At 36.1% G+C, this 288358-nt stretch overlaps 2 long non-coding RNA genes and 3 pseudogenes across 12 annotated transcripts, besides 2 other annotated features; 2 read left to right on the forward strand and 3 right to left on the reverse strand.

Annotated features, from left to right (window-relative positions):
• Positions 17549–17749: a silencer, noted in NCBI's record as "peak4340 fragment used in MPRA reporter construct". NCBI's record gives its function as "represses an SCP1 promoter by STARR-seq MPRAs in K562 erythroleukemia cells {active_cell/tissue: K562}" and the evidence as "EXISTENCE:reporter gene assay evidence [ECO:0000049][PMID:32103011]".
• Positions 22352–22635, reverse strand: RN7SL52P (RNA, 7SL, cytoplasmic 52, pseudogene; annotated as a pseudogene).
• On the forward strand, positions 27924–28018 carry LOC124900471 (uncharacterized; annotated as a pseudogene).
• A 64463-nt stretch (positions 28019–92481) lies between these two features.
• Positions 92482–106341, reverse strand: LOC105372734 (uncharacterized). Its single transcript, XR_951175.2, has 3 exons — positions 106155–106341; positions 95025–95112; positions 92482–92660 (listed from the first exon to the last, which is right to left on the reverse strand). It is a non-coding gene; the product is annotated as an uncharacterized LOC105372734 (long non-coding RNA).
• A 9732-nt stretch (positions 106342–116073) lies between these two features.
• LOC105372733 (uncharacterized) lies at positions 116074–239498 on the reverse strand. Of its 11 annotated transcripts, XR_951164.3 has the most exons (9): positions 239249–239498; positions 177900–178070; positions 175958–176162; positions 162464–162531; positions 162025–162241; positions 161537–161638; positions 122093–122213; positions 117754–118056; positions 116074–116999 (listed from the first exon to the last, which is right to left on the reverse strand). It is a non-coding gene; the product is annotated as an uncharacterized LOC105372733 (long non-coding RNA). The 11 variants fall into 11 exon arrangements; XR_951170.3 differs by lacking the exons at positions 162464–162531; positions 175958–176162; XR_001754952.2 differs by lacking the exons at positions 177900–178070; positions 239249–239498 and having other exon boundaries at positions 175958–176357.
• Positions 222355–222555: a silencer, noted in NCBI's record as "peak4341 fragment used in MPRA reporter construct". NCBI's record gives its function as "represses an SCP1 promoter by STARR-seq MPRAs in K562 erythroleukemia cells {active_cell/tissue: K562}" and the evidence as "EXISTENCE:reporter gene assay evidence [ECO:0000049][PMID:32103011]".
• On the forward strand, positions 256433–257212 carry CDRT15P8 (CDRT15 pseudogene 8; annotated as a pseudogene).
• Positions 257213–288358: the final 31146 nt, after the last annotated feature.

Raw genomic sequence — 288358 nt, forward strand, 5'->3', positions numbered from 1 at the left:
CTCCACCATACAGAAATGCAGAGATGCTGCCAAATGGAGTGGTCAACCTTTGATGGGGCCTGTGCATTTTGGAACCAATCTGGGGGACACTACTGGTGATGAGCAGAGGGTGTCAGGGCTTGTGAGAAGATAGATTCATCTCTTCTCTGTAGGGTAGCTGCAGTGTGCTGGAGGTGTGAGTAAAGCACTTGGGGTCTTGCTCCCTCCCCAGTTGGAGGGCAGCAAGGGCAGTACTGCTGAATAGCGGTTGCAGAGAAACTTTCAGTTGCTTCTGGGATCTCCACCCCAGAGAAATGCAGAACCACTGCCACTGGGCATTTTCAGCCAGGAGTGGGGCTGCTGCACTATGAGCCTTTGCTGGGGCCCCTGCCTGGTGAAGAGCAGGGGATCAGGGGCTCACAGAGAATAGAGATTGGGCTCCATGCCATATGGTGATCATATGGTAATCATAGTGTGCTGGAAGCATGAGTAAAGCATTCAGGCTCTTTTATTTCTTTCCCAGTCTAAGACAGCAAGGGCAGGTACCACTGCATTGGCAGTGGCAGTTGGCTGTCATTTGCCTCTGGGAGCTCCATCACAGGATAACACAGAGCCACTGGCAATAGAAATGTTCAGCTTGGGTGAGGTAGCTACTCTGCAGGCCCAAGCAAGGAGTTCTGCTTAGTGAAGGATAGGAGTTGGGAGCTCACAAGGAAGAGAGACTGGGCTCTACGCTATATGGCAGCTGTGTCATGATGAAGGTGCTAGTGAAGCAACCAGCATTTTGTTCTTTCCCCAGCCCAAGGGGAGTTTCTTAGTGCTTTTTTACACTGCTGATAAAGACATACCTGACACTGGACAATTTACAAAAGAAAGAGGTTTAATCAATTTGTAGTTCTACATGGCTGGGGAGGCCTCAAACTCATGGCAGAAGTCAAGAAGAGGAGCAAGTCACATCTTACATGGATGACTGCAGCCAAATAGAGACCTCGTTTGGGGAAACTCCCATTTTTAAAGCCATCAGATTTCATGAGACCCATTCACTATCATGAGAACAGCATGGGGAAGACTCACTCTCATGATTCAATCATTTCCCACTGGGTCCCTCCCACAACATGTAGAAATTATGGGAACTACAAGATGAGACTTGGGTGGGGACACAGAGTCAAACCATATTATTATACCCCTGGCCCCTCCCAAATCTCATATCTTCACATTTCAAAACCAATCATGCCTTCCCAACAGTCCCAAAAAGCCTTAACTAATTTCAGCATTAACTCAAAAGTCCACAGTCCAAAGTCTCATCTGAGACAAGTCCCTTCCACTTATGAGCCTGTAAAATCAAAAGTAAGTTAATTACTTCCTAGATACAATGGGGGTACAGGCATTGGGTAAATACAGCCATTCCAAATGGGAGAAATTGGCCAAAACAACAGGGCTACATGCCCCATGCAAGTGTGAAATCCAGAGGGACAGTCAAATTTTAAAGCTCCAAAATGATCTCCCAGTAACTCTATGTCTCACATCCAGGTCATGCTAATGCAAGAGGTGGGTTCCCAAGGTCTTGGGTAGCTCCACCCCCGTGGCTGTGTAGGGTACAGCCTCCCTCATGGCTGCTTTCACAGGGTGACATTGAGTGTCTTAGTCTTCTCTAGGTGCACGGTGCAAGCTGTCAGTGGATTTACCATTCTGGGGTCTGGAGAACGGTGGCCCTCTTCTCACAGCCGCATTAGGCAGTGCCCCAGTAGGGACTCTCTGTGGGGGCTCCAACCCCACATTTCCCTTCCACTCTGCCCTAAACAGTGGTTCTTTATGAGGGCCTCACCCTTGCAGTGAACTTATTCCTGGACATCCAGGCATTTCCATACATCTGAAATCTAGGCAGAGATCCCCAAACCCCCATTTTTGACTTCTGTGCACTCACAGGCTCAACATCAAGTGGAAGCTGCCAAGGCTTGGGGCTTGTACCCTCTGAAGCCACAGCCTAAAGTCTACATTGGCCCCTTTCAGCCATGGCTGGAGCAGCTGGGACACAGGGTGCCAAGTCCCTAGGCTGCTCACAGCATGATGACCTTGGGCCTGGCCCACAAAACCACTTTTTTTTCTCCTAGGTCACCAGGCCTGTGATGGAAGGGGCTGCCATGAAGACCTCTGGCATGCCTTAGAGACATTTTCCCTATTGTCTTGGGGATTAACATTCATCTCCTCATTTCTTATACAAATTTCTGCAGCTGACTTAAATTTCTCCTCAGAAAATGGGATTTTCTTTTCTATCAGATTGTCAAGCCACAAACTTTTTGAACTTTTATGCTCTACTTCCTTTATAAAACTGAGTGACTTTAACAGTACCCAGGTCACATCTTGAATGCTTTGCTGCTTAGAAATTTCTTCCATGAGATACCCTAAATCATCTTTCTCAAGTTCAAAGTTCCACAAATCTCTAGGCCTGGAGCACAATGCCACCAGTCTCTTTGCTAAAACATAACAAAAGTCACCTTTGTTCTAGTCGCCAAGATCCTCATCTCCATTGGAGACCACCTCATCCTGGATTTCATTGTCCGTATCATTAACATCATTTTAGGCAAAGCCATTCAACAAGTCTCTAGGTGGTTCTAAACGTTGCCACATTTTCCTATCTCCTTCTGAGTGTTCCAAGCTGTTTCAACCTCTGCCTGTTACCCAGTTCTAAAGTTGCTTCCACATTTTCAGGCACTTTTCAGTAGAGCCCACTCTACTGGTACCAATTTACTGTATTATTCCATTTTCATGCTGCTGATAGACAGACCTGAGACTGGGCAATTTACAAAAGAAGGAGGTTTAATCAACTTACAGTTCCACGTGGCTGGGAAGGCCTCACAATCATGGTGAAAGGTAAGTAGGAGCAAGTCACATCTTACATGGATGGCAGCAGGCTAAGAGAGAGCTTGTGTCAGGAAACTCCTGTTTTTAAAATCATTAGATCTCATGAGACCCATCCACTATGATGAGAACAGCATGGGAAATACCCATCCCCATTATTCAGTCATTTCCCACCAGGTACCTCCCACAAAACATAGGAATTGTGGGATCTACAGGATGAGATTTGAATGGGGACACAGAGCCAAACCATATCAGGCAGCAAGGGTGGTACCACTGTATGTAATGGCAGAGGGGCTGTGGGTTGTCGCTGGGAATTCTATCTCAGAGAAATGCACAGGTGCCACTGTCTGAAGTGTTCAAGTGGGAGCAGGGTAGCTGTGCTGGGGCCCAGGTCGGGAGGCCCTACCCAGTGAGAAGTAGCAGGAGCAAAGACAGGCATGGAAAAAAGTCTGACAACACCTCCATAAGGCAGCTGTGCTGAGCTGAAGACCTGCTATAGTCCTTAAGCCTCTTTGCTATCTCTTGATCTGAGGGCATTATGGGCAGGGGCTATAGCAGGCAAAAATGGCAGGCCTGTCTTATACCTATGAGAGCTCTGTCCCAGGGAAATGCAATGCTGCTTCTGGCCCAAGTTGTCAGGCTGAGGTAGGTGGCTGTGCTGGAGGCTCAAGCCAGGAGGCCCTGACCAGTGAGGAGTAGAAGGGGCCATGACTAACATTGAAAACTATATGACTGCTTTTCCAGAAGGCAGCTTGCCCTGTGCTGGAGGCCCACAACAGTCATAACACTCTTCACTCCCTCCTGACCCTGAAGGCAGTTGGGTAGTGGCTGGAGCTGCTATAGCAGCAAAAACAGCAGATATGTATGTCTATTGCATCTGAGAACTTCATCCCAGAGAAATGCAGAGCTGCTGCCAGTCGAAGAGGTCAAGTGGGTGTTTCATGGCTGTTCTGGAGTTCTAGGTCAGTGTGCTTTGCCTGGAGAGGTTTACCAGAGGCAAGGCATGAAGTCCCTCTGCTCCTCAGAACCATGAATGTAGCCACTAACCTCTCGCATTCAGAGAACTTGGCCTTCTTGTTGGTGAAGCTATGGCAACTAGCACTGGGGTGCTTAGGGGTCTAAGACCCCTGGGACTTCTCATGTGCCTGATCTGGAGCTCTGCCCAGATTCTATGCAGCTCTCCTTGTTAGTCTGAAGGCCCCAGGGGGATCACTCAGGGTGGATCACCTGTGCCTATGATTACAAAGGTCCATGACAGAAGTGTGGGGCCATGGGACTCTCTCTCAGTCACTATTTCTTTGTGGTAAGGATCCTCCCCTGACTCCACCCAATCCTGGGTGGGTGGCTGTTGTGTCTTGCTGTTTTTTTCTCCATGGCTTCTGTTGCTTCCTTGCTGAATCCTAACATGTCCTCTTGGAAGATCCAGTTGAAGTGCTAGTGTTTACTGGCCAGTCTATTTCGTTTTCACAAGAGTGGAGCATACTAGCTGCTTCTAGTAAGTCATCTTGGCACTTGATCACAAAAGACATTTATTTTTCACAGTTCTGCAGGCTGGCAAGTCCAAGTTAAAAGTGCCAGGAGATTCAATTCTTGGTAAGGGTTCTTCCTGGCTTGCAGACAGCTGCCTTCTCGTTGTATTTTCACTAGGAAGAAAAAAGAAGGTCTAGTGTCTCTTAATTGGATAAATTTTTAAAACCAAAATTATTGAAGGTGATTCTAATACACCTTTCTCAGTAACTCATATACATATACCGGATGCATTATTAAGATTATTAGTGTATTTAAAAATATACAATTTCTGGCTGGGCGCAGTGGCTCATGCCTATAATCCTAGCAGTTTGGGAGGCCAAGGCAGGCGGATCATGAGGTCAGGAGATGAAGACCATCCTGGCTAACACAGTGAAATCCCGTCTCTGCTAAAAATACAAAAAAAAAAAAAAATAGCTGGATGTGGTGGCAGGCACCTATAGTCCCAGCAACTAGGGAGGCTGAGGCAGGAGAATGGTGTGAACCCAGGAGGTGGAGTTTTCAGTGAGCCAAAATCGTGCCACTGCACTCCAGACAGGGTGACAGAGAGAGATTCCCTCTCAAAAAAATAAAATAAAATAAATAATTATATAAAAATATACAATTTCTGCCCTTATTTATCTATATAATTTAGTATAATTATTTTATGATTGCTTATTATTCATTTTAGTAGCCACTTTGAAAATAATTAATGTTTGTATAAAAATAAACATTAATTTAATAAACTAACAGAATAGCATATAAATTTCCACTAACATCCTATCAAAATTTATATAATTATAGTATTTTATAAGTCATTTTAGTGCTATATAAAGTTAAGAAAAATGGCCAAAAGTCTAAAAAAATTAAAAAAAATAAAATAGGAATAGAAAAAGGAAGAAAATTTATTTTTTAAGTTAAAAAATCTTTTTTTAAATGTAGAGAAATACATGTTTTTAAGAGAAAACATACCTTTAATCACAAGAAAAAAATGCCTTTAAAAATAAAAATATTATATAACATAATAATATAAAAGTTTCTTTTTGAAGTTTGAAGTTGTTATAGTTTTAAAATTGTATGTATTTGGCATTTCTTTTATTTTGCTTTATGTTAACATTCAAATTTCATCTTCGAATTTTAATTATCCTTAAACATTTCTAGGTGCCTGTTAGTTGAATTCTAGACAAAATTTATCTTTACAACTTTTTTTATTATACTCTAAGTTCTAGGGCACATGTGCACAACGTGCAGGTTTGTTACATATGTATACATGTGTTGTGTTGGTTTGCGCACCCATTAACTCGTCATTTACATTAGGTATTTCTCTTAATGCTATCCCTCCCTCATCTTTTTATCTGCTATACAAATATATTTTTATGCAATATCAGTGTCATTAATATAGTTAATGATATAGTTAGCATAGTTAATTACAAAATGCAGTAATTTTATTGTTAAATATTATAACTTTAAATTATTATTGATGGTTTTTACAATATGTATCATATTAGTAATACACCTTAACACACCAAAAGTATGTCAGCCCATAATGATGTTATTTTACTCGTTTATTTTAGTTTCATGTTTGAAATTTTTATGTTCAGCTAATAGAAAAAAAATAACAAGACAGAGAAATACAAATATAGCAAATATCGTCCAAGCAATAATCCCCGACTGAACAATGCCAAGATATACATTGTTTGATTTCTTCTTTCATTTAGATATTTGCATGAATTTTAAAGCTTTTGTATATTTTTTATTTTATTAAAAATAATTTTCTGTCTTGCTTAACATGTTACTTATTTAAAAACATAAAATATTTAATCTACTTCATATCATCCAAATATATGAATTAGCTCATTTTCTCTTCTCTATATATGATCTTGTGTCTTTATTCAGACAAAATAGTTCTGTCATTTAAATGCTTCCTTATCTTTAGCATAGTGTGATTTTTCTTTTTAAAATTATTATAGTTCAATAATATATCAAGCTAGTGGGAGAAAAGCAAAGGTGAATTAAACTATGTTTCAGTAAAATGTAAAAAAAAAATCTGATTTTAAGTAATTACTAACTATGTACAGTCACAAACTCATGAACCAACAGTATAGAAGAAATAATTGGTGCGATTTGGGCAAACTAGAAAAAACCAAGAAAAATGAAAAGATCTTTTTATATGATCATTCTTAATTAGAGCCACTGACAGTGAATGTAAGAATGTTTAATGAATGTGACCTATAAAGCTTTGCTAGATTCTGACTGACTCAGAGGTTATATATTACTTCTCACACTTCTTTATTAAAATTATTTTATTTTTAACTTAAGCATCTTTTTTATAACTAAAGTGACAGTTATACATGAACAAGTATAATAGTTTGTCTAAAATATTTTGTACCAAAACAGGAAGACTGAAGTGTGAATAATCTCAGTAAAAAAGTATAAAATATATTTTAGACATGCAGTCATTCATTGAAATGTACACATGAAGTAAATCAAGTGACCTCATTATTGAATAAATTGACTGAGAAATATATGAGGTTGAATTAATTTCTTCTTCCACAGAATTTTTTTATTTATTTCATTTTTGTTCAATGTTTCTTGATATAAAGTAGATTATTTTCTATTATTTTCAGATGTCTCAGAAATCTTTCCAGTTCTTTCCTATGGTCTTCAATATGTTTTAAAAAATTAATGCAAAATGTGGACCATTTAAAAACTAGATTTTCTCAAAGATTCAGTGTTGAAGGTAGTGTCCCTGGAGATTATTTGTTAAAGAATGTTTAAAACTAACTAGCACATGCCTAGTCTTTGACATGATTTGTTTTGTAAGATCCTTGTCATCATGATATGTATTCAGGAAAAGGAGTATTCTCAGATTACAGATAAAGAAGCTAATTCAGACATGTATTGAGTATGTAACTTGATGTGAGCCATAAATAAAAATGTGCCAAATATATTAGTTAATTGTATAAATCTAAAGCATTCTATAATAGTATATTATCTCTGGCTGGTGAATCTAGCAAACACAACATATAGTTATCTCTCCATATAGGTGGGGATCAATTCCAGGGGCACCTTCATGTACCAAAATCCACATATACTCAAGTTTCCCAGTTGGCCCTGTGGAACCTGTTTATAGGAAAAGGCAACCCTACAGAAAACACCACATTTTTTATTGAGTTTGGTTGAAAAAAAAATGTGCATATAAGTGGACCTGTGTAGTGTACACATGTGTTCAAGGGTCAACTGTAGCTGAAAGCAAACCACATTTAGTTTGTACATATATTTGAGAGAGAATATTTGTGAAGTGTTTTATTTTTAAAAAAAAAAGCTCACTAAAGAACTAAAAGAACCAAAAGCAAACCAAAATATAAAAAATAAACATTTTTCTAGCTCTGCAATTTAAGACATTTACTTTAAATTATTCAAATGTACCTAAATAGGAATCTAATTTAATTTCAAGTTTATGCTATTTTTGAAGTAAGAAACATGCTGTGTCATTTATGAAACTAGAAATATATGATTGAAAAAGAGTCTACATAGTGAGAGAACTTGACCATAATCTTTGAAAGTAAAATCAAATGAAAGCTTATGTAAAAATTGTGATCATTAGGCTTTAATTTTTAAATATGATAATAAAATGAGATATTGAATATTGCTAAAATTTTTAAATATGTTATGGTAACAGCATACATGGAATATTATACATTTATTCAAATTATGTTTTAAAAATAATGACATAAACATACTTCTTATACATTATGATTGAAATGCTGAGGTTTTATTTAATACATAACCAATAAAGCTAAGAAACCCTTAAAAATCAAGATGTACTCCTTAAATAAAATATTGAGTGAGTACTTATAAGGCAATAAGTTTTGTAAAATATGCTAAAAATTTTTAAAAATTCTCTACATATTCGAGACATACTTGAAGATACTGTGGGTTTTGTTCCAGACCATCACAATAAAGCAAAAATCACAATAAAACAAGTCAACAAAAATTTTTGGTTTCTCAATGCATATAAAAGTTATGTTTACATTGTACTGTAAAGTGTGTAATAGTATTATGTTTAAACAAATAATGTACTTACCTTAATTTTAAAAAGATTTATTGCTAAGTAATGTTAATCATCTGAGCCTTCAGTGAGTCATAATGTTTTGGTTGCTGGAGGGTCTTGCCTCAGTACTGGTGGTTGCTGACTGATCAGGGTTGTGATTGCTAAAGGTTGGGGTGGCTGTGGGAATTTCTTTTTCTTTTTTTTTTTTTTTTTGAGTCAGAGTCTCACTCCGTCGCCCAGTCTGGAGTGCAATGGTGCCATCTCGGCTCACTGTAACCTCTACCTCCCAGGTTCAAGCAATTCCCCTCCCTCAGCCTACCAAGTAGCCAGGATTGCAGGTGCCTGCCACCACACCCGGCTAATTTTTGCATTTTTAGTAGATATGGGGTTTCATTTTGGCCAGGCTGGTCTCCAACTCCTGACCTCAGGTGATCTGCTCTCCTTGGCCTTCCAAAGTGCTGGGATTACAGGTGTGAGCCGCCATGCGCAGAGTTTCATAAGACAGCAATGAAGTATGCTGCATTGAATGACTCTTTCATGAAAGACTTCTCTGTAGCATAGGATATCATTTGATAGTACTTATCCACAGTAGAACTTCATTCAAAATTAGAGGCAATCCTTTCAAACCCTGCCATTGCTCTATCAATTACATTTAGGGACTATTCTAAATCCTCATTGTTATTTCAATAATGTTCACAGTATCTTCACCAGGAATAGATTCCATCTCAAGAAACCACTTTCTTTGTTCATCTATAAGAAACAACTCCTCATCTGTTGGTTATATTACAAGATTGCAGCAATTCAGTGACATCTTTAGGCTCCACTTTTAATCCTAGTTCTCTTGCTATTTCCATTACATCTGCAATTACTTTCTCCTCTGAAGTCTTGAACCCCTCAAAGTCATCCATGAAGGTTGGAAGAAACTTGTTCTAAACTCTTACTAATGTTGATACTTTGGCCTTCTTCCATGAATCACAAATGTTCCTAATAGTATCTAGAATGGTGGATCCTTTCCAGAAGATTTTTCAGATCCATCAGAGGAATCACTATCTATGACAGCTACAATCTTACAAAATGTATATATTAAGTTATAAGACCTGAAAGTCAAAATTGCTTCTTGATCCATGAGCTACAGAATTGGTGTTGTGTTAGGTTGCATGAAACAACATTAATGTCCTTGTATATGTTCATCAGAGCTCTTAGGTGACCACGTACATTGTCCACAAGCAGTAATATTTGAAAGAGAATCTTATATTTGGATTAGTACGTCTCAACAGTGGGCTTAAAGTATTCAGTAAACCATGCTATAAACAGGTGTTCTGTCATAAAGGCTTTGTTGCTTCATTTATAGAGACAAGTAGAGTAGATCTGGCATAATTCTTATTAGCCTTAGGATTTTCAAATGGTAAATAAGCATTGGTTTCAACTGACTAGCTGCACTAACCCCTAACAAGAGTGTCAGTCTGTCATTTGAAGCTTTGAAGCCAGACATTGACTTCTCCCCTCTAGCTATGAAAGGCTTAGATGAAATCTTCTTTCAATATAAAACTGTTCTGTCTACATTGAAAATCTGTTGTTTAGGGTAGTCACATTCATCAATTATTTTAGCTAAATTTTCTGAATAATTTTCTGAAGCTTTTTCATCAGCAGTTACTGTTTCACTTTCCACTTTTATGTTGTTAAGATGGCTCCTTTCCTTCCACCTTAAGAACCAACATTTGTCAGCTTCCAACTTTTCTTCTGCAGTTTTCTCTTACCTCTCTCAGCCTTCACAGAATTGAAGAGCATTAGAGCTTTGGTCTAGATTGCGTTTTGGCTGAAGATAATGTTGTGGCTGATTTGACTTTCTGGCCGAACCACTAAAACATTCCAAATCTCAGCAATAAGGCTGTTTCTCTTTCTTACTATTCCTGTGTTCACTGGAGTAGAAGTTTTGATTTCCTTCAAGAATTTTTTCTTTGCATTCACAACTTGGCTAACTGTTAAAAACAAGAGTTCTAGCTTTAGATCTAAGTTGGCTTTTGACATGTCTTCCTTGCTAGGCTTAAGTATTTCCAGCTTTTGATTTAAAGTAACACACATGAAACTCTTTCTTACACTTGAACACTTAGAGCCCATTATAAGGTTATTAACTGGCCTAATTTCACTATTGTTGTGTCTCACAAATTGGAGTCACTAAGAGAGGGAGAGAGACAGGGAAATTCTGCTCAGTGGAGTAGTCAGAGGACACACAATATGTATTGATTAAGTTGCTATCTCTTAAAGGTATGGTTTGTGGTTTCTCCCCATATTACAGTAGCAACATCAAAGATCACTGAATACAGATCACCATAACAGATATAATAATAGTGAAAAAGCTTGCAATATTGTGAGAATCACCAAAATGTGACATGGAGACATGGAGTGAGCACATGCTGTAAACAAAGTGGCTCTAGTAGACTTCCTCAATGCAGGCTTGCCACAAACCTTCAATTTGTGAAAAAGGCAGTATGTGAAGTGCAATATAGCAAAGGTATATGTAAGGTACACCAGTACATCACCATGATAGACCCAAACTTTATACCAGGCACTACCGAAAGAGTAAAATTAGCACAACAGTTAGCATAGACAACATGACAACTTTTGTATGGCCATAGTATAGTTTCAGATATTGTTCACATTCTCTGCAACAAAGGAAGTTAAGATACATTACAGAAAGGAGAATATGAAAGCAGTATTAGTAAAAGGGAATATCCCAACAATAGGAAAGCACCCCATTTGGATATTTACAAAAATTCTAAAAATTATCTTGTGAAAATGTGAAATCCATATTTTAAAGGTCTTTGAAACAGAGAAAAATAGACTAAAATTTTATTAATTAAAGTAAATGTTAACTCCAATAAATGAGGAGAATTAGAATGCATTAATGTGTTTTAAAATTATAAAACTAAAGTAATTTGGAAAAAAATGCGTATCGATAATACTCATTTAAGAAAACATGGTCACGATTTAGTCAAATCTCATCTTTTGTCCCTTGTTTTTGTTTTTAAAAGTTGTAATAATAATTGACATTTACTCAACATTTTCATATATTGAGTAAAACCATATACCAAACGAAAATTGCATCCTTTATATAAGTAGAGAAATTAGGCTTAAATAAATAACAAGTGAGAGGCCATGGTGCCAACCTAGTTTGTCATTTTTCTTTTGAAAATCCTAAGTTATTTGTTGTCAAAATTATCAATATTTTATATTTTGTTGCTCTTGCAAATAAAGCATTTCTAATTAAAGATCTTAGGGCTTCACATATCCTTCAGATAGCTGGTAAAATGCTGCTTTTTGCTAGAAGCCTTCTCCGCCCTTTCTATATAACAGCAACCTCTCTTCTCAGTTTCTTGTCATCTCCAGTACACCTTCTGGCTGCTTTTCTAATTTTATTTTTCCCAAGCACAACTTAGCACTTTACTGGAAGTCATCTGTTTTCTGCTTCACAAAGCAAGGACTTGTCTCCGTTGTGCCCAGCTCTAGCCTCAGGGCCTAGAAAAGTACTCAGCGTGTAATGTGCACCAAATACATATATATTGGATTAATATTTAAATGCGTATATACTTAGCTGTGAATAAATAGCATCAATATTTGTCTTTTAAATGTTAAAAATATAAAGTGTATAGCCTTCAAAAGTACACTGTACATAAACAATTTGAAGGTGATGAAGAGGACCCTGAAACAGGAATGGATTCCTAATTCCTAGCAGGGATTTAATGGCCATCACGGAGCAGCCAGATGTTATAAGATAAGGATATAAGATGTGAGAGGCATGGCAGGTAGGAATAGGGCTAACATATATTTTACTTAAAATTTTTGAATTAGCTATATTGAAAAAAGTTTAACACATGTTACCACAGCAAACACTCTAAAAACTCTACTAAGAATTTTGGCTTAGACCAAGGCCAACGTTGCTCTGGACATAAAATGGCCTTTTACACATGATGATGATCTTTTTAAAACCAAGTAAGTTAAGTACATTATTTAAAAGATTTTCATCCTGTTTTACCTGTTATTTCACTACTAAAGGATTTTTCTACTCTGAGTTTACTTTATCATTCTTTTTTCAGAATTTTATCTGTGCTTATTTTAAATAAACATGAAAATTACTACCATTTAAGATAAATGTCCTTTTATCTTTCAATTATTTTTCCAGAGCAGTGCTTTAAGTATTCATATAATTATGAGAGTTTCTAAAATTTTACATATTTTATAACAGTTCATTCTGTATGAGTTTTCTTTTAATTTTTATAAGAAATACCTTGAGAGCAGTGATACATAATATATTATGCAAAACCTGAAAAAAATAGTGATTTCCAACATCAAAGGTCATTTATTCTTCTGAGAGCCTAGTGACCTTTAAGTTAATTTCCTATTTTATGTATTTTTATAAATTACTTAGTATGTGGGTTATGTGTACAGAAAGCACACCACGTAACTTTAAATTGTTCTCAAATCATTTTGTAAGTCATCAGATAAGTAGCTACTTAAGTAATCTATATATTTGTAATAAATATTTGTGTAGAAATAATAGAATGAGGAAGTCCTTTTTCATAACTTTGAATAAAACACTATTTCTCCAGTTAAACTGGAGGGCAAATAAACCTTTTAAAAATATAACAGAAAGGTTTGATAAGAGCACAAAGTGTGTATTAAGTAAATGTTACAAAGGATAAATGGAAGTGAAGTACCTGGATTATCCTTACTGAGAATTCAACACCTATAAGTGAATTATAAGTGCAATCACAACTATCACAAACTTTGCTCCATCTCATTTTGGAATTGTAACAGCCTCAAGGGCATAATAACTTTCAAAAGACAGTCACTGAGTGCCAACTATATGCCAGCCCATATGCTAGGTATGGACTGCTATGTTTTTTTCTTACTAATTAGAATCACTTAACTGCTTGAAAATGTGCATTGGTGGTAAACCTATTATCAGCCCTTACTCTATCTTTAAAATTTTAAGTTAAATTTTTGATTTAATGTAGAATCATTTTATACACACACACACACACACACACACGCCACACACCAAAACTTATAACTATTTTTCTTGAAATATCAAAATACCACAAAAGCATTATGATTTTGTTTTCCTAAAATGTTTTAGTGTAAATGACAGTTAGATCTGTAGTCTGATTGCCTTAAAAAGTTGTTTCATCTCTCTGAACTTGAATTATTATTATTTTTTTTTGAGATGGAGTCTCGCTCTGTATCCCAGGCTGGAATGCAATAGCACGATCTCGGCTCACTGCCAGCTCCACTTCCCAGGTTCACGCCATCCTCCTGCCTCAGCCTCCTGAGTAGCTGGGACTACAGGCACCCACCACCATGCCCGGCTAATTTTTTGTATTTTTAGTAGAGACAGGATTTCACCATGTTAGTCAGGATGGTCTCGATCTCCTGACCCGGTGATCTAACCCTCTTGGCCTCCCAAAGTGCTGGGATTACAGGTGTAAGCCCGAACCCTGAACTTGTATTTTTTAATCTGTAAAATGACATGATAATATAATATGCTGATCAAAGTTTGTTTGCACTCAGATCAATTTCCTCAGCAGTTTTCTTTTATTTTTTCACTGTAACAGAAATCTGCATTTCCCATGCTTCCTTGTCATCTAGTCTTTGGGTAGATTCAGGCAAGGGAAGGCAAAAACCAAAGATTGAAGGGCAGGAAAAGGCAAGGAGAAGGGCCACTTCTGTTTTTGTTTGTTTGTTTTCTCTGCTTCTAATGACACCTACATCAGAGATCATATTTCTCCCTGGTCCCATTTCTCACCAGCAGTAATTCTACTGTGAAATGGCTCATTACTGGATCTCTGGAACTTTAGTTTCTCCCATTGACCTTACTATCATGAGGAAAGGATTAGTTCTCTGCTAGTGCTAATACTTTCATCACTATTCCTTGCTTTGTTTCTTAGTTATTTTCACCCTGATGTTACCTGCTCCACATAATAAAATCAGATTGTTTGTAAGTCCTAGACTAGTTTCTGCCTTGCTGGCTATATCCTCAATGAAGAGCAAATATTTACCTCATGGGAGAAATAGACGTAATGGATTTAGGAGTTTAGCAGTTTACAGGGCACAAATTAAATCTCAATAAATATTTACTCTGAGTAAAAAAGTACAAAATAGAAGTACAATTCTTTTTTATTGTCATTGATTTCAGAGCAAAATGAATCAACAGTTGACAAATTAAGGATTAACTTATGCAAGATTATTCAACAAATATTTATTATTCATTTGCTCTATGCCAGAAATGTGTCTTCATGCCAGGTTAAGAAAAAGAGAAAACAGAAAAAAAAAAAAATAGCTGTCCCTGACTAAAAGAGCTTATGTTCTTTCTTTTTGGGAGAGAAAGGCAGTGAAAAATTAAAAAATGAAACGCAGTATTAACATGCGGATAAGTTCTAGGGTGAAATTTGAATGCAGATCCAGAGTGACTGTCTGCCTCTCAAAAGAATTCTGCTGAGATGTCCAGAAGTAAGTAGAGTAGCAAGCAAATATCTACAGCGCATGTCTCTTTTAAAGACAGAAAAACAAAGTGGTTTCTAAGGTGGGTGAATCTTGGCATTTCCAAGAAATATCAGGAGGCTCTTAAGGATAGAATGACCAAAACAATGAGGGCTGTGATAAAATAAATTGGGGGAGGTATGGAGAAGGATCCCATATTGTTGCTTTCACAAACAATGACAAGGTTTGGGGTTTTACTTTGAGAAGGGGAACAATTAGAAAGCTATGAGCAAGACAGTGAAATTATTTGATTTATGTTTTATAATTATTCTGACTCCTGGCTGAAAAACAGCCTCTAGGAATGAAAGTGAGAGAAATAGGGTCATCACTTATGAAGCTATTCCAATGATCCAGTGCTTTGGCAGTTGCCTGGACATGTCTAGTAAGAGGTAAAAGTAATCTGATACATCTTAAAGGCAGGTGTTCATGGATTTGATATGGCAAATGAAAGAAAGAAGCCACTATGTGTTATATTCCTTGAGCCAAAATTGAGGTGTAAAATAAACATGCCCACATAAATGGTTGATTATGTTCTTAAATGAAGGAGAAAACAGTTGCAGTGATGTTAAGTCATCAACCATTTAAAATGTTGCTTTTGAAAGAGATGAATCAAGGAAGGGATGGACATGAATTTTCCTTACCTAAAAAGCTAGTGAAAATTAAGAGTGACATGAACAGGATTAAAACTTTATTTTATAGTGGTACTGAGATGAAACATCACACTATCTGACTTCATAGCTTAAAAATATAATCACCCCACCAACTTCTCACTCTTTTCAAGGATTTTGTGAGTAACCAGCTTTAATTTGGAAAACCTAGACTTCTACATACAGATTGTTATGTTTGTGAGTATGATTATTTCTATCATTTTGTTTTACATTGTGCTTTATCATTCAATAATTAATATCTATCATTTTCCATTAACTAATTTATTTTATGACCATTTATTATTATTATTACCCTATGGTAGTCAATAATTACTGATACATATTCCATTGTTTTTTGGGATTTGATATAGAATCAGAGAAGTTTGTTGCCAACTCCTTTTTAGTTGAATATATATTGTTTTTGTCTTATATTTAGTTTTTGTAAAACTTCAGATTTTCCATCTTGCCCCACTATTTATGGCTAAAAATCATATCCAAATATGACAAGGTTTAGGAACACACGCAGTTACTGAACACATGTTAAAGTATAATAACACAGAATACATTTTTGAAAGTAAGTTTATTAAAATTAGCAATATATTTCTAGTTATATGCATAAGGATATACCAACATGGATTTTGCCTGCCCAATATTAATTTTCTCTTAATTTCTTTCTTACAGAACTTCAATTTGGTCATGAGTCTAAGCCCCAAATTATGTTTGCTGTCATGTACTCATGACAGCTCTTTTTCTTGATTTTTCTAGCCTTTATCCATTTGGAAATGTGAACCACCTTTTATAGGTGAGATACAATATAGCTGAACCCTTCTCTAAAGGTTTCTGTAAAAAAGCATAAATGTACAAGCCTATCATCCTGATTCTATTTAGTTTGCCTTGAATATGAATGTGATAAATGAAGTAAGATCTCACATCTTGCAACATGAAGTGGGAGAAGGGTCAACATAGAAGAAATGTCAGAAGAAATGAACCAATAGAAAATTCCTCATTTGCTAAATTTTGTTAAAAGAAAAAATAGATTTTAATATTAATCTGTTCTACACAGGCAAATGTTAACTGCAATGAAAATGTCTTTTAGATAATTCAGAACACTTTCCATCCTTGGTAAAAGTATTCATTTTACTGACTCACTATTATATATTTTGTTAAGTTAGAAACTCATATTCAATCAAAGGAAATAAAAGTTCCCCCTAATTTCTAGGAATATAAAAAATAGGTACACATAGCTTAGATAATATTTTCTATGTTTGTCCAAGTAAATCAGTTTAGTAATTGTTTGAAATACTTCCAATTGATATGAGTCCAATTTTAGAAGGAATTTTAGTTGGAAATGTTATTCTCTTTATGAAGATGTAAATGGCTCTGTTTACTGGCCAATATTTACATACACATACAGTCAATGAATGTTAATTTGCACACAGTGGCATATGTAATTCAAAGTTCATTTTATTAGTTAATTTAGATATGGTTCAATGAGAGTTCAAACTGAGGGCATAGAGTCATATAACATACTCTAGAAGAACAACTTCTCATGAAAACTAAAATAAATTGCTTTACCATGTTTGCCTTTGTATTTCACTTTTTCTGTTCTGAAGAATGAGCATGGTAAAATTTACATATATCTAACGCATATAATGGGCAATGTATGAATTATTTTACAAATTACTCATAACCAGAAGAGTTCTGTTGGATTTTACCATATGGCCAGATTCATCTTGCCTTTCAAACTTATGTAAGTAATTTTTCTGAATCTCTTTTTTTCCCATAACATACATGCTGCTGAGTCCACTCCTCCAAACTAAGTAAAGATAGGAATGCTCATGGCCAAATCATAAGTATAGAAAGTGACTTTTGAACTGATGAAGACTTTCTTCTTGTCTATGCTTTAGTCAGGCTTCTAGGAGCACTCTTTTTGACTCTACTTTGTCCTTGGGCCCTGTCTTTACACTGCCTAGTCCAGCTGTTGCAAGAATGCTGCTAAGTCACTTTAGAGAGAATCTCCCACTCTTGATATCTGATCACTCTGGCTTGCCGTCAGCAAGAATCCTCTTACGTTAGCTAACAAGAAATCCCCTACCCTTGATGTCTCCTCTTAGTAATTTGTATTCATCGACAACCTTTCACTCTGCTCATTAGCTGCACTTCCCAGATATCTTTGCTGTGTTCAGAGTTGAACCTTATCTCTCTTCCTATTAGAATCATCTTGACACCTATCATTTTAATCTTAAATAAAGTGATCCTTAACCATTTTAACAAGTGTTGGAAATTTTTTTATTCAGCAGAACTAACAAATTGTTTGCAAACTATTGAAATAGAACTATTCTATTATGGCCTGCAGATATTTTTCTCAATTATAATTCACTTTCATACTGTAAAAGTATCTTTGCTTTGTGTATATCTTTTTCATACAAAAACTTTTAATTTGGCAGGGAACAGTGGCTCATGCCTGTAATCCCAGAACTTTCGGAGACCCAGACGAGCGGATCACCTAGGTCAGGAGTTGAGACCAGCCTGGCCAACATGGCAAAACCCCATCTCTACTAAAACTACAAAAATTATCCAGGCATGGTTGTGGGCACCTGTATTCTCAGGTACTTGGGAGACTGAGGCAGCAGAATCGCTTGAACCCAGGAAGCAGAGGTTGCAGTGAGCCAAGATCAGGCTGCTGCACTCTGGCCTGAGTGATAGAGTGAGTGAGACTCTGTCTCAAAAAACAAAAAACAAAAAAACCTTTCGATTTATTTTCCAGAGGTCTATTTTTAATTTAGTAACAAGATTTTAAAAAATATTTATAAAATTAAATAACAGTGGAATGTTAGAACTAGGCCCTATAAAATATAAAATTGTCAAAATTGGTTAGCATGATTGTAGCTTCAATCATGCTACAGATTGAATCAATCTGTAGTTAACTTCAATCAGAAGTTAATGTGGCAACTTCTGAAACCAAACATCATCATGCTTGGCATCAAGAGCTAAAGTAGTCATGAGTTAATGGAGAAGAACAACTAAGGAATTGGCTGCCAAAGTAAAGTTTATGCTAAATTTAAATGAAATGAAATAACAAAGTAGTTTGAAATGAACATTCCATTGATTATTTTTAAAATTTTATTTATTAACAAAGTAGCTTATACTAACTGCCCACTGTCTATCCCAATAGTTACAGCAATAACATATAGTTAACATTTGTAATTAAATATTTCATTTCATACAAATAGTATTTTAAAATTCAGGTGTTGATTTTTAAGCCTTTGAATGTTTGGCTGTTTAAAATTTAAGTGCATATAAAAATTGTAGAAAAGGGTCATTATTAATAAAATATTCAAAATATGGTAAATTATGCATGATGATTTACTATATGCAAATTGATAAGTGATGTGAATAGTACATTTGAATAGAGAAAATATGTACATAAATGAATGGTATTTCAGAATCTAAGCAAATTGATGACTATATTATGTACTTGTCCCCAGTGTAAAAGAAATATTAATTAGAAAACTTTTTTTTTCACTAAAGGGCTGAACATAAAGTGTGATGGCAAATTGGTGTGTTCTTGTATTTCTTGTCTTTAAGAATTCTTTTCAGTATATTTTCACTTAATGTCTTAGCAATATTTTTCATCATACTTTTACACTTATAGCTGGACTATGCTTAGTGATAGAAAATAGTTATATAATGGGATTATACTTGGCCATATGAATTTGATGGTATGAATTAATCTGTGTTTCATCTTACTTGTGTCTACTTGTAAGTCATTGATGCTAATGTTATTAGTAATTTTTATAGGGTAGAAATGTTTTCTATATGACATTTTTGAGAAAAGGAAGTCAATAAATCCCATTTGATATGCAACAGAAATAAAGATCTCTTATTTCAATTTTAAAATGCTTTATAACTTACATTGCTTTGTTTTATGCATTATTTGTTTTGATCAGATGCAAAATGAGTCAGTAATGTCATCTAACCACAAGTTTGATACATTTTTTAAAGAAAAATTTCCAAAATACTATAACTGAGCAATAGGTTAATACTTCATAAATTAAAATATTTAAATATTCAATCTTTCTGAGTGGATATTTGCTGCATATCTCATAACTTGGCCTAATTCTGTAATTGGGATGAGAACTACCCAATTTTATTGGTAACCTCTTTTCTGCTCTGCAACTTTGGAAATACTATGGAGGACTCCAAATTCATTTGAGACAAAAATATTAAAAATGTAACCCCCGATTAGGATTTCAGTTCCAAAGCTCTCCTTGGAGGGATATAGAGCTGGAGAAAATCACATTTATTTTTTGTCTCCTTAATATTGATATATAAAATCAGGTTAAAATTAGTATCAAAATGGGAAGCCTGCATTGTAAACCGGCTGGAATAATACACTCTGCAATATGAAGGAAAAAGGAAAAATTTAGTTGATTTATTTACCTAGCTATAATTTTTTAAAGAATTTTAAGTTTCTAATAAATTTAACTATAAATTTTTAATTTTCTATCTTTCATTTAGTACCATCTATATAAACTTTTCCAGGCTACTTCTCTGAATCACCTGGCAAAATCTTATAATTTACCACCTAATTGAATAAAACACACACACACAAAATAATCTATTTTGAATAATAAACATTATTTGTAATTATATTGTTGAGATTGAGAGTAATCATCAGGTGTGGAAAAACAAGGAAATTTTAACAATTTAAAATGTAATAATCTTTTTTGTATTATGTGTGCTTTATACTCAGAAGTGCATATGTTTTATAAAAGTATGTGAATTTATAAATGTGGTCAATATTAATATTAAATTGTATCTTTTAATAGTATCTTCAATTATCTTTTTTTTGCTGCTGGATTCCATTTAGAAAAAAAAATGTTCTATATAGCAGTGTTGCTTTCTTTTTCTTTTCTTTTTGCTTTTCTTTCTTTTTTCTACTGATAAAGTATTTACTTGATCTTGGGGAAGAGGTATATAATCAAGTGACCACATTTTTCTTTGTTACATATTATTCAAAATTTATAATCAATCTTTCCAAATTGTAATCGGTCTGAAACCCATTTGCTTTACTCAAATTATTTAGTGACTGTAAAAGTTTCAGAAACATATGAAAGTTACAAATTAGCTTTAAATGTGTCATGTTTAAAGCAGTTGTTTTAAAAGCTAAGTCATTATCCATTATTATGTAACTAGTATTCTAAATATCACATCTTTGCATTGTTTGACTTTTAAGGCATATGAAATGTTTTGGGTCAGAGAAATCATTTGCTTCACATGCCTAAGAGACAGACTCTATGGGTACTGAGTCATGCTAATAGTGGCAAAACCTGACAAACAATAAGCATCATTTTCAAATATTTTAAACATTTCACATAAAAATTTACTTTTAGCATACATTGCAGCCATCAAGGAAGCCTAAAGTAAGGAAAACCTCAGTGAAATATGATGAAGTTAATAAAAAGAAATAGCCATCATTTTATTTGTTTAAATTGCCACTACCTCTCATATAATTATGTACAATATATAACATAGGATAATTAAGTCAAACTGTGTACCTACAGATATGGAGAGCCTTTTGTTTTAGGAAAAAGTAAAATGTAAATTAACTGGTAAAGATGAGCTTTTCAATCTATAAGGCATAGACACTTTTCCTTAGTGGATTTGAAAAGGTTGTTATAAATCTGAAAATAAGATAGTTTTTCTATAATAAATGGTAAAAAACACTTTCACATCTTAACCTTATCATAGTATCACAATGCTGGAATGTTTATACTAGGAAATAAGTAAGCTAATTCAATTATAAATTTCAGTAGAGGAAAGGATGAAGGTTAAAAAACACTATCTATTCAAATCCTTAGTCATGAGGTTGAATTCATTGAATCAGAGTGTGAATATATATCTATATTTGAGACAGAATGTGTATGTATGTGTGTGAGTGTGATTGTGTGTGTACAGTCATTAGATATTTGCCTCATGGACAGTGGAGGAAAACATTTGCTGAGCTGCTTTCCTACCTTAAAGATTTAGAACTGCACTGTTTTCAAGATATACTTTTTATATCTCAAATAATTTAATATGTTATGTTTAGTTGTTGATATAACAAGATATCTGAATACCCCATAATTGAAATTATACCTGGAAATAAATACTTGAAATACTTGCTTCAGTGACATTTGTGGAAGTATACATATTTAAGTTCAAATTATAGGTATATTGAACAAAATGATATTGGATTCTTCACTGGGTGCATACTTCTGAAACTTGTAAATAATTTGAAATTAGTTTCCAAGAACAGAAAGACAAATATTAGATAGGAAATACCAAATTCTTAAGATTCATACATATAAAAGTGAAATAAAAATCAAACTTAATCTTATCATGAATTTTCAACTGTGGCTTAATTTTAGAACTTGTTATAAAAATAGAAATGCTATTAATTTAATTATATTTATTAAAATCTAAAAATAGGTGATTATAGCTAGGACATTGACAAGTGTAACTATATGTGAGTAAATATAACTGAGGATAGCAAAACATGAAATATATCATAAAAATTGAATTATTCTATAAATAGTATTATGTCTGGATTACTTAGAACTTGATTCCACTTAGAATGTCCCTGCTTTTATTTATTTATTTATTTTTGTAAACAAAATGAGCAAGAGGTTATTACACTTCATTCACTGCGAAAAGGTAACACTACATCAAAGATAACTCACATACTTGCAGAAATATGGAAGGTATTTCTTTCTTTTTTTTGTTAAGAAATAGGGTCTCACTATGTGGCCCAGGTTGTAGTGCAGTGACTATTCAAAGGGGTCATCCCACTACTGATAAGCAGAGGAGTTTTATTCTGCTCAATTTTTGAGTTGACCACTCCTTAGGAAACCTGGTGGTCCTCTGCTCCCTGGAAGCTAACATATTGATGCCAAACTTAGTGCAGACACTTCATCAGCATAGTGCATACAACCCAGAACTCCTGGGCTCAAGTGTTCCTCCCGCCTCAGCATCCTGAGTAGCTGGGACAACAGGTGTGTGTCACCTGGCTGAAAGGTATTTTTAAATACAAATGTTGTCCAGGAGTGACAGAAGCTGGAGAATTGCACTACTTGATGGAGGCTTTGTACAAGCTTTGAACAATAATAACAACAAAATTGAAACGCCAAAAGTGTTGTTTAATTAGCAGTTAACCACCAATAAAAGGAAGCCAGCCATTTCACACAGAGGATTTTGGTAATTGATTGTGTGATTCAAGGAAATAATATTATTAGGTGTGTATTAGTCCATTATTGCATTGCTATAAAGAAATACCTGAGATTGGGTAATTTATAAAGAAAAGAGGTCTAACTGACTCACAGTTCTGCATGCTGTACAGAAAGAATGTTGCATCTGCCGGGCATCTGGGGAGGCCTCATGAAATGTATAACCATGGTGGGAAAATGAAGAGGGAGCTGGTGCTTCATATAGCTGGGAGCAGGAAGAAAAGTGAGAGGTGGGGAGGTGCTACACCCTTTTAACAACCAGATTTCCTAATAACTCACTCACTCACTATCATAAGAATAGCACCAAGGAAATGGTATTAAACCATTAAAAAGAAACCACTCCACAATCCAATAACCTCCCATCAGGCCCCACCTCCAACACTGGGTATTACAATTTGACATGAGATTTGGTTGGGGACATAGATCCAAACCATATTATTTTGCCCTAGTCCCTCCCAAATTTTATGTCTTTCTCAGTTTGCAAAATATAATCATGCCTTCCCATCAGTCCCCCAAAGTCTTAACTCACTTCAGCATTAACTCAAACATCCAAAGTCTAAAGTCTTATCTGAGATGAGGCAAGCCCCTTCTGCCTAAGACCCTGTAAAATTAAAATAAAAAAAAACTCCCAAGATATAATGTATAATGGGGGTACAGGGATTGGGTAAATACTCCCATTTCAAAAGGGAGAAATTGGCCAAAAGTAAGGGGCTACGGGCCCCATGCAAGTCTGAAACCCAGTAGGAAAGTTATTAAGTCTTAAAGCTTAACAATCTCCTTTGATGCCATCCAGGGCATACCACTGCAAGGATTGAGCTCCCAAAGCCTTGTGCTGCTCCACTCCTGTGACTTTGCAGGGTTCAGCTCCTACAGCTGCTCTCAAGGGCTGGTGTTGAGTGCTTGCACCAGTTCCAGGCACACGGTACAAGTGCTGGTGGATCTACCATTCTGGGGTCTGGAAGATAGTGTCCGTCTTCTCATAGCTCCCCTAGATAGTTGTCCAGTAGGGACACTGTGTGGTGGCTCCAACCCCACCTTTCCCCTCTTCAGTGCCCTCATAGAGATTCTCCATCAGGGCTCTGACCCTGCAGCAGATTTCTGATTGTACATCTACGTTTGTTCATACATTCTCTGAAATCTAGTCTCAACTCTTGTACTCTGTGCACCCTCAGGCTTAATGCCACATGGAAGCCATCAAGACTTATGGCTTGAACCCTCTGGAGCAGCATCCTGAACTGTACCTGGGCCACTTGGAGCCATGGCTAGAGCTGCAACAGATGAGATGCATGTAGTAGTGTCCCATTCTTCCTTCGTTGTCCTCTGAGCCTGTGATGGGAGGAGCTGCCACAAAGGTCTCTGAAATGCCCTGGAGGGTATCCCTCATTTTCTTGGCTATCAGCATTTGCCTTCCTTTTAGTTAAGCAAGTTTCTGCAGCTTGCTTGAATTTCTTTCCTGAAAATGGGCTTTTTGTTCTACCACATGGCCAGGCTGCAAATTTTTCAAGTTTCTACACTCTGCTTCCCTTCTAAATATAAGTTTCAGTTTGAGGTCATTTCTTTGCTCACACACATCAAAATAGTTTGTTAGAAGTAGTGAGATTACCTCCTGAATGCTTTGCTGCTTAGAAATTTTTTCCACCAGATACCCACCAGAACTTGAGATACTCTCAAGTTCAAAATTCCACAGATCCCTAGGGCAGGCGCACAGTGCAGCCAACCTTTTTGCTAATGCCTAACTAAAGTGACCTTTGCTCCAGTTCCCATTAAGTTCCTTATCTCCATCTGAGACCTCCTCAGCCTGGACTTCATTGTGTGTCTCTATCAGTAGCTTGGTCACAACAATGTAACAAGACTCTAGTAAGTTCAAAACTTGCCCTCATCTTCCTGTCTTCTTCTGATATCTCCAAACCCTTCCAATCTCTGCCCACTATCCAGTTTCAAAGCCACTTTCACATTTTCCGGTATGTTTACAACAATATCATATTCCTCTACCAATTTTCTATATTAGTCCTTTCTTACATTGCTCTAAAGAAATACCTGAGACTGGGTAATTTATAAAGAAAAGCAGTTTAATTGGCTCATGGTTCTGCACGTTATACAGAAAGCATGATGCATCTGCTGGGCTTCTGCAGGGGCCTCAGTAAGCTAACAATCATGGCAGAAGGTGAAGGGGGAGCCAGCACTTCACATGGCTGGAAGCAGGAAGAAGAGTGAGAGGTGGGGAGGTGCTATACACTTTTAACAACCAGACTCACAATAACTCACTCACTGTCACAAGAACAGCTCCAAGGAGATGGTGCTAAACCATTTAAGAGAAACTGCCCGATGATCCAATTGCCTCCCAACAGGCCCCACCTCCAACAGTGGGACTTACAGTTTGACATGAGATTTGGGTGGGGACACAGATCCAAATGATATCAATGTGTTAAAAGGAAAAGGAGATAGCAGTGGGAAATGGATATTTAACTTCAGTTTATGAGTTTTTATTTTAGAGTTCTAAAATTATGTCTTATACTGCCTATACAAGTGCTAGAATAGTTTCTGTATTAAGTGGTAGATATTAATATCCAAATATCATACTTACCTTCTTTGACCTTGCAGTTTAGAGGGCATTTTAATAAAGTAAACAAACACATTGATTTTTTTTAAAGGAGACATTTTTCAGTAAAGGATGTAACTATGTTAACATGAGAGATATAGAAAAATTACAGATGGACAGACAATCCTACATAGAAACCTAAGGAAGCATTTAACTCAGACACAGAGATTGAGAAGAGTAAAGTGGGTGAAATCTGGGAAAGAGTGCTTCCAGTAGAAGAAACAGAATATTGAAGGAACAGAGATTGATGTCAAGAGTTCAGGGAAACAAACCAGAATAAGAATGTTTAGACAAAAGGCTGATGGTAGAAGGATATTGAGACTGAAAGTTATAGAGAGCACAGGCTTACTCGAAAATTAGCAGACAAAAGAACATCTGTAAGTTCAATCATGAAGGAGTGCCAGAATTAAAGAGAAAATAAGGAAATAATAAAGGGAATCTTTTGATGTGAGGAACCAATTGGGCTACCAACTCAGCCTGCCAGCCTGCCATTCCAGTGACAGTAGAAAATAAATGTTCTGTAAGTTATTTGGAAATTAGAGGACAAAGTAATTGTTTGTTCTATAGGTAGAGAAACATTTTTGTAAATGATAATACAGCTGTTCTACCGATTTCTCTTAATTTTCAAAATTTTTGAAGGGGTACACTATATTTTCATGATTTCTTCATTCTGATTTCCAACTCATATTTGTTCATCATTTTCTCTTTACTTTTTAAAAAGTTGAAAGACATTCATATCACAAAATTTTCACAGGATAATTTTTCTAGTTGCAACTGTAGATTTATGTGGATATATACAAATCTCTCTAGTGACACATCTAAAGATTAATGTTATGTTCTATTCCATAGGGAGCAAATATACCACATGAAACATTGCAACTATGAATCTAACTAGACTGTATGGGAAACATATATTGAAAAATAAATTAAAATTATAAGTTCTATGAGAAAACACAAACATTTGAGTAAAAAAATGAGAAAGTTTTAGTGGTGCCTTCTTCCCATGTCAGAAAAAAGGATTCATAATGAACAACTTTTTTTTCATGTATTTCCTACAATTGAGTAAAATAATAGGACTAGGTAAGTTTACTGGTTTGCATTTTTTCATCTGGGTCTGGTTTTTCATTTCAATTGTTAGCCATTGTATTAACTACTTTCACCATTCAAAGGAATGAATGATCTGCCATAGTATTTTCTGCAGTTCCATCTCTTGTTTTCAGTATCATTCCAATTCTGCATCTATCTAATTTTGATCTCTGTTCTATTTATTTTCCTGATTCATAACATTTTGCTTTGTGCTGAGCTCCTAATTGTCTCTCTGTCATTCTCAACATTTTAGCCCTATGGTCTAAAAGATGCCCAAAAGAATGTAGCATATTCTAGTATATCAGTGGGACAACATAAACAACTTGCTTAATTGTTAATCTATTTAAAAATGAAACAGTGTTTTTCATTTTTTCAATCAATTTAACGCTGACTAGATCCTATAACTACATTCTACTTTTTATAACTAAAGAACTCCAGAAAAATAAATGTAATAGCTTTGCTGGAAAAGATTAACTTTACAATGCCTTCCTAATGACCTTACTTTTTTTTTTTTTTTGAAAAGTGTTTTCTGGTATACAAAAATAATATTCTGAAATATCTCTCTGATATTTGATTGCCAGATTTAACCTACATACCTCTGAACCTTGGTTTTTCAGACATGCAAACTGCTTAACAAGTTCCAGTGCATTAATCAATGCACCATTGCATAACTTAGAGTAAGAAAAGTTGGTAGATATTTCAGCAATGCCATAAAATATGCTTCCATTTAACACTTTGAGACAACCAATACACTATTTATATTATTGAGACAAAACAAACCTAAGATCACAGAAAAATATTTATTTTACTAGAATGGTATTTAAGTAGATAGTTTTTTTGTTGTGTTTTTGTTTGTTTGTTTGTTTTTGAGATGGAGTCTCCCTCTGTCGCCCAGGTTGGAGTTCAGTGGCCCAGTCTTGGCTCACTGTAACCTCCCCTTCCCAAGTTCAAGCAGTTCTCCCTGCCTCAGCCTCCTGAGTAGCTGAAATTACAGGCATGCACCACCATGCCTGTTTAATTTTTGTGTTTTTAGTAAAGATGGGATGTCATTATGTTGGCCAGGCTCGTCTTGAACTCCTGACCTCAGGTGATCTGCCCACCTTGGCCTCCCAAAGTGTAAGTAGATAGTCTAAATGATTATGGGTTTCAATAGGTTTTATTAATTTGTTTTAGTTAACATACAAGAGCACTACAAAACCACATTATTTTATTTTAATTTTTATCAATAAACTTCATTATATTAAAGGCCATATTGCCCACTGAATATGATTTTGATAAGCACAACTTCTATAATTTACAACTTACTGTATATGGTCTAATATAAATTGCATTTAGCTATCCTGAATAAAAGATACGAATCCCCAAAAACTTAATATATAAAATAATTTCTACAATCAATTAAGCCACATGGGACCTGGTGTGCAAGGGCTGCAAACAGCAGCATCCTAGGTAGTGTACAGCAGCCTGTTCCTTGTGTACAACAGCCTTTGCCATTGGACATTTATGTCTTGGATCTAGTGCTTTCCCTAGTCTAGGTTTAAGACTGGATGTAGTATGCCTTTGGAAAGCCTCAGGACCCAGAGGTCAGAGTTCACGTTGGCCATGTTCATCCATACCAAGCTGCAAACCCTGGAGCATGTGATTGAGGCCTTATTTAGGGCCAAATTCAAGTTCAGTGAATGCCCAAAAAGCCACATCTCAAAGAAGTGCGATTTTACTAAGTTTAATGCATATACATTTTAAGACTTGGTGGCTGAGAAACAACTCATCCTGGATGGCTGTGGGGCCAAATATAGCCCTGGAATCATGGGCCCCTGGACAAGCAGCTAGCCCTGCATTAGAAAAGAGCTGCCCCCTCTTTACACATGCCCACCAGTGAATTTTATTTCCTGTACATCTAATAAATCTATCTATCTATCATCTATCTATCTATCTATCTATCTATCTATCTATCTATCTATCATCTATCTAAATAATTCAATAATATGAAGTAGATTAAAAAAACAAACACAACTTGATGTCTAACTACTGTGGATATATTTTGTCAGTTATTAACATTCCCCTTTCAGGTTAATATCAAGTCAACAAAAATTTGGAGTTCTCTTGACCCTTTCCCCAATGTGTAAATTAGTAATATAATGTCAATATTCAGATAGGCAAATAAACTAAGCTCCCTTTGATGAAAACGACATGCAGTAACGATTCCCTGCTGAGAGTCATCTTAGTTTGTGAAATCATAATCTGGAATGGGTATATCTGCAAAATACATTAAAAGAAAGAAAATATGAAAAACATAATCTACAATACTTTTATGTATATCTAATCATTTTATATTTCTTTTTTATTATACTACTTGAAATACATACATAAAGGATAAAGAGTTTCAACAAATCTCAAAAAGGAAACCTAATTATGTATAATAATCTGACTGATTTTGTTTGCTCACCAAATTGAAATTGAAAAGAAAAAATACAGCACTCTATAAAAAAACAAAATGATTTCAAAATATAATTATTGTCTCCCTTTGAAAATATAAATGTTTAAATAATGGTGAAATAGAGAACATAAACATTCACAAATATTACATATCCATTCAACATTTTCAGGTATTATTTTGTTTTGTTCAAACCTCCCCTTCTGTCATTTTTCTCTCCTTTCTTTATCTTTAGCATAACTGAGCTGCTTTCCAAACATCTATAGTTATACCGGACATAGCATTTTCCAACATCAAACATGGTTTTTCTTAAACACCAGCTCCAAATATTAATTCCCAGGGAAAATGACATTTTCCATATATGAGAAATATTGGAACCAATATAACAAAACTCATTAACATTTATAACATTTGAAAATAATTTCACAAAAGTTTTATTTAAAAAAATTATATTGTAAATTTATGTAAGAAATTCTCTATCCATTATATGACTTGTATAACATCCACAGTATACTAAGAAAATATTTTTAAAATATAGGATAAGGTGTCTAAATAATAAATTTTTAAGACTGCTTAGAGCCACTATTAAAAATCTGAGAATAAGGCATGAATATTTTTTGATCTATAGAGATTATATATCAGCATGCCGGCATTGGCTTTTATTATAGAATAAGCATTTTAATCTTCATTAACTTTCATCAATTCACTATAGAAAGCAGCTTAAAAAAAAAGACCATCACTTTTAGAAAACAGTTAATATTTCGATGGTTTACCTGGAAGTTTACTGGGCATAAATTTATAAAATACATTTATGGATGGAAATAAACTGTTTTACTAAACAATATTACAGAATTCTGAATGGATGCTGATTAAGCAGCAAATAAACAAAACTGTTTATTTACCAGTTTGGTGGCTGTTATGCTAATTAGATCATCTGTTTAAAATGTGTCCATATGGACAATTTTTCTGTAAATGTTTTCTTTATCTCCACATTGTGTGGTAGTATTTTCATAGGACCAACTAGAAATTAACTTAAAAATTAGTTATTTAAAGATGACAATAGAAGGTTTTGAACTTTGAGTTCCAAAAGGCAAGCAAATACTTCTGAAATAAAATATATTATATATATTTAATTTCTAATTTAATTTACATATAAAATATTTTTAAAATTCATATGAATTTGAGATATTTTCACATTGATTGGACTGTTTTTGTACCTCATTTTGCTTGGTCACACTAAAGTGAGATTCATCATCTTGTGGCACCAAAGGAAAACTAGTGTGATTATAAGGAAATTATTATAGTTAGACAACTGTGCATTAATTTCATCATTAAGGACCAAACATGTATACAGATATAAATACTTTTCTTAATACATTACTTGCAACATATGCACAATTATGTAACAATGATGGTGAACTAAGTCTCCTAGAAATTTCCAAAATAATTTTTTTGCCTTTTTTTAACCTCTAAATCCATATAAATCAAGGGAAAATATTCTTGCACATATGTATATTTAAACATGAACCTAGCCAAAAGTAAGAGAAATTTAAAAAAGTATAACATATCAAAATGTGGAAATTTCTGTGTTTAGGGAAAAATCTATCCCATTAAGAGCTTGCATTAGAAAAGAAAAATTACCTTGAAATTATGATGAAAGCTTCCCACTTGTTATTATAAAAATGAGAACAAATTAATTCTGAAGCAATCAGAAAGAAGAAAATAATAAAGGTTAATGAAGAAATAAACAACATTAAACAGAGAAAAATTATATAGCTAAGTAAATTAAACTAAATTTAGATCTTTGAAGGATCAATAAAATTGTTAAATCTCTGGCCAGACTAAGGAGAAAATAATAGGAAATAAATAATTGACAAATTTTAAGAATGATAGAAGTGGCTGGGGGTGGTGGCTCATGCCTGTAATGCCAGCACTTTGGGAGGCCGAGGCAGGCGGATCGTTTGAGGTCAGGAGTTCCAGACCAGCCTGGCCAACATAGTGAAACCCTGTCTCTACTAAAAATACAAAAATTAGCAGAGCGTGATGGCGCATGCTTGTATTCCCAGCTACTCGGGAGGCTGAGGCACAAGAATTGCTTGAAGCTGAGAGGTGGAATTTGCAGTGAGTAGAGATCAGGCCACTGCACTCAAGCCCGGGCGACAGAACGGGACTCTGTCTCAAAACAAATAAACAAAAAAAAAAGAATGATAGAAGTAACATTTCCATTGTCCTACAACAGTTTAAGGATAACTAAATGAATACCATGATGAAATTTATAAATGTAAATTAGTTAATTTAGATTAAGTGTATAAATCCCTCAAAAGATACAAACGACTAAGGCAAGCTCAAAAAGAAAGCAATAACATGAACATCCCTATATATATGTTTTAAATTTATTAATACCCACCTAGATAAATGAACTGACAAATTTTACTAATATTTAAGGAGATATAATTTATACTTTACACAAAAGTTTAAGAAATAAAAAAGAGGAAACACTTTTCAACATGTTTTATGAGTCTACCATTATCCCCATACCAAAACCATAAAAAAGACATTACAAGAAAATGTCCTGTAGACAAATATGTATTTAGATGATGAATTTAAATTTCAAAAACTTCAGCAAAATATTATCCAATTAAATCCTCTCATGTCTGTGTGTGTATGTGTGTGCATGCACGTGTGTTTGTAAAATATATCATTACTAATTGGCATTTATCTTGGGAGTTCAAGATGGTTTCCATATTCAATCTACCCATCAATGTGGACTATGGTCACTTGAAAAGACCAGCAAATCCTCTACAAAAAGGCCACTAGAAATTCATTAAAACAGCCTTCCATCACTCTTGAAATTGACCAAAGCATTCAACTACCTGAGAAATATTTATGTTTGGAAAGCTATTGAAATGCAATTAAAAATATCAGGAAACCTGTTTTTACCTTTTGTCCTAATCTTGCTAAATCCTTCTTAATTTTATGAGACACTGCTTCTCCTTCCACTGTTCTTTTACTTTCTCCTTCCCCTTTGTTTTTGCCTCCCCATTCCTCTCCCTTTTCTACATTCCTTCTCTCTCCTAAATGCTGTATAAATTTCTACATATATAATCATATTATTTACAAATAGGAACAGTTTTACTTATTTCTTTCCAGTCTGCATTTATTTTATTCTTCCTTTTTTTCCTTACGCACTGGATAGAACTCTAAGTATTATGTTGAAAAAGAGTGATAAAAGCAAACATCTTTGCTTTATTCCTGAGCATACATGTGGAAAACATTCAGTGTTTCACAGCTAAATATGATGGATTTTTTGTATGCTCTTTATCAAGATGAAGGAATTTTCTGCTATTTCTGGTTTGCTGAATTTTTATCAGAAGTAACTGTTGAATAGTGTCTTTTTCCCCTGCATTTATTGAAATGATCATGCATTTTCCTATTTTAGAATATTAATATGATGAATTATATTATTAGATTTTTTAAAATATTGCAACTGTCTTGCATTTCTGGAATAAACATGGCTTGGTCATGTGTCACTTTTTTACATAGTGTCATATTCAAGTTGTTGAGGATTTTGCATCTAGGGTATATTTGTAGATCTGCATCTAGGTTATGTTGGTCTAAAGTTTTGTTTGTTTGTTTGTTTTCCTTTTCTTTTTTTTATCATCTTTGTCTTCTGTTTAAGTGTCATGCTTGCTTCATAAAATGAATTGAGAAGCATTTCTTCCTCTTCTGTTTCTCGAAAATTTTAGAGAACTCTTGTTTTTTGTTGTTGTTTGTTTGTTGTTTTGTTTTTTCTTATTTTTATCCTCATACTGAGAACCAAACAGTCTGGAGTGTAAAACATGGTTCCTCATTCCAGTTAAATCTAGTACACAATGACAACAACCATCTTGGGTTAAGCATTGGCCTACAAACAGAAAAAAACCTTCAGGGAGATAGATGCTGATCTAGGCATTGTGAGAAAAGCTGAATTCATTTTTAATCATGAATGGCTTTTATGGAAAGAAGATTTATTAACTAAAATAAATAGATTAGAGGGAATTCTCATCTATGAGAGAGGAAGGGATGGGATTCAACCTGGAAAAAATGATGAAGTTTTAGTGAACTTGGTAAGGTAGACTCAACAATTAATGATGGATAATGCTAGGACCCAACACTGGTAATGAGCTTGTATTATGACTGAATAGCATCACTTTATCACTTTAACGCAGATGGAGGCCTAAATAACCATAGGGCAATGGTTCTTCTTAGATGCAGAAGGACACATTTATATAATCTTAGGGACCCCATCTCTGAGGTCACTCATAATTTATATTAATTCATTGTTATTGCCATTGCCCCAAGAATAGATAAGGCTAAGACATCCCGTAGTACAGGTAGCAGAGATATAAACTATTCTTATTCTTGTGTCTTGTCTATAGGAAGGGAGTGTATCCTGGTGTATGACAGCATATAGTAGAGACCACTGTCAATTAGGGCCTGTGAACTGAGACAGGGTGACTGGCTAAGTCCACAACCCATTAGAAACCCAGAAATAATCAAATCATGGTGAGTAGTAATAACACTTATTTATAATACTATACGGTATAAAGACAAGAACCAATTATGTTGAGTAGCTGTAACAAATAGCTCTATCATTCATAATAACTTTTTCTGTAATAAAACTGAATTGTAACATGATCATACTGCAATATGACATTACACTAGCATTGTTGGTAAGATTCAACTATCTTATGTAGAGAAGTTATATAATGCTTATATTGATAATCAAATGTATTAGATATTGAGTTAAAGCCTCTTCAGAATGTAATCTGGGTGAATAATAAATGGCCTGAGAAAACAGAATTTAGCTAACCATTATCTAATTTCAATGCTAAATAGTTCTGCACAGATTTATCAAAAAGTAAAAATAAAAGCAGATTGAGAGGAAGAATGAGTAATTTCATTTGTACAAAATATTAAAGTGTATGTAATGGCCTTGTAGGATGCATTAGTAATTTTTAAAAATCAATCTTTACCCTACACTGTGTCCATAAAATGCTAGGCATATTCATGTTAATATTACTGTTGTTACTGTCATATAAATGCCATATTCAATGTAGATGCTCAGAAAAATATGATTGTTTTGCTACAGGAGAGATTAGACCAGGGACAATAAATATGGATTAGGCAAGAATGTGTTAACTCAGCAGGCCAGGGTTTCTTCAACCCTGCACATTCAAAGGTAAGGTTTGTTTTTAGGACTAGCTAGCCTCTGAGTTCTGGAAATAGTCTTACCGTGAAGAGTGTTTTTGTATATCTGAGGCCTTGGGTTTATGGTGAACGACTGACTTTATATGCCTGAGGCCCTGAGCCATGCTGTATTTATTTGAACCATGTGGTATCAATTTAACCAGATAACGTTTATTCTAAGATATGATTTATGCTGAATGCCTGGTTTTGTTCTAGAGGGATCATGGAAAGGAAGCTGAATTTGCCGAGTTTTGCCACGTGGGCATTGCATGCCTATGTGATTAACCACCAATAAAAACCTGGGACATCAAATAATAAATAAGCTGCTCTAATTGCCAAGAATTCACATGTGGTTGTATGCAGCATTACTGGGAGATTGAAGTGTATCTGCATGTGATTCTACTGTGATGGACACTTGTAAGTTTGTGCCTGGAGTCTCCTGGACTTTGCCCTGAGAATCTTTTTCCTTTGTTGATATGACTCTGCATCCTTTTGTTTTAATAAACTGTAAACATGAGTATAATTGCTTCTCTGAGTTCTGAGAGTTTTTTAAATAAATAATCAAAGCTGAAGAGCAATGGAAACCCCCACCAAAACATCTTTAAACATTTCAATTTTGTATTGAAGTAAATTTTATTTTCTTTTTTATACCTCCCATATATATTCTATTTTTCCATTATTTATTTTATCCAAAATCTTTTATCTGTGATCATTTTCCTTTGAAATTTGTCTTTTGAGATTTCTTTAGAAGGTGCTTTTGGATGATAAATTTTCTGTTATTCTTTGTCTAAAATGTCATTATTTTGACTCATTTATAAAAGGAGTTTTTGTGTTTCATAAACCTCTAATGTATAGAAGTGTGTCTAAACTCATTGAGGATATTTTCCAAATTTTTTCCTACTTTTTATTGCTGTTGATAAGAAGTCAGTGTTGGTATTTTGACATTTAAGTTATGTGTCATTTTGTTGTGGTAGTTCTGAAGATCTTCCCTCTGTTTTATATTCTCCTTCACCTTTCATAAATGTACTTTATATTTATTTGGTAATAAATTTTGAACATATACTATGCTATAAAGATAATCTAGGCCCTTTGGTTACGTCTTGTAAATAAAATCAACAAAATCTGTTTTGAGATTATATTGTAATATAAGATACCCAAAGTAAATAGGATGTGTACCATATGTTTGAAGGTGGTAAATACGATGAGAAAAATAGATCAGGTCAGGAAGAATGAAGATGATTGAAGGTACGGTTATGATAAAAACTTAGGTGTGCCGAGGAATGAATTCATCTTATGTATCTTGAGTGTAATGTCTTATTTCTCCTGAATCTGAGAATTTGATGTCTTTCATTAGGGATGTCAGTAAATCTCACTAATGAATATATTAGACTCCAGTTTAATATATGATAGTCATTTTCATTCTGTCTTTCATATCACTGAATCCTTTCTCTTTATTGTTCATTTTTATACATCTCTTAATAGTCACAGTGAATTTAACTATGTTTTACGTTATGTGGTTATTCTCACTTTAGCTATCTCTAATATATCATGAATGTGTCAGTTGTGTGTTTACTATTGTTTGAATTAAACTTTTAAATCATTCGTTTTAATTCTTACTTAATTCAAACTTGTTTGTTATACATTCTTATAATTCCAGTATCTGGAGTTTTTCTTCATGTGATTCTTTTATCTCCCTGTTTTCCTCCTATATTCTTTTCATGCACCATCTTTCTCTGTGTGTTTTGTTTTGTTTTACTGTCAATTCCTAACTAATGGAAGTATATTTATGCAAATAATTTTAGGATAGAATTTAAATAGGGTTCCCAAAAGGATTATATAAATTTTTTTGTACCAAGGGCCCAGGGTTATAAACAGAATGAGATCACTTTAAATTTCTGTCTTGAGGATTTTCAAGTTACACAGGTCGTATTAGTGAGAACCCCAGAAAAGGGCATTCTTTTTTTTTTTATATTTCACTTTACGTCCTGGAATACATGTGCAGAACGTACAGGTTTGTTAAATAGGTATACATGTGCCGTGGTTGTTTGCTGCACCTATCAACCCGTCATCTAGGTTTTAAGCCCCACTTGCAGGTATTTGTCTTAATGCTCTCCCTCCCCTTGCCCTCCACCCCCAACAGTTCCCAGTGTGTAATGTTCCTCTCCCCATGTCCATGTGCAGAACCTGCAGTTTTGTTACATAGGTATACATGTGCCATGGTGGTTTGCTTCACCCTTCAACTCGTCACCTACATTAGGTATTTCTCCTAATGTTATCCTTCCCCTAGGCCCCCACCCCCTACAGCCCCTCCCTGATGATCCCCTCCCTGTGACCATGTGTTCTCATTGTTCAACTCCCACTTATGAAAACATGTGGTGTTTGGTTTTCTGTTCCTGTGTTAGTCTGCTGAGAGTGATGGCTTCCAGCTTCATCCATGTCCCTGCAAAGGACACAGACTCGTCCTTTTTTATGGCTGCATAGTATTCCATGGTGTATATGTGCCACATTTTCCTTATCCAGTCTATCATTGATGGACATTTGGGTTGGTTCCAAGTCTTTGCTATTGTAAATAGTGCTGCAATAAACATACGTGTGCCTGTGTCTTTAGAGTAGAATAATTTATAATCCTTTGAGTATATACCCAGTAATAAGATTGCTGGCTCAAATGGTATTTCTAGTTCTAGATCCTTGAGGAATCACCATACTGTCTTCCACAATGGTTGAACTAATTTACACTCCCACCAATAGTGTAAGAGTGTTCTCTTACTACACTTCCAATTTGGCTGGACTTTGAGCTTTGTCTCTGGTCCCCTGTTTTTTACAGTCCCAAGAAACATGGCCTCATCCTTATCAGGACCAGAGAATGCTCTCAAGGTAAAACCTTAATTTTCATAAAATTGTTGTCTTCTTGCCTGATCATTGTGACACTAAAGCAAGATTTTTTTAATGTTTCATCCAACTTTTAAGAATTATTTTAGTGGTAGGACTGAGCCAGGTTTCTAATCCACACTACTGCAGATAAAAAAATGACAAAAGGTAACTTTCAAAAATAGAGGCCGGGCGTGGTGGCTCACGCCTGTAATCCCAGCACTTTGGGAGGCCAAGGGGGTTAGATCACCGGGTCAGGAAATTGAGACTCTCCTGGCTAACACGGTGAAACCCCGCCTCTACTAAAAATACAAAAAAAATTAGCCGGACGTGGTGTCGGGTGCCTGTAGTCCCAGCTACTTGGGAGGCTGAGGCAGGAGAATGGTGTGAACCCACAAGGTGGAGCTTGCAGTGAGCCGAGATCGCGCCACAGGACTCCAGCCTGGGCGACAGAGAGAGACTCCATCTCAAAAAAAAAAAAAAAATAGAAATTCGTCTTTTTCCATGAAAGATTTATTATACATTCTAAATAAAATGGAGATAGAAAGTTAGCATTTGAACTTTAAAGTTGTTAGCATAAGGAGCAATGAAAACTAAATTTCCCCTGGGAGTTACTCATTTTTCTGGGTTACAAATGAATGCCATATTATTTTTTGATGTTTAATGTAAAATATTATTGACTGTAATAATCCAATATGATCTAGGATATTCAGTCTTACACAACATAGGGATACAGTATAGGTTGATGTACATCTGAAATTATAACACACTTTGTTCAAACACAATGCATATTACATTTTCCTGTAGCTCAAATCTGTGTTATCTGTATTATTAAGAGATATAAAGAGAGGATTCAAAATAATAGCTGAAGAATTCTCACTAATTTTATGAATCTAGTAGATCAAAATGTTACTCTAACATTAATAATTTCATAATACAGACTGTGAGGCTTATATAAATCTGTTTCAAAAAATGTATAGCATTCTTTAGCTTTCATGTTGTAAGACATTCAGAATATAATCCAAAATAAAGTTGTAATAAATTATCGCATTTTAATGAGTATTTTAACATAAAATGTGAGCTTGGGATTATTATAAATCTAAAGACACATAAACTCAGTTTCTAAAAGATATGATTGAGGGGAAATCATGATTTATTATATCTTCATTTTATCAAGAAAAGACACAGTTATTATTTATAATAAAAATGATTACAATGCACACATACTCTTTTGTGAGTTGCCACAGAATTTTCTATTACCGAAACCTGTCAAGTTCAACCCATGTCTAGAATATGTGTAAATAAAGGTTGATCTGTGATATTAGATATTATCAAATAAAAAATATTCTTATTGAAAAAAATGTGATTCCTTATGACAACTTCAGGGCATCTTCTATTTGCCCCCTGTTATCAACAGGGGAAATTTTCTTTCCTACATTTCTCACTAATCATTTCTGACAAGTAGTTGGCAAGCTTAACTATAAAGGGTTGTCCATAGGGTTCTAGGTCAATCTTACCCTTTGGAAAGAAAGTATACATGATGTCTATGAATAAATGCCCTCCAACAAAGGAAAAGGACAATGCTTTACATAGTGTGTGCATAATCATTTTTCAACATAATTAGCTTACCTATTTGTGACATGATTTTACTGTCATTGCAGGTGTTTGACATGACCCACTTTTTTCTTTGTGCCAAGAAATACAATGGATTTGTATTACATTAATACTTTAGATCATCTATAATATGAGTCAGGTTTGGTTAAAAAATATATAAAAATAAAAATCTCAGTTCTATTCGAAATACTAATGAAAGTATCTTACCAAAGTAAGACATTAGCAATGCATTTTCTGTTACTTGATATTTTGTGTGTTTGCTCATTTCAACAAGGGAAAGGGAATTAGAAAATTGGAAGAAAAATATTTAAGTAAGTCTTGTAAAATTAATATACATATTAAATATCATGAAGTGTAGAAACAGAGTTAACATTTAAAATGTTTATAACTAATATGTAAATTTAATTGAAAGCCAACTGATTGCTCTGAATTTTTATGAGGAATAATCGCAATTGTACAGAAAATAACTGACACCAAAAGTATCTACATTTTCACATTTAAATGCAAGTGACTTTTTGTTCATTCATTCAAAAATTATGGATTATTATACTTTAGCTTAAATGTTTGTCTCCCCTCTAAAAGCCATTTTGAAACTTAATCCTCAATGCAATAGTATTAAGAAGTCAGGCCTTTAGGAGTAATTAGGCCATGAGGACTCTGTACTCATAGATGGGATTAGTGCATTACAAAAGGGCTGAAGGGAACTAGCTAATGTAAGGACACAACATTCAAGTTACCATTTTAGAAGCAGAAACTGGGACCTCACTTGGTGCCAAAACTGCCAGAACCATGGTTTTGAACTTTTCAGCCTCCTGGACTGTGAGAAACAAGTTTCTGTTCTTATCAGTCTCAGCTATTTTGTTACAGAAGCACAAGCGAACTGAGACCTGAGATGGGAATGTTTATGTGCTAGGTATGGAGCTAATTTCTGAATAAATAAAGATGAATACATTCTATGACCTCATCATCTAGTGCCTGTTACAGTGACACAGTGGATATTTTTTCTTGCCTTCTTATTACTCATTTTTGCTCTCCTCACTAAATATTGAGGAAAACATGAATGCATCATCAGTTTTTCCACTGATACAACTGTTTAAGAAGTACATATGACATTATATTTTTTCTTTCTGTATTCTGTAGACTTACCTGTAAAGTCTAAGGCTAACATTGACTTTATGCTAATTAGTACTGTGTTCATTTCAGATGTGTAATATGCCTTGTACAAATATAAATAGATAAAACATTAAAGGTGCTACTACTCAAAACACACAGGGAATAAAATATTCTATTTGAAACATCAACATAGAGTTTACAATGATGGAAATTTTTATTCATTAGTTTAAATGGGGCAAAATACAATAAATATTATTTGGTTAAAATAGAGAAAGTTAAGTGGAAAGATGAAATGATGAAGAGCCCAGAGAAAACTGTTCAGTTTGAATACAAATTGGGAAATTAACACCTAACCTGCCTAGGTAGAATTTCATAGCATTAACTAAAATAATTACTTAAACTTACAAGATTTATTAGAAAAATATGAATAGAAAAATAAAATGCATTGTTGCATTTTATGTAATTTTACTTGAACTTAGTTGATAACATGTACATAGATTAAGTTGATTTAAATATTTTATGTACAAAAAACTATATTGTTGAAGATTCTAAGAGCTTAAAACTAAAATACAAGATAAACATTTACTTTACAAAAAGAGTAAATAAGATGAAGAATTTGAAAGAATTTAAGAATTAATTTCAGTTTCTTTTCCAAAATGTATGTGGTTAGCTTACAATGCTTTTACAATCTGTTATTTTATGAGTATGAATATTGATTTTATTATTACCTAAACATGTATTATTTTTAAAATATGGCAAAAGAATTAAAGTTCTATAGTTTGACAAAGCTGTAAAGCGGATCAATCCTTTGACAGCTTAATGAATAAAGCATGCATGTAGTTGACACTAATTCATTTAATAAACATTTGTAGAACATATATGTGTAAGAAACTGTGCAAAGGAGATGAATGGCACATTAAAACAAGAAGACAAGTTTCCAGATACTAAGGAGTTTATGTAACTGTAAGGTACATAAAACAATACAAATGAAAAGGCTAAAATAAATCAGAAAATGAAGGGAAGAAAACAAATATCCATATTAAGTATACATAATATCTCAAATATTCTTTAAGATGTCTTAAATAGATTTTAATATTTAATCCTAGTGACAGGATAATCTGATTTATTACAGATGATATAATTGAGGCTAATACAAATCTGTTGACTTTAAATTTTCAAAGTCTTCCTGAATTATTTGACTGTATAATATTTTGGTAAACATAAATAAGTGGATACTAATGCATTGAAACAGAAACAGAATACTGTTCAAGAAATAGAAAAAAATGAAACAATAGAAAAGATCGAATTTGTAGTATGACTACAATTTAAGATTTAATAAAGACAAAAATAGAAACCAATATGTAGTTAGGAGGATAGAAAAAAGTACAGTGGACCCTCCATATCCATAGGTTCTGCATGTGTGGATTCAACCACCCATGGATCAAAAATATTTGGAAAAACATTTATGAAAAAGTGAACACATATGGAATTCTGCCTTGTCATTATCCCCTAAAGAACACACTATAACTACCTACATAGCATTTACATTGTACTTGGTATCATAAGAAATCTAGAGATGATTTAAAGTATGTGACAGTGTGGATGTAGGTGTATAAAATACTATTATACATCATTTTATGGAAGGGTCTTGAGCATCTGTAGATTGTTTTGTCTGAGGGTTCCTAGAACCAGTACCCCACAAATACAGAGGAACAACTGTAATGAGTTCCTAGTAAACTAGGCTGAAGTATTATAACTGTACACAAAATAATTTAAGGCAGAATGATTAAATAATATATAGCAGTATGTATAAGAAGTGAAGATAATTGAAAATTAAATTGATAGGAAAGACATGACAAATATAATGAAATCAATGGAAAAGTTAAAACTTTAGCAAGATGTACAAGCAAGGATTGGGTAGATTTCATCCGAAAGACATAATTTCTAATGACAAAGTACTTTAATAGTCTAGCCTAATATTTTATTGTATCTTAAAACTTCCCTCTGGCTCATTCTGGTCTGATCACACCAGCTTTCTTATGGCTTCTTTTATCTGCCAAGAATTATGCTCTGGTCTAATTGACCTCCCCAAATTTGTATATTAAAATTCTCACCACCAAGGTGATAATATTAAAAAATGGGCAATTTGGTAGGTGACTGGATCATGGGAGTGGAGCCCTTATGAAAGGTGCCAGAGAGACCCCTCCCTCTTCCACCATGTGAGGTTAGACTGAGAAATACATCTCTGTGGTTTATAAGCTGCTCAGTCTATGGCATTTTGTTATAGCAGCCCATGCTAATGAATACAGATGACCGTGAGTCTGCAGACCTTCCTAGGAAATTATTGAGTCCTTCATTGAATACTAAACTGTGAATACATGAGAGAAAATAACTGAAGCCTGGGGTAAAATGCCAACACAAAGTGTTTGAAGAACAATTCTCAAAGCTCAGAAAGCTCTGCAAATATTATTGTTGCCACAAACCAAAGTAGAAGACAGGGTAATATATGAGCTATTAGGTAGAATCTTTGGAAGAATCCTGCTTTTGTGATGGAACTCACTCATTCCTAAACCTAAAGCAACTCTACATCTTCTCTAAGAAAATTTTATAGCAATCTCTAAAAGCATCAAACTGATTCCAAATAATTTAACTGTGTTTGAGAACAAAATACAAATATACAAAAGGAATTCAACAAAATCCGTCACATAACAATATAGAATTCACAATATCTGGTTTTGATGAACATAATAATTAGTGTTGAAACATGTTAATTCAGGTGTTAAAAATATGCTTTATTTTTTCAAATAAGATGGGAAAATATGTATATTGTGAGAAAATAAAAATGGAAGAAATAAAAACAAGCAGACTCCTAAAACAGAAAAAATAAGTATATTAGATTAAAAATGTATGAATAAATTTAACAGCACTTTAACCATTGTAGAAAAAATACCAGTGATTTTGATAATATAACAATATAAACTATCCAAAACAGAAAACATAGACACATTTGAAAAAACAACCACACTGTGTTGGACAATATCAAGCAGCATAATACAAGAAGAGATGGAGTCCCAGAAGAACACTGAGTGGATGTATGTGTGTGAGTATGTGGTAGGGAAGAACAAAACCAAAAATTCAAAGAAATGATTGCCAAAATGTTATTAGAATCACAAATAAAGACAAAATGGCAAGGTAAACTATTGTCTAATTTCTGAAAATCAGTGATAAAGTGAAAAATCTTAAAAGGCATCAGAGATGAAAAAATAATCCACATCAAAAGAAATACACACACACACACACACACACACAAATATGGGTAACTTTCTTCAGAAACTATGAAAGCTTGGAGACAATGGAGCAATCATAAATAACTAAATAAGAAAAAACAGCTTTATCTACATTTTTATAACAAGTAGAAAATTTTAAGCACTAAAGTAAAATAGGGTTCGTTTATTTTTAGAAAATTAAAAATAGGTTTGGAACTAGGGTAAAGTAAATGACACAACTAGGTCCGAAAACCTAAAGAGCTACTCACTTTCAGAGTTATATATTTGAGATCGAGAGTGCAAAACTTGTGTCTTGTGTGACCCGAGAGAGTGCCTCATTAAGTTTTTCACCAGAGGTAATTTGCTCATCTCAACGTTGTCTCAGCACTGAACAAAATCTAAAGAATTTCATTGTCAGCCATCCTCCATTGTCATTTATAAGAAAGATTCCTAAGGCAGAAGTAAAATTTTATGAGATGTATATGTGTGTCTGCAGAAAAAAACTGGCAATGTATTATACTGCATATCAAGTGATATACTATTATTTGAAAGTAGGCTGTGAAGAGTTAAGTATTTATATTTTAAAACTTAAAGTAGAAGTTTTATATTTTAAACCTTAAAACAGAAGTATTTATATTTTAAACCTTAAAGCAGAACCTATAAAAGAAGTACATTAGTAAACCAATAGTAGAAATAACATAAAATAATGAAGTACATATTTAACTAATCTACAAAATGTAAAAAAAGGATAAATAATTGAACAAGGAGCATATAAGATAAATAGAAAACATAGCAAGAAGGTATATTTAAACCTAAGCTTATTCATAATCACATTACATTACATGTAAATCATTCATATACATCAATGAAAAATCAGAAATCCAATTCTGTCTACCAAAATTCTACTGTAAATATAAATACATAGATATCTGTGTGTGTAGTGCAAACAAAAATTTATAGAAAACTAGAGTTACTATATTAATGTCAAACTAAATATATTTCAGAACGAAATATATTACCAGTGATAGAAAATATACTCACTGATTATAAAGGGGTCAATTTATTAAGGTAACTAAACAATATTAACACAAAGAAACTATACATGTTAAGGTGATGAATATCAGAATCCTGATTTGATAATTGTACATCGTATGCTTGTATGCATATGTACCCCACACATATGTGCAACTATTATGTATCCATAATAATTAAAAATTTTTTAGAAATAAAGAATTAGATAAATGTAATAGTGCCATGTGTTTATGTTAGAAAAGAAAAAAGAATCTAATCAGTTCCTAAAGCAAATTAAACCCAAACAAAACAGAATGCTATTGTCTGAATGTTTGTGTCTCCTCGAATTTCCTATGTAGAAATCCTAACTCCCAAACTTATGGTATTAGGAGATGGGGTCTTTTGGGAGGTGCTTAGATCATGAAAGTAGAGATCTGGGGCTCTTTTATAAGGGTACTAAATTAGTACTACATTAAGGATAGTAAATGAGTAGTTTTCTTACAAAAGAGACCCCAGAGAGCTACCTTGCTCTTTCCATTATGTGAAGATGCAGAGAGAAGGAACCATCTATGAACCAGGAAATGGGCCCTCACCAGACATCAAATTTTTGAGTGCCTTGATTTCGGACCTCTCAGCCTCCAGAACTATGAGAAGTAAATTTATAAGTTATAAGTTTATATTATTATAAATTATAAAATTATGTTGTTTATAAGCCACAACAAAAAGGTATTTTTCTATTGCAGTCGAAATGTACTAAGGTAAAAAGAAATAATAAAATACATATAAGAACAAAAATCAATAAAAATTGAAAGAACACCAAAATGGAATATCAATAAAATAAAAAGCTAATTTATTAAAAAATGAAAAAATTCTAGCTATACTCAACAAAAAAGAGAAAAAATACTAAATACTAAAGCCAGTAATGAAAGACTGTCACTAATTATACTATAGTTATAAAATGATAGTAAGCACACAATGTTTAAACTTTATGCAAATACATTTTAAAAGTTTGGTAAACGGACACATTACTTGAGAGAAAAGAGGTTACAAAATTCACTTAAAAATAAAGAGACACCATGAATAATCCTGCATCTATTAAATACATTAAATCTATAATTTGAAACTCACACGCAAAATAATTCCAGGTCAGGAAGGTTTCACTCTTGTATTCTCACAATGTTTAAAGAATAAATAGTAACAATTCTATGCAAAGTCTTTCAGAAATAAAAGAAGCAGCAACCCTAACAGTACATTATATGAGGTACAGATTACCCATAAAGGAAAAAAATAGGTAGAGATTAACAGAAAACTACAGACCTACATTTTGATTTGAAAAATTTGTATAGGATTATTTTATTAAAAGTAGAAAAGCATTTGATGACATTTTACACATATTCATAATAAAGACTTACAGAAAAGTAGGCAAGAGAAACAAATTATTTCAAAAGTAATAAACATATATAAAAATAGTTAATATAGTGAAATACCAAATGGTTCCTCCTACTATAAGAAAGAATGTAAAAATATCCACTATGAACCATTCTGTTCGATACTTAGAAAACTGCAATACAGTGCTGAGAGACATTAAGGCAGACCTAAATAAATGGAGAGATAAACCAAGTTCAATAATTTGAATGCTTTGTAGTGTTAAGAAGGTAGTTCTACTAAATTGATTTCTAGATTAATTGCAATATCAGTCCAGATCTCAGTAGGCTTTTTATATAAATAACAAATATTTTTTCAAAATTTCTATGTAATGTTATAAAATATTATAAATTAATATTGAAAATATTTTACATGAAAGTTCAAATTTCTGGAGCCTTTTAAGATAAGAGGACGGCAGTGTTTCTATGGTATAAATACTAAGTATATAAAAACTGAAGACTTCTATTAATATCAGACAAAATGGGCCACAAATCAAGAAATATTTTTAGCAGGATAAAGATCAATATAATTGGTCCAATTCATCAAGAGAACCTGATAATGCAAAATGTTTTTTCACACATTAACAAACAATTCTGCATTTAAAATACTCAAGCCAAAAACTTACGGAATTGAGAAGAAAAATATACAAATCCACAATATATTTAAAGATTTGAAAACTATTTTCTGATATTATTAAACAAGTAAATAAAAAATTTTAAAGAAAATATCTACAAATTTAATGACATTATAACCTAACAAGTTCTAGGATGCATGGAATATTATACTCATCACCAGCAAAAACTTATTTTATTTTCCACATGCACTAACATTCATCACATGTTAGGCAACAAATAATAAAGTTTCAACAAATTTAACAGGATTAGATCTTGGAGAGTATGTTCTCTGATCCAATAGAATTAAATTTAAAATAAAAAACAAAACCAAAACTACAATGAAATCCCCAAATATTTAGATATAATAAACTTCTAATGATGCCTTGAAGCAAATAGTAAATCAAAAGATAAATTAGAAAGTATTTTGGTCTGGATAAAAATAAAAACACTACAACTTCAGGAATCCTTTGGAGAAATACGAAGTTTTTAATGTTTGTATTAGAAAAAGGAGAAATGTCTAAAATTAATGACACAAATGTCTACCTGAAAAAGTGAAAAGAAAACCAAATTAAACAAGAAGTAGAAAGTAAAATATAGAGAAAAACTAAAATTTCATAAAGACATAACAGAAATTCAAAAGGAAAAGATGAAATTTAAAACTGATTCTTTGATAAAAGGAATAAACTGAATTAAATTCTCGATAGTCTGAGAAAGATACAAGACAGAAATCTGTCAGCAACCACTTTCAGGAAATAAAGTGGGCAAGGTTGGGAAGATGGTGGGTGTTGTAAAGATACTACAAATATCAAAATGATAATAACTTAAATTATAAAAACTTTATGCCAATAAATTTGATAATGGTTGAATAAATTGTATGGTTAGCAAAATAATCTTTACAATTACTCTAGAATAAATAAAATTTCTTCATATCTTTAGATTTGTTAAAGATACTGAATTTTAATTTAATACCTTCTTAGGGGAAACAAATTCCAGACTCAGATGCCTTCACTGTTACATTTCATTCTTTTTAAATAGGTAAATGTTACAGTGATTATTACTCAAGTGTATATTCTGAGAATTTTTACAATAATTTGTTACATAGATTAATTTTTTTTCTTCAAAATACAACTAATTTACTGATTATACTTTTTAGGTCTTCTATTAACATTATTAGGAAAATTTAGAAAATTTATTCATTTATATACAAAATTAATAGACACATTAAATACTCTGTGCCACCCAATGCCCAATTCACTGAGAACATTTTACTGAATAAACAAAAAATTTTGACCCTTGATTACCTTATTGTTGGAGGTAACAAACCATAGAAGATAGACAATGTAAAAATAAATAAGTGGTTTTGACAATGGACAATAAGCAAAAATACCTGTTCACTTGTTGTATTGGTACATTCTCACACTGCTATAAAGAGCTGCTAGATGCTGGTTAATATATAAAGGAAAGAGGCTTAATTGACTCAGAATTCTGCAGGTCTGGGGAGGCCTCAGAAAACTTACAATCATGCCAGAAGGGGAAGCAAACCATGTCCTTCTGCACATTGTGGCAGGAAGGAAAAGTGCAGAGTGAAGGGGGTAAAAGCTTTTTATAAAACCACCAAATCTCATGAGAACTCACTCACTATCATGAGAACAACATGGGAGAACCACCCCATGATCTAATCACCTCCCGGAGATCCCTCCCCCAACACATGGGGATTATAAATCTGATTATAATTCAAGATGAGATTTTGTGTGGGAATGGAGCTAAATCATATCACTAGAATAGATAATATATATAATACATAAGTAAATTTTATAGTATACTAGCAGATGGTTAATTCTACTAACAAATACAGAAAGGTAAAGGATGAAAGGGATCTCTTGCTTAAGAAAGGGATACACATTTATATGTGTTGATTTTAAGGAATCAACAAGGAATGATTAGCAAGACTTGAAGAGAAAGGAGAAGCCATGTGAGTCTCTGGGGTGGAATGTTACAGGCAAAGATAAAAGCCAGGAAAAAGCAGACACTTCCTATATTCCTGTATTCATCCATTTTTATGCTACTGATAAAGACATACCCCAGCCTGGGAAATTTACAAAAGAAAGAGGTTTAATGGACTTATGTTTCCACATGGCTGGGGAAACCTCACAATCATGGCAGATGGCCAGGAAGAGCAAGTCACATCTTACATGGATGGTGGCAGGCAAAGAGAGAGCTTGTTCAGAAAAACTCCCTCTTCTTTAACCATAAGATCTTGTGGAACTTATTCACTATCATGAGGATGGGATGGCCTGCCACCATGATTCAATTATCTCCCACCTGGTCCCTCCCACAACACATGGGAATTCAAGATGAGATGTAGGTGGGGATAAAGCCATACCATATCACCATCTCTGTGCAAATGCTCTCTCTCTTCTATTTAGCTCTGCAATTCTAGCTAAATTTTCCTTTCTAAGCCCCAATCTTCAATTTCTCAATATACAGGGAGAGTTATCCTTTCTTTGGATTATCCTTTCACTGTGTCTTCTGGAAACTGAGAGAAAGCTTGGGATAAGTCAGATTTTATTTTTTCTTTTGTCAGGGATCAGCATCCTCAGCTTCTTGTCAATGGTTAAAAAATCACTGTTGATTATATTTTTCTGCAGTTAGTTTTTATTTGTGTATGTGTTTTTGTTTTTTGTTTGTTTGTTTTGTAAAGAATTTAGTTTAGTTCCTCTTATTGTATCATGGCGAAGTACAGCTATCTTCAACCTATTTTTTCTGACCAATCTTTGTCTTTATATTGATTTAACATTACTTTTTAAATTTAGTCTTAAAATTCTTACTTTAAATAGTAGTTTTAGACTACTTATATTTAATATTGTTATCTATATTTTGGCCTTAAATCTACTATCATAAAATTTATTTTCCATAAAATTTAATCTGTTCTTTATTACTATTTTCCACTTTTGATGCTTTATCTTGGATTAAGTGTTTAATTTTGAATTTTATTTTATTTCAACTAATAAGATTATTAGTCATATGTTTTTGCTTATTTTGTCCTGTTAGGTGCTCTAAGGTTTATACTATGTACCTTAACTTTCCAATAACATTAAGGTGACTGAATATTTTTGCCCTGATACCTAGAAAAAGACAAGCATGCTTGCTCTGATACATTCTTTTGAAGCTTATACTACATGTCTTAGCAATGCATTGAGAGAGGTAAGAATACATACAATTTAGAAAGAAAGATGTCTTTCTTCACAGATATTGTATTCTGTGCAGAAAATAAAGAAGATATTTGCAAAAAAGTTAGTAAAATTGTGTGTTTATGTAGATCACAGGATATAATAATAATATACAGAAATCCAGTATATTTTGATAGATTTGCAATGACCATTCATAATCTGAGAAAAAAAAAAACAAGGAAAATAAGGGAGTGCTCAAATGCTAAGAAAGACATGTTAAAAGAGCTGAGAAACTTGAATAGTTCCTACTAGCAAAATTAGCAAAACTGAATCAATAAAATAAGTAAAGGAACAGATCATGGGCCACTGAAAGAAATAGGAATCCATGGGTCCACGTGAGATAAATCCATGAATTAATGAATGAATAAAAGAAGGAAACACTATTTTTTTCCCACAGAGTGCCAACCAATAAAAGGAAAAGGGTTGATATTGTATGTTAAAAAATTATCATTTGAAAATCTTCACATTGTATTTGATTGAGTGTTGAGGCATCAATGGATGCTAAACCTAGTGGGTAAATGTTGGAGAAGAAATAGGATATTTTCACAGTCTCAAAGTATCTCTCCACAAAACACTTAATTTTAGATTAATTACATGTATATATACATGTATACAATAGATAGTCTATATATAAAATATCATTTTATGTCATGTTATATTAATATAAAGAAAATGAGGAGTACCTCTGCAATAGAGAAATCTGGAAGACATTACCTTTCAAATGATCAAAATTAAAATCACCACTGATGGGAAAAATTAATTTCATATATAACCTGAAGAAATATGATAAGAAGAGCATAGCATCATGTTGGTGATTTTATTGCCAATAATGCATGTCTTGACATCTCATTATGAGAAAACACCAGACAAATCGAAATTGGGAGACATTCTAAAAATAGAATCCATTGGAATATTACCTTCAAAAAATGTTTAGGATGCTATGAAGGTTGAAGAAGGACTATGGAATGCTTCTGATTTAAAGAAGTTAAAGAGACATAGGAACCAGGAACAACACATTATCCTGAAGTGGATTGTTTTTTATAAAAAGCATCAGGGCAGTTTGTGAACTAGAATGGGTCCTCTCTTGGTGATTGTTACATGACAGCTGTTTGCATCACTTCAGCAACTTAAAGATAAATTGCTTAAAGATAAATTGGCGTCGTTTCATACAAACATTAAAGAAAATGGTAATGTCCAACAGGCACAGAGTGCCCGCCTAATTACTGTTCCAGGGGTCCTCAGAGGCTGTTTTCCTACTATCTTCTTGATTTTTAAAATATATTTTAGTTGATTGGTTTTATTCATGCCATAATTGGTGGAAATTAATCCTTGATTCTATAAATTTTTACCTAGTCCGTTTCCAATGTTTTTTGTTTGTTTGTTTCTCTTTCCTTACTTATTTATTTATTCTTTTCTTTTACTTTTTTTGTAAAGTGGAATAAGTTAGGAATGAGTATATTATGACCAACTAAACTGAGTAGTTTTATGTCAAGTTGCAAATTATGTTAAGTATCAAATATTTGATTTTTCTTAGATTTCAGAATAGTCACTTTTCAGAAAAAATCATTAGTAGTTTTCTAAAAATAAAATCCTCTTGATTCAACAAAACATACTTGATGTGGTTTTTCCTCCCAAAACAGGCTCCTCCTTGAGTTATTGGGAATAAGTAATGCTTCTCAATAAAGCTTCGTGTCAACAAATCTGAACATATAACATCTCAGCTAGAGCAAGTTACTAAAAATAGGCTCAATTTGTATCTTGCAGTCATGCCTTCATAACCACTTTTCAATTAATCCTGCTTAATTCAGAGAATGTATAAATATGTAATTTTGCATCACTTTTAAGGCAGCCATTTTATTTTGAAATGCAACTAATGTTATATGCATAAATTCAATAAATACAAAGCTGTTTTCAAAAATTGAATGTTTTTACTTGTAAGTTATTCTTTCAATAATAATAAAGAGATGATCACTAGTCATTTTATTTTTCATAGTTGAATTGATTTAGTTGAACTTCATTGGGTGTTCTTATGTTTTAGTCATGAGTCCATGCTCTTTAACAAGCTAAAGGAAACCATAATATATGCTAAAAGATGTCAGTTTGTGAACAATTTAATGAATATATAGAGTTACAACATTTTTCCCGATTGGATGTTGGGGTTTACTATAATTCTTTGTTACTTTATATGTGAATATACTCACTACTCACTATGTTTATGTATGTAGGAAACATGCTAGTGATGAAAATTCAAGCAGTTATTACCCTGGTTTTCTTTCATTAACAAAATACAGAATAGAAATTATCTACTTATTCTTGGAGGTCTTAAAATATCTTTTCAGTTGACTGATAATTCTGCTATCAAGAGCTACAAGTAGGTGCTCTGGCCATCTATATCTGTATTTCCGTATATTCAATTCCTTACTATATATTTCTCATTTGATATTCTATACCCAATTCAAACAAAACCATTTCATGTATACAATGTACTTTTATTTATGCTTTTCTCTATCATTAAGTAGAAAGCCATTTGCACCTTAGTCTAAATCTGAAATGTGCCTCTACCTAACCTTTCTAATACATTTTCACTATTTCTTAGTTATTAGAATAAATTTACATAATTTCTGAAACAACTTTCTCTATGGAGTATTCCCTTTGGTTTCTTTTCCCTTCCAAACAATTTAATGAATTACAAATATGGGGGAGATATTTTTTCAATGGGTAAGACTTGACTTCTACAAATACATGTTTAATTCCTTCTCAAAATTATTTCTACTTCCTCTTATTCAACACTGTGCTAGATTTTAGGGATATATAATAAGACAATATATGAGGTCCTTGCTGTTGTGAAAGGTACATTCTTATCTTTGGCAAATTGTAGAATCTTTAGCTTTGGTATACAAGGGCATTGGTGTTTGGTACATGCTTGGCTCTTTGCCTTAAGAATTGCCTCTTTCCACCATGCATATTTCACCTGTGTGGGAATTCTTGTAGATCTCTATATTATTGATAGCCATTTTGCTCTGACATTTTATACAAAGCTGAATCAGCAACAGTATGACTAAACACAACCAAAAAGGAAAGCTAGAAAGATTATATTAGACACTTACGTGTATGGATCATTATGGTGAGGACTGCTAAAAAAACAAACAAACAAACAAAAAAAAACAAAAAACACCTTCAGCCAAAATAAATTTACAGTTTAATTGAGTGGTGAATGATTCATAAATTGGAAAGCCCCCACAATCACAGCAGATTCAGAGAGACTCCAGGGGTGTCTCATGGTCAGAATGAATTTATAGACAATACAAAGTAAAGTGATGTATAGAAATCAGAAGTGAGGTACAGAAACAGCTGGATTGGTTACAGCTTGGCACTTGCCTTATTTGAACACTCAGCTGTATGTGACTAGTTGAAGTATGGCTGCTGGAATTGGCCAAGACTCAGCGATTATTACAGGTGCATATTCCTAAGTTAGGTTTTAGTCTTGTGTACCTATTGAATTAGGTTGCAGTTCATTCACAAGGACTGAAATATAGAAGTATGGCGTTTTTCTCAGGCCATATTTAATTTGATTTAACAGGACTTTGGGTATGTCATTGTATTTTACTAGTATATTTTACAAACACCCCATGTTATCTTAATCTATTTAAGTTCACACTTTTTAATCAAATTTTACTTTAAATGTATCTAACCTCCTAAATTTCTGCCTTTGTGAACCAATAATACTTTTTCCAAATTCTTATTATAGCACATATCAGACTATATAGCTATAGACACTTTGGCATCATTGTTTTCCCATACAAAACACAATACATTTAATGAATTAATGAATGATGCATCAGCAAAGAAGGTTTTACTGAAAGTAAGAAAAATTATAAGCCAGTTTGGGTTTCCCAAGAATCAGACACCAAGATGGTATTACACATATAAGAGAGTAACCAGAGAAAACACCTTTGAAGAATAAAGAGAAGATAGAGCAAAAGGAGGCTGCAAGAGCCTCCAGATCATGATGCAAGCCTGGCACCTCAAAAGAAGAGAGAGCATGAAAGATAATTGGAAAGGAGGAGCCTCAGAGAAGAGTGCATATCTGAGAAATTGTCAGCCACACTGGAAGAGCACCAAAGTGAACTTTGACCTTTAGATGAGTCCATGTGGGACAAGAATGAAAAGCCCTATAATATCTTCCTTGCTCAGCATTGGCAGGGAGCAACCTAAGGAGAGCATGGCACCTGCATGTAAGCCAAAAATAAAATTCAATGTCCGTTAACCAACTAAATGGGCCCTTTATCTTGGCCAAGGGCATTTTAAACTAAACCTGAAACAGTAATGGAGGCCATGATGGAAATGGGTGGTTGAACATGCTTCGTTATTTACTTTCATCCTTTTGGAATTCATGCATAGCTGAACAGTGTTAACAGTAAAGTAGAGACTTAAGAATGACAAAACAGACCCTTCATAGCAATAAGATGTCAACATGACAGATAGCAGGCCTTGAAAGAAATCAAAGTATTTCACTACAAAAATACATTTCTTTGACATATTTTGAAATGGCCCTACAAGGCTGTTTCTGTGGGGAAAATCTCCATTTTGTAGAGAATCCCCTTCTCTTTCCAAGTCTTTTTCCTGATTTTTCCTGATTCCAAGTCCTTTTTCCTTTTTATGTCTGATAAAAATCATTTACAATCTATTCTCAGTGAAGCCTGCTACCTGCAAGCTTCATCTGCATAAGAACCTCGGTCTCTAAAACACCTTATCTTAACCCATACACTCCTGTCTATTGATTCCAGTCTTTAGATAAATTATTTTAGCCAGTTGTCAAATGCCAATCAGAAAATCTTTGAATTCACCTTTAACCTGGAAGCCTTCACCCACCCCACCCCCACCTGCTTTGAGTTGTCTAGCCTTTCCCGATTTTACCAATGTATATCTTAGGTGTACTGATTGATGTCTTATGTCTCCCTCACATGTATAAATCCAAGCTGTAGCCCAACAACCTTGGCACATGTTCTCAGGATCTCCTGGGCTGTGTGACAGGCCGAGGTCACTCATATTTGCCTCAGAATAAATCTCTTCAAATATTTCACAGAGTTTGACTCTTTTCTTCAACATGCATTACCACTGTAGTAGCTCTGAAGTGGTTGAGTTGGAGGTAACCCACCAACAACCCTCCTCCTGGAAATTTCTCTTGAATGAAAATATGGGAGGAGTAAATTCTTCACTGCCAAATACTATTTCAAATTCTTTCAAGCATAAGGTAAATTCATTATTTAACATAAAAGTCAATCAAGAGGTAAAAAGAGGTCACAGTTTGCTTACGTATTTTCTGGCACTTCTTTGCTATTGGCTGTGTCACTTTTACCCTTAACATTTCTGCAAAAATGTCTGCAGACATTTAGGGTCAACATATTCAGATACAACCTTACCCAGAAGACCAAGAAAGAGACACCAAGAGAAACATTTATCTTAAAAACTCTTAAGGTAATTTGCCCTGATTTGCCTTTGTACTGAATTGGGTCATATGCGTATTTTTGTTCTTACTTTTGGCAAAGAATCAGGCTATACTTAGAGTAATCACATCATACCTGAATCTGAAGACGAGACAGTAAACTTAGAGAAGTACTGAAGCCTTGGAAGCCTTGGATATATTGAATATGTTCTATCTTAGAAAGAAAAGGTGAGATAATGTATGCTGGCAGTCAACCAACAGCATATGCTCCTAATGAACAACTGGAGAGTCATTTAAGTTCAATGTTGGGGATTTTATTAGAAACTGTAAGATGAATACACAATTCATTTTCTCTTTCCTTGTAAATTTGGACAATATTTGCTATATTCGCCTATATTTTGGCATAGAAATTTAGGTTCTAAGTATATAGTAGTGATGTAGCCTTCTTACAGGGTCACATAGACCCACAATTAATAATTTTTAACACTCTTTTTATTCTCTCTGGTTGGCTAACATTAAAACAATCCACAGAAAACCCCCAAGAGCTATGTATTGAGGATGGCAAAACCACAGATGGGAAAATAATAAATCTTTGAATGACCCTGCAGGAAATCACAGATAGCATTCCTATTATTTAAGCAAGCAATAACTTTTATTGTTTTAAGAGTTGGAGGTTTAATTTTTTCAGCATTACTGTTACCACAATTATTACAGGAAATGAAACTAGTAAAAAAAAATAGAGGGAACAAAGTTTATTGACATCTATGAGGCATTTTCTTTCCCCTAATATTACATACTCTAGATTTTATTTCTGTACAAAATATATTCTCTATGTCTAGCCTAAAGAACTATGTCTTATTCATATTTATACTCTTCATAGATCAAAAGTGTGCTTAAAATACTGTACATTTAATGAGTTATTTTTGAATGTAAGCAACTTTGAATTCATCTTTGCATTTTTAATCTTATGTTGCTATTAAATGTATTATTAAATTCTACTAACACTTTCCTCAAAATAATTCTCAATATTTTGGTTTTTAATTTTTTACTGCCTTTGCATTCTCCTGGCAGAGACCCATTTCACCTCTTCTATAGATTATTTCATAAAGATTTTATAATCTGTATCATATATATTTACAATATTAAAAGTTATCTGTAGCACTCTCTCATTGTTGCTTATAGATTAGGTTTGCTTCTCTATGTACTATTCTGGTAGGCAGTGGTTAAATATACTGCTTTAAGCCTTTTCACAGTACCTTCTATAATATCATCATGCACAGTTTTACGCACACAGCAGAAAATCAATGAAACATACTTAATTGACTAAAAATTGAAAAACATTGGTATATATGTAGGACAGATACTGATATTTTTATAAGCCCAACTCTGAAATGGTGATGCATAAAAAGTTGATAATTCCTTTTAGCAGAAACTATTAATAGTCATTTTTCAACATAATGCAAAATATATTTGAGATTGATAAATATTTTAGAACTCAAGTGTAAGAAAGCCATTAAGGGAATCCCACAATTTTCTTTGTTTCTAAAACCTAATATAATTTAAGATTATGAACAGCCTTCTTTCTCAGAAGAAAAACATATCACCAACCCACTACATAAAAAAAATGCATTATTCCAATCAATCTTGTTAATATACCATAGAATATTGAATTTTTTAAAAAAATTCAGAACTTTAAAAATAAATACTAACCATAATAGCTCAATTAAAATTATCTCTATATTCTTGGAGGTTTTCAAATGCCATATCTAAAAATAGGATATAGTAAGGTATATCGAGGGATAAACTAGCTGTTAAAAAATCATTGATTGAGACCTGTTATTATTGGCTAAGTAAACTTCTCTTATCTTCCAAAACATGTTCCATTATTTCATAAGATCTAGAAATGATATCACGTTTGAAATTTGTTGAAATGTTTTCCTATTGACCTACTTATAAATGGGTTATTTACATATTCAGGGTAATTACTTGTGCTTAAAACTGTTTTCAAGATAAATTTGAACTGTGTCATTGTTCATATAAAAGAAAGATGCTTCTTTTCAATTAATTTCTATTAGTTAATTCTACAAATTGTGTTTATTTCAATGGAGATTAAAGAATATAAAAAGAATAATGTTTCTGTTTTAGACTATATTAGTAAACCATTTGTGGGGTGGGGCAATGAGGATAAACTCCATCAAAGGAACATAAGTTAGAAAAGTTGTAACATAAACTTAGGTTATAAGTCTGAATTACCCTAGACAGTTAGTCTATGGAATATGCGACTGTATACAGCCTCAGCTGGAAGCACTGCCCTTAAGCAAAGACCATGAAAGAGATGCTGAAATAATTATTCAGGCAGAAATTTAGTATGATATTTCTTTGGGAATGTTCTCCGATAGTTGGAAGTCAAAATAACAAGTAATTCTCACTTCCATTCTTTGTCTTCTCGATATACATCCCTATATCTTGCAAGGCATTTAGCAAATTAAAGTACATTTACCAGCCTCCTTGCACTTTGATGAGGCAATGTAACTAATTTTTGGACGATAACGTGTGAACAGAAGCAATAATTGCAGCATCTAAAAGAAATGTGTGTGACCTTTTACCCCTGTTACCATGCTTTAGAATTCATAGCTGCTTTCAGCTACTTTATATATAAAATAAGCATATAAAAGCAACAAAATAAATCAACATCATAGAGCTATCGTGACATCACTGGACTTCTCCTAAAAGTTTTACATGAAAAATATGTGAATTATTTCAAGCTGCTCTACTTGTTTTTCATAGACTGTGTCATTAATTAATTTTTTATGTATCACTAAAAAGCATTTTTAAGTGCCTCTAAATTATGGCACACTGCTAAATATTTTCTAGATGCCTCAAAAAAGTTTTTATATGCAGTAATTTTGTTTTACATATACATGCACACTTACTGATTTCAAGTTTTTTCAACTTTCATACGAAATTGAAAGTTGAAAAGGCACATGAAATGTCTTTTTGAAATTCCTAACACAATTTAATTTTTTTTTACATTTAGGTTTACCATATTGTTTTAACAAAATGCTCTGTATTTATTCTAATATTTTAAAAACTTTAGGAATAAATTAATATTTTGGATTGTTCTACAGTATTGTATCCTGAACTGGAACTTTTTTTACTGATTTATTAATTGAAATATGAAATATGATATGCACATGCGAAAGACACAGATCTTGAGCATATAGCATTAAACATTTTTAGAATGTAAAATACTAATGTCATCACAACCTACATGAATATGAATTGAGTATTACTAGAATCCAGGAGTCTCTGTTGTGAACCTCCAATCATTACTATAGGCAACCACTGTTCTTACTTTTATCTTTATAAATTACATTTGCTTGACATTGAACTTCATAGAAATTGAACCATACAATAGATATTAATTTCAATCTGGTTCAAAAAAACACAACCAACAGCATGGGTGTCAGTGTGATATTCTGGGCTGCTTCTCAGCTGAATCAATGGTGCTGACAGCTGCAATAGCAACAGAAGTGTCTTCAGAAGTTTTACTGAGAGTTTGGAGTCCAGAGTTTCTGCCTAACAGCAGCTGCACTCAAATAGGGCCAATGGTCAGTCTGGAATCATGGGACCCAGAATGCACCACCTTCCCCTACTCATTTTCCACAGTTAAGGATGGAAGTGGCTTCCTTCATTTGCTCATCATCTGGAGTAGCAGGCCCCTTTTGCTCCTTCAGTGTTTCTAACATTGTTGTAACCACGCCCCCAACCCCTGTATTGTATTGTCTATGCTTTAAAAACTATTTTGTGGACTTGAATAAAATTTATTTTCCCATTCCTGATATAAAATAATTGGGTCATTCTTTACTCATGTATCAGTTCAAATTTCTAAGACTCTATTTATCTCTTCTCCTCAATAATGTTTCTTTTTTCTTTTGCTTTTTTTTAGACAGGGTCTTGTGCTCTCACCCAGGCTGGAGTGCAGTGGCTGGAACACAGCTCACTACAGCCTTGACCTCTTGAATTCAAGTGATCCTCACACTTCAGCCTCCAGAGTAGCTTTGATGACAGGTGTGTGCCACTAGGCCCAGCTACTTTTCTTTACTTTTTGTAGAGACATGGTCTTGCCATATTACCCAGGCTAGTCTCAGATCCCTGGGCTCAAGTATCCTCCTGCCTCCACCTCCCAAAGTGCTGGGATTATAGGCGTAAACCACCATGCCCAGCTAATGTTTTCTATTTACCATAGCTTTTTGCATATATATGTTATTATATATGTTATATATATATATATAATATAGTATGGATGTGTATATACTATATTATTAACAATTAGATCTAAAATATAGAAAGAATTTTAATACCTTTATTTTCTGTACCTTCATAGTTAATCTCATATTTTCCAAATCTGTTAATGTGGCACTGGTCAGAGTTATAGCTCCAAAGAATGAGCATCTGCTTAGTCTCATAACCAGGACCCAACCTGCAACATTAGTGTTACAAATTAATTCCTAATTCCAGTCTCACTCTTTCATCACCAGTTCTATCTCTGAACACTTACTAATCCCAATTATTTTAAAGCAAGTTGCTTAACCTGCTGTGGCAGTTTTCCCCTCTCCTTCAACTTTCTCTCTCTTTTTTTTCTCCTAATAATACCTGCCAAGTAAGAATCCCTTTCATTACATACATCAAATAGCCACTTATTCCAACAATTTTATTCAACCTAAGTATTCAACCTAAGGGCTTAGATTCATGGTCTGTCCTTACAATGCCGTTCCATCTTTTTAAAGCTAATTGCAATGCACCTAGTCATTTTTATTGCACACTATGTATGATAGCCAAGATACAGAATAAGCCTAAGTGTCTGGCAACAGATGAATGCATAAAGAAAATGCACTATCTGTATACAATGAAGTACTCTGTAGCCATAAAAAATAAAATCTTGCCATTTATGACAATATGGATGAATCTAGAGGACATCGTGGTAAGTGAAATAAGCCAGACACAGAAAGACAAGTACAGCATGATCTCTCTCATAAGTGGAGTCTAAAAAAAAAAGAAAATACAAACATTTAAAAAAGTTAATAGCATAGAAGCAGAGAGTAGAAAAATGTTACCAGAGACTAAAGAAGGATGAGGAAACTTTGATTGATGGTATAAAATTACAACTAGATAAGAGCAATAAATTCTGGTGTTCTGTTGCATGTAGAGCAAGTATGGTTAACAGTGAAATATCGTATATTACAAAATAGCTTGAAGAGTTGTCTTCGAATGTTCTCACCACAAAGAAGTGATAAATATGTAAGATAATAGATTCACTCTGAATGGATCATTATACAACATGGATAGGTATCCAGGTATCAAATTGTACCCCATGAATATGTACAATTATTACATGTCAATTAATAAATAAATAATAAGACCACTAGATTTAATCAAGAGACTCTTATTGACTTGTTCTCATTTTAGAGTTTTAAAACTAGTCTGCCCTATTGCAAACTACCTATTTTTAAAACTACTCTTCTCCTGCACAAAAATCTCTCAAAGTCTCCTTTCTCCTGAAAGAAAAATGACCTATTTAATTTACAAATATTTCAAAAATTAGTACACAACATTTTATATATGAAAATAATGCTGTAGACTGACTTGCAAATAACATTCTAAGATTCCCATTACCTTTAAGAGGAGTCAGCTGTCATTTTGGAAAAATTAAGATTTCAACAATTTTACACATATTATGAAAATATTTTTGATAATGAAAAATGCTCAATCTTAAATAGTGTAAATAAGTAAATAGAGAGGTAAAATAAAGAGCTTAATGTTTATGTGATATTGAGAAAAAATCTTTTTTAAAAATAAAATACAGATTAAAATACAACTTTGTGCTTTAACTGAAGGGTGTCCCTACTCCCTGATGCATTTGAGACTGTCACAAACCTGAACCCATTTGGACAATACATCAAATAATCATTTTGCATCATTTCACTATTGGGGAAATGATAACTTCTTACATTAAATGAAAAAAACTGAAAAAGTAGTATTACTTTGTCTTTTAAGTGGCGAGATAGGGTTGATATGATGCTGAAGTACAAACAGTAAGGACTAAGTGAGGATGGAGGATATATGAATAAATGTATCAAAAGTCAAGAGAAATGATAAAACAGACAATTCTGGGGAACAGTAGTAGAAGCTATGCATGGAATATGGTTAGACAGACAGTGATATTTACTTTTGAGTTTTGCTTATATATTTCTAACATTTCTTGATAGGACTGGCATTCTAACAGTTATTCTTATTGTTATAAATTCTTTTAAAAATACTTTTTCTCCAAACATCTCAGTTCAAATTATAGAGTTAAAGGAAACTACAGTCATAAAATAAAATATTAATTATTTCAAAAGAAAAAGAGAAAAATTTGTACACTTAATTTAAAATTGTTTTCAGTCTTATTTTTGCAAGCAATTTACCAATAGATTTGTAATGAACAGTAATGTTGAATGGGTATTGAAGCTATTGAAATAGAGAAGTAAGTCAGTTTTTCATTATGCTGTGAGTGATGTCCTGAAACACATTAACTTGGTATTTTATCTATTGTTTAATATCATTCCCCATGAATTACATATAATGGTAATAGATTAATATCTTTGGAAGTACTGTAATAATTATATAATTCAGCCAGGAATTACCTTGTTCATTTGCTAACATTGTTATATTCTTTCAAAAGCAAACAGCAAAAATAATTTTCAACTGACATACATATGGAATACTTACTCTTCAACTATCTCAAAATGCCCAGATTTTCTCAATAACTCTCCTATTGATTTAATTATAGGCATTAGAAATGAGTATTCTAGTACAAGAATAAATAGTGTTGTCTCTCCTTCATCCCCCAGTACTCCTAAATATTTACTAAAAATCTCAATGCTAATCAATAGTGGAACTATTTGGTGCCTAATGATGGCATTCCATTCCTTCCTTGAAGTCCAACACACAGAGTAATAGAAATCTCATGAACGTGATTGTGTGAGGTTGCTCATAATACTTGGATCTATAGAGAGAATCACTTAACAGACATCAGTTGAATCAGAAACTACTTCTCATTTCATTGAGTTCTATGTAGTCCTCAACCTTTGTGGCACCAGGGACTGGTTTTGTGGAAGACAATATTTCCACGGACAGGGGAGCAGACGATGGTTTCAGGATTGTAATGGTTAATAATAGGTGTCAACTTAATTGGATTGAAGGATGCCTAGATAATTGGTAAAGAATAGTTTCTGGGTGTGTCAGTGAGGGTGTTGCTGGAGGAGATTAACATTTGAGTCGGACTGGTAGAGGAAGACCCATCCTCAAGGTGGGTGGACACCATCCAATTGACTGTCAGCTTGGCTAGAACAAAGCTGGTGGAAGAAGGTGGGATAAGCTGACTTAACGAGTCTTCTGGCTTTCATCATTGCACTGTGCTGGATGCTTCCTGCCCTTGGACATCAGACTCTAGGTTCTTTAGGCTTTGAACACTGGAACTTACAGCAGTGGTTTTCCAGGGGCTTTCAGGTCCTTGGCCACAGACTAAATGTTGCACTGCCAGCTTTCCTACTTTTGAGGCTTTTGTAGTTGAACTAAGCCTTTGTTGGCTTCCTTGCCCCTCAGCTTGCAGACAGCCTATCATGGGACTTCACCTTGTGATCGTATAGTCAATTCTCATTAATAAACTCCTTTTCATATATACATATATCTTATAAGTTCTGTCCCTCTAGAGAACCCTGACTAATACAGGGATGAAACTGTTCCACCTCAGATCATTTGGCATTAGATTCTCATGAGGTATGCACAACCTAGATCCCTTGCATGCTCAGTTCATAATAGGGTTCACATTCCTATAAGGATCTAATGCTGTAGCTGATTCGACAGGAGGAAGAGCTCAGGTGGTAATGCTCACTCACCTGCCGCTCACCTCCTGCTGTATGATCTGATTCCTAACAAGCCATAGCTCATTACCAAGGGTTGAGGACCACTGTGTTAAAAGATAAACTAAGGCACAATAAAATTTTAAATATGTTATTTAAACAATGATTTATGACTCAGGCAGCTCCAAACCATAAAAGTGGCTTAAGAGCGCCACTGACGGAGCACAGGCGGAGGCTTTTAGAGGACAGGCACAGAAGAAAACTAAAGATAATATTTGACTATTTATAGTTGTACAGTTATTTGTACCTTATTTGGTACCAAAGTTGCACGTTATTAGGTCTATCCCACTGGAAAGTCTTCAGTTATATGATTATGTGTGTTGGCTACTTCTGATTGGTTGAACTTAAGTTCTGTTTTTCTTTAATATAGAAATTGATAAGAATGGCTCAAGTTTCCCTTATATCTGTAGATCAAACAAGGTTTAGATCACTTATGATGCCTAACTGGTTTTGTCTGCTCAGAAATTCTTCAGGCCTGGACTCCATTTTAATTTACTTTAATGATTGTTACTTTAAATTTGGATTAAACAGTGGATTCATATGTACTGAGTGAAAAAAATGGAAATAGATGTTATAAAATTTATTTGAAATCATTCAGCCAGGATGTTTTAAACAGCATAAATTAGCAGAATTACCAAAAACACATTTTGAAAAAACCTTGAAGCAATTTTAATGTATTGCAAAATGTGAAGGAGACTAGTAGGACAAAAACTTAAAGGTTGAGTTTGAGATATGATGCAGGGTTTTTTGCTCCTTAGCCCAGCTAGGCCTAAGTTCTGAAGAAGTAGGCACATGGACACTCAAAGAGTAAGTGTAGTAGAATTTATTTAGTGAAAGGAAAGCTCTCAGCAAAGAGAGGGGTCCTGACATCAAGTTCTTGGTTGCCCCCTTAACGGTTGAATACAAGGGCATTTTTTTTCTTGAGACAGAGCCTCACTCTGTTGCCAAGGCTGGAGTGCAATGGCATGATCTTGGCTCACTATAACCTCTGCCTTCCAGGTTCAAGCGATTCTCCTGCCTCAGCCTCCTGAGTAGCTGGGATTACTGGCACACGTCACCAGGCCCGGATAATTTTTGTATTTTTAGTAGAGATGGGATTTACCATGTTGGTCAGGCTGGTCTCCAACTCCTGCTCTAGTGATCTGCCCGCCTCCACCTCCTGAAGTGTTCGGATTACAGGTGTGAGCTACCGCACCCGGCAACAAGGACATTTTTATACAAGCTGATAGGGCTGTGAATTCCTGGTTGTATGAGAAGTGAATTCCTGGTTGCTCCACTCCATCTTTCCAGTGAGTTATGTGGGCCCTTAGTCTGTGCCACTCCATATTGATTTATTTTCCTTAATGCACATATGTTAAGGAATGAAATTTTCCACTATGGGCATGTTTAGGCAAGCTCCCTTAGCAAGTACCCTTATCCGCACAAAATATTTGGTATAAACACCTGGGGGTGGGTAGGAGGTTCTCCAGGGGACCCTTTCCTGACTGTCTCCCTAAAGCAAGTTGGCTGACTCCTTTCATTCCTCCCTTCAGGAGTGGAGACCCCAAATTCTGTTGGGGAAAGTGTACAACGACTGCTCTTAACTGCTTCCTGCTGACAAGGGTTGCTGTTTTGGGAAAGTGGCAGTTAAGGCTCCTCCTGAGGTCAGTTTAAGGGTCCCCAAAGAGAACAGTGTGTTCATGAGTGGTTCTGTTTGCATCACCATTTGAAGTTGAATGGCCTTTAAGAAAAAATTTGGGTTATTAGAAGACATATTCAGAATGAAACAAAGGGATAAGGACAGCTCAAAACAAAACAAAACAAAAATCTCAAGGCTGCCAATACAGCCAGATAACTCGTGGCTATAGTTATGCCTGCTAAGGTTTGTATTCATGGGGCTTGGCTTTGATTAGCTCCCTTGGTCTTATTTTCCCAAACAAAGAAATCTCTGGGTTATGGGCACCTATTTACTCCGATCACCTGGAAGGATTTGCAGGATAATTGTTCAGAATTAAAATATTGATCCAGATTTTTTATATTACTCATCCCTTTGGTTCTTTTGAGCTGCAGCTGTACATTGCTGGTTGGTCCACAGGAATAAGCAGGGTAGTCTAAAATGTAGACAAAAACTTAAAAACAACTAATGGGATTATAATGTAATGACAAATGTAGAGTAAGTTTTGAAACATAATTTCTCTCTCTCCAGTCCTCATTTTTGCCAAAAACAAATCATGATAGGACTCAGTTGTTTGAAAAACAAACTTTAGCCTTATACTTGTCTTATTTGCATAAAGTGCAAAAAGAATAATTATTTTTCCCATAGGCTTTTAAATTGGCTTTGATGGAACTCTGTTCCATAAGGAATCTCAGTTAAGACCTTTTAAGGCCAAGCCCAGTCATGGGTTTCCACCCTCAAATATCTACGAGTTTGGTAAATCATTCTCTTCTTGATGTCTCAAGAACAAGCTTTTTAACAGGCCCAAGAGCTTTTTAACAGGCTCCTAGGCCTGTTAAAAAGTGACATGCTTTACTTCCCACGGGTTAGGAACCTTGTACAAGGACTGTGTTGACAAGGTATGTAGCCAGTTTTCCCAAGAGACTTTTATTGGCAAGTCCAGCTTAATTACTTAAAGGAACATATACCCTTCCAGTAAAAGCCTTGGTAAAACCACCAGTTTCTTCAATTGTGTCCTGTTGCAAAAGAAAATGTATTCTTATTGCACTGATGAAAATAACTGTATTGCCATAAATTAAATATTCTCACAAATAGTTTCCAAATTCTGGCAAACCCAGGCAGAGAGAAACAAACGTCCTTCAAATTTTGTTCACAGGAGTATAGTTTACTCAATTATTAAAGGCTTTAAATAATTCAAAATAAGTATCCTTGACTCAGAAAAACAAAGCAAGGAAAGTTTTAAGCAAAAAGGTTAAAAATAATACTTGTTTTCTATTAGTTCAATCCATTCTGTTCTCTTGTTCTGCTAGATATTCATGAACATTTCAGTTCTTCATGAGTACTGTATTTTTTTCAATGTCATAATCTCCAGAGTTAATGGAATCTTGCATTTGAGAACACTTGTCAAAATCCTATAGCTGATTATAAATCATCTTTTGAGTAGGATCAAAACAAGACATTTGTCTGTGAATGATGAAATGTCTAAGGTAGTTACTGTCAAGAATACAAATGACAAAGAAATTTAGTCATTTCTAGGGTTTACAATAACTAAACATAATAACCTTAATTATGATTGATAGCATATACTCAGACATTAGAATTTTAGAAATCTCATATAATTTTGAAACATATTAATATTATTCACTAAAATATAACCTAAAGCAGATTAAATATAACTTTGGAAATACCATATAACTAAACATTTCAAAAAAACCAGTTTTCTTCTCTTTTGGATGTTCCAGGGACCAGGAAAGACAATTTTGAAACTGAAGTTTGATTTTGGGAAGCCTGTTAAATATGTTAGAGGTTCAAAGCACTTGATATTATAAAATAGAATTCCAAGTTACCATATGTCATTTATTTTAACCAAAATGATGACTCAAACATTTTAAAACAACACAAAAGCATATTCACAGGTAGAGGGAAAACTTAGCTTTCCAAATGATCTGTCGTTAATTTTACAGGGAAATCCTGTTCAAGTGAAAGCCTAATTTCATCCTTGCATTAGTCTACTGTTGATGTCAACCCCAATTTTTTTAATGAAAACTTATAGATATTATATCTAATCTTATCTAGTTTGACCATGAGGTGAGATTTTTTTAAACTTTTATAACCCTTTACAAATTGTTGTTAAAGAGCAGATCAGTGCCTTTAGAAAAGCTTGTTGTGCTTTTATTTCAATGCTCAATTTACAAAAACAAAATACTTTTTTGAAATTAGTCAATATGTTCACACAATTTCTTTTGCAAGATTAATTTTTACAAACTTTTCACCATTTGTTTAAACCCTCAGCTTTATCTTATCTAATTCAAAACAATCCTTTAACCCAAGGCAAAAATTTACATTTTCATGCTTTCTTATAATCTTTTACTAAAAACATATTTTACTTTCCTTACTTACCTTATATATAAATCTATTTTCATTGTCTCGATTACAGGTTATTATGGTAACTCTTAGCAATTTTTAACTTTAATGTACAACCTGGCAAGTTGCTTTAATTATGTAGTAGTAGGCATAAATAAAATCTGATTCCTTTCTGCATAATTAAGGGTGTGGTTAATTCCATATGTCCCTGGACTTATTAATTGTGAAGCAGGCAAATTGAATAGTGTATTAGTCAATTTTCATGCTGCTGATAAAGACAATCTTGAGACTGGGCAATTTACAAAAGAAAGAGGTTTAATTGGACTTACAGTTCCACATGGCTGAGGAGGCCTCACAATCATGGCAGAAGGTAAGGGGGAGCAAGTGACATCTTATGTGGATGGTGGCAAACCAAAAAAGAGAGCTTGTGCAGAGAAACTCTCATTTTTAAAACCATCAGATCCATGAAACCCATTACTATCATGAGAACACATAAAAAGACCCACCCTCATGATTCAATCATCTCCCACTGGGTCCCTGCCACAACACATGGAAATTACAGGAGCTACAAGATGAGATTTGGGTGGGGACACAGAGCCAAACTTTATCAAATAGTTCTTAAAAGCCAAAGAAGCAGTTAATAACTTTGAAGCATTTAGCTAACCTAGTATCTGACCTACATGATTCAGCCCACATATTTACATTTTAAAGACATTTGTATTTTACCAATTATTTTTAAAACTGCCTTTATTTCTTAAAGATTATAGTCATGTGAACTCAAAAGGTATTACAGCTTTTATTTTTCTTCAAAAAATATTTGATCTAAGTGCTTATTTTCCTAGAGCTTTTTTATATAAACATCACGCCCATAAGAAATATAAAATTACACAGATGAACAAAAGCAAATTCAGTACTTGTAAGATTTTTCATTTGCCAATCTTCTGAATAGATTATTGGCCTCTGGGTGAAGCCCTTCAAGAGCAGGGCCTAGGACAGCATACAGTTTCTAGGGCCTAATAAACAGGCATAGCTGGAAGACAGAGATAGATTTTGAGAAGGATCTATCCACTTTTAATTCCTGGGGTTTCATGAGGAAAACAGAGGGTGTTGTTTTCCCCAAAATGGGGTCTGCAGCACCTTCTTTGTTTTTTCCCAGGAGCCCCGGGCTATCAGAAGTTATCTTAGAGCCTCTCATGTATGCACTGAATGACAAGACAAAATGGGGAAAAAAAAATCATTCAACAGAGAAAGAACCTTTTTCCAGAAAAACAAGATCCATGCAGAGAAAAATTTAAAGGCCTTTAAATATACCTATAACTTGGATATCCACTTTTAATTCAGCTGTGCTCTAAGAAAATCGTTTCAAATCTATTATCCAGCTTTAGCCATGCCGAGCAGCCAATATTTCTGGCTTTAGAACTTTATTAAAAATAACCTCACAGGTGAAACCAACAAGCTTCAACTAAGATTATGACTTAACTGTAAGTGTAAAAGTTATTTTCAAAGAGGTGCTAAGCAGTTTTTACAGAATCTAAGATCTTTAAAGTTGGTTCAGACAAAGGAAGATTTAAGAAAGGAAGCTAGAAGTTGTTTATAGAGGGGAAGAGAATCAGCAAATGGTAAAAGTCACACAGATATTAGCCACAATATACTCATTCCCTAAGCCAGGATTAAACCCAGGCCACCATTGTAAAATGGCAGAGGCCAAAAGAAAGTATTATCAAGTGGTTACAAGGTCAAGCTCCTAAGGACATAAAACAAGATGAAGAACTGCAGCAAGGTTTGTTACTGACCAGTTTGCCAGGCTGGCTTGATCAGCAAACTTTTGGGGTCCTAGGCCTGCATTCTATCCTAAGGTACCCCTCTTTATGACAGAACTATACAGAAAGACACACAAAGCACACTACATTGGCTACAGCTTAAGACTAGCCTCATAAATCCTTTTTTTCTATTCATCAGAACTTCAGAGAGGATATAAACAGTGATTTAAACAGAGATTTTATCATTTATTCAACTGGTTTGCACAGGGAGAGGGAGGCCAGAAGTCTGACTGGTAAGAACTTTTTTTTTTTTTTTGAGACAGAGTCTCCCTCTGTCCCCAGGCTGGAGTGCAGTGGTGTGATCTCGGCTCACTGCAAGCTCCATATCCCAGGTTCACGCCATTCTCCTGCCTCAGCCTCCGGAGTAGCTGGGACTACAGGTGCCTGCTACCATGCCCGGCTAATTTTTTGTTGTTGTTGTCGTTGCTATTTTTAGTAGAGATGGGGTTTCACCGTGTCAGCCAGGATGGTCTCCATCTCCCGACCTCGTGATCCGCCTGCCTTGGCCTCCCAAAGTGCTGGGATTACAGGCGTGAGCCACTGCACCTGGCCCTGGTAAGAACTTTTACCCTTTTGCTGGTGTACCAGACTTCTGAGTTGCCCTTTTTCATGCTCAGTTTTGAGCCAAGCAGTTTAAGGTTTGGGGAAATTAACTTTTCCCAGTTTAAGGGATGCATACAAAGGGAGTGTCCTGTGGTACAGCGACACAAGGACCCACCCACAAAGAGAGGACAGAGGAGGAAAAAGGAGAAAGGAGGTGTTTTTTCAGAAGAGTCCTAGTGATTCAGGAGGCAATCAAGAGAAATATGGGCTGCAGATGATTGGTTACTCACCTAAGAAGAGGGGAGCAAGGCATCCCTAGTTTCTTCTTTTTCCTAGTAAATACCTGAGGTACATGAGGGAGAGGAGAAAAGTGTCCTCTTTCTTTCTTCTGTTCTTATATCCCTGAGTCCTGGTGATCTTGGCAGGTTACCACCCATGGGTGCCAATGCAGCTTTCACCTATGTTAACAGGGGGCTTACAGGGTGCGAGTTATCCACCATTACCCATGCGCTGCTTGTCCCACTGTTGTTGATAACCTTTGAGTTCTTTAGATTTCATGCATGCCATGGATACTAGAATGACCTCTATCCACGAGATGGAAGGGAGCCTAATCGGCAGCAATGAGTCATGCTAACCTAAAGCTTTGGAGCTGGGTCTTCCTTAAACAAGGAAGAGAAAAGGCTATCTTGGGAATGGGGGTCCTGGCCTAATAAGAAAACAAAAACAAAAACAAACAAAAAACCTCTCATAAAAGTTAACTCCTTACAAAGTGGAGAAAAGAAAAATAAAATAAAACAGCTTAAGTGCAGGGTGGGGAAGATGCCCGAGGAGAAACCTTTTATTCTTATACAAATGAGTTCCTCCAATAGGGAGAGAGCATTTTAATTGCTGTCTCCTCCTTTCTGGCTCAGCCAGGGGAGGAAAGACACTGTGGGTGCGTGGGGAGAGGGAAGAGTGAGCAGGAAATGCTGGCCACCTAGCCAAGTGGGGCCCTTGGGCTATGTGCCTCAGCCGGGAGGGGAGGGAGGTTGGGAGTTGCCACTCTCCCATTTGTCTCACATGTGTACCTGTGGCCATTGGAGGTTGGGGTAAGGGACATGTCTCTAAAAACGGAGGGAGAGCACATTGTTCTGAATTGTATAGAATTTATTAAGTTAAAGGAAAGCTCTCAGCAAAGAGAGGAGTCCTGAAAGTAGGTTCCCGGTTGCCCTCTTCACAGGTGAATACAAAGGCATTTTTATATAAGCTGATGGGGCTGAGTTCCCTATTTGTATAAGGCATGAATTCCTGTAGGCTCCACTGCATCCTTCCAGAGTGCATGCAGACCCTTAGTCTGAGACATTCCATATTGATTTATTTTTCTTACTGCCCACGTGTTAAGAAACAAAATTTTCCACTGCAGGCATGTTTAGGCAAGCCCCCGGAGCAAGTACCCTTATCTGCACAAAACATCTGGTATAAACACTTGTGGAGCAGGTAGGAGGTTCTCTGGGGGACCCTTCCCTTACTGTCTGCCTAAAGCAAGCTGGCTAACTTTTCAGAAAGAGACAGAGAAAATGAAGTAGCTACCAAAGTATTCTAGGTCTACAAGTGATATTATTTTCAACAAGTATTCAAATGCCATTCTAGTCTAAACTAATTCATTATAAATCAGCTAATATTAAGTAAATATTTCACAAATTAAAAACTAGTTACAAAAGGTAGAGACCTCAAAGAAAGGCAGAAATGAGGCAAATGGGAAAAAATTATGGTGACTTAAAGCCTATATATTGTGATCTGGAGAATTAGAATTTAATTTGTCTATACAAAGTAGGTCATGATCCTGATAAGTTTAGCAATTAGAGTATTTATAAAAAGTAAGAGCTAAATAATTTGTTTCAGGGATGCACTTTTATTTCAATTATCTAGACCTGAAATTATATTTTTTGAGATCATTCAGGAAGAAGAAATTACATGAGGAGAACTTTCTAATCAGTATGCTTAGTGTAAGTATATCTGATGAGTTCATAAGTCTGTTTCATTTATTATTCTTCAGAATAGGTCTGTAGCATGACACAAACAATTTCTGATGACTTCAGCTACCTTTTTAAGGAAGGTAGACTTGCTCCATCCCCTATCTTCTATTTTGCATCTGAAAGAGGATCATACTCCTGTTTAAGTAAACTTTATTAATGTTTTTCAAAATATTTCTTCTCTTGCCAATATAAAATAATGAAATTGTAGTAAAATGAGGATTGTCTTCCTCAAGACGAGTAATTTTTCATGAACAATTTATTTAATTATTTCAATAATTATTCAAAAATGATTTCAAATTATTTCAACAATTTATCTTATGAACATTTATTTCATTATTTATTCACACCATCAAATAATATTTTACGTTAAGTCCAAATTTTTTGCATTGCTGTTCATGTCAGGTTTATAATGGAATTCATTCTCTATGACCTCCTTTTTAAGCACTGCTAAATAGATAGTAATCTTTCTTTCTATAACAGTTGAGTTTAAATTGCTTTTCTTAATTTTCTCTGACAGAGAACATTATTTTTTATTGTTGTAAACTAGCTATAGTCTACATATTTAATTATTTGGAATTTGATTTGTGTATATTTTTCAGTGGAAGCTAACTTCTTCCTAATGTCTCCATCTACATTTCATATTTATTCATCCATTCACATATTCAACAAAATTTCAGAATCTGTTTTTGGGCTTTTAATACTCATCTTATTCATTTTACTATTTATGTATTTATTTCTTTATTTATTTAGAAACTGGTTCTCACTTAGTTGACCATATTAGAGTGTAGTGATGCCATCATAGCTCATGGCAGCCTCAAACTCCTGGGCTCAAGTTTGTTGATTTTATTTTAAATGTCCACACAGTGTTCTCAGTCAGAAACAGATTTCTTAATAATGTGTGTTGGCTGCTCCTTTTCCCAGTTCTTATCTTTGGACAGTATAAAGAGATCCAGATCATCCTAGTGAGAGGCTAGACTCTCTGAAAGCAAGAAATTAAGAACAATGGTTTTGTTCCTTGTCTTTGTTTTTATACTTATAATAGGATGGAAACGGCTGTTTTTCTGTCCTTCTAAGAGGATATCTTCTTTATTCCAAACTTTTGGAATGTTGTAAAATCTCTCCTGGAGCCAAATAACCCTGTGTCTCCAAGTTTTTATGACCTATAGCTGTCTCCAAATTCTGGAACATCATATCTTTTGACGTATGAATACCAAAACCTAGTCTTCCTCTTACCCTAGGACTTAACCTAGGAACCTAGTAATCTAAGGATTTTAAAAATTTAACCCTCTTAGGGGAGTAAAAGAAGTTTTCCTATTGTTTCAAATCAGAGAAATTAACTGGACAAAGGGCTGCAGATCTAATTCTCTCAGTGTGTGAAGAGTCTCAAGAAGCTAGTGCTTTGAGAGAATCCATGAGAAACCCAGGGACCTTTAACATCTCCTCATTATTATTTGCATAGCATACTACCAGGGGAGATGGAGAATTAAAATAATAATATATTTTTAATAACTTTAAGTTCTCTTAAATCATATGGTTTTTTAAGGATTAAAAAAAATATCCTGGATATCTATGGCTATACTTAGACATATGTAATATACATATATAACACAATAGCTTTTGGGGACAAGTGGTTTTTGGTTACAGAGTGGTAAAGTCTGAGATTTTGGTGCCCATGTCACCCAAGTAGTGTACATTGCACCCAATATGTAGTGTTTTATCCCTCACCCACCTCCTACTATACCCCTTAGTTGTCTCCAATGTCCATTATACCACTCTGTATGCATACCCATGGCGTAGCTACCACTTAAAAGTGAGAATATATGATATTTGGTTTTCCATTCCTGAGTTACTTCACTTAGAATAATGGCCTGCAGCTCCAGTTGGAGTTGCTGCAAATGACATTATTTCATTCTTTTTAGGGCTGAGTATTATGTCATGGTGTATGTTTACCACATTTCTTTATCCACTCATTGGTTGAGGAGCACTTAGGTTGGTTCTGTATCTTTGTAATTGTGAATTGTACTGCAATAAACATATACATGCAGGTGTATTTTTGATACAATGACTTTTTTAATTTGAGTAGATAACCAGTAGTGGGATTGATGGACTGAATGCTAGATCTGCTTTTAGTTATTTCAAAAATCTCCATAATGCTTTACATAAAGGATGTACTAATTTCCATTCCCACCAGCAATGTATAAGCATGCCCTTTTCACCACATTCATGTCAAAATCTGTTTTTTTTCTTTTGACTTTTTAATAATACCTATTATGCTGGGAAAAGATGGTATCTCACTGTGGTTTTAATTTGCATTTCTTTGATGATTGGTGATGTTAATAATTTTTTATATGTTTGTTGGTCATTTGTATATCTTCTTTTGAGAAATGTCTATTCATGTCATTTTTTTTCACTTTCTGATGGGATTATTTTTTCTTGCTGATTTGTTTTCCTTGTTAATTCTAGATATTAATTATTTGCTAGATGCATACTTTGTAAATATTTTCTTCTATTCTCTGAGTTATCTGTTTACTGTGATGATTATTTCTTTTGCTGTGAAGGTTTTTAGTTTAATTATGTCCTTTTTATTTATTTTTGTTTTTGTTGCATTTACTTTTGGAGTCTTAGTCATAAAGTTTTGGCTTAGGTAAATGTCCAGATGTGTTTTTCTTAGTTTTTTTTCTAGAATTTTTATGGTTTTGGGTTTTATATTTAAGTCTGATCCATCTTCTAATTTTTGTGGATGGTGAGAAAGAGTGATCCAGTTTCATTCTTCTACATGTGGCTATCCTGTTTTCCCTGCATCATTTATTGAATAGGGTGTCCTTTCCTATTTATGTTTTTGAATGCTTTGTGGAAGTTCAGTTGGTTGTATACATTTGGCTTTATTTCTGGTTTCTCTATTCCTTTCCTTTGGTTTATTTATCTACCTTTATACCAGTACCATGCATGCTGTTTTGATTACTAAAACCTTGTATTATAACTTGAAGTCTCTTAACACTATGCCTCCAGATTTGTTCTTTTTGCTTAGAGTTGCTTTTGTAATTCAAGCTCATTTCTGGTTTCATAAGAATTTAGAATTGCTTTCTCTAATTCTATGAAAAACGATGTCAGTATTTTGATAGGAATTGCATTGGATCTGTAGATTGCTTTTAGCAGTAAGGTCATTTTCACAAATATGATTCTTCCTATCCATGAGCATGGGATGTATTTCCATTTGTTTATATCATCTCTAATTTATTTCAGCAGTTTTTGTAGCTCTCCTTATGGAGATCTTTCACTTATTTGGTTAAGTGTATTTCAATTTTTTTTCTGCTGCTATTGTAAAAGAAATTGAGTTCTTGATTTGATTCTCAGCTTGATCATTGTTGGTGCTATGCAGTAGTACTAATTTGTGTACATTCATTTTGTAACCTAAGATTTTATGAATTCATTCATCAAATAGAAGAGTCTTTTGGTGGAATTCTTAGGCTTATCTAAGTATATGCTTAAATCATCAGCAAACAGAGATAATTTGACTTCCTCTTTTCCAGTTCGGATGCCCTTTATTTCTTCCTCTTGCTTGATTGCTCTGGGTAGGACTTCCAGTACTATGTTAAGTAGAAGTGGTGAAAATGGGCATCCTTAACTTGTTCTAGCCCTCAGTGGGAATACTTTCAACTTTTCCCCATTCAATATGATGTTGGCCATGGGTTTGTCATATATAGCTTTTATTATTTTGAGATATGTTTATTCTATGTCTAGTTTGTTTAGGGTTTTTATCATAAAGCAATGCTGGATTTTACTGAATGTTTTTATGCATCTATTGAGATGATCATATGTATTTGGTTTTTAATTCTGTTTATGAAATACATCACATTTATTACCTTGTGTATGTTGAGTCATCCTTGCATCCCTGGGATGAGACTCACTTGATTATAGTGAATTGTCTTTTTGATATGCTTTTGGATTTGATTTGCCAGTATCTGTTAAGAATTTTTGCATATGTCTTTATCAGAGATGTTCATTTGTAGTTTTCTTTTTTTATGATATGCCTTTTTCTGGTTTTGGTATCAGGGTGATACTGGCTTCATAGAATGAGTTAAGGAGGATTCCCTTTTTCTCAGTCTTTTAGAGTAGTTTCAGTAGGCTTGGTACCAATTCTTCTTTGAATGTCTGGTAGAATTTGGCTGTGATCTGTCTGGGTTTTTTAGTCAGCATTTTTTTTTCTTACTTATACAATCTCACTGCTTGTTATTGGTCTGTAAGGATACCTATTTCTTCCTGGTTTAAGCTAGTAGGGTTGTATGTTTCCCGGAATCTATCTATTTTCTTTACTTTTATTTTTATGTGCATAGAGGTTACATAGTAGTCTCAAATGATCTTTTATATTTCTGTGATATTGGTTAAAATGTTTCCATTTTCATTTCTAATTGAGCTAATTTAAACTTCTATCTTCTTAATTGTTCTAATGTTCTAACTAATTGTTAGAACAGTTGTTAATTGTTCTAACAATCTTAATTGTTCTAACTAATGATCTATTTTATTTCTATTTTCAAATAACCAAATTTTGTTTCATTAAACTTTTGTATTTTTATTTCAATTTCATTTAGTTCTGCTTTAATCTTTCTTTTCTTCTCCTGGCTTTAAGTATGATTTGTTGTTTCTATAGTTTCTTGAGGTATGACATTATGTTGTGAATTTGTAATTTTTCAGACTTTTTTATGTAGGTGTTCAGTGCTAGAAACTTTCCTTTTAGCATTGTTTTTGCTATGTCCCAGAGGTTTTGATAACTTGTGTCACTATAATCATCCATTTAAAGAATTTTTTAATTTATTTCTTCATTTCATTGTTAACCCAATAATCATTAAGAAGCAGATTGTTCAATTTCCAGGTAATTATATAGTTTTAAGGGTTCCTTTTGGAGCTCATTTCTAGTTTTATTTCACTGTGACCTGAGAAGATACTTTATATAATTTTGACTTTTTAAAATTTATTGAGATTTGTTTTTGTGGCCTATCCTATGGTCTGTCTTGGAGGCTGTTCTATGTGTTGATGAGAAGAATGTGAATTCTGCAGTTTTTGGGTACAATGTTCTGTAAACATCTGTTAGGTCCATTTCTTCTGGACTGCAACTTAAGTCCAGTGCTTTTTGTTGTTGTTGACTTCCTGCTTCAGTGATCTGTCTAGTGCTGTCAGTGGAGTGTTAGAGTTCCTCACTATTATTGTGTTGCTGTCTATTCCTTTTCTTAGGTCTAGTAGTAATTGTTTTATAAATGTAGGAGCTCCAGTGTCATGTGCATACTTATGTAGAATTATTATATTTTGTTGAATTAATTATTTAATTATTATGTAATGACTTTCTTTGTTTTTTTTTTACTATTGTTGCTTTAAAGTCTACTTTATCTGATATAACTACACCTGCTTGCTTTTGGTTTCCATTTGCATTGAATATCTTTCTCCACCCCCTTACCTTGAATCTATGAGAATCTTTGTATGTTAGGTGAGTTTCTTGAAGACAGCAGATATTTGATTTGTGATTTTTTTTAAATCAACTCTGCCATTCTGTATCTTTTAAGTGGAGTATATAGACCATTTACAGCCAATGTCAATTATGAGACATGAAGTGGAGTTCCAGTCAGTATGTTGTTACCTAGAAATTTTAGGTTTTTTTTTTTTTCACTTTGTTATTGCTTTATAGGCTCTATAAGTTTTATACTTTCAAGACGTCTATTCTGATGCAGCTCAACCTTTTGTTTCAAGATTTAGCATTTATTGTAGGACTGGTCTGATAGGGACAGATTCCCTCAGCATTTGCTTGTCTGTGGAAGACATTATTTCTCTTTCATTTATGAGACTCAGTTTTGCTGGATACAAAATTTTTGACTAATAGTTATTTTGTCTAAGGATATTAAAGATAAGCCTAAAGATAGAGTGAACTTCTGGGCTGTAAGATTTCTGCTGAGAAGTCTGCTGTTAGTCTAATAGGTTTTCCTTTATAGGTTACTTGATACTTTTGTCTCACTGTTCTTAGAATTCATTTCTTCATGTTGACTTTAGATAGCCTGATTACTATATGGCTTTGTAATGTCAGTTTTGCAGTGAACCTCCCCAGAGCTCATGGAGTTTCTTGTATTTGGACATCTAAATATCTAGCAAGGCTAGCAAAGTTTTCTTCAATTATGTCCTCAAATAAGTATTCTAAAGGTTTTGCTGTTTCTTCTCCCTCAAGAACAGCAATTGCTATATTTGGCCATTTTACATAATCAGCTATTTCTAAGAGACTTTGCTTATTTCTTTGAATTCTTTTTCTGGCATTTCAAAGATTTCATCTTGGTTGGGATCCATTGCTGGGGACTTAGTGTGTTCTTTTTGAGGTGTTATAGAACCCTATTTTGTCCTATTGCCAGAATTATTTTTCTGGTTTCTTCTCATTTGGGTAGAGTATATCTTCTAATTACTTTTGAGACTATGTCTTCTAATTATTTTTGAATTTATTTTTTGACTTGACTGTGATTTTTCACTTTTTTTTTCACTTTGAGGATTTGACTTTAATGTTTATAGTTTATTGTAACCTAATTCAGCTCTGCGTGCTTTCAGGGGTGAAGACTGTATAAGTTCCCTGGTTATTTAAAATCTTTGTATGGTGGCTTTCTCAGATGCTAGTTGTGGTAACATTATGCTCAGTGTGTGTGTGTGGAGGTTCACTGTTTCCTGTGGGGTAGCAATGGCAGAGGTCTCATGAAGCTTATCTAGTTCCCAAGTTGTGTGCACTTTTTTGCCTTTTTTTTTCTCCCAGTGTTTTCTTTACCTGGTTGAATAATTCAGATTTCAGGCCAGTAGGGGTGGTGTCCCTGAGTGAAAACCAGCAGATTGGTAAATGCAATACCCAATGGTGGGAAGAAGTCCAAGCCTTGACCGAGGCATCTCTGGGAGCTCTTAGTGAAATGCACCGAGGTCTTTTCACGGGGAAGGGAGGGAGCCACTTCAGCTCCCTTGCCAGGCCCCCAGGAAAGCAGGTCACACTCCTAAATACAGTTCTAGCTATTCAGATTAGCAGGCCCTTTTTATTTGCAGGAATTCTGACGTTCCAAGTAGAGAGAGATTGTGATTCTATGCCTTATGCAAATCTGAATCTGGAGGGGACTCCTCCTCTGGGGATGCAGTTAACTTGAGGTGTTCCAGAAAGGCTATCTACAGGTCCACTCATGCTAAATTCCCATAAGAGAAGTACCAGCTGTGTCTGCAGCAGTGAATGAGGGGGGAAAGTCTTTTTCTTCAAGACCGTTCTGCAGATTTTCCCAAGTACAGCACTGTACCTGTGCCTCTACTGAAAGAAACTTTCCACAGGTCGGATGTTCTGGACTCAAGGCCTGCCATCTAGATTCTTTTTTCCATGGGGTGTGCCACTGATGTGCACTCCCCCTTATCCTAAGAGTAGGAGTCCCTGAGGGCCAGACTAGTATGAATGCTGCTACTTCTCTGGCTCTAGCCACCTAGTGGGACTGCCACACTCCAGGTTGGTGCTGGGGAATGTCTACAAGGGGTCCAGTAATGTGACCTGTTCTCAAGGCTCCGTAGTGAGTAGCAACAACAGCTCTCATGGGGGTGACAGGAGAATGACACAGACTCTGTGAGATTTCTTGATTATAAGTAGTCTTGGTGCATTGGTTTTTCTGTAATGCTACCTGTAGTAGTAATGAACTGGTCACATGGACAGACTCAGGACCTCCTAGTTAGCCAAGGTTATATAGGCAAAGGTGATAGCTTAGGTCACACACAAGTTTTCTCTTTCCTGTGCACTGTTAGTGTGCCTGCAGATGCTGTAATGGATTGTGTCAGTAGGCTTCCAGCCACAAGGTGGCACTTGAAAAAGAGCACCAGCTGGTAGCAGTGGGATTTGTGCTTGCCTTATGTTACCCAGGGGAGGTAATCTGATGACTCAGGCAATGGGCAGGGCCATTGAGCTCTCAAAATTTTCTATTCTTTGTGTTAAGCTACCAGGGCAGATGGAGGGGCAAAGCCAGCTGGGGGCTGAATCAGGCAAGTTCACATTCTGGCTCTCTTTTGTCTGCCATGTGTGGGCAAAAGCAGTGTCCCAAGTGGGGATCAGATAGTGGTCCTCTGGCTGTAGGAGTAATGTTGCAGGGAGTACCACAGCTGCCTCTGCTGCAGAGAAGCATCTGTATGAGGAATAGGGAGCAGCAGGCAGCAGTTAGCCCCACTCAGCTCCCATACACTTGGCAAAGCAAGTCTTGCACCTGCAGCCTCCCACTCACAGCAGCTTGGTTCCAAGCAGTCAACACTCAGAACTCAACACTGCCCAAGTCCATAAGACTTCCCAGAAGAGACTGCAACCATGGCTTCCAGGTCACACCTCTCCTAGTCGGCCCATGAAGCAGGGGCACCCAGCTCTTGCACCTATGGCTGCAGCACATTTCCCATCTGCCCCATGGTTCTGACCAAGGGGGTTTGTCTCCACTCGAGATTATATCACGAATCTCAGTTGAGAGCTTCTCTCAACCTGTGACCACTGCCTGAGTTACCTGGCTGACTTCTGTGAGGTCCCCTGTGAGGTAGGATCAGGGATGGCTTTCCTCTGTCCTGCTGGGCATGCACACTAAGCCCGTCCCCATGCTGCTACTTCTCATATATGCCCCACTGCTCACTAAATCAGCTCCAGTGCTGGGTGGGATTAAGGCCTTTCCCTGTGGCCTGGATTGCTTGGTTCCCCAGTAGGAGTATATGTCCTAGAGGCAGTTTACCCCTATCTGACATTCTAGGGACTTATAGTTTTCCTCCTGGCTCATGATGTGGACAGCAACCTGACACTTCTTTCAAAAGGTCTGTGCTTTCTTTCAGTTTTTTCCTGTTAATTTTCTGTGTTGCTTCTTGGAAAAAATTTACAATGTGAATCTCCACACACAATTCTGTCTTTCCAAATAGGAGAGGCATGCTAACAATGACTCTAATCTGCCATTTTGAGAAAAAAAAATACTGGAGGTCTTTATTATTTTTTTAATACTATAGCCCATTCTGAGTTTTCATTACAACCTCCACTCTAGTATTGTAACTACTTTTCACAAACCCTTATCTTTGGTAGCTGGATTTAATTCATTAATTTTAAAATTTTGATAAAAATTATGACTTAATTATATTATTATGTATTTTCATTTGATTATCTAGGTTTATGAAACTGACTAAACTAGTAATTATTTGATAATATGATTATATTCTGCCAATTCACTCTACATGTTCCTTGGATATGTTAATAAACAATAGAAACAAGTCCAACTAAAATACATCACTTATTCTGACTCTTGTTTTGAAAAATAAAACCTGACAAATCAAATAAAAGTAAATGAATTATTATTCAGACATCCACTTATGGTTTGGGTATATATTTTGACAGTCCATGAGAAAAATTCCTCCAAGGGTCTTCACTTCCAGACATAAAATCACTTTGTTGTTTTTCTAAAAGCTATTTTTAAAAAAATCAGCATCTTTTTAAATTCTCCCATCTATAAGTTGGCAAAAATATCTGTTGAGGTTTGTAAGCAACTTTAACATTTTAAATAATAAATGTAATATTTAGGGACAATTTAATTTAGTGACTCAAGGCATCTAATATTTGGTATCAGTATATGAATATTAACAAACATTTAGCCCTTTTATTTATAGTATTTTTTATAGTAAAACAATTTCTACTTTCTATTATGCTTCTTGTTCTGTGATAGTTTACTATTTCTGAAACTTTATTTTTTACAAAATTTCAAGTTGAGTCTAAAAAAATTATATTTTGTTGTTTTGAAAAATACATAGCCTAAAACTTTACATGCTAACAGTTGAGTTTTATCAGTGTTATTTTTACTAAACCTAATCACTATAAAATAGCTATATCTTGTGTATGTTAAAAATGTGAAATAAGATGAGAATGTATTTGCTATACAATTAATTAAATTATATGAATTAGTAGCAACTATTAAGATGCTTTGAATATTCCCTTAGGTGGACGAGAACATGTGAGCAAGTACTAGCACAGTGGTAGATGCTTTGTAAATTGCTCTTACTTTCCTAATGATTGACAGGCTAATAGCTAAATAACTAAGATATTATAAGCACTTTCTTAGAATTTAGAGATCCACTTAAAAGACAGGTTTTCATTAGGAATTTCTGTACTTTATTTCACATTTCCATAAAAAAAATCCTCATTGCAAGAACCACTGCACCTATTATATGAAAAAACTTAAGAGAAAACAATCAGGTGACCATTACCTCTAAAACATCTGATTTGATTTAGTTATCCTATAGGAATCAAGTATCAGGCTTTACAAGATCCTCTTTTTTCAATGTTGTTTTACTGACTAAAACAATGTTTAACATGACTAATTCACGTTTCTTTTTGTGATTTATTTTTACTTGATCTAATTTCTAAAGTGATCTTTATGAGGTGTCTTGCCTAAAAATTTGCCTATACTTATAAATGCATTTTCACTTACTACAACCTCATTTTTTACTGTACTATAGATGTACAGTTAGTTGAATGCATACATAATAATTTTGAGAATATATGAGGTTTTACATAAGAAGAATCATATTGAAGTGGTTATCTAGCATATCTAAAGAGGAAACAACAGAGAAGCAAGCTGGAAACAATATGTAGACATCAGTAATTATTTTAATTTCACAAGACAAACATTTATCAATCCTGTATTCAAAACCTACATATATGCTACTTAGGATGCAGAAATAGCTATGTATATTCATTGCCACCAAGTCATTTATGATCCAATTGAAGGGCAAATACAAACACAATGAAGTTTCTTTGTGTAGCAATTACACAAATAAAACTTTATAAGCTTGCCAAGAAAAGCAAGAACGAAGAAAGGAAAGAAGGAAGAAAAACAAATAGCAAAACAGAGCAATATTTAAATGTGGTTATGATTCAGCCAACCATTACATTTAATGATAATGTGCCTGTTTGGGAAAGAAAATAGAAGAATTAACTGAATGCCAAGGGGAGGGGGAAGGAACACAAGAAAAAATCAAAACAAAATAAAACTGTGAAAGATAATTAATGGGAATAGAAAAATTATGTACAAAAATCATTTTATTTGGAGAGTAATTTAGGAGATCTTTAGGAATATATTGGCTATATTCAAGTTCCTATACTTAAGTGCTACACAATAATAATTAAAGGTACCAGATTTAGTAAAGGGATTTTGCACCATGAATTTTTTTTCCTGTAAAGATACAAATATATCTCCTTAGTAGAACAGATAACCTCACAGATTTATGACACTGTTATATATCAATCTATATTTATTTATTTAACCAAGCAATCTTAATGTTATTTTGCTAAATTGCTTCTAAATGTCCCAGTTTCTCAGATTCCCTTTGTGTCATTTAAAACATCTATTTGTTATTTATTAATTCAAGTTAATATCTTTAAAACCTATTCATTTTATATTTGTCTGAGAGCTATGATTTTAAGCTTCTAAAAATTATATTTTAATAGAAATCAGGGACTAGTTACCTTTAATCTGGGGGAGATACTACGTATTTTAAAGCCTGAAGTCAATGTCTAGACAAAAGTTTCTGCTTAACATCAAAGGGTATGCAACATTTGCTGTGGCTCTCAAATATTAAGAAAGGAAAACATAACTGGGAATTTGTCACTAGCACTTTATTCTTTACTCAGGATTGAAGTAGAATTTTATAACACCAATATTTTTTAGAAACTTTAAACATTAGAAATAAAATAAAAACTAGCCCAATTCCAATATTCCCCATGGATTTCCTAGCAGAAGAAATGTGAAACTGTTATGGAGAAATAATCCAATACTGCAAACACAAGGATTTGCCACTACAGAAACTAACAAGTTAAATTGAAAACTATATTAAAAATAAATTCACAAACAAAAATTACAAAATACACAATGAAAAATAATATACATGCCAGGCGCGGTGGCTCACGCCCGTAATCCCAACAATTTCGGAGGCTGAGGCGGGTGGATCACCTGAGGTCAGGAGTTCAAGACCAGCTAGGCCAACATGGCAAAACCCCGTCTCTACTAAAAATACAAAAAATTGGCCAGGCATGGTGGCAGGTGCCTATAATCCCAGATATTTGGGAGGCTGAAATAGGAGAATTGCTTGAACCTGGGAGGTGGAAGTTGCAGCGAGCTGATATTGCACCATTGCAACCCAGCTTGGGCAACAAAGTGAGACTCTGTCTCAAAAAAAAAAAAAATACCAACAATAAGAGTCAGCAGATGTAAAACAGCAGAATTAAAAGTATGTGTAAAAATAGATGAATAATTTGAAAAAAATTATAAAATTAATAATATGTAATGAACATATATAAACACTAAAGACATTTAAAAAGAAATGAAGAGCAGATTTGGCAAAGGATATCCAAAAATAAAAATATAGTAATTGAATTTAAAAACCTATGAGATATGGATGATTAAAATTAGTATAATAAATATATATCACAGAGAAATAAAGTTATCAACATAGAGCAAGACGGACAAAAAATATTATTATATTAGATAATTTGAGTGCATTTAAGATGGTATTGAGGCAATATCTAGAGGTAATAACTGGAAATTTTCTGTAAGTCATTAAAGAAAAAAAATTTTCACATTCAGGAATTGGACAATTTCTGAACAGAATTGATAAAAATAAATCCAAACTAGAAAGAACACTGATTTGGTGAATATTTTAAAAAGAAGCTAGTTCACTGAAAAACTAATACAATACTGCAATGGCATACCAAGTTCCAAATGCAAAATATACAGTGCAAGATAGAATACTATACACAGCGCTGAGACTTTTTGGGTCTACAAAATTTTAAGAAAGCACACTCATGGATTCATTGAACAACTGTTTTTAAAGTAACAAAGAAAGAAAAAAGAAAACACTAAAAAAGACAAGTGTGAGAAGCAAGTGGCAACTGTAAACCTGTTAAATGTAAGGGTAAATCTAAATAAGCATTAATTATTTAAAAATGTGAGGTCAGGAGTCCAGTCCCACCTGGGTAACAAAGTGAGGCATGAGTTACAATTAAAATACTAGAAAAGTATTGACCATTTCAATTAAATGTTTCTTTCAAATCACTAATTATTTTCATGTTCCAAAATATAAAGGTTAATTTTTTATTCTCATTTTATTGATCTATCAGTAGTCTCTTTTTCTTTAATTAAAAAACAAACAAACAAAAACACATAAACAAACAAACAAACAAAACCAGTTTTTTTCTTTGGCTTCCAGAACACGTCCTCTTGGCTTTCTTCTTATGTCTTTGTATGCTATTTCTTAGTCTTTGGAACACTTCTGTGTCCACCCCCACTCCCTTGATGAGTTGTCACAGAGCCATGGTTTACAATATTGTTTATGCTAAGAACTTGCAAATTTGTACCTCTACCTCTTACTTCTCTTCTAAATGCCAGGCTCTTACATCCAACTTCTTATGCTGTCTTCTTTTGAGAAGCTAATAAATATCTCAACTTTGAAATGCACATTCTCACCAACGACCATTTGTCTCAGAGCAAAAATCTTAGAGTCAATCCTGCTTATTTTCTTTGTCAAGAATTGCACATCCAACCTTTCAGCGAGTCTTGCTGCTTGCTCTACCTTCAGAATCTATCCAAAGTTAGTCACTCTCTTAGTCTCTCCCAGAAACAGATCCCAGTAAAAACATTCAATCAGAAGTAATTTGGGATGTAGAGAAAAACTGTATTCTTTTTCTTCCCTCAGCCTTTTGATGTGTTTATTTCAATGCTATTTTTACAATGTTACTTACTGAATACATTAATTAAAATTGTAATCTGCCACTATTACTGTGTATCCTGCCTTACTTTATTTTCTTCACAAAATATATAACTTTTCAACACCTGTCTATATTTTATTTCTTTTGTGTCATCCTATATCTGACTGTAATCTTTACAAAGGCAAGGATTTTTTTCTTTAATATCCTAAATGTAGATGTTTGTCTCTAGTAGATTCAATGGTGCCTCCCAAAATATGATAAATATGCACATATCTTTCCATATGCTAGCCCACAGAAACTGTAGATGTGACCTAATTTTTTTGTATATATTAATAAGGATCTTGAGATGACATCATACTGGATGATCCTAGTGCACCCTAAATCCAATAAGTGTTCTTATGAAAGACAGAAGAGGAGAAGATACAGAAAATAGAAGGCTATTTGAGGATGGAAGCAGAGCTTGGAGTTATGCAGCTACAAACCAAAGAATGCCTTGAACCACCAGCAGCTGAAAGAGGTAAAGTAGGATCCACCCATAAACACTTGAGAAGGAAAGTGGGCCTACCTATACCTTGATTTCAGATTTCTGCCCTACAGAACTGTAAGAGAATATATTTCTGTTGCTTTAAACATTTACGTTTGTGGTAATTTGTTATAACAGATCCAGCAAACTCATATACTGGCACTGAGCAGATATTCAATAAGAATTGATTATGAATTATAGTCATTATGATAGTGTGGCATTGACTCAGAGATGAACAATTTGTTCACTGGACTATAGCAGGAAATTCAAAAATTCATGGACGACTTTTGATATTTTACATATGAATTGTCATGTCACCCAGAAAAATGAATAACTATTCATAACATAGCAGTGATGCATTTGATTAACATATAGAAAAATTGTAAATTGTATTCTAACATCACATTAACTTCAAATGTGAAAGATATCTTGTATCACTTTTAAAGAAAATATAAAATATATTTTATTTAGTAAAATTGAATTTGTAGAATGATGACTTTTTTTTTTACTTTACTGCTTAATACTTGAGAAATTTTCCTCTTTGATGAGGCTGTTAGAAAACAGGAACTCTAACAATTATATAGTGGGAAGATAAATTCATACAACGACTTTGGAAAGCTACTTGACAATGTAAGGATGAAAGTGCCCAAAGTTGTAAAATTTCCCTGCTCTATGTCTATCCTATGAAAATTCTAATATATATAAACAACAAAACCATAAATATTTATTGTAGCTTTGTTTTTAACATTTACAATGGTAAATATAAAAATGCCAACATTTCCTGATATGAAAATTGATAGCTTTATATTATATATATAATGAAATCCCATATAGAAATTAAACAAAAACGGATACCCAAGTATCAGCTGCAATGGTTCTCAAAAATATCATAGTGAGATTATAAAGCATGTGTTGAAATAATACAGATAAAACAATAACATCTTATTTAAATTTGAAGATACAAACACTACCGTATGCGTTATAAAATATTCTATACACAGACCTGTACTTAAAAATAGAGAAATATACAAGGGGATGCTAAACAATTTTAGCCTGTAGTTATCCCTTGTAGAATTTCTTATAATCTTGTTTCTGGTTATGTTGCTGTATCAATTATTTTTCATGTTTGGGTATGTGTGAAATATTTCATAAAAGGAAGTTGGACGTTTTAATAATACATTGACTTTAACAGGAGGAAGAACAGGTGATTGGGGTATTTTGTTGTATACCAACACATGACTGAAATAATCATCTATTCTAATTCTGTTCAGTTCAGTGGAAAGTCTTTGAAGGTTTTTTAACAGAGTTGCAGTTTGTCATATCTTTGAGAACATTGTGTTAGATTAAGTGGAACAGAAATGCTTAGAGGGAAGGAGATTAAAATAATGTGTTGTATGGATATTTGAGGTGACATACAATAGAACTGGAAAATAGAGAAACTTCATGAAAAATAGTATAAAAAGAGACATAAATGACTTACCAATTGACTCTGCTGTGTTTGATAGATGGGAATTGTAGTCGTAACATTGGATGAAATAGGAAAGACAGACTAGTAGAGCTCTTTGGAGGCAAGTTCTATAAGTTCTTTTTACATTTTGAGTGGAAGTTTTCACTTTTAAATGAAATGCATATGGATAAAAAATAAAGGTAAATATAGTTATTATGAAATTGTCAACATAAAATGAGAGTTGATGCATAAAAATGAACAGACTGGAAAAAGGGAACTTTTTAAATATAAAAAAAATTGCTTCTTTTCTGATAGTATTCTTTCTTCTTAAACTTCATGATTATTCCTGGAAATTAAAGTGAAAAAAACTATCATAAAACTATGACTCTATCATACTGTAACATTTCAGGGCCCACATTATTATACCTCCTCTCTCCATCTTGCATGACTGTTTAAAATGGTTCTGTTTGATACACTGACACTCAATTTCTTTTTATATGGAATGTAATTTGGGAGATTCTCTAAACAATCTGTATAATGGCAGACATGGAGTACAACTGAAATTAGAAATATTCTGTTGTAGTTTCCATTCTTTCTTAAAGGTTTTAACATTTTGTTATGAACATGACAAGCCTTATTTTTTTTTCCACACATAGAAGGAACACGAATTATAAATAGAACAAAACACTGTGAAATACTGCAAATGTAGAATAATTATTTGATCTCATGCACACACCTCGGTAATTTAAATTAAATTCTATAAGTTAATGACTAAATATTTTAAAATTAACTACTTTAAATTAAGATGTATTTAGAAATAATTTTAATGTTATTGAAATTTTTTTAAAAAACCTATTGTAACATAAGAAATCATGATATAATGCAAATACTACATATTTTCAGAAAATTTGGTAATGAATATCAACTCCCAAAAAACCATCTTAGTCATTGCATAAAATTCTACAAATGATATCTGATTTTAATTTAGAGGAAAGTACATGAACTGAAAGTCCCAACTGAATAAATGCTTAAAAAAGGATGATTTAAAAAAAATTAAAGGTAACATTTATTAATTAAAATAATTCTGATAGAAAATCCTAACAATGTACATTATTGTCTAGATTTATAATTCCGTAAATTAAATATACATCCCCCTGCAAGTGGCAATACTTCAAAAATTAATTCTAGTTTACAATTTAGTATAAAATAATGTATTAAAAGTGTCCCTGAAAGATGGAGTTTAATGGAGAAAAATGAGGAATATTATGAGTATCAGGACATGGAGAAGAGTAAAAAGTCAATATTGTGGGACAAATTAAATGACATAAAAAATCACCTTTTTTCATTTGATATAATGTAATGGTTATAAAATATCTTCTCAAGAGTTCTTCAACTGTCATTTCATTGAGATGTGGGGACTGGGGTCTCTGACCTTGAATCTGGGGGGACTTTTAACTTCTTTGACTAAGAGAATACAAAAAAAAGCAATGCTGTGTAACTTTTGAGACCTGGCCTAAATCGACAATCTGACTTCTGCTCACTTTTTTTCAGAATCCTCCATCTCAGGAGGGCCCCAGTATTGCCAGGCTGGGAGAAACCCAAACCATGAGGATAGACCATGAATAGGAGTTCTGGTTGACAATCCCAGTTCATTCCTAGCTTCAAATACACAAGGCCAAGTGCCAGATATGGGCATAAAAAGCAATTTGGAAGTGGACACTCCAGTCCCAGCTGTCCTAGCCCTCAGCTATTTGAGTTGCATTCAGACATGTAAATCTTCCCAGCTGAGGCCTCATCATTGAGGTGCAGAAAAGGGGCATGCCCACTGTGCCTGTTTCTAAATTCCTGACCCACAGAACCTGTGAGCATAATACAAGTTTACTATTTTATACCAGTAAGTTTGGGGTATAGTATTATGCAACAATACAAGCTGATGCACAAAAAATATCTTCTTTGTTGCATAAACTCTATATAAACTGGCATATGCTTAGTTCTTAAACCTCTCTCCAATCTCCTTCTCTTTCCCCATACTCAAACTAATCTTTTTTTTCTGCTCCTTCAACAAACCAGCACTTGTATTTACACATTAGATAAATTGCACCATTAACTTAAAAAACACAATTTCCAAGATTTTTACAATACTGTGTCTTATAGTTTAAAGTATCTCAGCCTTTAAGTATCACTTGTTAGATAACATTTAGTTGCCAATCTTTTTATAATTGCTTTCTCTTACTCTACTCCTTAGCTTACAGTCCTTTCTGCCATATTTATCGTATTTGTATAACAGATCAAAATCTGTGGTTATCTATTTATTTACCTAATTTTCAGCTCTCTCCACTTATTATCATATAAGTTACAAACATTTCAGGTCATATCTTCAGTTTACCACACTATACCAGTAGCTTAAATATCACATTACCCATACTAGCCACTCAAAAATATTTATTATGGAATTAATGGAACTCTAAATTTAATCTGGTCTCCAAACTAAATATATGGCATAAGTATCAATATAGGTTTCAGGTAGATAGGGTTTAGCTATAAGGAATACAGGGTGCAACTAAAAGCAGTTTTCACAGGCAAGATGTTTACTTACTTCTACAAAAGAAAGAGTACAAGCCAGGACAGGATAAGAAGAGCAGCCACACAGGGACGCTGAAGATTTGTTATACACATGTAGGGACATTAATAGCATTTCCTTAGAAAGAGGTATGATATAAGATAGCATGATGCCTGTAGCACCCTGAGTCATGATTGCTCATATTGCAGCCAAGAAAAATAGGAAAGGCTGAAGCAGCAAAGGGCAAAGGGGCAAAAGGCCAAAGCCATGCAGGCCAAGTTTGTGCTTTTTTAAAGGCTTTCCTAGGAACCTATCTTATGATATCCATTTCAATGTCACAAAATTCACATGGCCACACCAAGAAACATGGATATTTTACTTTCCAAATAAAAAACTAGGCAAGAGAAGTTTACATTTGCATAGCCTATCAATAGTGTCTGCCAAGATATTTCCATTTTTTAGTGTATCAGAAAATTGGGCACACATGACTAACGTACTTTATTCATTTTAAATAGAAACAAATGTGTGTGCATATATATATAAAAGATACATATTTATATGTGTGTAAATATGTGTGCGTGTATGTGTGTGTGTGTGTAAAACCAATCAACTTCTGCTTAAAAACTTCTGTAAAACTCATTTTTTTTTCCAGTATGTTTCCTCTGAAGGCAATCTTCACATCTAGGGAATATTAATGGTAATAATAACAGCATTGATTTATTGAGAGTTTTCCTATGTAACAATTACTATACAAGTATGCCATTTAATCTATTTCTCTAGTTTCAATATTAATATTGGTACTTAATAAATGAGTAAACTGAAAATAATAAGTTTAAAATCTTTTTTCACAGCTAGTCAGCAATACAACTAGGATTTGATATCAGATTCATACAATTCCGAAGACCCTGACCACTAAATGCAAAAGGTACATGGCAACAGCTGATTGCAATGAGAGAAAAACAACTAATAAGGCAACAAGCAGGATACTAAGATATTTTCCAAAATGAATAGCACTGATTCTGTGAGGAATGAACATTGCCAAACAAGTGTTTTGTTTTGTTTTTCAACTCCTCTAAAAAATTCACATATATGCATGCCACTTTCCTGAAAAATATCTGCTTCATAATTGCCATAAGAAACTGTATGGACAACTCTTAAACATTCTGAAAGTAGTCAGGGATGGGGGAAAGCATTTGCTGTTTTAGTCTGTTCCTGGTCTTATAATAAATATCACAGACTGGGTAATTTATGATTATAGAAATGTATTTCTGAAAGTTCAGGAGTTGGGAAGTTCAAGATTATGGCACCAACATATTCATTGTCTGATGAGGGCCTGTTTCATAGATGTCATTTTGCATGACTTAATCATATGGTAGGAAAAGCAAAGGGACAAAATGGACAAATGCCATGTTGTCACATGGCAGAAGAAATGGAAGAGCCAGGAAGCTCTCAGAAGCTTCCTTTATTAGGATATTAATCTCATTCATGAGTGCACAGCCATTATGACTTAATTGCCTCCAAAGGCCCCACTTCCTCATCACTTTGAGGATTAAACTTAAACATGAATTTGGAGGAAATATATTCAAACTCTAGGACTAGTTTAAATGTAGCTAAAAAGGTTTCTTCATTCTGTAATCGTTAATATGCTAATATTTTTGTAAATATCCAAGAGGAAGCTAAAGCATATAATATTCCAAAATTTATTTGTTTGTGGATATTATGTTTTCCTCTCATTCAATCTCAAGAAATTAGTGTCCTCAAGAAACACTATATAGGATAATTGTCTTTCAAGTTCATCAACTACCGGTTCTTGATTCTTCAGTAGCTAATCCTAGATAGTAATACTTAACAGATTATAAAAACTTGGGTGCTGCTATATAAATGCGCTGAAACTCCCAGGGAACCAAACATAAGGACTTAAAGAGAGATGTAACTAGGGATCATAATCATGAATTTCAGCTGCTTCTCTATCTTTGTCAGTGAGCAAATGACCATACAAAATAAGGTATTCAATTATTAATTCTGTGCCCATATCCCGGAATTTTGCCCAATATATTTGTAAGTTTAGATAAATAAGGCACTAATGCCAGGGATATGTAGCATTAGTTCTGGGTTTATAAAGGGATATTCACAACCTCTTGCCATCCACAGAATTTATCAGCCCAAAGTAAACTATACTCGTTTGTTAAGGGCAACCTGAAACATGTTTAAAACTGAGGTAGACTGAAGAGTCAACTAATTGCAGGAATCTTTTGTTATTTGGTTGAAATGTTCAAACAAGTCCCACTCTGAATTCTATTAGAAGTCCATCATTGGCTTCTCTCTCTTTCTCACTGTCTTAAATCATGTATTTTATAACACTATGAAGAATGAAGTTCAAAAGAATAAGCTAAATTTAATTAATTAAATTATTTATTTATTTATTTTGGGACAGAGTCTCACTCTGTCACCCAGGCCAGAGTTCAGTTGCACGATCCTGGCTCACCGCATCCTTCACCTCCTGGGCTCGAGATCCTCCTGAAGCAGGGCATTTCCCTGACCCCTTCATGGGACTCGTGACAGGGGTGCCCCATTTACTCAGCCCACTGCTCTCAACTCCTCAAGGGAGGGAGTGTGTAATTGAATAAGGCAGGAACTGGAGTACATGAGTGCTGGAACCAGTGGCCTCTTTGGTGCCAGAAGGAGTGAACTCACCCACTCTGACCTGCTGTGTTCCACCTCTTGCAGGAGAGAGCATGCAGGTGAGCAGGTATAGGAGCCAGGAAGAGAGCTCTGGGGTGTTGGCAGGAGCAAACTCCATGTGGGCCTCATAGCAGCCCCTGGTGTTAGGGGGGGTGCCTGTGATTCCTGAAGCCCCAGTGGGCATATTACAGTGCTCCTTTAGCTCTGCCATCTTCAGACAGCTGAAGTGTTAGCAGCTCAGCATGCCTTTTTGTATCCACACTCACTCCTGAGCTCTTGTTTGGCATCCAGGAAAAATCAGCTCACAGAAACGAATTGAAGGATGGTAAATGCAGAGGATTTTATTGCCAAGGAAAGTGGCTCTCAGCAGGAAGGGCAGCTGGGAAGGACATGTAGCAGGAAGGTTTCTGGCTGGACTCTTCTCCAAAGTTGCACTGTCAAACTGTCTCTCTGAAATCAAGCTGCTTCTCTCCAACGTCCAACCATAGTCTCTGATGCCTAGCTGCTGCTTCTCTTTTGATGTTCAGCTGCTTCTCTTTTTTGCTAGCTGAGTCTGGGGTTTTTATGGGCACAGGATGGGGAACAGGGGAGGTCATGGGTAATTTTGTAAAAGGCAACATTTGAGTGGGAAAACAGGAACGTATGTTCTCACTTTGGGCTTTGGTTCCAGGCTTGAGGGTGGAGCCCTTGCCAGGGACCTGCCCTCTTTTGCCCAGAATTTCCCTGCCTCCCTTCCCTATCACTCCCACCCCATCACTCCCACCTCAACATCCTGAGTAGCTGGGATTATAGGCGCACACCACCACATCTGATTAATATTTAAATTTTTTGTAGAGACAGGGTTTTGTCATGTTGCCCAGGCTGGTCTCAAACCCTGGGCTCAAGTGATTTGCCCACCTCAGCCTCCCAAAGTTCTGGGATTACAGATGTGAGCCAGTGTGCCTGGCCCTAAATAATATTTATATGGGCATTTTGTAATTATTATTTTTTAATAATATAAATGTTTCCTTTTTAATATGAATTTTTCAAGAGTTTTAAAATTGACTGATTATTCATTAAAATTTAATGAAGGACAGGAATTGGCTATTTTTCTGAATGACAAAAATTAGGAAATTTTTAGAGAGATGATGAATTTATCCTAGAATATATGGAAAGAGTAAATCTTGTTATATAGAAAAAGCTACTTTCCAATCCGAAGGATCTTAGAATAATAAATTTTTTTTTTCTAGTTTCCTTATAATTGTTTCAAAGTAATACTTTAGACCAAAAATTGTATATCTCAGTAGGTGGCCTATATGATAATTAAAAAATTAAAAGCTAAGTTAATTAAATTTTTAATTATTTTAATTTTTATTAATTTTAATTATCAATCTTCATTGAAGAATTTTGTCCAAAAAATGTGGACAATATGTGTCATAAGGATTAATCAGCATAAAATAGTCCCCAAAGGAAATTAAAGGACCGATTAGATAGTACTAAAATAACAATCATACAAAGTAGAAAGTGGTGTTATAAGAGAAATGTAGATAAAATATTGTAAGAAACTAAAGCAGGAAGATAATGGTTTGAGTTGTGGGAGATCAGGGAAGATTTTTTGGAAAAAGTAACGTTTAAGCTAGATCTTAGAGAGACATGACTTAATAGAAAAGTAGGCAAAAAAATATGAATAACCCTTTCAGATTACAGGCAATACAAATTATGATAAATATAAAAAAATTCTTACTTTACTAGTAATCAAGTAATTGAATTAAACAATTGGATACCAATTTTTCTTCAGCAGACTGGCAAAACATAAGATGTTAACAAGGGTTTTGAGGGTACAGGGAAGAGGGTAGGCTCAAACTATGCTGGTATCAATGTATAACCAAGATCTCCTTTGGAATACAATTGTTATATAGTCTACATTCTGTAAAAACTAAACACATATGTTTGCCTTTCCACTTTTGGAAATACATGGTAGATAATCATGCAAGAATGTCAATTGCAGTATTGTGTTGTAATTTTTAAAAATACTCAAAATATTTATCAATATATAACTACAAATAAAAATAGTTGGACTATCATGCAGACTACAATGCCTCTATTGTGGCATAATAGTTAATAATACAATCTCTGAGAGCAGAATATCTGGATTTGAATAATTTGCTCTCCCTCTAAATGACCTTGAGCAAAGTACTTACAATCTTTTTCTCTCTTCTGTAAAATGGAGATAACAGCATTGCCAATTTATTAGCTTGTCATGATGATTAAATGAGATAATCCATATATCACACCAAGTACCCACTACATAATAAGCAACTAATTAAATTTGACTAATATTAATAATTTCATTATTATTCATCTTAATATCATGGCATGACTTCTAAGGTATATTATTAAATAGAAAAAGAGAAGTTTTAAACTGAGCCATAGTTTAGAACTTGACTTAAAGCAGACTCACAAAGCAAATGCTCATATCTAGGACAGGTAAATCTACACGTGTTTATACACACATTCACTGTGTTTGGGGAAAATACACACCAAACTGGAAACACTGGTTGTCTCTGAAGAAGAGACAGGGCTTTGGCAATATTCAAATTAGGCTTTAACTGTTTCTGAAAGTTTCAGTTCTCTATAAGGAGAAGGTATTACTTATGTAATTTTTAAAAATTACATATTAAGTACTAAATGACTGAAGCTTCTTAGAATTGATGGGGGCAGGCATCACATGGGCAGCAAGGCATTCACATAATGGAGAATCATGGTCTCCTGTAGATGTCTAGGAGTGATAAAATTAACTACCTTTTAGGTGGTGTAGTTTCCTGGTTGAGCTGATAATTATTAAGTTAATGATTAGTAGGTTATTTCTCAACACTGAAGAGATTATTAGTGTTTCAAAGTTTTCACTGTAATTCATCTGTAAAACCATTCAACCTACCTCCAGTACACCTCAGTAATCTGGTGACAAGAGAGTATTCTTGCACACTTTATTTCCTCTTCAGTGATCTAATGCCAATAATGCCAGCCTATAGAAACAACAGCCAATTATAACAAAAAGCACATTAAAAAGTCAAATATAGCTGAGTAATAGACATAAAAATACCTTATTAACATTTTTGTAACACTCTCAACTGAAATAAACAGACCACTCTCGATTTTAGCATCTGGTTCCAAACAATTCTTGTTTGGGTGATAACTTTTTAAAAACAAATGCTGGGCATCTTTCATCGACTTTTCATCAAGTAACAGCTGTTCCTTTAGAACAAAATGTATGCATGTTGGAAGGGTGACTGATGCTCACTTCTGTTTTGTTCTGTGTGAGAAAGCTTTATGTTGGGTGCAATTCAGAAAACAAATGGTTTCAAATCTTTTGAATAGATGCCATAGCACAGTTTAAATGCAGCTTCTTGTGATTTTTAGAATAATTTCAGCCACAATTTTTACATTCAATTTATAACTATACTAAGACATTCTCCTTCAGAACAAAGGCATTTCTGTTTTCATGTGCTCTTGGGCATCTTCGGGTCATTCATTATATCAATCATTTATCTTCGTAAAGTGTTTGGCTATGAACAATTACTTACTACACCAAAACATGAAAGAAATAGATATAGCTCATCTGCTCTTGAATGCATTTCTACAGATTCCCTTAGGATAATTCCTGTTTCAACTTAAGCTATTAAATTTTTTGCTGAATTCAAATCACCTAATCTGCTGAAACATGTGGAGACAAATAACCACAGACGTTTGCATGAAGGTTCAGGTGTATTTAAGGGCAGCTTAATTATAAGACACTATGAAATTCTCCTAATTAATTTGGAGCTAAATATTCTACATCAAATATTTTACAAAACTTAAAGAAATATTTACTTTTCACATGATTACGATTTTGATACTAGGTTAAAAATGACTTATATTGGCATTTTTTAAACAGTTTAAGACAAATAATGTTTTTGATACTGTTTATTATAACATATGAAAAGTCTTTATATTTATGCAAATATACTCTATTTTATTGTCTGTTCATTTCATGTTGCATTTGCATGCACTCCTGAATTACTTGTTACTAAAACATACAGAACAGACAGAAAGTTAAAATTGGTTAATTTCTATCTAATCTGGATAAGATAAACACAATGAGTGAAATAAATCATTATGTCAAATAACAAAAACCTCATGCATAGAAACTTCAACATTTCTGAATAACAAAAAGTATAACATTATGTAGGGCAAGGTGCCACTTTTGTATCAACTAGAAATAAGCCCTGAATCTGAATGATGAAATTTTAATAGTAACTGTTGACCGCAGGGCAGAGTTTACTCTCTTGGTCAGATGCTTTTGTGAATGACACAGTGTGTCCAGATCACTTTTCCCTATAATCACTTCAAATTACTTGACTTTTTGATCTGTTCCTTTTTTCTGTCTCTTTTTTGTCCACAACAGATATTCCAAATATCCACCGAGTTTTCAAATACTCCAGTCCATAATTGGTCTTCCCATTCCTAGCAGAAGTACTTTGTCTTCTACTTCCCAGAATAATGTTAATTCTCTTATTTTAGACTTGCTTGCTTTAATTTGTATTTGTTCTTGGCTTTTTTTCTTTCCATCTCACAGGATAAGAGGGCATCTCTTCTTCCATATTCATAAATACGTTGCCAACAGGAATTTGTTGTTATTTACACTTTCTTCTCCTAGACATTTTAATTTTACTTACCTTCCCTGAGCACATGGCAAAGTCAAAACACAAGCAGAATCTTACTTATGAATAGAGGCAGATTTATTAAGCCAGGGGTAGGCAAACTATAGCCAATAAGCCAAAGCCAGGCTGCCACGGGTTTTTATAAATAAAATTTTATAGGAACTCAGCCACAGACATTCCTTTACATATTGCCTACAGCTGCTTAAGCACTACAAAGGCAAAGTTGCATATTTACAACACAAATCATATGGCCTGCAAGCCTAAAGTATCTACTATCGTGCCCTTTATAGAAAATGTTTATCAGCTTTTGTTCTCTTATCCTAAGTTATGAGGCTTACATTTCTGGCCACCTCATTTGCATTTGAGTTTCCAGTTTTGAGTTTGTTGTTTTGTATTCTTGCTTAAAGAGCCCCAAACCCTGACCTCCAAATTGAATGTGCTGTAGATCCCACAAAATATGGATCCAATCAAGCTGATGCCATGTCATTATCTGTAGCTTTTATTCTTTGCCATCACACACCTTCCTTGAACAGTTAGGCTTCTGCAAAAAATCTTAAATAATCACTGATATGGGTTGGTTCTGTGTCTTCACCCAAATCTCATCTTGTAGCTCCCATAATTTCCACGTGTTATGGGAAGGATCCAGTGGGAGATGACTGAATCATGAGGGCACGTATGTCCCATGCTGTTCCTGTGATAGTGAATGGATCTCAGGAGATCTGATGGTGTTAAAAATGGGAGTTTCTCCACACAATCTCTTTTTTGCCTGCTGCCATCCATGTAAGATGTAGCTTACTCCTTCTTGCCTTCCACCATGATTATGATGCCTCTCCAGCCATGTGGAACTGTAAGTCCAACAAACCACTTTCTTTCGTAAATTGCCCAGTTGCAGGTATGTTTTTATCAGCAGCATGAAAATGAACTAATACAGTAAATTGTTACCAGTAGAGTGGGGTGCTGGTGGAAACATATCCAAAAATATGGAAGCGACATTGGAACTGGGTAACAAGCAGAGGTTGGAACAGTTTGGAGGACTCAGAAGAAGACAGGAAAATGTGGCCAAGTTTGGAACTTCCTAGAGACTTGCTGAATGGCTTTGAACAAAATGCTGACAGTGATATGGACAATGAAATCCAGGCTGAAGTGGTCTCAGCTGGTGATAAGGAACTTGTTGGGAACCGGAGTAAAGGTGAATCTTGCTATGTTTTACCAAAGACACTGGTGGCATTTTGCCCAGCCCTATAGATTTGTAGAACTTTGAACTTGAGAGAGATGATTTAGGGTATCTGGCAGAAGAAATTTCTAAGCAGGAAAGCACTTAAAATGTGAATTCGGTGCTGTTGAAGGCATTCAGTTTTATAAGGGAAGCAGAGCATAAAAACTTGGAAAATTTGCAGCCTGACAATGCAATAGAAAAGAAAATCCCATTTTCTGAGGAGAAATCCAAGCCAGCTACGGACATTTGCATAACATAACGGGGAAAATGTCTCCAGGACATGTCAAAGGTCTTTACCTCAGCCTCTCCCATCACAGGCACAGAGACCTAGGAGGAAGAAGTGGTTTTGTGGGCTGGGCCCAGGGTTCCTTTGCTGTGTGCAGCCTAGGGACTTCATCCCCTGCATCACAGCAACTCTAGCTATGGCTGAAAGGGGACAACATAGAGCTCAGGCTATGGCTTCAGAGGGTGCAAGCCCCAAGCTTTGGCATCTTCCATTTGGTGTTGATCCTACGAGTGCACAGAAGTCAAAAATTGAGGTTTGGGAACCTCTGCCTAGATTTCAGAAGATGTATGGAAACGCCTGAATGCCGAGGCAGGAGTTTGCCATATGGGTGGGGTCCTCATGGAGAACCTCTGCTAGGGCAGTGCAGAAGGAAAATGTGGGGAGGGAGCCCCCACACAGAATCCCTACTGGGGCACCACCTAGTGGAGCTGTGAGAAGAGGGCCACCGTCTTCCAGACCCCAGAAGTGTAGATCCTCTGACAGCTTGCACCGTGTGCATGGAAAAGCTGCAGACACTTAACACCAGCCCATGAAGACAGCCAGGAGGGAGACTGTACCCTGCAGAGCCAGAGGGGTGGAACTGCCCAAGACCATGGGTATCCACCTCTTGCATCAGCGTGACCTAGATGTGAGACATGGAGTCAAAGGAGCTTTAGATTTGACTGCCCTTCTGGATTTCAGAATTGCATGGGGCTTGTAGCCTCTTTGTTTTGGCCAATTTCTCCCATTTGCAATGGGTGCATTTACCCAATCCCCTTACCCCTGTAACCCCATTGTATCTAGGAAGTAACTAACTTGGTTTTGATTTTACAGGGTCATAGGTGGAAGGGACTTGCCTTGTCTCAGATGAAACTTTGGACTGTGGACTTTTGAGTTAATGCTAAAAAGAGTTGACATTTTGGGGGACTGTTGGGAAGGCATGACTGGTTTTGAAACATGCAGATATGAGATTTGGGAGGGGCTGGAGTGAAATGATATGGTTTGGCTCTGTGTCCCCATCCAAATCTCATCTTGTAGCTCCCATAATTTCTATATGTAGTGGGAGGGACCTGATGGGAGAAGACTGAATCATGGGGGCAGGTCTTTCCCATGCTGTTCTCATAATAGTGAATGGGTCTCACAAGATCTAGTGGTGTTAAAAACAGGATTTTCTCTGCACAAGCTCTTTTTTTGCCTGCTGCCACCCACATAAGATGTGTCTTGCTCCTTTTTGCCATGATTGTGAGTCCTCCCCAGCCATGTGGAACTGTATGTCCAATAAACCTTTTTCTTTTGTAAGTTGTCCAGTCGTGGGTATGTCTTTATCAGCAGTGTTAAAATGGACTAATACAATCACTCTATCAAATGAGATAATATTTATTCCTTTACCACTGACAACTCTCTCTCTTGGCTCTTCTATTCAATCATGTTACTGATAGACGCTTTGCTTTTTGTTTTTGTTGTTTAACCTGATTGTTATAGGTTATTTTATGAATTTCTGTTCTTCTTTTAATTTTACAACAATTTTACTATTTCTCCTTACATGTTTATAAGTCATATGGAGACTACTTCTCATCTACCCTTACCCCAGAATATTAAAACTTTTCAGAGTTTCAGGATTAATTCCATTATATGGACATGATTCCTTGAGATAGGAAAAACTGATTGGATTGTGACATTAGACTTATCAGAATCTAAGATCTTACAAAATATAAAGCTTTACTAGTAATCTCATGAACTCAGTTAATCATTAGGCATGGGCAAATCAGAGAATTATTTAGATCTCTTAATCTGATTCTTTAGATCCTTGGTTCTGTCATTAGATACTCCCTTGCCCAGGCAGATAGATGAGACTTCTAGAGAGGTATGCCGACAATTTATTTACATGGAGATACCTGTCTCAATTATCAAATATCTTCATTTTTATGCAGATAGTTACATATGTGGTATATGTGACATTTTCCAGGGAGCCCCATAAATCCACAACCTTCTACTTTGTTAACCATAAGCAATTCTAAACGACCAAGTACATTCTGCTAAAAGCGTTTCTGTGATAGATAATCACTCTCCTGCTAGCAAAAAAACAAATTGTTTGTCAGGAGCTGTCATTAGTATGTTTATATAAGCAAAATGGGCTTCCTTCCTTCTGTGGATCCTGGCAGGGCATCTCAGTAATCAGAAAGAATCAAAGACCCTTTCCTTCCCAATCTGCTCTGGCCTTGGTCAACATCTTAGTGCCAAATATTGCTGGTGTATTATCATTATTGGCTTACACCATTTTCTGCAGTGTTTCACTTAAGCCAACTAATACTCTGACCTTGATTTGAACCATCCAACAGAGAGTAGGAATTCCCTCCACAAAGCAATGTTACTCATTAACATCTTCCTTTACAAGTCTCTTGATGTTCATTCACAGACTCAATTACCTTTTTCCTCCATCAACCTCAATTATTTGCATCATTTTCCACTGGCCTATGGGAGTATTTAATTGAATACATATTTTTTCTCAAATCAAATTTTCTGAAAAAAATTTGTTTCTATGAACTGTATTTTAGGTATATTCCAGGTTGGTACAAACACTAATTTTCAGGGGTCATTATGTCAAAGAGCCCATCCACACCCCATGGCCTACATATGTCAAAGGATTGTTCTTTATTCATCCACTTTCTATGAATTCCACACACGGGAGATAAACTTCTTTTTCATCCATATTACCAGGGTTGTCAGGGAGCAACATTAAAGGTCACAGTGTTCGGTGAAACCTTGCCATAACTTAGACTAAACACGTTTCTCCCATAATTTTACTTCTTCAAATTCTTTCTTTTTCTTTCTTTCTTTCTTTCTTTCTTTTTCTTTCTTTCTTTCTTTCTTTCTTTCTTTCTTTCTTTCTTTTTCTTTCTTTCTTTCTTTCTTTCTTTCTTTCTTTCTTTCTTTCCTTCCTTCCTTCGTTCTTTCTTTCTTTCTTTCTTTCTTTCTTTCTTTCTTTCTTTCTCTTTCTTTCTTTCTCCTTTTCTTTCTCTCTCTCTCTTTCTCTTTCTTTCTTTTTCTTTCTTTTTTTTTTTTTGACAGGGTTTCACTCTTGTCACCTGCCTGGAGTGCAGTGGCACAATCTTGGCTCACTGCAACCTTCACCTCCCAGGTTCAAGCAATTCTCCTGCCTTAGCTTCCTGAGTAGCTGGGATTAAAAGCACCTGCCACCATGCCTGGCTAATTTTTGTATTTTTAGTAGAGACGGGGTTTCGCCATGTTGACCAGGCTTGTCTTGAACTCCTGACCTCAGGTGATCCACACTCCTCAGCCTCCCTAAATGCTGGGATTTTACAAGTGTGAGCCACTGAGCCCGACGTTGAGCTTGTTTCTTTATGAATTCCTGCAACTCAACATTAAAGACATAATATCCCATAGTGATTAATATATCCAATAGTCCTTCCTGACTAAAGGTACAAAGTTAATCCTAGTGTTGTTAATAAGCATGGAAGTCATTATTTATTCAGTGTCTTCGGTTCAAGCATTGTCTTAAACCAAACTGATTTCCTACTGCAACTGAGTCCTCTAAAAACAGCTTCCTCTAGTGTCCCTATTTGAAGTAGCAAGTCATTTTTATCTTAATGATGGGCCTCCTAGAACACTACTTCAATTAGATTTAATATCACATGACCAAATCCTGTAATTCTTTCAAAATGCCTGGCAAAGGGGCCAGTGCTGCTTAACTTGCCACTCATGTAGTTCATATTATGTGCTAATTAAATGTGTCTAGTTTGAAAGCATTGTCTACACCTACAAATAATGTGCTTCATGAAATTCTCTGTTAGGTATATCCTAGCACCAGATACCGTTTTATCTGGCTGTGCCATAGGCTTCCCTTAAATGTCCTCTACGTACCTCTTGAGGGAGTTATTTATAATTTTAAAGCATTAAAGCAAACATAAAATCACATTCTCTGAGGCTTTCTAGGTTCTAGTTTTATATTATTTAAATTAATTCCATTTACATTCACACTGATATGTTCAAAGCAACAGACCAGATCAAGCTGTGACATACCAGACAGGCAGCCACTATCTGCTTTCTATCATGACCAGGGAGCTGTCTTAGCAATGTATCATTTTGATTTATGGCCATATAGGGTGCAGAAATTCTATTCTACAGCATCCTCTGCTCTGTACAATTCATTGGTAGTTTCTCTGGAAAAAAATAATCTAGAATGGTAAACAAAGCCTAGAAACTGAGTGATAACTGTAGTCAACTACACACAAGCTGAGTTGTCAGGGGGCACTTTGTCATTTGTTTTATTCAGATTATACAGTTAGAACATCCAAATCAGTAGGAGTCCAATTTTCCTTTTCTGCAGTAAGCAGGCCAAGAGATTTTCACCAACAAAGCCCATTTGTTTGGATGACAATAGCAAAAGATAGTTAAGTATGATATCCTCACTCTGAGCTGTTTGCGTGAAAATATTGTAGTGGCTTCCCTCCACGGTAATGTAATCTACTTATAAACACCTTTCCCATCTTCTATGATTTTACCCTATTTCCAAACGCTTCCTCCCAATATCAGGCTGTATAACTCATCATGCATAATGTTTGCCCACACAATCAATAACAAGAACCTTACTAGCACACCCAAACAAATGTTTGGGTTTTATTTGTTTGTTTGTTTAACTTTTATTTTAAGTTCATGGTTACATGTGCAGATTTGTTACACAGGTAAACTTGTGTCATGAGGTTTGTTGTCAAACAAATGTTATAAGTGATAGACAAAGGACCTCAGAAGTCTCTCCTCTGTTGATAATGGAGCTACCTTCACCTTTAGCCCTAATTGGTTACATAGGAAGGAACTTTTGATCCACCACAAATTACCTTTCAGAAAAGGCACAGTCAAATTAAATGACACAAATATCATGTCTTGGGTATTGTATAATCTTCCTCTGGTGCAAGTAAATTTAAAACTGGGTTTGACACCACCATTAGAGGCCAAATAAAAGTATTAGAGGTGGGAAAGATATAAAGTTATATATTATTGCATTCTCCTTCACTCCCTCATTACTACCTCTTGATATTAGTAAGGCACAGTGGATTTTGTGATTTATTTCTCATATTAGTCTCAGGACGCAATGGTTTCACTAAAGGAACCCTTAATAATTTTTGAGCAAGGGGCCTTGCTTTTCATTTTTCACTGGGTTACAGAAGTTATGTAGCTGGTCCTTCCTGTTGACATTGGCTGTGTCATTCAGTACAACAGCATGTGTCTTTCAAATGGATTATAGCAAACAGCTGCCACAGGCATATTTTGAGTCAAAATCCTGAGGAGTCTAAATTGGTGGTCCCATTTAACTCTTCCTAAAGGGCTCTAGTTTGGATATGCCCCAATATCATCTGACCAGTTGGATGGGATCATAAGGGCCTAATGTTATTGCCTGTGCTACCACCTACCACAATACTTTTCATGCTTATTTCTATTCAGTACCTGCAGTGAGTTAAATGGTGCTCTTCTGAAATTATTATTCATTCAGAATCTCAGAAGGTGACCTTCTTTAGAAATTTGCACATATAATTTGTTAAGATGAGCTCCTACTAGATTAAGGAGGGTCCTAATTCCAATGACTGGAGGTGTTTTTATAAGAAGAGAGGACACATGGAGAAGAAATTGAAAACGAAAGCAGAAATTGGAGTAATAAATCTATAAGTAATAAAGCTCCAAAAATGTGTAGGAGAGAGTAGAACCTAGGCAGGGGCAAGAAAAGATTTTTTTCTGTGGCTTTTCAAGGAAGCTTGACCCTATTGACTCCTTGGCTTCAGACTTCTAGCCTCCAGAACTGTGAAATAATAAATTTCAGTTGTTTTAAGCTACCCAGTTTGTGGTAATTTGTTCCAGCAGCCCTAGGAAAGTACTACAATGCTGTATTCACGTTCTGAACTCTTTCCAGTTATTTTGTGAGTATGGGTAGACAAGATTCTTAGAACAGTCTTGACAGTCTCTGAGTTTATTGCTTATTGGTGGGTCCTATGAAAGATAAATTACTTCTCACAGTTTAAGGAATGTCCTAAGTTGATCTGCACTAATTTACAGGATTTAGTTGCAGTTTAAGGAACATCCTAAGTTGATTTGTACTAATTTCCAGGAATTAATTTGCACCTTGGGCTGTGCCTTAAATTCTAGCTGGATTTATCACCCAGCTTCTATTTGTAATATGGGTGACTATGGTCCTTAAATCCTCTCCTAATTTTTGCTCTGAGAAGAAAATTATCATCATACCATGAAAGTAGTAGATGAACTCTATCTTTTAGGTTATTCTTTACCAGATTATGGAAATGTGATAATGAATTTTTTTTAATCCATGATAAGACAGTAAACATGTACTTGTTTCTATTCTGCAAAGCTTAAAATTTTCCTACTTGAAATTAAAAAAAAAAAATCTTAGGAGGCCCCTGAGATTGGTTTAATGCTCTGTTGTAGCTATCTCGAAATTCTTAATAATTTTTGAGTAAGTATCCATGCATTTTCATTTTATACTCAGCTCTATGAATTATGTAGTTAATCTTGATAGCATATCAGAGCCTCTTGTCTACTTTATTTTCTGTACATTCTTCATCATATCAGGTAGAGATGAAGCATGCAAATGAACCACCTTGATACTCTACTGTAAATGTCCAGGGGCTACCTACTTATTGACCAGTTAGAACTACAAAAGGGAAGTTAATGTGGGGAGGGGAACTTCCTTCTAAACCATTTTCTTAATTACAACAGTAGTCTCTTATTGTGCCCTTGGAATTCTGCATTGCTTAATATTTACTACTGTGGAGAGCTTGAGCAATTCCAAAGGATTCCATTTGGCATGGCTAATTAAAATTTGGTGAAGAGTGAGCTCAGTCTTCATCCTCTGTGGAAACACAAAGACGACAATGTCCCATTCATATTGAATGACAATTGCAATTTTGTATTTATGTGAAGGTAGCACAAGCAGGTAATATTCTCTCCAACCACACATTTCAACCTGTAACGTCATCTTTACCTTGGTTTCCTCCCTGATGTTCTCTTCATGCACTCCAGATTTCACTTAGAGCATGTATGAGACTCTTTCCTACCTTCCATAAGGCCTACTGTAAATTCTGCTCTGCATCCTACCAATGATAAGAAACTTTGAATACCACCCCAGGTAACTTTGTTCAAATTATTACATATATGGCCTCAGATCCATGACTGGGGCTGGAATGAACAGACCTCAGTTCTTTATTTAATTGTTTTCAGATTCTATGGCTTTAATTAAGGCAGTAAACTCAGCCCCCTGTTCAAGTATATTCTGTTCTATATCATATCCTCATAATTGGATTTGAACTCTTTCAGCCACAATAAATAAAGCAAATTTTCTATGATTCTTTAAGGGATTGGTGGGGGCTACAGTACTCCTCTGATTCAAAAGTTGATAATGTGCTTTTACTTTCTTATTAAAAATTCTATCAAGGCTTACTTTTTAAATGCTATTTATATTTTCTTCAAAAGTAAATTAATTCATGTGAGCTGCCTTTCTATTTTCTCTTCTGATTTTTAATTTCTCCCTGTTGTGCACATGATATAAATGCTTTTTCTCCATATAATCCCATGTATAGTAACTAAACCTGTATGTTTGTTACTGTTCTCTGAATATATATATTTGGCCCTCAAGGTTATATAAGTCTTGTAAGACAGAGAATCATTAGCTTATCCCATTCACTCTATCTCTTATTATTTGTATCAATAGCATTAACTAAGGTGTTTTCTCTCTGGAAAATATAAAGCCTGTCAACCTTTACACTTGTATCATTCCTATCATGTGAAAAGGAGAATCCAATTGGCAATTTGGAGAGGAGTAGTAGCAGTTACCCTTCTCAGTATAGGACTGACAAATCTCACCTTAACAACTGCAGCCGATATGCTGTCACAGTATTTGGAAGTGTTTTCTCAAAAGTTTACAGCCATTTAATGATTAGTCATGACCATGAATAGTCCTTTGCATCAGATAATAATAGAATTGCAACATGTCCTCCATCATTAATTTGAAGAATCCATGCCAATGTTAATTCACCAGTCTTCTGTTAGTGAATATTCTGTTCTTTAATAAAATATAGTTTTCACTCATCACCTGTCCTTGGACTCTGGTTACATAAATAGTTTGTCCTATAATCAATATTTTGAGTCATTTCAAAAGATACAAGAAATTTCTCCAAGAAACCAGGGAGGGATAAGAAGGTTTTCCAGTGAATAAAATGTAATCTCGCAGCTTTTTCTCCCACTATCATCTCCTCCTATTAAAAACTAACCTATTAAAAGGTTAGCTTTTACAGGTATGCTAGCAGGAGTCAGTCAATGGGATTTGCACCCAATTTCCCTTTGTCCATGTACTCCCTAGACCCGTACTCCCAGACTGTAGTCTATGGCCCCCAGATTTCAATGGTAAGACTTATTTCCCTTAACCTGCCTCAAAGATTCCACTACCTCATACCAAAAATGTACAGCCAACTATCCTGAGAACAAATTCTCATATTTTTCCATTATTTCCTTTTGAAAAGGAGCCCAGGTAGAAAAAGAAAACATTCACTATTTTGGTGTGTGGGTCTAAAAGACAATCCTGCTCTCAGTGCCAATCTGAACCCACAAAAAGCATTGAATTGTCAAATCAGACTCAGATTGAAGATTTTGCTCAGTATCATGCTTTTTGAATAATTTCAAAGATAAAATAATCATGTATGGGTTAAGTGGGGAGAGACCTGGGTCCTTTCATCTTCATTGAATGTGGTCTCATCCAAGTTTCTAGATTTGGTTTCTAAGTAAAATGTACAGTTGCTTTACTTACTCAAGTGTATTCTCAGTTACAAACCATCTCCTTTTATACTTAGACAGCAACACAGCTAACGTGACATTTTCTTGGGAATCATCACCCTACATTTATTGATTCCTGGCTTATTTTTCATAAGCAATTTTAGACAACTCCGCATGGTCTGCTAGAAACATTTTATGAAGAATGATTCTTTGGCCACCAAAAACTATTTAGTTTATTTTCTAAGAGACTTGCATTAATATGTTTGCAGAAAAATTAAACCAGAACACCTGACTTCTTTATTTCCCAGGAGTTTTCCTCCACACCTGCCCCCATCAGGGGAGAAAATTGATCAGGAGGTACCACCCCTTTCCACACCATTCTTGAATCTATTCTACAGAACTCTCTCACATGGTCTAGCAATATGTTTAAGGTAGAATGCTTTTTCTATCAATATTTCTTATGTGTTAAATTTGCATTATTATATATTGACTAGAAATTATATATTCATTCTTAAACATTAATCATAATGAATCTAAAAACCTAATTTATTTCAACAAATAAATTTCTCTTTAATTCCTGTCCTCAACATTCTTTTCCTTAATATTCCTATTGTTACTGTTACAGTTATGAAATCATCTTAATGAAATCACAGCTAGACCAGTGCATTAATTTAAAACAATAGCATCCTTTTTCTATAACTTCTTCAAACTTTTCTTCACTGTCGTATAATGATAATTACTCTAAAATGACAATCTGATCATTAAAACTTTAATCATTTACTCTCTGCCAATTTCATAAATATTTGATTCACAGTTGTTATTTCTTCTTCAAAATACATCAAATAATCCACCTTTACGAAAAGCAATTTACTGTTTCATAAATGTGCTTTATTATGTCACATATTCAGTCTTTTAAACATTTTGTGCCATCCTTGGTCATCAAATAAATTTCTATCTACTAAACATGACTGACTTAGCAAAACTATAGCCTTAGTTTCATGCATGTCTCCATCAATTTTGGAATTGCTTTTATACCCAAACTGCAGTGGGAGAAAAACACATAACCAAATTGTGCTGATTGTTATCTCTTTAAAACCACAACCTTGAAAAGCAAATGTGCCTTTAATGCGGCCAAACAAGCCCATTTTTCTTTTGTTAGCCATTGCCTTCTTCCTCTTATGTAAGATTAACTTATGGATTCTTTCCTCATTTCACACCCCTCACATACTTTTCTTCAATCTCAATGCCAGCTGATGACCTTGTTTCCTGTGTCAATAAATAAATAAATAGATAGATAAATAACAATCAAGAGTAAATGTATGCAGACTCCCACTACTACATATACTTAACGCCAGTATCTAAAATTACACACTACTCATCCTGCATATTAATAGAGCAGGGTCTTTTCTCTGGTACTATGGACAAACTGAGCCAGATAATTCTATGTTTGGGATGGGGTGTTGGAAAGGTTACCTTGTATGTTGCAGGATGTTTAGCAACATCCCTGGCCTCTCCAATTCGATGCTAGTAGTAACTCCATTCACAAGTTGTGACAACAGAAAACATCTCCAAACACTGCCAATTGGCTCCTTGCAGAGTGAAATCTCTCCTTAAAGAAAACCACTGCCAGAAATGAAATGTTTATACACCTACCTCAAGCTTACGCCTTTACTTGTTCATCAGCTCTTTCTGACTACACAGGCTATAGACAGATACTTTTCAATACTTACCCCTCTTATACGTAATCAAATTTTCCTCATTATTGGGTCATTTCATGATCATACAAATAAGCTATTACTTCTGTCATACTAGAAAATAAAAGCAAATAAGCAACCAGTATTCTTCATTTTCCCCATTTTCATTGTCAGATACTGCCAGGGAATTTGATCCCTTTTTCACCAAAACTCTTTAAAAGGATAATTTATAGTCACCATGTCATTTGCTTCTTGCATTTTCTCTTTAATCATTTCACTTCCATACAGATTTTTGCCCCCCAGTACTCTAATTAAACCTGTCCTCCACTTTGTTAATCTTATAGTTATTTTTCTCACCTTACTTGATTTATCAGCAGCATTTGAAGTAGATTATTCTCATAATACTATCTTCATTTGACTCCCTGGTTTTATATTATTTGTATACTTCTCTCTCTCTCTCTCTCTCTCTCTTTCTCTCTCTCTCTGTCTCCCTCTCTCTCTCTTTTAGTGTTTTCTTCTATTCATCAGACTCAATGTTGGAATGCTCCAGGCCTCAGTATTTTATTTCCCCCCACCATCATCTTTCTCTGCACTTCTTTCCTTGGTTATCTCATCCAATCTCATGGTTTTACATGCAGTGTAAATGCTAATGACTCCCAAATTTATATTTCCATGCCATATCTCTATCCCAAATTCCACACTCATAAATCCAATTGCATTTTTTACACTTCCACCTAAATGTTGTGATGATAATGGGTCTATTTTTCCTGAGACCCATTCCTCACTCTGCCCAGTTCAGTTCTTAAGACAGAGGGGATGAAAACTGTGGATTATGTAGCTCAGATTTTCTGAAAGCTGGCTTCCAGGTAGGCTCAAACAATAGGAGACACATGCAGAAAGATGAAAGGCAGGAACAAGGAGAAATCTAGATATTGTCTCAATTTCTCCCTGTCATCCCTAATAACAGTTGCATTTTTTACAGGCTCCTGCTCCTTTACATAGGCCCACTGTGGTTCCAGCTTCCCCCAAACATCCCTCCCTGCAGCTCCAGTAGTACAGCCTCCTATCCCTGTTCTCCAAGGGAAGGTGATAGTAGCCTCCCATTGTTGCTAAATTGTAGGTTGCCTCACTGTCCCCTGGTTGGCTTTAATTTTTTTAAAGTTATTTCTACTATCAATTCCCTTTGTTTTAAATTCTCAATGATTTCAATTTTCCTGGCTAGTTTCTGATTACTTCAGATACCTAATGGAAATCTCAAAGAAAGTATGACTCAAGAGAAATTGCTGATTTCCATCTCCCAGCTACTACCAAACCTGTTTATGCTTATCCATTTCATTTGATGGCATCCTTCCTCTGGTTGCTTAAACTCAAAGACTTTATAATATCTAGAATCTGCTACTTCTCACCATGTCTACTGAGGTGTGAATTACTACTGTTTTCCTCTTGGATAAAGTCAATATCTAAAGAGGGGACTTTTCCTAAAAGTGTCCCCTTACAGTCAGTTACCAACACAATATCCACAGTCATCCTTTTTACATAAAAGAGCGTATCACTTCTCTTCTTAGGACCTGTAGTGACCCTCTCTTTCATTGATGGTAAAATTCTAAGGCAATGTGAGTTTTAAAATACCCTGTAAATTTGTACAATTATTATGTCATTTAAATATAATATATATTTTTAAAAATTAAAAACATATATCAAGGCCCAAATTACTTCTGTGTGCTCATCGTTAACTCCCCTTCCTCACTCATCTCCAGTCACACTGGTTTCCTTGAACCCCTTCAAACAAGCCAGATATGGGGCTGTCTTGGGCTTTTGCACTGTCTTTTCCCTCTGCCTGAGTTCCCTTCTTTCAGATATCTACATGTTTAATACCTCACCACCTTTAAATTTTTGCATAAATGCTATCTTTTCAATGATGTTTTCTACGGCCTCCCTACTTAGCATCTCAACCTGTTTCTTGGACCAGCATTAGAAAATGAATATAGAGAGATGAACACAATATATATGGCCCTGCCCTCATAGTCCTAGCAATCTACAGGGACACAAAATAATATGCAAAAAAGTATTTGAATTATCTTCAGCACCTTTCTAAAGAAAAAAAGCTACTTAAAACTCACACTTAGAAGTGCTCAATATGAGTCAATACATTATGTCACCACCTAAAGTAACAAGATGTTAGGCTGCAACTGCTGTATGTTTTGAAAGTGACTCATTACACTACGAAGTCACATACTTGTTTAATATTATAATAAGACAGAACTAAATTTAAATCATAGTTATACCAAACACTAGCTACTCTGAATCTCTACATCTCAATGTTCTCACCAGCAAAATCAAGCTAATAATAATACTAGCTTCTTAAAGTTATTTAAAAGATAAATGAGCTAAGATATGTAATGCTCATAGCCCATTTAGAAAGGCAAAATATAAGGTATAGTACATAGAAACCACTGACCATTGGTAATTCTGAAACACTACAGGTCAGACAGTTTGAATGAACCATATACTAAAGGTTGGAAAAGTTATTTGATTAAACTCTGCCTTTTTTTTTCTGGGAAGAACACATAGATTAATCACTTTGTATAACCCCAACCTCTCCCTTCTTGGGAGTGGGGATAGGGGAAACAGTTTTCATCATCTATGATCTTAAGTTTCCTCATGCTCTTTCTCATTGTTAAGACAATACCACTTATTTTAGCTTATTGTTACAATAGTATTTCATTTTTTTCTAACAACTTGGTATTAGTCAAGATGGGATATAATAACAAATGACTCTTGAAATCTTCATGGGTGCCATGGGAAGTTTCAAGAACACAACTTGAAAGTGAATTGCATGACTTTGTTCTGTATTTCATTGACCACTACTCATTCAGTGAGCCTGAAAGTAACTGTGTATATCACTGTTAGTATACTATGCATGCCAGATACCCAAGACTCAAACTTTTCCTTTCCTTTAGATACCACCTACTTAGTCATCAATTTTGGTTCAACCTACTCCACTAAATAGCTTTGACTTCCATTCACTTACCACTTTAGATTAGTGCTATAGACTCCTATTTTACCTCCTTCATATCAATCCCCTTAAAACTCCCAATAGCTTCCATTATTTCAACCAAAAGCTCAAATTCCTTTAATATAAAGTGTTATATGAACTGGCACCCTATATACTTTATATCCTAATCTCTCATCTTTCATTTATTTCTTTAACTCCTGACTCATGTAACAAAAATTCATTTATCTCAGCACGTATTTACTCCCTTACTTTACTTGTTATGCTCTCCCAAATGTCCCTGTATTTTTCATTGAATAGTAATTGCCACATTTTATTTTATATGCTTGTGTTACCATTTATATATATATTTACTACAGACTCTGCTTTTAGAAGGCATACACTGGCCAGGCGCAGTGGCTCACACCTGTAATCCCAGCACTTTGGGAGGCTGAGGCGGGCAGATCATGAGGTCAGGAGATCGAGACCATCCTGGCTAACACGGTGAAACGCCATCTCCACTAAAAATACAAAAAATAAGCCAGGCATGGTGGCGGGCGCCTGTAGTCCCAGCTACTCGGGAGACTGAAGCAGGAGAATGGTGTGAACCCAGGAGGCGGAGCTTGCAGTGAGCCGAGATCGTGCCACTGCACTCTAGCCTGGGCGACAGAGTGAGAATCTGTCTCAAAAAAAAAAAAAAAGAAGACATACACTGTGATATTTGCAACATCAAACAAACAAACAAAAAAACTAAAATTGGAAGAATACCCAAAAATAACTCAAAGGAATAATTTTAATTTCAATTAATTGATTATGGCCTTTATCATTTCAAGATTTTTATATGTCTACTTTTATGAACTCTAGGCTAGTTTTTTCCACTTTTATTTCTACAATCATAGGGCCTATTTTATATTTTCTCTTGCACTTGATTATAGAAGAGATTGAAATGAGTTAGGAAACATGTACTTGAAACCAATAATGGGCACACTTTACAGGATTTCAAAATCTAAAAATATCATAACATAACTTCAGGGAAGAGTAAGAAGTATTGGTGTCATTTTTTTCCTTTTAGTAGATCAGTTGAAGAGGTAAATTGAACATGGACTATGTGTCAGACTCTTTTTTCCAAATTATATTCTTAAATATATAGTAAAACATATGTTAGAGGCAGTTTTTTAATAACAAACAATATTTGAATTGAGATACTGAAGTAAAATAAACTGTGCAAAAATGTATTACTAAATATCTGCATTTTCTAGAGATGTATCCTTAAGTATGTAGGTATAAAATTACATTCTGAGATATATTTTTAAAATAATTTGGCAAGAAGAGAACAGGGATACCTTAAGCAGAAACAACAAAATTATGATAATTGTTGAATATGTGTGATGGTTGTATGTTAATGTATTGATTATTTTGTGTGGGTATGAAAACATGATAATAAAATCAAATTACAAAAAAATAAAAAATACCTCTTGCTTTTTTAGCAGCTTTTTACATTGTTTATAACAGTGTCTATAGCGCTATGATTGGTCAGAGCCAGAGACTATAACATTTAATAAAACGAGTCTCTCTAGAAGCTCATGGGAGTTCATTTACGGCAGCAAAGACCTATATTAAATGGACTGAATATTTAAGGAGTAATTATGTTGAGTAATGTGTTTATTTATAGTTTTAATTATACATTATCTTTCTTGGTTATCTTTAAAATATATTAAGCTTATGCAAATAGGATATGCATCATAACCCAGGATCTATTATCTGAATTGCTTATATACTTATAATAACATAACTTTAAAAGAAAGAATCAAACCATATTGCTAGCTTACAGGTTGGATCTTTCTAGAAAATAGTTATTTACCTGAATGTTTATTTTTGTTTTGCATCTTCATCAGTTAAAACCAACAGTTACAATACAAATGAAAGTTAAAAAATAATAATATTATTAATCTGAAATTTCAATGTGCTTAGCAATAAATAATGGGAATAAGAATTATCCAGGATGTACTAAACGCTACAAGAATTATATAATTCTAATGAACATGATGCTTTTGAACTTAAGTAAATTCTATGTGCTTAACTATTTTTATTGTTTATAGATTTAGGACTTCTGAATGCATTCTTTTTTGCTGTTATGGGATATTATGAATTCACCTTAGTAGACTTTTGCTTACAGGACATAAAATTAATTTATTCTATGAATTTTTTCTTCTTTTCCCAAAAATGTGTAAGTTCTGTGATTTCTTGGACTAAAAGATATCTATTTACATAGTGAAAGGCCAGGCCTTGTAAAGATCGTGACAGTATTCAATCCTATTCTTGTTTTTTTTTTGTTTCAATGTGTTGCTAGTTATCTTATCTCAGTGTATTGTATTTATATAACTGCATATTTGATTAAGATACCTAACCTATGAGACATATTAACATAATGAACACATGTAAGCACACAACCCAATTTAAGCATAAGAACAGTATCAATAATTTTGCAGTTATCTTTCACTCTTTTTCAGTCACACAGAGACAACTATACTCTTAATTTTGTGTTTAGAGTCCTCTATTTTCTTAATAGACAGATTGCACATGGTTAAAGGTCTATCTTTACATCAAGAGAGCCTGTGTTTGGATCTTGTTCACCCCGCTTATGTCTCTTTTGAAGTTATGCTTAAGCTTTATTCCTTGTTCCTTTATGGAAATTTGAGTATTTTAGGAAAAGTAAAAAAAAAAAAAAAAAAAAAAAAGAAACTTTAAAGTAGAATGATAAAATCTAGTGTTTTTAGATACAGAAGTGAGAAGCTGAATACGGGTAAAGCATGATGGACTACGGGAAGAACGGAATTTCTTGTGTGTGACTGCTCATTCAATAAGCTATATTTTTTAAAAACCTGAACAGGTTATAGCTATTGGTTATCTACAAGTGGAATTCTCAAACACGAAAATGAAAGCCTGACAAATAAGATGCTAATGCCATTTTCACTTAAAAAATAGAACAAGCGAAAGAGAGAAATAAAAGCACTAGCCCAGTAAGAACATCCTCTATTTGCCTTACTCATAAGCCATTTCAGGGCCATATCTGCAAAACTAGGAAGAAAGTGCTAAGTGCTAAAACATTTTAACCAATCACTTTAAGAAAGGCAGAGGAAGCAAACCACTCTAGTAGATAAAACAGGAGAGACTGAAGTTGCTATAGTTGTAATCTTTTTAAAAATAATCTATTTGTTTTGAAGAAAACCCCAATAGGAAGGTGTTTTCATTTTTAAAGGTATCTCTTTTCAGATACTATTTAATACTCAGTGTGCTAATAATGTCAAAAATTGTTAAATGCGTATATATCTGTATTTCAAATAGGATAGTTTATCAAGTCAGGTTTTCCAAGAAGCTGATACTATGCAATTATAAGTCACTCAAAAGGTTATGAGAGGAACGTTAGTTAAAGATTAAGAAGAAAAAGCAGATCTAAGTGCAGGGAGTCTTCAGTGATGCAAGCCTGGCTTCTGTCAAAGGAGGGGGAGAAGGAAGAAGGATGAGAATGAAAGAGTCACAGCCTGAAACACAGTTTAGGAAATTTTGGCCCAGACAATAGAAGTCTCCAGTCCAAAGTCTTCTGTTGGAAGGTTATCACAAATCTTAAAAATGGCCTTCATCAATACTCCGAGCATGCTCAGTCATTGGCCAGGAACAACCAGAGAAAATATGGCCTGAGTGCAAAGATAGTCATACAACCAGAAAAACAGTAGCTGGGGCTGCCTGTCATCCATGGTCACTGAAGCAAGAGTTGTGAGTGGTGACCACATATATCAAATATTTCTATGAAAAAAAACAAAACAAAACAAAGCCCAATCAAGTGAAACTCCAAAATGATAACCTTTAATGCTTATTAGATGACACAAGTGTTAGGTTGGGTATTTTACTAAATATTTAATCATTATATATGCACATATTTATGGGCATGTGAGCTTAATTTCTGTTTTTAAATTCAGAATGCTTCAATAATAACATTGCATTTTATATAATCCTGATTTTCTTTTTTAAAATCAGCTCAAAAGGAGAAGTTAAATATTCAGCTTTAATTTCACCAGTAGATTTTTAATGTTTTGTAATCATAATGTTTAATTTGTGCTGTTCTTAGAACTTTAATTATGAAGCTAAATTGTACTAATACCCATTAGGTACTTCTTAATTGAAGGCACATCATATGTCTGATGTGGCAGTACTAATTGGTGTAATTAAATTCTAATATGCTTCAGTAGCCTGATTTTTTAAGTGAATAAAAAGCTGATAGAAATAAGTCAGCTCTTGAAGCTGCATAGTTGTATAATACATACACGTGTTTGCACTTGTAACATGCACATTTATTCAGAACAAACAACTCATTAATTTATTCCAAAACCATTTCACCTGATAACTTAAAATACAGAGTAAAACAAATTGGTCAGGTAAATATACATGTAACTTAAAAAGAAACAGTCATGTACTTTAGGCATAAGGACAATGCTTTTCTCTTTTACAAATTCTAAGTTAGGTCAAATTCTCTGAAAGTCACTGCTTTTCTTTACTGTGATGTGTTTTCGGTGAAGTTACAGCCTATTTGCAAATCACATCACTGGTTTGTCCAAGCAGAGGTAGATGAGAGGTAAGCTCCTGTCCTGCTAAAAGTCTCCTAAAAACAGCAAGAAAATATTTTTACATGTTCAAAAATGCTCATTTATTTATATTCCTAAATTTTCTTTTACTCAGTATAATATAGATAATTTAAAAATCAGTAGAATATTTTTATTATATATGTTTTATTTTTATACTTCTAGTTAAATTAATAGTGGAACATTATATATCTATTAAATGTTTTAAATTACATGGAATTAAAATATCAAAGTTAATTATGTTATTATAATTTTTAAATTTCAGAAACCTTCTCTAAAATTCTTACTGTTTTATCTTAAAAAATTCATATAGAAATTGTGGTCAGATGTAAACTGTGACTCTGAGCACAAATCCCAATGCTATTGCCAATTTAATTCCAATTTTTGTGTTCACACATGAAATGTAGTTTTTCTTTTATTGAGTTTTAAAAATCTGTAAGATTTACCTATCTGAATATACACTCAGGTCTAGCTTCATGTTCCTGTGACCTGTGTGGTCACACAAGGACCCATGTACATAATGACCTCATACTTGGCCTAATGCTCTGCTGTTGCCATCTTGAAACGCTTAACACTTTGAACGAGGTACAACATCCACGTCATTTTGCACTGGGCCCTGCAAATCACGTAGACAGTCATATATGAGTCCAGTATTTTCCTACCACCAGACATTTTAATGTACTGAAGAGATAAAAAAAACTAATAATTAGAAGTTTTAAAAGAATATTTTTAAGAGTTGTTGTTTGTTTGTTTGTTATTTAATCCTAGATGTCTCAAGCTTGCCTTCCATTAGATAATGCAGTAAGGGCCGGGCGCGGTGGCTCACGCCTGTAATCCCAGCACTTTGGGAGGCCGAGATGGGCAGATCACGAGGTCAGGAGATCGAGACCATCCTGGCTAACACGGTGAAACCCCGTCTCTACTAAAAATACAAAAATTAGCCGGGCATGGTGGCGCACGCCTGTAGTCCCAGCTACACGGGAGGCTGAGGCAGGAGAATGGCGTGAACCCGGGAGGCGGAGCTTGCAGTGAGTCGAGATCGCGCCACTGCACTCCAGCCTGGGCGACAGAGCGAAACTCCGTCTCAAAAAAAAAAAAAAAAAAAAAAAAAGATAATGCAGTAAGGAACCCCCAGTTTACAACACAGGGCAGGCAGGAAGACAACCAACTCAATGGGATCTCTGTCCTGTGCAGTCACCACCAGCTGAGCCTTCTTTTTCTCCACTAAGGTGGTGACAGCGTTAACCCCCATTAAAAGGACAGGTGATCTCTTAGTGGGGATGTCTCCTTTGCTTTCTTCTCAGCCCAGGCCAACAGTCTCTGCTGTTTCTCTTGCTTTGTCTCTGGTCTGTACTTGCCAGCCCGCTTACCCCATTGAGCAGCTGTTTGGTGGTCCAAGGCCCTGGTGAACTGATTAATCACAGAAGGCACTTCTAGCTGTTTATAGAGGATGGCTCTCTGCTGCTGCAACCTAGTATAATGGGGCCATTTGACAAAGTAAGTGAGGTCCCTTTTGGGCTGGATGTTCTGTCCAATGCCAAAATGTCCTGTCCAGTGCCAAATTTCTCAAATGGAAGATTCACCACTTTCATGGTCTCCTGCTTTTTCAAGACAGCAAGGGTGAGCACCACCTTCTTCCCTTCGGCCTTCTTTCTTTTTCGCACCTTGGGTAGCTGGAGAAGAGAATAATAAGATCTTGAGAGAAAAATAAGTTGAAGCCAGAGGTAAAACTCAATATTGGTAATATCTTTTTGTTGTAGGGTTGCTTTCCATTTTAGAAAGTAATTCAGAGTGTTATTTTTTAAAAATCATATATCAGAGTTCTCTAATAAATTTCAAACTTAAAAGAACATTTAACTTCATAAGAGAAGAGAAATGTTTCATGAACATATTTTAAAGATAGGGAAACTAGAATACAATTTGGAGTAAAACTAATATTTTAAGTAACCTGGAGATAGGACTCATATCTTTTAATAGAACATGCATTCTAACAAGCCAGTGATTTTTCAAAGTTTTCTAAAACACTTTTCTCAAACCACATTTAACCTAGAAGTAGAAACAAATAAAAGACACAAAATTAGAGTTAATTTTATTGTAACTGGGTTGGCTCCAGAGATTATAGTTAGGAAGTGATTACATTAAGCTCTACATATGCAGCATTCTAGAAAATTTCAATGCAGTAGACAAAATCTATAAATAATGTGAAACACATATTAACATGTTAAGCATAATATGCATTCATTGTCTTCAACAGAATAGTTCTCTATTAATTTTTTAAACGTAATACAATTTTACTTTAAAAACTGAAAAATCAACATATTTCATTAAGAAAAAAATATAAATGTTGCAAAATGATGATGAAAATACCGATAGTAACAATTCCCAACTATAACAATTTTGTTTTATCTAATACTGGTCAGCTTTCCATGTGTCCAAGCATTACAGGACTTTTCATTAAGCCTAATCCTCACAAGAACATTGCTTTGAGTGATATTCCAGAGTGGTAGTCCTTTAAGGCATTAGAACGATTTGTGAAATCACTAAAAATACTAGGGGAAATATTCAAAAAATGACAATAGTGCCATTATTCCTCCTCCTCAAAGAGACTATCAGAACTAAAACTCTTTGCTTCATGTTCCTGTTTACTTCTGTCCCTTTCAAGTCACAGAGGTATTATCAGACTTTCATCATTATATGACTCTGCTTTTCCAACAGAATCAATTACCTATCCCTTATCTCACATCTTGATAGTGATAGATATTGAATGCTTATGTTCTGATTAGCAAACTCTTTTTGCATTTTTAGTAACAACTTGAACTCCTGATATGTCTGGAAAATATAACCCCTTCAACAGCCCTTTCAATGGGTTGCTACTATTTTGCTCACCCCATCTTCACCTGCCTAATCATGAGGAGGCGGGGTATATACAATTTCAGTTAATTTGTAGTTATCAGTCTATTATAGTTCTTTCCTTCTGAAAACCAACAAGTAAATAAACCAGCAAGCATCACCAATAAACTTTGACAGTTTATGGTTCATAACGTATGTCTACACCAAACTTTCCATTCAAATGCTTTTTCAAACCTTTGGTTTCTTTCTCTATTAAGACAACTTTTGCTTTTGGCTTTCAAAGACATTCTCTCCATTATAAACTCTGTCATTATTCTCTATTGTGCTTACCTCAAACTGGTAACTCTTTCAAATCTTACCTGTCAGTTTCTTGACCACCATGCATGTTAATAACATTTCTTCTCTATTTTAGACAGCAAATGTTTCTCAATATTTAAAAAAAAATATCCTACTCTTTGGTCCTCTCTACCTCCCATTTCATCCAATATCACTTGTTCGAGACCTGAACTCGTACAGGTTTTTAACCTGTTGAAGACTGTCACTCTATGGACTCTACTCTCTTCTCTCTCCTCCATAGCCTTCTCATTGCCTATCTTCCCTACTTGTCCAGGAAATGATGACATGTTTCATCACTATAATTAATCCATTTCAAATGGCCTTTATGCCAAATTATTTTATTATATGCTCTTTCTGTGCCATGCCTTGTTTTCCAAATTTACCACAGTACAAATTTTACAATTAGTTTTCCATTACTGAATTAGTACCAATCTCTGTCTTAAAAAATAAATACAGTAAAAAATGATAATGAATTTATTTCTTCTTATAATACTATCACTGGTGCATGATTAGAATAAATTAATCTTAAGATAATATAAGCATTTCTCCAAATGGTCTTCAAATTCATTGATTTTTTTGTGATTTCAATTTGCATATTTATTGTTCCTGTTGCAATTTTTTCAGATTTTTTAAGTATATGTATTAACTCAGAACACATAACTCTTATCACACATATTTTTCATGTAATTTATCTAAATCTCATAGAAAAGGGTCCATTTGCATTTTCTCTTATTAGACTCCTGATTTCAAATAATATATTACTTATGAGTATTTTTCTGTGCTGTAGTTATTCATTCTTATAGATATGTAACATAATTCCTTTTTCAAAGGTAAAAATTGAGCTATCTCTTGTTGAGGATTTGTTGATCTCTGTCTAAAGTTTCAAAAATAAAGAACTTTAAAAGCAAAATGTAAATTCCTTTCAAGTTTTAGTAAAATTACTTCAAACTTAGTAGCTTAAACAATACAGATTTATTATGTTACAGTTCTGTAAGACAGAAATCTGACTTGATCACACCATGTTAAAACGAAGATACTGCCAGGGTTGGTTTTTTCTTGGGGGTGGTCTGTGGGAAGAGTTCGTTTCCTTTGGTTTTCCACAGCCCAGAGGCTGCTTGCATTCCTTTAATCACTGTCCCTTCCTCCATTTTTGAAATGAGGAATGGAGTCAGGGTGACTATGGTTAGCAATATTGTATTGTATATTTCAAAATAGCTAGAAGAGAGGATTTTTGAATTCTCTCACCATAAAGATATCAAAGATGTATGAAGTGAAGAATATGTTGAATATCCTGATTCAATATTTAAACTATACATACACGTGTTGAAACATCACACTGTATCCCATAAATATGTACAATAATTATGTGTCATAAAACAAGATTTAAATTGTTTTAAAGGGCCAGCAATGGCAGTTTGTGAGTTCCCATCTCATCACTCTAACTTCTTCTGCCTCCTTCCACTTGTAAATGTCCTTCTGATTATTTTGGTCCCATCAGGATAATCCAGAATAACTTTCCTATCTTAATATCAACTGATGAACAACCTTAGTTTAGTCTACAATTTCAATTTTCCTTTGCCATGCAACTAACATATTCACAAATTCTGGGGACTAGAATGTGGACACCCGTTGTATTAGTTTGTCCTCACACTGCTAATAAAGACATAGCTGAGACTGGGTAATTTATAAAAGGAAGACGTTTAACTGACTTGTAGTTCCACATGGCTGGGGAGCCCTCAAAATCATGGTGGAAAGCGAATGAGAAGCAATGTCGCATCCCACGTGGTGGCAGGCAAGAGAGCTTGTGCAGGGGAACTCCCGTTTATAAAACCAGCAGATCTCGTGAAACTTATTTACTACCACAAGAACAGCATGGGATAAACCGTCCCCATGATTAAATTCTCTCTACCTGACCCCATTCTTCACATGGAATTATTACAATTCAAGGTGAGATTTGGGTGGGGATACAGCCAAATCACATCATTTGTGGAGAGCTGTGATTCTGCCTACCACAAGTAAGATGTACAAAGCATGGAAGGAGCTACAGCCAGAAACAATTATACCATTGGGAATTTCTAGCAGAATAAATAGCAGTTATTAACTGATAAGTTAATAGATTAAGTAAACCTAAATAATTGCCTTCATTAGCAGTGAGGCTTTTGATGGTCCATGTATCACAGATATTTAAACACAAATACATTTTTCTCATTTATTCCAATAACAAAAGTGTTTTTTGGTTTGTTTTGTTTTGTTTTTGAAAGTTTGGTATGAGAGAGAAAGAGATGAGCTGATTTGACTACTCCAGGCTAGAGGATATGTAGCTGAGAGTCTATGGCTGAGTGGAGGAAAAAAAAAAAAAAATCACAAGCCCTGTCCAGGATAACAGAGAGAGAAAGCTGTTTCTGTTGAGATTTGATGGCCCCCATCACACCAAATTTGGGCTTCTAGCTAGCCTCAGTTCTTCAGATAACTGACCTTCCTTCCTTCCTCCCTCTTGTAATAGTCTTTGTGTATTAGAAGTACCTTGAAATACTGGGTCAGAAAATGTGGCACAAAAGAGAAAAGCTTGCTCACTCCACATCTTGACCTGATCATTTCCTGAACATGATTGAGGTAGATGACTCTTTGCTCCTCTTTGGCTGACCTGCAGGAATAATACTGGGAATAAGCAAATCTCCTTTGGACTCCAGAGGGTGGTGGTCAGGAAGTGGGCCATTGAGAACCTAGGCAGAAATGCAGGCCAGATTATTGGAGTAGTTTGCTTTATAATGTTAAGATATTTATACACATGTTATGTGGGCCTCTATTTCCACTCTTATCTTAGAGCCCACATGTATTATGGAGGGCCTAGAATTGTTTCTGGAGTTTTTGGTATATACCTTTTTCAGAATAAAGTAAAAAATATTTATAGATAATTTAATTGTTCCCTATGTAGATTCCAGTGCCAAATTCCTTTCTTAGACACTTTTTCCAGTATAACATGTTAATATGTGACCCCTGCTTCACTTACAGATTTTTAGAGATCTATCCCAGGTTACTTAATTCAACTCCAAGACATACTTTTCTTTTAAATGCAGTGAATAAAGCGTCAGTTACTTAGTCACTCCGGTTTTATTTAATCCTACTGTCATCTGACAATATGGTACTGATACTATTTCCTATTTCTAGATGGTTGCTAGAAATATACTGTAATATTTATTCTTGATATATGTTTGTTACTTTAACGGGAATACATAGGCTATAAATAGTCCCCTTGCCTCTCACAAGTTAGACAGTCCTGCCCAGAATGCCCTGCTGAAGAGTTGTAGCAGATCACCCTGTTCCTCCTTAACCTCTCTGTTCCTCATATGCTCACCTATAAAATAGTGATCATAGTAACACCCATCTTGTGATGATGTAGAGAGGTTCAAAGAAGCGAATTAGGGGAGGCCAGGCATGGTGGCTTATGCCTCTAATTCCAGCACTTTGGGAGTCCAATCACTTGAAGTCAGGAATTCGAGACCAGCCTGGCCAACATGGTGAAACCCACTTCTACTAAAACAAACAAACAAACAAACAAAAAACAAACAAACAAACAAAAAACACAAAAATTAACTGGGCATTGTGGCAGTTGCTTCTAATCCCAGCTACTTGGTTGGCTGAGGCAGGAGAATCCGTTGGACCCAGGAGGCGGAGGTTGCAGTGAGCCGAGATCACACCACTGCACTCCAGCTTGGGTAACAGAGCAAGGTTTTGTCTCAAAAGAAAAAAAAAAAGAAACCAATTAGGGTGGAAACACTTAGAACAGGGTGTTCATAAGTTGTCACCCTCTTGAAGCAATTGTTGGACACTATTTTAAAAATGTTTTACTTCTGAGTGAAATGTTGCATTTTATTTTACTAGAAGATTCTTATGTAGTTTAAGTACATTTTACGGTATTGTCAAAGAGCATGAGCAAAATATTTAGGAAAGATGAGACCATATTTCTTTTATTTATGACATTGCCACAAAAAAATCAGGTAGATGAATTTGTATTAAGTTTTTGTACCAATTTCATATCTAAAATTTCAAAGAATTTTATTGCAACAAACTCTTTCTTACCATTAACTCAAAAAAATTCTGTTTTAAATTGACTTCATTCCATAAGTCTCTACACTACTAATTTGGCCAGAAGTTATTTTCAATCCTAATTGGGAACAACAAAGATCCACATGATATCCTTTCAATTTATGATGTTGAAGAAAGTTGAATTGTAATAATTTGAGTGTGCAGTCAAAGCAATTTTCAATACTATGTATCACTGTAGAAACAAGGGAGAATGTCTTGGTTAACTATTTAAGTGGCTTGAGTATGGCAATTAAAATTTCATCTAAGCTCATTTTGATGAATCTTGTAAGGTGACATTTATTTCTTAGGCTCTGAACATTGTAAGTTCTGTTGATTTTCATGGGAAGTTTTCAAGGTCATTTTCAGAGATCTATGACAAAATGACATTATTTGAGAAAAAAAAAAAAAAGAAGAAATAGCTCAAAGTTTAAAGCATTATGGTATTCCCTAAGCCCAAAATTTTCTCCTTTTACAGAAACAAATGAAATGCAAAATAGACAAACAAACAACCCATCAAAATACCTTGAATCACTGTTGGTGGGAATGAAAATTAGTTCGACCATTGTGGAAGACAGTGTGGAGACTCCTCATGGATCTAGAATCAGAAATCCCATGACCCAGTAGTCACATTACTTGGTATATACCCAAAGGAATATAAATCATTCTATTATGAAGACACATGCACACATATGTTTATTGCAGCACTATTTATTATAGCAAAGACATGGAACCAACTGAAATGCCCATCAGTGATAGACTAGATAAAGAAAATGTGGTACATATACACCATGGAATACTATGCAGCCATCTAAAGAACTAGATCATATCCTTTGTAGGAACATGGAAACCACCATCCTCATCAAACTAACACAGGAACAGAAAACCAAACACTGCATGTTCTCACTCATAAGTGAGAGTTGATCAACGAGAACACATTGACACAGGGAGGGGAACAACACACAGTGGGGCCTGTTGGGGCGTGGGGGGAAAGGGAAAGGAGAGCATTAGGACTGATACCTAATGCATGCAGATTAAAACCTAGATGACGGTTTGATAGGGGCAGCAAACCACCATGGCACATGTATACCTATGTAACAAACCTGCAAATTCTGCATATGTATCCCAGAAATTAAAGTAAAATAAAATAAAATAATAAAAACAACAACCAAATGTACCTTGAATCTCCAAAATAAGTTAACACAAATAGTTAAAATTGAGCATGCTTTTATTAGAAGAAGAAAATGTCATTGAAAATATAACAGATAATTTATAGGTGGGAACATACGTAAAAACGTATAACTACTTAGATCTGCTAGATAAAGTGAGTCCCAAATGATAAGGTTACAAAAATAATGTTTTTTTGTAGAATATGTGTTTTCAATGAGAAAGTGTTGCAAAAGTCAGTCATACAGATTGGTAACTTTTATGTTTATTTTTCAAAAGCAGCTCAAAATAGTTCTTTAGATTCTGTAACAACACGGTGTCCTAATTTTGCTCCTAAAATTTTGTCACAAAATTTTAAATTCACTTGCAAATTGATCTTCATTTAATCTTCCTCTAGGTGTGTAAGCTAAATCAGAGATCTGCATGAACTGCTTGTTACTCTTTCATGCTATACATCCTCCCTAGGTAATTTTGATCACTGCAATCTTTTCCATCATCATTTCTACTTGAAGACTAACTAATATAGGTAGAACAAATGTCAACTTCTAGATCTATATGCTTTCCAGATATCTCAAATAAAAGATAAAATTTGGGGAGATATACCATGTTCATGATTTTGAAATAGTCAAGACTGTGTGATATTGTCCTCAAGAAAGACTAAATAGATCAACAGAACAAAATAGAAAATACAAAAACAGATTTACACATATAGTTAATATCTTTTTTTTTAAATAGCAAGTCAATTCATCAGGGAAAGTATCAGCTTTGAAGAAATGGAAGACTTTTCAAAGCAAGAAATGTAAAACAGTTGGGTATTTATAAGCAATAGAAAACAAATTTGATTCATAGCTTGCAAAATATATAAACATTAGTAATAAGCCAACCTGCATGTATTGAAATCCTAGATATAAACATAAGATAAATCTTTGTGACCTTAGTTGAAACAAATAAGTGCTGTATATGACATTAAACATTTAATTTGTAAAATAAAATATTAACTTGAACTTCTTCAAAAGTGAAAATTTTTATTCTTTTTTAAAAATTATTATACTTTAAGTTCTGGGAAACATGTGCAGAACGTGTAGGTTTGTTACATAGGTATACACATGCCATGGTGGTTTGCTGCACCCTTCAACCCATCATCTATTTTAGGTATTTCTCCCAATGCTATCCCTCCCCAAGCCCCCCACCCCCTGGCAGGCCCCAGTGTGTGATGTTCCCTTCCCTGTGTCCATGTGTTCTCATTGTTCAGCTCCCAATTATGAGTGAGAACATGCGGTGTTTGGTTTTCTGTTCCTGTGTTAGTTTGCTGAGAATGATCATTTCCAGCTTTATCCATGTCCCTGCAAAGGACATGAACTCATCCTTTTTTATGGCTGCATAGTGTTCCATAGTGTATATGTGCCACATTTTCTTTATCCAGTCTATGATTGATGGGCATTTGTGTTGGTTCCAAGTCTTTGCTATTGTGAACAGTGCTGCAATAAACCTATGTGTGCATGTGTTTTTATACTAGAATGATTCATAATCCTTTTTCTATTTAGTAATGGGATTGCTGGGTCAAACGGTATTTCTAGTTCTAGATCCTTGAAGAATCACCACACTGTCTTCCACAATGGTTGAACTAATTTACACTTTCACCAACAGTGTAAAAGTGTTCCTATTTCTCCACATCCTCTCCAGCATCTGTTGTTTTCTGACTTTTTAATGTTCACCATTCTAACCAGAGTGAGATGGTATCTCATTGTGGTTTTGATTTGCATTTCCCTAATGACGAATGATGATGAGCTTTTTTTTTCACATGTTTTTTGGCCGCATAAATGTCTTTTTTTGAGAAGTGTCTGTTCATATCCTTTGACCACTTTTCGATGGGGTTGTTTGTATTTTTTCTTGCAAATTTGTTTAAGTCCTTTGTAGATTCTGGATATTAGCCCTTTGTCAGATGGATAGATTGCAAAATTTTCTCCCATTCTGTAGGTTGCCTGTTCACTCTGATGATAGTTTATTTTGCTGTGCAGAAGCTCTTTAGTTTAATTAGATCCCATTCATCAATTTTGGCTTTTGTTGCCAATGCATTTGTTGTTGTATTCATGAAGTTTTTGTCCATGCCTATGTCCTGAATGGTGTTGCCTAGGTGTTCTGCTAAGGTTTTTATAGTTTTAGGTCTTATGTTTAAGTCTTTAATCTATCTTGAGTTAATTTCTATATAAGATATAAGGAAGGGATCCAGTTTCAGTTTTCCACTACCCAGTTTTCCCAGCACCATTTATTAAATAGGGAATCCTTTCCCCATTGCTTGTTTTTGTCAGGTTTGTCAAAGATCAGATGGCTGTAGATGTGTGGCATTATTTCTTAGGCCTCTGTTCTGTTCTGTTGGTCTACATAACTGTTTTGGTACCAGTACCATGCTGTTTTGGTTACTGTAGCCTTGCAGTATATTTTAAAGTCAGGTCACATGATACCTCCAGCTTTGTTCTTTTTGCTTAGGATTGTCTTGGCTATACAACCTCTTTTTTGGTTTCGTATGAAATTTAAAGTAGGTTTTTCTAATTCTGTGAAGAAAGTCAATGGTAGCTTGATGGGGATAGCATTGAATTTATAAATTACTTCAGCAGTATGGACATTTTCATATTGATTCTTCCTATCCATGAGCATGGAATAATTTGCCATTTGTTTGTGTCCTCTCCTATTTCCTTGAACAGTGGTTTGTAGTTCTCCTTGAGGAGATCCTTCACATCCCTTGTAAGTTGTTTTCCTAGGTATTTTATTCTCTTTGTAGCAATTGTGAATGGGAGTTCACTCATGATTTGGCTCCCTGTTTGTCTGTTATTGTTGTATAGGAATGCTTGTTATTTTTGCATATTGATTTTGAATCCTGAGATTTTGCTGAAGTTGCTTATCAGCTTAAGATTTTGGGCTGAGACGATGGGGTTTTCTAAATATAAAATCTTGTCATCTGCAAACAGAGACAATTTGACTTCCTCTCTTCCTGTTTGAATACCCTTTATTGCTTTCTCTTGCCTGATTGCCTTGGCTAGAACTTTCAATACTATGCTTAATAGGAATGGAAAAGGGCATTTAAAAATAATTTTTTAAAAAGCTATGAACTGAGAAAACATTTGAATAGCATATATCTTATTGGCCAAGAAAGGTTTATCTCATCAGGACTAATGTTTGTCTTTAGAACTGGCACTTGGCTGGCTTTTGGAAGATAATCTGTGGGCCCTTAATATATTCTGCCTGATGACAGTGTTTCTATACATCTTTGGCTTTAGAGTACAGTGCACAAGTGGTTTTCAGCGTCTGAGGCCTTGGACCATGCTGTGCTCATTTGAACAGTTAAGCTTATCCTAACAATATAATTTAGAGTCAATGGCTATATTTGATCTGACAGATGCTGTAGTCTGAGTAGCTGAAATCACTCATATAGGCACCACCTTACATGACTGATGCCCAGTAAAAGCCCTGGAGACCAAAACTTAAATGAGCTTCTCTGATTGACAACACTTCAATATGCTGTCAAATATTGTTGCTGGGAGAATTACATGTGTTCTTGTGGGATTCCACTGGGAGAGGACACCTGAAAGCTTGTACCTGATATCTTCTACATTTCTCCCCATAGGTTTTTTTTCTTTGTTGATTTTAATCTGTATCTTTTCATTGTAGTAAACTGTAACTATGAATGTAACATGTTTTCTAAGACCTGTGAATCATTATAGTTAATCTTTGAGCCTAAGGGTGGTCATAAGGAGCCCCAACACACTAATAAATTACTTTCATAAAGAATATATAAAAGCTGTCAAAAATCAAAAATAAAACAAATCACCCAATTTTCTAAAAGGCAAAAGATTGAAAAAGACGTCATGATAGAAGACATGGATGACAAATAAGTATATCAAAAAATTTTAACATCTGTAATCATTAAAGAATTGAAAACCACAAAGAAATACTACTGATAGTTATTACAATGTCCAAAGTGAAAAAAAATATTGACCCTACCAGGTATAGGCAAGAAAATGGAGGAACTGAAACTTTAATATACTTTTGATTGACAACCAGTTTGTAAAATAGATTGACAGCTTCTTTAAAAAGTAAACCTATGCTTACCACTTAATCTAGTCATTTATCTTCTAGATATTTCCCCCTCGAAAAATGAAAAAGAAATTGTTGTATATAAATGTTCATAGGCATTTTCTCTTTAATAGCTAAAACGTGGTCATGACCCACATATTCATTAACAAGTAATTGGTGATATATACGTACAGAAAAATTCTGCTCAGCAATAAAAAGGTTCGACTACTGACACATGCAACAACATGAATGAATTTCAAAAGAATTTTGCTGTAAAGCAAAAATGCCAGCCAAAAAATAGTGCACCTTATATGATTCCATTTATATAAAACTTCTGGATGCACCAATATACAATATACAGTAACATACAATACTGAAAGATGGTCAGCAGTTGTCTAGCTAAGATGCTTATTAGGAGAGACAATAATTGCAAAAGGGGATTATTAAAAGTAGTCATGAGGAAACATTTTGTGGATTTATATGTTCACTATCTTGACAATAATGATGATCTCATGGATGTATAAATATGTCAGAGCATATCTAATAATTTATCTTACATATTTTTGGCTTTTAATATGTTAATTATAGCTCAATAAATTTCTTAAAAACTCATTGGACTCTATCTGTAATGTGTGTATGTTTAGTTTTAAGTAAAGTGCAGCTAAATTTTTCTCCACCATTACAATTTTCAAACATACTTTCACTTACAGAATAGCATACTGAAAATTAACACATGCTTTTATAATTATAAATAAAATAGTAATATATCTTTTCTGCTGAAATAAATGCAAACCAATTACAAGGAATTTATTAGTTTTTATTTTAGTTACTTCATATATATTAGCACCTAAGCCTCAAAGATTCACTATGTAATTGTGTAAATTAGTAGTAGGGTTACCTGAATCTGGCTTAATAATCAATTAATCAGTATTTATCTTTAAACATTTTTTCCTTTATGAATTGTGTCACACTTTTAAAGAGCCCTTCCTACATTACAAGCATATATAAAATATATATTTTTTTTTTTTTTTTTTTTTTTTTTTTTTGAGACGGAGTCTCGCTCTGTCGCCCAGGCCGGACTGCGGACTGCAGTGGCGCAATCTCGGCTCACTGCAAGCTCCGCCTCCCGGGTTCACGCCATTCTCCTGCCTCAGCCTCCCGAGTAGCTGGGACTACAGGCGCCCGCCACCGCGCCCGGCTAATTTTTTGTATTTTTAGTAGAGACGGGGTTTCACCGTGTTAGCCAGGATGGTCTCGATCTCCTGACCTCGTGATCCACCCGCCTCGGCCTCCCAAAGTGCTGGGATTACAGGCGTGAGCCACCGCGCCCGGCCATAAAATATATTCTTATACTATTTTAGAATAATTTCAGAAGTTAGATTGTTTTCTAGTTTTTAGTGTTTTCATTGATACCAAATTTATTTTTATGTACATAAATGTATGATTTTAAGTTAGATTATTTCAAACTCGTATCCCTGCAATTATCTGAACAAAATTTTTAAGTAGTCACATTGACTTTTTTTTCAAAAGTTAGTTTTAAGCTATTTGATAACATATGGATATACTTCACTAAAGTTGTATTTTTGTGTGTAATTCTTTAATCCATCTGGAGATATTTTGGTTGTTTTTCGATCAGATAGCCAGTTAAACCAGAAAGAAAAATCTTACCAAAAAGTTTCCACTTAGAAAATTTAATAGCCAAAAAAACTAATATATGCAAGAATGAACAAAAACATATTGATAAAACTTATACATCATATTTTTATTGAAATATTTCATAATGAAATGTTTCACATGGTTAAAGAACTACAAATTCATCCAATGTAAATAAAAACTTCATGGGAAATGTATAATATATGAGGGATTATTTGATATCTGAAAAAATTAGATAGAAAATAAATGCTTAAAAACTTCTAGAAGGTAATCCAGTAGAATATTTATCAGCTTAGGCTAACAAATGATATAAACATGATTAAAGAAGAGCTAAACTTAAATAAAAATATTAAGTTGATGACAAGTGTAAAACACCATTCTTCAAAATATGCAATTACAAATAGGAAAGCGCTAATAGGAGAAAAAATAAAATGTTTATAATGCAAAAAGTATTAACATTCAAAACTGTTGATAATATAAAGAAAGATATTATAAGGAAAAGTATTCCAGTAGTAGAGTAGCCTAAATATAAGGCAATTCGAAGAAAGAAAAGAGGAATCATGAATAGGTTTATCAATCCTGATTCCATCTTACCAGTGATTAGACTGGTAAATAAGAAAATGTGTGATAATACCAAGGGTAATAAAGATATATTTCATTTACATTTACAGTGCTGGTAAACATACACTGTACAACCACTTTGGAGAAAACTTGGAAGTACCTAAAATGTGAAAATGTACAGTTGCTCTTGATCCAGCAAGGGTACCTCTGAGTATATATTGTGGAAAAATTCTCACACATGCATACACAGTGAAACATGTAAGAGTGCTTATAGCAGCATTGTTGGGATTTTCTTTAAACCCTAGATTTGACCTATATATCTATCAGTAGAGAATCAAAATAAAATTCAAGCTATTGTTATACAGTGGGATATAGTACATCACTGATAATTAATACAAATTAATATTACGAACCACTCAAGTTTGAATCAAATATTAGGTCATGGTATAATGAAATTATAAAACTATTTAGAGTTAAAAACAGGCAAAAATGTCACATTTATTTTAGAATTCATAATTGAATAGTAGAAGAAAGTAAAAATGCATAGGAATCATCAACATGAAACACAGGAAAAATAAATGAAACATAGGCAGGTGATTGCCTGCAGAGCAAGAAAGTAGAGTTTATTAAGGAGGGCAGTATGAGAACTATTTAAGATATTTTAGGATAAGAAGCGGTTTTGTGAATTTGAATTCATTATATAACACTTTCTATTTTGTTTTGTTATTCATCATTTAACATTTTTTAAAAAATATAAAGAATTCTCATAAGTATTTTTAAACTAGAAGACAAATAAGTGGAATGAAACATCTAAATGTCAAATTTTGGTGTGTATGTCCTATTAATTTCTAAGCAGGGACACCTGGCAAGCAGAAATAACTCTGAGGACATGTGGGATTTTGAATTTTTTGACACCTCTGTAAAGTTATTTGGCAAGCAATAATAATAGCTACCACTTATTTATCAAGTGTTTACTAATGTACTAAGCATTGGCATATATGGTTTATTACTTCTATCCTATTTAGTATTCAAATCAATATGATGTCTATTTTTTGTTCTGTTTTAAAAATAAAGAAGCTAACATGTCCAAGCCACATATTTAGTAAGTATTGGAACTACATCAAAACAAGAAAGAAACATTTCAATGGTTTATCCTACTGTCTACTTCCTAAAGGAAAATTATAAATTTGCAGTAACTGATCCAAATACATTTCCAGAGTTACTTTAGCTTTCACAGTGTTGGCCAGCACAATGTGTTTTTGTTTGTTTGTTTGCTTGCTTCCTTGTTTTTTAAGAACATTCCCATAGTTGACTATTTCAATATTTAATTCTCCAATCTTGTATTTTGGGTTTCTCTTGATAAACATCAAAAAAGGTGGAGGCAGTTTACACTGAATAGACTTAAGAAGCTGACCTTTACAAGAAAGTTCAGATGCTTCATTTTACCACAATTTCTCCACTGCTTAGTTTTATTACACCTAGTCCATATCACGCATTTGGGTTACTTGCCTGGCTCATCTATGACAGAAAAGAAGGAAAGGAGAAAGGAAGCAAAAGAGAATAAAGAACCTAAATAAGTGCTATTCATCTATTCAGAGCTGTTTCAAAAAATTAAGTAAATGTTTTCTTCAGTATTCTCAGTCAAATCTTGCTTCATACTTATTATAAATACCCTGAAGGAGTCATACCAATGTGTTCTCTGTAAATGCCATGAACAACACTTTGTTTTTGTATAACGGTTTTCATGACTATTGTATTAATAGCACATTTAATAATATTTCAATAGGTCAAAATTATGTCATATGTTTTCTTACAAATTTTTGTCATTTTTTAGAATTAATGCTACAGCCCAGAAGATAAATATTATTATGAAAGCTTGTTTGTAAAAAATTTCAGTAATTTTATATCTTTTTGGTAAGATTAATGGCTTCTATTGTATATATTTACAATGGATATCAATGTTGATATTGAGTTATCCAATCTAATATTTTAATAGCTCCAGCTTGAACTATGAATGGTAGATGACTGTGTTCTGTACGTATACCAATATGAGTATTTTTCTATGTTAAAGATTTTACTAGAATCCTTAAATAAACCATAATCATCTAATATGATTTTCTGCTGGAATTTATATAATTTATTATCATAAAATATATTGAATTGCTCAGATAAAAATTTTAATTTCTATAAATCTTAATATATAAAAATATGGTCTTCTTCAACAAATTGACATTCCAAATTGGTTTAGAATATCCTTAAATAATTATAGTTTTATTTTCAAATAAGTTAATTTTACAAATTGTTATCATTTTTAACTTAACTTTTGTGTTTTGTTTTTTGTTTGTATTTATGTCTTCCCCAAATGTCCTCTTTTTAATGCAAATGTAGAGAAGGCAGACACCTAGAATTCCATCCTAGAATTAAGACGTGACAATTAACTTTGATTTTGTAAATGCATTGTATGCTGACCTAATAGAAGATGAAAAGTGGAAAAATTTGCACAATGAGTTCAAGAACTCTGAGGAAAAGTATTCAAAGAGTCTAGTTAAGAAAACCTTATTAAGTGGAAATTTCATACCAGACAAGGCTGCACAGCTTGGAAAAGCCCTGCACTTAAAATTAACTTCAGCCGGTGATGTGCTGAGGCTCTTGACTCAAGTACAGGCACACGGGCTGGCTATGATTTGGAGAAACATGGTAAGTCATATGAATGTTAGTTGATAACTAATTTTATTGTTCATGTGCGGAGGACATAGGGTCAAATGTGCCCCAAGAGGACCTCGAGAAAATATATGTGGGTCTGGATACAGACCTCATGTGACAAAAAGAAGCAATAACCGGGAAAGACTGATTCTCTCTGCTTATCATTTAGAACAATCAAAATAACTTTGAAATGAAAAAAACTCTAGGAGTTTTGAAATTATTAAACTGGCATGTACATATTAAAAGGGAACAAATAAGGAATTTACTACTAATAGGGCATGGGGGAAAGCAGACCCAAAGTTCTAATTAATATTTTAAAATGATGGTATCCATTTTCCGGTTTTAAGGTAAGTCCATACTGCTGAAAATTGCTCTATGTTTCTTATCAAATTTATCTATATCAGCATTTATTTTACTTCTAAATTTAATTACAATTTTTAAATTCCATTAAAAAAGTTATCTCACATTTAACTATTTGTTACCTTTCCTTCTCATCTTACAATATTACTTCTCTACCTGTCAAACTATATACAGTCCAGTTCCTATTCCAATTATGGCTATAATTGCGGTACAATTAATCAATTAATTAACAAAGCATAGCAAAAAATCAAAAGAACTTTAAAAAATTATGTATAATTGTGATCAATATGATGTTTTTAAATATGTTCAACTATTTATACTATTTTCCTTCTCAAAGAATCATCAGAATGCTGAACACATAAAATAAACATTGAATAAATTAAAAATAATTTTTCATTCTAAACAATCTAATTTAAGTATAGTTCCTATTTAGACTTAACCATAACACTTTGAAAAACTTGAAAGAATTCACTGATTTTTTATAAAATTTAAAATTAATACATATTACACAATTTGTAATATGTATTTTTACTTTGAACACAAGGGCATTTTAAATTGAGCTTCTTTGAAATATAATTCACATATAAAAATTTCAGAAAATTTTAAGGACCTTTTTCTTTTTACTAATGCTTTGATTAGGATTTCAGTCTGCATACGAATTTGTCATGATTTTAGCTGAAACTATTTAAATAGATCGCCGCCGGGAAAAAAGGCGGGAGAAGCCCCGGCAGGTTTGAAGCTGCTTCTTCGAATTTGCAATTCAATATGAAAATCACCTCAGAGCTGGTAAAAAGAGGCTTAACCCCTGTCTTTAGATTTACAGTCCAATGCTTCACTCAGCCATTTTACCTCACCAGATCAATACCTTTCCTTATCTCTCAATGTCATTAGATATATACATTTTAATCTTAATTTATAGAACAAATATACATATCTTTTTCTGATTATGTGCCTCTAAGTTTGGTAAAAAGTTCTTGATGCAACCAGTGGACTCAACACTTCTCCTTACTTTGCATTTATAATAATAGGCTTATAGCAGTTTTTTCTCCAAATTAAAGTATAAATATTTAATTTTTACTTTTAATTTTTAAACGTTACTCAATATTATGTTTATAAAATGACTTCTGGAAAAACATGTCTATTTTCTATCATTTATTATGTCATAATTGAGAGAAGCAAGAACCCAAATTCATTTAATTATAACACATAAAACTGAATAAATATAGATGACAGATATGTGTTCTTTGTTTTTACATATCTGTTGTAAACCATATTACTCAGATTATCTCACTTCTTTCAACTTTTCTAATAAAAGCAATTACCATACCTATGTGGAATGTATTTTAATAGTAATTCGTTTTAATAAAAGTTATATATTTTTAGGAGGTCAAAATAGCAATTTCAATTTATGAAATGTTGACTTTTTAATCTTATTGACATATTTTCTGGAGGCAAATTGTAGAACTATTTGAATAGCAACAGAAATTTCCAGTGGAGAGACAGTCAGATACGAAACTTCCGTGAGAAAACTGTATTTATCAGTGACTGAAAATCCTTGGATTAGGACCTAACTCCCACCTACTTGTTCTTGTAGATACTCTGTCTAAATACAGATATAGATAGATACAGATACAGATATAGACATAGACATAGATACAAGTACAGTTACATAGAAAAATGAAATAATATTATAAGATATCCTGAAATATATATAATATGTTAGTTCCTAACATTGTTTTAAAAGTTACTTGTTTAACCAATCAAAGAAGAAACAACTTAAACAGACTTTACAAAAATTCATCAGATTTAATAAAGTTGTCTATTCGAAGATAGGGACTTTTTTCTTTTTTAAAAATTAAATGAGAAAGCAACTATTGGCAAATTCAAATTCCTTTCTTATCAAAATATATATTTTGAATTTTTATTGTTTAAAACAATATAGAATTTGAATTAATAGCTTAGTAAGGAAATGTCTTTCCTCAAGACTACAATGTGCTATCTTGCATACAAAATTACCAAATAAACACAGTGGCTGCTGATAAATTTTTACCTAATTATTCAATATGTTTCCCTTGAAAAATGAATGATTAAATGAATTAAACAACAGTTAAACAATTAGATTCAGTATGAATATTATGTGCATACTGTACATACTTTTGTATTTTCAAGGTCAATCATTGCATAGAAAGAAATTAATTTTTTTAAGAAGTTAAAAATATAGTACTTAATCTTGAATAAATTTGTTAACAACTAGGGCACATTAAAATATGCCTGAAAGGTAGTAAAATTACATTTTAACATTTATACAAGAGGTTGTCTAGAATATTACAAAAGAAAAATAACCTAAAAATAAAAACTTTCCCAAAACAAAGACTCAAAAGCAGCCCAAAACTGTTACAACAATAAAAATAATGCTACAATATTTGTTTCTATTTTAATTGAAAAAAGGAAAGGCAGATTTAGTTATTACTCTAAATAGATACTTTATTGTTGATTTTTCTAGATTTAATAGATTCAATAGTTTGAACTTAAAACCGTATTTCTCAATTTTACTCTAATTTTCTAACCTCAAACTTAAAACACATCATTTCCCTCTTTACTTTCCCACCAACCACACACACTAGCCACGTCATTCTATTTGTATTTACCTCATTCTTTTTCACATACTCTTTGTGTGTGATTCTGCTTTACCATTTTTTAGAATATCTTTTCTCAATTTTTCACCTATGTTAAATATTGTTTTAATATATAGCGTATTAATAGAAAAGCTAAGGTATAGTAAAGCAAACAGATCAGAAGACAATTGCCATTGAAAAGATACTCACAATTTCCAAGAGAAGGGAGCATGTCACACCAGGGGAGACTACAGGGAAGAACTCAGGTCCATCAGGAAACAGAGAGAGGGAGGAATTCAGGAGCAAGACCCTAGACTGTGGTGTTTGCAGGAAGAAACCAAGCAGGGTAAACAAGCTTAGGACTGGCTCATTTGAATAATTTCAGTGGGCTCTGGGGCATAAGAGCTGTCTCTGGTTCTCTGGTTTTTGGCCCTAGCGTGATTAGGACAGAAGCACAGTGGCCTGGAGTGTGACAGCCCTATAGAGTATGAGTTTGGGAATTGGTTAGTTTGTATTTGTAAAGCCCATCTTCATGAGGAGTTCAGGGGAGACTTCGTAGCCAGAAGCTGAGGCAAGGTGACTCCAGCATACTATCCATCTTCAAGAACAAGATGTGTCTGAATTGCTGTATGTTATAAAGTTTCGATGTCTAATAGAGTAAATCTTTCATCCTGTTGGTTCTCTTTGATTTAATTTGCTTTTTTCTCTCTCTCTCTAAGTCCTGTTCTCGGAATAATCCAATCTGATATGTGTGTCACTATTCCAAGGAATGAGTAAATCACACTTTATTTTTCTGCTTCTTGTGAACATTAATTTGTTCAGTTTTCTGAAATTTTAAATGCTATTGTGATTTTTTTAAATTGACAATGCTACTTTGCTTATTGTGTACTTGTCACCAGAAATGCAAGAGCTAAGATGTCTCTGGAAATGGAATTCCTGGGTCACAGGGTTGGCACATGATCAACATTATTAGATAATGTTAAATTGTTGTACAATGTAATCACATTAATTTGTATGCCAATAGTAGTATATAAAAGTTTGAATTGCCCTACATCCAAACTCACACAAAAATAAATGCAGTCTAAAAATTTATAATGTGATGTATATGAAATTACATTTTGGGCTGGGCGCAGTGGTTCGTGCCTGTAATCCCAACACTTTGGGAGGCCAAGGTGGGCGGATCAACAGAGGTCAGGAGTTCAAGACCAGCCTGGCCAACATGGGGAAACCCCTTCTCTACTAAAAATACAAAAATTAGCTGGGTGTGGTGGTGCGTGCCTGTAATCCCAGCTACTTGAGAGGCTGAGGCAGGAGAATAGCTTGAATCCAGGAGGTGGATGTTGCAATGAGCTGAGATCATGCCACTGCACTCCAGCCTGAGTGACAGAGTGAGACTCCCTCTCAAAAAAAAAAAAAAAAGAAATTGTATTTTGTTGTTTTATAGTTTTAATTTGAATTAATAATAAGCTTTGGTACCATTTCATATATTTTAACTTTTTTATTATTTAAAAAGTCTGCTTATGTATTTTCCTATTTTAATTTTTATGTCTTTTTCTAAATCCTTAACAGAGATTAATTGTATCGTGAATTTTACTAGATTGTTATGTACTTGCAAATGTTGCCATGCTCTTTATGATGATTTTTCATTTTACCAATGGTGATTTAGAAGGAACAGATACTCTTGATATGAGTGGGACCAAACTTACAAATCATCTTGCTCCAGTCAGTTTTTGTGCTGGTTTGAAAATTTTTTTCATACTCTGAGATTCAGGCTAAATTGCTTTTAAAATTTTAAAGCTTTGTGTTTCAAATTTATATTCTTGATGAGATGTATAGAGTGAGAATGAGATACATTGTCTTTTTATTATAAACAATCTTGCTTTAGTAGCTACTGAAGTTTACTTTTGAAATTGTATTTCTTAAATATTTCTGTTAATTATAGAAAATTGATTTTGTATTCTATTTTATATCCATTAACTTTGCTCATTTAGTAATTCTAATCATCCTAGGCATTCTTCACAATGCATTGTAAGATAATGTATACATTTCATAGGATGACAATTTTTAGGTACACTTAATGGGATGGGACTATAGATTATTGGGATTTTCTTTAATAATAGTTTAATAATAGTTTAAAATTGGTAAACTATTTTTAAGGGGAAGTTGTTAACAATCACTTTCTACAATATGTGACTCTCTCTTCAAAGAGTAAATCAGAGACAAATCTTTTTTTTCAAATTTCTTTTTTTGAAAATCAATAATAATGACCCTATTTTTTAGTTTGAATGGATTCTCATTAATTTAAAATGCAAATATTTTGGACTAAATGTTTGTGTCCCTCCCACCCCAAATTTAAATTTTGAAGCCCTAATCCCCAGTATTATGGTTTTGGAGATGTGGGCCTTTGGAGGTCAAAAGGTTGAGATGAAACCATGAGGATGGAGTCCTCATGATGGAATTAGTGAATTTATTATAAAAGACACAGAAGAGCACTTTCTTGTACACTTCCTTTGTCTCTGTCTCTCTGTGTGTTTCTCTATCTCTCTTCCCTGTGGGAACACAACAAAAGGTATCTGTGTGACAAGCATGAAGAATACCCTCAGCAGAAACTGACTATGTGTATGCTGATCGTGTACTTCTTAGCCTCCAAACTATGTGGAAAAAAATTTGTTGTATAAGACACCAAGTTTATTGCATTTTGTTACGGCAGCCTGAGCAGTCTAACAAGAAAGCAATAAAAAGTATAAGTAATTAAGATGAAACTAAATTTATCATCCAAATTCTCACCATAAAGAAATAACCATTTTCAAAATATGTAGAACAAGATTTCACATATTTTCCTAAAGTTTATGGACAGAGATAATTGATAAAGATTTTATACAAATTGACTATTAAGAAACGATTGTATTTAATTATAACAGAAGATAAAAATAATTTTGTATAGAGAAACTGATTAACGTTTATGCATATTTGTTCCTAAAGTACATTCAAAGTTAAGAGAACAGATTATAAAATCATAAGTTAGAGTTCTTATAGTATAGGTTTCTTACAAGAAGGGAAGAAAGCAAAATAAATTTAACACAACTAAAGCAGATCTTGCAGAATGTGATTTATATATGGACATGAGTCAGCTTCCTAAACTTGAATCTCAGTGTTATATAGATGAACCCACTCAGACAGAAACAACGTTGAACTAGAACAGAACTCCTTTGACAGGCAATGCACATGTTTTTAGGAGAGCAGACTGTAAGCTTTCTCTGAGCCTCCGAGAGGCAGAAGGTAAGAATGATTCTGGGTTATGCATCCTCAAGTTTTTGTTTAAACTCTCTGAATAAGTACCTCATTCCATTTTGCTGGGGCAAAGTGAGTGGATGGGGAAAGCAGGCCAAGGGCATTATGTGAATGGGTCACTTCAAAGGGAAAAACATATCTGAAACATGGTAGAAGCACCCCATAACTACTTTTTCATGCCTTTGGCCTATTGGACTTAACCATTATAGCAATGATGACTCAAAAACTACACTAAAGCAGTGTTAAGAGGAAAATTGATGGTGCTAAATGCATTCATCAGGGGGACAAAAAGTTCTCAAGTTAATGACCTAACGTAGCAACTAGGGGAATTAGAAAAAAAGCAACAGAAAAGACCCAACCCCAAAGCTAGTAGAAGAAAAAAAAAACTGAAGTCAGAGAACTGAAAAAAAATTGTTATCTAAAAGTCCACACAAAAGATGAAGCCAAGAGTTTTTTTTAATAAACAATACTGATAGATCATTAGCTAGATTAGCAAAGAAAAAGAGAAGATCCAAATAAGTATAATCAGAAATTATAAAGATTATGTTAAAATTGATCCCATGAAAATACAAAAGATATGCAGAGACTATTATGAGCACCTCTCTGCACACAAATCTAGAGGAAATGAATAAATTCCTGGAAACACACATTCTCCCAAGATTGAATCAGGAAGAAAGTGAAAACCTGAACGGACCAATAGGAAGTTTGGAAATGGAATTAGTAATAAAAAACCTACGAAAATAAAATAAAATAAAATAAAAGCCCCGTAACAGATGGATTCACAGCTGAGTTCTATCAGATGTGCAAGGGAGAAATGATACCAATCCTACTAAAATGTCTCCAAAAAATCAAGCAGGAGGGGCTTCTACCTAACTCATACTACAAAGCCAGCATTACCCTGTTACCAAATCTGGCATAGACCACGGAAAAAGAAAAGAGAAAACTGCAGATCAATATCTCTGATGAAAATACAAGCAAAAATTGTCAAACCAAATCCAGCAGCACATCAAAAAGTTCATTCACTATGACCAAGTAGGGTTTATTCCTGGGATATAAAGTTGATTCAACATATGCAAATTGATAAATGTGATTCACCACATAAACAGAATCAAAAACAAAAAACACAGGATCATCTCAATAGATACAGAACAAGCCATCAATAAAATTCAACATTCCAGCCAGGCGCGGTGGCACACGCCTGTAATCCCAGCACTTCGGGAGGCCGAGACGGGCGGATCATGAGGTCAGGAGATCGAGACCACGGTGAAACCCCGTCTCTACTAAAAATACAAAAAATTAGCCGGGCATGGTGGCGGGCGCCTGTAGTCCCAGCTACTCGGGAGGCTGAGGCAGGAGAATGGCGTGAACCTGGGAGGTGGAGCTTGCAGTGAGCTGAGATCTCACCACTGCACTCCAGCCTGGGCAACAGAGTGAGACTCCATCTCAAAAATAAATAAATAAATAAATAAATAAATGAAATTCAACATTCCTTTTATGATAAAAACCCTCAACAGATTAGGCATTAAAGGAACATACCTCAAAATAATAAAACTATCTATGACAAACCCACAGTCGCCGTCAAACTGAACAGCAAAAGCTGGAACCACACCCCTGGAGAACTGAGACACAACACGGATGCCCACTTTTACCACTTCTATTCAGCATAGCACTGAAAGTCCTAGTGAGAGCAAACAGGCAAGAGAAAGAAACAAAAGCCATCCAAATAGGAAAAGAAATTAAACAATCTCTCTTTGCCAATGTTGTGATTCTACACATAGAAAATCCTAAAGTCTCCATCAGAAGGCTCTTTGAACTGACAAGTGAATTCAGTAAAGTTTCAAGAAATAAAAACATTGTAGGAAAATAAGTAGCATTTTTACGAACCAAAATCATTGCAGCTAATAACCAAATCAAGAACACAATCCAATTTACAATAGCCACAAAGAAAATGAAATACCTAGGAATTCATCCAACCAAGGGGGTCAAAGACCACTACAAGGAGAAGTACAAGACACTGTTGAAAGAAATCAGAGATGACACATAAATGGAAAAATATCCATGCGCATGGATTGGAAGAATCAATATTGTTAAAATGGATATACTGCCTAAAGCAATTTACAGATTCAATGCTATTCCTATCAAAATACCAATGTCATTTTTTAAATAATTAGAATGAAACCTATTATAAAATTCATCTGGAACCACAAAAGAGCTTGAATAGCCAAAGCAATCCTAAGCAAAAAGAAAAGCCAGAGGTATCGCATTGCCAGACTTCAAACTGTACTATAAGGCTACAGTGATCAAAACAGCATGGTACTGATACAAAAACAGACACACAGGCCAGTGGAAGAGAATACAGCACCCAGAACTAAATTTGCCCACCTACAACTATGTGACCTTTGAAGAAGCTGACAAACACAAGCAATGGAAAAAAAATCCCTATTCAAAAAATTGTGCTGTGGTAATTGGCTAACCATATACAGAAGATTGAAATTGGACCCGTGCCTCTCAACATAGATGAAAATTAACTCAAGATAGATTAAAGATTTATGAGTAAGACCTAAAACTCTAATAATACTGGAAGAAAATCTAAGAAGTACCCTTTTTGATATAGGCTTTGGCAAATGGATGACTGAGTTCCCAAAAGCACTTGCAACAAAAACAAAAATTGACAGGTGGGATCTAATTAAACTAAAGAGCTTCTGCCTACCAAAGGAAACTATCAACAGAGTAAACAGACAACTTAAAGAATGGGAGAAAATATTTGCAAACTATGCTTCTGATAAAGGTCTAATATCCAGCATCTGTAAGGAATTTAAACAAATCTACAAGCAAAAAACCCAAAAAATCCACCTAAAAAATGGGCAAAGGACATGAACAGATATTTATCAAAAGGTGACGTAACAAGCAGACAAGAAACATTAAAAATTGCTGAACTTCACTAATCATCACATAAATTCAAATGCAAAAACCACAATGAAATACCGTCTCACACCAGTCAGAATGGCAATTATTAAAACTTACAAAAAACAACAGATGTTGAGAAGTCTGTGGAGAAATGGGAAGGCTTATACATTGTAGGTGGGAATGCAAACTAGTTCAGCCACTGTGGAGAGAAGTTTGGAGATTCTTCAAACAACTTAAAATAGAACTACCATTTGACCCAGCAATCCCACTATTGAGTATATATACCCAAGGGAAAATAAATTATTTTATCTAAGAGACACATGCACCCGTATGTTCATTGCAGCACTATTCACAATACCAAAGCAATAGAATTAACCTAGGTGTCCATCAATAGAGAATTGGGTAAAGAAAATATGGTATGTATACATCACAAAAAACAATGCAGCCATAAAAATGAACAAAGTCATGTTCTTTGTGGCAACATGAATGGAGCTGGAGACCATTATCCTAAGTGACCTCATAGAAGAACAGAAAGCCACATACCACATCTTCTCACTTATAGATGGTAGCTAAACATTGAATACACATGTTAAGATGGGAACAATAGACATTGGGGACCACTAGATTGGGGAGGAAAGGTAGGGGTTGTGGGCTGAAGAACTACCTGTTGGGTACTGTGTTTACTGCCTGGGTGGTAGGATCACTGGGACTCCAAGCCTCAGCATCACACAATTACTCATGTAACAGTCTTTCATTAACCTATAATAAAAGTTGAAATTAATTAAAAAAAACAAAACAACTACACTGTTTCATTGCTCTAGATTTCTTTTTGTCTCCATTTAATTATGGAGAGACTTGCAGAGACAGAAATGACTGTCACATGTTCTTATACACATAAAGCCCTAGAAACAGGAGCCACAGCACATCATGCACTGGGGCCATATGGGGAAGTACCAGAGTCAGTGAAGGCAAAAGGAGCAAAACTAAAGCATGAGCCAGAGCCTTTAATATGGTTTTCCTTGGAAGGAATGAGTGAGACAGTGTAAGCAGCTGAGCAGGTTTAAGACTGGGTAGTGTGAGTACTTTTTGTGTAATTTAGTCCCTAGTGTTCCAGCACCTGATTCTGGGGTGACGAAAGCAGAGGGATAATGTCCCAGACCACAGGAGCCATATAATAAGAGTCAAGTGAGGGTGTGGATTCTGGATTGGTTGGTTTGCATATAAATAACATGCTCATAGGCAAGTTGTTTAGTATTTCTAGAAATTAGCTAACCCTAGGAGGAGCACTCTGTCTTGAAACCTATATGGTCTCAAGATGTCAAAGCAAAACAAAAACAATAACCATGATTAATACAGCAAGACGGAATAAGCTATATATTGCCTTAAGGAAGAAGTTACTTGGCTCTCTATGGCTGATCGTCATAACCTGTAAGATTTGTTCTCTTGACTTGAGTTGGACAACTGGGGTTTTATTTCTGAAGCATTTTATAGGAACTACTCATTGTTCTTGTTTTTGTCATATTAGTCATGATGCTGGCCAATTGCATTCAACTCAGTCTTAACTTCCTTTTTATAGCAGCCCTCTCACCAGAAGATTGCCCTTACTACAAAACTGCAAAAAGTTCAAGAACATCTCATAATATGGTTGACAATAGAGACAATTAAACAGTCTCTAAGTTGTGAAGATCTGAATCTCTAAACTTCCCTGAATTGGCTTGGCCAATGCCTCAAGCTAGTTAATGACAAAATGGGAGGAGGGGTAGCCAGACCATATATAAGAATAGAGCTCTGACCCACATCTTTGTAGCAACCAGCCTGGGAAGCCAAACCACAGCCTCTGCATCAACCAGCCCCAAATGAATAGGATTTAGTTAATGATTGCCAGGTTCCCTATTTTTGCCTCAGCTGCCAACTCAGGACCCATCAGAGAAAGTCAAGTATGCTTTCTGACTGATCACATAAGATGCTCCATTTCCCCTTATTTATTTAGTCCATCTTCAGCTTCCCCATACAACCTTAAAGCAGAGCATATCCAAAAGCTTTCCTTTTCCAAGTACAAAACTTTCCTATTCCTCAGCCTTTCTTTGAGTCACTGCAAAACATATATGATGACAGCTGACTTTCTTGTTATAAAAAGTCTGAATAAATATAGATTCTCTCTGTTATTATTAGGTGTTATTTATTTCCACAACCTACAAAAAATCTTCAGGCAGGGTACTATTTAAAGGTGCAATATTGAAAAATTCCACATAAAATCAGGAAAAAAGAAAGAATGTTCATCTCACTGCTATTCTTCTACACATTACTGTAAGCACTAACCATTATAAAAAGAAGAAAAATAAAGGGCATAATGATTGAATAGGAAAAACAAAATTGTCTTTACTTGAAAATGAGATGATTATGGGAAAAAACTAAGGAATACATTTCAAAAGCTACTAGAAATAAATAATATATATATATGAAATTTATAGCAAACAAGGTTAATATATAAAAGTGCATGTTGAGTGTTCCTTATCCAGATATCTGAAATCTGAAATGCTCTAAAAGCTGAAACTTTTTGAGAGCTGACGTGATGCTCAAGGAAATGTTCACTTAAGCATTACAGATTTTGGATTTCTGGATTAGCACTACTGAATTTGTAAGTATAATGTAAATATTCTGAAATCTGAAAATAATTTGAAATCTGAAATACCTCTGGTCCCAAGCATTTTTTAACTCACTATATGTGCTCATTTTTTTTAACAAATACCTATTAAGCAGACACTATGAAGAAAAACTGTGCAAACATTGGAAATACATAAGTAAGCAAGGCAGAAGGGCCTCTTGTATTAAAAATAAATGAAGGAGGACACTAGTTAAAGTGGTAAGGAGAGATTTTAATCATTTAATAATAATGATTGCAACATGGAACATGGAAAAGAGTGCAGCATGAGTTGAATTCAACTTCAATTTGTATATTGGCAACTGATTGTTTTATTTTATTTTAGATTCTAGGGGTACATCTGAACGTTTGTCACATGGGTATACTGTGTGATGCTGAATATTGAACTTCTAATGATCTCATCGCCCATGTAGTGAACATAAGACCCAATAGACAGTTTTTCAACAGTTGGCCAGCTCCCTCTCTCTTCTCTTTTGGAATCTCCAGTGTTTATGGTTCCCATCTTTGTGTTTTTGGGTACCAAATGTTTACCTCCTACTTATAAGTGAAAACGTGGTATTTAGTTTGCTGTTTTTGCGTTAATTCGACAAGCATTTTGGATAAGCAGTTCTTAACCGGTAAAATGTGTTGTTGCATACTAATAATGAATCATTAAAACATGATAATAAATTCTATTCACAATAGAATAATCACAAGCATATAATTCTTAGGAATAAAGGCAACAAAATATGCGTAGGACTTTTATCTAGAAGCTAAAAATATTATTGAGAAATTTTAAGAAAAAATAGAAAATGTAGATCTATACATGTTCTTATTGATATGTTATTTATATTAAGATATCCATCCACCTTATATTGATCTACAAATGTGTTTCAACTCTGATGAAAATCACATCAGATTTTACTGCAAAATAAAAATAAACAATGTGATGTCAAGATGTATATATATATGCAGAAATACAAAGGAACATAGGTAATTTAACCAATCTTGGAAAAGAATATAATCAAAGAAGTAACATTAAATTATGTTAAGATTTTTAAAGCTGCATGTTAAAAAATGGAGCATCCATAAATATGTTCATGTTTAACGTAGATGATGAACTGATTTTCTATGAAGACAAAGGACAATAGAAAACACATATTTTTACAACAAATCTGAAACAACTAGATAAATTTATGAAAATCAAATTAATTTTTTTATTTCTAACTTTTTCTGTTGCCCAGGCTGGAGTGGTGCAATCATAGCTCACTGCAGCGTGGAACTCCTGGGCTCAAGAAATCCTCCTTCTTCAGTCTCCTAATGCACTGGGGTTACAAATGTGAGTCATCATGCTTAGCCTAACGTCAATGTTTATCCCATATCATTTACAAATTTGTGATGAATCCAATTTGAGATGCTCATAAACATAAATATGAAACATAAATATAAAAACTAATACTATAAATCATATAAGAGAACAATCTTGCATCTCAGGGAGGCAAAATATTACATCTTTAGGGAGGCAAAAATATTTCAGACAAAACAAACAGAAAATGTAGCCGTAAAGGAAAAAATTATATAAATAGGGCTTCCTCAAAATAAGATTTTCTACTCATCAAGAGAAAGCATTGAAAAAAATTAAAAGGCAGGACACAGAATCAGAGGAATTATTTTTAATACATACAAATGACTTAGAAGATCTTAATAAGTAATACTATTCAGTAATAAAACGTCTAACAGCCTCTCCCCAAATAGGCATGGGTCTTGAATATCTTACAAAGGAAGATATGCAATGTCACATGAACAGGCACTGGACATCATTATTCATTAGGAATATGCAAATATACATGACAATGACAGCCATTGCACATTCACTAGAAATTATTTAAAGAAATTTTAAAATACTGACAATACCAAAAATTATAGATATGTAGCAACTGGAAGTCGTTTTGTTTCTTAAGAGTGTAAAATGGGGCAAACACTCCAGAGAACAGTTAATTATTTTCTTATAAAGTTTAAAATATATTTTTCTTTGACCCAGTAAGTTTTTTCTCTGTTATGTACACAAAAGAAATAATAACTGATGCCACGATAAAGATTTATTCAAAACTTATTAGAACAGTTTTATTCTTAAAACTAAACCTTGAAACAACCCAAACAACCTTCAATAAAGGAATGGATACACGAATTGTATATATTCATACAGTGGACACTACAGTACTCAGAATTAACAACAACAACAACAAATCAGATATTGATGTGTAACAAAATGTCTGGGCCTCTATAAAATATTATATTGAATAAAATAAAAAAGTTGAATATCTATTCTTATTATGTTGAACAAATTTAAAAAAAATTACATGGCATAAAGTTCCATTTATATGACATTCCAATAGAGGCAAAACTAATCCATGGTTATGAAAATAAGAATGGATTAAAGATTTGATGTGTGAATGAGATTTAAGTGGAAAGGCACGAAGGAATTTTTGAGGTGAGGAAAATGCCTGTAGCTTGAATCAGTATTGATTATATGGGTCTTTGTATTTGTCCAAAGTTATTGAATTGTAAACTTTAGATCTGTGCATTTCACAGTTTAAAAAAATTTACCTCACCAGTGAAACTCTGTCTACCTAAAGTCTGCAGAAAGCATAACTCAAGAATTTAACATAAGGTCCCCTAATCACATGAAGGTAAGAAACAGCCATCTTTTAAACATTTAAAAAGTCAGGGGAATAAAAATCCAGGAGTTTTTTTTTTTTTTTGAATAACTATTAAACTTATGCCAGTGAAAGAAAATAAAATTAATTTTCACAAAAGTTGATATACATGACTGAGGATTAAATCTATATTGATATTGTTGAGATTAAAATACAATGCAATTTTAATAAACATTTAAAACATGGACATGGTGTCCCTAACAATTTGTTGATAGGGGAGAGGATAATATAAAAATTAATTTTATGAATCCCACATAAGTACTTGTTAAAAACATATGCCTCTGTTCTTTTTATTTAGGAATCACTCACAGAAAGCACACATTCTTTGTTTCTGCACTAACTCTGGAATTCAATATTAGAAGGCTCAACTGCCATGAATATAAATCAAGTTCATCTGCATCCCCTATATCAGACTAAATGTGTTTGTTTCTCAGTATTCTGCTATATTCCTTGTATTAATTTTAATAGAATCAAAACTGAGATATGGAAGAGGATGTTATATATTGAACACCTTTTCTTCCACCTAGCATACCCAATATTTGCCGCATGGGCCAGAAATATAAGAATTAGAAATGCGTCTTTATTTGGGGTCCTTACTTCACTCACAATTCTAGATAGTCTTTTAGTTATGACAAAGTCTAAGAATTTTATTTTTAAATAAATTATTATCATATTTTTCTGTTACCATTTTTTGGTTGGTTTTCCATGCAGTTTGTGCCTACTTCCAGGAGGAAGACACCTACACACATTTACTCTTCTCTACTTTCTTTACAAATTTGAATATGAAAAAGAGAGCCAGGAATTGCCAAAAGCTGGTTACTCCAAGACCCTAGGCATTCTGTCAAAATCTAACTTGGATGATCATGTAAAATACTCATCATTTTATTAATATCAGTATGTTCATTCAAATGGTAACAAGATTTTCACTTGATTTCTAAATCACTGATCTTAAGTGAAAAATATCAAAATAGAGGACTTCACAAATATTATTGTTTAGAACATCCTCACTTTAAACAATCAAAAGTTATTTTTAATGTTGAATCAATCATACTCTGACCTTCTCCATAGGAAAGGAAAATGTAAATATCCCAGACAGCAGAGAGCAAACTGTCATAAAAATAAAACTGTACTTTCAAATAGCTGTAGTCCACAGCACAGCTCTAACCCAAATTGTCATTTCAGCTGCTTCACATTATTAGAAAATACTTACCTTCTAGCTTTGAACATGAAAGAAAAGTACTCTTAGTCTATCAGCTTCCCTAACTAGGAGATTCATGTATTTGTTGGGGTCATATAAAGAAACTGATAGTGCAATTTAATAAGGATAATGCAGAGAGGGTTTGGAGATTCTTTGCAAAGCTGTTGAAGGGATGAGAAAGAACACAAGAGACTGCAGTAACCTTTGGTTAGAGTGATTTTTATCACCCCTAGTTTGAAAGGGCCAGTGGCAAAGCAAGTTTACTAACTTTAGGATAAAGTAGACTCATCAGGAAAAGAGCAACCACCTAAGCTTAAGGGACAAAGCCAATCACCCGTGGGAAGCCAGTGTTAAAAATACTTGATCTTGCTCTCTGCTTTCCTGAGAATACAAATCATTCACTTTAACTCATTGAATTCACTCAGCAGTCAGAAGAAAAGGAAGCCTCTTGTTGGAATTCATACTAAGAAGATCAGAAAGTGTAGTGGAAAAGAGAGGACTAGAACTGCAGGTGCAAGTAGAAGTCGGTGTCCAAAAAGAAGTGTATTTGTATTGTTCATTTGACCTCATTTATTTTAGTATGCAAGCGTGTGCTTAAAAATATTTCAGCCTTCTTTTTACTATATATGCAACTCATCATCATTTATTGAGAGATTATATATCCATCATTACTTCAATGATCTCATTTTTAGCTTTCCTCTTCTTTATTAATGGATGCAGTAACTTCTGGCATTCCCCTGAGAATATTAATTCTACTTATTTGGAAGTACTCTTTTTATTGCTCTCTGCTGTCTTTCTTTTGTATTTTATACATCTTTCATTTGCTTTATGTTATTTTAAATCTTACCCTATGCACTTACAATGATGGCACTTCTCTGAATGACTGTTGATTTTCTTCCTTTCTTTCTTTTTTTCATGTTGTCTACATTTTTTTTTCAAGGTGAGTTTCTGCTAGACTGTTATTACTGAGCAATCCTTTGGTGGAGAAGGAGGTTCATGCTGCTACAGGCCACAATTTGCCTCATTTGCAGTCAGATCAGGCTTTTTGTCAGAGAGAGGACATGCCCATTAGGCAATATGTATTCAGATATTTCCAACTGATCGCTGCCTTTTCTTTCTGATTCAAATTCCCATTCTCAATATATTTACCTAATGTATGCCTCCCTTTTGCCTTTTTAAGCAAGACTAAAAAATCAATACCCTTGAAAAAAATTGATTAATTTGGCTAACTTAAATTTAAAGTCTTCACTTCTAGCAAAATAGTTTTACTACATGTTTTTTACTATGAGAAAATATGTAAACTATGTATACCAAAGCAAATCTATAAATAATTTAGAAAAATAAAAATATTTCGATAGAAAAGTGGGAAAATGTAAAAATAGGTACTTACTGGAAGAATCAAGAGATTAGTTCTAAAGACCTTAATTATTTGTTTAAACTAATTTAATTAAAATTTTAAAAATAATTAAATTTTTCAATAATCAAGTAAAACAAATTAAACTTAAACAATAGAACCTTTTATTTTGAGATGCAAAAGCATGAATCAAAGACATCTGTAAAGCTTAAATGTATTCAGATTGTAAAGCTAACCCATGTAAACCAAACTAGGCCAGGAATTAGACTATATTAGTGCCCCAGACTCCCCCAAGTGTCCCTTCCTAAAAGAAGCTCCTCTCACCCTAAGTTTTATGTATAATTTTTTTGCTGTGCTTCAAAAAGGTATAGCATGTATGCATCTCTGAACAACATACCTTAGTTTTTTTTGGCCTGCTTTGATAATTACTATGAAATCCTCTTTCTGTATTATTTTGTGCCACACTCCTTTTGTTCAACATATGTTTATGAGTGACAGCCCTGTTGTTGCAAGCGGTTGTAATTTATTTATTTTCACTGCTCTATAATATTTGATTGTTTATATAGATGAGAATTTTCTATTTTATTCCTTATATACATTTGTGTTATTTTAAAGTTTGGGTGCTTAGGAGCAAAGTCAATATGAAAATACTTGGACATATGCTCTCAGAATTATATGCATAAGTTTATCTACAACATATAACTATCCAAGGAATTTTAGGAGCAAACATATGTGGATACTTATTTAATCACAGACTAACTTTTTTTCAAATCAGTTGTATCAATTTATACTTCTTCCTGTGGTACCTAAGATTTCATAAAATTATACTTTCAATCCATGGGTTTAGCAAAATAATTCAAAGTTTAATAATATCAAATTGACATCTATAATTTAAGACCACTTTAGATGAAAATTTTTGATATCTATTAAATTTTACAATGTGAATAACTTATAAGCACAATTTTCCTTAACTCATCATCTGTCTTACGAAATACTAACATATGTGCAATAAAATGCAATAGGATGTCAATTACAGCTTTTTAAAAATAGTCAAAAGCCCATTAAATAGATTAAATGTCCACCAATAGAGAAATGGCTAAGTAAATATGACATATCTAAGAGTTAAAGAAATGATAAAGATTAACATGTGTTGAATCACTAAGATTTCCAATACATATTAAATTGAAAAATAAAAACACATTATTGTGGTTAAAAATACACAAAGTATTAGATTATCAAATCAGACTCACATGCATCGGAGATCTTATGCAAACTTAACTAATAATTTTATGGATAAAAATTATTGTGAGGTACAGGTGGAGCAAGGTAAGGTCAGATAGCACTGTGAGAATCCCTGGGTCCTTTCCTCCCACATCAGATATGCTTTGAACAAGGATAATAGATGATGATTCTGAGTAAGATGTGCGGTCATCTCACTTACACAGAGGAGATATTTAGATCACAAAATATCTCATTTTGTCTTTAGATGGTCCAGGAAACTATGCCCCATGAGTCAAAGAGATTTAGGTTTTATTATAAACAACCCTAGAAAAGAAATCACAGCACATACATTCTTCTAAAAGCATTCTGTAGGTAAGATATTCCTCCCTGGAAACTTCTTAGTTTGTTTGCCAAGAGGTTAGCCAGTTATATGGTTACCAAAAAACCTGCCTTCTTTGTCTCCAGCATGTTTCTTATTAAAGAGAATGAATGAATTGCAGAACTATTGTTTGCAGATTTACTTTTAAATGGTTTATCAGTAAAATATGTGAGAATACATTTTTAAAATGAACTTATGTGATTGCTTTGGAAAATGTCTGGAAATACGCAAACCACACTGATAATAATGGCCTTCTGGGGGTGAACCAACACACAATAGATTTACTGGTAATCGTTTGATTTTTTCAAAAGTACTACATTCCTGTATAATTTGCATGATTAAAATGTATTTAATATAATTTCCACCCGTGATAATTTTCTTGTGTATAAATAGGACATTGCTCTTGCTATTAGCAGCTATATACTGTAATATTTCTAGTTGAACCACAGGGTTTAGCAGACTTCAGCCCATATACTGAACCTGTCCTATTGCCTGTTTTTGTACAACCTGCAGCTAAGAATGTTTTTATATTTTTTGAATAATACAAAAATATCAACAGAAGAATAATAGTCCGTAACACAAAATTAACAAAATTTAACATTTGTGTCTATGAATAAAGTTGATAATATTGTAGCCACAGCCATTTGTCTGCATATTGTCTACTTTCTTGTTACAACAGGGTTTAGCAGTTGTGGCAGAGACTTCTACAATGTTCCCAAAGCCTAAAATATTTACTGTCTTACCCTTTATAGAAATAAATACTTTGCTGACACTGTGACTCATAATAATGTTTGCAACTACTTTTTGAATAAGCTCAGAAGTTTACAGACACACACTCCTAAAATATTTGTTATATTGCTCTTTATGGAAATAATTTGCTTATCCCTGTGAATTATAGTGATGTATACAACTGATTTTTGAATAAGTTAAAAAATTTAGCTGGGGCGGTGCCTCACACCTGTAATCCCAGCACTTTGGGAGGCTGAGGCAGGCAGATCACCTGAGGTCGGGAGTTCAAGACCAGCCTGACCAATGTGGAGAAACCCAGTCTCTACTAAAAATACAAAATTAGCTGGGTGTGGTGGCGCATGCCTGTAATCTCAGCTACTCGGGAGGCTGAGGCAGGAGAATCGCTTGAACCTGGGAGGCGGAGGTTACAGTGAGCCGAGATTGCACCATTGCACTCCAGCCTGGGCAACAAGAACGAAACTCAGTCTCAAAAAAAAAAAAAAAAACTTTACACACACACACAAACATGGATTATGGATTGAGTTGCATGTATTTGAATATTAGTTTTGTTATTCTTGCAACTTATTAGGGGGTTTGACACTTTTTCTAAATTACAATTGGGTGAAATTTTTGCAATTGATAAATTGCTAGATAACATAATCTAGCTCATATTATATGATAACTTTAGATGTTAAATCAGTAATAAACCTTATGAAGATCTATGTTTCTAGGAAACAATTACTTCAACAAGAAGGGAAAGTAAAGACAGAAGGTAAAACAAAATATAAGACGAAATAAAATAAAGATGGGAATTGAATGCCATAGAAGTGTGGAAGTTGGAAGGAAAGTTTCTAAAATTATTTGGATAAAAAGGAAGCCATATATTTTACTGAATCTTCTAGATGGGTTTTAATTCTGTATCCTTTCATACTCATGTACTATGCCTTTTTTTCAACTTTTCATTCCACTTGTACTTCCTAACTTATGATGAATTTACCTATATAGAGTCCTTTTATCATTTAGACTAAAATTGTATTTATTTGAAGGTAAGAACGGTCATATACTTCTTAGTTGTTTTCAGAATTGAAAACATGGTTGAGGCCAGGCACGGTGTCTCTCATCTGTAATCCTAGCACTTTGAGAGGCCGAGGCGGGGGGACTACGAGATCAGGAGTTCGATACCAGCCTGACCAACATGGAGAAACGTGGTCTCTACTAAAAATACAAAATTAGCTGGGCATGGTAGTGCACACCTGTAATCCCAGCTATTTGGGAGGCTGAGTAAGGAGAATTGCTTGAACCCTGGAGGCAGAGGTTGCAGTGAGCTGAGATCACGCCATTGCACTCCAGCCTGGGCAACAAGAGCAAAACTCATCTCAAAAGAAAAAAAAAAAAAAGAAAACATGGTTGAAAGTCAATATCCATGTGATAAATTGAGTTAGAAAGCCAATGAGAGCTTAGCTAATATAAAGGTGATGGAATTCACTATCAAAACTTTTCAGAGACTTAGAAAAAATATGGAAAATTAGTGAAAATGTAACAGAATGAGGCTTGAAATCAAGATAATTAAACTGCAAACTTTAAGAAGGCAGGAAAGATATCCTTTACTTAGTTTGTCTTGTCCAACTAATGGTTAGTTGAATGCCATGCACATAACGCATCCCTCTGAGTACTTATTGAATAAATGTAGAATGTCATTCTGGAATAAATTGAGGCAAGAAACTAGAGGGATAGCAGTGTGAAAAGTGAGATTAATTTATTTGGTATAGAGTCAGTAAATTTAAGTGGGCCATTTGAAACAACAAGCTTAAAAGAAAACCAAATAAGCATTTTCAATGCATAGAAATGCAACCATTTTTCTCCTTCTGTACTTTATCCATTCAAACATTGCTTGAAAAAAAATATAACTTTCAGTCTTGCTTTTTTATCTCCACCAAACTCAGATAATTTTGGTCGTTGATGACCTAAGCTAATTCCTATTTTAGAATGCTACGGACGAACGAATCTCAAAACTTCTTTTAACCAACTTATTTTATTCCATTTCCTAAGGAATAGAAATTTTTTACCTCCAACCAGGGGAGCTATGAAACAAACTCCCTATTTATTTCCAATCTAAACACATTTGATAAAACAGGCAGAGGAATTTTTTATCAGATCTGTATTTTAAATTTTCATGACTGTTGTTCAAGAGTTTCCATTCTTCTTCATAAATATGTAGAGGCTTAAAATTCTTTTCTGAAAAATAAACTGCTATTTTAAATGATTTTAACTCATATTTATAATACCTTTTTTTATTCTCTGATGATCTCTTGCTGTTTTTCTTTCTCTAGAAATGTTCTAAGAATAAATTAGCTGTTATACTAAGAAAGGTTCACAAAATGAGTCCTTCACCTATACAGCACCTCTTCTAAATAACAGAGAGATTACAAATCCAATGTATTTAAACTCTGAGATGTCTATATGTGTAGTGTTAAAAAATGTAGCTGTCAGTTTTAACAGCTTTTCCCCTGAGATTTCAGTGGCTAGCTAATGATCTCTTTTAAGGATTAGGACAATTTCTAGATAGTGAAATGGCAGGAAAACATATCAAATACATATTTTTCCATTATACTATTCTGAGGACTGTAAAGTCTTACTCAATGTATATCACTTTTAATTTTTAGGATACATAGAAATATTTGCTAGTAGAAATAAATGGCAACTGTTTACTTGAAGATGGTTTAGAAAGATGCTTTTCTCTTTTAATTTGAATTGCTACTGTAAATGTCATCACATGTATTTCAGTATTGTCTATGCCAACTTTGTACCTGAAAAACAGTATTATGAATTGGGCATTATATTCCATCTTCATAAATTAAAAAAGAAACATAATAACTAGCGAAGTGGAATGAGGAAGGTGTGGGGAGACACAGAATTTTTCAAAAGTAGTAACAAATTCAAGCATGTATTAGCTTAATATATCATAACTTAAATGATTTAAATTAGGTATATGTTTATACCAATAAGTTTTAAATTCTTAATTCTAACCTCATCAAGTACCAACAAAGAATGCCCTTCCATATTAATACACTTTGGGAATTAAGATAAAGTATATGTAATTAAATCATCAAACTCCTTTTGTTGTTTAGCAGGTAGTTTGATATAATAAGAGAAATTGTGTTCTCATTATATATTTGTCACAATGAATGAATGTAAAACCTTAATCAGGCTATCTGACTTCTTTTAGTGACATTACCCTTTTTGCAACCAACACATCAAATTAGTAATATTTATCCTACAAAAATAATGTGAAGATAAATGAGATAACATATATAATAGTCACAAATACTTATTGAATAAAGCTGTTTTTATTTATATATTTCTATGTACTTACTAGATATGTTCTTATTAAATATTTTATTATGGTATATGTCAAGTCTTTTACTTCTTTTTTTATACTTAGTATATTATAGAACTCATCTTCCAATAAAATTGTAATACAATTTTCTTGATTTACTAATCCTAGGTGAAAAAAATATATATATATATATGTTGTCTTCTGTTTGAATTATGCTTAGTGGATGGCATTTTCAATAATCTCTCTGATTCTTCCTTTTCCTGTTTAAACTACTCTCATTCTCATTGTGGCCTAGAGTTCTTTTTCCCTAATATTGCCTTCAGAAGGCTAAGTTTCTAATATAATAACAATTTGAGTCTTTACCACTTCTCTCTAGAATCGTGATTTAGACTAGGTTATTAGAGTAAACAATATGATTCCAAATTTTTTCTTTTTTTTAATGGGCTAGCATCCAAAAAGCTTAAGAATTCTTGGGGGAAATGACATAATTAAGCTAGATTATTTTAATTTAAATTCAGAATTAAAAATCATTTTCAATAGCTTCTTTGTCTTAATTTAACAAGCTTTTGTTGAACATTGATTATATTTTGAATTCTATTTTTTCTTTTATTTTTAGTTGGCACATAATTATACGTATTTATGGGATACAGAGTGATATTTTGATACATGTATACAATATGAAATAATCTAATCAGAGTAATTAGCATATCTATCACCTTGTACATTTGTCATTTCCTTGTGATGTGAATATTCAGAATTCTGTCTGGTACGTTTTTAAAAAAATTCACTAAATTATTGTTAACTTAATTCACCCTACAGTGCTACAGAACAGTAGAGCTATTCCTCCCTTCTAGCTACAACTTTGTTACAAAGTTAACTTTGCTTACCAACCTCTTTCCATCCTCTTCTTATTCCCATCCTTTCCAGCCTCTGATAACTACAATTCTACTTGTTACTTTTATAAGTTCATTTTTACCTCCCACATATAAGTGAGAACATGTGGTTTTTCTCTCTCTGTGCCTGTCTTATTTCACTTAACGTAATGTCCTCCAGGCTCATCCACGTTGTAACTAATAACATGATTTCAATTCATTACAAAACTTAAAAGGATACTCAACAGTGCCAAACATTCTATTTTAGTTTCCCAATGCATTCACTCCCACAGCATTCATAACAATAACCTTCTACAAAGTTACCACGTCTTATGCTAAATTGACAAGATCTCCCAATATTAAGTAAATTCTGTCCTTAGCTCTCCCTCTCATTTTAGTATTATCATTCTCATTAATGAATAATTCCCTTTTTGTTAAAAGTTTACATTGACCTACCGTTGTCCTTCAGTTATCAACTTACTTTGTATTCTTTCTTTGAAAGAAATCAATCAAACAATAGACAGTCTCCTTCAATATTTCCTGTACTGTCTTCAACCCACTTAGCTGAGTACTTTCTTTTTTCTCTACTTACTCACTTTTTCCCGAGTGTTCTCAAGCATTTTCATGGGTTTAAAGGCCAGTTACATGATAGCATCTCAGAATATTTCCCATTTTGGTATCTTCTCTGAGGTAGAGCTTTGCATAGTCATCTACTTACTTAATATCAAATGTGGATTGTTTTATAGACAACTGAAATTCATAATGTTTTAAGTAGAGTTTTGTTATTTTCTCTGCTTCCCAGTTTGTGTGTGTATGTTTGTTTGTTTACTTCAGCTGGTGTTCCCATTGATTTTATCTTATCTAATACACCAAAACCCTATCAGTAGCTGTTTTCTTCAAACTTGCACATATCTTAAATATGTATTTCATTATTTTGAACAAGGTCTCCACCTTCTTGTCCTTTCACTTTAATAGTTTTCTAATTCATTTCCTTGTGTTTATTCTTGTCCCAGTAAAAATTATTCTTGGTTTAAGAGGCAGAGATATATATGTATTATAAACACAGGGAAACAAATTAGATATAAACCAATTATTATAAACCAATGTAATAATAATAATATATATTACATTTTTTTCTTTTTTATTTCTTCTTTTTCTTTTTTATTTTTTGTAATGTAAGCAAGATTCTTTCCCTCCTTTGCCTTAAATCCTTTAGTTACTTGTGGAGTACAATTACAAATCTCCAGGATGCTAAAGCTCTGCTCTGCTGTCTACAATCAAAGGCACCATTCAAGACCCTCACTCCTAACGAGACAGGGCTCTTTCCACTCTTGAAACACAGTTTTTCCCCATGTCAGGGTTTTGCACAAGGTAACAACTTGTCTTTGAAGCTTCATAGTTTGGCTTGTTAATCAAATGGTTCCTTTTCCATATTTAAGTCATCACTTTACATTTCATTTTCTTGGAGAGGTCTTCGCATGACTCCAAGCTATCACCAGTTATGTGCTATCGTAGAACATGGTTTATCCAGAAATAGTGATAACTTTCATCACTATTGATCATTCTTTGGTTTTCTTTACATTTATTTTATATCTTAAACACTGTAATATAAAAGACCTCAGGGATGGACCATGAATTTTATATTTAGCACAATACTTCAGAAGATCCATACTATCCTTTTTCTTTTTTATTCATTTTATTTTAAAATTTTCATTTTGAACTACTTTAAAGCTTACAAAAATATATTTTAAAAAATCAAGAGTTCCTATATATTCTTCACCCAGCTTCTTGACTGCTAACACCAATCTAAGAGTACAGTTACTCACATTAGGAAATTGATATGGAATTAGTTACTTACCTACATATTTTGTTCATGGTTCCACTAATGTTTTTTAACTAGGATCAAAATCAGGGTCACACATTGCATTTATCTGCTACATTTCTTTAGTCTTCTTTATCTGGGTGCGGTGGCTCATGCCTGTAAGCCCAGCACTTTGGGAGGCCAAGGCGGGCGGATCACGAGGACAGGAGATAGAAACCATCCTGGCTAAAACGGTGAAACTCCGTCTCTACTAAAAATACAAAAAATTAGCTGGCGTGGTGGCGGGCACCTGTAGTCCTAGCTACTTGGGAGGCTGAGGCAGGAAAATGGCGTGAACCCAGGAGGCGGAGCTTGCAGTGAGCAGAGATCACGCCTCTGCACTCCAGCCTTGGCAACAGTGCAAGACTCCATCTCAAAAAAAAAAATGTTAAAAAAGAAAATTCAGCTTTTCTTTTTGTCTTTCATGCCCTTGATACTTGTTTTTTGTAGATTATTCTGAAGTTTGATTTTTTTCTAATATTTCTTCATGGTTAAATTCACATAATATATTTTGGCAAGAATGCCACAATGCCGAGGTTGTCCTTCTCAGTGCATCATATCAGGAGGCACATGATATCATCGTGTCCTAATACTGTTGACATTAACTCTGATCACTTGAATAAGATATTGTCTGCCACATTTCTCCACTTCAAAGTTACCATTTTTAAAATCAGTATTTTGTTGAGAGATACTTGGAGATTATGTAAATATCTTGTTTCTCATAATTGTATCCACTAATTTTAGCAGACTTGTCTGCAACAATTATATGGTATTTGCCAAGAAATGAGAATCTATTTCCACTATTCTTTCTATATTTATTGATTAGAATTCTACTGTATGGAAAAGCTTTCCTTTGTCCCACTTTTCTTATTTATCCAATTATTTATTTATATTAGTGTGGATTCATGTGTATTTGGTTTAATTAATCTGAATAATCTATTGCCATCATTATTTATTCCCTTGCTCAATTTATCTCAGTTTGTGTCACTGAGAGCCACTTCTAGTTAGCTCCTATGTTCTTTGGCATGTCTCCATCATTAGTTGAGACTTCCTTATTTTCTTAACAACAACAGATGTCTCAGACCCATTTTGTTCTTTCTGCCGCATGCACCTAGAATCAGGCATTGATCCAAGCAGCTCTGTATCCTTTTAACGAAGAAAAAAGTGAATCCAAGATTTGAATGCTAGATGTGCTGATTGCTATTAAAATGTTATTGCTTCTAGTCTTAGTGGTTAAAATTAAGAAATATACACACATTCAGCCGGGCGCTGTGGCTCACACCTGTAATCCCAGCACTTTGGGAGGCCAAGATGGGCGGATTTTGAGGTCAGAAGATTGAGACCATCCTGGCTAACACGGTGAAACCCCGTCTCTACTAAAAATACAAAAACATTAGCTGGGCGTGGTGGCAGGTGCCTGTAGTCCCAGCTACTTGGGAGACTGAGGCAGGAGAATGGCATGAATCCAGGAGGCAGAGCTTGCAGTGAGCCAAGATCAGGCCACTGCACTCCAAGCTGGGCGACAGAGAAAGACTCCATCTCAAAAAAAAAATATATATATATATATATACACATTCACACACAAACATGTGCATCTAGGTCTATTTATATATCTACACATTCTTTTCAATTTCTATCTAATGTAGAAAAAAAGTAAACTTAAGTATATATTGATAGTTTTGATTCTGATTGAACACCATAAGTGTTATTCTAGTCTCCACTCCCCTTCATTTCTAAATTCTTTTTCTAAAACAGAATCACTTAGTTTTGTTTTAGTTAATATACTTAATATAATCATTTGCTTTTTATTTTTATTTTTTTAAATTTCAACTTTTAGATTTGAGGATATATGTGAGGGTTTGTTACAGAGTATACTGCATGATGCTGAGGTTTGGGGTATGACTGAACCCATCATCCAGGTAGTGAGCATAGAACCCAAGAGGTATTTTCTATGGCACTTTACACATTCTAGAAAACTGGTTGTTAATTAGCACAAGCACCTATAATAGTGCCTGATATATTTAATACTCAAAATATATGTTAAATTAAAAACAAATGTATAAATTAATGGTTGACTATCATAATAATTACTCAAAATGTAACATAATTCCAAAGGAGAAAACTTTTTTCTAAAAAGGCTCTCTCAATTGCTCTTTCTGATTTATTATTTTCCCCAAATCTGTAGTTGCTTCATTATTGTTTGGAATTTTGCATTAGTTGTCAACAAACAAAAAATATGGATCATACCACAGCTCTTTCATTGCTTTCATTTCTTGAGATATATGAATGTATGTGATATCTTTGATGTCCTGTATTTTATCTTTATTGCTTTTTGTTACTTAAGAACATCTAGAAAAGAAGATAAATATTAATCATGTCAGAAATTATCAAAGGTTGATTACAATAAAAATTTCTCTAATGTGATAACCACTCAAAAACTTCCTTCTTCATCAAAACACAGTATTTTTTAAAAAATAGAGTGCTTCATTTTTATTTCACAGAAAATAATCAAATGATAGCCATAATATTATGAACTAGAGTCACATAGGCTATTCTAATAATACTTTTTGTGAAAGAAGTATTGAGGAGGTCTTAGGACCAAAGAATATTTGTTTAATAGTGTCAGAATTCATTTTAACACCATAAAAAGGATATGTATTTGTTCAATTTCACTCACTGCACAAAGAATTAGATAAAAGAAGATTTTCAGTAATAGCATTCATTTTGAGTCTTACCAATCCTTTCAGTTTTGGTATAACAAAAAGGCTATTAGCTTTTACTCTGTTGTGTTGAATTTTGATGATTTCTGACAGTCTTCACTGAGATGCTCAAAGAGATGAGACTTGCCAGTCTAATAACTTAAGATCTCATTAAATTTACCAGCAACATAAAAGCTATTTCTGCCTCTTAACTTTTTGATGTGTTGCCTTTTTCTAATCCTCTTCTCAGGACCTATTTGAAAGACAATAAAAATTTTGTTTTTGTGTGTTGAAAGATTTCTCCATTATCAAGAGAGTAGTCAGTTCTTAACTTTAGAATGATTGTATATATAGATATGAAAAATAAGGAAACAATTATTAAGAAAACTAATCAAATTTTGTACTAACATTTAGTAATTTTAACAAAATTATTGTGCATTGTATTTTGCAGCATTTATGCAGAGGATATACTAACCTGTTTAAATTTTTAGACACAAATAGTAGAAAATAGAACATCATCATTTTCAGGAGCAAGGAAGTAACCTGTGAAAAAGTGAATGCCTTTCTTCAAATAATATGCTAATGAAAGGCTGAGATATTAATGTCCAAATATTATAAAACGTTCATTTTAATATAATGTTTTACTTTATATTTATATTGTATTGTATAACAAAGAAATGTGAGTCTTCTTACACCTGAGAACTTGAACTGGCAATCTACATATTGTTGTTGAAACAATTTTAAATTAAACATACAATGAGAGGGAAAAATGATTCTGTTGCCTCAATTTTAAAAGGAATATTTTGAAGAAATAATTTTCCATATAATAGCTTGTTATGATCTTGCCTTTTAGCCTCCCTGGATAAAGAAATGCATACTTATAATAATTGAAGGAAGACAATTTTCCTTGTTTTCTGCAAATTAGAAATATATTAGGCTATTAAATACATAATTCAAAATATACAGAATAAAGGTATTATAGAACCTAAGAATTATATAAAGAATTATATACATAAAGTAATGAATACATATACAAATAGTATAAAAATACTAAAAATAGTATTTGCTTATTGATTAATTACTATGGGTATTATATAACTCTTAGTTTCTACATTGCCTTTCTATTCTTAGTTATTATAATAGGTATATTATAATTACTAATACGTATAAACTACTTATAGTTTATATGAATGTGTTATATGTACATGTATATTATAATAACTAATACCTATAAACTATTTACAATTATACATATTATAATAACTAATAAATATAAACTACTTATTGTCAAAACTGTTTTTAACTATTAAAAGATAAAGCACACAGATATGTTTTCTTTACTAGGTATTCCCAGAAGCACTCATAAAACTCGGAGTTTTCATATAGCAGTGATTACAGACTTGCTATTTTTATTATTCCCATTTCATAGATTAAGAGCACAAGACTCATATTAGTGTTATTTAGCCATGTCACAGAGCCAGTTCCCAGATATTTTTTCCACTTGTTTTGTCATGAAGAATGAGAAGTAGAATCAGCATCAAGTTTGTGCTAAACAAGTACAATAATAAGAAAGCACAGCAAATGCTGACTAGACTGTAAGAATATTTTTGCTTTTAGGCTACCCAAAAAAGATAAGATATATGAGGTGATCAAAGTGAATAATTATATAAACAAGAGGAATTAGAATATGAATAAGCCAGGAAAAATAGGAATAGTCCAAAAAAACACACACACCCATTTCTTATTTAAACTTAAAAGGAGACAAATTCATTCAATCTATATATATTTATTTTGCTACCTCAATAGAGATAAATATCTTCTCTAAGAAAAATCCCACTTTACTTAATATGTATCACATTTACCTAACAAGTAACATATTACTAAAACAGAGAGCAACCAGTGTTTTACTCTTTTTTTTTTCAGAGATTTTTTGCTCTTGTTGCCCAAGTTGGAGTGCAATGGCATGATCTCGGCTCACTGCAACCTCCACCTCCCAGGTTCAAGCAATTCTCCTGCCTCAGCCTGCCAAGTAGCTGGGCTTACAGGCATGCACCAACATGCCTGGCTAATTTTTGTGTTTTTTTTTTAATAGACACGGGATTTCACCATGTTGGTCAGGCTAGTCTCGAACACCTGACCTCAAGTGATCCACCCGCCTCGGCCTCCCAAAGTGCTGGGATTATAGGCATGAGACTTTGCGCCTGGCCTCATTTATTTTCATATAAAATATAGGGTCAAGTATGTTGAGATATTAATTACGCTATATTTTGCTCAGTATTGCCTGAGAGTTGGATTATTATTTTTTTTTTTTTTGAGACGGAGTCTCGCTCTGTCGCCCAGGCTGGAGTACAGTGGCGGGATCTCGGCTCACTGCAAGCTCCGCCTCCCGGGTTCACGCCATTCTCCTGCCTCAGCCTCCCAAGTAGCTGGGACTACAGGCGCCCGCCACTACGCCCGGCTAATTTTTTTGTATTTTTAGTAGAGACGGGGTTTCACCGTTTTAGCCGGGATGGTCTCGATCCCCTGACCTCGTGATCCGCCCGCCTCGGCCTCCCAAAGTGCTGGGATTACAGGCGTGAGCCACCGCGCCCGGCCGGATTATTTTATCATTGTAGAGAATAGCTTCTAGGTTATGAGAATATTAAATAAAATAAACTGGAGAGACTCTCAGCAGCAAACTATGGTATGTAAGTATATAGGTAAATATGTATCTATCTATCTATTTATCTATCTAATCTAGCCTATCTATCTATCTATCTATCACCTATCTATCCATCTATCTATCTATCTCCTTTTCTTTCATTTATGTCTGGATCTGTACCAAACACCAGGCAGAGGAGTTAGGAGAAGTAACTGAAAAACCCATGGGTGACATCACCAACTAAAACAGGTGACAAATAATCAGCATAAAACCCAGGATACAAGAGTAATTGTCCTAATCATTGGCAGCATAGGGCCAGTACCAGCTGGACTTAATGGCAAAGATAAAATGAAGATAAAAGGAAGTATTGTAAGATCTTAATATCAATAAACTACAACAAGAAATCATCAATAATGCTCACTCCCAAAAGAAAAATACTTACCCTGAAGAAAAACAATTGGAACAAAATCAAAATTAATCAGAGAATCAGATAATCTGAGACAAGTAAGATAATTTTTAGAAAATAATTTTTAGAAAAAAAAAATTTGAAGGTACATAAAATCAAATAGAAGTGGTACAAACTATAGTAAGAGATATAGAGTATAAAAATAAGAGTAAAAAACAGAAATTGAGAGATTAAAAACATCTAAAAATTTTCTAAACATAGAACTTCGGCAAAGAATAGTAATACCCATGTAACGGTTATTTCTAAGAACAAAAATTAAAATAAAAAATAATATTAATTATTTGAGCATGAAGGTAAAAGGATAAGAAGTTTATATTGATAATAGACTTCTTGATAGCAACATTTTATACAGGATGATAATCAAGAAATGGTTTAATGATTATGAAACAGATAACACAGTAGCGAGATGAGATTTTATTCATCCAAACTATGAATCATGTCTAAGGAATGTAGAACATCATGAATATTTATGATTTTAAGAAACATTGTTCCTGTGATGGCTTTTTTAGAAATGTCCTACCTACTGACAAGAAGACAAACATCATGTGAAGCTTCTGGATAAGGACTAAATATGTTTAATTTTATAATTAAGAACAAGTAATGGGGATTAAAGTGACAAAACATGATGCTATTAAGTGTGTTAAACATGAAGAAATAATGCAACTCAACAACAAATGGAAAAAAGGAGAAGAAAAAGAAAGTAGACGAATCTTAATGACTATCTCAGGAGTATCTAACTGCCATTAAAAAAATATGGAATTAAAGTAAATGTTAAGCAAAAAGAGAGAAGAAAGGAAAGAAAGTTTACTAGAATACAGTATTACTACTCATTGAAGAAATCAATAGACAGTATTCAAACACACTAGAGGACTAGTATATTTTATTATAATATTATTATAAGATAATAATAAGAATAAACATAGAAACATTTATAAATACCAAATGAGTATATCCTGCCCCTCAAATTAAAGTGTAAATACAGGGCAAGATTTTATATAAATTATTTATATAGCAAAAACTTATATAACAGAACTTAACACCAGCATAACAGGTATATCAAAGACACAAATGGGCTTAACTCACCATTAAATGGCATACTTTTAGATTGGCTAATGGAGCAGAATCCAATCTATTCTGTGTGCAAGAAACATATTGAACAAGGCAATTCAGAATGGTTTAATGTAAAAGGAAGAGCAAAGATAGATCTTGTATGATAGCAAGATCCTGAAATAGTTGTCAGAATTTTGCTATGAGACAAGATAGAATTTAAGACAAAATAAATTTAACAGGATAAGGAAGGGAAATTTATTCTACAGAAGGATTCATGCTTCATTCTACATTAAAAATAAAATATATATTAATAACATACACAAAATTACAATTTTCATAAAGCAGAAAGAAGTTGAAAGAAGAAATAGACATTAAAACTGGAGATTTTAACATAGCTTATTAATTGGTAAGTCCTTGAAGAATGCAAATAAGCCTCACTTTTACTAATTAAAAAAAATTAACACAAATACTGACAAAGACTCCTTCATCAAACTTTAGTCAGATTTTTGAGCTCTCGTCTCAACTAGATCTTCACCTAGGCCCCTTGCCTAGTCTCCATAGCTCACTTTTAACAAGAATCCTTAAGTCCATATAGACAGAATCTTGATATCTGATCACCCTGAGCTGCCTTCAGCAAGAATCCTGTTAATTTGGTTTAGCAAGAGTTCCCCTACTTTTGATGTCTCCTCTTAGTAATTTTCCATCCACTGACCCCCTCACACTGCTCTTTTGCTATAAATTTCCATGCGTGCTTGTATTTGGAATTGAGCTCCTTTCTCTACTAAAGTCTCTTTTCCTGTGTTGCAATAATTTCTGAATAAAATCTTTCTTTACTGCTTTAATTACCCTCTGGCTCTGGTTCTCTTTGACATTACTCTTTGAAGAATCACTTTAGGGGAAAAGAATAAATGCAAGAAGACAAAGGCAGAGACTATTATCCAAATATAGAATGGAGATAATGATATCATACTGAATGGGCAAAAACTGGAAGCATTCCCTTTGAAAACTGGCACAAGACAGGGATGCCCTCTTTCACCACTCATATTCAGCATAGTGTTGGAAGTTCTGGCCAGGGTAATTAGGCAGGGGAAGGAAATAAAGGGTATTCAATTAGGAAAAGAGGAAATCAAATTGTCCCTGTTTGCAGATGACATGATTGTATATCTAGAAAACTCCACTGTCTCAGCCCAAAATCTCCTTAAGCTGATAAGCAACTTCAGCAAAGTCTCAGGATACAAAATCAATGTACAAAAATCACAAGCATTCTTATACACCAATAACAGACAGACAGAGAGCCAAATCATGAGTGAACTCCCATTCACAATTCCTTCAAAGAGAATAAAATACCTAGGAATCCAACTTACAAGGGATGTGAAGGACCTCTTCAAGGAGAACTACAAACCGCTGCTCAATGAAATAAAAGAGGATACAAACAAATGGAAGAACATTCCATGCTCATGGGTAGGAAGAATCAATATTGTGAAAATGGCCATACTGCCCAAGGTAATTTATAGATTCAATGTCATCCCCATCAAGCTACCAATGACTTTCTTCACAGAATTGGAAAAAACTACTTTAAAGTTCATATGAAACCAAAAAAGAGCCCGCATTGCCAAGTCAATGCTAAGCCAAAAGAACAAAGCTGGAGGCATCATGCTACCTGACTTCAAACTATACTACAAAGCTACAGTAACCAAAACAGCATGGTACTGGTACCAAAACAGACATATAGATCAATGGAACAGAACAGAGCCTTCCGAAATAACGCCGCATATCTACAACTATCTGATCTTTGACAAACCTGAGAAAAACAAGAAATGGGGAAAGGATTCCCTATTTAATAAATGGTGCTGGGAAAACTGGCTAGCCATATGTAGAAAGCTGAAACTGGATCCCTTCCTTACACCTTATACAAAAATCAATTCAAGATGGATTAAGGACTTAAACGTTAGACCTAAAACCATAAAAACCCTAGAAGAAAACCTAGGCATTACCATTCAGGACACAGGCATGGGCAAGGACTTCATGTCTAAAACACCAAAAGCAATGGCAACAAAATCCAAAATTGACAAATGGGATCTAATTAAACTAAGGAGCTTCTGCACAGCAAAAGAAACTACCATCAGAGTGAACAGGCAACCTACAGAATGGGAGAAAATTTTCGCAACCTACTCATCTGTCAAAGGGCTAATAACCAGAATCTACAGTGAACTCAAACAAATTGACAAGAAAAAAACAAACAACACCATCAAAAAGTGGGCAAAGGATATGAACAGACACTTCTCAAAAGAAGACATTTATGCAGCCAAAAAACACATGAAAAAATGCTCACCATCACTGGCCATCAGAGAAATGCAAATCAAAACCACAATGAGATACCATCTCACACCAGTTAGAGTGGCAATCATTAAAAAGTCAGGAAACAACAGGTGCTGGAGAGGATGTGGAGAAATAGGAACACTATTACACTGCTGGTGGGACTGTAAACTAGTTCAACCACTGTGGAAGTCAGTGTGGCGATTCCTCAGGGATCTAGAACTAGAAATACCATTTGACCCAGCCATCCCATTACTGGGTATATACCCAAAGAACTATAAATCATGCGGCTATGAAGACACATGCACACGTATGTTTACTGCGGCACTATTCACAATAGTAAAGACTTGGAACCAACCCAAATGTCCAACAATGATAGACTGGATTAAGAAAATGTGGCATATATACACCATGGAATACTATGCAGCCATAAAAAATGATGAGTTCATGTCCTTTGTAGGGACGTGGATGAAATTGGAAATCATCATTCTCAGTAAACTATCGCAAGAACAAAAAACCAAACACTGCATATTCTCACTCATAGGTGGGAATTGAACAATGAGAACACATGGACACAGGAAGGGGAACATCACACTCTGGGGACTGTTGTGGGGTGGGGGCAGGGGGGAGGGATAGCTTTAGGAGATACACCTAATGCTAATTGATGAGTTAATGGGTGCAGCACACCAACATGGCACATGTATACATATGTAACTAACCTGCACATTGTGCACATGTACCCTAAGACTTAAAGTATAATAATAATAATAAAAAATAAGGAATGGAGATAATGATGATGGTAATGTCTTGGATACTGATTGCAATGGACTGCATGTCTGTTGCCACCCTGTCTCTGAAACTTATAGGTGGAAATCCTAACCCTTAATATGATGGTATTAGGAGGTGGGACTTTCAGGAGGTGGTTACATCATGAGGTTGGAGCCCTTCTAAATGGAACTAGTTCCCCTATATAATAGACCCAAGAGAGTTCTCTCACTCTCTGGCATGTGAGGATACAAGAAGAAAATGGTAGTCTGCAACTTAGAAGAGAGATATCACTGAAACCTGGTCACTCTGGTACCATGGTCTCAGACTTCTAGCCTTTAGAACTGTGAAAAAATTGATTTTTGTTATTTCTAAGCCACCTAGTCTATAGGTCTTTGTGATAGCAGTCAGAATTGACTAAAACAGTAATAGTAGCAATGGCGATGGAAAGAGTGAATGCATTTGATATATACTTTGAAGAAAGAAATAACAGGACTATCAGTCATGTGGATGTTTGGCATGAGAGAAATGCAAGATGGTAATTAAACAACTTTGTGTCTAAGTCTGAAGGTTGGAGAATAGGCAAAGGTAAAAGTAAAGCTATGGGAGTTACCGACACTTATGAGCCCTTTAAAGGAATTATTTATTTTTATTGTTAAATCACCAAGGAAGGGTTGAAACAGACAATAGAAATTAATGCCAAATGAGCTGAAAAAAAAATGTGTTGCAATTAAGTTGGGAATAAAAAGCTGAGGTGGCAAGAAGAAAAGCAAGGTTGGTATATTTTTAAAGAACTCTATAATGAATAATGTTTTGAAGAGGAAGAAATTTTCAACAATTTGAAATGCTGCTGAGACTTTGGGAAATGTGAATGGTGCCCACGTAGAAGTTATTGACAGTCATTGAAACAACACTCCCTTTAGCATTATGTATAAGAAACTAGATTAGAATGAAACAAATGGATTCTTAATTCCAGAATTGTGGAGAAATAGAAAATCTAAAAACTTATTGGAAACACAAGAAATGCAACATGAACTACAATAACCATCCATTTCAATAAAATTAGAGGATTTCAGGTTCAGGTCATGATAAAGTAGCACAAACTCACACCCTGAAGTTGGCTATAAAAGCTGGGCAAAATATGTTAGACAATTGTTGGAAGACACGGGAGAACAATCAATGTATACAGAGCTTGAGTGGGATTATTATTAAAAAGAAATAATTATAGACTATAAATTACATTCACTCAGACGTTTTTCCTCTAATAACATTTCCCAAATAGTGATGTGAAGAAAGAAAGCATACACAGAAAGTGAAATTTTACTGTGTTGAGGTGACAGAGATTAGAGTTCAGAGTATCTAGTGTGTATGGGGCTCATGAGACAAATTTCCAAGAAGGAGGTAACCACAGAGAGAGAGCCTGAATATCTGCATACAAATGCCCCTTAAGTGTGGCCAGTATCAAAGATATGTATGCACAAGGTGAGACGTCAAGAAGCCTAGCAGAAATCAATAAATGGGAGGTTGGAGTGCTGAGTTTAGATTTCAGCTAGTGGTTTAGAGAAGAAAGAGGTTGTGGTTCAAACACTGGTAATTACAGAGGATGAGATGGGAGTGAGAAACTATATGGCTAAATGTGGTCATTCTTCAGGTTTTAGCTTTTATGCAGGGTGCTATATGCTGGTTGCTTCCAACACTGAAAAAGTTATTATTTAATTACCTACATATAAAAGATGACCATGAATAGGCATAAGATGAAAGTATGTCATTAATCAAAATGATGATTAATTCAATTCTCTATAATTGAGATTCAATTAAAAAGAATATTATTCATCACATTCACAGAGTAAATGAGAAAAATCACATAATTTCAGTAGATGCAGATACGTTAAGATCTGTATCCTAACAGATATTGATACAAAGAAGTATTTGATAAAATTCATCATTAATTTACTGTATATATATATATGCTCTTATTAAACTAGGATTTAAAAGGCACTTAATTAAGTTGATAAAGTGTATCTTTTGAAATCCTATAAACAATATGTTATGACATAATAATGTGGGAATGTTAGAAGACTTGCTTTTAAACCTGGGAACAAGAAGAGATTCTCTGTTATTTTCCTATGCTGCTGTAACAAATTGCCACAAAATGGGTAGCTTAAAGCAACACAGACTTTTTCTCTTATAGTTCTGAAGGCCAAAAATTCATAATCAGTATCAGTGGTCTAAAACCAAGGTGTGATCAGCACCCTATTTTTTCCAGAGAACTCAGGGGAGAGTAATTCTAGAAATTATTCCAGAAACGCAGCTTCTAGAACTACATTTCTTGTCTCAAAGGCCACTTCTTCTATCTTCAAAGATAGCAGCGTATAATTTTCAAATATTTCTCCACTTCCATGATCACATAACCTAGATTCTATGTCAAATCTCCCTCTCCCTCACTCTTATAAGGACACTTAAGATTGCATTTAGAGCCCACCAAGATAATTCATGATAATCTTCCATCACAAAATTCTTCACTTATTCACATCTGCAAGTCTCTTTGCCATAAAGGTTACATTTACAGGTACTAAGGATTAAGACCTGACATCTCTTGAGGCCATTATTCACCCTAACACAGATGTCCTCTCTTGCTGCTTGTTTTACACATTGTACTTTTCTGAATACTTTTGAGAAAGTTTGCTCTAAAGAAGAAAAAAAAGTAGTTCTATATTTGTGAGACATGTAGACTGAGGAGAATGACTATTTTTCTAATGTGATATATAAAAGCACATTTATGTGACAATAGCAATAATAGAGAAGATAAAGTTATGCAGAAGGGAGAAGATTTGACAATAGCAAGCATGAAAGTCCTGCAGGAGAAAAGTTTGGATGGGATACTGAATAAAATTGTAATATTACTTTTTGATGCATACGTTCACACCATTTTTTCACAATGCTTCCTAGATTGCTCTGTATTTCTTTCCCATCTATATATATATACGCATATATATATACACATATATATACACACACATATATATACACACATATATACACACATATATACACACACATATATACACACACATATATACACACACATATATATACACATATATATACACATATATATACACACATATATATACACATACACACATATATATACACATTTTGACTGAAAATGATTGACTAGGATGAAAGAAAATGAGAAAGAAAAACGGAACAAGGAATTCTCAATTATATAAATAGAATATTATAATTAGTAAACCATGAATAAAAGAAGGCATATGGGCTGGGCGCGGTGGCTCACGCTTCTAATCCCAGCACTTTGGGAGGCCGAGGTGGGCGGTTATGAAGTCAGGAGATTGAGACCATTCTGGCTAACAGGGTGAAACCCTGTCTCTACTAAAAATAGGAAAAATTAGTCAGGCGTGGTGATGGGCACCTGTAGTGCCAGCTAGTCGGGCGGAGGCTGAGGCAGGAGAATGGCGTGAACCCGGGAGGCAGAGCTTGCAGTGAGCCGAGATCGTGCCACTGCACTCCAGCCTGGGCGACAGAGCGAGATTCCATCTCAGAAAAAAGAAAAAAAAAAGGAATACTTGATAAAAAAGGTATCCATATATCAGATAAGAAGATGTAAAATTTATGTGCTATCTACTTCTGGAATTTCCACCATAAGGGAATAATAATGACGTAGGGGTTCACTTAAAGGACAGAACTTGTACTTGGTTACTTATGTACACAATCTCTGCCTTACTTGCTTTTGGTGGATCGTATTGTGTCATTTCAATGTGGCCATTATTGTCTTTTATGAACATATACAATAAAGTAATATACCTTTACATAATGTCTACATCTCTACTGTAATTTAAACTTTAATGGCTCAAAAATGCTAAATTACAAAATAGAGAAAGATGTGTGTTAAATGCAGATTAATATAATTTAAATAATATTATATATGATAAGGGTTTGTAAAACTTAACTATTAAGATGGATAGATGAGAAAGATAGAAACCTAGAATACAATACTAGAAAATCTAGAAACATAGTAGAGATGAGTTCAATAATTCAATTCTATATAAGAGGTCATCAAACTACAAAGCACAGAGCTAATCAGGCCACTGATGCATTTTGGTAAACAAAGTTTTATTAGAATAAAGTGACATCCTTTTATTTTACTTATTGTTTATGGATACTTATGCACTACGATGGCAAATACTGGTACTTGTGACAGAGATCACATGGCACGTACATTCTAAAATACTTAATAGTTGGCCCTTCACGAAAGGTTTTGAGAGCTACTGCTCTAGGAAATCTCAGGTTCAATGTCAGTTATGAATCAGCTTTGCTTAGCATAGCCATGTTTGAAATCCTTTCCAATGACAATAATTGTTACTGCCTCTAGACAGAAGAGTCCAATTATTTTAAGGTTTCATTATTAGGAATGGTTCATTTAATTAAGCCATAGTTGTTACTTCAAGTATAATTAATTAGTGAAGGTATATTGCTTTTATGGGATATAATTAATAGGAAAATAGGTTACTGCTCTGTGGCATAGTTAGAATTTAAATGCTGTGGCTTTATAGAATTTAAAGGTAGGGTCTGTTTATTATGAATTATGCCTCCCATCATCTAGCTCATGTGAGGTAGTTCTGGAATAGCACATTATTTATGTTTGCTGATAATTTATTTTAGATATAATGGTTGGTTAGGAAGGAGTTCACGGTGAAGAAGGTAGATGTCACAAAAACATGCCTGAAATGGTGATGGAGAAGACGAATCCGTGTATTTATTCATTTAATAAGTTATGTTGTCATTCAAGCAAATAAAAATAGTCTTTACTCTGAACATTCATATAAAATATCTGTTGTATAATTAATCGTGTGCTTCTGAATAAAATAGATGAAAGCATAGTTTGCATTATAAGCATTAATTCATTAAAATTTACCCTGAACATTGTTATTTGGTTTTATTAGCAAGAAATATAGCACTTGGAATGGTTTTAGTAAACCATACATGTGAAGAACTCTAGATCATAAAGAACCTAAAATACAGAATTTTCAGCATTATTATAATCTATTTAATTATACATTCAGGTTTATTTGTTACTGAAACTTAGTAACTTGATTTTGGGAGTTTTATATCGCTTCTGTGTCTTGTTTGTTTGCACAAGTTTGTTTATGGTGAAGTGCAAAGTATTTTAGTAAAAGGGATTTGAGCCACAGATGACAAATAATTACAGGAACATATAAACTACACTTGGACTTTAAAGCAGGTTTAGATTATATTACTTTGGTTATTATTCTTTGTTTTCAAAAGGGAATGATGGGTTATAGCTTTATGCCCAAATATTTAGGCAAAACACGACAAAAGAAGGGTGAAGAGACCTTTTATCGAATGGACAAAGTAGAAGGTAGCACTCATAAAATATACTGTTTTGTGTAATAAGTGAATGGAATCTTTACACAATTTTTTGCTAGGGTTAATTGTTTAGGAAACTTTTCTAATTGGCAACTACTTCATAGAAAAACTTGATCCAGACCTATATGTGGAACTTCCCTTTATATTAACTTGCTGAAATTATTAAAGTTAAAAGCTTGTTTTTCCAGGTTGATACTCTCAAGACCTACAAAGACCAGCACATTGAAGCAATCAGTTGATTACCATCATGATGCCTGCGTATGTTTATTTCATGTCAGACACACCTGAGGTCTGTAATTGAATACATAAAGAGTGCAACCATGGAAGAAACAAGGTTGGCTTGTGGTGCTCCTATGGCAGCATCAACACAACTTCAAGTGCACCATGAGCATGAGCACTGCCAAGAAAATATATTGGCTCTCAACTCTCAGAATACTGCCATGTCTAGAACTTTTGGCCTTGCCAACCACTGGGCAGTAAGAGACAGTAACAAATCACAGCAGATACTGTTTCCTTAGAGCAATTAAATTACATCAGAAAAACTAAGCTGAGTGATAACAAAACAATTTCTAAATGTCAGGAGCCTATATCAATTCATTCATAAGTTGCTCATTTCACATGTCCTTGGTGTTGCTTATGATTCTACTCATGGGTCATTGTCACCTTTATACCAGGATCTAGAGGACAAAGCAGCCACTCCAGAACATTGAAAGTTACTGTAGTCAAGGAAAAAAAGAATGTTGTGAGGCACGCTCTGAATTTTTGCCTCTAGAAGGAAACAGACACTTTAGTCTACTAACATTTCAATAAGCAAAAGGAAATCACATTCCATAACTGAATTAAACAGGGCAGTGAGCTATATCCTACCATGTGTGTGAAGAAGCCAAAAAATATGTAAGCAATCCTAATGTTTATCACCTTAAATTTATCCATGCATGCTACTGTGGTCACTTTCACTGTAAAAGCAGTCATTGCAGAATCATCACCAGTATCTCAGTATATTAGTCAGGGCAATTAATATTAGTTTCTGAACCAAACTGCAAATATCTGTGACTTAACACAATTTTTTTTCTTCTCATTCATATAATTCAGTAGAGGATTAACTTTCTGAAATTCCTTAAACGTTTTCACAGAATCCTCTGCATTTAATATAAAGAGGAGTATGAGAAGCATTGCATGAGGTATCTTATAGCTCAGTCTAAAAGTGGGAAATATAACTTCTACCTACATTTCATTCACCAGTGAAATGGTCTCATCCTACCTGCAATTGAGGCTGAAAAATACAGCATTTTCTTGTGGTCCAAAGAAAGAAATAATGTTACCTCACCAATCTCTGTCAAGGTCAGTCCTTCTGATGCCAAAATACCTGCTTTAATCTTCCTCCCATTATAAAACACACTGACTTCTCTCAAAATGAAAAATGCAGAGTTCTTTCAAGGTCTGGCATCCAGCTCAAAATGTAGTATCTCTGGCCACTCATAATTCTCCCAGTGAAGTCCAGATAAGGTCCTCATTTCTCAGTAAAATCTAAACTTAAAAGAATAAATATGTGTCCTGTGTACAAATATGCAACGGTGAAGTGGGAACAAGGTGGCAGCAATAAATACATCTCTATCACCACAGTCATTTGTTCTTGACTATTTGCAAATCATTTCAGGAAGACATGGTGAAACATCCTACACTGTGAGTGGCAGAACCCCATGTGCACTGCAATCTCATTTCCTACCCTCCAGAGGAGTATATAAACTTTTCCTACATAAATAATGGCCACATTTTTGTATCGATACATTGTAAGTTCTAAGATGTGTGTGTTTTTTTTTAAGAGGAATTAAAATAGAAAAGCATATACCTAAAAGATGTTCCTCGGGATATATCTGCATATATTCTCTACTCTTGTCATTTTAAATAAAAATACAGTGGTCCCTTGATATCCTCAAGAGATTGGGTCCAGGACCCCAGAGGATACCAAAATCAGCACATATTCAAGTAATCCTGTGGAACCAGAGTATACAAAAAGTCAGTCCTCCATATCTGCGGGTTTTTCATCCTGTGGCTACTGTATTTTGATCCACATTTCAATGCAGATGCTGATTTTTTTAATTAAAAGAATCTCTATATAAGGGGATGCACACAGCTCAAGCTCATGTTGTTCAAGTGTCAACTGTACTAACTTTTTTATTTCTGTCCAATATAATTTAAATAACATAATTCTGTGAACTGCATGTCATTAATTACATATACTAAGAGGTGGCGTAACAATGTGTTTAAATTCCAAGAAATGGTGGCTAGCAAATTTAATTCTCATCTCTGCTCTGCCACAGACAAGTTCTGAAGTCTTGAGCAAATCATGAGTATCTATCTCTAGCTTACTCATCTTAAGAAGGAGCCAGTAAGTAGCAATTATCTTTCAGTGTTCTTATGAGAAGTAAATAACCTGTACACATCAATGCTCAGAACAGAGACTGCCATGTGGTATTATGTCCGGAGTTGGTTCCTGCCTGTGGGTTTGGTGGGTTCGTGGTCTCGCTGACTTCAAGAATGGAGTCATGGACCTTTCCCGTGTTACAGATCTTAAAGATCACGTGGACCCGACGAGTGAGCGGTAGCAAGGTTTATTGTGAAGAGCAAAAGGAGAAAGCTTCCACAGCATGGAAGGTGACACCAGCAGATTGCCGCTGCTGGCTGGGGTGGCCAGCTTTTATTCACGTATTGGCCCCTCCCATGTTCTATTTTTGTCCTATCAGAGTGCCCTTTTTTTCAATCCTCCCTGCAATTGGCTACTTTTAGGATCCTGCTGATTGGTGCATTTTACAGAGCGCTGATTGGTGCATTTTACAGAGCGCTGATTGGTGCATTTCACAATCCTCTTGCTAGCTACAGAGCACTGATTGGTGCATTTTACAATCCTCTTGCTAGACAAAAAAGTTCTCCAAGTCCCCACTCCACCTAGGAAGTCCAGCGGGCTTCACCTCTCAGTATGTTCTGAATAAATTGGGCTATTAAATATGTGATATGAATTAATCAAGCAGAGAAAAAGTTACTAGTGACAGGGAAAAGGAGAAAATATGTATTCAATATTATTTTGTAAACAATTTATAAATATGCTGCACCTATGAGTTTCTTCTCAGTACCTTAGAAACTATAACACCATGGAAAATTTTGGATAGTTTAGGGAAGTGCATTATTTGGTAATGTGAAAAATAAGATGGTCGTGATAAAGCAACTTGGGAAAAAAGAAATGGCATGAATCTTGAGAACACGTACCTTCTGAGAATTTTCATGTTTAGAAAAGAGCAAGCTAAAAATCTGGAAGCGTATTTGTTCACAGGCAATTTTCAATTGGTCTCAGGCATTTCTGTGCATCTTGCAAATAGGCACTAGCTTCACATTTATTACAGGTTTTCCTTTTTAAAGATCTTTATATAGTGGATAGCCCTGGAAGATCAAGATATTGTTTATTTATGGATGAGAGAACAGATTTGTTTATTTTCAAGTAAAACGAAGATAGTGTTTCCTCCACAGAAAACATCAGACAGGTGTGCTTACTGCTCATTTATTAAAGATTTAAGTTTCCTTTACTTGGAGTTCTTCATCTATGACACAAACTGTGTGTAGCATCAACTTGAACTCCTTGTCATCATCTCCAGTAAACTTGAGGGAAAACAGGAACCAGAGCAAAGATGAAGCTCGTGCAACTCTGTGCTGTGCTGCAAATAATGGAAGTCTTTCTGTCTCTGACCAAACAGTTATGTGTCTTCTGCCAGCATCCATAAAACTGAAGCAGGCTAACTTGTAAGCTCAGATCCTTCACAGTTCTTGACAATAGTCCCTAAAACTGTCTGCAGATGCACATCCCTTGGAAAAATTTTGCATCCTTTTAAGAATAATTAATATCCTAGTTAATGACAACTATATGACAGGATAGATCACTTTAAGCTTCTACCCAGATTACTATAACTTTTAGGTAAATAATGTATATGCCACTTTTTCTAAGGTTATCTAGCCATTTTCGATGTAGAAAACAATATTGCGTAAGATAAGCTGAGCATATTTTTCACTTCGTTTTTGTTTTGCAAAACAATTTTATTGGTTTTGTTAATGCCCCAATCATCAGTACTGCTTGGTATAAGAGCCGAGTTTGAAGAATTATCATGTTGCAAATGTATTTTGTTCAGTTATTTCAAATTAGTAGACAGAATTGAGAGGTGGAAAATTTTAGAAAAATCTTGGTTAATCATACTTGGAATTTGGTTATGTAATATCTCTTTCTCTTTTGGGGAATACAAAGGTTCATAAACTAGTGATAATCTTCACTCTTGGAACCATTAGATGCTATCATGATGTTAGCATAGAAGATAAATTTATAAGTTGCAGTGAGGTAAGGAAATAAAACACGTAAGTCTTTGAAAACAACACTATGACAGTCCTTGCAGGCTAAAACTTAGACACCAAAGCATTTTTTGTTACTTTTGGAGAATAAAAGAAGTGTGCCCCTCAATGTCTTGTGGGAGAAAATATATAGTTTGATACACTTGTCAATATCTCTAACTCAAAAATGATGAGTATAAGGAGTGACCCTTATTGTAGTCTTATATTTCTCTCCAACAATTAAGAGAGTTGGTGGGGATGTTTTTTCCATGAGTTCATCCCAGGCCCCAGGAGATTTTCATCTTGTATTCTCTTTATAATCCTATCTTAGTGTTTCATCCTCATGGCTAAGTTCAGCAATACTTCTGCATTCCAGACAGTAAAATGTGTAAGAAGAGATGTAAAAACAATCGGCTTTGCCTTTATGGAGATTAACTTAAATTTATGCTCATAATATAATTCATATTATATTTGATCAAAATTAATCACTGATAAGAGACTATAGAAGGTAATCTCCTGCTTGTGGTCATATGTACTTAGGATTCTATTACTAAACAAAATGAAAGAATGCATTATATGCACAATTAGTGGTCTCTAGTACAAAGAAATTACCAGGTCATTTCCAATTCTCAATATTAAAAAAAAGTTTATTTCTTACTGCACTATCAAATTGGAAAGGTCAGTACAGGGGCATTCAATAATAGTAAAAATATGAATAACAATCATGTATAACAACAGAATCATTTAAAAAGATGTATATTTAAAATGTGATTATTGCATTTTATTTCCCCTGGCAGAAAATAATAAACTGGAGAAAAATCACATTTGATTGATGTCTGTTACATGGATTTTTAAAATTTGTATCAATGAATGCTTTTTAAAGGTAAACTAATTGAGGCCTACCGAAGGTAAATAAATCTTTAGTTATTTTGGTAAATATATTTTACAGTTTCATTCTTTTTCAACTTAAGTTAGATAATAGGTACTATATTCTCTCCTAATGTAAATGTTTACGAGCATTGAAACTCCATCTGGAGAAAATAGAAACACTTTTAATTTAAATGACATTTGAAGAAGGAAATGTATAAATGTATTCAAAACTGTAAGTGAAAATGGGAAGGTCCTATTAAAAAAAAAAGAAAGGACAAACACTTTCCAATGACCTTTCTATAATATTAGCAAATTTATTATGATCTGTTATGAAAGACTGTTTTGCCTTCCTTGTTTCTACTGTCTCAACTGCCTAAGTACTAATTCAATTGAAAAGTAACTTCAGGTATGGGTCCATTTTAATGTCCCTCTACAAGATCTGCAGTGCCATTAATTACAATCATATAATCTTAGAGCCAAGGACCCTTAGAGATTATCTAATCCTATTCTATTAATGCATGATGAAATGGGCTTAGCAATCTGTCTAAGGTTACACAAATTCAAAAACACATAGAAAGTTTTCATAATCAAATTAAATTAAAAGTATAAAACAATGTCACTAATTTATGTATAAGAAAATATTAAATATCATTTTATATGAAGTGATTCTGATAATTTTAATGAGTTCATAACAATGCTTCTAAATATTTCAAAATTTTAGTTTATCATCCAAATATGATAATACTATACACTTTTATAAGTGAGTCTTCTACAGTGAAAATTACTAATTATAGGAAAGAGAAAATCATGGATAAATAGGGTTGTATCAAACTCTTAAAATGTACATGTGGAAATTTAAAAATATCCTCTTGCCAAGGGGATGTTGATGTCATTCCATAACAGGATTGACATGTGTAATTAAAACAAACAATAAAAATTAAGAATATATAAATAATATTTTAAATGCTTGAATTTGTTATTTATAATGAATATTGAAATTTATTTAGTGAGATAAAAGGTTAACAAATTCTTGAATATAATTATACTACTTTTATAATAAAATGCATCCAAGCTGAAATCTCACTTCTGTTGTCAATTGCTTTGATGGTTCTAGACTCATTTCCCTATTTTTGGTGAGTCATAAGATGGATGACGCACATGCTCAATAGCAGGTTATGTTCATGGCTAAGGTTTATCATAGCAAAAATTACAGAGCAAAACCAGTTCTATTCATATTTTTAATAAATAGTAAACTAATTATATCTTGTTATTCCTATGCTTTGTCTATCATACCTACACATAAATATAAGCACTGGTAAGTTCTGGTTCCAAACATAGCTTATATATGAATGCCATAATCATTCAATATGCATACATTAGCCTTGAATTTTGAAGATTAAAAATTGTTTGTAAAACTATCTAGAAAAAATTTATTATGATTACAGCCACTATTAGGTTTCAAAAGGGTTCATCAGAAATCTCTGAGGTATATAATGGGGAAAGAATATTTTGACTACCACTTTAACAGGTCTGCTATTTAATAATATTAGTTTCTTTTTAATTGATGTTTCATGGACATCCAGAATACTAGCTATAAAATCATATATGCTGCATAATGCAAGGAAAACAAAAGCACCTGTAAATATTACAGAAGACTATACATGTATGTATATCATTGCCATAAAATACCTATATACATATATGTATATACACACATAATTGTTTTCACAACCATGATATTATTACTTACAAAAGCATGCAAATTTAGGGAGATGGCTAAATAAGTTATGGCTTTTTCATAAATTGTAAGCCTATTCATTATAAAATATTATTGAGGATCAACTTTCATTTGTTCCCCAACAAATTATTGAGCATCTACTATGTATATTCTAGGCCCATTTCTAGGGACTGGGGAAAAAATAGTGAAAATAACATTCAGAATGTCTTGGCTTCACAGAGCTGTTGTTCCAGTGTTGGGAGAAAAACAGTAATTAATACCACAAAGTATCATGTGTTGTATGCCAGATGGTTTAAGTTCTATTCTAAAAAATGTGGCAAAGAAGGGGAATAGAGAGTTCTGGGCACAAGAGGTGCTGGATACTGAACAAGATGGTTGCTGAAAGCCTCACTGGGTGGTATCATCTGAATACAATGAGTGGTTATGAGAGAATGAGCCAAGAGCATAATTGAGAGAACATATTTTCAGGGAGCAGAAATAGCAAATGAGGCCTTGGTGTATGAACACACCCATGAGGTTCCACTAAGGATGCCAATGTGATACAGCAGAGGAGATGAGGTCACACTCCATGGGGAGATGGTCACATAAAGCTTCTTAGAAAATGGTAAGAACTTTGTTTATTTAATTGGCAGCCATGAAGGGTTTTAAACAGAAAAGCAATCGCCTCTTTAAAGAATTAGCAGTAACAGTTTGACTGATCTGTGAAAATAGACCACAGCATAGCAAAAGAGAAAACAGGGAAATTAGCGAGGAAAGTATCGTGTAAACTATTGCTGAAGCTGTTCTAAACTATAAACTATGTAAATTATAAATTGAAATTGTTCTATGCAAACAAGATATATTTGAACCCTGTATATTAGAGGCAAAAGTCCATGATATTGGCAATGTTTTGGCCTGAACTATGGGAGGAACAGAGTTGGAATTACTCACCTGGGTTTAAATTTGGGAGGAGCAAATTTGGGAATAGAGGATAGGAAAGATCAATAGTTTTATTTTTAACAGGCTTAATTTTAAATAGACAATCATATAATATATTTTAAATAAACTATTAATCATAAAATAATGTCAGGCTATATTTTAATACTCACCTATCAATTATAAATAAATAAAATGATAAGAAAATACATAAAAACCGCAATAGTTTTTGTAATTAGACAGTGGAGTTACTTGTGATTTTAATGATGTAGGAATTATTCAGTTTTTAAATAATAAATCTTTATTAATTTTATAATTATCAAAGATGCTATAAAAAGAAATAATTTTTTTATTACTATGCTACTGATGTATTTCCATTGCATTGACTAACAAAATTAATACTAGAATTTTCAAAAGTATCCACAGTGGTTACTTTATTTGCACTGTTAATTCAGCTCTTTTTAAGTATGCCTTCTCGTTCCCTAATTGATATAATTCAGAGACTACACTTGGACACAATTTAATGAATAAGCAAATTAGGTCCAGTTATTCCAATATGAAATTCCTTTTAATTATGGGCTACTTTTGGAGATGTAGAATAATTTGAATGTTTAATTTGGTGACTCAGTATGACCTACTTCACATTGTTTTATGAGTGGGTGAAAAATATAAGTGCTAGGAAATGTGTACCAGAAATAATTTGTCATCTAATTACATTTCAGAACATTATACCTCCTCAAAGCCTTGTTTCGGCATATATCTCATTTTAAAAATCTATGTTGCATATATGTTTACTTCTTTAAAATTTTAAAAATGTTTGTGGCATTCACATAAAATACAGAAGAGACTAGCAATAAGTGACATACATGTACTTCAGGACCTGAAAATTTATATATTTTTTTCTTTCCTTAAAAAGAATATATTCAAATACATCATGAGAAAAATGTATAGCTTTATAGTTAGGATAAACCTTTAATTCAAGTGCTGTTACTTGAATTAAGGATGCACAAGCCCCGGACTCTACTCCACAAACCCCACCCACTCTTCTCACCACATAAATACCTAGGGAGAGGGATCTGTCTGAAGGAACCTTTCCCACAACAGCCTTTATTCAAAATGACACACCTGCCACTTTCTTGATGCCTACTCTTGTACTCCAACTGCAGTGTGATTCATTACACACAGTTTGCTTGTATGTTATATGACAGTGATTACATCAAGGATTTGGGTACTAGCTAACTGAACTGATATATTTGAAAGTACTTTATAAAACAGAAAGTGCTGAATAACCATTAAGTATACAGAATGATTTGGCAACAATCATATGTAGTACCATATTTTCTGAAATATCTATTTCTTAAAAAACAAGTTTCATTAAGTATATTATTTGCTGAATAATCTCTCAAAGGTCATGTTTTCATATAGCTACTATTATTGCATTTTGAAATCAAACATTATTTTCTTTGCCATTTCAGAGAAGCCCTTGGTAATCCAGCCCGCAAGTGCAATTCATGCGCATGGCTCTAAAGAGAAATGGGCAAACAAAAAGAAGATTAACTACACATTCAATAATCATTTATTTATTTTCTTAGAGATATCTACAGTAGCTCTCTTTTATCCTTATTTTAATAAATGCTGACGTACAGAATTAGTGAGATTTTTGGTAATAATATTTTTTTTTTTGAGGCAGAGTCTTGCTCTGCCAACCAGGTTGAAGTGCAGTGGTGCAATCTCCACTCCCTGCAACCTCCACCTCCTGGGTTTAAGCGATTCTCCTGCCTCAGCCTCCTGAGTAGCTGACAGGTGCGCACCACCACGCCCTGGCTAATTTTTTTGCATTTTTAGTAGAGATGGAGTTTCACCATGTTGGCCAGGCTGGTCTCACTCCTGACCTCAAGTGATCTGCCTGCCTCGGCCTCCCAGAGTGCTGGGATTACAGGCATGAGCCACCGCGCCCATCTGGGTTATAAATTTGTTATTCCTCTTGTGGTTGTTTGGGATGTGTATTTGTGTGTGTGCACATATACATATTATTGAATTTACCACGTTACTCCAAAGGCTTTTCTTTAACTATTTTGCTTGATGTATATTCAACAATGATAGTCTCAAACAAACAAACAGAAAACAGAAACACATCTGATTTTTCACCAATACTGTTTATAGAATGAATCTGTATAGAGTCTGAGGCTATTCTGATGATAAATTGATTATAGGACTAGAAAAAACTATTTTGCCATTTTACAAACTCTCATTATGCACCTTATATAATAGTGCCAAGTTAATAAATTTGCTTCTATGTTTATAGTCTGCAACAGAAAAAACTTATGAGGTACTATTTTCCAGATGAAAGTGAAAGTGATGACAGATTTTATTTCTACACTTAAATTATTAAGATATACCTTTATTATGTGAGCATAATCGATTTTATTGCAGGGAAGGCCCTTAATTCAGTAAAAAAGACAAGATTGCTTCTTGAATATTAAAACATTTTCATCTTTTCAGTTTTGCTTTTCTTGATTATCTATTTTTCTTTTTACTGAGTAATGTATATCATTTTTTAATTAAATATAATTTAAATAATATTTTACAATAATCTAAAATGCTTCTGAATACTTCGTCAATAACTTTTGGATGTTCAATAACATTAAGAACGATTACATTTTTCAAATATTATTTTTGCATTATTTATATGTTTGCATTTTTACAAGTGTTCTAATCGCATATTGCAAGGCCAAATCAGAATTTTTAAAGACTTCATTTTATTAACATTTAATTATAGCAATAATTAAGAAATAAAATAAAATGACATAAAATTTTAAATCATATGAATAAATTAAACCTATATATTTAAATTACTTTACAATTTTAGCATTTTTCATAAATATACAGAAATTTCATTTCGTATCTGTTGTTATAATTATTACAATATTAAAATTATGTAATGGAAAAATACATTAAGCATCAATTAAGACAGCATACATCTGTTGGCAAAAGAAAGAGAAGGTATATTTGATTTCCTTGATTTTTTCCTCTCAAAATTGAGAAATAGTTTAATTTTATAAATCTATATCCATTTAAATTACTTAAGTCACCATTTTAGCCTAATTTTTTCATTTTCTAGATAGATTACTCTTCTTTTTTCTTAAAAAAAAGGTATCATTTATTCTGGTTACGAGTAAAAGACAATTTTAGATGTGCAAATATTTAGATATGTAATCACAATTAGTATTTTTACTTCATGAAATCTTTAGGCGCAAACTTTGCTGTTCTAAACTAAAATTTGGATTCCAATTCAAAAGCTAAAGACTATCATAGTGTGATTATCCCAAATGAACTCTTTTACCTAACACTTACTGAAATTTCAAGATAAGTAGTATTGAGATTCTACAAGTCAGTAAGAGGTCTTCTCTCTGTGAACTTTTAGGTTTTAAGGGCACAAGGAATTTAATGGCTACTGGGCTAAAGAATGTAATAACCACTACTGTGCATATGATTTTAGTCATATAGGCAAAAAGCCTAGGAGTTACATTGTTTGGTCAGATGGCATAAGTACAATTAATTGCAATATAAATTGTCAGATTGTTTCATAAAGCTCTACAATAAATTATTCTTCACCAGAAATATATGAGAGAACACTAGAAACAATAAGTCCTATAGTTATCTTTAAATGCTACCAATTTGATGGTTTTTCTGGTGACATTCCTGTGTTATTTTAATTTGTATTTTCTTTACCACCCATGAATCTTAACAGATTTTTTCTATGAAAGTTCAGCACTTTGATTCATTCTTCTGTGGACTGACTGCCTGTGCCTATCCACTTCCCTGGCTCTCTTGCTTGGTGTGTGCATGTGGCTTAGTTTTAGCAAATAGAATATTTGCTGTCCCTGAGCCTTAGTCTTAAATCCTTATACAAGCACTTTTTCTTGTTATCTTACCTGTTTGTCTGACTTGGGTGATGATTCTTAGAGTAATTTTGGTTGCCAAATGTTAAAGTTAGTAGAACTACTATAAGCCTCTGAGTGGCTAAATGGTAGTTATTTCTGTGGCCTGAATACTCTTATGAGATATTCAGAGAGATTGAGAGGGAAGAATTATTTTTGAAGACATGGAATTTTTATTTTCTATTCCTTAGAACAGTTTAGTTTACCCTAAATAGTAACTACCTATTATTTTCCTCTGCTAATTTTTCTTGAGGCTCCTAACTTTATCAGGTGAATTTTAAGATATCTGTGAGGCTGGGCACGGTGGCTCACACCTGTAATCCCAGCACTTTGAGAGGCTGAGGCAGGCGGATCACAAGGCCAGGAGTTCAAGACCAGCCTGGCCAACATGGTGAAACCTCGTCTCTACTAAAAAGAAAAAAATTAGCTAGGTATGGTGGCGCTCACCTGCAGTTCCAACTACTCGGGAGGTTGAGGCAGGAGAATTGTGTGAACCCGGGAGGCAGAGGTTGCAGTGAGCCGAGATCGTGCCACTGCATACCAGCCTGGGTGACAGGCAAGACTATATCTCAAAATACATACATACATACATACATACAAACACATATATGTAATGTATAAATATTACCTTTTTGTCATCTATTTAACAAAATATTTGCTCAAATATATACTTCCATCTGACAACTATTTAACATTACTTTTCTAATATTTTTACCTTATTGCTGCTGACTTGATACATTTTTATTCATTCCACTACATCCTTGTTATTTTGGAAGATCTATCCTTTATTTCTTTATTAAGGGGTATCTTCAATTTTTTGACCTCACAATTAGATGCATAATTTTCAAGTACTATTTGAAATAAAGATACCTTCTATTGTCTTAGCAAATTAGTCAATTTCTCTACTTACCCCTCCTCAATAAGTTGACAAATTCAAAAAACATAAATTTCCCCATTTCTTTTTCACCACTCCCCTCCAAGAAACCTTGGAACCAGTTTGTTCCAAGGTTTGTTCCCACCAAAGTCTAGATTATACAAAAATATTTTAGAATGTTAATGATATATTGTTAGTAAAATTCTTCTATTGAATAGTTTATGATAATTTGTCAACATGAAATGTTAGGCAGACATTGAATACCAACTAGAGCTATTCATATTCTCTTAATGGGATTTCCATTGAGTTATTGATGAAAGATAAAGTGATATAAAGAAAATGTGTATACACCAAGTGCAAAATATTTTATACCCTTTATGTGGCCATGAATATTAAATCATAGTTATGGGAGGAAATTGCCAAATACATATATTAGGCTGTTAAAAACTGTTTTTCTGAGCTCTGGAAACTGATGGATAGGCATAGCAGAAGAGAGCAGAAGCAAGCCAAGAAATCAAGGAAAAGATACTGCTATATAACAAGAAATAAAATAAAAGTACGTAATGTAATTCCCTTAGAAAATGAAGTTGGGTGACTGAGAAGATGTGGAGAACCTTTATACCAATTTCCTTTTTCTAATCAGATTTGATTATAAAACATCGACATAAAATCAATATATGTGTATTATATTCATTTCAATTTTAATTTCAAGACCTAATTTTGCTGTCTTAAAGATCATGGATAACTCCATCTTATCTCAGTGTTCAATCTATAATTCATTAAAACAGTTTTCAAAAGAATTTTCAAAATATTATGATTACAACCATACTTAATCTTAAATTAGGACATACTATGTGATAAATACTATGGTGAAGTACTTCTCAATAATCCATATTCTTAAACACAACAAGTTCTAGGATCAATCTGCTTAAATTTATATATTTGCTCAATCATTTGCCACATAAATATTTTACAGATAAAGAAACTAAAACACTTTTTTTTTCTCCGAAACTGTTTCAGGGCTAAGTAACTTACTCATGAGCTTGGTAAAAATAAAAATTATTAGATACCTTGTGGATCCGTTGCATATATTTCAAATTTAAGTTTTTGAAGCACTTTTTGAAAAGACTTCTTTATGTGACATTTGTTCATTAAAAACACAGTGATTCTTTTTTTGAAATACGATCCAATTGTAAAATATCCTGTGTCTAGAAATGAATTTATTTTCCTAACAAAAGTGTATTAAATTAATTAATTAAATTCTCAGAACCATTATTTAAACCAAGTTTGTTGATCCTACAACCAGTGAAAATAATCCCTACAATGCTAAAAATGTGTGTGCTATTATCCATCTATTTCCTAGTTCATTAAAGCCAAGTTATCATAATCTGGACTTTTTACCAAAGATTTTCAGGGATGTCAAAGGTTTTTACTCCTAAATTTAATATGCTGAAATATTACTTTATGTTCTATTTATTTTTTTCATTTAAAATAACATTTTTCTCTATGTTGCGATTGCAAAAATTAACTTATTTACATATATACATGATGTCATGATATAATCTAGGCACAATTTTGGATATTTCCTTTTCCCAATCTGTTTAACTTACACAGGTAATCAATATATGTAATCACCAAGCAAAAGACCTTCATTGGTTTCTATTTTGTTATTTTTTCCTCTGGAAAAGTGTTTAAGATAGTTTTAACATGAAGAATAGCGACCATATTTTTTGCATACTGTTATTTCTTCAAAGACGCTTAATCTATATAAACAAATTTTAAAAACCCTGGTATCAGTTGGGTAAAATCTCTGAGATTTAAAATATTTACTAAGCTACTAAATGTTAAGCAACACGGGATTTTGAGAAATTGGCCAATGGCAAGGATTGTAAGGGAACAAAAACTTGGAAACAATGCTGTTTGTCGACATCTTGAATAATTTGCTGTGCCTCTATTTTATGTCACAGTATTTCCACTTCCAGGCCTATACAAATAAATAAAATCAGTATTATACACAGAATAGGTACACACACACACACACACACACACACACACACACACAAGCGTTCAGATATAAAGATTTCAACTGTAGCATCATTTGTAATAAACAATATTGGAAACAATGTTGGTATATATTGCTAAGAAAATGTGTTGAGATCAATTTAGTATAATTATATAATGAGATATATGATTATTTCATTTCTTTATGGAATGAGTGTAATGGGAAAATCCAGTGGAAAGCTTACGTTAAAGCTAAGAAAGTTAAATCTTTAAGACCTTTCATATGTATGGGTCTTTCTCGGGGTCATATGAGTTTTGCAAAATTTGCTGTGTAAGATGCTTAATTAAAAATAAGAAAAGCCACACCTGTTTTGACTCCCATTTGCCTTTAGTCATTTATCTCCCTGTCAGGTAGTGCGGGTCCAGCCTACAACACTTTTAGTATTCAGCTAAGGGGAAGTTGAATAGAGACATATTTAATTTCAGTTCATTGAGGTTAATGTGTTTGATTTAAAGCCACTTCCATGTAAAATGAAGTTGTTTCTGGCAGTTCAGAGACTTTCTATTGCTCACTCCATAGATTCATCCAGTGTCGTAGCACAGAGGTGCAGAGGCAGAGAATGTTGTGAGACACATGTCATGCAGTACTTGGTACCAGAGGCTGCAGAGAAGGAAAGAAACAGCTGCCCTTAACCTAGCTCTCCTTTCCACTAATTCTTACCGTGGTGGTGATGTGGTGAGAACCAGATGTCCTACATGTAAGGGGATCTGCTGTAGGCAAAGAACTCTGGAAAAAAGAACCTGAGCGTTTTTGTGGAAGAGTGACCCAGTTGCTCTTGACCCCCTTCTGAGTGTGTCTCCATAGTCACAAAACGGAAAAAAAACTGAGTTCTTACTTTAACCATTTGGATAAAAATAAATCTCTCTAGGGGAAAGATAACACTAGAGTCTCCAGCTTTGTAACTTCTGGGATGCATCTACTGGGTCTCATCTTCTCTTGAAATGTAAATATATATCCCTAGTGAGGTAAATCCCTCAGGATGGCCCCTAACCATGTTCTTTCTGTGAATTAATTTCCAGAGCTAGTTCTTAGCGTAGAGCAGAAGTCTGAGTAAAATTTGTTGAGAAAGTTCTTACTATGCATAAATAACTTTATTTACAGCCTAACACTATCCATTAAAATCAACAAGAGAAAGACAAACTAATCCAAAATGACCCTGCAATCGGGGCTCTAAAACAATGCAGGTTGACTGTAATTGTTAAAATGAATTTGGAAAGTATTTGACCTTATCTGTTAAAATTAAGTATATGCATACCCTGTGACCAATAATTCTGCTACTATCATCCAACAGGAACACATAAACATATTCAGGAAATGTACAAAATTGTTTATTAAAGAATTATTCACAACAGCTTAAATTGGAAGTTTTGCAGTTATCCATCAAGAGTGAAATAAACACATCATAGCATATATATAAATACATGGAGTATTATCAAGCAAGAAGGATAAATGGTATACCCAAGAGAGCTTTGATGACTCTCCCAAATACATTTCTGAGTAAGAGAAGCCATCCAGAAAAGAATATATATTGTTTAATTCTATTATAAAAGTTCAAAAATAGGTTAAAAAAGTCTATGTTATTAGCAATCAGAATAATAATTACTTGCAGATGGAGCAGATGGTAATTTAAGGGAATTTTATTGTGAAATATGTACAATCACTTTGTTAAAATTAATTAACTATATACTATTTGTGTATTACAATAAAAATGTTTAATAAACTATCTCATTGTTGTTATTTACATTTCTTAAATAGCATTTAGGCATGGGTGAAAAGGTTTAACTTGACTGGCATGAATTGCTCAAATACTGTACATTCCAAAGAGGGGTCCCTCTGCAGGACTAGACCTTAGTCTAGGAGTTCATCTCTGAGCCCTTGGAGTATTTTGCTTGATAAAAGTGTTCTTGTTTTCCTGAAGTCTTGGGCCATACTCTCCCAGTTCGACCAGAAAAGGTTATGTTATCAACGTGACTTATGTGAACATCTGTTTTTACTCTGGGTGTAGGAAGAAAGTTGTGCTTAAATGTCATGGAGCTGAGGTCAATCATATGGGCATTACATGACTATGTGACTGATCCCAGTAAACACCTTCGACAACTAGGCTCCAGCGAGTGTTCCTGGTTGGCAATGCTTTGCACTTTACATATTGTTGCTGGGATAATTAAACATGTCCCCATGCAACTGCTCTGGGAGGGGACACCTGAGAGCTTGGACTTGGTTTCTCCTGGAGTTCACTTCATTTGTCTTTTCTCTTAGCTGACTTCTATCTGTACTGTTTTTACTGTAATATACTGTAACAATGAGTACTACAGCTTCTGATTCCCTTAGAGATTTCCAGTAAATTACCAGGTCTCAAGTGGTCTTGGGAACCCCTGGCATATTACTGAACTTAAAGTTTTCAGAATATCTGTATTTGATATATTCCATGGCAAGCACTATATCCATCATACTTTTTCATTTATTGACATAACTCCAAATATTTCCACATATCTAAAATTCAGGAAAGTAACCCTATCCTTACCTCTGAGGATAAAGCTTGTTAAGTATAGGTAAACCATGATAATTTAAATTCACCTGTTTGTGACTGACTTTTTTTAATGACTGTTTTTAGTCAAGAAAATGTGAGGGTAGGTCTGCCAAGAGCTACTGAAAAGAGTTACATTTTCTAAAAAAAAAAAAATCCTCGTCTTTTCTTTTTGAGAATAATTTGTGGTGTTTCTGAAATCATTGTCTGCCCATAAAGAGAGATTACTTAAACAAAAAGTCTGTATAAAATATGACTACAAATAAAGATGAGAAAAAAATCATATTCTTGATTAATTTATTGATCTATTAAATTAATAGTCTTGGAAGTAGATCCCTCTTTGGACTTCCAGTTAGAGACAGGGCCTTACTCTATGGCCCAGGCTGGAGTGTAGTAGTGCCACCATAGCTCATTGTGTAGCTCACCGCAACCTCAAACTCCTGGACTCAAGCAAACCTCCTGCCTCAGCCTCCCAAGTGGCTGGAATACAGACAGGTGCCACCATGACCACACCTGGCTATTTTTTTTTCAATTGTAGAGCTAAGGTCTCCCTATGTTGCCCAGGCTGGTTTTGAACTCCTGGCCTCCAGTGAGCCTCCCACCTCAGCCTCCCAAAATGCTGGGATTCCAGGCATAAGCCACGAGACCTGGCCTATTTATAGTTTAAATTTTCTCATCGTCTAAATAAAAGATCTAAAACTAATTGTCTAAGTTGGCGGAGCAGTCAGAACACACACATTTATTGATTAAATTCATTGTCTTATATGGATGTGGTTCATGGTGCCCAAAACAATTACAATAGTAACATCAAAGGTCACTGGTTACAGATTACCATATCAAATATAATTATAATTAAAAAGTTTGAAATATTGTGAGATTTACCTAGATATGGCACAGAGATACAAATGAACACATGCTATTAAAAAGTGGTGCCAATAAAGTTGCTTGATGCAGGGTGGTCATAAACCTTCAATTTGTGAAAAACACATTATCTGTGAAGCCAAGTGAAGCAAAGCACAATCAATTGAAGTATGTCTATATTCCACTGCCTTTGTAGAGTGTATATAGTTGTATTACATAACATATATAATATATATAATATATATATTTGGGTATATGTAATATATATTATATATATTTGTATATATATTATACATACATATTATATACATATATAGTATGCATATATATTATACATATATATTACATATATATATATATTTGATATGGACTGTGTCTTGTTTCCCCAAAATTAATATATTGAAGCCTTAACTCTCAATGTGTTAGCATTTGGAGGTGGGACCTTTGGAAGTAATTAGGTTTAGATGAGCCCATAAGGATGGGGTCTTCATGATGGGATTAGTGCTCTTACAGGAAGAGACCAGAGAGCTAACACTTTCTATTCGCTATGTACGTACATAGGAAAAAGGCAGCCCTTTGAAAGCCCAGAAGATGACCCTCCTCAGACTTGCCAGGTTCAAGAACTATAAGAAATAAATGTCTATTGTTCAGACCAGCGCCTATCTTATTTTTATATAGCAGCCTGAGCTTACTAAAACAATTATTAAGAAAAAACAGCAAAGCAAACAAACAAAAGCAACTATGTTTAAAACTCCTGGAAAAATAATTTATCTTCTGTGCAGCTGTTTTTTAAGATCTTCCTTTAATGTATTTCCCCTCATTTTTCTTGCGTCTTATTTGGAGTCTGTAGTAGCATAGTTCTTAATTTGCTTATCAAGTAATTTACATCATATTAAACATGAATTTCAACCAGCAAAGAATATTATTAAAACTTCTGGACTAATGTTATTCACTTGTATTCTTTCCTACTACCCGGAAATGCTTTTGCTGGCAATGATTTCTCCTTTGATGTTGTGAAGTTTCGGGCCATTGTTAGAGAAACAGGTCCACTTGCCGATTAGCAGGCAGTAGGCTTTGTGACCTAAGTTCAGTAACAGAAAATCATTACTTTCTCTGGCAATTTGATACAACATGCTTCATATATTCCAAAATTCATCAATTTTCTGCTCTGTTGATGTCCTCCTTTATTATGTTAAAGAATTGCCACAGTATAGTTTATTCATAATGCTATTTTCAGTTGAATTACTAGAGCTCCACTTTAGCATTTTAAAATCATATTATCGCATGTTTATTTCCAAATTAACAGGGCAATAAAAATCCTCTCTTAAAAATCAGGGATATCAGTATTCATCTCTTTTCATGTAAAAATATTAAAAAATTAGAAGTGAAATATCACAGAAGATATTTTAAATATGAAGACAAATAATGAAATAAGGAGAATTTTAAAAGCCAAATATTTTGGATCAGAGTAAGAAGTTAGTGGTAAAAGATAAAGGTTATCCAACAACCTTTTGCAAATGAAGCCAAAAAAGTAGGTTTGCGCAACACTGAATAACTAAAATTACAACTCTTTTATATTTCATTAAAAAACATGCCCTTTTTCAAAAAGTCAGATCGGTTTAATCACACCATAAAATTATTTACCCAAAGTTAAGGAAAAATAGCATGCTTTCATATAAGTAGAAAATTTAAATACACAATTGATATTTAACGTTCTCTAAGCAATGTAAAGATTGCTTTTAAGCCATCTAACAGAGTTGTATTTATTATTAGGGATCAAAAAGTGTGTAAATTAGCACAATATATTTTATATAAAATGAATCTGTTTTCTCTTATAAGAGTATACAATTATAATTCTGAATTTTGAATTTATTCTTAAACAAATAAAAACAACTGCTATATCTGAATTCTTGTTTTATGTCACTCTATCTATCTATATTTTTTTACTATCTATATTTTTTTTACTATCTATATTTTTTTACTATCTATATTTTAGGCATTTTTACTATCTATATTTTAGGCATTTTATAGGCTAAGTATGCGCAGTTGGTGCTTACTCAATATAGCCTAGCAATGCTCCCTGTTTCTTTTTTTTAACCTTTAATTTCAGGGGTACATGTGCAGGTTTGTTATATAAATACATTTGCATCATGGGGGTTTGTTTTACAGATTAATTCATTACCCAGGCATTAAGCCTATGACTCATTAGTTATTTTTCCAGATCGTCTCCCTCCCCCGACCTTCTGCCCTCTTGTAGGGCCCAGTGTCTGTTGTTCCCTTCTTTGTGTGCATGTGTTCTCATCATTTAGCTTGCACTTACAAGTGAGAGAATGTGGCATTTGTTTTTTCGTTCCTACATTGATTTGCTAAGGATAATGGCCTTCAATTCCATCCATATTCCTTCAAAACACATGATCTCGTTCCTTTTTATGGCTACATCTTATTCCCTGGTGTATATGTTCAACATTTTATTTATCCAGTCTTTACTATTGATGGCCATTTAGGTCTATTCCATGTCTTTGTTAATGTGAATAGTGCTGCAGTGAACATATGTGTGCGTGTGTCTTTATAATAGAACAATTTATATTCCTTTGGATATATACCCAGTAATGGGATTGCTGGGTCTAATGGTAGTTCTGTTTTTAGGTCTTTGAAGAATCACCACACTGTTTTCCACAATGGCTGAATTAATTTACATTCTCTTTAACAGTGTATAGTGTTCCTTTTTCTCTGCAACCTTACCAGCACCTGCTATTTTTTGACTTTTTAATAATAGCCATTCTGACTGGTGTGCTTACTGGTTCTTAATCTCACCCACATCTTAGAATAATGTGGAACATTCAAACTACCCACACCTGTTTCTAAAAACTGAAGTTCTGTTTTAATTGGACTTTAGTAGAGCCAAGAAATGAGTATTACTTAAAATCTTGCCATGTGATTCTACTAGGAAGCCAGAGTTCAGAGCCATGGATTACATTTTTAATATAAATACACATTATTAGTTGAAGCAGTTTTAAGTTAGGATAGCTGTAACGTTGATTGAAAGGGGAATACTTAAAACAGAACCCTGCCTTGGGTCGTCAAGACTTAAAAAATTCTTCTGTTTTTATTCTATTAAATATAATCATGCATTCATTTACTTTAGCATTTGTAATTCTAAAACACATTGCAAATTTCACAAAACTATCATTTTCTAAATGTCAACACTCTAAATACACCATTTATTTTTTAAAGTAGTATATTCACTTCAAATTCCATTGCTGTGTCAAGAGTTAGTTGAACTTAAAATATAATTAATAGTTACTCAGCAAAAATAGAAAGATGTTAGCTGACTGTGTCAAAAGAAATATTTTAACACTGATTTCATTTTTACTAAATGACTGAATTTTTCTTTATGTTTTATGCTTAAGCTTCTCTGCTTTCTTTCTATTTTTTGTGGTTTAAATAAAGAACCATGATTATTTGTATAACTGATTGCTCAAAGTAATTAATCATTTTTCTTATGAAATTACCAGGGTAAATTAAGAATCTTATAATTACAGAGTTTTCTCTTGCCTAGAGGAAACATACTGAGAAACTGTGTTAGGAAATTATTATTTCAAAACCCAGTCTAAGTTCTTAGCCACTGGACATTTAAAAAATACATATTACATATACTTTTTCTAACATGATTGAGAATATAGTTTGTTTCAGATTTCCACATTTCTTAAATGAAAACAATAAAGAATTCAAAAGGCAAAAGGTACTGTAAAAAAAGTTATTTGATCACATGTAAATGAAAATTCTACCTTCTTATTGAATTTTACTAATTAGAGGGGTAATTATTCTCACATCAGATTATTTGCACAAGATACTATTTCTGATGTATTTTATTAAAGAACTCAAAAGGCAAAGGTATTGTAAAAAAAGTTATTTGATCACATGTAAATGAAAATTCTACCTTCTTATTGAATTTTACTAATTAGAGGGGTAATTATTCTGGCATCAGATTATTTGCACAAGATACTATTTCTGATCTATTTTATTAAAAGTCACCATTTATTATTGGTTTTCATCTCATGTTATATATGCAAATGAAACTCCTTTGAGTATGCAATGGTTATTTACTGCAGTGAATATTGTACAATCATATTTATCAAAATGTTCTTCTTCAAAATATTTTTCTAATGCTTATTAGCAAGCAGTTTTTATATTTGAGAAAGTGAAACATGGACTTTAGAATCAGATTTAGGCCATATGGTAAGCCAGCTGCCTGAAAAATCTTCATAACAAATGCTAATATTGATGAATTTTGGAGATGTCATTATATATGTATACCTAAAACTACAGGAAAACAAAGAAAATTACCAATGCCAGAAACACAGGCAACACTTAAAACCAGCAAGACCAGTTGCTCTGACTTTTCTGGATGGAAAGAGAGATGGACCCAGCAATTTATAAATTTGGATTTTCTTAAGGCTCATCAGCGAAGGGGTGATGCATAGCTGGACCTAGATTGAAAGAGTAAAGAAAAATACTTATTAACCAACCCAGTACAATTAAGAAGTTTGTCTGTAAATACTAGAACAATTGGTAGAAAAAACAAATACATATTCTCCCCTGAGAATCTGTAACATCAGGATTATCCATCATGTGTTGTTTGACTTCAAACTTATAAATTATACAGCCTTGAGCCATGAAGCATCAAATTAACAAATTAACATATAGATTATTTTCTGGCCATTGATACACTGGAAGTTTGGTGGAAGAGATGCAAAATCATTCCAGAGCAAAAGCTGAAAATTTTTTTCTGCAAAGGGCAAGATAATAAACATCTTACACATTATTGACCATTTTAAAGAGCAGCTTATAGTCACCAAAAGGAATATCAACAAACTAGCAAGTGAAGATAAAGAATTATCCAGAATGCAGAATATGAACCAAAAGATAGAACATAAGATAAGCTGAAAGACATGGAGGATTGAATAAAACTATCCAAGGAATATCTAAAAGAAATTCTGAAAAGAGAATAGTAGGAATAAAAATAATGAGATTATAATAGTTTGCTTCTACTTCTGGGATGAATGTAGTAGTTGTATAAGACACATACTCTTATTAAAATGACAAGAAAAAGCTGGATAAATTATAAAAGCCACATATCTTTTAAAGCATGAGGGAACTGTAGAAGCAATGATGAATAGATGAACTAAGAGTACAGACATACCTGAGTGTTCGAAATGGGCCAAAGAGCATGATGCATTCATAGCATCTACTAGTCAATTCTGGCACAAATTAGGAAGTAGAAGGCATGTTCAATGGAGGCAAAACAGTAATATATATATAAACATGTGGGTAAGTCTAAAGAAGCATTTGCTATATTGAATCAAACAAATACAATAAAGTAAAACAAATACTAGAGAACATTGTTAAACTGAGTTAAGTTTGGCTCAAAGTGCCCATTGTACTTGCCTAATTAAGTTTGGCCCAAAGTGGCATCCATACATAGTGACTGTACTCTAACTTAATGTGTAAATAAGTTGTAAGCTAATGTAGATGTATGGACTTGTAACCAAGCAACTGAGACTCAACCAATCATAGGAGCCAAACCCTTAGTCAATCCCAAACTGAATGCTGCCAAATTATGCCCAAATAAGGCAAATATTGAACTGCACCAATCAGGGAAACTCTGAATATAATTTTCTATGTTCTGGTTATAAATACATCTCACCACTCTGGATGTGGAGTCACTCTGAACAATCTTCGTTCTGGGATGGTGCCTAGTTCTCAAACCTTTTTCTTGGTCAAATAAACTTAGTGAAATTTAACATGTCTTAGTTGTATTTTTTTAAACAACATTCAAAGACCTACGAAATAGGACAGGGAACTTGTATTTAGACTATACTGTCTAAATGCAACTTATTTATGCTAGTTATTTGTGTGTTATAGAGAATATAGTGATATTGATATACTTTAAGTCATTTATGTACATCGGGAAGAGGAAAAAAAAAAGTTACCCAATTCAATGGAAGTCAAATGAAGAAGCAGAATAGAGCTACCAGAAAAACATGATAAGAGTTAAAGAAGATGGGAGCTCAAAGAGGAAAACTATCACTGAATTTGGGGAACTTCTCCTTGCAAGCCAAGTTAACTTTTGTTCAGATAGAATTCTCAGATGAAAAAAGACAGAAATTATAGTCTATGGCTGACAAAATATAGAGAGTCTGCCCAGAGACTTTTGCTATTCTAAGCTAGAATCTTAAGGTTAATACACTTCAATGAAGGAGAAAACAAGAACCAACTCTTGAGCATACTTGAAGTCTGGGACCAAATCTGAGTTGTTCAGATACTCATATTTTCACCCTGATTTAAGATGATCTGATATGGGTAATGCTTGCATAATCAAAACTTCTGGAGGAACTTATCTCCATAGTAGACAACAAGGTAATCTTAAACTATCCTGACACTAATTGGGTGTATAAACTTGGCCAAGTCATTTTTCCCTTTGAGTCTCAGTTTCGTCAACTGTAACGTGAATATGAAAGTAACTAACTTGTAGGTCTGTATTAAAAATTAAGTCAATTATTTTGGTAAATCAGTTGTATGCAATATAGCGTACATGAGAGAGAGAGAGAGAGTTTGTGTGCATGTGTTTAGAGAGAGATGGAGAGAGAGACACACATACACAGAGAAGAATCAGTATATTGTTAAGGATAACAACATCTAGAAACAAATCGACAGACAAGAAAAACAATTTAAGTAATAGAATTTTCAGACAGAAGTTAAAGAACAAAACATATGCTTAAAGATGCCCACAGGAAAATACAAATATGATCATGGTAGATTTAGAAAGGAAATACCTGCTAGAAGTAACAGAGAACTACAGGAAAATTAATGAAGTGCAGTAGGAAGAAAGAAAATAAATTATTGAAGAAAAGTTTCAAGATACAAAGGATAGAATTAAACATTAATATATGTCTAAACTTTACCAGGAAAAGAGAGACAAAGGCAATAACTAAGGAAATAATAGAGAATGTTTTTAGTACTGATTGAAGACAGATAAGCAGATTTAAGCAGGTCAACAAATTCTGAGTGGAGTAAGAAAAGTACAGTGAAGAAAACAAAAGACAAAGCCAAAATTCTGTAAAGCAACCTGAAAATAAGGCTTATTACCATTAAATAACAACATTTCAGTCTATAGAAACTTACATCCTAGGAGAGGGAATACTTTAAATAAAAAAGTAATGGATGAAAGGAGAAAAATTCCATCAAGTGGGATAACTGTGATCCATAAAGAAGTAGCAGGTGAGATGGGGAGTAAAAAAACAAACATATATAAATCCTCTTATTTTATATATTAGAGCTCAATTTTATTCCCATCTTTGATAATCCAAAAATTATACACTGATCAATATATCTGTTCTAAATGTTAAGATTCCAACAGGTAGATCATGTCTCTCAAAATGTGTTGCACATTGCCTCAACTGGAGGTTCATGATGCATATTAAAATAAGAAAGGCTTAGAGAATTCTTACAGCAAGGAAAACAATGTAAGTTTATTTAATTTAGTGTTTTAGCTACATATTTAATAATTATTTTAGGTAGGCAGTTGTTTAAAGACAATAGAAAATACTTGGAATTTAAAGCAAGCAAAAATGAATGTGTTGGAAAAGCACAACGCAGCTCTTAGAATTGAAAAAAAAGTAGGTGAACCAGGCTCAGGCAGGAATCAGAGAGCAAGTCAGAACCAATATCAGAAAAAGGAAGTTCTGCTTTTCATGTGGCTATTGTCCTGTCAGTCATGACCGCTGGCCACTGCCAGCAAAGCATGCACAGGCATTTTCTGGAATGCTGCTGGGCTCTGCTTTAGCTTGTCACTTCCCACTTTACCATTGGATTCCAAAAATCTATCCATCCGACAGGAATAATTTCAGACTCTCTGCCTACTTCTTACCTTGCAAGGTTAAAAATGCAAGGAATGAGTGGCTATTCTTGGGTCTCTGGTTTACATTTTAGCCTCCAGGTGGTGGGAAGAGAAAAATCTACTCACAAACAGCTTCAAAACGGAAAGGCCCTATATTGGCATTCCTACATAAAAGAAAGTACTGGGGGGCTTGACAAATGGACATTTGCCTTCAAAGAACACATATTCTCCTTTAGACAAAGTTTGCACTTATATAGCACAATTAACCTACTTCTTATCAATCAATAAAATGAAGAGACAATTACAGAACAGGATAAGGTGTTTGCAAACTATGTATTCAACAAGGTTTAATATCCAGAATATATAAGGAACTCAAAAAACTCAATAGCAAAAGAAAAAGTTGATTAAAAAATGGACAAAAGAAGACATACAAATGGCCAAAAAATATATAAAGAAATGCTCAACATCATTAAGCCTCAGAAAAATGCAAAACAAACCCACAATGAGCTATTACCTTACCCCAGTTTAAATGATGAATATTATCAAGAAGACAAAATATAACAAATGGAAACGATAATGTGGAGAAAGAGGAAAGTTATACACTGTTGATGGGAATATAAAATAGTATAGCTGTTATGAAAAGCAGTATGGAGTTTCCACAAAAAATAAAAAAGAGAACTATTATATTACCCAGCAATCCCACTACTGCGTACGTAATAAAAAAAAAAATGAAATTAGTATGACAAAGAGACATCTGCACCCAGGGATATTGAAGCATCATTCAAAATAGCCGTGATATGGAATCTGCCTAAATACTCATCTAACAACAAATGGATAAAGAAAAAGTGGTGTATAAATGTATATCTATCTATCTATCTATCTATCTATCTATCTATCTATCTATTTATCATCTATCTATTTATCATCTATCTATCCACCCCTCCAGAACAATATTCAGCCATAAAATGCTGTTATTTTTAGCAATGTGGATGAAGTTGGAGGACATTTTGTTAAGTGAAATAAGCCAGGCACAGAAAGACGCACTGCATGATCAAATTCATATCTGGAGTTTTAAGGATATGGAGAAAGATGTTAGGTTTTTTCCTTGTGTGGACAATATTTAAAATTATTATATTTGGAGAGATAACTAGAATACTCCTGCCAACTTAACTATGACCCATTGAATTGCTCTGAATTATAAATCAGATACTCTGAATTAGCACTTCACTACCATTTTTAAATCTACAGCATTTATGTAAATTAATAACTGCTGTAGAGCATACTACTCATGGCTGAAAAAAGTGACCTGATGATTCGAGCTATCTAAGACTCACCTGATGTCTAACAGCACTAAGGATCAAGCTATCACCTCTCCCTTAACACATCTTTCACACCAGTGTGCTAGAGCAGATAGCTGAAAAGTTTTCCCTAAGCCAGAGATCATTCTGACAAGGCATATGGAACAATAGAGATGTCAACATGCTTTCAAGACAAGTAACAGTAATCCTGGCTCTTAACTTGCTTTAATAATAATGAATTCTTTTATCAAGTCCTGAGGAATGAGGGCTTCCAGGTGCCATATTTCCAGGTGCTTATCAGAATTTTTCTTTGCTGATAAGAACAATTGTTGCAGCATGCTTTGCTATTCATATACAGAAAGACAAGAAATTTATATTCTAATAATAGAACACAAGTCCATCTCTTGCATCTGATTTAGCCAGATTAAGTCACCTTTCCACCAATATCAATCTGGAAGTGATATCATGAACTAAATGGTGTCAACCTGGGGTTTCTATTATATCTCGACAAAGAAAAAGAAGTTGCCATCATTGGCAAGGCACATACAGGATACATCTCTGTTTCGGGAGATGGGATGAGATTTCCCTGATTCTCCTACACTGCAGAGGGTAGAGGGAGGTATTTATATAATACACGGGATTTTAATTGAAGAAGCAAAGAGGAATGGATTATTGGGATTAATAGTGTTTATCCAATACAAGATGAAAAACAACATATTATTGTTTGTATTGTGATGGTTCTAGAATAAAACACATCATTTCTCTAATTTTGGTTAGATCTTTGCTGAAAGAAAAAGATAAATAAAATATCCTACAGTTTATCCATATCCATGTTCCTCTACACTAAATATTCATCTTTGATTAGTTATTTTTAACTATATTTGATTTCTTTATAAATTACCTTTTGAAACTTTAAACACATAAAGACATTGTTTCCCCTCAAAGGATTTTTCTTTTGCTTTCTTTTGTTTTTTTTTTATCTAAAACTTTCTTTCAAAAACAATGACTTTCATAAACTTGCAACTTGTTAAATATAGTATTTTTATTAACATTCTAGTTTGTAACACAAGGCAAAACCTAAACACTTACCATTTATAAATAATGGGTAATACTGTTTCAACTTAACCTTGAGAATGTAGAAAAAAAATTGAGTCCAGTCTGATAGCAGCCAAAAGATCTCAGAAACAGTAATCTTAGTGCTAGCCTGGCAGACACAATCTGCACAGAACTTAATCAAAATAAGATTAAAAGTCCATAGCAATTTCCTTGAGTGGCCAGTCAGATATCCCCCACTACAGTCACCAACCAGCCTGCCCCTGGGGCCTATTTCAGAAATAAATTGGTTTGTAGATGAGCTGATGCAGAAGAAGGAAAAAAAAATGTTTTCTTGAGACTGTACCTAAATCTTATCAAGTAATACAAGGAAGCTTCAAAGTCTTTTTATTCTGAAATGTTATTTTATTCTGCTTTATATCATCTTAAATTTATTAGTATTATATTAAATATTAGTTTATGTAAGCTTATTATTTGACTCTGTATAGGATATAATAGATGGCATTGAATATTTAATAAGATAGCAACAGCAATAACACCTGAGAAATTGTTCAGGGAAGGATTCTATTCAGTTATTAAAAGATTTGCATACTTATTTCACTAATATTACTCAGCAATCACAAACATTGGGTAATGCTAGACAAATCTGCAAGAGGTACTGTTATTCCAGCACCTTAAAAACATTTTTCAATCTGAAAGATACTTCTAGATGTTTTTTTCCATAACAGAGCAGATGATTTCTAAGTGTTTATATCACTGAAACTTCACAGTATTAGTGGAATATGTTATCCTTTATACCAAAAGTAATCAGATTATTTTATAAAGCAATTATCAATTAAATATAGATTACTAAGAACATACTGTATAAAATGCCGTATGGGCTATTAATTCTGCATGCATTGCCACATTTGATTATCTCAAAAAACCTCCTGAAATATGTATTCTTAACACACTTTTATTGAGATTATGAGTAATAAAAGTTAAAAGATTTTCCCAAAGACGTACAAGTAAAACAGGTCCTCAAATAAAGTTGTTTTGTTCAATGATGTTTCGCTATAATGTAGATGAGAATAAATATTGATTCCTGGACAGGGCTACCATCTGTGTAGGGTCTGCATGTTCTCCCCACGCCTGCATGGGTTTTCTCCAGGAACTCCTGCTTCCTCTCACATCCCCAAGATGTGCATGTCTGGTTAATTGGCATTTCCCCACTGTGTGTCCCCATGTGAGTGAATGTGGTTGTGCCCTGCCATGGAATAGCATCCTGTGCAGGGTTTATTCCTGCATTACATGCTGAGTAAGAATAGGCTCTTGCCACCCGAGACTCTGAACTGGAATAATTGGGTAAATAATCATCTTACTTGTTTTTATTAATCTTTTTAAAAATGTATGTATACCTCACACTTATTTCAGTGTTGAATGTTTTAAGTGTTTTAGTCTTCATTTAGAAGTACAGTGATAATATTGTGACCAGAAATATGCAGTAGGAACTTATATATTGTTTTATCAATTGGCCTATGGTAAAATTTGTTTCATTGTTCACCATTTTGCTGATAGTTGCAGTTTCCAATAATCTACTGATATTAAATGTGGACTTACTATGTAAACAATAGCAAGGATCCTAAATCCTAGGTTACATCTAAGTTTAAATGGCTTGACACCATGTCAGAATTGCCTTATCACCATGCTCTTATAAGTGTTTCATTTTTTAAAACAGTGCAAACTGAATTTTGCATGAGTATTATCATTAAAAATTTTTTTGTTACAGATAGGATCTTGCTATGTTGCCCAGGTTGACCTTGAAGTTCTGAGTTCAAATGATCCTTTTGCCTCAGCATCCAGTGTACCTGGGACTACAACTGTGTGCCACCATACCCAGGGCTGCAGGAAAAGTTGTTACGTAAAGCAGTGATTTATGAAAATAAGACTTTATTTGGGCAACATAGAAAATGTAAACAAAAAGAGTTGCTCAACATAAAACTTACTCAAGTCACAATTTACCTCTGACATGACATATTTCCATCCACTTCAGAAAAAAAATGTGTATACCTTTTTATTTCTTTTTTTCTTTTCTTTCCGTTTTTTTTTTTTTTTTTTTTTTTTTTTAGACGGGCTGGAGTGCAGTCACAGCTCACTGCACCTTTGAGCTCCTGGGCTAAAGTAATCTTCCTTTCTCAGCCTCTTGAGTAGTTAGAACTAAGACATGCACCACCATGTCTGGCTAATTTTTAACATTTTTTTTGTGGAGATGGAGTCTCGCTATGTTGCCCAGGCTGGTCTTGAACTTCTGGCCACATGCTATCCTCTCACCTCGACCCCCCAAAGCACTTGGATTATTGGCTCAAGTACTTAGATGTATTAACCAGGATCACAGAGAGCTTGATTTTGTAAGTTTGAGTTAGCATGTAATAACTGCAGTTGATTTTGATGCATGTATTTAATGAGAATCATTGCTTTAGACTATATGATATTTGAAACAAAAGAGCAATAGGACTGCACGGCACAATATAAAGTCTGTTATGACATAGTGACTTTAATATATTCTAATTAAAATTATAATAGTAAAAGCTAAAAATGACAAGACAATTGTTAGAAATCATATCACGACAGCATAATCATGTATCCAGAAGTGATTGATACAATAACATGAACTGACATTTTGCTACAATATTAATCAGTTAATACAGGTTTTGAGGTTTCAGTTAACTGGTTAATCATAAAATATTATATAAAATATTATCAAATTGTTGTGTAAGTCATCTCACTGTATTCTAAAATTTATGTTATTTTATATTTCTAATCTGTGTTTTGCAGAGATCATGAAAATTTTAACTGGGTAACTGAAGAAGAATTGTCCCAAGGACTTGAATAAATGTTAATGTTCATAACAGTATGTTCTAAAAAGAAATTTAAGTAAAAAAGGAAAAAACATATTTCATTTTAAAAATATCTACCCATGCACATCATTCATCTAAAAAACCCATTTACTATAATCATCTAGTTATGTAAAGATATACCCAATAGCTACTTAAAATAGAAATATTCTATTTCATTATTAGAAATTATTATTTTAAAAGGTTGTTAAAACATCAAAAATATGCTTATTTCTAGTAACCAGAGAACACAGCAGGGTTATGAAACTTCGGATTCCTGTTTGGTTTGGCAGGTAACTAGATTAACAAAAATACGAGGTTTTGAGTTTCAAAACACAATAGCATATTTAAAAAATACTTGGTGGGAGTCTGGCAATTGAGAGACCTTAGAAGCATAATCATTGGTCTTCACAATCACTGCCAGGTACTCTTTCAAACTAGCTTGAATAACTGCAAAACACATCATCAACCCAGCTTTTTTTTGCTGGACCTGGGCATATATAAACTGATTAGATTTAAAAATAAAAAAATTAGAGTTTTTTCTGTTGTGTTTGAAGAGGTGAACCCTTGGACTCAAAATCTCTCAAAAGTCCTGTCTTTCACTTCAGAATCTGCGTTAATTTGCACAGGAATATACTTCTGTGTTTTAATAAACACATGTAATTTTTCTGTTTTCATCTTGCAAGTAATGACAGCTTTGTTCTCAAACCAATTTTGTTTTTTATAGATTTTACCCTGATATATAATGAAGAGACAATTACATGATCTGTGTAGAAATTCTTCCTCTAAACTAAATTATACTACCTTAGAAATCTGACATGAAAGTACCAAAACTATGTAAATTCATTTCACCAAGAAAATTATTACATAAAACAGTGATTCATGGAAATAAGACTTGATTTGGGCAACATAGAAAGTATTAAAACTAAAAAGGAGTTGCTTGAGATAAAATTTACCCAAGTGACAATTTTACCTGTGACAAACATATTTCCATCCACTGCAGTAACAAATGTGTTTAGTTTATTAAAGTATATGTTTAACAGCAAAAAATAAATAGAATAAATTTATTATCCCTATCCAGTGATAAACACAATTTTAAAATAAAAATAAAAACATCCTGCTTATATTTGCTATACTATTTCATGCATTAGGCTAAGATATATGGTTATTTCCATGCTTTCAGGATGTGTTTAACAAATCTCTTATACATTTTCCTATTGTTGTCATTTTAATATCTTGAATATAATATTAAATAAACATTTCTACAAATAATTTGAACCTCAAAGTTTCATAAGCATCTATCCTTCAATATTTAGGCCTAAAAAGTAATCTCCATTATCTATCAAATTCTAAATTTGAACTTATTATGGTTTACTCCTACTTTTTAATTATTACTTTGGTTAAAGATACTTCATGATATTATTAAGTTCCTTACTAATAATGTATATGGTTGTATTACATTCATTTATCCATCAAGACTAACTTTGAGCTACTATGAAATATAATTCAAATCATTCATATAATATCTAATGAATGATTATTATAATACAAAGCACTATACTAGGTTTCATAAGTGATACAAAAACAAGTGCAACCGCCTCAGTAACCAACACATTTGCAGTCTAATAGAGGAAAACAAGCCCTGTTATAAGAATAATTATAGTAAAAGACTATATAAAATACAATCCATTTTGACACACACACCTTCAACTCTATTTGCTAATTCTAATTTTCACTCTTCAGTTTATTTTTAGATTAAATAGTTATTTTCACAAATCAGTCTGAGGACAGAGTTTTTTGCTTTGTTTTGTTTTGTTTTGTTTTGTTTTTGTGAGTCATCAGCACTATGCAATTGCATATACCTGTCGTGTTTGGTCTACAGAGGCTAAACATCATGTAATAGTTTTTATGCATTTTGTTCATAGGTTACTGGGTGCTTTAAGGCAAAACTGAATGAGTTTCCAATAGTCCAAAACTACAAGAAATACAGACACAAAGTGCCTGGGGTTATCCTCAAATGAAGTTAGATTTGAATTGCATTCAATAACCTTTTTTACAATGTGTAGATGCTCAAAGCAAATACAATAGTTTCTCTTTGCCTCTGTGACTTGAGTTCATAGTGTTGTGTTTAAATATAACTTTTGTAATGTCTACTTCACTGAAGAAACTTTTAAAAAAATTTGACTTATAATGGTTTTCTGTAACAACCTATGGTGCTTGGTTTGTAAAGTAAAACAGGAACTCAATTTAGTACCTACTGAATAATAACATTTTTTAACTGAGATTCCACTCATAAAGCACCTAAATGTTTAAAGTTAAAGCATATTATGTTGATATTAAATTTAAAAAGAACAAGTTAGAGAAGAAATAAAGAAAAAAAACTTCGGAGAATAAACTGCTTCCAAGTATACAAGCACTAAACAGGCTATACACTGGTATGCTCATTATAAATAAAAACATTCATTCATGTCATTTTATCTCATTACTACATATTTAAAATAATCTCTTATCATTATAGTAGGCCATCATTTTCCAAATAGCATCAAGAATCCTTATTTTGAAATAGTAATCAGATCATGTAGTTCTCCTGATCAGATCTCTTCACACTCTAGAATAATATGCATACCTTCATTTTAGCTTTTAGACTTTTTTCTGATCTAGCTCTAGATTATTGTTTGATCTCATTTTTACTATTCTTCTCATTGCTCATTCAATTCAATTTCAAGCATAATGATTTTTTGCTCTTTTTGGAATACACTAGCTTTTTGATTTCATTAGAGCCTGTACACTTCCCTCTTCCTGAAATGTTCTTCCCCAAATTTATGTATAGCTTATTCTCTCTTTGTTCAGGGCTCAGTGTAATTGTAGATTGTTCTCTACCTTGAATATGTCTTACCCCTCATTTGACTGGTTTTCCTTCATACCAATTATTTGTATTCTAAAATATTTTATATTTTTCCATTGACTTGTTCACTGAGTTCCTTCCTCTAAAATGTAGCTTCATGAGGGCAGATATTTTGTTAAAATTGTATGCTACTGTATCACTAGAACTGAGAACAATGCCTGAACAGAGTAGCTACTCATGACTCATTGGCTAAAACAAGTTAATGAATGAGAACAGGCAGGTAGAAAGCCAGGAAGGAAAGGAGGCTATTATATTAAGTTGAATGAGGGATTAAATGAATATAAATCAGCTGAAAGTAGCATAGGTTATGCAATATGCTTAATAAAGTATGTTTGTCTATTTTCGTTATGTAATCCAAAACCTGGCCAACCACAAAACTGGCTTTTTACTCACTTTCTCTTTCTTCCCTGTTTAGTGCAGCATAAAATTAGTTATTGATTTTATCTCTTAACGCTCCGCCTCTATTAGTGAAAGGATCTTCTCTTATCATATTTCCAGTCCAAAGTTCAGTGGAAACTTTTTACACTCTTACAGTCTATTTGAAATCCTTATATCATAAACATACCAGCACTTATCACAGCACTATTCACAGTAGCAAAGATACTGAATCAACCTAAGTGTCCACCAATAGATGATTTGATAAAGAAAATGTGAGATGGTACCATCTCACTCCAGTTAGAATGGAGATCACTAAAAAGTCAGAAAACAACAGATACTGGAGAGAATGTGGAGCAATAGGCATGCTTTTACACTGTTGGTGGGAGTGTAAATTAGTTTAACCATTGTGGAAGACAGTGTGGCGATTCTTCAGGGATCTAGAACTAGAAATACATTTTGACCCAGCAATCCCATTACTGGGTATATACCCAAAGGATTATAAATCATCCTACTCTGAAGACACATGCACACATATGTTTATCGCAGCACTGTTCACAATAGCAAAGACTTGGAACCAACCCAAATGCCCACCAATGATAGACTGGATAAAGAAAATGTGGCACATATACATCATGGAATACTATGCAGCCATAAAAAATGATGAGTTCATGTCCTTTGCAGGGACATGAATGAAATTGGCAAACATCATTCTCAGCAAGCTAACACAAGAACAGAAAACCAAACACTGCATGCTCTCACTCATAAGTGGGAGTTGAACAATGAGAATACATGGACACAAGGAGGGGAACATCACACTCCACAGCCTGTCAGAGGGTGAGGGGCTAGGGGAGGGATAGCATTTAGAGAAAGACTTAATGTAGATGACAGGTTGATGAGTGCAGCAAACCACTATGGCACGTGTATACCTACATAACAAACCTGCAAGTTCTGCACATGTACCCCAGAACTTAAAGTATAATAAAAAAGATTTCCACCTAAAGATAAGAAAATATGATGATATACACAATGGAATACAATTCAGCCTTTAAAAATAATATACTTATGAAACATGTATTTTGGAGCAGTTTGGATGGAACTGGAGGACATTATCTTAGATGAAAGTCAGACACAGAAAGACAGATACTGCGTGTTCTCATTTATAAATGGGAGGTAATTAATATGTTCACATGGACATAGAGTGTGCAATGATAGAGACTTGGACATGAAGACTTGGAAGAGTTGGGGGAGAGTGAGAGGGGAGTAAATGATAAGAAATTACTTAATGAGTACAAGGTATGCTTTTCAGGTGATGAATATGCTGAACATCCTGACTTCACTATGCAACATATGGATGTAACAAAATTACAGTTGCACTCCATAAATTTATAGAAATAAAATAAAATAAATTACATTTTAATAGAGACACTATCAGAGAAATACACCAAAATGACTGGACTGAACTGGAAATGGAAAAGGTAGAAATCTCATTTTCTCTTCAGAGACTATTGCAAATTTGTATGTATGTAATACACTAATCACATCAGATGCCAGTTTTAAGTACATATTTTCCTCCACTGTGTAGATTTGTTTCAATAAGGAAACATTTCAGAACATACATAATCAATACAAAGCCATTCTCAGTAATTTATTTTCATTCCATGCCATGTTACTTAGGTTTACATTTACTACCTTAGAAAACATTATGTACAAAAACTTTTCTTTCTTATAGTGAATTAAATCTCCAACTGCTTTTGTTTCTATTTTAAGAAAGTAAATATTATGACATAAATGTTTGCAATGTTTTTGTTTAAATAAAGTATTTCTAGATTTCTCTTAATTCATAGTTACGTTGGTTTCTTTATTGATGTTCAAACACAGACTTTTAAAAATTCATATTTTTTTAAAATGTGTGACTATTTACTTTCTAGTTCAATTTAAAAAGCATTTACCATAAAAATGGCAGTATCTTTTTGTACAGATGCTACCTCTGAATCAAAGCCTTTCAGCAACTGGCAACAGGAAGCTCTAATGCACTTTATCCCTAATAGTTATAAAATATGCAATCATCTGAAATCACATATTGATTTCATATTGATTTCCACTTCTTTTCTAACTACGGTTATACGTAAATATTTCACTTTCAAAAATAGATCTTTGCCTTTTTATTTAGTTTTTTTTTCCTTGGCTTAGAAATAGTTTTTATGAAATATTCAAATATAAAAATAGTCTGTAAAAGCAAAGTATGGTTCTTTTTCAGCCAAAACACTTTCCCCTAAGCATTTCATTAGTTATATAAGTGATAAATGTTTTTCTGAATGGGAATTTACCTAAAGTGTTTCAAAATTAGGTGACCATTTGTGCTTTCCAAACCATACAGAACTTTATATTTATTCCTGGGTAAATCACCCATTTCCTTGTTCATCAAGATCAGGTGAAATGATATCCATATGAGATAATTAATTCCTCTGCTATCTATTTTATTATACTTAGTTATCCATTGAAAATAAATATCTACTATAACAAGTAAAATATATAATAGTGTAGAAGACAACAAGAGTATGTGTTTGCAGTATGTGTAATAGAGTTAAATATATCTAAATATAGTATGTCTGTATTAAGGCAATGAACATCAATTTTAGCTAATCACCCTCATTAAAGCAAAGGGCACTACCATATGTGACATAGTTATCATTGACAGTCTGATAAATCTTGTAGCTGAGGTAACGGACAGGGAAGAGTTTGTGATAGTGAAATTTGTAGAACTAAGATCAAATTACCAAATACGTAGGCATTATTAAACAAATTCTCACCAATTACTTCAAAAATATTGTAACTTCTATTTAATATTTCTTGTTTTTAATCTTAAAAACTCTAAATTGAGTAGAATTTGAAATAGCAGTAAATTTCAGGTTAATGGAAATAAAATCACACTTGTTATTATTGTTCAATTTTTTTTATTAAGTCTGAAGAAATATTTAATTGAATATGACATCTAAGAATGATGGACAAAAGCTTTTTTTCTTTCCACTCCTTTTTCTGAAAGCTTTGATACAAAAATCATTTGACACAAATGATTTTTTTGTGTGTGACAGGATCTTACTATGTTGCCCAGGCTGAAGTGCAGTGTGCTCATGCAATCCTCCCATCTCAGCCTCCTGAGTAGCTGGGACTACAGGCACATGCCGCCATGCCCAGCTAATTTTTGTATCTTTAGTAGAAACAAGATTTTGCCACATTGCCCAGGCTGGTCTCCAACTCGTGGGCTGAAGTGATCTGCCCACCTTGGCCTCCCAGTGTTCTGGGATTACAGGAGTGAGCCACTGTACCCGGCTGATGCAAATGATTTCTATTATTAATATCTTGCAGTTATTCTTCCATCAGATAACCATCAATGTCAAAATAAAGATTATTAATTACTGAAGGACTGAAAAATCAAAAATCAACTTCATGAGATGCTTTACAAACAAGTGATCTCTTTTAATATTTGACTCAGTAAAATTTTTTAAGAAAAGTTAAGTTTGTGTTTTTATTTGTGTATACTCTCTAGTGCTTAAATGTATCAGGATAGAACTTTTCTAAACTAGGTCAGTCTTTTTTCTATATCTATGGTTGAATACTTCAGTTAAATAAAGCAATGGTAGATAGCAAACTATGTTATAATTGGCATTTTGGGCACTTGCTGCAATTAATTGCCAAAAAAAGCATATCTCACCACAATTGATCTCTCATTTTTCCACTCTCATTTATTTCCCTTCACTTTCTTCTTGGCTTCTGCAAAAGCATTTGTTTTTCCTTTTTCTTTCTTCTTTAAAAAAATATATTTGAAGAGATTTACTCTAAGCCAAATATGAGTCACCATGGCCAGTGACACAGCATTCAGGAGGTCCTGAGAACATGTGCCCAAGGTGGTTGGGAGGCAGCTTGCTTTTATACATTTTAGAGAGGCATGAGACATCAATTAACTACACTTGAGAAATACATCAGTTTGATCCAGAAAGGTGGGACAACTCAAAGCAGAGGGAGTGGGGGTGGGAGGGGTTGGGGGTGGCAGGGGGGTTGGGGGATGGGAGGGTATTGGGGTTTGGGGGTTGGTTCCAGGCTATAGGTGAATTTAAACATTTTCTGGTTGATAATTGGTTGAGTTTGTTTCAAGACCTGGGATTGATAGAAAGGGAATGTTCAGGTTAAGATAAAAGATTGTGGAGACCAAGGTTCTTTTGAAGTCATAACAGTGGCTGCCGTTAGAGACAATAAATGACAAGTGTTTCCTATTCAGATCTTTAAAAGGTACTAGACTTTTAGTTAATCTCTTTAGGACTGGGAGGGCCGTTTTTACATATTATAATTTATCTCCTTCATGTCTGTAACGAAGATAGGAATCGCTATAAAGTGTCTTCCCAGTTTCTGCCTAACCACATCCCTGGATTTCCTGGCCCCTGGCTTGGCATATGTTTGGGGTTAGCCTTCTCCCACTGCTAATTTGTATGCCATAAGATGGTTGTTTTGTTCCTCAGTACATTTATGTCAGATATAATTGTTACTGTAGTAAACAACTATTGTGTAAAACAATGATAAGTGAGTGTGAAAGTAAAAAAACAAATCAGAAAATGAAGCAGAATGTAAATAATTGATAAAGACAAGTTCTGAAAAAATGTCAAATTGGATTTAGGAGTCAGACACCTGTAAGAGGTTTATTTGAGGGGCTAAGCGTGCTGGTATTTACACACATATTACTTCTTGTGTCTCTTCAATTTATTGGTTCATTTCAAAAAACCAAAGCTAAAAATCATAAAATATTCATTATGTAAAAAAAAGAATGTTCAATGAATCCATACATACATACCGAAGACCTTTGTCAGATAGTTGACAAGTATATTTGCATATATGTTTTCCAAGGTAAAAGAAAATTTGTGGCTGGGCACGGCAACTCATGCCTGCAATCCCAGCATTTCAGGAGGCCAAGGCCGGTGGATCAGCTGAAGTCAGGCATCCAAGACCAGCCTGGCCAACACGGTGAAACCCCATCTCTACTAAAAATACAAAAAAATAGCTGGGCGTGGTGGCTGGCACCTGTAATCCCAGCTACTTGGGAGGCCGAAGCAAGAGAATTGCTTGAACCCGGGAGGCAGAGTTTGCAGTAAGCTGAGATCAAGCCACTGCACTACAGCCTGGGCAACAAGAGTGAAACTCTGTCTCAAAAAAAAAAAAAAAAAAAAGAAAAAGAAAAAGAAAAAAGACAATTTGTAGGATATGGATAAGTAATTCATTTTAGAAGAATTTTTTTTTGTAGAATGATTTGTGCTAAAGCAATACATCTCTTTCTATCATATACTGATATCTTGAAAATTTTATAACGTTTCTTGTCACTTTCAGTATTTTAAAAATAGGATTGATTCTAAGTTTTGAGTTTATGGTGCATTTGAATATTAGAGATATTATCTCATACATTTCAAAGTTTTGCTGCATTCTAAACTCAGTCCTGCCTTAGCCTTAGTAATGGCAATGAAGTGCGGGGATAGAATGTTCACTATTTTTTTATGTGCTGTTAAAATTTCATACCTCCTGTTCTATCTTGAAGTCTTACAGTTTTGGAATGGTGAGTGGGGGAAACAAGCATAAAACTATTACATAATTCATGTAGTTTTCACTGGGCAACAGTATCTATCCTCTGAATGGTGAAATGGCTACTTTTCATTTATTTATTTTTTTCTTTCCTGGGGTAAAACGCTTGAAAACTGCACCACTGGGAAATTGCAGCTATAGTCCATGTTTCAACATAGTCCATGCTTCTTTGAGTTGGCCACTTAATGTTTACTCTCATCTCCTTAGGTTTAGCAGTAAAGACCAGTAAGATTTCTTCTGTTAGGATCATCTAGCCATTCCAAACATTTCTCTTAGATTTGATTCTTTCAAGACAAATCAACCCAATAAAAAGCTCATAAATAACGGTGATCTAGCTACCACATTTGATGTTCTCATCTGACCAAACCAAATTTTATGTATACATTCAATTCTCAATCCAACCTAGTCTGTTTGCCTAAACCATTCCAGACAAACTTCCACTTCGAAGGTTTTAAATGCATAAGTCAGATAGCAATCCTTCAGTTGCCCCAGAGGCACATCACGTTCTTTGAATGCTTCATTATAGTCCTCTTCATTTAGCAATCAGTGAGGCAATACACTGGCATCATGATCCCTTTTTTTAGGAACTCTGTACAAAATTCCCTTTGAAAATATAAATTTTGGAAATGAGTGATGAGCAAAGGGGTTTCATTAACATTATCACAATCTCTTGATATATCTGCTTGATAATGTAGCACCTATTATTTGGGGCCATTAGGACCTTGGCTGAAATTCTGGTAAATGTAAAGAAACCACATTTAACATCCAGTTAATTTAATTTTTGTTTGTTTGTTTGTTTTGTTTTTGTTTTTGTTTTTGAGACGTTGTCTTACTATGTCACCCAGGCTAGAGTGCAGTGGTGTGATCTCGACTCACTGCAACCTCCACCTCCACCTTCTGGGTTCAAGCAATTATCTTCCTCAGCCTGGGATTACAGGAACCCACCACCATGCCCACCTAATTTTGTATTTTTAGTAAAGACGGGGTTTCACTATCTTGGTCAGGCTAGTCTTGAAGGCCTGACCTCGTGATCCACCTGCCTCGACCTCCCAAAGTGCTGGAATTACAGGCATGAGCCACCTTGCCTGGCCTCAATATTGTTTTTAATAATTTCTGCTTTACTTGCAGTTAATCCTATCAGGCCTTCTACCATACCCAGTTGTGTCAGCAAGATCTGTACAATGATAAGTAACACATGGCTCCCAGGGCTAAACATATTCCTAACACTTATATAAACACTTTTTCAGAAATTTGACAATATTTTATAATTAAACAATATCTTATTTTACAAGAAAAGATATGGTATCACAATACTCTGAGCAAAGAGTTAATTTGCTTCTCAAATTTCCTAGATAATGAAGTAGTCCTAAAATATTTAACTCAGTATTGGTAATAGTTTCAATTTGAGGAAGTGTTCTGAATAGCCTTTTTAATGCTGATGTCATAAGATTGTGTTACAAACACACTTTCATTTAAAGACACTTTATTTTTAATTTTGTTCTAAAAACTAAAATTATATATAAATACACATGCATCCTAAACTATATATGTATAATATACATATATGTATATATATACACACAGAGAGAGAGAGAGAGAGAAGGAGAGAGAAACAGAGACAAAGAGAGCCATAAATCCTGAATTTGTTGTTGTCAGTGGTGTTTGATAGCATCACTTTTTAACTCAATAGGATGTATCTGCACAAAGCTAAAATTAATTTATTTTTGCCATACAAGGCAAGTGTATCTTGTTGATGTCTATAGAGAAAATAAATCACCCTCTAAAGAACGGTTTATAAATAAATAATTGATATCTGAAAATTCAGAAAAAAATACCACTATCATTTTACTTACCATATTGCATTGAAATTATATGTTTATGCTTCTCTTGCTTCTACCTCTCTGTGAATTCAAGGTTAGAAAAGGAGAAATTTTTATCTTAGCATTCCCAGGACCAATCACAATATCTAATACTTACAGCATGCAATAAATGTTGGTTGAACTAAAATAAATCTGATATAAAAACAAATAATGCTTTAGGGAAGTGATTTTTCATTTGAGATTATTTTCTCAGAAAAATTAACATGACCAGGTTGTCATCCTATGCAAACATTAGTATGCCTTATTGATTTTTCACTAAGTTATATAGCTTATATTATAAGACTTTTTTATGGGTGTCTCTACCTATAGATTCCAGGCACTAACAAACGTGTAGAAACTCATAAATTTAATGCATTTTATCAAGTTGATTAATATAGCATGAACATTTTTCAACTGGCTTCACAAATCATTTATTGTTAAATGTTATTCTTATACCTGTATTAGAGAGAAAAAAGCCAGAGGTGGCAAGGTGATATACAGATCAACTGGAAATCCACAAGTTTTGGTTTGGAACTCTTTGGAAAATTGAATAAAGAGTCACACCTTGCTCAAAACTGAATCAGTAAAAGTGATGTACATATCAATAAACAAACTAATAAAAAAGCATTAAAAATATAGTCAGCATATATTTTTCTGGAATATAAAATTGAGGAACTAGAATAATTCAACTTGAATAAGTGTAACTAATTCATTTTCTGCAAAATATTACCCAGAGATTGAGTATTTTTCTATTTATTCTATTGGAAAAAAATGATATACCACTGTACTGGAAATATTCAGAAAAGTTTGTCTATTTTTTAAAATTGTACTTATTATACCTTTATAACCGTGAGATAATATATTTATTATTTGAATGAGAATAAATGTTTATGATTTATACAAACATGCCTGACACAGACTACTATGCCCACAAAAGTTGAATGGTTGTTTTTAGCTTATATATACCTATACGGGTTAATAGATATATCTTTACTTCTTTTTTCTTTTTTTTTGAGACAGAGTCTCACTCTGCAGCCCAGGTTGGAGTGCAGTGACATGATCTCGGCTCACTGCAACTCCGCCTCCCATGTTCACGCTATCCTCCTACCTCAGCCTCCTGAATAGCTGGGACTACAGGTGCCCGCCACCACGCCCGTCTTATTTTTTGTATTTTTAGTAGCGATGGGGTTTCACCGTGTTAGCCAGGATGGTCTCAATCTCCTGACATTGTGATCTGCCTGCCTCAGCCTCCCAAAGTGCTGGGATTATAGGCGCGAGCCACCGCACCCGGCCAATATATCTTTACTTCTTATAAGAAATGAGTAACTTTATTAATTCTACCAACAGATAACATTCTTCCTCTCAGAGAGTAATATGCAATCATTTCCTAACCTTATTTTATTGCGCTATATTTTAAATATAATAAACGTGTCAAAAATGTGGTTTCGTACTTTTTATAAATTGATATATTTACCTAATTACACTAAATCTAGAAAATACTATTGTGCTTATTCAAACTTCTCTTCTCTTCTTCAGAGGCAAACCTGTATAACTTCTTTGGTTTGTTTGTTTTAAGACGTAGTCTTACTCTGTTACCCAGGCTAGAGTGCAGTGGTACAATGTGAGGTCACTGCAACCTCCGCCTCCCGGGTTCAAGCGATTCTCCGGCTTCAGCATCCCAAATAACTCGGATTAAACCCTTATAATTTCTATCATGATTGATTAATTTTGTTCATCTTCAAATTCCAATAATTAGAATTCCTACAGGATGTGTGTGTGAGTGTGTATCTGGTTTATTTTCTTTAGCATAAATAAATATTTGAGATTTAGCCAAATATTTGTGTGTATCATTTGTTTATTTTTCCTCATATTTCTGAGTTGCCTATGTATTTGTCAGAGTTTGCTTATTCATTAGTCTGTTAGTGAATATTCAGATTGCTTTCAGAATTAGCTTTTACAAATAAAGGACTTAGGTGCATTCTCAAACAGGTTTTTGTGTAAATATATGCTTTTATTTTTGTTGGATAAATTTCTAGAATTGAAATTGCTGTGCTATAGGGTAGATATATGTTGGCCTTATTTAGAAGCGAATTATTTTTCAAAGCGGTTGTTCCGCTTTTTTTTTTTTTTTTTTTTTTTTTTTTTTTTTTTTGAGACAGTCTCGCGCTGTCGCCCGGGCTGGAGTGCACTGGCGTGATCTGGGCTCACCGCAAGCTCCACTTCTCAGGTTCACGCCATTCTCCTGCCTCAGCTTCCTGATTAGTTGGGACTACAGGCGCCCGCCACCACACCCGTCTAATTTTTTTTTTTTTTTGTATTTTTAGTAGAGACGGGGTTTCACCATGTTAGCCAGGATAGGCTCGATCTCATGACCCCGTGATCCACCCGCCTCGGCCCCCCAAAGTGCTGTGATTACAGGCATGAGCCACCGCGCCCAGCCGGTTGTTCTATTTTACACTCTCACAAGAAATAGACATGACTTCTAGTTTCCCCACATATTTGCCAATATTAGTATTATCATTTTAAATGGTAGTCTTTCCAGTTTCAATGCATTTTGGTTGCATTTCCCCTTATCTAATAATATTGAGCATCTTTTCACATTCCTATAAGCCACTTGTATCTCTTGTTTTGTGAAATACCTGTTCAAGATTCTTATAACTATTTAGTGGATCTCAGGAGTACTCTGTGCGTTTTGAACACGCAATTTTTTTCTCATACATATATGGAATAATTTATCACAGTCTATGGCTTAAAATTATATTTTCTTACATTTTGCAGTTTTATTAGGATACATTTTTAATTAATATCTACAATTTATCAATTTTTAATCTTATGATAGTGCTTTCTCTGTTCAGAAATATTTTTCCTATTATAATAGCTCACAGATATTGTTTAATTTTTTTCTTTTAAAAGCTTTCTGAATTTTGCTTTTTCATTTTTATGCCTACATTAAAAATATCGGATTAGTTTTGTGTATACAAAGGACTGATGCATGTATTTTTTTAATATGAGAATGCATTTATTTCAAAAGCCTTTGTTAAAGACTTACTTTCCCCACTGAATTATCTACATGCCCTTATAAACATTTAATTTACTGCATAGGTGGAGGTCTAATTTTGAACCCATCTTTATCCTTATTATTTTTGTGTTATGATGCTTTGATACTGCAGCTTTCTTAGATGTCTGAAAATTGGCTCTATTTTTTTCTCAAAATTCTAGGTCCTATGAATTTTCTAAACAAATTTTGGAAACAGCTTGTGAATTTCTCTCAAAATGTTTGCCACAATTTACTATAGAGTTGTAGTAAATAGATATAGAATTCATTGTAGTCAATAAATTACAAACTATAGATTGCATTGATGCTTTTTTTTTTTTTTGAGACAGAATCTCACCTTGTCACCCAGGTTGGAGTGCAGTGGCACAATCTCGGCTCACTGCAACCTCAGCCTCCCAGATTCAAGCAATTATCCTGCCTCAGCCTCCTGAGTAGCTGGGAATACAGGCCCGTGCCACCATGCCTGGCTAATTTTTTTGTATTTTTTTTTAGTAGAGACAGGGTTTTATCATGTTAGCCAGTATAGTCTTGATGTCCTGACCTTGTGATCCACCCACCTTGGCCTCCCAAAGTGCTGGGATTACAGGCATGAGCAACCGCGCCCAGCCCCTACTGCATTGATTCTAAAGATTAACTTCCAGAGAATTCACATCAAACAATGTTGCATCTTCAAATCTATGAATATGGTAGTTCTTTACATTTATTTAGGTCTTCTGTAATGTTTCTCTACAAGAAATTTTAAAAAGTTTTAGAGTGAAAGATTTTTAAAGGTTTCACTTAAATTATTCTTAACTATTTTTATACCATTAAAATTTTACTTTTAAATGTATTCTCAATTGTTTATTTCTAGTATTTAGAAATTCCATTAATTTTACATATTGTATTTTATGTATTGACCTTGCATTCTACACATTCTGCACCATTATTGAATTTGATTCTTATTATTCACAGCTTTTTAAATAAATGTATTAGGATTTTCTTCATACACAATATACATACATAAGTTCTGTGAATAAAAATATTTTTTCTTTTCACTTTTCAATTTTTATGCTTTTCATTTCTTGACCCCATGCAAATCTGAAATCCAGAGGGGCAGCCAAATCTTAAAGCTCCAAAATGATCTCCTTTGACTCCATGTCTCACATCCTGATCATGCAGATGCAAGAGGTGGGTTCCCATGGTATTGGGCAGCTCTGCCCCTGTGGCTTTGCGGGATATAGCCTGCCTTCTGGCTGCTTTTGTGGGCTGGTGTTGAGTGTCTGTGGCTTTCCCAGGCACATGGTGTTGTTGGTGGATCTAACATTCTGAGGTCTGGAGGATGGTGGCCCTCTTCCCACAGGTCCACCAGGCGGTGGTGCCCCAGTAGGGACTCTGTGTGGGGGCTCCCACCCAACATTTCCCTTCCTCACTGCCCTAGCAGAGGTTGTCAATGAGGGCCCCATCCCTGCAGCAAACTTTTGCATGGGCATCCAGGTGTTTCCATATATCTTCTGAAATCTAAGCAGATGTTCCCAAACCTCAATTCTTGATTTCTGTGCATCCACAGGCTCAACACCACATGGAAGCTGCCAAGGCTTGGGGCTTCCACCCTATGAAGCAACAGCTCAAGCTGTACTTTGGTCCCTTTTAGTCACAGCTGGAGTGGCTGGGATGCAGGGCACCAACACCCTACACTGCACACAGCATGGGGACCCTGGGCCCAGCAAAACCATTTTCCTCTAGGCCTCTGAGACTGTGATGGGAAGGGCTGCTGTGAAGACTTCTAACATGCCCAGGAGACATTTTCACCATTGTCTTGGGGATTGACATTCAGTTCCTTGTTACTTATGCAAATTTCTGCAGCCAGCTTAAATTTCTCCTCAGAAAATGGGTTTTTCTCTTCTATCACATTGTCAGGCTGCAAATTTTCTGAACTTTTATGCTCTGCTTGCCTTATAAACTGAAACTGAATGCCTTTAAAAGCACCCAAGTCACTTCTTCAATGCTTTGCTGTTTAGAAATTTCTTCTGTCAGATACCCTAATTCATCTGTCAAGTTCTAAGTTTCACTAATCTTTAGGGCATGGGCAAAATGCTGTCAGTCTCTTTGCTAAAACATAACAAGAGTCAACTTTGCTCTAGTTTCTAACAAGTTCCTCAACTCCATCTGAGACCACATCAGCCTGGATCTCATTGTTCACATCATTATCAGCGTTTTGGTCAAAGCCATTCAAAACGTCTCTAGGAAGTTCCAAACTTTCCTGCATTTTCCTGTCTTCTGCTGAGCCCTTCAAACTGTTCCAACCCCCGCCTGTTACGCAGTTCCAAAATTGCTTCCACATTTTCAGGTATCTTTTCAGCAGCATCCCACTCTACTGATACCAGTTTACTGTATTAGTCTGTTTTAATGCTGCTGATAAAGACATACCCAAGACTGGGCAATTGACAAAAGAAAAAAGGTTTAATTGGACTTACAGTTTCATGTAGCTGGGGAAGCCTCACAATCATGGTGGAAAGCAAAGAGGAGCAAGTCATAACTTACATGGATGGCAGCAGGCAAAGAGAGCTTGTGCAGGAAAACTCCCCCTTATAATAACCATCAGACCTCATGAGACTTACTCACTATCAGGAAAACAGCACAGGAAAAGCCTACCTCCATGATTCAGTTACCTCCCACCAGGTTCCTCCCAAAAGGTATGGGAATTCAAGATGAGATTTGGGTGGGGACACAGCCAAACCACATCAATGAAGCTCTCTGTCGTATATGTTAATGCTGATAATGTTTTTTTGTTTTGTTTTTGAGGAGATCTTAGAGACGAAAAAGGGGAAGCTCCATTAAAATTGGTAAAGGAAGAAACATAATATGAAAGGAGGGAAATAATGAGGTAAAAGATGCAGAGACTGCTTTCCAGACAAAGTAAGAATGAACTTCACTTTGGAATAACAAAGCAGTGCTTGCTTGGCAAGGTGAGTCTTAGAATCTGACTAACATCAACAGGGCAGAGTCTCAGGTAATTAACAAAACCAGGAAGGAACAGGGAGCAGCAATGCTAAAACACAAGAAACCAGGTTACTTTGTCCTACTTCATAGTTGTTATTTTCCTAATCATTGGAGATAAGCTATGATTAACAGAAAAACTACCCATGTAAAATATTGTCACCCAACTTTTAAGAAAAACAAGAAAGAAGATACAAAACTTAGCAAACAGAATAAGTAATTTCAGAGAATCAGAATTAAGACAAGAAACAAATGTAATTACAGTAAGTGTAATTCATATCTTCAGAGACATGCAAGAAGAGGTTGCATTTTAGAAAATACTGATAATAGCTCTTGGATTAAAAACTCAACAGATGTTCTGAAGAGAACAATAGACATAGTTAAATATAGATCTAGCAAGTTTGAAGTTTAAAAGTTGAATAATTTTCTCTGAATCCAATGGCTAGGATAAAATGAAGAAAGGTAAAGGGAGGTAAAGTGAAGATAAAGAATTGTTGACGTAAAGTTGTTTAAAATGCTAGAAAAAAAAGGAAAGTAAACATAAAGATGGAAATAATTAAAGAACTAATTTAAATATTTTTTAGAACTAGAAATACTGTAGACTTGAGATTTAAAGTTTTCATAGAAGTATGAACTTATATTAATGGAGAAATTCTACTGATAGACATCTCTTGAAGAAGCAATGGGATACTAACGATTAGGACAGAATCATAAAGACTTCCAGAGTAGGAGGATAGAAAGGTAATTTTCAATGGAATAAGAAGTAGATAGAAAAGAAAATTTATTCTTAAACATGTAGATGTTGTTAATAACTGGGACAAGACCATCAATGTCTGAAGAAATTCCAAAAATAAAATAATAAAATTAACAAACAGATTTTTAGAATTACATCTGGCAGTCATAGAGCGCAATAGCATACTTGAAAATAAGGAAAATATGGCCATTTTAATGATATTGATTCTTCCTATCCATGAGCATAGAATGTTTTTTCATTTGTTTCATCCTCTCTGATATCTTTGGTGTTTTTAGTTCTTACAGAGATCTTTCACCTCACTAGTTAGCTGTATTCCTAGGTATTTGATTCTTTTTGCAGCAATTGTGAATCAGATTGCATTCCTGATTTGGCTCTCCGCTTGACTCTTGTTGGTGTATGGGAATGCGAGTAATTTTTGTATGTTCTTTTTGTATCCTGAGACTCTGCCAAAGGTGTTTTTCATCTTAAGGAGCTTTCGGGCCTTAAGCTTTTGGGCCTATAAAGTTTTCTACATATAGGATCATGTAATCTACAGACAGGGATAGTTTGACGTCCTTTCTTCCTATTTGGGTACCTTTATTTCTTTCTCTTGCCTAACTGTTTTGGCAAGGACTTCCAATACTATGTTGAACAGGAGTGGTGAGAGAGGGCATCCTTGTCTTGTGCACAAAATACACTAAAATAAAATTGCTTAAAACTAGTGATAAAGAAAAATTCTCAAAGCAGCCAATGACAAAAACACGGTTTGCACAGAGGAACAAAAAATGCCAGCAAACATTTTATTGGAAACAAAGAAAATTAGAAGATAATGAAGCAACATCTTTAAAGTACTGGAAGATAAACATTGTCAGCTGGAAATTGTAGACTCAGAGAAACTATCTTTCAAGATGTAGGTGAAATAAAGATTTTGTTCTGGCACTTAGAACCTGAAATAAATCATCACCAGTAAAACAGCACTATAAAAAATGTTAAAGAAAATGTTTCAGGCAGACGTAAAATAATATCAAAAGGAAATTTGGATCTACATAGAAGAATGAAAAGCACTGGAAATGGTATCAACATGGTTAAATATATAAGATCCTTTTATTTCTGTTTGAATTCAATTGATTGTTTAAACAAGGGGTCAGCAAGCTATAGCTTCATGGGTGGACTGCCTGTTTATGTGAACAAATTTTTACTGAGATACATTCATGCTCATTTGTTTATGTATTATCAATGGGTGCTATAGAATTACAAAAGCAGAATTAAGTAGTTGTAACAGAGCCTAATGGCACACAAGCCTAAAATATTTAGCTTTTAAGGAAAGCATGTCCGGTTCTGGTGGCTCATGCCTGTAATCCCAGCATTTTGGGAGGCCGAGATGTGCGGATCACGAGGTCAGGAAATTGAGACCATCCTGGGCAACATGATGAAACCCCGTGTCTACTAAAAATACAAACATTAGCTGGGTGTGGTGGCATGTGCCTGTAATCCCAGCTACTCGGGAGGCTGAGGCAGGACAATCTCTTGAACCCGGGAGGCAGAGGTTGCAGTGAGCTGAGATGGCACTACTGCACTGCAGCCTGGTACAAAGCTAGACTCTGTCTCAAAAAAAAAAAAAAAAAAAAAGAGAGAGAAGAAAACAACATTATTAACCTCTAATTTAAACAAGAATAATAACAATTTATAATGAGTTTACAACATATATAAAAATAAATCACATGACAATAACAGAACAACAGTTAGGATAAAATAATGAAAATGTTGTTATTCATGATACTGTATGTAAAGTAGTATATTATAATTTGAAGGTAGAATGTGATGAGTTAAACATGTATACTACAAACTCAAAAGCAACCATTAAAATTAACAATATAGAGAGTTTTAATTCTCAAGTAAAAAAGGAGATAAGATGAAACCGTAAAATATATTTAATTCATAGAAAAGAAGGCAAACAAGAGGGAAAATAAGCAAAAAACAGATGGGATGGTAGGGGAAGCAAAATTTTATTACCATCTTCTTAGTTTTTTTTTTCCTCTGCTAAGCCTGAGAATTAAATTGATATAAGACAGATCAACAGGAAAATGCATACAAATTTATTTAATACATGTATTATGTGGCATGAGAGATTCTTTAAGGAAGGAAGACTCCATGACATAATCACTTATGTTCTGAAGTAGACACAGAGTAGTAAATTGTGAAATATGACAACACAAAGGAGCTGGAACTAGTGTAGTTAATTGGGTGAAGAGGTGATTAACAGGATAAGGGTTGGTTTAACAAGGTATGTTTGTACAGGTTTCCCTTGCCTCAACTTCTCATCCTGGGTGATGAGACTGTTACTTTCCTTCTTGTATAAAGAGGGCAACTTTCATGTAGAAATTTTACCTCCTACTTTTAAGAAAAAGGAAAATCAGAGTGCTTTAAAGGAAAATCAGAGTGCCTTAAAGGAAAATCAGAGTGCTTTAAAGGAAAGTCAGAGTGCTTTAAAGGAAAATCAGAGTGCTTTTCTTGCACCTGCTATTTTTCAAGTGTCTTTAACTCAAAAAAATCAATATGCCAAAGTGGCACGTTTCGGGGTATCTGGTTCTGAATTCCTTCAGGAAAGATAGAAAGCAAAAGCAAAATAATAGGTTTAAAACTAAAAATATCCAGGTGCGGTGGCTCACGCCTATAATCCCAGCACTTTGGGACACTGAGGTGGGCAGATCATGAAGTCAGGAGTTCGAGACCAGCCTGGCCAACATAGTGAAACCCTGTCTCTACTAAAAATACAAAAAATTAGCCAGGCATGGTGGTGGGCACCTGTAATGCCAGCTACTCAGAAGGCTGAGGCAGGAGAATGGCTTGAACCCAGGAGGCAGAGGTTGCAGTGAGCCAAGATCATCGCATTGCACTCCAGCCTGGGCAACAGAGCCAGACTCTGTCTCAAAAAAAAAAAAAAAAAAAAAAAAGAAAAAAAAAATATATGCACACATAACCACATTACATATAAATGGTCTAAATATACCAATTTAAAAGCAGATTGGATGAATAAAACAAGATCTAAGTTATTACTGTCTAGAAGAAATTCAAGAATATCCTAATAAAAGATATCTATGTAAAAACAATAGCTGGCATCATACTTAATGAAGAAAAATCAGTTTATTTCCCCCTATTTCAGGAACAAGATGAGTCCATTAACTCTTAGCACTTTGTTTTAACATTCCACTAGACGTTCTACCAAGTAAAATAGACAAAAAACATAAACAAAAGAATTACAGATGGGAAAGGAAAATGTAGATTGGTTTTATTTATAGACGGCATGTCTCTGTAGAAAGTCCACTGAAATCTACAAAAACACTGCTGGCTATAATAAGTGAGTTAGCAACATAAAAAAGAAAAAAAGCAACATATTAAACTAATATTTCCATATACCAGCAATGAACAATAAAAAATTAAAATAAAAGTACTATTAATAATATCATGAAAAATGTAGAAGAATTAGGAATTAATCTATCAAATGATGTGAGTCTGGTACACTAAAACTCAAAACACTGCAGAAAGTTAAAGAAGACTTAAATAAATGGAAAGATGTAATATGAATATGGGTTAGAAAATTCACATGGTAAAATGTGATTATCCCTAAATATAGATTCAATACAATACCAATTAAAATATTATTAGGCATTGTTTATAGGAATTTACACACTAATTTTAAAACTTCAGTAGAAATGCAAAGAGTCTAAAATAGCCAAAATAATTCTTAAAAATAAGAATATTTTTGAAGGATTAGCACAATCTAATGCCAAAGCTTATAAGGCTACAGTAATGAAAATAGTGTGATATTGGCATAAAGATAGACAGAAATGTCATTGGAAGATAATAGAAAATTCAGAAATATATGTACAGAATTTTGGTAAATTGGTGTTCTCCAAAGATACAAAGGTAATTCAGTAAATAAAAGATAGCCCTTCAACAAATTCTGCTGGAACAATTAGATGCTCATATGCAAAAAGTAGAACTTTAACACGTAACTCATGATACAAAAATTAATTTAGTACAGATCATATGCCTAAATGTAAAATGTAAAAACAAAGTGAAAAAAAGGAAGAAAAATTACGTATAGGAGAAAATATAGAAAAGTCTTTGACCTCAATACTACTTAGACATGACACAAACACCATGTTTCATCAAAGTAGAAATTGACAACTCGAGTTCATCAAAATGTAAAACATATGTTCCTCAGGAAACACTGTAAAACAAATAGAAATATAAGACACTACTGAGAACAATATTTGCAAAATATATGTCTGGCAAAAAAGTTGTGTCCAGAAAATATAAGAACTCTCAAAACTTGATAATAAATGTAGCAACTCTAATAAAAGTAGGCAAATGGCTTAAATGAATACTTCTTCCCTAAAGAACATATGTAGATAGAAAGTAAACACATGGAAAGATCCTCAATATCATTAGTCATTAGGGAATTGATCTGTGTCTGTCAAAAATGGGTTGGGTACAGTTGCTCAAGCCTGTAATCCCAGCACTTTGGAAGGTCAAGGCAGCAGGGTTTCTTGACCCCAGGAGTTAGAGAGCAGCCTGGGCAACGTAGTGAGATCCTGTCTCTACAAAAAAGAAAAAGACATGGCATGGTGTCTCTATTTAGCTAGGCATGGTGGCACATGCCTGTAGTACCGGCTACTCGGAAGCTGAGGTGGGAGAATCACTTGAGCCCAGGAGGTGGAGCCTGCAGTGAACTATGGTTGTGCCAATGCACTCCAGCCTGCGTGACAGAGCAAGAACCCATCTCAAAAAAGAAAAAAAGAGGCCAGGCACAGTGGCTCACACCTGTAATCACAGCACTCTGGGAGGTCAAGGTGGGTGGATCACCTGAGGTCAAGAGATCGAGACCAGCCTGACCAACATGGGGAAACCCCATCTCTACTAAAAATACAAAAATTAGCTGGGCATGGTGATGTGCGCCTATATCCCAGCTACTTGGGAGGCTGAGGCAGGAGAACTGTTTGAACCCAGGAGGTGTAGATTGCAGTGAGCCGAGATTGTGCCATTGCACATTGCACTCCAGCCTGGGCAACAAGAGTGAAACTTCATCTCAAAAAAAAAAAAAAAAAAAGAAAGAAAGAAAGAAAAAAGAATGGCTAAAGTTAAAAAGGCTGGCCATGCCAAGTGTTGGCAAAACTATAGAGGACAACCAACATACATGCACTGCTAATGGTAATGGAAATTAGTACAATGACTCTGGAAAAAGCCTTGTCAGTTTTTAAAATATTTTGACGTATGCACCTATCATATGACTGCCAATCAATTTGTAGGGAAATGAAAGTATATGTACATAAAAAACTTGTACCAAAACATTCACAGCACTTTTTTATGGGAGAGAGGGGCTAATAGTGAAGAGCATGTAACAATCAAATATTCATTAACAGATGAATGAATAAGCAAGCTTTGATATATCCATATTTTGAAATACTACAAGCAATAAAAGAAATGAAACTTTCATCCATACTATAAAATAGATTAATCTCAATAAATATGCTAATTAATAGATGCCAGATCAAAAGAGAACAGTATGATATCATTTATATAAAAAGAGGCATTAGAGCCTAGTAGTTAAGAGTGCAGCTTCTGGAAGCAAAATCCTTAGTATGATTTTGGCTCATTGTCTGCAGCATTTATTTTATGTGCGCTCTTGAGGTTTTTACAGAAACAATATGCCTCAGTTTACTCATCTATATAATGACTATATCGATAGTCATCTACTTTATAAAATATAGTATTTTATAATGTAATACTTTATAATATATATTTGATATATATTTTAAAATGTCTTTATTATATTTTATAAAGTATAAATAATATAAAATAATGTCTATAGTTGTTGACTTATAAAAATAAAGATTAAATAAACAAAAATATGTGAAGCACTAGTTTACTACCTAGAAAATGGTACATTTTAAATATTTTCATGATTGTAATAAATAAATGTATCCTTATAATGTTATTTTATTAATAATAAACAAAAATTTATTTTTAGAATAATGAATATTATAATTATTTTTATTTTTAGAATAAATAATAATGAATAATATTATTATAATAATATTATTATTCATTCTTATATACCTTTGAAAAATCATAGGGTAAGATGATTGAAATTCTGTGTATAGCATCTCAGCAGATGAGATATATAAGAAAGAACCATTGCACCCCCATTTACTTAAATCAGTTATAGTTTAAGTTGTTTGAAAAAAGTCATTTATTGGAATCACCACATGACATCAATCAAGAGCAAAGTGTGTAGAATACTGTCAAGTTTTTCTCCAAGAATTTATTTCTGTTTTCAATTTGCAACTCACTGAAGCATTGAACATTTTATGAGCTCTACAACTAACAATGCCTGGGAATTTAAATATTTTCCATGGAATATGATTACTTCAAATGAAAAAAAAGGAGCAGATATGATAATGAATAATTTACCATGCGTATATGGTACAAAGTAGAATCTTTAAAAATAAAGACACAAACAGCAACAACCACAAAAACCTCAATTGTTTCTGCTTTTGTTCTATTTTTAGTGAACTTAAAATTTTAAGAGAAACTCTTTCTCCTTGTTTTTAACACATGTAGAGAGAGGTGTGGAATATTGTAAAGCTTTTTATCTGATTCGGCCTGAGTCTCAATAGATGAAGATTCATCGAGTTTAGTAGGCCGAATAGTTTTTTCTAAAAGATATGTGACGCGTTAATCCTTGGAATCTTTGAATATAATGACACGTTAAACAGTGAATATTACCTTATACGGCAATGCTTGTGATTAAGTTAAGGACTTTAAGGGAAGGGGCTTATTCTGAAATATACTCACGGGTCTCTAATTCAATGACAAATGTTCTTTTTTTTTTTGAGATGGAGTCTTGTACTTTCGCCCAGGCTGGAGGGGTGCAGTGGTGCGATCTCTGCTCACTGCAACCTCTGCCTCCCGGGTTCAAGCAATTCTCCTGCCTCAGCCTCCTGAGGAGTGGGATTACAAGCGCCTGCCATCATGCCCAGATAATTTTTGTACTTTTATTCAAGGAAGGGTTTCACCATGTTAGCCAGGCTGGTCTCAAACTCCTGACCTCAAGTTATTCGCCCTCCTCGGCCTCCCAAATTGCTGGGATTACAGGCATGAGCCACTGTGCCTGGCCTGACAAATGTTTTTTTAAGAGTGAGTCAGAGGGAGACTTGACACACAGAAGAGGAGGCAATGTGACCAGGGAGCAGAGATTGGAGTGGCGCAGCCCCCAGAAGCTGGGGAAAAGGAATGCTGGCATGAGTAAAGGAATGCTGGCAGCCCCCAGAAGCTGGAAGATCCACAGAATGGATTCTCTCTAGGGACCTCAGAGCGAGTGTGGCCCCACTGTATTTAGGACTTCTAGCCTCTAGAACTGTTTTAGAATACATTGCTGTTGTTGAAGTCATTTAGTTTGTGTCAATTTGTTGTGATAGCCTAGGGAACTAATATAATGAAGCATGGAGAGAGAGAGAGAGAGAGAGAGAGAGGATAAAAGGTGAAAATCATGTGCCAAAACTAAAGAAAAGAGATGCTGACATTTGTGATTAAATAGAATAATTGCACTATTTAAGATTAATCACTTGAGCCTGGGAGGTGGAGGCTGTAGTGAGTCATCATGGTGCCACTGCATTCCAGCCTGCATGACAGAGAGAGACTCTGTCTTAGGAAAAAAAAAAAATTAAGGTGGTCCAGAATGCACCCAAGGATAAAATGCAAAGATGATCTTGCCCCATGTATGTTTTAGCATACTACTTAGGTACTATTTATTTTTTAATTATCTCCTTTTTACATTTTGACAATTTTATCCCAGTGGTCAAGCCTTGTATTAGAAAAGACAGAAAGAAGGAAAAGAAAGAAGGCAGGAAGGAAGGCAAGGGGAAGGAAAGGAAGTGGAAGGGAAGGGGAAGAGAAGGGGAAGAGAAGGGGAGGGGAAGGGGAGGGGAGGGGAAACGTTGCTTTGGACAGAATAAATGGGTAAGGGTTTCTATTTTAATTAGATTAAGATTAATTAGATTAAACCTCTGAGGAAGTCTTACTTGAGCTGAGAAACTAAATATGAGAGGGAGGAGTACCACTGCATTGGTTATAGATGGGGTAGAAGTCTACAAAAGAGTTCATTGAGGAATAGAGTAGTAAATAAGTGACTTAATGAGTTTGTGGCTGGGCGCAGTGGCTCAAACGTGTAATCCCAGCACTTTGGGAGGCCGAGGCGGGCGGATCACGAGGTCAGGGGATCAAGACCATCCTGGCTAACACGGTGAAACCCCGTCTCTACTAAACAAAATACAAGAAATTAGCCGGGCATGGTGGCGGGAGCCTGCAGTCCCAGCTACTCGGGAGGCTGAGGCAGGAGAATGGCGTGAACCCGGGAGGCGGAGGTTGCAGTGAGCCAAGATCACGGCACTACACTCCAGCCTGGGGGATAGAGCGAGACTCTGTCTCCAAAAAAAATAAAATAAAATAAAAAAATAATAATAATAATAATAATAATGAGTTTGTATTGTTCTTATTTTGCAAAAGAATGCAAGATCTGGGTAGAGAAAGGGCAAGAGGGAGGACTTCCCAGATGAATCAATAATATTAACAGTATCAATCTGCCACTAATAATTATTTAAGAAAAGTATTTTTCTGCTTTCAGTTTTATTTATTAAATAGTTTCTGCTAGCCTAATGTTAAAGTCTGCCAACTAGTTCCTTCAAGTTAATCACATTCACTTTTGATTCCCTCTTAACACATTAAGATATTTTATAACTCTGTGAGTTTAAAATCTGATGCAAATTCATTGTGGTCAGGCAAGATGCAAGACCAGTCGGGCAAATACACTTCCCTTATTTTTTATGGGTCTGAAATATCTTTTGTCTTGGGAGATGTATTATTATACAAAAGATCTATTTGGCAATTTATAGTTTGCTTTTTATCTATTCAATTGTTTCCTGGTATTCTTAGAACAGAAAAGCGAACCTTTTAAGAATAATAACATGCAAATTACCTTTAATTACTCTCTAGCTCTTTCAGTTAAACAAAAAAAAACCTCTCATTTTAGGTTCAGTTTGTAACTGAATAGAACATTTTATATCTAAACCCTTAATGGAAAGGCTTTCCTATTTCCCACAATTTTCTTTTCTATTTAATGTATTCTCTAAATTTAACACATTATTTAAAATGCCATCCATATACCTGATCAACTTGAAAAGATGGAGAAACACACAAGTAAAGCTTATTATCTGTTCACATTTTATTCTATGTTTCCATTTTCATAATCAAATAAATGTAGACTGCAAAATACTTATTTACAAATCTGTCTGATTTATATAATAAACTCTGAGGAAACTGGAATGAAGTAGTGCTACAAGCAAGGGACAGAATAAAGTTTTGTGTATTAATTACCTGATTTATACTTTAGTCCCTTTAAGTAAAAGAATGTAACAAATAGAAGGATAGTTATTAATATATTTGGAGGAGAAAGAAGGATAAAATGAAAGATACAATGTTCTTAAAAACCGAGAGTTTTATCTTTTTTCAGAAGTTTAAAAAATATTTAAACATTTCCCTTTATGTTAGCACATATTTATGTTATACATTTCATTTACAAGTAATTGTATGGTAAATAGTTACAAAAACAACAAGGAAAAGCTTTGAGTTAAGGAGCTCATGATTTTCAGTGTAAAATACATGTTATTTGAGTAATTTGGGAAACTGACAGAAGCTTTCTTGCAGTCAAGAATGCTGCTCAAAAATTAATTTTAAAATAAAAATAAAAGAAAAAAAATCCTGAAAGCTTATGTAGCAAAACAAGTATTGTAGTCCATTACAAAAATTAGCCTTTTCTGAAATCATGTTAAAAAGCAAAAAGATCTTAGAGCAGAATTTCATGTACAGTTCATTTTGGGATTGATCTTACTTCCTTGATAGGTGGTCTTACTTCATCCTGTTGGAGCCCATCATGGAGAGCTGTTTTACAAATATTCTTAGCTCTACTACTCACATAAAAATTCAACCTATGACTCCTGTTTCTGATAAAGTAGCTATTTAAATTCATTAAGAATGTTTCATCATTTTAGTATGCAAAATGCATTGTTAGATTATGTAAGTGACACATACTATCTTAAAAGTTAATAAATCTCCCAGAAGAAATTAGACTCAGATGCTATATTTATTATGGAGAATTAAGAAATACCTAAGGTTACTGTGATCATCACTTACGAGTTTTGAATCAATTATATGAGAAACTAAAGAAGAAGCTTTGACTGGAAAAAAAATGAACCAAAAAGAAAAAAATTATATAAAGTCATTTTATTGGACACACATGCTAAAAATTAGAAAAACCATACATTTTACTCTATCGATCTGTTAGGAAAAACTATAGAATATGATAGTGATTGCATTGATTCTACTTAGCAAATTAAATGCAAAACTAAGATATTCACCAAATATAAAATATAGTTATTTTCTAAGAAATAAAACTCACACATTCTGGTGGCAACTGCCATTTTTAGCAGAAACCAAAACTATTTCCTGTTAACATGAAGGAAAAACCATCATTGAACACTCAAGTAATAATCAGGGGACTAGGATGGACTTTCAATAAGAAACCACTGGAATATACCTGGACTAAATCTATTCTGACAAAATTAAGTATACCAACCGAATAGTTTTGTGTGTGCATTTGTTTTTACTATATACTTTTATAATCTCAAAAGTACCTAAAAGGAGGCAAAACAAGAAAGGATTTGTCTACAGAAAGTAAAAATAAGAATGATTATAAAATATTGTTAAAGAAAAGACACTGCACAGAATAGTCATGGAGATTTCTGTACTAATCACCTTGATCATAATGAATAATCACTGAATTTCACTGGCCTATTTTCCTCCACAAGATTCTATGTTAGGTAAGCAACTTTGGGTAATTCAATAATAGGAAAGATGTTTCTTTTATAACATATCTGATTTGTACAACTATTTGAAATACATTTTATGCTATAAAATAAAAATGGTAACTCTTATTTACACAGCTATTTATTGTGAATTTGTATAAAGACAGCTCATCCTTAGAACTTAATAGACTAGGATTCTTGGTAAAGTATATATTGTATATCTGAAAAATGTAACAGTGACAATATTAAAGTATTGCCACTTAGTGCTGTGTTACCTAAAGAAATTGTCACATTCTGTCAGTCTTATCACTGACATTTAAATTTCAGATATAGGTGAATTCAATATTGAAGTGAATAGAGCTACCGATATTTGCTTTCCTAATATTCATGGAAGTTGTTGTTGACCTCTCATAGATAAATAAGCAAATAATATCTTCAAAAATATATCTAACTTGACTTCTAAGTATTTTGTCATTTGAAGGGATATGAGCAAGTTGAGAAGAAGAAATGTGGAGAGAGAAATATTCATGAAAACTAAATTTATAACATTAAACAATTGCTCAATTCTTAGAAATTTAATCACTACTTATATTTTAAAGCAAAATATTTTTGAACTTATTTAGAAAAATATGACTTCATCTCTCATATGTCCATTCAAAGTTTTAAACAAAGTATAAAAGGAAATTAAACAGTGGAGGAAATGAGAAAGGTCATAGGCATTCAAGAGGTTTCAACAAATTTCTGGAGGAATGAAAGGTAATTGAAGGATGTGTTAAAATAATTTCTATTATTATCTTTATAGATTTAGTGTCCAGTAAACATTTTATAAACAATCCAACTTGCTGTTTTGTGTTCTTGAACTTTATTTAAACTGAATTATATTGTACATATCCTTTTGTGACTTAATCATACCACTGCATATTACGTTTGTGAGAGTAAGCCACATTAACATATCTAAATAAAGTTATCTATGTTTTTCTAAAGTGTAGTATTCCACTGTATGAATCTACCACATTCTACTGTTGTTTAACTTTTGCATTGCTTATAGTACTTAACTGAGCCTGTAAATATTTTGGATCACATTTCTTAATGGCCAACCACGTACATACAAAATAAGGAGTGAAAGCCAATTGCTGATTAGAATATATGGTCATCTTCAATATTACTGGGTAATACAAGCCTCTTTTTAAAACGGATATAATTTCCATTTCCAGGAAAGCATATGAAATTATTATTGCTCTATATGTTTGCCAGAAGTCTTTCTTGTCAGACTGTTTTTGGTCAATCTGTTGTATAAGTAATAATGTACATATAAAACATTTTCATTTGCATTTTTGTGTTAAAAATAAGTTAAAGTGATTCTAAATATGTATGGTGGACACTTATATTTTACATTTTATAAAGCACATGTGCAAGCCATTTTCTTTGTTTTACTGTCGGGTTTTCTGTAATTTTTACCTGGGTTTACATTTAAATATTGATCACCAAGGAATTGATTGTTACATATTATATAAGGTAAAGAATCACTTTAATTATTTTCCATATGTATAGCCAGTTTTCTCACTCTCATTTATTGGCAAATTTATTTTTCACCACTGATCTATAATACCAGCTTTCTTACATATCATGGGTTCTTATATTTTCCTTACTGTAGTCTACCTATTCCATTTCATTGATTATTTATTACTTTGTTAATACCACATTGCATTAAGTCTTATAATATTTCCTGTAATATATTCTTCCTTCCTCAATAAATTATTAACTGAATTTTAATATTTTTAGAGTTTACATAAATTCTAGAATTAGCTTGTCAATATCTAAATCAAACCTTACTGGGTTTTACTTTGGATGCACTAGTTACAAAGATTAATTTTGGGGAGAAGTGATTTCATTAAAGTCTTTCAATTCAAGAATATATTTATGTCAATGTTATGTCTATGTTTATTTGAACTTTATTTAAACTGAGTTATACTGTACATATTCTTTTGTGACTTAATCATACCACTAAATATTATGTTTGTGAGAGTAAGCCACATTGACACATCTAAATAAAGTTCTCTACTTATATGAAATGCATTTCAATATTGCATAATACGTTTGTGTCAAAGCATCTTGCTAAAAGCTCATATTCATTAGTATAATGTATCTTACAATCATTTTGAATTGTCTGTGTACTTAGTGTCATCGGTAACATAGTAATCTGTTTTCTCTTTCATAATTCTTATTTTTTTAATATTTACAATCCTATCCCAGTGTCTAAGACCTGCAAAAGGATAAATAAAATTGCTTGTACCATCTATGTTTATTTTGTTCCCAATCACAAAGGAAATATTTTAACATTCCATTGTTAAGTGTTATAATTTCAATAGAACTTTTGAAAACAAATGTTATTAGTTAAACTAGATTCTCTTTTAATTTTGGGTTGTTAAAATGTATGACTTTTTAAGAAAATAAAATTAAATATGCTTATAATATTGTTAAGTTATTTGTTGTGGTGTATCATATTAATTGATATCTTTACATGAGGCCATTATTGCTTCCCAGGGTTTCTTAGAATAAACATTGGCTGTGATGTCTTACATTTTAATGCATTGCTTATTTCTGCGTGGAACTTTTTTAAGTTTTCCTTCATTATTTTCATAAATTACATTGGTGTTTAATTTACTTTCCCTTTACTATCCTTGTCAGGTTATAATATCAGAGTCATAATAGCATAATAAAATGAAATAGAGTATGTTCTTTCCTGTTTCATGCTCAGAAAGAATTGTATGTAAGACTGGAATTATTGTTTTGTTTCATGTTTGAAACAACTTGCCAGTAAAGTCATCATGGCTTGAAATTATCTTTATGATATGATTTCTGACTACAGATTACATGCATTTGTTGTAGCACAATTCAGATTTTTCTTTTCACTTTAGGTTACTTTTGGAAAAATGCTTGTTTCAAGTAATTGCACACATTTTACATATATTTCCAAATTTATTGAAGGTTTTCATACTACACTAATTTACCTTCTTGATATTTGTATTATTTATAACAAAACTCAATAAACGGTGGCAAATAAGCCAGACAGTATTTATAAATAAAGTATTACTGGAACACTGTCATGCTCATTCATTGACATACTGTCAATTTATGCCACAACAATAGAATTGATTAGTTGCAACAAACCATATAGCCCAAAAACCTAAAATATTTACCACCTGATCCTTTCCAAAAAACAAAAAAAATTCTTGACATCTGATGTATAATTATTTCCTATTTTGATTCCTGAGATTGCATACTTGTTTCTTCTCTTAATTTTATCAAGCCATTTCTCCAGAGTTTTGTTATTGTATGGCTCCTACAACAACTAACAAACTTTTGGCCATATTTCTTGACTTTTCTTTCCCTGTATTCTTAATCACTATGCATGTATTTTTTATTTCCTTTTATTTCTGTTGATATTTCTAACTTCTTCCAATAAATTCAAAACATTTTAAATATTAATTTGTTGTCCTCATAAAATAAGAATTTAAGGTTCTACATTTTCCTCTAAAATGACACATTTTATAATGTAGTATACATTTTTTAATTAAAAATATTTTATAATTTCCATTATGATTTGCTCTTGGGTGTTGAGTTACTAAGAAGTATATTTGTGAGGTTTTTCTTCAATATGACTGACTATAGATATTCGAATCTAGTTATTCTCAGAAAGAGAAAGCAAAGTTATGGATAAATAATCATTAATTCCAATATCTATATTGACGGGAGTGCTAGAGCACCACAAGAAGAAACTTGAACACAGAAAAATAAGGAAGCAAAAATCCAGCAGAGATTATACTCTGAGGGACTTGATGTTCCATGGAAAAGCATAGGTGGGGGTGTCTTTTGCTCCTCTCACCCCTGTGGCAGACTGCTTGTTTCTGAACTGTTGGAGAGCCCTCCATTCTCACAAGCCCAAGCACTGGTGTGGGCTGCAATCTTGGAACAACTTGAGGACAGAGAACAAGGCTACTATTTCCTGCAGTGCCACTTGCCCTTCACCCAGCCCCAAGATGAGGTGGTGGGCACCATACTAGATATGCCTCTGTGGTGGACCTCTATACTGCCTTTGAGTGAGAGAGAGGCTTGCCCCATCCCGTTGACAGCTTCCTTCTCCATCCCTGCGTCGAGCTATGGCTAGATTTCTCCATGAGGGCAGAGGGCGAGAGGCGTGAGAAGCATCTTCTGGAAGGTCTGCGGGCACCCTCCTGCGGGTGGACAATAAGCGCCTGGGAGGCTGTTGTCCTTGGTTGGGGAGCGGTCGTCTGGATCTAGCCTAGCAAAGAGGCTGCTCCGGATGGGGAGGGAATGAAAGCCCCTGCGGCTCCCACGCAGATGCCCACGTTGCCCAGGCCTTCACAGACCCCCAAACCGGAACCGCCGGGAAAACGATTGCCAACCGGCCACAACACCCAGGCAGGGACGCGGGGAGAGGCTGACCAGAAGAAAGGCCGACGTGCAAGAAACCCAGCCTCCGGCGCACAGGGAACATGTGTCCCAAGGCGCACGCACACACAGACGGACAGAGACAGAAAGAGAGGGCGACGGAAAGAGCGAGAAGGGAGAGAGAGAGAGAGAGAGAGAGAGAGAGAGAGAGAGAGACTTAAGAGAGAGACAGTAGTGGGCACACAGACACGCACGTGCGCGCGCGCGCACACACACAGACACACAGACGCGCACACACACCCCCATAACGCACACAGATATACAGCAGGTAACACCCACCCCCAGGCAGCCCCTGAAGCTGCCGGGTTCTGCTCTCCGCGACTACGAGCCACCGGTGAGACAGCAGCCCACGGGCACACAGCGAGACCTGTCCTCGACATCACAAGGCCGCCACTTTTGGGGAGACTCACCCGCACACCGTCCGCGCACGCCTGAGGCTGGGATCCCGCGCTGCCTCCCCGGCGATCTGTCTGAGGTTTCTTCCTCCTGGGGTTTCTTCCTGCTGGTGGACCCTCCGCGAATCCCGGCCTCCGGAGACCGTCCCGGTAACTACCCTGGCCGGGGCTGGTCTCAGCCCCGACTCTGACGCACGATCACACAGGGCTCCCACTTCGCCAAGTCTCAGGGACCCATCCCTTGGCAACGGTGGCGGTCACTGTGACCGAAGCGGCGGCTCGGGCCTCGCGCATGCGCGCTGGCGAGGCCGACTCACCCGCCCCACCCCCCCTTACTCGGCAGTCAGGCTGCGGACCCTTTAAAAAATGGCGGCGACGCCGCGGCTGCGGGGACTGGGGTGGCGGTGCTGGAGCTTGCGGCGGCGGCTGTGGTGCAGCCCCAGGCGGTGGGTGGGAAGAGGACTACCAGAGGGGCCTGCGGGAGACCCAGGGTCGGACCCATAGGAGTCCTGTCGTCAGGACCTCCTTAATCGGTCTTCTGCTTGGGTTCCCGGTGAAGGAGGAGCTTCGGGGTGCCGGCTGGGCTGCGCGGACTCCTCTTGGGATCCGATGATGGATCCCACCCGGTGATCGGGAATGGGGTTACAATGCAGTGAGGCGGAAAGGCGCTCGCCAGGGCGCAGAAAGATTCCCCAGGGCCGCAAGGCGTGCTGTCGGCTGCAAAGGCACTGACCCACGAGCCCACTGCCTCCCTCCTTCCTGGGTGGAGCAGGGGCCTGCCTTCATCTCCAAGGCCCGGGGGCTCCGGCATCTCGACGCGGCTTCCGGCGACACGGGCAAAGAGAGACAGAGGGTAGTCCGAGCCGGAGCCAGTGTGACCACACGTGGCCCTGATGTCCCCCAAGAGCACATGCAGTGAGCCCGTGTCTCTGAGGCCGTAGTGGGCGACGACGAGACGGACAGTGATGTCCAGGCCTGCGCCCGGGGGCCACTGGAGACCTGCCCCTCAAAGCGGAGGAAACGCCAAGCGCACCTGAAAACCTGCGAGACAGGGCCTGTGCGCGAGTCCAGTACTCCTACTTCGCCAAGTCTCAGGGACCCAACCCCCAGCAACGGTGGCGGCACAGAGAGGCGCACGGCGCCGGCGCAGGTTCAGAGAGATAGGAGGCTGATGGGGGGGAAGTTGAGGCACCTGGGGCAGAGAAGAAAATGCATCGCCAAGCGGTTTCTGGGTCATACACGGACGAAAATGTCTTCCCATCAGCCCTTGCGCTGGTCCCCAGGGACCCTGGCATCCGTCGTTGGCGCCCAGGGTTCGCGTCGGGCCACTAGGGGTACCCCAACTCGGACAGAAGGCCCATGAGTTGAATTTGAAGTTTGTGGGAATAGAGGTGAGGCACCAGGGGCAGAAAAAAAAACAGGAGACCTCGCCTCAGACAAGCAGGGCCTGGGTCCCCCATGGATGAAAGTGCCTTCCCATTATGCTGTACGCTGGGCAGAGTGGACAGTGACGACCTTAGTTCGAGCCCAGGGTGCGCTTCGGGACCGCTTGCGGTACCAGAAAGCGAACAAATGGTCCATGAGCGGAAGGTGGGCACCTGAGGCAGAGAAAGTAAAGAAACGCGCTGCCGAGAAGCAGTGCCTGGGTCCCTCACGGAGGAAATTGTCTTCTCGTCAGCCCGTTCGCTGGGCACTGACATCCCTGGCGTCTCTGGTTTGATCCCAGGGTACGCCTCGGGCCACTAGTGTTACCCCAAGGTGGGCAGAAAGCCCATAAGGGGAAGGTGAGGCACCTGGGGCAGAGAAAAAAAAAACTTCGCCGCAGAGAAGCGCGGCCTGATTCCCCACGGACGAAAGTGTCTTCTCATCAGTCCCTGCACTGGGACCTGGGGACCCTGGTGTCCCTGGTTCGAGCTCAGTGTGTGCCTCAGCCGCTAAGTGCACCCCAAGGGGAGCTTTGGGAGCACAAAGCCCATGAGGGAAGGTGAGTTTTGAGGGAGGAGTGGTGAGGCACCTGTCACAGAAAAAGAAAAAAAAAACAATACGCGCCACGGAGAAGCAGGGCCTGGGTCCCCCACGATGAAAATGCCTTCCCATCAGCTCCTGCTCTGGGCCCTGTGGACCCTGGAGACCCTGGTTCGAGCCACGGGTGGCCTCGGGCCCGCTAGGAGTACCCCCCGTGCGCCTCTCTGCGCCTGCGCAGGCGCCGTGTGCCTTTGCGAGGGCGGAGCTGCCTTCTCCTCAGCACAGACCCGGAGAGCATTGCCAGGGCGGAGGTGAGTTCTCCTCTGCACAGACTTCGGAGATACAGCAAAGTGGATCATGTGCTCCTCAGCACAGACCCGGGCGGGCGGGCCAGGGGCACCGCGAGGGCGGAGCTGCGTTCTGCTCAGCACACACCCGGGGGACACCGCGAAGGCAGAGCAGCGTTCTCAGCACAGACCTTGGGGGCACTGCCTCGCTTTGGGACTACTCAGAGCCGCATCGATGGTGAATAAAATCCTTCCTGTTTGCAGCCCTGAATAATCAGGGTCAGAGACCAGTTAGAAGGGTTCAGTGTGGAAAACGGGAAAGCAAAAGCCCCTCTGAATCCTACCCACCGAGGTTCTCCCCAGCCAAGGCGAGGCGGCCGCAGTGCGAGATCCACACCGCAGCCTCGGAAGACAAGCGAGCAGAAATCCCATGAGGGGCAGTTGAGGTTTGAGGAAGGCGAGGTGAGGCACCTGTAGCAGAAAAAAAAAAAACCGCACCACGGAGAAGCAGAGCCTGGGTCCCCAACTGACAAAAGTGTCTTCCCATTAGCCCTTGCGCTGGGCCCAGGTGTCCCTGGCATTCCTGGTTCGAGACCAGGGTGCGCTTCAGGCCGCTAGGGGTACCCAAAAGCGGGCAGAAGGCCCATGAGGTGAAGGTGATGCACCTGGGGCAGAGAAAAAAAAAAAACAACCGCGCCGCGTATAAGCGGGGCCTGGCTCCCCCACAGAAGAAACTGTCCTCACATCAGCGCTTGCGCTGCACCCCAGGGACCCTGGTATCCCTGGCTCGAGCCCAGCGTGCGCCTCGGCCTGCTAGGGGTACCCCAAGGCAGACAGAAGGCCCATGAGGGAAAGGTGAAACACCTGGGGCAGAGAAAAAAATAAAAAAACTGCGCCGCCCAGAAGTGGGGCCTGGGTCCCCCACAGACGAACGTCCCTACCCATCAGCCCTGAACTGGGCCCCGGAGACCCTAGCGTCCCTGGCTCGAAACCAGGGTGCGCTTTGGACCCGCTAGTGGTACCTCAAGGCGGGCAGAAAGCCCATGAGGGGAAGGTGAGGCACCTGGGGAAAAGCGAAAAAAACAAAAACAAAAACAAAAACGTCGCAGAGAAGCAGAGCCTGGGTCCCCGAGGAAGAAAGTGTCTTCGCATCAGCCCTTGCGCTGGGCCCCGGGGACCCTGGTGTCCCAGTTTCGAACCCAGGGTGTGCGTCTGGCCACTAGGGGTACCCCAAGTCGGACAGAAGGCCTATGAGGGGAAGGTGAGGTTTGAGGGAGGAGACGTGAGGCAACTGTGTCAGAAAAAAAAAAAAAAAAAAAACACGCCGCGGAGAAGCGGGGCCTGGGTCCCCAACGGACGAAAGTGCCTTCCCATCAGCCCCTGCGCTGGGCCCCATGGACACTGGCGACCCTGGTTAGAGCCCAGGGTGCGCCTCGTGCCCAATAGGGGTATCCCAAAGCGGGCAGAATGCTCATTAGGGGAAGGTGAGACACCTGGGGCAGAGAAAAAAAAAACTGCGCCGCAAAGAAGCGGGACCTGGGTCCCCCACGGATGAAAGTGTCTTCCCATCAGCCCCTGCCCTGGGCCCCATGGACCCTGGCAACCCTGGTTCGAGCCCCAGGTGCGCCTCGCGCCCGCTAGGGTTACCCAGAAGCCGGCAGAAGGCCCATGAGAGGAAGGTGAGACACCTGGGGCAAAGGAAAAAAAAAACCGCGCTGCAGAGAAGCGAGGCCTGGCTCCTCCACGGACGAAGGTGTCTTCCCATCAGCCCCTGCGCTGGGCCCTGGGGAACCTGGTGTCCCTGGCTGGAAACCAGGGTGCACCTCGGACCTGCTAGGGGTACCCCAAGGAGAGCAGAAAGCCCATGAGGGGAAGGTGAGGCACCTGCGGCAGAGAAAGAAGAAAAACCGCGCCGCGGAGAAGCGGGGCCTGGGTCCCCCACTGACGAAAGTGTCTTTCTGTCAGCCCTTGAGCTGGGTCCCGAGGACGCTGACATCCCTGGTTCGAGCCCACGCTGCGCCTCAGGCTGCTACGAGTACCCCAAGGAGGAAAGAAGGCCCAAAAGTTTCAGCTGAGGTTTGAGGGAGGAGAGATGAGGCACCTGTGGCAGAAAAAAAAAAAAAAAACGCGCAGCGGAGAACCGGTGCCTGGGTCGAAAGTGCCTTCCCATCAGCCACTGCGCTTGGCCCCATGGAACCTGGCCTCCATGGTTCGAGCCCAGGGTGCGCCTCGGGCCGCTACCGGTACCCCAAAGTGTGCAGAAGGCCCATGAGGGGAAGGTGAGGCACCTGGGGCAGAGAAAAAAAAAACCTCGCCGCGGAGAAGCGGGGACTGGGTCCCCCCCACGGACGAAAGTGTCTTCCCATCAGCCCTTGCGCTGGGCCCCAGGGACCCTGGCTTCCCTGGTTCGAGCCCACAGTGCACCTCGGGCCGCTAGGTGTACCCCAAGGCAGACAGAAGGCCCATGAGGGGAAGGTGAGGTTTGAGGGAGGAGCGGTGAGGCACCTGTGGCAGAAAAAAAAAAAACGCGCCACGGAGAAGCAGGGCATGGGTCCCCCACGGACGAAAGTGCCTTCCCATCAGGCCCTGCGCTGAGCCCCGTGGACCCTGGCGACCTTGGCTCAAACCCAGGGTGCGCCTCGGGCGGTTAGGGGTACCCCAAGGCGGGCAGAAAGCCCATGAGGGGAAGTTGAGGTTTGAGGGAGGAGAGGTGAGGCACCTGTGGCAGGAAAAAAAAAAAAAAAAACCGCACCGCAGAGAAGCGGGGCTTGGGTCCGGCACGGACGAAAGTGTCTTCCCATCAGCCCTTGCGCTGCGCCCCGGGGACCCTGACGACCCTGATTCGAGCCGAGGGTGCGCCTCGGTCCACTAGGGGTACCCCAAAGCAGGCAGATGGCTCATGAGGGGAAGGTGAGGTACCTGGGGAAGCCAAAAGAAAAAAAAAACTGCGCCGCGGAGAAGCGGTGCCTGGGTCCCCCACGGACGAAAGTGTCTTCCTATCAGCCCTTGCACTGGGCCCCGGGAACCCTGGCGTCCCTGGTTCGACCTCATGGTTCGCCTTGGGCCGCTAGGGGTACCCCAAGGCGGGCAGAAGGCCCATGAGGCAAAGGTGAGGTTTGAGGGAGGAGAGGTGAGGCACCTGTGGCAGAAAAAAAAAACGCGCCACGGAGAAGGGGGGCCTGGGTCCCCCATTGACGAAAGTGCTTTACCATTAGCCCCTGCGCTTGGCCCCGTGCACCCTGGCGACCCTGGTTCGAACCCAGTGTGCGCCTCGGGCCGCTAGCCGTACCCCAAAGTGGGCAGAAGCCCATGAGGGGAAGGTGAGGCACCTGGGGCGGAGAAAAAAGGAAAAAACCTCGCCACGGAGAAGGGAGGCCTGGGTTCCCCACGAAAGAAAGTGCCTTCCCATCAGACCCGGTGCTAGGCCCCAGGGACCCTGGCATCCCTGGTTCGAGCCCAGGGTGCGCCTCGGGCCGCTGGGGGTACCCCAAGGCGGACAGAAAGCCCATGAGGGGAAGGTGAGGCACCTGTGGCAGAAAAAAAAAAAAACCGCGCCGCAGTGAAGCTGGGCCTGGGTCCCCCACTTACGAAAGTGCCTTCCCATCAGGCCTTGCGCTGGACCTCGCGGACACTGGTGACCCTGGTTCGAGCCCAGGGTGCGCCTTGGGCCCGCTAGGGTTACCCAGAAGCGGGCAGAAGGCCCATGAGGGGTAGGTGAGGCACCTGAGGCAGAGAAAAAAAAAACTATGCCGCGGAGAAGCGGGGCCTGGGTCCCCCACGGAAGAAAGTGTCTTCCCATCAGCCCCTGAGCTGGGCCCACGGGACCCTGGCATCCCTGGTTCAAACCAGGGTGCGCTTCGGGCCTCTTGGGGTACCCCATGGTGGGCAGAAAGCCTATAAGGGGAAGGTGAGGTTTGAGGGAGGAGAGGTATGGCACCTGTGGCATAAAAGAAAAAAAAAAAACCGCGCCACAGAGAAGCAGGGCCTGTGTCCCCCAAGGACGAAAGTGCCTTCTCATCTGCCCTTGTGCTGGGCCCCGGGGACCCTGTCATCCCTGGCTCGAATCCAGGGTGCGCCTCTGGCCTGCTAGGGGTAACCCAAAGCGGGCAGAAGGCGCATGAGGGGAAGGTGAGTCACCTGGGGCAGAGAAAAAAAAAAACAGCACTGCGGAGAAGCGGGGCCTGGGTCCCCCACGGGTGAAAGTGTCTCCCCATCAGCCCTTGCGCTGTGCCCTGGGGACCCTGGCATCCCTGGTTCGAGCCCAGGGTGCGCCTCGGGCCACCAGGGGTACCACAAGGTGGACAGAAGGCCCACGAGGGAAAGGTGAGGCACCTGGGGCAGAGAAAAAAAACTGTGCCACGGAGAAGCGGGGACTGGGCCCCCACGGACGAGAGTGTATTCCCATGAACCCTTGCGCTGAGCCCCAGGGACCCTGGCGTCCCTGGTTCGAGTCCAGTGTGCACCTAAGGCGGCTAGGGGTACCCCAAGTCGAACAGAAGGCCCATGAGGGGAAGTGAGGTTTCAGGGAGTAGAGGTGAGGCACCTGTGGCAGGTGTCCATCTGTAAACTACTTATCCATGTGAGCCCTGATGTCCACCAGGGGCTGGATGTCCCCCTGGGGCTAGATGTTCGCCTGGAGCCTGGTGCCCACCTGGGGCCTGATATCCAGGAGAGGCTTAGTTATCCACCTATGGCCATCTGGAGCCAGATGCCCACCTGAGGTCTGGTGTACACCTAAGGCCCGATCTCTACCTGGGGCTTGGGTGTTCATGTGGGGCCTGATGTCCACCTAAGACCATGTGTTCACCTGGAGCCTGGGTGACCATCTGGGTTATGATGTTCAGCTGGGGCCCAGAGTTCAGCTAGGGACTGGGTCAACCTTCTGCTTGTTGCACACCTGGGGACTAGGTACCCACCTGGGCTCCAGTGTTCACTGGGGCCTTGTATTTACCTAGGACCAGTGCATCCATCTGGGGTCTGAGTGCCCTCATGGAGCCTGGAGTTTTCCTGGGGACTGGGGTCTGCCTTAGGCTTAAGTGTACATCTGTGGCCTCATGTCCACCTTGGGACAGATGTCCACCTGGGGACGGATATTCAGTAGGGGCCTGAGTGTCCACCTGGTTTTTGATGTCTACCTGGGGCCTGGTGTTCATCTGAGGTGTGATATCCACCTGGGGCCTGGACATTTGCCTGGAACCTGATGTACAGCTGGTGCCTGAAGTTCGTCTATGCCTGGTGTCTCCCTGGGGCCAGGTAGTCAAACACAGGGCCTGAATACCTTCTAGAGTTCAGTGTTCACCTGGGGTCCGAAGTCCACTTAGGGCTTGGGTGTCCAAATAGGGCCTGGTGTCAGCTTGAGATTTGTGTATTTACCTAGGGCCTGGTTGTCCACTTGGGGCTTGATTTTTCACTTGGTTTTTGTGTTAATCAGGGGTCTAGTGTCCACCTGGGGCCTGGGTATCCACCTAGGGACTATTGTCCGGCTGGAGACTAATGACTAACTATGGCCTGGTAATCACCTAAGGCTTTGTTTCACTTAGGTACTTGGTGCCAAACTGTTGCCTGCTGTTCACCTGGGGTATGGTGTCCACCTGGGGTCTGGATGTCAGCCTGGGGCTTGTTGTATACATGTATCTTAGATATCCAGATAAGGGTCTGTTTTCTGCTTAGGTGCAGCAGTCCATCTGGTGCTTGAGTGTCAACCTAAGGCCTGATGTCTATGTTGGACCTTGGGTTCACCTGAGGCCTGATATCCACCTGGGGCCTCAATGTCCAAATGGGGCCTGATGCCCATCTGGGTCCTGGGTGTCCACCTGCAGCATGGATGTCCACTGGTACTTTATGTCCACCAGGGGCCTAATGTCCACCTAAGACCTGGTGTTCACCTGGGGTCTGATGTTCAGCTGAAGACAGGATGTCCACCTGGAGCCGAGGAATCCACCCAGGGACTGGTGTTGAACTGGGGCCTGATGACCACCCGGGGACAAGGTACACATCAGGCTTGTTGTCCACCTGTCACCAGATGTCCACCTGAGTCCTGATGTCCATCTTGATCCTGTTTGTCCACATTAGGCCTGATGTCCAGCTGGGGCCTAGGTACCCACTGGGGGCTTCCTGTTAACCTGGGGACTGGTGTCATTCTGGGGCCTAATGACCACCTGGGTTGTATTATTCACCTAGGGCCTGGTGTCCACTTGGGGCTTGAGTGTAACCTTGGACCTGGCACCCACATAGGATTGGGTATCAAACTGGCCCCTTGGTGTCCAGTTAAGACATCATGTGAACCTGGCGCCTGAGTGTCCACATGGGTCCAAATGACTACTGGGGGCCTGAATGTCAACCTAGAATCTGAGGTTTACTAGGGGCCTAGGTATCCACCTGGGGCCCAATGTCCACCTGAGCCTGGGTGTCAACCTGGGGCCTGATGTAAACCTCTAGTTCACTATCCACCTTGGGCTTAATGTCAACCTGGAGCCCGATGTCCACCTGAGTACTGATGTTCACCTTTGACCTGATGTCCACCTGTGGACTGTTTATCCACCCATGGCCTGATGTTCACCTGGGGCTGAATGTCCAACTGTGACCTGTTGTGCACCTGGAACCTAGGCATCCACCTGCAGCCTGATGTTCAGCTGGGCTGGGACCTGGAGTTCACCTGAGGCATGATGTCCACCTGAAGCTTGATGTTCACCTGGGGGCTGGGTGTCCACTTGGGGCCCAATATCCACCTGGAGACTAGGTACCCACCTGGGATCTGGTGTTCACTCAAGATTGGTGTTCAGCTGTGGCCTAATGACCACCTGGGTCACGGTGTCTACCTTGGACTGGGTGCTCACCTGGAGCCAGTGTTCACTGGGGGCCTAGTGTGCACCTGAGACTGGGGGATGCACCTGGGGCCTGGTGTCTACCTGGTGCCTAGGTATCCACTTGGGGCCTAATGTTCATCTGGAATCTGATATCCACCTGGGGCCTTGTAATTACCTGGGTTCTGGGCATCCACCTAGGGCTTGAGTATCCTCCTGGGGCCTTGAGTTTTACTAGGGACTCGTGTCTGCCTTGGACCTGGGTGTATATCTGTTACCTAATGTACACCTTGAGAGTGATGTCAACCTGGGGACAGATGTCCTCTTGGGGTCTGAGTGTACACCTGGTGTCTGATGTCTGCCTGGGGACTTGTGTTCACCTTAGACCTGATATTCACCTGGGGACTGGGCGTCCACGAGGGGCTGATGTTCAGCTGGACACTGGATATCCACCTGGGGCTTGGGGATCCATCCAGAAACTGATGTCAAACTGGGGCCTGATGTCTACCTGCGGACTAGGTATCCATGTGAGGCTTGATGTTCATCCACGGCCAGACGTCCATCTGATGCTTGATGTCCACCTTACTCCTGGGTGTCTACTAGAGACCTCATGTCCAACTAGAATTTAGGAACCTACTGGGGGCCTCGTGTAAACCTGGGGACTGGTATGAAGCTGGGTCCTAATGATCCCCTGGGTCATATTATTCACCTAGGGCCTCATGTCCACTTGGGGCTTCAGTGTCAAACTTAGGTCTTGTGTTCATCTTTGACCTGGTGTACACCTGGGACACCTACGGACTTGGTGTCCAATTGAGGTGTCATGACCACCTGGGGACTGAATGTCAATCTGGGGTCTGATGTAAACCTCTAGTTCAGTATCCACCTGGGGTCAGATGTCTTCCTAGAGACTTATATTCACTTTTGACCTGATGTCCACCTGGGGACTTGTTATCCATCCATGGTCTGATATTCACCTGGAGACAGATGTTCAACTGTGGTCAGAAGTGCTCCTGGGGTCTGGGCTTCCACCTGGAGCCTGATGTTTAGCTGGGGCTAGAGTTCACATGGAGAATGATGTCCACCTGAAGTTTGATGTTTACCTGGGGCCTGATACCTACCTGGTGCCCAAGTATTCTCATGTGCCTAACATCCACTAGTTGGCCTGATGTTCATCTGAGGGCTTGGTGTCAACCAGTGGCTTTATGTACACCTGGATTCTAGTGTCCTCCTGGGGTCTTATGCCTACCAGGAGTCTGGTGTACCCCTGGGGTCTAGTATCCACCTGCAGTCTGGGCGTCCACCTGGAGCCTAATGTTGAGGTTAGACTGAGTGTCAGCCTGAGGCCTGATGTCTACTAGGGCATAGATATTCACCTGGGGCTTGTTGTTTACCTGGGGACTAATGTCAACCTTGAGCCTAGGTATCCACCTGGGGAATAGTGTCCAGTTGCAGCCAGATGTCCACCTATGGCCTGAAGCATGGTTGTTATCCTAAGTCCTTGTATTAGTCCATTTTCACACTGTTATAAAAAACTACCTGATATTGGGCAACTTATGAGGAAAAGAGGTTTAACTGACCCACAGTTCTTCAGGCTTAATAGGGAGCATGACTGGGCGGGCTCAGGACACTTACAATCATGATGTAAAGCCCTTTTTACCATGTGGGAGGAGGAGGGAGACAGAAGGGGGATGTGCTACACACTTTCAAATAACCAGGTCTCGTAAGAACTCTATCACGAGAACACCAAGTGGGAAGTCTGCCCCCATGATTCAATCACCATTCACCAGGCTCATTCTTCAACCCATGGGGATTACAATTCAACATGAGATTTGGGTGGAGACATAGAGCCAATATCAGGCCTGATGCCCGCCTGGAGTCATGTCTACCTGAGGCCTAATGTAGACATGAGGCCTGGGCATTCACCTAGGACCTCATGTTAAGATAGGGGCTGGAGTTCTTTTGGTGCCTAGTGTATACCTGGGGCCCAGATGTATAACTAGAACCTGATGTTTCAGATGGAAACCTGGGCCCCAGGTGCTCATCAGATCCCACGTGAAAACTCAGGCTTCAGGTGCACATCAGACTCCAAGTGGACACATAGGCCCTAGGTTGATACCAAGATTTCAGGTAGACTCTGGGTCCCAGAAAAACACCCCGCCCTAGGTGGACAGCTGAACCTGAGTAGACATCAGGCCCCGGATTGACATCTGGCCTCAGGTAGATTCCTAGGCCCAAGGTGAATACTCAGTCTCCTGCCCTAGGGGAATTCAGTCTTAGGTGATTAAGGACTGGTGTTCCTCTGGGGCCTCATGTCTACCTGGGCCCTGGGAGTGCACATGGAGCCAGATGTCTATAAAGGGCCTGAGTGTCCACTAGGGCCTGAGGTTCACCAGGAGCATAGACATCCACCTAGGACCTCGTGTCCACCTAAAACCTGGTGTTCACCTGGGGCCTGGGTGACAACCTGGGATCTGATGTTCACCTGAGGCCCAGAGTTCAGCTGGTGCCTATGTCAGCCTGGCACCTGATACACACGAGATGACTAGGTGCCCACCTGAGGACTGGTGTTCATGGGGAACTGGTGTTCAGCTGTGGCTTGATGAGCAACTGGGTCCTGGTGTCCTCCTGGCAACTGATGTCCACCTGGGACTTCATGCTTACCTAGGGCCTGGTGTTCCCCTGGGGCCTGGTGTGCCCCTGAGATCTGGGGTCCACCTGGGCCTAGTATCCACTTGGGGCCTCATATCCATCTGGAACATCATGTCCACTTGGGGCCTTGTAGTTACCTAGGGACTGGGTGTCCTTCTGGCACTTGGGTGTCCTCCTGGGGCCTGGGGTTCTCCTGGGGCCTGGGTGTACATCTCTGGCCTGATGTCCACCTTGGGTGGATGTCCACCTGGGGACAGATGTTCACTTGTGGCTTGAGTGTCCATCTCGTGTCTAATGTCTACCTGGGGCCTGGTGTTTGCCTGAGGCCTTATATCCACCTGGGGCCTGGGCATCCATTTGAGGCCTGATGTCTACCTAAGACCTGGTGTTTAACTGGGGCACAGACTTCTTCCTGGAGCCTGACGTTCATCTGGAGCCTGAAGTTCACCTGTGCTTGTTGTCTACCTGAGGCCTATGTGTCAACCTAGTGCCTGATGACCACCCTGAGTTCAGTGTTCACCTGGGGCCTGACATCTGTCTGGAGTCTGGGTGTCCACATAGGGCCTGATGTTGGCTTGGGACCAAAGTATTTACCTAGGGCCTGGGTGTCTACTTACAGCCTGACTTCTACATGGTTCATTGTGTCAACCTGGGGCCTGATGTCCACTTAGGTCCTAGGTAAGCTCCTTATGACTAAAGTCCACATGGGGGCTGAAACCATCTCAGACCTTGAACCTAGGGCTTAGTGTCGACCTGAGACCTGGTGACCCCCTGGGGTCAAGGTATCCACCTTGGGCCTGATGACCAACTGGGGTTTAAGGATCTACCTAGAGACTGGTGTCAACCTGGAACCTGATGTCCACTTGGGGTCTGGTGTACACCTTGGGCCTGATGCCCACCTTGGCACAGGTGTACACTTTGGGCCTAGTGTGCACCTGAAGCCTGGCTGTCAACCTGGGTCTTGATGCACACCTTTAGTCAAGTGTTAAACTGGGGCCTGATGAAATACTGGAGCCTGATTTACACCTGTGTACTGGGTCTCCACCTGGGGCCTGATGTCCACCTGCAGCCAGATATCCACCTGGCACCAGATGTCTTTGAGGAATCTGGGTGTCCACCTTGAAAATGATGTATTCCAAGAGACTAGGCATGCACATTGGGCCTGGGGTGCACCTAGGTCCTGATGTCTACCTGAGGCTGGTATTGAGCTGGGGCCTGTGTGTTCGCTTGGAGCCTGATGTTCATTTGGAACCTGGTGTTCACCTAGGACATGGGTATCCACATGGATCCTGATTTTCAGGTGGGGAGTGGATATAGATCTGGGACCTGATGGCCACCTATGCTATAAGTAACCCAACCACCTGAGGCCTGATGTTCACCTGCAGCCTGATATCCACCTGGTACCTGTGTGTCAATCTAGTGCCTGGTGTCCAGTTGAGGACTAGGCAGACACCTGGGGCTTGGCGTTCACCAGGGGCCTGGTGTTCATCTTGCACCCAGTGTCCACCTGGACCCTGTGTATCAACCTGTGGCCTAGGTGGCCACTGTAGCTTTATGTGCACCTGGGGCCTGAGAGTTTCCTAGGATCTGATGACCACTGGGGCCCAGGTATCCACCTGGGATATCAGGCTTCAAGTGTACACCCAGGCTCCATGTGGACACCAGGCCAGGAGAATGCCAGCCCTTATCTGAACATCAGGTCCTAGATAGACGCCCAGGCTCCATATGTACATCAGGCCCCAGGTATACACTGGACTCCAGGTGGACACCACACTCAATTGGATACACACACTTAAGGTGGATACCAGGCCCCACGTGAATTCCTATACTCCAGGTGAACATCAGGTCCCAAGTGGATACCTGGACCCCAGATGAATACCAGTCTCTAAATTAATACCAGGCCTCAGATGGTCCTTAGGAACCATGTGGGCATTAGTCATCAGGAAGTTACCTAGGCCCAAAGTGGACATCAGGCCCCATGTTGACACAGATCTAGTTGGAAGTCAGGCACCAGGTGGACACCCAGGCCCTAGGTAAATACTTAGGTCCCAAGTTGACAGCAGGCCCTATGTGAACACTCAGAACTCAGGTGGACATCAGGCCTCAGGTGGACATCTGAGTTCATCTGGAACCTCATGTTACAGGCCCCATGTAAACACCAGGCCTTAGATGGATACCCAATCTCTAGGTAGACATCAGAGCTCAGATTGACACAAAGACTCCACTAGACATAATGTACCAATGAATATCCAGGCGCCCGGTAAATACCCAGGCCCCAGATTGACACCATGGTCTATGTGGACACACAGGCCCCGGGTAGTAAACAGGCCCAAGGTGGACACTGGACTGGACATCAGGTCCTAGGTTGACAACCGTGCTCCAAGTTGACACCAGGCCCCAAGTGAACATCTGGTCCCAGCTGGACACTAGTCCCCTGGTGAATACCTGGGCTCAAGGTTGACATCAGACCCTATGTGAACACTAGACCCCAGATAAACACTTATGCCCTAAGTGGACATCAGGCCTCAGGTGGTTACCCAGTCCCAAGGTGAACATCAGGACCCCGATGGGCACCAGTTATCAAGTGGATTCCTAGGCCCCAGGTGAATATCAAGCCCTAGGTGGATACCGAGCCCCAGGTGGATACCTGGATCCTGGTAGACATCAGGTCCCAAGAGGACACTAGAACCCAGGAGTACATTAGGCCACAGGTTAACACGAAGGCCCCAGATGAATACCAGGCCAACTTGTGGACATCAGGCCTGAGAAGGGTCCTTGGGCTCCAGGGGGATATCAGGCCCCAGGTGAACATCCAGCACTCAGATGAACATTAAGCTTCAGGTAGGCATCATGCCTCAGGTGAACTCCAGGCCCCAGCTGAACATCAGGTCCCACGTGGATGCCCAGAATCCTGGTGCACATCTGGTCACAGTTGGACATTCAACCCCAGGTGACCATCAGGCCATGGGTGAATACACGGTTTCCAGGTAGACATCAGATCAAAGGGGAACATCAGTCCCCCAGTGGACATCAGGCCCAAGGTGGACACTCAACTAGAGGTTTACATCAGGCCACATGTTGACACCTAGTCCCAGGTGGACATCAGGCCCCAGGTGGATACCTAGGCTTCCAGTGAATTTCAGACACCAGGTTGACATTCAGGCCCCCAGTGGTCATCTGGCCTCATGCGAACACTCAGACCCCAGGTGCAAATGATGTCTCAACTGGATACCAAACCCCTAGTTTGATACCCAAGGCCCAGGTGGACACCAGGTCCAAGGCTGACACTCAAGCCCTAAGTGAATACCAAACTCTAGGTGAATAATTCAACCCAGGTGGTCATTAGGACCCAGCTGGATACCAGTCCCCAGGTTAACAGAAGGCCCCCGGTGGGCACCTAGGCACCAGCTGGACATCAGGCCCTATGTAAACACCCAGGTCTCAGGTGAACACCATGTCCCAGGTGGACATCAGGCCCTAGGTGGACACGGGGCCACAGGTGGACATCTAGCCCCTGGGCAACATCCAGCCCCAGGTGGACATAACCATTTCCATGGATAAACCATTCCCAGGTGGATAGCAGGCCTCAAGAGGATGGCAGTCACCAGGTAGACATCAGGCCTCAGATAGACACCAAGGTCCCAGATGTACAGCAGGCCCCAACCGAACCCCAGACTCATGTGGACATCAGGCCACAGGTAGACACCAAGCCTTAGGTAGATACCTAACTTCAGGTAGACATCAGACCCAAGGTGGACACCCAGTCCCCAGGTGGACAGTCAGGCCCCAGGCACACATCAGGCCTTAAGTGGTCACCCAGGCCCCAGGTTAATATCCAGTTCCCAGGTGATCACCAAGCCCCAGGTAGACACCAGGCCGTAGGTGAGCAACAGGATGCAGTAGGTCATCAGGCCACAGCTGGATACCAGTCCCTGGTGAACACAAGGCCCCAGTGGGACACAGATCTAAGGCAGACATTAGGCCCCAGGTGGATCTGGGTGGAATTCACCCTGAGGGGGACATTCGGCCCCAGGTACGCATCAGGCCTCAGCTGAATAACCAGTCCCCAGGTGGACATTAACCCACAGGTCAACCACAGTCCCCAGGTTGATACCTTGTCCCCAGGTGGCTACTCAATCTGCAGGGTAACATTAGGCCCCTGTAGGATCCCAGGCCCCAAGTGGATTCCTAGGCCCCTGGTGAACATCAGGTGCAGGTGTCCAAGTAGGCCCTGGGTGGACATAACTGTGTACAGGTAAGGAGTTGACCTATGGGGAGGATGAGCAGTCAGAAGCCCACTGGGGTCCTGCGTAGGTCTTCTGGAAGGGGGAGGCTGAGGGGATGGAACCTTAAAGAAGCAACCTCACTTCTTTGGCAACAGACCCTAACAGAACTTAGAATTCTGGTAACCAGGCCAGGCACGGTGGCTCACACCTGTAATCCCAGCACTTTGGGAGGCTGAGGCAGGAGGATCATGAAACCAGGAGATCGAGACCAGCCTGAACAACATGGTAAAACCACATGTCTACTAAAAATACAAAAAGCAAACAAGGTCAGGAGATCAAGACCATCCTGGCTAACACAGTGAAACCCCGTCTCTACTAAAAATACAAAAATTAGCCGGGCGTAGTGGTGGGCGCCTATAGTCCCAGCTACTCGGGGGGCTGAGGCAGGAGAAAGGCATGAACCCAGGACACGGAGCTTGCAGTGACCCAGATCACGCCACTGCACTCCATCCAGCCTGGGTGACAGAGCGAGACTCTGTCTCAAAACAGACAAACAAACAAACAAAAAACAAACACAAAAAAACTAGCCAGGTGTTGTGGTGCATGTCTTGGGCCTGTAATCCCAGCTACTCAGGAGACTGAGGCAGGAGAATTGATTGAACCCAATAGGCGGAAGTTGCAGTGAGTCGAGATCATGCCACTGCACTCCACCCTGGCCAACAGAATGAGACAATGTCTCAAAAAAAAAAAAAAAAAAAAGAATCCCGATAACCAGGCACCCACATCCTAGAGTTAGCCCTGTAGCCAGCTCACTTGGTGGGAGATGCTCAAGAGAGCAAGACGTTCTTGTGCTGCATCCCCACAGCTCAAGGCTCCTGCTTCAGGAATGGCAGGAGTGAGAGCCTTTCTTTTCCAACGATGCCCTTGTAAGCTCATCGCTCACCCCAGATGCCTCTGGCCATTTGACAGAAGGTCCCCCCAGGTACCACAGGACAGGAGTCACCAGGTAGACATCAGGCCCCAGATGGAGCTACCAGGCCAGGCCTCACCAGTGATCCCACCAGGGCCACATCTGCACATTGTCCTTGTCCAGCTGGAGCCTCTGGAGCTCATTGAGACACAGGCACATGGTGAGGTCACCTGCAGTCTGGAAGTCTTTCCAGGGACAATGTTTTCAGGCTGAAATTCCTTTAAATTCAGTGAGGTTGTTTTCATGTTTGGAAATTCCAGTGGAAAGTGAGTGATATTGGTGACCTCTCTCCTTTTGCAGCTCCTGCTTCAGGTGCAGAAACACAGCTATTTCCAGTGCCAGCTGTTGAGCCAGTGCCAGCACCAGGGGCAGAGCCCCTTCCAGGGACAGCGCTGGAGCTAGAGGAAGCTCCAGAGCCCTCCTGCCGCTGCCCTGGGACTGCACAGGACCAGCCTAGTGAGAAGCTGCCTGACTTCATGGCACCTCCTGTAGAGCCACTGGCCTCAGCCCTGGAGCTGAAAGTGTGGCTGGAGCTAGAGGTGGCAGAGAGGGGGTGACCAGCACAGTTCCAGCCAGCAGCTCCCACACTGCTCCCAGTCCTGGGCACAGTGGAAGCTATGGAGGCAGAGACCAGGGTGTGCAACCTGGGCTCCTCTGCCTCACTGGAGAGGGACTTCTCTCATTCAGCAGAGCAGCAGCCCTGCTGCTGAAGGCCCTGCCGCTACTGCTGCTGGAGGTGTTTGCCTGCCTGCAGGAGGTGCTGGAGAGCAAGAAAAGGAGCCTGTGAGCAGGGGTTCCAGCAGGTCCTCCTGCTCCCAGAGGCGACCTCCTCCTCCAGGAATGGAGGTTTGCCCTCAGCTGGGCATCTGGGCCATTTGCCTCTAATGTGCTGCCCAGGATGGCCTCTTCTTGACAGGTGGACAGGGGTTGAGGGGGCCAGGGGGCATCTCCAAAGGAAGCTCTTAAACTCAGCAGCAGCACTCCAGAATCTCCATGCCTGCACCTGCCCAAGGATTTATTCATAGCTTAACTAAGAATTTCAAATTTCTACCATAACACTGAAATAAAGTTTGACTTTTTGAAACTTCCATGACTTCTTTCACTCCCTAATATTGTAGATGGTGTTTTTGAGGTGACGTTGAAAACCTCTGATAGTTGTGTATTTTGTTGTGGTTCTTTGGGTGATTAAATTACCATCTGATCAAGTGATATTGAAAACCCTTCAGGTATGGCTTTTAGAAGACTTTGACCTATTTTTGCTTGTGTTGACTCTCCCTCCAGCTTTGTGGAAAGAGGGATCATGTAGGTTCATTTCTCAGGCAGATCAGTCACCTTTTGCTATCAAAGTTTTAGCATCCATTTCGAAAATTTGATGTACAAGTTGATATTTTGGTGTTTTTAGCTAATCTGGGGTCAAAACAGAATGCCATAGATGAGGAAGCTTATAAACAAATTTGTTTCTCTCTGTTCTGGAGATGGCAAAATTCAAGGTCAAGTGGTTAGCAGATTCCATGTCTGGTGTGGGCTTGCTTTGTGGTTCATAGACAGCCATGTTTCTACCATGTCCTCACATGACAGAAGGGATGAGGGAGCTTTCTATGGTGCCTTCAATAGGGGCTACTAATCCCACTCCTGTGGTCCCTGCCTTCATGATCTAATCATTCCCCAAGGCCCTACCTCCAAATATCATCACATAGGGAATTAGATTTCAGCACTTGAATTTGAGGGGGACAATAACATTTGGTCTGTAGCATCAGGTTACCCAGAGCCTTATGCATTCGGAGGAAATCCAAAATCTTCTATAAGTGTTTGCTGGTCCCCTCCGGGCTTAGGGGAATCTTTAATTGCAGCTCTTGATTCAGCTTGGTCCAAGCCGAAATTCTACGTTTGCCTGAGTAACTTGTTCATGGGACAGAGGGAAGTATAGAGGCAACTGACCATTTGGAGTTTAGGACAATTGATGGAAGAGGGCTTGGCATCTGGATGAGAAGTGGAGGGAGAATAGAACAAAGGCACAGAAGGAGAGAGCACAATGAGAAAGGGGAAGAGGGACATCTGGACATAAGGGCCAACTGGAGGGCAGGGAAGGTAATTTTCCTTGCATTTTAGACTCAGACCACATATCACATCAGAATCACCTGAGGGAGACGTTTTCAATGCATATTCCTGGGTTTCTTCTCTTGGAAATTTGTATTAAATCTTGAGTTGTGCTGATTTATCCATATTTATCATAAGAATTTTGGATAATTCTTACTTTGAGAGGCCCAGGCAGTGGATCACTTGAGGTCAGGAATTCAAAACCAGCCTGGCCAACATGGTGAAACCTCATCTCTACTAAAAATACGAAAATTAGCCAGGCATGGTGGTACATGCCTGTAGTCCCAGCTACTTGGGAGGCTGAGGCAGGAGAATCACTTGAATCAGGGAGGCAGAGATGACAGTGAGCTGAGATCACACCACTGCACTCCAGCCTGGGCAACAATAAGACTCCATCTCAAAAAAAAAAAAAAAAGAATTGTGGATAATTCTGATGCAATTAGAAAACAAAGCAGAGCTTGACAACCACTGGGTTGGGATGTATATCAGGAAGACATTTGATTATGTAAAATAACTGCAAAGCAAACTGAAGGGGAAATATTTTAAACTGCTTGAATATAATTAGATAATTCAACTCTTCCTATGTATGTAGTTTGACCACGTATTTGATGTCTGCTATACTAAGATTGGAAATGTGTAGAAGTGTTTTTAAAAATCAGGTAGAAGCACAGAAAAAAGGAGTTGGAGAGAAAAGAAAACTAGCTATTGTCTGGTAACAAGAGAAGAGAAGGGAAACGAAGTAGCATATTTTTGTTCATTGTTTGATGGCATCTAAATTATAATCCCAAATATTTTTTTCTAAGAAATCCAATAATACAAGTATTCAGAGTGGAGTACCAACACTGATTTACTGGGAAAGAGAAGTGTAATCTGTTTTGCTGCATAATGTTGAGGGAGAAGGAAAGGAAAATTAGTTGAGTAAACAAGTAAGAGACTGGTCCTCAGGGAAGCTGTCTGCCTGAAAAATCACAACTACTGCACCTACAGATAAGCCCTGAACAGATAAGCATGCAGGGTCCAGCACCGATGCCTTCTGTTCTTTGTGTAATTGGCAAGCTCCCAGGTAAAATTTTCCTCCCCTTTTCAGGCATATACATGGCGGCCTCTGTGGGAACTTGCACAGGGAGGAGGGGGGCTTACCTAAAACAAACCCACAGTTATACAAACAGGAGAAGCCCACTTTGTGCTTGACTAGAGACATACCCACAGCTGGATATATAAAGAGAATTGTGCAGACAGTTTTATATATAGCTGAGAGGAGTTTCTTATAAAAGCTTTTTGATTCAACTGTAAAAACGGCAATCCACTTGGACGCCCTTGTCTGCTGCAGAGAGCTTCCTCCTTTTGCTTATTAAACTTTCACTCCCACCTCACCCGTGTGTCCCTGTTCCTTAATCATCTTGGTGGTGAGATGAAGAACTCAAGGTGATACCTCACAAGAGAGACTGCTACATTGTGTTGCATTGGTGAGACTGCAACTTTAAGAAGTGTGACTTTTATTGCTGCTGAATTATTTTATCTCCTACCCAGTTGAAAATAAAGGATATAAAGTGCTTAGGTTGAACACAAAGTCCTCTGCTCTAGGTAACATCTTCAGCAGCCACATTAGCAGAGGCATGGGTGGTAATGGTGGAATAGATGTCTCTTTGCTTCTGACAGGGTGTCTGCTTATGTGTTAAACAAAATAGTATGGTATATATTTCATTAAGAAATCTGCTAAAAAATGAAGTAAAAGAGGTTCATGTTCTTAAGAGGCACAGGATTTGCTACGGCAGCAAGACCAAAAGGCTTAAGTAACAAAAATGTGCATAGTAGTTACAAACATTTTCATCTAAACAAAACAATGTGAGCATCTGCATATGACAATAACTCATGCAAAAATATTTTTAACTGAGATTGAAATCATTTTATACATAACGTGTTATCACTGTATTCTCAGGTAATATATTGTTTGTATATAGATGTTATAAATAATAACTTATTTAAGTTATTCATCATTTATACAACAAATAATTCTTTGGAATCTACAAAATGCTGGTTTTGTTCTAGTCACTGAATGTACAAATTGATTTAAAATATGTGTTCTTAGAGTGTGGTAGATTAAAAAATACAAAATAGGCCGGGCACAGTGGCTCACACCTGTAATCCCAGCACTTTGGGAGGCCAAGGCAGGTGGATCACCTGAGGTCAGGAGTTCGAGACCAGCCTGACCAACATGGTGAAACCCCATCTCTACTAAAAATACAAAATTAGCCAAGGGTGGTGGCACAAGCCTGTAGTCACAGCTACTCGGGAGGCAGAGGCAGGACAATCGCTTGAACCTGAGAGGTGGAGGTGGCAGTGAGCCGAGATTGCACCATTGCACTCCAACCTGGGCAACAAGAGCAAAATTCTGCCTAATATATATACATATATTGTGTATATACACACATATGCATATATGGTGTATATACACACATATGCATATATGGTGTATATACACACATATGCATATATGGTGTATATACACACATATGCATATATTGTGTATATACACACATATGCATATATTGTGTATATACACAGATATGCATGTGTGTATATACACCATATATGCATATGTGTGTATATACATATATGCATATGTGTGTATATATTACATATATGCATATGTGTATATATATTACATATATACGTGTGTGTATATTACATATATGCATGTGTGTATATATTACATATATACGTGTGTGTATATATTACATATATACGTGTGTGTATATATTACATATATACGTGTGTGTATGTATATTACATATATACATGTGTATGTATATACATATATACATAATATATAATGTATGCATATGTATAATATACATATATATCTGTCCAATATATATACATAAATACATATATTAAATATATATACACATATATATTGGAAGTTGTACTGCTGAAAACAAGAGCTACCAACAAAAAAATTTCAGGAAACCTAGTGTGATTATTTTTAATAGAAATCAATATTTTAATACAGGTCTCTTGTTTTTTCTTGTGGAAATAAATGACAAGATGGAATTTCTGGGTGTTTGGTATCTGAATATTTAAGTATAGCAGGTATGGTCAGTTTTTCAAAGACATTTTACCATCTTACTTGTCCATCGGCAACTCATAAGATATGTGGAACAACGTCCTCTCCAACAACCTCTAGTATCAGTCTTTGTAAAGTTTGTCAATTAAATGGGTGTTTTTTAGTTTTTGTTTTTGTTTTTCTTTTTCAAACCGTCTCACCCTGTGACCCAGGCTGTAGTGCTGTGGCGTGATCTTAGCTCACTGCAGTCTTTGCCTTCCAGGTTCAAGTGATTCTCCTGCCTTGGCCTCTCAAGTAGCTGGGACTACAGGTGCCCCCCACCACACCCAGCTAATTTTTGTATGTTTAGTAAAGACAGGGTTTCACCATGTTGGCCAGGCTGTTCTCAATCCTGACCTCAGATGGTCCACCTGTCTCAGCCTCCTAAAGCGCTGGGATTACAGTCATGAGCCACCGCACTTGGCTGGATTTTCTTTCTCTCTCACTCTTTCTCTCTCTCTCTCTCCTTTAAGTTCTGGGATAAATGTGCAGAACATGCAGTTTTGTTACACAGGTATACATGTGTCATGGTGGTTTGCTGCAACATGGGTGTAGGTTTTGCAGGTAATTATTATATTATTAAAAGATAACAGAATACCTAGCTAAAAAAAAAATGCAAGGAGGCATTGATGGGCACATGTTTACTGAGCACATCCTGACTCCAGAATTAAAAATCCAATTTATGCCTCTGTAGTCCAATAAAATTTTTCCTTAAGAATCCAGGGATCAGACTTTCATCTCAGCAACCACTCCAATATGGTTTCTCACCTACTCATTCCAACGAGCTGCTCATATCAAAATATAAGTGCTATCCATATTGTTAAATTATAAATTGAACCATAACTTCTCGGCCTTCATCTTAATTTATATATCAGCAGCATTTCACACAGTTGATCTCCACCTTCTCTTTGTAAAACTTTTTTATAGAATTCCAGAACACTTAACTTACTTTCCCCCCACCACGTTTTTGATAATTACCCCTAGTCCTTTTTTGCAGGTTTCATCTTTACTATTTTTTAAATGTTAGAGGACCATTAGGCTCAGGACTTTGACTTCTTATCTTTCTTATCTTTGCTTTCTTACTAATTTTTGTGTCATTAATTTCCTGATATTTCATATTACACCTAAACACTGGACACTACACCCAACACTCCCTGACTTTTCCACGTGGATGTCAGTTAAGAATCTCAAAATTAATATGTCTGTATGGAGCCACTGAAACTCCCAAAATTTGCTCTTCCCCATTCTGTTTAATGGCAACTCCCATTTTATAGTTTCTCAGCTCAATATTCTTGGTGTCCCCTTTTAATTCTGTCTCTGTAGCTCTGTCACTCTCTTCCTGTATCTGTCTGATTCTCTCCCTCTCTCTCCTCTCTCTCTTGCTCACTCTCACTCTTGCTCTCTTTCCCTGCTTCACACACACACAAACACACACAGACAGACACACACACACACACACACACATTTTCAGATCTGATGTGTATGGAATTCCTGCCAGCTTTACCTTTAAAGTGTAGTAATTCCAAATGTTGTTGAAAATTCACCTTCCCACCCCCACCACTTGGTAACTATAGCGCTTTCCACACAAGGCCAAGTGCACAGATTTCTTGGGGAAATAATGAGAACTATTATACACTCTTATTTCAAGGACCCTTAAAATTATAGGATTGCCATATTTGATACTAATTTAAGCTTCTGTCATTGCCCTTTTTTCAATCCAGTCTCCACACAGCTACCACAGTGTGCAAGTAGAAGTCTCAGCCATATCACCAAACTCCTGCTTTAATGTCCCTACTCCATTGCTTCTTTTCTCCTTCAGAAGAGTTTAAGCTTAATGAAGCTGGGCAACTTTACATATTTTTCCATGAGCTGGAGATCACTTGGTGTAAGGTAAAAATGATCAGTAAATATTTTCAAATAACAGAATCTACGAATAATAGTCTTGTTTCTTTGAGAGTACATTGACTTTTAAAAATCAAGAAAATAGATTGGTCAAGAGAATTCTGCTTGTTTTGATTTTGTTATCCCTCGATTAGATTAACTGTGTTAGTATAAAAGTCAGTGTGGAAAGCTATAAGCAATTCCTAAACTTTAAAATGAAAGGCATGGAATTTAAATATCTGTTCCTTTTATTCAAGCAACCAAAAAACATAACTTTTTAAATATATTTTATGTATGTATGAAATCTAAATTTATTTTTCTCTCTTTATCCCTGAATACTTTTTAAAGTTATTCATGTCCTCATTATTTTTTAATCCACTTCAGTCACATTTTAAAATATATTTTCGACTTCATTAAGAATATCTTTGTGTTCCACTGAATAGCTTGCCAAATAATAAAACATTAGCAGTATAATTTCCTCATAAACTTTATTTAATTTGCTTGGTTAAACATAGATTTCCTACTCTCAACTCATAATTTCATTCAAGTATAATATATTCTACTTGACATTTGCAGGGTTTTCATACCATGCATTTGTCATTGAAATTGGTTTTTGATATTTGAACCACTAGTTTATAATTGTCTTGTTGGTTAGACTGGTCTGTAGAATCTTTCTTTGTTTTGATTCTGTGGTTTATTCATTATGGAATAGCTGTGCTACTGTAAATTTTGAGGTCAAAAGCTTAAAACATTTTATGTATTTTAAAACAAAGTGGATGGCATTTAAATATCTATTCCTTAAAATTTGGAAGAAAGGTTAACACCATATAAACCCAGAGCCTGTTTTTTAGATTAGTAGCATGTAGACATTTTCAATTTCTTCTAAAGTTGAAAAAAATAAACATTTTATATTCATAGAATGCTTGATGAAGGTAAATATTTAATTTTCACTTAAAAGAAATTTGGTTACATTGAAAGGAAATTTGGCTAATATAAGTGAGATACATATCTAATTAAAACAATAATTTAAGATAAATAATGCTCAAAGAACAGTGGTCGTTGCATTTATTCCAGAGAGAGGACAATTATCCTGATCTGGCTGTAATAACGTAGTAGGTAGAACTGCTGGCGTGGACACCCAAGCAAGGAAGGAAAGCTGGTGTCTCAAGGGGTCCCACTGAGATGGAAAGGGCTCAGGGCCCAGACTGTTGATGTCACCTGGACCCAACCACCACATCTTGGAAGAAGAAATGACCCTCCCTTCCTGGTGTTGCCCCAAACAAGGAGCTTAGCAGTGTTGCACACAGGATAGTCCTTGCAGGAGACATGTTTGACAAGCTGCTGAGGTGCCTGATGGGGCCAGGCTTTTTTTCATGAAATGAGTTTGCATCCTGAGGAAGCCTCTTTATTGGAAACCTGGCAGGGATCCAATTTCCCCTTTGCCTTAACCCCGTAGGAGCATAGTAGATAGGGAGGAGGTCACCCAGGTGGCTGTTCCTGCTTGGCCCCCACTTCCCAGAACCTTCCAGGCAGGGAGAGCCGCTGAGATCACTCCATGGGCTGCTCACATGGGGTCTGGACCCAGCCGCCCTCCTGTGCCTGGCAGGCAGCCCCTGGGCCATCACAGGACCCACTGTGTGGTGATCAGTGGCCCACCACCTGCCCTTGTGGTGGGTGCGGTTCACAGGTGCTGCCCCAGTCCTGGCACACTGGCCTTCCCAGCCTGGCCCAGGATAGGGGATGTGAATGATCCTTGCCTGTGCCCCTTCAGACCATGTGAGGTTGGACACTCACTGCAGAAGTCCCTCCAGGTCCCTTTTCAACTGAGTTGTGGGGGACTTGCTTAGTCCTCATGCCCAGGGTCAGGGGAGGGGTGCAGAGTCTGCACCCTAAATCCCCTAGGGCCTGAGGGAGGTCTCCCAGGTTATCTCTGTCCTCTCCAGTGACATGAGTCCTCCCAGATGGCCTCAGCCCTCTCAGGTGACTTGCTTCCATGGTGACTCTGGCTCTTGCAGGAGGTGGGCTACTACAGGGACATGAGCTGCCTAACTGCCATCCTCCTCCTGTATCTGCCAGAGGAAGACACCTTCTGGGGACTGAATCAGCTGATGGCTGAGGAGAGGCACTCCCTGCAAGGTAGGCGGACAGCTACCCCCAGGGCCTCATGCAGCCAGGCCATGGGACGGCCACCCTGGCTGGGCGATCCTGACTTCCAGACAAGGCACCTTCCTTGCTTTCCAGCTTGTTAGGAGCCTTCAGGACATCCCTGCTGAGGGTCCCACAGGGGCCCAGAGCTGAACAGGGACCCTTTCACTTCAAGGCAGACACCTTTCATTCCCAACAGCAGAGGCCGCTGCAGCCTCCCCCTGGCCACCCTGTGTGTCCCAGAGCCACAGCCCTCTAGCCCTGAGTTCATGCAGGTGACTCTCACTTCCCCAAGAGTCCTCCTACCTCCCAGCTGGCCACACTCCCAGCTGCCCCCCCAGCCCACAGATGGGCCGATGAAGTCAAGATGGCAGTGTCTGCCCATCCCATGTCCCCTAGCCAGACCCCATGTCCAGGAGATGGCCATGTAGTCCCTCGGCACCCACCCGGTTCCCTCCACTGGCCACTGCCTGCCGCAGCCCTGCCTCACAGCCTCAAAGGCAGGCCTGCCCTCCTGGTACCTTTACCCAGGATGCTGCTGTGCAGTGCCTCCAGCTAGGGCCCACCTCTCTAGAGCTGAGGCCACATGGTAGGGTCACCTGATGGAAGGGAGGAAGGCCTCAGGGTCCGGGGTCCCCTGCCACTGCCCAGCTCTTCCAGCTGATGGCTCCACATCTTGGGAGTGGGCTCTGATGCATGATGGGTCAGGGGCTTCTCAGGTTTCTACAGCCCAAATGCTGCCCAGCTCTGGAGGCTCCTATCCCACCAGGGGCAGGTATAACACAAATCCTTCCCAAAGATCATGCGGTACCTGCTGAGTGGATGACACCCTCAACTCTTTCCCAGAGGCCCAGGGTCTCATGGGGCAGGGAAACAGGGGAAGATGGAGCTCCTTGCAGGCCTGACAAAGGGGCTGAGTCCCAAGCCAAGGCCTCACCCAAGATGAGGATTCTCCATGGGTTTGGAGTTGGGTTTCCTTTTCCTGCCCTGGAGGAGGAGGAAGAGGTACTAGGATGGGGGCTGAGCTCCAGCTGAGCAGGGTTAAGGGAAGTGTGTCCACCAGGCATCTGTGCATGGGGGAGTTGTTGGGAAAGCACTGGCCACTGCCCAGTGTTCTGCCCCAGGGCAGCTCAGGGGGCCCTGAGCACCTAGGGTCCAGGAAGTGCCGTGCATTGAGGTTTGTTGAGTTGGCTCCTCTGGTGTTTTGTTGATGTGGTAAGGAGACAAATGGAGACCCCAGGACAGGGACTCTCCTGTCCCACAAGTGCCCAGCTCCCCCAGGAAGACCTGGCTCACCCCAAGTCAGCAGGAAGCACAGGAAAGTTTCTGCATGGCACAGAAGCCAGGCCCTCCTCAAGAGGGGGCATCACACAGCAGGGGTCAGGATTCAGGCCCGCTGCTATTTCCACATTATTCATTTTATAAGGTGATATGGTTTGGCTGCGTTGCCACCCAAATCTCATCTTGAACTGTAATTTCCATAATCCTCATGTGTCCTGGGAGGGACCCAGTGAGAGGTAACTGAATCATGGCGGCAGTTTCCCCATGCTGTTCTCATGATAGTAAGTGAGTTCTCATGTGATCTGATGGTTTTATAAGCAGCTGGCATTTCCCTTGCTTGAGGTGATGAATGCCCCATTTACCCTGATGTGTTTATTACACATTGCATGCCTGTGTCAAACTATCTCATGTACCCCATAAATATATACACCTACCATGTACTCATATAAATTAAAAATAAAAATAAATTTTTTAAAAAAGTGTGAGTTTTAAAGGTGAGGTTTGCCCTCCAGCGCTGGTGCCTGCCAGGTGTGACCTTCACATCATCTTTCCACATGGTCCAGGCCCCCATCTGCAGAGGCCAACAGTTCCCAGAGTGACCTTCCTCAGAAAACAGGGTCTTGGAGGAGACAGTCAGAGGAGGGGGCCTCGTCCTCCCCACTGCACAGCCCCTTGTGGGGATTGGAAGTGAGGGTCTCTGCCCACAAGTTATCAGTCACCCTAAGCTGTTTTGTGGGAGGAAGCATAGGGAATATAGGTCAGTGCTGGGACAGCGTTTCCTGATCCTGACTTGGAGAAGGTGTTAAAATCTTGACATTCCCGACACCTCCTTTGTGAGAGCCCCTGTCCTGCAGGTCTCACAGGGTTGTTGTGAGGGTCACCTGTGGTGATGGGTTTGGAAGTGCTTTGTGAATGACACAGTGGGCCTTCCTATTCCTGTCATTGGCCTTTCGACCTTCAATACTAATTGCCTGGGGATCTCCAGGCCTCAAGGTCTAATCCTGGAAGGGTATGAGATGTCCCTAGTGGAATATTCTACACCTCCTGGGAGGTCTCTCACTTCAACCTTCACCTGACATAACCCCTGCTCCTGTTCCCTCAACCTGGAGAGCTTGCCCAGGAGCACATGGTAGTACTGGACTGACCTCTTTGGAAAGGGTGATTACATCCTCATTTCAGCTCTCCCTCCTCCTAGCTTTCCACGTAGAAATCCAGGGCTCCATGCAGCATTTGCTGGACATGAGGGGAAAACTTTTAGGGCAGGGATCTGCCCTGGGTGGGGACAGAGGAGTATCCTGGAGTCTGAGTGTCAGGAGTGTGAGACCTGCCCAGCTGGCCAGCCCCTGTCCCCATGCTGCTCGATGCATGATGTTTCCTGCACAAGCTTCCTTTAGAGGGAAGCTTCCGGAGTGACTGCAGTGAGGGCCATGCTGTTGGGGGTGACAGAGCAGCCCTGGAGGCCCTCTGCTCTTACCCTGGCAGGAGGTGGCCAAAAAGAAGCAGGCAGAGGAAGCTTCTCCAACACGCTTGGAAAGAAATTTCCACATATCACTCACGTCACTCTTGCCACTAGAAGGAAAATTTCTACAGTGGAGTGGAAGAAAATGACTATGCTGTGAGAGAGAATGGATGCATCCAGAAGAGCAAGGCAGGAGGGAAATGTGCCCATTGCCATAATTTTGTGTCTTTTGAAGACATTTGCCAGAATTCTACTTTTGAAGGCTGCCCCTTTTGACAGTCACTTACTGAGGAAGCTGTGGGACATTTTCAAAGCCTTTTATATAGAAAAAAAAACACAAAATATACTGCTGTGGGTCTGTGTTCAGAGACTACGAAGAGCACAGATGCCACTGTTCTGTGTCGCAGATGCTGTGGGAAGTGCCTTAACACACAGAGGTTTGCTTCATGCAACCGGGTGAGGAACATCTCTAAAACATTTTACAGTCAAGGAAATTCAGTGTTCAGGAGGTTGAATGCGTTATCCAAGATCACACATATGTCCTGACAGATTCGGGGTTCAATGAAGAATTATGTATTTTAATTAAGAATTATGTATTTTGATTAATAATTATATATTTTAATTTCACATTTTAAATTTCTGCAGTTTTCTTCCATCACTTTTCACCATGCTTTCTACACTTGGAATTACTTTTTTTGACTTCTTGATCTTCTTTACTTGTATGTTATTGATTTTCTACAAGTTTTAACATATATGATTAAAGAGTATTTCTTAATGTTTTAATAATTATCCTAGAATAAAATATATTTACTTTGATGTATGCATTGGATATTACAGTGTATTGTGTACATTTTCAAACACTTTGTGTTATACCAGAAGCATTATTCAACAGTGGTCATTTTTTTACCTGAACTATGTTCAGAAAATCTTTCCACCACAGTACAAAAAGATCGACTTCATTTTGTTAACAGATGGATGTGCCATAGTGCAATTAACTGTTTAATTATCCTGTTATCCTGTTGTGGATATTTAAGTTCAAACAATGCAGTAATAAATATGCAAGAGTGCTTTTAGACATTAAACAATGTGGCTCTAAATTAGGAACTAGTGCCTGTAATCCCAGCACTTTAGGAGGTCGAGGTGGGTGGATCACCTGAGGTCAGAAGTTTTAAGACCAGCCTGGCCAACATGGCAAAACCCCGTTTCTACAAAAAATACAAAAATTAGCTGGGTATGGTGATGCGCACTTGTATCCCCAGCTACTCGGGAGGCTGAGGTTGGACAATTGCCTGAACCCACGAGGCAGAGGTTGCAGTGAGCTGAGATCCTGTCACTGCACTCCAGTCTGGGGGACAGAGTGAGACTCTGTCCCAATAATAAATAAATAAATAAATAATCTAGAAGTACAATTGCTTAGCCAAATTTCTTATGCATTTTGAATGATAAGAGTTACTGCCTAATTTCTGTTACAAAGGCTATGGTAATTTACACTCAAAACACAGAATAGGTTGGTTGTTGTCACATATGGAGTCTTACTGTTGCCGAGACTGGAGTGCAGTGGTGTAATCCTAGCTCGTTGTAGCCTCCAACGCCTAGGCTCAAGCAATCCTCCCACCTCAGCCTCCCTCCCAATTAACTAGGATTACAGGTGCATGCCACCACACCCGGCTAATTTTATTCTTAGATATGGGATCTTGCTATGTTGCCCAGGCTGGTCTTGAAATCCTGGCCTCAAGGTGACCTCAGCCTCCAGTGTAGCTGACATTACAGGCGTGAGACACTGTACCTGGCTGAATGAGTGCCTCTATCCTGACACTTGTGTCCCCACGGGATCCTGCAGAATTCAGGACCCTGTCCACACAGGGGAAAACTCTCTGTTGCAGTCCTGATGACTGAGAAGGGAGCTTACCCATGGCTCTCTTGGTCATTTTTATTTAATAGTGAGCACAGAACTTCACATTTTCTGGAATGTTCCCATATGATTTTGTGAGAGAAAAGAGAATAGAGACCCCAACCCCAAGCTCACTGTGTCAAAGGGAAAATTAAGCTTGGGAACTGAGTTACGCAATACTGCCTTCCTTGTTCTCAAACACATAGCCATAACTTCACAACCCTGTGTCATAGCCTCATCCATAAGCCAGGTTCCCACAGTGACAGAAGGCCACATGTCTCCTCAGATGTCCTCCCTCACAATTTGCTGTGAACCCCTAAATCTTTCAGAATGCACATCCCACCTGTAAACTATCCCTAAAAGTGAGTCGGCTCAATTTCACCCTGACAATCTCAATTACCAGCTTATTTTCATAGTTCTGGGACAAGGTCAGGACCAGAAATCATCCCTCTGCCTACCCTGAGATGAATGAATCATTGAGTTTTCCTCTACTCCACTCCCTCTATTCACATGCTTACTTTATCTTATGTAAAATGGAGATTTACTGAATGTGAGATGAATGCATAACTGTTTCCTCTGCTCCCTCCTTTCCTATGTAAAATGTAGATATCCTGATGCTAATCAGAGCCACACAAGAATGCAAGCATTTGCTTCACTGCCTACCTTCAGTCTCATGGGAGTTCTCTGGATTTCTTGTATCAGCATGTGGACCTCTTTAGCAAGATTGAGGACAGTTTCCTGAATTATATCCTCAAAAACATTTCCCAAGTTGCTCACTTTCTCTTCTTCTCTGTTAGAAATGCCAATAAGTCATCCGGGCACAGTGGCTCATGCCAGTAATCCCAGCACTTTGGGAGGCCAAGGTGGGAGGATCACCTGAGGCCAGAAGTTTGAGACCTAACTGGCCAGCATGGCGAAACCCCATCTCTACTAAAAATACAAAAATGAGCGAGGCATGCTGGCACACGCCTGTAATCTCAGATACTTGGGAGGCTGAGGCACGAGAATTGCTTGAACCCAGGAGGTGGAGGTTTCAGTGAGCCAAGATCATGCCACTGCACTACAGACTGGGTAACAGAGTGAGATTCTGTCTCAAAAAAAGAAAATTCCAATAAGTCATAGATTTTGTTCCTTTACCTAATCCTACATTTCTCAAAAGTTTGGTTCATTATTTTTAAATTCTTTTTTTATTTTTGTCTGACTGGGTTGATTCAAAGGTCTGGTCTTTGAGCTCTTAAATTATTTCTTCTATTTGGTCTAGTCTGTTGCTAAGGCTGTGAACTGTTTTTTGAAATTCCTATAGTAAATTTTTCAATGCAAGAAGCTCTGCTTGGTTCTTTCTCAAAATGGCTATGTTGTCATTCAAATCCAGGATCGTTGTTATGGGGTTGTTGTTGGATTTCAACTTTCTGTTGGATTTTGGTGATTTTTTTTTGCCACTTATATCTTGAATACTATACCTGTCATTTCAGACGTTCCATTCTGGTTAGGACTCATTGCTAGATTGCTGGTGTAATCCTTTGGAGGTGATGGAACATTCTGGCTTTTTGTATTGCCAGAGTTCTTGTGATGGTTTCTTCTCATCTGAGAGACTTGATGCTTCCTTTGTTGAATTTGCTATCATTTGGAAAGAGGTTTTTTTTTTAAATTTTTCATTCTTTCTTTCTCTTAAGGGTATGACTGTGGTGTATGTTGTATAGGATCATTTTGCTTCATTTCTGGGTACTTTCAGAGGACCAAGGCTCTGTACAAGTTCCTTGGTTGCAGATAGGCTCCTGTAGTGGCTTGGTGTGGTGATGTATTTTTGTTTGGTGGTGTAATTCAGGCTTCAGTCCAGTAGACGGTGCTTAAGAGTAACAGCTGGCTGCAGGGTCTTCTCCTCTGTGTACTTGTCCTCGACAGGTGCAGAAGTGACGAAGTGCCAAAAGCACCCTGTCCCAGTGTGTACTAGTCTTCAGCAGGGGCAGAGCTGCTGGAGAAACCTAAGAAGCAGCCTCTTTCAGCCCATGTTCCTTGGGCCCCAACAGGATGACCACTGCTGGATCTGCAGCAGTGCACTAGGAAGGGGACAGAGGGCAAGAGATGACCACCTCTCTAAATCTGTTCCCAGGCTTTGGTGTGCCCCTTTCAGCAGCTGATATCGTGATCATGTTTCCTTTGACCCAAGGGGTGGCTTTGGCAAGCTGTATTCCTCCTTCCCTTAGGGCTGGTCCTCACCAAAGTTTAGGTCTCCTGGGGAATGGGGTTCACCTCCCTCTTGTTTCTTGGAGCTGATGGAGTACTCTCTCAACTGACCAAGGGAGCAGGCTGAGACACCCAGCAATGACACACACAGACCAGTTCCAGGTTGCAAAGCTGTTCTTGGCTGCAAGTCTCACCATCCTTGAGAAACCTCTGCTTTAGCAACTCTCTTCCCACTACAGTCCTGCAAGAGGAGAGAGCCTAATTCCAACACTTACTGCTGGGGCACTTTCCACACTTAACACTCAATTCTGGCTGTTGAGGCTGCTCCCCTGCTCCAGAGCAAGCACTCCAATTCCTAGCCCAAGATTAAAGTGTCTGCAGTGGCCACCATTGCCAGGCACCAAAAAATGATTGACTTTGTATGAGCCCAGATTAAAAAGGTCATCCTTCTCTCAGTCCCAGGTCTGGGGAAATGCCTGCAGCTTTTCTGAGTGTCTTTCCTCTTTCCCCATCTCTCAGCCACTTTTGTGCTAGCTCCAAGGCTTGGGAGAAACAGAGTGCTCTCCCTTAATCTGGATTGCACAGATCCCCAGTGAAAATGTGAGTTGCAGAGGGAGACTGGCTGCTCTTCTCTTGTACTGGAGTTTCACTCCCTTTTATGAACCAAATGCTATCACAGAGTCTGCTTTCCCACCTCCCCCTCCACAGGGTCTGGAGTGTTTTTCTGTATTCCTGTGAATTCCTATTTTTCTTCTTGAATTGAAGCTCACAAAGTTTATCTTTATGCTTATTTTTCTACTTCCAAGTGGCTGAGGCACACTGAAAGCCCCTAATCCATCATTCTAGGAAAAAAGGATGGTTTAAATAAAGGAATGTTCACATAAAATATATATTAATTAGTGCAAACATATTTTATTTGACATGAGTTAGGTGAATCTTTGATATATTAATTAATTTTAAAATTGTTAAATAAAATTAGAAATATCTTCGAATTTGCCAAGGTATGTTTCTCTCCTGGGATTACTGGTCAGTTTTATTTTTTCCTTGGATAGACATTTTAAGCCATAAATCTTGACATAGACCTGATGTAGACCTCCATACCTTTCCCAGATGTGGGACGGAGCAACTGGGACAGGTCCATCCTAGCACTAAGGGATGATTAAACCTAACTTGTAGTCTTTGTACAACTATAAACATGGTTGATGCTTTAAGAGAAAGATCTTGATGGAAAGGGTTAAATGTAAAAATTGATCATATGAATTGGGTCATTCTTATCACACCAAATAAAACCAACAACAAGCCAGGGGGAGGAGGCATTCAGGGCAAAAACACCACTCCAAAAGCGTAATTCTCTGCATGCCTGGCTGCTGAAATTACCTGCTTTAAGCTGAAACCAGTTTTATCAAATGGTTACTGAAACAACTTCTTGAACACTAAGACTAGCTTTACCCACCACTGTCCCTCACCTATCAGAGCCTGCCAGCTCTCAAAAACCTTACTGGTGCCAGTGAACTTTCTCAAAGAGAAATACATACCGTTTTTCTCTCTGTCTCCCTTTTTTATAAAACCTCTAACTTTCTCTTTATGTTTTGGACATACTAAAGACACCCATTCTGCATGTATGTGTGAAATTGTAATACTTGTATCTCAAATAAAACATTTTAATTTCAGATGTTTGTCTCTATATTTATTTGACTTTGACAATCTGATATTATTTAGCATTATTTCCAGTCTCCCAAATAATGTCAAAATTTTGTTATGTTAGATAGGAATATCTTGTTATTCAACTTGAAGGTAAACTGCTTGATCAATGCATGTAATTCCTTGACAGATTGTCAGCACCTCTAAGACAACATGTAGATATTGCTCATTATTAACACATTTCATCTTTTCATGATAAATTACAAAAATTTAATTTTCATTTTTAAAATGCAAACCATTATGCCTTGTATTATGGCATTCTTGCGTTACTATAAAGGAATACCTAAGCACTACATAATTTATACTGAAAAAAAAGATTGACTTGGCTCACAGTTCTGCAGGCTGTACAGGAAGCTTTGCATTGGCAGTTGCTTGACTTCAAGAAGGGTCCTCAGGGAGCTTTTACACATGGCAGAAGGTGAAGCAAAAGAAGGTATGTCACATGGCCAGAGCAGCAGCAAGCAGGGAGAGGTGCCACACACTTTTAACAGCCAGATGTAATGAGAACTCACTCACTCTTGCAAGGACAGTGCCAAGAGGATGGTGTTAAACATGAGAAATCAGCCTTCATGACCGCATCACCTCCCACCAGACCCCGACTCCAACACTGGAAATTACAATTCGACATGAGACTTAAAGGGTACAACATCCAAACTATTTCATTCCATCCCTGGCCCTTCAAATCTCATGTTCTTCTCACATTGCAAAATACAATCATCCCTTCTCAATAGTCCCCCAAAAGTCTCAACCTGTTTCGGCATCACTCGAAAGTGCAGTTTCTTCTGAGACAAGGCAAGTCCCTTCCACTGATGAGCCTGTAAAATCAAAACAAGTTATTTACTTCTAAGATAAAATTGGGGTACAGGCATTGGGTAAACATTCCCATTACAAAAGGAGAAATTGGCCAAAAGAAAGGGGCTACAGGCCCCACACAAGTTCAAATCCCAGCAGGGCAGTCATTAAAACTCGATGTTCCAAAATAATCTCCTTTGAAACCATGTCCCACATCCTGGGAACATAGAGCGTTCCCACGATGCATAGGGTGGGCTCCCAAGGCCTTGGGCTGCTCTGCTCCCACAGCTCTTCTACACTGAAGGCATGAGCTGCTGGTGGCTCTATCATTCTGGGATCTGGAGGGCAGCAGCCCCCCTCCCACAGCTCCACTAGGCCGCCCCCCCAGTCAGGACCCTGAGTGGGGCCTCCAACCCCACATTTCCACTTGGCACTGTCCTAGAAGAGGTCCTCTTTGAGAGCTCCAGCCGTGCATAGTCTTCTCCCTGGGCATCCAGCCTTTCTCATACATCCTCTGAAATTTAGGCAGAGAATGCCAAGCCTCCTTCACTCTTGCACTTTGCTTACCTGCAGGCTTAACGCCACATGGAATCCACCAAGGCTTATAGTTTGCACCCACTGAAGCCATGACCTGAGCTCTATCTGCAGCCCTTTGAACCAAGGCTGGAGCTAGAAGGGCCAGGATGCAAGGAACACCCTCCTGGGGGTGGTACAGGACAGTGATGCCCTGGCCCTGGTCCAAGTGGAACAGGAATTAAAAGAAATTAAAGAATGTGTAAGCAGAAACTCAGTTGTATGTGAGAAAACCCAATTCCCCCTGAGAAAGAGAAAGAGCTGGAGCCCTTTACAAATTAACTGCCTGTTTTTCTGTGGCTAGTGAGCTTCATCTCTCCTTCTTTCCCAGGCATTGTGAAGACCCTGTTTCCCTAGCTGTGCAGCTGCAAGGTCACTAGACAGATAAACTCAAGTCGTAAAACATGTTTTTCCTTGAAAAGTAAGAAATGATATAATGCATGTCTCAATTAATTGAATAACTGTCTTTGTTTCTCGCTTCTGTAATATGCTTCCCCCTGCACAGATCTCCCCACTCCCCACCACCCCACAAAATGCTTAAAAGTTAACTTAAGTCTTTGTTCAGGACTCAGTCCTTTGGATGTTAATCTGACTGGGCCAGTGCACCTAAATAATAAATATCCTCCTCAACCCCATCAGTCTCTCTGATTCCTTAAAAAATCCCACTACAGCCTGGGCATGGTGGCTCATGCCTGTAATCCCAGCACTTTGGGAGGCTGAGGCAGGCAGATCACGAGGTCAGGAGATTGAGACTATCATGGCTGAGACAGTGAAAACCCGTCTCTACTAAAAATACAAAAAATTAGCCAGGCATGGTGGCAGTCACCTGTAGTCCCAACTACTTGGGAGGCTGAGACAGGAGAATGGCATGTCCCGGAAGGCAGAGCTTGCAGTGAGCTGAGATTGTGCCACTGCACTCCAGCCTGGGTGACAGAGTGAGACTCCATCTCAAAATAAATAAATAAATTAATTAATTAATTAATTAATTAATTTTTAAAATCCCACTACACAAGAAACCATTCTTTCATCCTAGACCTCTAGGTCTGTGCTAGGATGAGCTGCTACAAAGATTTCTGAAATGCCTTCAAGGCCTTTTTTTAATTGTCTTGGCTATCAGCACCTAGCTCTTTTTCAGTTATGTAAATGTCTCTAATAAGTGGTTGCTCCACAGCCTGTTAGATTCTTCCCCTGAAAATGCTTTATCTTCCTTTGCCAAATGGGCAGGCTGCAAATTTTCTATACTTGTATGGTCTGCTTCCCATTTAATTGTAAATTCCAACTTTAAGTCATTTTTTTGCTCCTGTGTCTGAGTGTTCAAACTTCCTCAGATCCCTAGTACATGAACAGACTGCAGCCAAGTTCTTTGCAAAGGCATAACAGGCATGACCTTTATTCCAAGTCTCAGTAAGTTCCTCATTTTCATCTGAGACCGCATCAGCCTATCCTTCACTGTCCATATCACTATCAGCATTTTGGTTACAACCATTTAACTAGTCTCTAAGAAATTCAGAACTTTCCTTCATCTTCCTGTATTAGGAGCAGTCCAAACTCTTCCAACTCCTGCCCATTACCTAGTTCCAAAGTCACTTCCACACTTTCAAGTATCTTTATAGCAATGCCCCATGTCTCAGTACCAATTTGCTGTATTAGGCCATTCTTACATTGCTATGAAGAAATACCTGAGACTGGGTAATTTATAAAGAAAAGAGCTTTGAAAAGAGGTTTGTATACCTGCAGGCTGTACAAACATGATTCTGGCATCTGCCTAGCTTCTGGTGAGGCCTCAGGAGGCTTTATTCATGGCAGAAGATGAAGAAGGAGCAGGCAGGCACATCACCTGGCAAGGCAGGGGAAGCACCACACACTTTTAAACAAATAGATCTTGCAAGAATTCACTCACTCTCACAAGGACAGCACCAGGGACAGGATGCTAGACCATTTCTGAGAAATCCACCCCCATGATCCAATCACCTCCCTCCAGACCTACCACCAACATTGGGGGTATCACAATTCAACATGAGATTTAGAGGGAACAACATCTGAGGTATCTCATGCCTCATGTTGTGACTTGGTATAATGTCCATAAGATTACACTGACTTTACACATCATATTGCAGTTTTTGCTAGCTCTTCTGTAGTAAGAAAATGGAATTCATCAGCAATGCCTTCTAAGTCTGGCTCTGTTTTCCCATGCAGACTTTTCCCTGAGCTCTGCTTGTCAGTCTTGCTAGAACCTCACCCTAGGCAGCAACCTCCAGTCTGAGATTGCCCTTGACAGTGGCTGAGGTTTGCATTGTTGGAATGGATTAGAAAAAACAAAGGGAAGACAGACCAAAACACATTTAAATACAGATCCCATTTGTTGAAGTTTTAAGTAATTTTAAATGTTTATTTGCACCAGCTGCCCACTCCCATTGTACTCTCCTCACCCAAAAAGGTGACTTGATATTCTAGTAAAAAGCCAAACTGTGCTTTAGAGAAACCCACTTGTTACTTCTTTAAATCCATATAATTTTGCCAAAGTGAATTTTTGTTAATATGCTCTGGCAGAATCAGTAAACTAATTATTTACACCAGAGTCACTTAACCTTTCCTCTTGGTCATTTGCATGTAAATTATTTTTATATGTATAAAATTTGCTTACTCAAGAAAGCTCTTGCTATATATATATATATTTTTTTTTTGTGGTATCTTAACATACTCTAGTCTTGTCTTGAATTCCTTAAGACTTTGAGGTAAAGAACTCTCTTGTAACAAGTTTCCAAATCAAAGTGGGAAAGAGGAAGATTAGGTTAAGCATTAGGTCATCAGGTATGTAGGACAGCTAATTCCATTATCAGAATGGTAGTGATAGCCAGTTTGCATTTTGCATATTAGTTGTAACAAAAATATTCAGCATATTAGTGACAAAACCAAAGTTATTGTGAATCAGTTTATAATTTATTTTTTGAGATAGGGTCTTAATCTGTCACCCAAGCTCAAGTGCAGAGGTGTGATCTTGGTTCACTGAAGCCTCAACCACCTGGGCTCAAGAGATCCTCCCAGCCCAGCCTCCTTAGTACAGGTGAGTGCCACCACACCCAGCTATTTTTTTCTCTACTTTTTGTAGAGATTGGGTCTCACTTTGTTGCCAAGGCTGTTCTCAAAATCCTGGGCTCAAGCAATCCTTCTGCCTCAACCTCCCAAGTGGTGCTGGGATTACAGGTTTGAGCCACCGCACCTGGCCAGTTTATAATGTTAATGGCTTTTGGAGCAGGAACCAGTGGGTGCTGCCTCTTGTCTGCAAGATGAGGAGTCTCCTCTCCCCAGAAGTGAGGCATCTTCTACCACAAGGGAGGCTTTGCCCAAACAGTCACCGAAAGGCTGAGATTGGGAAGGGAACAAAACAGGAGTGAATATGTTCCTGGAACCTAACTGCTCCCCAATTCAACTCTACTGCAGACATTCAGAATGAAGGGGACATTCAGCTGAAGAACAGGAGTTAAAAGAACAGCTGTTAAAATCTCAGATTGTAAAAACAATTTTGCTTCATTTTCCCTAAATAATTTTTAAACAATTGTTCTTAGGTGATATTCTAAACTTCGGGTAATATCTGTGACTTAGTAAATGTTCTTTAAAAGATGGGATAATATTTTTATTTTGTTTAATTATATGTGTTTTTAAACTAATTTTATAGGAAAAATAATTTCTTTCCTTCCCTGTTATACCAAATACAGCCTTTAGCTCAAGACACAAGAAATTCCAGGAAAACTGGAATGTAAGTTCAATATGTTGCACTAAGTACATTTGAAAGTGCATGCATTTTTATTTTAATTCATCATTCTCAGTCAACTATCGCAAGGACAAAAAACGAAACACCGCATGTTCTCACTCATAGCTGGGAATTGAACAATGAGAACACATGGACACAGGAAGGGGAACATCACACTCTGGGGGCTGTTGTGGGGTGGGGAGAGGGGTGAGGGATAGCATTAGGAGATATGCCTAAGGCTAAATGTCGAGTTAATGGGTTCAGCACACCAGCATGGCACATGTATACATATGTAATGTATACATATGTTAATGCACCAATTCTGCATCAAGTCAGTGCAATCAGAGACACTGCAAGAATGACTTTTGGTTTTCTTTTCCTAGTTTTTGGAAGTTTCTCAAGTCTGTCATACTGGACTCTATATTACATCTCGAATTTTTTTCACTTACTATAGATCTCCTATACGCTCAATTGTTTAGCTATTACCTTAACATTTACCCTGTGAACCCATGACATTTGAGGCTGCCAAAGTGATTATTACATGATAAAACATATACTTGGTTAAAGGCAATATTTAACAATTGTAAAACCAATAAATCAATAATTAAATCTTTCTGGCTTAGACTTAAAACTGCTTAATTTAGTCATATCTCTACCCACAACATAGAGATTCCAACAAGGGTTGAAAGTAGAGTTGGCAAGCATTTCCATTCTCTTCTGGGATAATAATTCTTACTACCAACACTGGTTCTGACCAGTGAAATTCAAAATCAGTGAAACACTACCCAGAGTCTGAGTGAACCAAAAATAGTTTCACTTTAGGAAAAAGTCTATATCCTTAGATGTGAGTGATTCTCTGTGAACATTTTATTCACTTTAATATATTTAAAGAAAATCTTTCTGAATTGGTGTGTTTTCTTTAGTTTGTATTCTGATACTTTAATGCTAAAAGCTCTTGATTTTAAGTTTTCATGGAGGGGCTATCTACATAATTTTTATACATCATTATATGCATCAATAATTAAAAAGGAGTAGAAATTTTTTCACTAATTGAGAAATATTATAGACCTAACAAAATGAGGGCAAACTATAAGCAATTTGGGGAAACTATAAGGATGTAATTAAATAGTCACTGTTTTTAGAAACCATTAACTGCATATTGAAATCTTAACACTTGTTGGGAAAACGAGGTGGTAAATCAACTTGTCAGCATGAGTACTAAATAAAACAAAATATGGTTAAGTTCAGATAGTAGTTCTGCAATTTCTGATTTTAAATGTTTCTGCAAAATAGTTTATCTGAACGATTAAACTATTATTCTGTGTTCACCAACCATTAAGAAAATCTGCTCTATGGCCAGGTTAAACCTGAAAGTGGTACAATTCAAAACTTGATGTAGGCAATAGGTATGTATAATGTATTTATTCTAATATGAGAGGGTATATCAAAGTAATTTTCTTGGGGCACAGTGTCAAAACAAAGCAATGGGATTTGGCCATGGACATTTCATTATTATCAAAGAGACTTGGACACTACCTTAGAGTAATAACTTTATTATTTAACAAAGATGTTTTATAAAAAGAACAACAAAATGAGAGGAATAGAAATCACGCAGGTAAAACAGATAATCTGATTTTGTGGGTCTCAGAGCAGAGATTAGTGTCTTTCAGTTTCAGAGTAAATGACCTCACTGCATTTCTCTGAACTGTCATGGTTGTCACAAATATACTGTGTTCTAACACACTCCATGATTTAAGGTCTACAAAGTAACAAAGGCAAAATAACCTATATGCTCTACCATATTTTCCTCAATTCTAGTGTTCTTCAAAGAGAGAATGTTTTCTCTAAATCTAATTGAGAGTAATTCTGTATGGATCGGTAAACATTTCTTCAGGCAGTTGGAGTAATATGTGTCTAGGGCTAACTCAGAGGGGTCTTTTATGTCTTTTAATAGAAGCTAACTATACTCTTGTGATATGATAATCACCATCATTGACTTACAGTTTCTAAGGTTTGAAGGTATATTGAACACTCAAGGGGCTCACATTCTTACTGATTCATGAATCTCTTCAGGTCCAGGGAACTTAGTATTTTTCAAGAGTGCAAAATGCCTAGAGACAGCTGGGAACAAATGAATGTCATTCCTGATACTGTGCTTATAGTTACTTGAGTTTCATCTCAGAAAATAAATTGTCTGGTGCAATATTTCTTACAACTTAGTTCCTAAATGAACTCAACAAACTAGTTCTTTTGTTTTATTTTATTTTATTACTATTATACTTTAAGTTTTAGGGTACATGTGCACAACGTGCAGGTTTGTTACATATGTATACATGTGCCATGTTGGTGTGCTGCACCCATTAACTCGTCATTTAACATTAGGTATATCTCCTAATGCTATCCCTCCCCACTCCCCCCACCCCACAACCGTCCCTGGTGTGTGATGTTCCCCTTCCTGTGTCCATGTGTTATTGTTCAATTCCCACCTATGAGTGAGAACATGCAGTGTTTGGTTTTTTGTCCTTGTGATAGTTTGCTAAGAATGATGGTTTCCAGCTTCATCCATGTCCTTACAAAGGACATGAACTCATCATTTTTTATGACTGCATAGTATTCCATGGTGTATATGTGCCATATTTTCTTAATCCACTCTATCATTGTTGGACATTTGGATTGGTTCCAAGTCTTTGCTATTGTGAATAGTGCCACAATAAACATACATGTGCATGTGTCTTTATAGCAGCATGATTTATAATCCTTTGGGTATATACGCAGTAATGGGATGGCTGGGTCAAAAGGTATTTCTAGCTCTAGATCCCTGAGGAATTGCCACACTGACTTCCACAATGGTTGAACTAGTTTACAGTCCCACCAACACTGTAAAAGTGTTCCTATTTCTCCACATCCTCTCCAGCACCTGTTGTTTCCTGACTTTTTAATGATTGCCATTCTAACTGGTGTGAGATGGTATCTCATTGTGGTTTTGATTTGCATTTCTCTGATGGCCAGTGATGATGAGCATTTTTTCATGTTTTTTGGCTGCATAAATGTCTTCTTTTGAGAAGTGTCTGTTCATATCCTTCGCCCACTTTTTGATGGGGTTGTTTGTTTTTTTCTTGTAAATTTGTTTGAGTTCATTGTAGATTCTGGATATTAGCCCTTTGTCAGATGAGTAGGTTGCAAAAATTTCCCCCATTTTGTAGGTTGCCTGTTCACTCTGATGGTAGTTTCTTTTGCTGGGCAGAAGCTCTTTAGTTTAATTAGATCCCATTTGTCAATTTTGTCTTTTGTTGCCATTGCTTTTGGTGTTTTAGACATGAAGTCCTTGCCCACGCCTATGTCCTGAATGGTATTGCCTAGGTTTTCTTCTAGGGTTTTTATGGCTTTAGGTCTAACATGTAAGTCTGGAATCCATTTTGAATTAATTTTTGTATAAGGTGTAAGGAAGGGATCCAGTTTCAGCTTTCTACATATGGCTAGCCAGTTTTCCCAGCACCATTTATTAAATAGGGAATCCTTTCCCCATTTCTTCTTTTTGTCAGGTTTGTCAAAGATCAGATAGTTGTAGATATGCGGCATTATTTCTGAGGGCTCTGTTCTGTTCCATTGGTCTATATCTCTGTTTTGGTACCAGTACCATGCTGTTTTGGTTACTGTAGCCTTGTAGTATGGTTTGAAGTCAGGTAGTGTGACGCCTCCAGCTTTGTTCTTTTGGCTTAGGATTGACTTGGAAATGTGGGCTCTTTTTTGGTTCCATATGAACTTTAAAGTAATTTTTTTCCAATTCTGTGAAGAAAGTCATTGATAGCTTGATGGGGATGGAATTGAATCTATCAATTACCTTGGGCAGTATGGCCGTTTTCATGATATTGATTCTTCCTACCCATGAGCATGGAATGTTCTTCCATTTGTTTGTATCCTCTTTTATTTCATTGAGCAATGGTTTGTAGTTCTCCTTGAAGAGGTCCTTCACATCCCTTGTAAGTTGGATTCCTAGGTATTTTATTCTCTTTAAAGCAATTGTGAATGGGAGTTCCCTCATGATTTGGCTCTCTGTCTGTTATTGATGTATAAGAATGGTTGTGATTTTTGCACATTGATTTTTTATCCTGAGACTTTGCTGAAGTTGCTTATCAGCTTAAGGAGATTTTAGGCTGAGACAATGGGTTTTTCTAGATATACAATCATGTCATCTGCAAACAGGGACAATTTGGCTTCCTCTTTTCCTAATTGAATGCCCTTTATTTCCTTCTCCTGCCTGATTGCCCTGGCCAGGACTTCCAACACTACGTTGAATATGAGTGGTGAGAGAGGGCATCCCTGTCTTGTGCCAGTTTTCAAAGGGAATGCTTCCAGTTTTTGTCCATTCAGTATGATATTGGCTGTGGGTTTGTCATAGATGGCTCTTATTATTTTGAGATATGTCCCATCGACACCTAATTTATTGAGAGTTTTTAGCATGAAGCGTTGTTGAATTTTGTCAAAGGCCTTTTCTTCATCTATTGAGATAATCATGTGGTTTTTGTCTTTGGATCTGTTTATGTGCTGAATTATGTTTATTGATTTTATGCAAGAATAATCTAAATTTCTCTGGTGAAAGAACCTAAACATGCCTTTTAAAAATTTATATATCATTTCTTTTGTAAAACCTAATGAAAATAACAATTTTGTCTATTGTAAAAGGCAAGTGATCGCAGCAGATGGAAATCACTTTATTTCCTATATCTTTGTAAAGATAATGACTGCTAATAAACAACATGAAGAATTTTCAGGTATAATTTTGATAAAAATTTAACGGTTTTGTGCTTCTAGGCCAAATCTGCAATACAATCCTTCATAAGATTGTACTTTGAAACTCTCGTTGTCATCTGACATATGCAGATAATAGAGAAATATAATCCCCTTTCTAAATGTTTACATTCTCTCCCTGGTACGAATTAGCTTGCTGGAAACATCAGTAATCACTGACATAAAGATCCCACTATTAAATAAAACGGATACTTTTTAAAAACATGCAGCAAATAAGCAACATTTCATAAAACAACACAGGATTTTATATGTTCCCCACTCCATTAGAGGCTATTATGCTGAATTGGATCCTCATTCCAACCTGTGTCCATATTTTAGGGTTGAAATAGTCTAAAACCCAACATTTACTGTTCTCCTGTTGTGATATCTATATATCTAATATGTTCACATTCTCTGTATTCATCTATGTTAATATATTTAAAAAGGAAAAGAAAGGGGGCTTTAGGAAGAACTTTACATCACACGTCAGAGTAAACATCAAATCAAGTTATCAATTTACTAATAAACCCATTTAAGAAAAAATATTCAGCTAGAGAGCAATTAACCTTATTGTCTTTGTGTCTGATCCATATTTCTCCACCTGATACATGGAAATAACCAGAGAGATACTATAAAATACCTCAGGTGCATTGTTGAAAGTAATTTCCTGCTTTTGTGGGATAACTGAAACATAAACGTAAATAAGATAGTTTGAAAGTTCACTTTCTCATCAATGCTCAAATAATTTATTCTAATAAAGCCCAGCAAAACTTAGCTTGTAATGCCATCAAGGTAAATATATTCATGAAGTACTCACTTGCTAAATTTTTAAACACAATACATTATCTCATCTTTAATTTTTAGTTGTTATTTCAATTATCCATTGCTGTGTATAGCAGTCATCAAACTTAGTTGGTTAAAACACAAACTCACAATTTGTTAACTTTGGTTGAGCTCAGGAGGATAATATTCGGAGTCTTGCCTAGGTTTCCTTATATGACTGACAAGGCCTACATAGTCCAAAGAGACATCACTCAAATATCTGGCAGTTCACTGGTGCTATCAGCTGGGTTCTCCTCCACTTAGTCTCTCTAGTAGAGTAGATCAGGTTCTCATTTGGCATTGGTGCCATTTTAATTTGCCAAGCCTAAATTTACTATCATTTGTCAAGTGTCTATTAAGTCAGTGTCAGAGAGGGCTATATAACGATATGGCTATGAGGAGACTTAATAAATCGAGGGTTCTTTGATATAACAGGCTACCCAGTTACATTTCTTGTTCTAAAGATTTTTTCAGATACAACAAACAATATTTTACAATTTAACTTGTAGATGAATGAGTTTCCTGGGATATAATTTAACTAAGCAAACTCTTTCATACTAAAAATCTTATGACCTCTTTACCCATCTTAGGTTTTAAGATTGATATGAGAGGTATTCTGGAATAGAAATCCAAATTTAAGGCTAGAGTCAAGAGTGCTGAAGATAAGACTCTTATCTAAAGGAAAATCAAGCAATTGCTATGTCTTGCAAAGGCCAGTGAGCAGACAGAGGGGAGAGAATGCAATTGCCCCAAATAAAGACTCACTTTGGAACTCAGTGATTATATGTGTGCATATATGTGTATATATGTATATTATACATGTGTATGCATGTATATATGTATATTATACATATATATGCATGTATATATATGAATATATATAAAACTGAAAACTGCACACATCCCATATACACCATATACATGAAAGTGAACACACACACATACATAAACATATATATTCAGTTTCAAACAATTGTTAGGGAACCTGAGGAAGAAACTAAATGGAATATAATGGTTGCATCTATGATAGCCATGGTACTAGAACTAGTAGTAGTTCTACTAAGGTGAGAATTGACATAGTAAAAGAAATAAGATACAAAGCAGTAAGAGAGAGCTACATTTTCCTTAAGGCCAGGCTGAATATTCACTAACAAGGAAATTTCTACAGTCATTATTTTAATCTGATTCATTCTCTTGGTGGGATATTCCAGAGTTACCACCTACAGAAATTCCACTTTTCCTTACTGAGGTTTTCTTTTTTTTCTTTTCAGTCCAAATATTAGTCATTTTGGTAGAGAAGGTAGAAACAATTAACAATTGAGTAATTCCTCAAGAATCATGTTAAAAGGTTTCCAAATCATGAATGTATAGTTATATTTTGTTCGCTAGATTTTAACCCACATACCTCACTTGTATAGAAATTATGCTTATTTGGATACTCAGTATATTTCTTCACATAAAGACAAAATCTATAAAATGTACACACACACAGATGCTATGGATACATGCACACATGTGCACACACAAATATGTATACATGGTTTACCATTATTTTCTAGATCATTCAGAGGTCAGTATTAATTAAAACATCATAGATCTATGGCAAATTTTGGGCCACTTCTCCTAAGACAGGAATTTAAAAAGCCTTCAATTGTCATAACAATGGGAAGAAGTCTGAGAGCTGGAGTAAGGGAAGTTGGTGCTCAGAAATATTAACTACCATTTATATAGGATATCCTTATGAGATAATCTTAAAGACAAATGAGGCTAAAATAGTAATACGAGTTATTTAGCCAAGTTTTCCAGCAGGAAGAAGGAAATAAGCAGTGAACTAAAAAGCATACAAGATACAGAGGAGCAGGTTAATTGAAGCCATTGCAGCAGAAATTGAGAAGAATAAACAGGAGTTAGAAGATGAGAGCAAGCAATTGCAAGTGGAGTGGGCTGAGCTGGAATTATGGTGTAGAAAATGACTGGTTGAGAAAAACCCAAACAAATATTTCTATAATGTCATGTGCATAAGATACCTGTAGATGTTATCAAGGTATATACATAAACTACCTGTCATTAGAGCTAATTTCTTAGCAAATTATTCATAAAAGTTTATAACTTTGTGAGGCATTACGGACACCAAAACTAATGATTTGGCATTTCCATGGGCCAATTTGTCTAAAGAACTATCTTTTACACTTTACTGTTTTTTAATAAGCAATACAGTGCTCAAAAAGTCTTTTATACCAAGTCCAGTAGGTTGATAACATTGAGTATAACTGAGCATTGCTTTGTGTCTACCCTCAGGCAAATCTGGAGATTTTCTCAAGCTTCTTTATGAAAATGGAGAAACCTCACAAGAGATGCTAATGGACAGCTGACCCTGCTCCCTGCTCCATCACAGGTTGTAGAGTATTAATTCCCAAGTTACCCAGACATTTAGTTGTGAATGTGCAAAAATGGTTTAGGTTCAAATGTTTTCAACTACTGACAAGCTCAAGAATTCAGAGGAGGTAGTACTAAGGGAAATGTAATTAATATATAATATCAAAACTTAAGCATAGCACCATAACACCTAATTTTTGATGATGTCAAATACTTAAAGTTCTCCCTTTTTATTTTCTGGTGAAAGGTGCATAGTATACAAACCTCTACTAACTTCTTGGGCTTCTGAATAAAGGAAAGGACTACCTAATGACAGTAATAGCTTGACTGCTGAAGAATTATGTCAATTAACAAAAATTGCTTCATAGGAAAAAGATGAATTGTCTCTTCAAAGTTTTTTTTAAGCATGGGTGACCAAAACCATCACATACTTAGAAGAAAATATTGCATTGATTTATACAAGATATGCTGTACACGTTACAGAAGATTCGTGTTTAATAATGCATCTTGTAAAAATCTTAGAGAGCTATAACCTTACAACATGACTTAACCCAAATACATTGAAAACCCCTTGGATTTAGACCTACAGGGAGGTGGTTTTGCTTTCTGTACCATAGCACGCATAGTTGAAGCAAACATATTCCTTCAAACATAATACTCTTACATAATAGAAAGTGTTCTCTGTTTTCTGGATGAAAAGGCATGAGGTCTTTTGTATTAGCAAACTGAAATTGTTAACTATAAAAAGTCAAAAATCAAAGGTGCTCTCACGTATTTATAAGGACCTTGAATGGCTCAGATTCATCAGGAAAAAAAAAAAACATTCCTGAGAGTCTGATCTCAAGCTGATGTTTCTTTATTGAATTTGATTCTAAACCATCATTTTGTTGAATCCTCTGTGCTTTCAGAATGCTGAAATGTAAAATATTTTTAACTTATGAAAGAGATAATTTATTTTTATTTTCTCCTATACATTTTTTTTTTCTCAACATGGTATTTATTTACATTTTTCTTTTATTATACTTTAAGTTTTAGGGTACATGTGCACATTGTGCAGGTTAGTTACATATGTATACATGTGCCATGCTGGTGCGCTGCACCCACTAACTCGTCATCTAGCATTAGGTATATCTCCCATTGCTATCCCTCCCCCCTCCCCCCACCCCACCACAGTCCCCAGAGTGTGATATTCCCCTTCCTGTGTCCATGTGATCTCATTGTTCAGTTCCCACCTATGAGTGAGAATATGCGGTGTTTGGTTATTTGTTCTTGCGATAGTTTACTGAGAATGGTGATTTCCAATTTCATCCATGTCCCTACAAAGGACATGAACTCATCATTTTTTATGGCTGCATAGTATTCCATGGTGTATATGTGC

This window comes from Homo sapiens, chromosome 21 (assembly GCF_000001405.40).
Source record: "Homo sapiens chromosome 21, GRCh38.p14 Primary Assembly".
Lineage (NCBI taxonomy): Eukaryota > Metazoa > Chordata > Mammalia > Primates > Hominidae > Homo > Homo sapiens.